Source organism: Onychomys torridus, chromosome 13 (genome assembly GCF_903995425.1).
Source record: "Onychomys torridus chromosome 13, mOncTor1.1, whole genome shotgun sequence".
Taxonomy (NCBI): domain Eukaryota; kingdom Metazoa; phylum Chordata; class Mammalia; order Rodentia; family Cricetidae; genus Onychomys; species Onychomys torridus.
The window spans coordinates 67,034,047-67,306,852 of NC_050455.1; the positions used below are offsets into that span (position 1 = coordinate 67,034,047).

At 41.8% G+C, this 272,806-nt stretch overlaps 1 protein-coding gene across 1 annotated transcript; it reads right to left on the reverse strand.

Annotated features, from left to right (window-relative positions):
* Positions 1 to 12,105: 12,105 nt before the first annotated feature.
* Positions 12,106 to 205,109, reverse strand: Setbp1 (SET binding protein 1). The gene is made up of 6 exons (XM_036204498.1): positions 205,018 to 205,109; positions 183,283 to 183,340; positions 182,841 to 182,894; positions 120,948 to 124,404; positions 47,224 to 47,394; positions 12,106 to 16,863 (listed from the first exon to the last, which is right to left on the reverse strand). Exons 1-6 carry the CDS (start codon positions 205,107 to 205,109, stop codon positions 16,253 to 16,255), a joined length of 4,443 nt encoding a protein of 1,480 aa, XP_036060391.1. The 3' UTR covers positions 12,106 to 16,252.
* Positions 205,110 to 272,806: the final 67,697 nt, after the last annotated feature.

Consider the following 272,806-nt stretch of genomic DNA (forward strand, 5'->3'; position numbering starts at 1 on the left):
GCCCATGCCCTGGATTGAGCTGCTGTTTGCTTCCTGTTTTCCTTTGAAGGGAAGTGTTCCCTCCTCCAGGACCTCTGCCACTTCTTCTCACACCTCCATGGGTTGACGCCCCCCAGAAGAGTGAGCTAGAAGAAACCCTTCCTCCCCTATGATGTTCCGTAGGTGTGCTGATCAACATGATACAGGGGTAAGCAACACCTCAGGGGGAAAAACAGCCTACCTTAGCACTTCTCAGCTCCTGCTCATCTGTCCTTTGCTTCCCACATGTTATTCTAACATCCCTTACACATAAAAGAAGGAGGTCGACTTTTAATGTTACGCCTTGCTGTGGGTCTTTTACAGTCCTTCTGTTTTGTGAATTTTTAAGAATATCACCCGTGTTCCCCATCATTGCATACATTTTCCTTGAGGAAAGGCACTGGCTCTATGGCTAGAGCATTTGCACTGCCTCGCAAAGCCATGGTTTTTCAGCAGGCCTCTAGGAATGGACTGCTGCATTGAATTAACATAGGTGAAATAGTGTTTGTGAAAAATCCTTGTTTTCTAAGTAGGAAAGGTAACCCATAATCCAGCTATAAGACTTGTATCATAAACTATAAGCCAGTCTCTCTGAACTTTTGAACACGACCTTATAGTTTTTTAAAATATATCATAGATGTTAGTAATTTTGTCCCCATTTTTTTCTTTAACATTATCCCCTCCTATTTTTTCCTCTATTCCCCATTGATATTCTGATACTTTGCCCCATCAGCCAGTCTGACTGCCTCTCTATACCATAATTATCCCATGTGCATAATAATCATAATGTACTCACTTATGTCATTTTTCCTTTCATTTATGACATCTGCTGGGGGATAGTGCTTCTTGGCAAAGGTTGTCAAATTTGATGAGACAGAACACTCAAAAGTAAATTTACTTACAGGTAAGCAGCAAGAACAATCAGAAGCCTAGAATCCTAGGTAAGCCAGTTTCTCAAAGTTTCTTATGTACACAGGCCCTATACTGTACCTCAGGCAAGAGACACTCCTCTGTCCTGGAGGTTCACTATGCACATGGCTTGCATTACTGGTCCTAATTGTTTCATAATATCCAATTCTAAGGAGGGCTTAGGACACAGCTTGGGTGGGTTTAGATACTTCTTCCATTTTTTAGGATGTGTTATTCTCAGTCTATTCTACAACCATTCTGAGAACCGAAGGCAGCATGAGAGAGGGTTAGGTCAACTAAGGCCACCTGGAGATGTCTTCCTGTTTTCTGAGCAATCTATGTTGAGATACATTCTTGTCCTCTCTTTAAACAATGCAAACACTAGTGGCCTGGCCCAACCTTCATTCACTTTTGTGTGTCATATTACAGAAACAACCTTGGCTTGTGAGCAGGGATAGACTATAGGCTCCATAAAATTCATATACCATGTATCACAAAATCTTGAGAATATTGCCATGGAATGTTGTTCTGTATGCTGTGAATGTGTGTTGCTCTGATTGGTTGGTAAATAAAATGCTGATTGGCCAGTAGCCAGGCAAGAAGTATAGGAGGCATAAGCAGACAAGGAGAATTCTGGGAAGAGGAAGGCTGAGTCAGGAGTCACCAGACGGACACAGAAGAAGCAAGACAACATGGCAGAACTGAGGAAAGGTACCAATCCACATGACTAAACATAGATAAGAATTATGGGTTAAATTATGCATAAGAGCTAATCAGTAACAAGCCTGAGCTAATAACCAAACAATTATAATTAATATAAGCCTCTGTGTGCTTACTTGGGGGAGATTTGTCCTGACTGCTGGGCAGCCAGAACACAGGAAAACTTCTGACTACAGAATATTATCTATAGTCAATTCACTGTCATTTAAAATGGTACTAAGGATAATAGAGAGAATAGAAGAAAATACTCAAATAGAGCTGGGCAAGGAAACAGTGGCAGGAAGTCTTAGGAAAATTTTTGACATTACAGAGAAATAGCAGAAGATAGGATGTCTTAATTTTGAGAAGCCATCCTTATTCTTAACCTTTCTAAAAGTTAAGAACCTTTTAAAAATTACAATGAAGATATGCTTCCAAATCTTATAATAGCTGTTAAAAGAAAAGAAAAAGAGAAAGACTTGTAAAAAAATAAACATATGAAACAAACCAGGCCTGTGAGATTGTGCACACTCACACACACACATAAAATAAACAAATCATGTAAAAAGTTTAAATAATACCCCAAATTCTAACTTATTACTTCAAAATGAGTCAAGAGATACTAAGAAAATACTAAAAATGTGAGTTAATAATATAAATTGGAAGCAGTGAAACAGCTGGACTGACATAACCCAGAAAAATTAAAAATGAATAAAAATCCAATGTCAAAAATGAAGACAAAACCAAAGGAAACTTAGGAATGGCAGCAAATGCCTGTATTTCCAGCCCCTGGAAGCCTGACAAAGGGGGCTACAGTTCAATGTCAATGCCAGACAACACAGTGAGTTTGAGACCAAGCTGGGCCATGGAGCAAGACTATGTCTCAAGAAAATAAATAAATAAATAAATAAATATATAAGAAGGAAAGAAAGAAGGGAGGGAGGGAGGAAAAAAGAAAGAAAGAAAGGAAGGAAGGAAGGAAGGAAAGAAAGAAGTGAATGAATGAAGGAAGGAAGGAGAGAGAGAAAAAGAAAAAGAAAGGAGGACAGGAAGGAAGAAAGAAGGGAGGGAAGAAGGACAGATTGAAGAAGAAAGAAAGAACAAAAATACCATTCAAACAAATCAATCAAACACTGTCAATAACAGAGAATATAAGAATGAACAAACACAATTAAATTGCTAAAGGAAACAGAGTAAGGGGCGGCAGTTTACTTTATAATTTAAAAGAAATGAAATGATAAAGACAACTCCCAAGTGTGTAACTGAAATTGAGGCTGTAAGAGGAAGTTCTTTGAAGATGATAGGATTTCTCAAAAAAGAAAATCAATGAAAGAAAACAGGGGAAAAAAAGAATAAAATATTTGATAGGGGGAAAATATTTCTTTAAAATTATTTAAGTTACACATTAAGGAAAACATTTAACAAACTAAATACATGCTAATAAAAGTAATGTATTTTAAGAGAGAAAGAAAAAATATCTGTGTATCTAAAAAGGAAAATGACACAAGCAAAAGAAAATTAAATTATAATTAAATTTTCTAAAACATATTTCCTGCCAGATGAGAACGGAGGAACTGTCTTAAAATATTCAGGGAACGCGCTTGTGAGCCAAGGACTTCATATGCATCCAGCGACTTCAAGTATGGTGGGTGTAAACTCCCATTAACATGAAGGAACTTGGGAAGCCTTATTGCCATGAGCACTTTCTTAGGACATCTAGTTGGACGATATACAGAAAGAGGAGATGAGCACCAGCTAGCCTGTTACTTTTACACTGGATGTTATATGTGTGTTAAAGGGGAACAAGTTCATATGTGCTCCATGTTCCAAAGTGAAAGTACAGAGTAATTATAAACATGGAAGTAGGAAGACTACAAATGGTGTGTTTTCAATAATCATGTTTATACTGTTCTATTTATATCACTGAGCTCTTGTGTGTTAGCTAGGGTTCTCTAACAGAACAAAACTGATGGGATGAATATATAGAAAGAATTTATTAGACTGGCTTACAGGATATGTTCCAGTAGTCCAACAATGGCTGTCATGGTTCTAAGCCTGAAGAATTCAGTAGCTGTCCAGTCCACAAGGCTTAATGTCTCTGAGGTCTCAGCCTGGTGACAAAATTCTGTAGGATTCCTGAGTTGCTGGTTTCCAGTCCACATTGGAATCCTGAAGAAACTGGATTTAATACCAGTACAGGAACAGGTTAGACAAATTTGCCAATGAGAATAACTGCAAGCCGGCCAAAACCTAAGTTTCCTCTTTCCATATCCTTTTATGAGGGCTGCCTTCAGAAGGTGTGGCCCAAATTTAGGGCATATCTTCCTCCTTCAAATAATCAGATTAAGAAAAATCCCTCACAGCAATGCCCAGCAATATGTGTTTCAGTTGATTCCAGATGTAGTCAAGTTGCCAACCAAGATTAGTCATCACAATTCTATCCCTTGTCAACTTGACACACAATCATACCTCCTTGTGTCATGCATAATTTCCAAGTGAAAGCAATAACCGAGTCATAATTCTGCCTAAGGAGATATAACTATACCACCTAGAACCTCAAATGCATAATATGTTTTAGAATCTGTGACTAAGCCTCTTGAGGAATGCTTCATCTTTGAAATATGGCAAGAAAGATTTACAACACTTAACTACCAGTGTTATCTCAACTGATGTTATATCATAAAAATAGAGAAAAGAAAATGCAAATACCAGCCCAATATATATGTACATGCTCTAACGAAATAGGACAGAGACACTAGTCTCACTTGCAGTTCTTATTTCTGCAACTGATCACATGGCCTTAGCTGGTAATTATAACTACCTTCTTCTGCTACCCATCATGTATTTTCTCCACCCGTTTTAAGTACCTCAGCAAGTCTTGGTTCTTTTCCTGGAGGAGTGACCCATACCTTCATCCTGGAAGGGTCTGGACTCTTTGCTGCCCTGCCTGGATGTGGTTAATGTAGTTTCCCATTGACTTTAATCACAGGACATGGTAATGCCAAGAGACTCCCTAAAGGATCTCCTGCACTCCTGACATAATCTTCTTTACCTTCATTGTGGAGAAGCAATCCATTTTCCCTCTGGTAGTCTGGGTTTACCACCCTTTCTTATATTGTTTGTTATTACTTCTTAGCCTGTTGGCTTAAGTACATCAAACAACTCAAAATGGCCTAGGGATTGGTCTAAAGTAGACTTTCCACAGAATGGATCTTCCTATCCACTGGTTGTGTTGGGTTACATTTAACACCTGTATACTGGTGTTAAAAGGGCAGGGTCACGTTCTTTTATGCTCCAAATGTAGAAATACAGAATAGTTATAAGCATGGCAGAAGAAGGAAAGAAAATACTGATTTCAATGACTATGTTGATACCATTCTGTTTGTATCTCTGAACTCTTGTATATACAATTTGGGGTAGGTAAACTGGAAAGATAATTTAATTTCTCTAAAAATTCTTTAGTAGATAGAAATACAACTTTTACAGATTTCAAGCAAAAATTAAGAAATAGAAACAATTTTGAATTAGTGTTATCAATATGAACACATATTCATATATAAAATATTCATATTGATATTTGCTTTAAAATTTAGTTCAGATTATATGTATATGTATCTATGACTATCATCTATCTACCTATCTATCTATCTATCTATCTAATCTATCTGTTTAGTTTGCTTTCTGTTGTTGTAATAAACACCATGACCAACCAAACACAATTTGGTTGAAGAAAAGGCTTATTTGGCTTAAATGTCCACATTATAGCCCATCATTGATAAATTACTAATTAATTAATTAATAACAATTAGGGCAGGAAAAATATAGATAGCATTAATATTCTATTGGAACCATGTCAAGAGTACAGTTGAGTAGTGTTGAGTATATGAGGCCATGAAAGAATGCTGCTTGCTGGCTCACTTTCAGGGACATGATCAGCTAGCTTTCTTACACAGCCCAGACCCGGGCACTGCTACATCAATTAGAAATTAAGAAAAGATGCCTCAAAATTACCCACAAGCCCATCTAATGTAGACAGTTCTTCAAATGAGCTTACTTCTTCCAGGCAACACTTGGTTGTATCAGGGTGGCAATAATTGGTACATGGTCTACTACCTGTCTACTTACTTATTGCATTCTGAAGAGACTAAGACTAGTTATCTATTAGAATGACTAAAAGGAAAAGTGGTGATAATAACAAATAGTTGTGAGACTGGAGCAGTCATACATTGTTGGTGGGAATGTAAAATGGTTTTACTATACTGGGAAACAGTTTGATAGCTCCCCTCAAAACTGAAAATAATTTACAACCCACCAGTAACAGTTTGGGGCAATTTTCTCAGAAATAAAAAATTATTTTGACATAGAAACGTGTATATAACTGTTTATAGAAACTTTGTTTGTAATAGCTTAAAACTGGACAGTACCCACATTTTCTTCTTTGGAGAAGGATTGATCAAACCCTGGCATATCCATGCAAGGATACTACTCAGCAATAGATCAATGATGAAAGAAAAACATTTAATAGACAAATACTGTGTGGCTCTACTATGTTAAATGCTGGGAGTGGTCAAACTCACAGAGAGAGAAAGTGTAATTATGGTTGCTAGGTTCATAATGGATGGCTTAGTTTTGCAAAATGAAAAAGGGAGGATTTGTTGCACAACACTGTGAGTGTCTACAACACTACTGCACAAAACTCTTGAAATGGTTCAGATAGAAAATGAATACTATCTGTATTTTGCTATATAGTGGTTGTCTTCTGGGGGCTTCACCTTTGTGTTCAACTTGTTGTTATGGACTCTTGTATGGAATAGATAAGCTGAAAACCAATAGTTAAAATTTGTTAAGTGGCATTATTAGAAAACCAGAGAAATTCATTCTGAAGTTACAAGAATAGTATTATACTAAAAGTTAATTTCTTTGTGTGTTAGGGTTATGTACAATTTTAACAGTACAGGAAGCTGGGGGAAGATGTTACATAAACGTCTGTACTGGTTTTGTAATTTTTTATAAGTATGAAATGATTTCAAAATCAAACGAGTCAAAATAGAAAAAAAAATATCTCATGCATATGAATTCCAAATAATTTATGTAGATACTTGAAGAGGTGGAGCATAATTTCACACTTCTTAAATGTGGGCTCTGAGTACAGACTTCCTTGCAAAGAGCACACTATAGGAAAGGAGAAATAAAGAAGAAATTTATTGTTGAGAAACTAGACAGATGCTAACTTAGGAAGGCAAGCAAGGTCAGCATCAGGAGGCATCATGCCAATAGTACATACCTTCATAGGACCAACCCTCATCGGTTGACCTCTACTGTTCTCTGTAAAATGTAGGATATATCTACTTATAGGAACAAGGAAACAAAATAATAACACCAACAAAGGACACATCTCAGATAAAGGCTGTTCTACAAAATACCTGGCTAGGACTCTTCAAAACTATGAAGGATAATAATAAGAAGCCAAGTGTGAAAAACTATCATAGCTCACAGAAGCTAAGGAATGTGGAAATTAACTCTACTATCCCATCTTGAGCAGGCCCCTAGAAAAGAAAAGGGAGATTAGCTAAAAACTAAGGACATCAAAATGAAGCGTGGACCTCAATGAAAATGTAATGATATCATTTTATTAATTATAACAGAGGTAACAATTAACTTCTTCATACTGTATTGTACCATTGTGTTCTCACACTACTGTAAGATGCTAATAGTAAAGGAAACTGGGTTCAGTATTCATAGAAACTCTTCAATTTTCATAGTTTTTTGTAAATCTAAAGTGGTTCTAAAAATAGACTTTTAAAATAAAGGAGTATGTATTGCATGAGTCCATTTATGTAGTGTTCCTGAAGTGCAAAGTTTTGGAGATGGAGCATACCTAAGTGGTTGCTAGGGGTGTGGACAGTGAGGAGAGGTGGGTGGTGAGCAGAGTGACATATTTGTGGGAATGTTACAACTGAATATGTTGACTGTGGCAGTAGTTACATAAAGCCAAACACAGGACAGAATTCCACAATTCCTTATATAAAATCACTCGCTCGCTCACTCACTCACTCACTCACTCACTCACTCACTCACTTACTCACTCACTCACACAACATACACCTGTCAGTCACACTCACAAATAGAGGGTCATGTGACTCAGCTCTGTGGACTTTAGCCTGTCAGATTTCTGCTGTAGACACTGTGCTGTGATTCTGTGGGGCATTGATATGAGAGAGGAGACTTGAGACAGGCCTGCATAGAAGAAGATCCTTGAATATTCCTTTGTAACCTCCTGGGACTCTATAATTATTTCATAACAAAAGTTCCAAACTCTTTGGAAAACCGAAGATCTTCTGAGACCTTACATTTCAAATAGCTGAGTGAATTTTATTAACAGGAATATGCTACAGCCCCTCACCATTGTCTGCTCTGGTTCTACTTTTTAATGTTCATCTTTCCTGGCAAAGGGCTATTATCAGTTGTTTAATTTGAGAATAGATTTAGGGGTGTTCTAGAATTTAGATTATTGCTGAGTAAAGTGTGTGTGTGTGTGTGTGTGTGTGTGTGTGTGTGTGTATTGGTAAACTCAAACTGGCCTCTGCAGGAGCAGACAGCTTGCCAAGTCTGAGAGGGTGGAGGAGGCAGAAGAACTTGGTCTAGAAGTTGACCAACCACAGTTTTCAAGGACCTACATTAGATCTCTGTCTCTGTGCTATGTCATTTCATCTCTCTCTCTCTCTCTCTCTCTCTCTCTCTCTCTCTCTCTCTCTCCTTCCTCCCCCTCCTCCTTCTCCTCCTCTTCTTTCTTTCTCTCTTTTTTTTTTGTTTCTGTTACTGATGTGAGAATGAGAAAAGAGAAGTCCACTTGAAGCAGATATCCCACCAAGGCATACAGCTTGGTGAGGGGAATCCAGGCTGGGTATTATCTTCATTTTCTTTTCAGCTAGGTTCTCTTGTATTGGGAGCCATCTATAACTTTACATGGCAACCACTGAGTGATAATTATACACCATTGTACAGGGAATTAATGAGGCCAGTTAGAGAGTGAGTGGTACAAGAAGAGATGATTGTGGGTTGTGGGCAAAAGACTTCTCAGAGGAGCTGAAGTTTGAATAAAGCCATAAAGATAATTAGAATTTGGAGAGGAAGATAATGGAGTGAGAGTAATCATTATCTATGTAGGTTATCTTGAATAGATTTCAATGATCCAGGTGTGGTGGCATTTACCTGTAATCTTAACACTATGGAGGCTGAGACAGGGGGATTTCAACCAAATTAAAACCCAAACAAGAAGCCCAAATGAGGCTGTTATTCTTATTCATCCTTATGGATTTTGTACCTGGTAATGTGTTATCAAGAGAAGAAAGGGAGACAGAGAAAGAGGGAAGGAGTGTGGGCTTGAACATATGACTTGATCATACTTTCCCATAACATCTTCCTATCTATGGCTGTATTGGAACAGGATCTGTTGCTGAGGTAACAACTCAGAATGTCATTGGCTTCGTGAAATAGTGAGCATGGAGTTGGGAATTAAAGGTAGGGCCTGTTGAGAAGGTACAAAGACAACAAGACACTCAGACTTAAGGATTCTGTAGCCCTCATCAGGTTCTAGTTCCCATTTGAGAAAGCAGGTGGGTGATAGCTTCGGGCCATTTTACTCCCTGGGACAGAATTCTTTAGTGACCAAGCCCAGGTCCCAGAACTCTTACTCTCATGCGATGTCTACTGAAAAGAAGCTAGTTACATTTTAAAATATCAAGCTTAATAAGAGAATGTGTGTGGTTTCTGTTTGAAGATTTTAACATTTCTCATTCGGTGGATCCCAGCTTTACCATATGTGAATGTGAATAACACTTTGGAACTAGTTTTTTTTTCCTCTAATTTCATCTTAGAAATTAAAAGCTTTCATGACAAGAAAGTATATTGCCACAGTTTTATACGAACTAAAAATCTGACAAAAAAGAACTAAAAATCTGGATATTGACATTTCCCATAAAAATCAATGTTGGCAGTAACGGTAAAGATGCACGGTACTGTGTGGGATCCCTTCCGTTGGGAACCCATCCCACCCGCTGGCTATCTCATGTGAACTCAGAAGAGCTTGCTGGGCCAGGGGCCATCCTTCAACTCTGCAAATCATACTGTCCTGCTCCCTGTCTCATGGTAGGTCGGTAGGTTTTAAAGTGGTAACTGATTCCTACAGCTGTCTCTTAGCACCCTAATACAGGCAGATAGGGTGGCTCATACTCATCCTTTCAGGGTTTGTATCTGACTTCCAGGGCAGAGGAGAAAAAAAATAAAAACTCTGCTCTTCATTTGGACGTGATGGCGTCCACCTGTAATGGCAGCACTGCCATGGCTGAGGCAGGAGGGTTGCTGGGAGTTGAGAGCCAGCTCAAGCTACACAATGAGACTCAGCCTCAAAACAGACAAACAAACAAACAAAAATATCAGAAACATCACCACCAACAAAACACCCCAAACCTTGCTCTTTTTTGGCCTTTGAGTTAAAAATGCCCAGAAACCAGGGAAATAGAGGAGTGAGGCCTTCAAGGAGCCCAGCTTTGTCCTCAAGGTTGGAAAAATGATTCCTTGGGTTTGGAACTCAGATTCTGCTTGGCAGGTGATACACCTAAGAAAATTGAAAAAAAAATATGACTTACAGAAAAGTTGTAAATGTGTATTGATTCCACTTATCTGTCTATAGACTGAGATTTACACCAACCACAGGTACAGACAGGCACCTCTCCTGAGAACCACTGTGAGCACACTGTTGCCTGAATGATAACCCTGCAGTTGAGGGAAGGGGGACCTTTACTCCTGAATGAGGAGCTGCTGGGAAGGCATGAGGGAGACTCCCAGACATCATTACTGATTTTGGAAATATCAACCCACAAGCCGGAATTAGAAAGGTTGTAGTTCTAATATTTCTTGGTTTAATACCAGTCAGTCTGCAGAGAAGAGAAGAGCAAACTGGTGGGAGTATTCCCAGTCCCCAGTCCTCCAGGTTCAGTGCTCCCTCACCCTGAGGGTCAGCTTCGGGGCATTTCCACTCATCCCACTGGACCACTAAGACTTTCTGTGGGTGCTCTAATACCACATGCCTTGATCAAAGTCATAGTGAGTCACACAGACTGGGAGATTATGGGGACCTGCTCATAGCCTTTCTTGTCTGTCTTGTTGGATTTGGGACATGCAGGCTTAGAAGATGAGAGAAAGATGACAAAAGAACCCCATTATGCCTGTATGTTTATAAACGACACAATTTACAGCCTGCAATCTAAAACAGGTTTCCAAATACAAAATAAAAATTGGGAACAGGAAAGGTGGGAAGAGAAAACATCTGTGTTTGCCTTTTTTGCTTGAGACTTTATCATCCTTATACCCTTTGTCATATTGCTTAGGAGCGCTAGTTTACTGGTCAAATGTAAGCCATGGACATCCTTTCAGGACAAAGGCACCCAGTGTAGGCACCAGTAACTGACATTTATTACAAAGTCCTTCTTTCCTATCATTGCAGTAATACTTGGAGTCCAGAGAGGGACTCTTTCCTCAGGAATATGAAATCCTGGAAAGTTTGGGGTGAGAGCCTCATTCTCAACCGTATGTTCTTCTAAGTCTGCAGGCTACACTAGGTCTCCAACACACTGAGACTGGCTGTCATAAGAAACTGGCAGTGCTTTGAATCGACCTTCGCAGGATAGCCAGGTAGGAAGGTGTTTTCTGAATGCAAACTCTGCAAATCACACTCAAGTTTTGTCTACAGTATATTTCCGAGGGACAGAAGTTGGGTTGAAATTTTGTCAATGATTGTGTATCCACTTGGTGTGAGAAGAGACCCTCAAATGCTATTAAACTGCTTATTGATGTGAACCAGATGCAAAATAAGACAAAAGAATTCACAACTCATGTTAGACAGAATTGAATGTCTTTAATTTCACACAATGAATAACATATGAATAGGACCAACTTTTTTTTTTTTTTTAATAGTTAAGTGCTCTGTACTGTGCTAACCTGATCTGGTAGCGAAGACACCGAGCGAGCTTTCTTTTAGAAAAAAAAAATGTTTAAAACCCAACATCTAAGACCATGGGAGAGCATGCCAGTAAAGCATGCCAGATGTTGCTACGCCTCAAATGACAGCAAGTCCATGTTCATTGAAATGTACAAAAATGCTTTATGAATAAAAACTGTTACAAAAAGAACATTTCAAACAATGTACAATTTCTCTTGCCTCTATATTCAATAAAATACAAATACATTTTTTGTTCTAAAATATGTTTACATACAATCAAAGTAGGACATGCAAATTACACTTTAAAAAAGGCTTTTAAAAACCACTTATGAATACAAACTAAAAATTAGCCAGAAGGACTTGTAAGACAATCTTGTGCCCATTTTTTGAAATATATATGTACATATTTAACACATCATGTGCATTTATTATTATTTAAGAAATAGATTTTTTTTTTATAAAAAAAAAAAAAGGAAGAAAAAGAAAGATACCAATCCAGGGCAGAACTACCCTTCCAAGTTGACCAGTTGGCAGCTCTCCGATTTCTCCCTCTTTAGTGTTTATTCTACCTGGGCAAGTGGGAGACAGATATCCAGGAAGTTTCTTCCTTGGTTGATATGTGCTTCTGTGACTGTTCCCCAAGTGACTGAGTCCAACAGGGAAGACAGGCTCCTCAGTGGGGTGAACTCTCTTAGAAACACGAGGCAGAGGGAGCCTTGCTTTGTGGAAAGAAACGTGAAGAAACACCAAGAAGATGCTACGGTATGTTACAGTTTGAGTTTCTAGGCACTGTGATGACATTATCTGTAAGTGCTGGCATTTGGACCATTGTGGTATGATAGGGTAGTGTTGAGAAAAATAACTATATTTATGTACTTTTACATAATGAGTAGGACTGAAAATCCTGCGACATAACACTTAAATGGCTTTTGAGGCATTTTGGCTCCTGCCACCCCCTCACTATGCGACAGTTGGCATTTAAAGGCTTTGGAAATATCTGTGTAGACTTTAGACAGTTCCCAGGTCAACCTTCCTAGTGATAGGGAAAAATACACTCCACAAGCTCATTATCTGATTATTGTTGAGTAACAAGCCAGGAGTAAGATTTTCTACTTAAGTCCTAATACCAAATCCTTTATGATCTGCTTATAATATATCACCTTATACCATAATTCTGTCACCACTTGCTTATCATATTTATAGATACAGCAAGGTGCAGAACACAAATTCTGACTGCCATTGAACATGGCCTCCCACTGCAGACAGCAGCCAAGTTAAAACACTAACCTACTGTCAGCCCTTAGTCACCTTCACTAGGCTGCCAGTGACTGCTGAGTCCTGGTCCTGCCAAGTCACAGAGCAACCCTCCATGCTTCCCCTTTTCCTGATCTTTCTTCCTTGGCTGGTAGCCACAGCTGGGCTATTGGAGAAAGTTAAGCTTCTGTTCCTCTCATTTGAGGCGAGGGGTCGAAAAGCAAATGGCTTTCTAGTCCCTTGGAAAGGTGGATCAAAGACCGATCAGTGCCCCCAAGGAGCTTTTGCATCTAGGTTTCACCTTCTCATCTCTAATTGGTCTCCTTAGAATGTAAGTGGTTTCCTACCTACTTGCTGAAGGAGTATTCTAAAAAGAAAAGAAGAAAAAAAGAAATTAAAAGCAAGGGATCATTACAAGATACTTTATGGATCTGTAAATGGAGTGTTGAGACCCCAAATGACACCTCTCAAAGTAGAAATGCATCCCCAGAAGGCAGTGTTGTGTAGTTAAGAACCTCCATAATTTAAATCAAGAGCTGGGTTCTCTTCTTGGCTCTAAAACCAACTAGATGTGGAAATTCAATTGGCTTCATGGAGGGGCCTGGGCAGCAAAGGAGAGGGTAAGGGGGGAGTTAGGGAATACAGAAATAGTAGCAATGAGATGAGTTAGGTTCATGGCAAACGAGAGAAAAAAGTATGTGACAATGAGGGAGATACCGGGTATGGGGAGCCACTGTGTAGAGGAATGGGCCCACTGCCACCCTCCAGCTGCTGTTTACCATGGCTCTCTTTGGTCCTCTAGTTTTCCAAACAGTTTTCAGGGTATGCAAGCAGCGATTTACATTTCACTCACATTTAACTCCAGGATCAATTCATGTTTTAAGTTGCAGGTCCACTGAATGTCTCCTGGAATCTTTTTATTGGCTTGGAATTTCTAACCCAAACTTCTTTTGCGCTAAATTACCAATGGCAGGTTAATGCCAATTAAATGCTGGGTGTTCTCTGAGCTGTCTCTCCTCTGTAAGAAGGTTTAGATTGCTCAGGGACTTGTTTGGGGGACTACATCACAGCAAGAATGAATGAAGGAAGAAAGAAAAAAAAAATGGTTTTCCAAGTCCAACAGGAAGAGAACCTTCTTTATGGCTTAATTGGAATGGGAATGGCTGGTCTTTCGTAGGAATGGTTGGGGAAGGGGACTGATCTATACCTTCCCCCGTGACTTTGGAGCTGCTCAGACATGGCTCCGGGAGTGACAGGTTGAAAATGGCTGTTTAGATTTTGTTGTTCAGATGACATGAAATGCCATAGGTCGACCCAGGTCACAAGCTGAGTATTTAGGATAAAAGCGGAAAATAAGCGGAGTCCTTTAAACTTACATATTGCTAGGATTAAATTAAGAGACTGACTGAGCAGGCTGCAGATGACATGAAGAACGTTTTGACAGTTCAGAATAGGATGGCTCTGTAATTCCAAGCAATGGTTGGTGTCATGACACAGCAGTGATATTTACAAGCATATTAATTTGGGATTTCCAAATTTCCTTCAGTATTACCCACTTGTTCACTTATGGCCCCCCTCCCCAAATCCATCTCTCTGAGGAGGAGAAACTGTGTTCTGAAGTGCTAATGCAGTTTCTCAGCTGGTCCCAACTTACTGTAAAGAAACTTAATTTGAAGGCAAACTAGATATCCTAATTCTCCTTAGAAAACAAAATACTCTGTGTTTCTTTTTGTATAAGCTCTGATGCCAGGTATTTGATGTCTTGAAGAAGAAGTTAGGGTGAGGAGTAAGGGAGGAAATTGAAAAGTACTTATTTGAAATTTCCACATCTGACTTTTAAAACCATCTAGGGCAGTGGGGTAAGTCTGCACCCATTCTGAGTCTTCACATGTTTTCCTCGGGCTTTGGAAATGGATGATAGACGGGATATCTGTCCACACTAAACCAGTGGCTGGAGCACAACATGGATGAGAAATGTACAATTGAAACTGACCATTTAAAAGACGATTTGTCACACACAGTTTGCATCCATGCAGACTGATAGATCTATAATTACATTATGTACAGCAATGTTTTAGTGTATTAAGGCAACCACAGTTTGGATACTTTGTCCAAGGTGGCTTGATACAATTGGAGTGGTGACACCCTTTCAATACATTAATTTTTATTTTCTTAGATAAGAACACTTACTCCCCTTCACTTTTAAGAAATAATTATTAAGATAATGGACCTCTTTCCTTCCTTCCTTCTTTTTCTCTTTCTTTCTCTTTCTGTCTTTCTTTTTCAACAATCTATGACATCTCTGCACGAAAATAATCAGGTACCAAGGCATTGCTCGACGGTTTTCTTTCTGGTGGGCATGGGATTTTGATATTTGGTGATGTATCCGTTATTCCACTTGCTGTGGGGTATTAAAACCATTTTATCCTGCCTATTCTCCACTGATATGTTTTAAGTATAAAAATAACCTGGCTGGTGCTTGGGTCAACATCTCCCTTGGCTGCTCCGAGTCACTTATTAAAAAAACTTCTATCAATACTGAGTATGTTTCACAATGATTGGGATTCAAAGTTGGTTCCTTGAAGCAGAATGCCAGGAGTGCACTTTACGACACGGGTAAAGTTCACATTGTTTAGATGTGTACCACAAAATAGAAGGCAGCTAGTTAACGGGAGTACATGAAAACACATCGCAAAGGAAAAGCAGGAACAGACAATACAAAATCAGTGTATGAGACAGGAACACGCGCAGATCTAAGGTCGTCTATCAGTCCATTTCCACCTTCTGATCATAAGATTCCATCTGAGCAACTGGGTTGTTAACGGAAAGATTCATCTCTCGGGTCACTTGAAGAAGATGTTGGTGCCCCAAAGCCTAGCTGAGTTTGCAAACCAAAAGAAATAAAAACCAATTACGTGGAAGTGGCTTACAAGCCAGCTGGTAAATTTGCAGCTTTGCTCCCCCTTGGAATGTTTGCTAATGGAGGGTGTTTCCCATTTGATTTTTCTGACCAGCAAATGAATTCGGAATCAAGGGCGCACCTGGGATGAGGTGGGGGCCTGGGGTCAGGTGGCCATCAGAGAGCACCAGCTTTGCGCTCCTCCTCCCTTGGAGTGGCTCTGGGTTGGGAACTGTTGTGCAGCACAGACAGCTGCTTTTTTGTGTGTGTGTGTGTGTGTGTTGGGGGGGGGGGGGAGTGTCCTCTCTCTCTGCTACCCCAAGAGCTCTCATGGCTCCACCCTGCCCTCTGCCCATTCTGCCTGCCCACTGAAGAGAGGGACGGGGTGTCCCTGTGGTGGGGCATTGGCCCCGCCCTGGCTGCTGAGCTCCCCTGCATCAGTCCCTGCCAGGATCCTGAAGCCCAGGCCAGCCCTAGGGAAGGACATCGCTCTCACTGGCTCGCGACTTCCTTGGCCTCTTGGCCTTTACCTCCTCTTCCTGGGGAAGGGGCTGTGGCGGGGGCTGCGGGGGCTGCACTGGGGGCTGCGGTCTGTGTTTCCTCTTCCCGCCCCGCGCGGTCTTGGGCAGCGGTGGGGGTGGTGGGGGTGGAGGTGGGGGCGGCGGCAGAGGTGGGGGTGGCGGCGGGGGCAGCGGAGGTGCCTCCCTCGCCATGTGGATAACAGCCTCGATGGTGGCCATCACAGCGTCCTGGCCCGCGGCCGGCTCCAGGGCAAGCGGGCTCAGGCTAGGCTTCTGGCCTCTCTTGCTGGGTAGGTCGATGCACTTTTCCAGCACTGGCATTTGGTCTCTGGAGTCCTCATCGAACTGGGTGGGCTGCTTCCGAGGCCGGCCTCGTCTCTTCTTGACAAAGTTGTTACCAGTCTTTGATTGTCTCTGCAGCCGCTTGGCCTTCAGGATCTTGTTCACGTGGTCCAGATTCTTCTTGGTGGACAGAAGCTTGGTGTAGTGGCACATCTTCCGCACCTCGCACTGGATGGCTTCGATCTCCCGCCTCTTGAATCGCTTCTTCAGGGAGGAACTGGCTGCAGGGGACAAGAAGGGAGAGGTTGAGCTCCGGATGCAATGCCCTCCATATATTGTTTCACTATTTAAACAGAAAATAATAAAAACATTGGCTGAATATATCACGTGTATGAAGCATTATTGACATTGTGATTATTATTTCAGTCCTCACAGTTACATAAAATACTGTGGTTGGTATTTTATTTCACTTTGTGTTTTTTTTTGAGACAAGGTCACCTTATGTAGGGCTGGCTGTTCTTGAACTTTGGATCCTTTTGCCTCAGCCATGCTGAGTGCTGTGAAATGAGACTTTTATTGCCACACCTGACTCTCTCCTCCCTCCTCCGTTTTAAAGAGAGGGAAACTGAGGCTCCTATCTCTGTGGGTTCTTAGAAAGCACAATGTAAGCCTCATTACATTTCTGTTTTTTTTCTTTATTTTAGCCTTTTGACATCAGACCCAATTCAATCAAGCATTAATTGATACTTTGTCTGACCTTGAACCATGACACACAGCCCACCCACACCATTCAAATGGATCACATAAAGGCACCCTGCGTCTTATGAGCGGTCTTGACAGGATCTAGAAGCCATAGGTGAAGGATTTGTCCTAACTTCTTCCTAGTGAGGGGGTTGTGCCTGCACACTACAGTCGGGATGGTGTGGTCTCTTAACACTTTCCTGCCAGTATTCTGGAGCTGTCAAGTTGCCTGATGATGCCCAATTAAGCAAGCTCTTCCTAGCCTTCACCCTCTGGGGACCTCAAGGGCAATATCCGCCAGGTGTTTCTCAATGGTTTGCACTCCCCGGCTGAATAGTTGTTTGCAAAGGGCCCTTTTCATGTGCTGCTGGCCAGATGCGCCTCTATTTTATGAGCCTGACTTCTCAGGAAGTCCTGTACTGTGGCACTAAATGGCCTTCAGAACTGCTTCGTTTTGAAGTTCAGGCACCATAAAGTGTGAATGGTTTCAGGACATGGGCAGCCTGTCACCCCTGGATCATTCTCCTGTTGTGGTCTGTGAGCAGGCACGTATGTATGGAATACCTGTGTACTGGCAAACAGGCATCTATACCAATGTGTGCTTGTATACAAATACAGGCACACTGCTCATCCTCAGTGCCGGCCACTAGTCAGTTGCAGACCTAAGTCTCTCCTCACTGAATTCTTTGCTGCTGTGGTTTGCCCTAAATGCCCAATCCCAAAGATGCTCGCTTAAAAGACCACACTCTAAAGGGGATGTATTTCATATTACTACATTGTTTCCTTGTGTGCTCCCATTACTATTTTTTCAACTATTGGTTGAAAGAATAAACATCTTAAGGGAGAGAGGAAAAAATATGCTGAACACTTGGCCACCACTCTTAACTATTCTTGGGCACTCCCACTTCATTCTTTCCATGTCGCCCCACTTCTCCCTCATGCTGTGGCCCATCACAGATTTCCAGGAGGGTTTTATTTGAAGCTATTTATGCGACTAGCTTCATGGAGTGGGAAGCGCTGAGTTCCATAGACCAGGTCAAACTGCCACTGCTTTTGGCCAAAGGTCAGTCAGACTGACTGAGCAATGAATAACTACTGAGCGATCTTTAAAATAAGTTATAAAGATCAAAATAGAACAAAGCCAGAGTGAGCTTCTGACTAGAAAAATACAACTTTTGTAGTTAGTCTTGTAAAAAGAAAAGGTGGCTCAATTATCAGTTCTCGTGTGGCTTTATGTCACTCATGGGACCTCGCATGGTGCCTCCTGAATGGACAGGATTGAAAGTTGCTTCCACAATGGCAAATCAGACTACTTCTTGCTGCCTTCTAGTCACATCCTTTGAAGGTGTTACAGTTTGGATTTTGAAGGCAACAGTTGCAAAGACAGTGACATTAGGAGTTTGTAATCAGGTCTTGGTAGAGAGAAGCAATGGGCTTTGTTCATAGGGATATCTAGTAAACCAGAATAGTTAGAAAAATGCCATAAAACTCTGGGCATCATTTAACATAGAACCCATGTGCAGCTTACTCTCTCCTTAGTTTATTCCATTTATTGAGGTACTTCCTGATCTATAATCCACAATAGAAAGGTACTAGTTTTGTAGACCTATAATACAGCAAGGTATAAATAAGTATAAAGTAATTTTATTAGTTGTATTATCTGAGTAAAACTTGACAGAAATGCTTTCATGAGCTAGAGGTTCACATGGGCACAAATATAATCATTAGATGGTATCTATTACCTTTCACAATGAAATGCCAAAAAACAAATAAATAGATAAATAAACAAATCTCCAAACTAAACTCAAATCAATCCAAACCCAATGGTCGCATACATTGTTTTACATGTCACGTAATTTTTAATCCAACCCTTGTGGTGATATTGTGTCCCCAATATATTGTGCACCCTAATAAACTTATCTGGGGGTCAGAGAACAGAATAGCCACAATATTAAACATAGAGGTTAGGCAATGTTGGCACATATGCCTTTAATCCTAGCATTCCAGAGGCAGAGATCCATCTGGATCTCTGTGAGTTCAAAGCCGCATTGGAAACAGCCAGGCATGGTGACACATGCCTTTAATCCCAGGAAATGATGGCAGGAAGCAGAAAGGTGTATAAGGCATAAGGACTAGGAACTAGAGCCTGTTAAGCTTTTAGGCTTTTAGCAGCAGTTCAGCTGAGATCCATTTGGATGCGGACACAGAGGATTTCAGTCTGAGGAAATGAGATCAGCTGAGTAATTGGCGAGGTGAGGTTAGCTGTGGCTGGTTCTGTCTCTCTGATCTTTCAGTGTTCACCCCAATACCTGACTCCGGGTTTGTTTTTATTAATAAGACCTTCTAACAATTCATGCTACAAACCCCTGTATTGAAAATGGCTAAGGAAAAATTATGACAGTATAAATCCACCAAATGGTAAGAGTAAAAACAGCATAAGCAACTTTTGTACCCACCATTTGCATTTAATTAATGTTCACAGATTATTTTATTTTCTTTAATTAATTACTAGTTCTTGAGGTCAGGTCTTGCTATGTCTATCAGACTGGCCTTCAACTCATAATCCTCCTGCCGCTTCTGGTGTGCTGGGACTACAGTTATGTGCACCTTGCCTGGTACTTTCTTGTTTTTAAAGAAGGGACACAAGGATCCAGTGGTCTTTGCTCCACTCTATTCCATTACCTTCCCTTTACATGATAGTATGGTATTTGTATTGCATGAATGAGGATAGATAGTCAGTAAGAATTAAGTCTGAAACCATGCCTAGTGTTGGGAATGGCATGAGGAACCTGGAATACTTGCAGATTGCTAGCAGGGGGATAAGTTGGTCCACCATTTCTCACAGTGAAGTTACTGCTAGAGTTGAAAACACCCAGGCTCAGTGCCCTAGTGACTGCATGTCAGAACTGCCTCCTTCACTTACTTGTAATAAGAGGCAAAAAGACTTAGAAGATGTTCCCTCAAAGCTCAGTGAATGCTATGGGAGAATAAAGACAACATAAACACTAAGTGAAAGCTAATGAATCAATGAGGATACATTAAAATAGAGGCATAGACACACACACACACACACACACACACATATATACATACATACATATATATATGAACACGATGCATATAAGTTAAGCAGTATGACTAAATTCAAAAAGTTGAATGAAAAATCAAGTTGAAAAGATTTTTAAGGAAAGAAACCATTTGTATAAAAGTAAAGGTACATATCTTTGATTTTTTTTATTGCATTTTCAGGATCCAATAAGAAGCTGACAGTGGCTACTATGAGGAAGACCAACCTTGATTGGAAGACTTGGTGAAGGAAGAGTTTTAAGTATTTATTTTCCCCCAGAGTTACTTCATAAAAGGTTACAAAGCTTCCAGAGTGTCGAGTATTAAAAATGTCCTAGCTGGGCGGTGGTGGCACACACCTTTAATCCCAGCACTCGGGAGGCAGAGCCAGGCAGATCTCTGTGAGTTTGAGGCCAGCCTGGGCTACCAAGTGAGTTCCAGGAAAGGCGCAAAGCTACACAGGGAAACCCTGTCTCAAAAATCAAAAAACAAAACAAAAAAAAGTCCGTTATCTGAACCAGGTGTGCTGGTGCACACCTGTAGGGGTGGGGTAGATGATCAGGAAGTCAAGGGCATCCTTGGATACAGACTGAGTTCCACACTAGCTGGAATACATATATCCTGTCTCAAAAAAACAGGAACAAGGGAGGTGGCGGAAGACGGAGAAAAGGAGGCAGAGAACAACAAAAAAGGAAAATAGTTTACCCTCCTCCACACCAGCAACTTCCTAGTGATATATGGCAACTAGCACTCAAACATAGCAACTATGAGGGAGAAACTGAATGTTCAGTCCAATATTAATAGTTAGTATGTGCCCAATGGTTACCTCTTGGGCAACATGGCTGCCAACGGAACAACACTGAAATACCCAAGACAAAAGGTATCTGGGGATTCAGTCAATCAAGTAAAGATTGTTGTGAATTTAAGTTAAACAACATGGTGTCTCCAAAAAAATGCATTTAGATGAGTGGAAAACTAACTATAAAGACATGGAAGAGAAAAAATAATCTTATTTGAATATCAATTTAATGAATCTCCTAAAAGAGACCCTGAAATATATTTCAAATTAAACCCTGCCTGGGCATTTTTTGGTATATTTGTTGTAATCATTGTGTTATGATCAGTTTTTTCAGTGCTTTGTCTTTTAGAAATGAATTAAAATATTTGTGAGTGAAAAAAATATGAAACTATTACAAACTGTCTTCAAAATAGGAAGAGAGAAGCAGTGAGAAGTACTGCTGAAACATGATTGATCAAACGCTAATACTGTGGGAGCTGAGTAATGGTACAGTAGGTTTAATAATTTGGTATATGCTTGATGTTTTTTCAAAATGCAGGCTTAAAATTATGAATGGTAAGTGGCAAAAGTGTATCTCTTGGCACCTTGGGACAGGGAAGAGCCACAGTTTTCATCCCCCTACAGGTTCTATTCACATAGCTTTGGAAGAGAGATCCCCCATTTCTCTGACAAGTCACACTGATTAATCCCCCTGGCTTAATGGTATGGGACAAGGAGTTCTCAGGTTTATGCCGTGACAATCACATAACCATGTCACGAGCCAATCTCTATTTGATTTTGGGCGTTATAACAATATTCCTTTCTTCTGTACACTGTAATATTTGGAGTTCCTACATGTGCAGAGGACCTGAATCTTATTCTGTGCTTGTGTTTATTATCCAGATTTCAGTTAAGAGTCAGTGTTCCTGCAGATGAAGAATGGAATGAAGCTGAACTGATGTGACATTGCTCAGGGGTGCTAGAAATGAAGGTGAACTACTCACGACAAGGCTTTCAGTGTTTCTGAGTCCCTTCAGGTGTTACCCTGGGCCTAGGAACTAAATGGTCTTGAAGTATTTTCCTGGATTTAAAGATTGCCATAATTCTTTCCTACATTTATTATCATTTGCCTTCCCAAAATGTAGGGTGGCTTTCTAAATTCTATTTCTCCTTTAATAAATTTGAAATCTCAGATTGGGAGAAGAGTACTTTGGACTTGGCAAGGTTTGGTATTCACAAATCTTTCTCCTTATTGCTTATGATCCCACCACTGTCTCTCTAAATGTTTACAGATTTTTCTCTCTTCAAATTGTTTCATTATTGAACAGTAATTCCTGGATCTTGCTGCAAAGATTGATTCCATATTTGCCCTCTTTCCTGTCCTTGTCCTGTAGCTTGCCTGCTATTTGTGAGGTTTAAAGAATAATTATGAGTGTCCCAGGCAAAATACAAATGTACTTCTTTATAACTCCACAAGAGTTATAAAGTTAGAAAATCATTTTCTAGGTCCCCAGAATTGCCTTGCAAATGTTAAGCTGGTGTTGGTCCAGAATTAGAATACCTCTTCATTGTTTTTTAGAGGAGCAGATTATCAGCATTTGTTGATCTCCTCACATCTTTTATGATGCAGAAGAATGGGTCAGCAGTCATTCTTGTCCCCAGACTTACTGATGTAGTGTCAGTACCATGAGCCACTCCAGGCTTAGTTATATATGAGACTCTTTAAGAAATTGATTCTGATGTTGGTAGACTGTATTTTGTCCAGATGTATGACATAGTCTTGTTATATAAGATAGATTTGGGTGGGTTGGTTGGAAGGCAGATTTATTTCTAGACTTCTTAATAGAATTTTTCTTAGTATCTGACCGGCTCTAAAGGGAAGACTTTCAGGATAGCGATGGTTGGAACACTACCTACCTTAACTGGCAAATAGGTTTGAATTGATTTCTAGGTTGATTTATGTTAGAAGGTTCTTTGCAAAGACCACATCTTTCCTTCGTACTTTCTGAGGTTCCAGCATGGGCACATTCATGATGATCTGGTAGCTGCTGTGTGGCCAGCACATGTGAGCTCAAGACAAGTCAGTTGCCCAATGTTACACAATGTAAATTGTGCATTTTGTGCTTTGTACTTGAAATTGAATCAATAATAATATTTTATTTGTCTTAATGATGTTTTGTATTATGTAATGGTAAGTATGTGACAGCCTGCCTTGGCATGTATAATTTCTTCTTCTATTTGTGAATTTAAATAAACCCTCTACAGTCCTGGCCTTAAAGGCTCCTTTGAAAAGGACAAGTTATTTCTTCTGGTTGAGCTCCTACAGGGCAAGGAACAATTATACAGCTGCTGGATACCAAAAGTGCTAGAGAACACTGCTCTTTGAGTTTGGAACAATGATTTTGAATTAAGAGTTATGGCTGTTATGGAGGTGACCACAGATCTCTGATTGGACTTAGGGCCTACTCCACAGGTGGGAACTCATGCTTGGTACTTACTGTAAACTCAGAGAAACAAAACAAAACAACAACAACAACAACAACAACAACAACAACAAAAAACCATTGTTAGGGACTGAAGAGGTAGGTCACAAGCCCTAGGGGAAGAATTTCCTAGCGTTGTTTAGTTAAGTTAAAGTGGTGTTAAATTACCTTTTAAATACAGATATTTATACCCATAAACAAATGCTACCCCCAGCTTTAACCAGGAAAGGTTTTTTGCAGTGAACAGCAGGAAATACAGATTCTTGGCTGCTCAAGGTGTTCAGAATAAGGTATGGTTGAGTTCTCAGCCCCAAACAGACATTTACACCACTAAAGGCTCAAGGAAGAGAGAGCAGAAGAACTGGAAAATCAGGAAAAACACTGCAAAGGTGCAGTTTTCTGGGTGTGACACACCTTTACCATCATGTTCTTATAGCTGCAAGGATTCTCTCTTCTTTGGGCCTGTGCAGGACTGCACCTGCCAACTACCAGTGATGGTTGAGGAAGATGCTGATGGAGAGCTACCCCTCTTTCTTGAACTATTAGCTACTGATAGATTCTGGGAAAGGAGGATCATTGTCTTCAGTTGTGTACCCACTGGTGAGCCCACCAAGCTCTAAAGTCTGGTTCCAAATCTATGCTCCTGCAGAGGGTCTTGGTTAAACTCAGTGGATCACTAAAAAACTAAATTTGAAACCAAATATACATGATTGTGGGAAAGGGATTTATAGTGGGGAGGAGGTGTTGACAGGGGTTAGAGCAAGCCAAAAGATGGTGGGTGTGAGAGTAATTAGAATGAATTATATTCATGTATGAATTTGTCAAAGAACATATTTAATTAATTTTTAAAAATCAGAGATAGGGAGGTTGTCATGATGAGGCACAGTTTCCACTCTGTTTTCTTAAATTTATCTTGTACTTTGGTGTTTCTTTGAAGCCACGGCCAGCTTGGGAGTTTACTGTCAAAGACTATCCTTTCTCAACTGCAACAGCTTAGAGGGCTTTGCTTTGTTCTCATTTTGCACACATAGTAGATAGTTTGCCTGACAGAGAGGTGAAGCAATGGTGTATGTGGTCATATGTTTGTCTTTCTCTGAAGTCGGAGAAGACACCAAAGAGCAGGCTGCAATGCGCATCTGCCGTGTCTTCTCATAGGCAATTTATGGCCTTGCCTTGAGCTCTCCTGCCCTTGACATCTTGCCTATTGTCCAACTCTTGTCTCCTTCTCCAGCCTTCTAGAGGATAGCACATTTCCCTAAGAGGAAGCAAATTTATTTGGCTGCAGGAGTATCACATTAACAATTTATGTTTACATTATTGATATTTTATCCAAAAATTAAGAATTAAATGAAGCAAATGCATTATATGTGGGACCAGAATGGTGTCCTCATTTGGCATCTGCCATAATTTGATATAAGCTTTCAAGAAAAGAAAGTGAGCCCACAGGCATTCTGGGGTCAATGGAGCATCTTACCACTTCACTGTTTTTATTATGCTGTCAATCAGGCTTGTGTTTTGATGCTATAGCAGGTCAGCCCACAAGGGCAATTTTAGTAGAAGAAGACTCTCAAACAAAACAGTTAAATCAAAATATTTCTTAATGAGATATTTTATGTATCACAATAAGTTGTCTTGTATCTCACTGCAGACTGTATAAAATGATTGCCTTCTACAAAGATGACTTGGGAAACTTCCTTAATAAAATGAGAGTTTGACTCATACTCATGGTTTTGTACATTCATGGCTTGTGACCTAAAACTCAAGTAGAATACTTAATCTCCCTAGAGGATAAAGCCCCCATAGGCCCCAAAGTAATGCTTTAATAAACAAAACAATTCACATTATGGAAAGAACATTTTTGCTAATTGATTGGAAATTTATTAATAATTTAGTAATCTTGTTGCTGAAAATGATATGGTATAACCTATAAAAACATTCCTTAAATCTGAAAATTTAAAGCTCTTATAAGCAGAGCTGATGAATGAGGATGTTGAGAGATTTGAACTCATTATAAAGTGCAATGCTTTCTGGTCTGCAAGATGACCTAACCTTTAATAAAGAAGATGGCTATCCATGTTCTTAAACAAACCTTGTTTAATCGATGTTGAGATTTAAGAAATGTTACGATTTAAATACAGACAGGGATAATTTGGGCTTGTATCTATCCTCATAACATACCAATAAGAAACATTGAAAACAAACAATTCTGATCTTCAAATTTTATCCTAAGTGTGAAAACAAGGAAAATTTTAAAAATGCATGCAAACTCAGTCTGTGTTCCTTAAACCACTGTAAAAATTGTAAAGTTAGTAGAAAAATTTAATAGCAATAGAATATTTTTGTTTCATTGGTATAATACATTAAGTGAAATTTGGAATCATTTTGAGAAAATCATTTATATATAAATGATCTCATTCTCTTAAAGTTTATGTTTTGAAAAGTAAATATATTCTAAATATGCATTTAATGACATGATTATTTACAATGATATCACTGATATCTCTACAGGATCAAAAATAATTAGAGTTTACTACTCTAAATATTTTTTTATGCTTAAAAAAATCAACAGAATGTATTCACTCATTTAGCACTTAACCCCAGATCTTATCTTTCTCTGAGCTCATGTCTAGGAAAACTTGTTCAGGATGAACAGAAATGAGTGGTCTTCATAACTAAGAGTAGAGTTCCAGCTCCATGGTTGATGCTGGTTAATGTTTCCTGACACATATACATTCCTAGAAGTCAAGGCTAGACAACAGTTATCCATACATTCTCTAGTTTATCACTAATTGAACTTCAGGAAATTTCATAGCCATCAGGGGAATTCTGTAGACACAGAGCTCCAACAATGAGATTTGAACATGACATCCTTCATTTGCTCTAGGATTCAGAATCCTTGACTTCATTGACCATGGTGATATAGTGCCAATTCCCTATGAGTTCACAGGTTGGAATAATCACACATGGCTTTGAAACTCTGAACCTACCAAGAACATTGCTAGGGGTGTTTTAAAGATGGCAGCAGGATTCTAATTGGTCTGAGAAAGTTGTTTGAAGGGCAAGATCCCAAAGATCAGAGTGAACATCAAAAGCCTACAGCTCCCATGCATGTCCACCACAACTCCCAGATTGCCTACCAGGCACTGACAAGAGAGGTTTTCTGGGGTCTGGAGTTATTGCCTAGGATTTTGTTAAATAGTCAACTGGGAAAAACAGCAGTTGTAAACTGAGGAAAATCAGAGTCACTTAACCCCATGCTATTTCAGAAAATGCTGACTTTTGTTTCTTGTGGTATGGAGCCCTGACTAGACCTCAGCCTTTTAAACTACCAGCTGGGACCCTAATTTGTGGGCTTATATCTGAACATGGGGGCTTTGAAGGAGAGTAGGGAGTGGTATATAGGAGCTTGGAAAGAGGAAAAAGAAGGTCAAAATGTCATTATATTACAATCTAAAAAGTAAAATCTCAGCAGCAGAAAAATTTTGAACATTCAACAACAAAAATAATTAAAAATCAAATGAATAATGAGTCATTCCGCACACTTGGTGGTCCCTGGAGCTTTGGTTCTGAACTCCTCACATGTGCACTTTGTATTGCACAGGACATCACATCATACAAATCAAGGAATGCCCTCTGAAACACCTGGACTCGGAGTCGAGACTGCTATGTGTTATGGTTTGCATTTGTTTATACTATACATAAAAGTTTTTCTGCATTCACACATGCATCATGTTTTAGTTTTAGAAAACAAAGACTTTTGGTAATTCCTTACCATCATTTCTGGAGAGCTTGAATCAAATTTGTGTATCTTTGTATTCATTATATTATATGTATAAAATTGTGTTTCATTAGAAGGCTAGATTTCAAAATTTGTTTTTAAATTACTGATTTGTGTGTCAAAAAACCCACAAAAACAAAAACAACAACAACCAAAAACAAAATTCAATGAATTTTGGCTTGAGATTAAGACAGAAGTCCCAGCCATTCTAAAAACCCTAAACAGACTTCTACCATTTCATACTAGGTATTTATGTAAATCAGTGTTTTCAGCATTGATGGTCATAAAATGAAAACACCCATCAACAGTGGGAAAAGTTGAAGTTGATCTGCTTCTGAGAGCATCAAATATTCAAAAGGGAGCGAATGCTATGTAAAAACAGACAAGCACACTACCTTATTAGTACATGAGCTTGCATTTGTCTTTAATAAATGGTAAATTATGACATGAAAGAATTGTTTGAACATAAATTTCTGAATTCTGACTTGCAAATATTTAATTTGCATACCTACAAACTTAGGTAAAAACTTCTTAGGCACAAAAGGAGTCAAAAGTCTATAAAATACCATGGGTGAGGTCCTGTGCTCCATTCCTGAATCAAAAACAAAGACAAAGAAGCCCCAAGGAGAGAAGTGGGGAGATGGATGGGAATAGAGTCAATGCCTCAAGGCTTGAGATACATCACTTAAGTCTCATAGCTTGCCAGTTAAGCAAGGAATTGGGTTGGGCACACTCTCCCAAAAGACTCTATTTCTTTTTTTCCCTCTCGAATCTTGCATAGTGTTATCTTTAACCATAAATACGATGTTTTTTATAATGTGACATTTTACATGTATGTTCTCACCTGACTTTGAGGTTTTTTTTTTCCTTCTGAATTTTGAAAGAAAAGAAAAACACACAAGGGAGACAAAATATGCAGCACCATGACTTTAGGGATATTTCTACATCTTACATGGACCTGCTGAGGTGAAGTAAATCCTTGCTGACCGTGTTCATGACCAAAGTTCATGAATTATAAGAAACTACAGGTCTTGCTTTATTTTCTGGTTTAAAAAAATAACCTTATTTATGCAATATTCAGGCTTCCTGTTGGCTTACTTACAGTAGCTGTTGAGCTGGAAGTTAGGAGGGCCTAGGTTCTAGTCTTGACTTGTCACCCCACAGTTCTCTGACTACAGATAAAACTCTGAATCTCTTGGAGAAATCTTTACTTCCGAATCTGTAAAAGGGCTCACATTTCCAGATTGTCTCTGTTCTAGATGTGACATCCCTAAATCCTTCATCTGTGTTTTCTACAAGATGAATTCTAGACTACATTCTGTTTTGATGACTCGACCCTAGAGATTTTCAGATCTACTAAAATTTCTCTCAAGTTACTGCCAAAATTAAACCAATATATGAAGTGTTAGTATCAAAAACTTGAGCTGATTAATTTCTATAATCAAAAAGTACAACACTTACATTATTGAAGACCACACTTAAGAAATTGCGTATTTTCAATAGCACCCATACTATTGGCTCATATGAAATGAAGGCTCCCTTAAATGCTTTAACACACATTACCGCCAAACATGAGCACTGCTGTGGAGAAATGTTGCCAAGCATACCTGCAAACCTTTCATTTAAATTTGCAAAGTTCAATTTTATTGGTCTTGAGTTCTGTGTTTTGAACCACATTAATCTTCATTTCCACCCCCGCCAAATTTTGAGGTATTTTTTTCAAAGGGTTGAATAATGTCAGAGTTAATGACTGCCCTTTTAACTCTTGTGAGCTTGACTCAAGTAACTCAAATGCATGATGTTTTTACTAAAATATCAATTTATACACCAGGATATCTTTGCATTCTTCGTAACAACAATCAGTGATTATATCCATTGCTTTAGATTTTCCCATATTGTTGCATCTGTCTGCCTAGCAGATGATGGATGGAGCCCAGAAACAACAACTACGCATGGCCTACAGGTGTGTGTCCAATTCTATTATTTCTGTAAGTGTCAGAGAAGATATTGCCTCTGGTGCTAGATAGGAAGAAAATTTTTGCACTTTTCCTTTATCCAAAGGCGACTTTCCTGCTCCAGTGAGGGAAAAAAAAAAGACACAATGCCAAATAATACTCATTTTGGTTGCTGTGCTTGCAAATCTCCCTGGAATTCACTTATAATCGAATATTAAAGCATTTTCAAACTTTTATTATTTTTAAATCAATATCCTACATCTTAGTACATCTTGCCCAGCCTTTATGAATTCAGGCAGCAAGGCCTCTTTCTGAAAGCTGTCCTGGTCTTCCATTCAAATGTTACCTGTCCTGCTCCCTTCACACTGTGGGCTTCTCTCTAACAGCAGCACACAATCTGCCTTGTATTTGCATTGTAGAATTCAGCAATATTTATCCTCCCTCTTATACTGGGTCTTCCTACCGAACTAAGACCATGGCTTAGCTTTTCTCCTTCATTCTCAGAACAAATATTGAAGGAGCCCCATGTAGAGCCAGGCCCCGAGCCAGGTGCTCAGTTCTGTGCCTTTCTCACAAGGACTACCATGGAACTCAGCTAACTTCCTTGAATTGAAATCAGTCCAAGCGGACTTATCCTCATCTAGAACTCACCATCTACTTTGTAGAATCTGTCCACGGGAAATAAAAGGATGTTAGGAGGGAGATGAGAACCAGTGTGTTCGAAAGGGGGCCTCACATACCTCAGTGGTTTGTCACCTGCCTCAGAGGGTCATTCAGTTTAGAATCTCAGGCCTGGGACTACAAGTACATAGACAGACGTCCAGTCTACTCCATGGGAGAAATGGGTTTACATTAAAAAAAAAAAAGTTTGGAATGCATGACAAGTCACCAAGAAGCCAACTTGAATTTAATAAGATTGATAGAAACTGAGTCTTCATATTGATTATCTAACACCAAGAAGTTACTCACATATAGAGCACCTTCCCCAAGATATAGATCTAAAAACATATACACGGGATTGGGGAGTGAAGGGGAGGGAGAGGTAGGAGAAGCAAGCGAGGGAGGAAGAGAGGCAGGGAACTGGATTTTTTTTAAAGACTGATTTTTAAAGAACAGTTTCAGGTTACCAGAAAAGAGAAGGTTATATCAAAATTTCCCACACATCTCATCACCATCACACATACCTAGCTTCCACCACAGACGGTCTTTTTATCAATGCCAAACCTTTGGGTCCAAATTATAATGTCTCATTGAGAGGAGGGGGTCATACGTTGTCCTGACGAGTTAACATACATTCACATCCTAAAAATTATAGCAGAACTCTGCTTGGGAAAGAGTGACAGACCCTCACCCACACCCTCTCATAAGCTCAGACAGACAGCGCAGTAAATACTTTTTCACTAATTTCAGATTCCTGTCTTGACAATTTGAGAGGAAAAAGCTCATTCATCTCTTCATTTAGAGACTCCACATTATTGGCTACTAAACCATAAGGTCTGGATTCTAGGAAAAGTTAGTGTAAACAAACTCAAGTTACAATGCACAGAGTAAGAGTGAGTCATATACAAAACACAGACATATGCTCTCGTATAAATAAGGGCCTGGACCATCAGCATCCAAAGGCTGCTTCCTATTAATTACACAACGAAATGAACTTTCCATATGTAAAACTCAAATCACTTAGCTCTGGCAACTTGCATGAGAAAAATACCAGGACTGTGGAATTCTACTAACAAAAGTAGATTTCAAAGAGTCTTCTGTGAATGTCTTCTGGCTCGACAGAGCAGCATCTCCTGGAAGAATGTTTTTGAGCAACGGAACTGTTGCCAAACTCCCAGCAACATCACTTGGGGTGTGGATCTGGCTCCTTTGCTGGAATGGCAGACAATAGTGACCCTTTCTTTCGTTTTGGGTTCTGTCTTCTCCCTGGGGCAAATCCTGGAATCAGGCCATGTATTGTACGCATACTTTGCTGAGACCATTACACAGTTTCATTTCCCCCCCATTAGTAACTTTTCTATCTTTGAAACTGTCCATTACAAGCACACATTCACACACACTCATTTTTTTTTCCTGTCTTATAAAGACCATCTGGTGTCTCTTGGTGTAGAAGTATGTAAGGGAATAGAATTCTCGGGCAGGAGGATGCTTCATCAGGAAGGGTAAAAAATCAAAACCAAAAACAACCTCCATGAGAAGTGGAAGTAGCTGGGTTCATTCCTGGGGCCCTTTCAAAAGCAGACTTAATAAAATATATTAACAGGATTCATTCCAAAAGTTGTTAAAAGAACAGATAAAAATTAAGCCTCTAGATGGGAGGGTGAGGGTAAAAAGGATGATTTCTCTTTGTTAGTGGAGCTATAGGTGGCTGTCACCGATGTTCAATGACAGTGTCTGTCAGATACACACTGTGTCATAGACTACACAAGGTAAGTTGGATGCATTCTCCATGCCTTGGAATGAAACAAGGCAGGAATGGGAAGGAACTTACATTTTGGAAAAACCTATGCAGAGGACATTTCTAACTTCTAACATGACAGTGACCACTGGAGGATCTCAGCATCCCTTCTGCATAGAGATGGAAACTGAGACCTCTCAGGGTCAGCCACTTTCCCAAGAAGGGCTCATATCTATCAAGTCATGGGCTAATAATTCAAACAGCTTCTCCTTCCTTCCTAAAACTCATTGTGTAGCAGGCTAGCCTTGAATTTACAGTGATTCCCCTGCCTCTGCCTCCTGAGTGAATATTAGTACATATACCACCATACCCAACTAGCACCTTTCTATTTCAAAGCCAATTGTATAATATTATTCCTTAGGGCAGAAGAGAAGACAAGGACTAAGAAAAGTCTAAATTTCCCTGTTAACTTCTACTGTTCATGGCACTGTGGCATTACTCCCAATTTACCATGTCAAAGTTCTCTGTAAACCACAGATTCCATAATTAAATAACCAAAAATATTACTGCAATTTACACATCATTTCTGTTGGATTAAGTGATCCTGCACACTGCTTTCGTTCACTTTACACATTTTCATATTTCCCTGTAGAGAACAAGTCAATAGATATATATTTGTAAGATTGAAATATATGTTGCTAAAAAAAAAAAAATCCAAAATCCAGAACACTCTGGTTCCAAGCATTTTAGGTGATAAACTCAATATATATGTATGTATGTGTGTATGCATGCCTATATGTACACATAGATTTTAAATTAATTTTTTGAAATAATATTTGTTGTTTGAAAATTTCACAAGTGTATATATGATTTTGGATTACCTTCATTACTAGCTTCTCTTAACACCTTCTAACTACTGTCAAGCTCTTACCTCTACCTCCTGGGTGCATATCACCACCCCCAGCTAGACTGCTCTAGCTCTCCTTCTCCCTATGCTCTATTTCCCTCTGTTCATGCATTTATTGTCTTGTTTTATGATTTGAACCAGGGCCTTCTGAGTGACCATGGGTTTGTAACTTTCCAGTGGAGCCTAGTGAAGTTACTAGTGAGTATATATCTGAAGAGAATACTGTCCCCCGAATCTATTAGTAGTTAATAATTCCGTTCCATGAGTCCTTCTTCTATCCATATATGGCTATTGACAAACTCAGCCTTGTGAAGACCCTGTGTACATAACCCCTGATGCTATGAGTCCATGACTGCAATGTCTATGTGATATCTAGATGATAGCATTTTGAAGCCCTTCTTTCTAGCCCCCAGATCCTACCTTCTTTCTCTAATTTCTCCAGTGACATTCCCTAGTCTTAGAGGGGATGGTATAAACATCCTTTTTATGATCGAGCACACAATCATCCCTTATTCTCTGCACCTTGAACAGCTAAGAGTCTGCATTCATTGTTCATTGTAAAGAGAAGTGTTTCTGCTTAAGGCAGAGAGTGGCATTTGTCTGTGGATATAAATACTGATGTTGAGAAGGCATTTTCATGATGTGTCAGTTTAGCTAAAGAACAGTCATAGTCAACTGCAGAAAACTGCTAAGGATTGTAAAGGAAGGTGGTGGTTAGAGATGGAGGACATAGTCAATTCAAGAAAATAGCCTCCATCTAGTGGCTCACATGTATCATCTTCCAGCCATTTGCTGCCAGGTAAGAACTTAAGTACAAAGGTGCCAGAGAATCTGAGTTTCAAAAACCTAGCAATTCCTAATTAACTTAGAAGATTACAGGCCAGCCAAAACTACAATGACTTCCCCAACAGCTGCCCTTTTCTTTCATTTCCTGCCCTTCAGAATGATCTTATTCTGTAATTTGAATTGATCCCTATTCCGGTCCCAAATTTTTTCATCTTCATGCACTGATATTTCTACACAACCAGACAGAAGCCAAAACTGACACTCAAACAGGTAAAAACTAAGCTATTCCCAAATGTGTGTGGGTATACACACAGGAGGACGCATGCATTCCAGCATGTGTGCATATCTCTGTAGGCACTGCACACCTTGTTTTTTGAGGCAGAGTATGCCACTGGCTTCACACTATCTTATTGGGTTAGATGAGCTGGCCCGTGAACCCCAGGTCTCTCAGGTCTCTACCTCCCTAGCTCTGGCATTAGGGGTAAGTGCCACTCTGCCTGCCTTTTTATTTAAAACTTGGGCATTGGTTATGTGACTCAGCTCTTTCCACTTACTCAGCTGGCACTCTCGAAAGAGGGCATTGCCCTTGTAGATTTGTTTCTCTAGCTCTTCCTTGGCACAGAGAAGGCAGAGATTACTTTATTTCCATTTTACTGATGAGGTAACTGAGAGACCTGAGGTGCCAGTCAGACTCGTAGAGGACTATGGGATTGTAATGAGGACTCCAGAGTAATCTCATCCTTGAATTACAAATGCAGATACTACCCCACCTCATTATGGTGGAAGACTCCAGCTCCCCAAGCAGGTAATATTTCTAACCTCTCCATACTTCATTTTTACACTTCTATCATGAAGAGGTGGGCAAAGGTCCTGTTGTTCTATTCTGACCAAGTCTTATCTGGTCTTTCTCAGGGTAAGCACCAGGAGAAAGAGGTCCTTGGGAGAGACATACTGGGACCACAGCAGCAGGAGAATGGGGAGTACATGAATAAGTATGCATTCACTGTCCCATAGCCCTTACTCCAGCCACTCTCCCTCTCCCTCCTTTTCTCTCTACACCCCCATCTCTCTCTGCTTTCTTCAGCTGACTACAGCTTGTCTGGATCAGGCAAGATCATTCTTAATGACCATTATTACACATTTCTTCCACATTGCCTGGGGCCATCTCTGCAGCAAGGAGAAGGGAAGACTTTGCTCCTCTTTCAACAGCTGGGTGCACTATACCAACTTTATAGGAACTGAGGTTTCTTCTTCTTCTTCTTTTTTTTTTTTTTTTTAAACTCTCCATTAATTACAGGAAACACAAAGTGCTATGCCCCTTCTCATTAACATAGTTGCTTTCAGTTGCCACTAAATTATCTTACCACCATTAAACCAACAATCTAATTAGACTTCTGGAAATAGAAAAAGCCAGTGAGCAAGACAGACACTGCACTTTCATCTCCACACTGGTCATAAAATATTTGTGCCCTTTCCTCCTGCTCTGTAGATAGTCTGCCCCTGGAAGGGTCTTGATTCCTTCTCTCCTATTTAGAAAGAAGAGCTTGAATATTTGATATGAGAATCTTAATAGAAATCACTTCACGTATGGGAGCTTTTCCTTTCCATATTCTCTGAGTGTGGAGTCCTCATTACAATAATCGCACCTGACTCCCCCTGTGTCTGATGCCTCGCAGCCAAACCTCCCACTGGGCTTCAATGGAGGCGTGAATGATACTATCATTGGGAATAAGATAAAATGTATTATTATCATTACTCTATTTTTAAGAGGGTCTGACTGTGGCATGAGGTGGTTGGAGCGTTATCTGCATGATGCATTCAGAGATAAATTGAGTTAAACTTCTTACAGATACAGCACTTTCAAACCTGTCATTAAACCTTCCATCGTCTTTTTTTCAAATATCTCAGTTTTAGAGAGAAAATAATTAGCTATAGCAAGTCCTGATACATTTATTAAGTATCTAGTATGCACCAGCATTGCACAAAGTTCTTCATACCATACTGTATTAGTGAATTGTGCAATAGCAGAGCTCTGGGTCCTTAATTCTCTTCCTTTTGTTCCCAGTAGTGCAAGGGTCTGGGAGGCTGAAAGGCCATCCAGTACACATCAAATGCAGTGAATCTAAACATGGAATGGTCAGTGCCCACGAAAACCCATATTGCTGCCACAGTGTGCAATAAAGAACAGCACAGGTCAAGGTGACTTTGAGTTGTTTACAGAGTGGTTAATGATGAAAATTCAATGTAACTTCTGAGTGATAGAACACATTTATGCATCACATTCCTCCTCTGAGTCTCTGGAAAAGCAAGTTGTTTTTTTAAAATTGTATATAAATCTCTCTCTCTCTCTCTCTCTCTCTCTCTCTCTCTCTCTCTTTCTCTCTCTCTCTCTCTCTCTGTGTGTGTGTGTGTGTGTGTGTGTGTGTGTGTGTGCGTGCGCATGCGTGCATGTAAGTGTGTGGCTTGTGAGTCCATGTGGGCAGGACACTAGGTGTCTTTCTCTATGACTTATTGCCTTGAGACATGGCCTCACCAAACCGGAAGCTTGCGATTTCAGTTAGGTTGCCAGCCAGTGAGCTCCTGGATTTCACCTATTTCTGGGGTTACAGAAATGTTCAGCCATGCTGTCTTTTCACATGGGTGGTAGGGATTCGAACTCAGGTCCTCATGCTTGCAGAGCAAGTGTTCTTATCCACTGAGCCATTTTCCTCAGGTACTAAGACTCTTTATTTAAAAATAACTTTCCCTGAGGTCACCAGGAAGGTTAATCAGAAACTGGACTAGGATTATTGAACAAGAAAACTAGATGATCCAATGTGTCTCCCAGGTTACCTTCTACTGATATTACTGGAATGGTTCTGTTTTCAATACTTATGGAAGGTAGAAAGGCAAGCCATTCCTTTGTAGCATTAGTTGGCATGATGCTAGAGTGTGTATTTACACTTCTTCATTTTCTCATTGTCTCAGAAAGCAGCTGTTTACTACATCTTAACTAATATCTAATGATCATCTATCTTGTTGCCAACTCAACCCATAGGACTGAAGTTTTTAGAGGTTAAATAAGGTCTGACAACTGAAGATTGGATTCAGCCCAATGTAGGGTGCAGGTGTGGGCACACTGTACCGGATGTAGAGATAAATGGACAGTGGGCTTAGAGGGAGCCAAGGAAACAGAAAGCTGTGGTGTTCAATGATCCTGAGTGGGTAGGAATGTACATAAAAGGGGTATCAGAGAAGAAACATCACAAATTAGCATTCAGATGACATGAAGCGTGGGTATACAGGAAGAAAACATTAAACCTGGCAGTGGTGGTACACGCCTTTAATTCCAGTACTTGGGAGATAGAGGCAGGTGGATCTCTGTGAGTTCAAGGCCAGCCTGGTCTACAAAGTGAGTTCTAGGACAGCTACGGATACACAGAGAAAACCTGTCTCAATAAAACACACACACATACACACACACACACACACACGAAGAAGAAGAAGAAGAAGAAGAAGAAGAAGAAGAAGAAGAAGAAGAAGAAGAAGAAGAAGAAGAAGAAGAAAGAAAAGGGAAAAAAATCATTAAGTGTAGAAAATAGATAGTACCAATAAGAATAATAGCCATAGCACTTTTTGGCAGCACACAGTGGCTGAACTTGTCCTGATTCTCTAAGATTTCCACAGGTGTTACCTCAGTTTTCTTTACCATGATCCTCTACACTAGGTGGTACTCCCCCACCCCATTTTACAGGTAGGAACACCTGGACATTACCCAGTTTTTAAGTGCAGACAATATGAAGTCAGAATATACATGTTCAACTGAAGCATTTTGTAACCATATAATAAAACTCAGTCAGAACTTAGAGCAAATGGGAGGGTGTGTGTCATTTCACTCTTCCAGCTCGAGAACTATTAATTACCTTGGAAAATGTGTCTCTGTTGGACTGGCTATTTCTTTCTGACTCAAGTTCTGGAAGTCCATATTTTAATGAGTATATGCTTGTTTATCAGGACATAAACTGACCAATCTTATTCAACAGTCACCAATCCCAATGCCTTTGCACTCTCTTGATCAGCATGTTCTTCCATCCCTTAAAGAGCTGGTAGGTCACCTAGTTTGCTTCTTGTTGCTGTGGTAAACACTATGGCCAAAAATGACTTTGGGAGGAAATAGTTTATTTCATCTTACAGCTTCCAGTCTACCATGAAGGCAAAATAGGGAAGGAATTCAAAGCAGGAGCCTGGAGACAGGAGAAAAGCAGAGGCCAAACAGGAACACTGCTTACAGGCTTGCTCTCCATAGCTTGCGAGGCCTAATTTCTTACAGCACTCAGGACCACTTACTAGGGAGTGACAATGTCCACAGTGGGCTGGGCCTTTCTCTCACATCAATCATTGTTATGAAAGCTCCACACAGACTTTCCTACAGGCCAGTCTGATGGAGGCAACTCCTTAACTTAAACTCCCTCTTACTAGATATGTCTCAGTTTGTGTCAATTTAAAAACAAAACCAAAAACTAACCAAGATAATAGGGATCCTTTGAAAATCAGGGTCTGAAAGTGACAAGTTCCAAGGAGATGGAAATGGGGATGGTGGTCTGATACTGGAGAACTGAATTCTTCCCAGAAAAGTTATAGCTTTGGCCACATATGGCTCAATGATATCCAGATTAAAGCAAAACAAACCAAACCAAACAAAAAAACAAACCACAACACGGACTGATTTTCTCAAGGTGGAGCAGAAATAATTGTTGAAAAATTTTAGAAAGCCCTTGGCTTTGATGCAGCCCTTAAGGGGTCATAGCATCTTCCAGTCATTCTAGAACATGAAGTGGCCTAGAAGCCAGTGGATGGCAGCTTTCTGTAAACATGCCATATCCATGGGGCTTTCCAGACAAACAGAATCATTTTAGGGATGCTTTAACACAGGCCCATGGATAGCACATTTTAGACAACTTGATCACTGTTTTTTATGTTAGACTTTATTTTCTCTGGATGGTAGTTTTCCGTTACATATATTAAGTGATTTGTTTCAGCTTATTAGGTATTACTTTTACAACCTGAAGACTTCCTCAACATTTGGACGTTTGGACTTAGGTTTCTCAGATGTTCCAAACTCTATTAATTTGCATATTTATTGGTTCCATTAGTTCTTTGGAAAGACAAGGCCTTTGGTTAAATCATCTATGAAGGATGCTGTGGTTAAGGGCTTCATATTATGATTGTACATAAAACAAAAAACATGTGAAATAAATGATTGCACATTTTCAAATCCCTACTACTTTTTACACCAGTGCATTGTTGTTTGCAAAGACCCTCTAAGGGACACAGGTGTTAAAGGGAACATTCAGTTGTTGAAGACTTGGGAGCTAGAAGCAATTTCCACAGTCATCATGCTCTGGCTGCCAGCATACTACATTCCATTCTCATACCATTAGAATCAAGAACTCCTACTATCATTCATAAGGGTTCTTCTTCTTTTTTTTCTTTAGGTTAAGGCCATTTTAAGATTTCTTGGTTACAAGTGGAGTCAGCTTTGACTGGGCCTTAGAGTTGAGTTTATGACTAAACTGTTTACCCGATGTGAGTCCCCCAGTGATAAGCAGGGCACCTAAAAGGTGAATAGTCTTGTGAGATTTAAGTGTCTTCGCTTATTCATTGTCTGCTCTATTGTTGAACATGGCAGATGATATAGCTTGGGAGACTAATTGATTAGCTTTGATACCAAACAGAGAGATCCTCAGAACTGCTTGTTTCAGGCTTAGCACTCACAGGTACACCATGAGTACGAGAATGGCGGGTGACATCCTCTTTGGACCTAAGTTGAGTCAGCCTCTCTCTCTCTCCCTCTTTTTAATATGTATGTGTATCCCTTTCCATACACATGTCTGAGGCATGTTTCTCTGTGTATATGTGTCTCCGGGTGCCTCTCTCTCTCTCTCTCTCTGTCTCTCTCTCTCTCTCTCTCTCTCTCTCTCTCTGTCTCTCTCTCTCTCTCTCTCTGTGTGTGTGTGTGTGTGTGTGTGTGTGTGTGTGTGTATCTCTCCCCATTGTCTTTCTGTGTGTAGAAAGAGAGATGGAACCAGAAACAGCAGTATGTATCCTATTTCCATCATTCTAGCCTTGACTTTGTGACACACAACCAGAACAATCTTACTCTTTTGATTTTTCTTATTGTGATTTGGGATGTACTATTAATATGGTCTCACCCTAAATATGACAGGAGAAAAATAAAAACCCATGCTTCTGGGGTGAAATCACGACTTCTCTGTCCACTGCATGACCTCCCCGAGAAGTTGTATCAATATGCAGAGACAAGAAAAATTAGCCTGACTTACTCAGGTATAGATTATCTAATATGCTTATTAAATCATTATTGGGCAAGTGTAATAGAAAGTTGTTTCAAATTCTGCATCACTTTGAACAAACCTTATTGAAGCTTTCACTGCATTAGCCCTAATGACTTCCAATAATGATGCCGCTTTCCCTTGGGTTAGACTTCTTTGGCCGCAGCAGATCAATAGCTATTGAGCAGTGTGATCACGCAGGCTGGCCTGTTAGAACACTGGCGGCTCCCCCAGCTTTCCACCCTCGAAGAGCTCATGATGGCTGCTCTCTCAGGCATCCGCTCCTCTGCCCATCCTATCAGTCAATAACTTTGCCATCAGCATGTGTCTCACACTCCATGAAACTAAAAATTTGCCTTAAACAAAACTACTGGGGAGTTCCCTTTGATGTGTGCTCATCCAACTGCTCACACACTTTAGCTAGAGAATGCACAATATCAAACTTTGATTTATAATCTCCTCTCCCATATTGTAATGCTTGTATATAAAATATGGTGGGAAATATTCTTCTATAACAGCTAAAGATCACATGTTGGAAAAAGTCCTTGTTTGACTCCAGGCTAATTATTTGGAAAATATTTACCAACAGTGTCTAATGTGCTATCAAATGTTTTTCACTTTATTGTTAAGTGGTTTTAGGATCCAGTGTATCTTTCTTAGATGTCTATTCACTATGTTCAGCACCAGATAAGCACACAGCTCCTGCCTCTCAACCAGTTATTTCATTCAGACCTAATGAGCATCTTCTATATGTGCTCAAGTATAGTAGGTAGACAAGACAAACATCCAATATTTCAAAGTGAAAGAATCAATTAATTATTTGAATTCCTCCAGCACCTTCTTATCTTTAAGTGTGTTATTAAGCTAATTTTGCATTCATGTTTATACCCACAGATTCATTCTGGTTTCAACCTTGATCAGAAAAGCCTTTTCTTTTTCTTCTTCTTTTGTTTAAACAGGGATTTGGAGGGAGACATGTTAAGTGGTCCTAGGAGTAGCTGGAGGGAGGTAGTGGGGAGTGGATATGATCAAAATACAATGAACACATGCATGAAATATTCAAAGAATAAATAGAAATGTTGTTTAAATTTTGCCTTGTAGGCCATTTAGTTTAACTCTTAATTTTATTTTAACTAAAAGTTGTCTGGCTCCCTAACCATCCTGTAAACATGATAACCCACTAGAGAACCATGTATAAAAGTTGATTTCTTCAAAAACCACCAAGCAATTCAAAGTTTGCTTTGTTTGCAGGGAGAGATGAAAAGAGGGTAAATGAGAACCAAGTGAACTGTTTCATGAGAAGCACGCTTGGCCAGTGCAGAAGCATGCAATTAGGTAAGATCACAATTACCTGCCGACGGTGTGCTCGGTTTGAATTAGAGCTAGCTCTCCCAACACATGAGGAGTTTCACTTAACTGCTCTCCCAACAAGTGGAGGCTCACAGCTCAGAAAGAAATCTGCAGCTGATCAGGAGAGAGGTGGGGGTCCGCTAAAAATCAGGCAGTTGATGAGAAAATTGGACTCAAAGCCAACTCTGTGACCTCAGGCAGATCTCTGAATCTCAGGACACATCCATTTCTCCACATATGGAGTGAAGCAGGATATTGGCTATGAGCCCACCTGTGTGTTCCCAACTCCCCCAGGTTTGGAGGAAGCCATTTGTCTATGAAGAACAGGAAGGATCTCATGAAGGTCTGCCTTCTAGCACCTGGGGGAGATCTCTGGCTTGCTTCTCTGCAAAAGATCTGCCTTGTAGCCTGAGACCGGAAATCAACCAAATCTATGCAATTCTCATGAGGGTCTCATTTTCATACTGCCAAAATGAAATAGCCTGTTCCTGCCTCCTGACACAGGAGAGTTTTGGCTTAGCTCTGATTACTGAGGGCGTTAATACCCACCTGCTTTTCTGGCTGCTTGGCATATTTGTAAATTACCTGCTGGATGCAAACAGAAGAGGTAAGCCCATATAAGCATGGGATCCCAACAACACTGACTTTCACACTGAATGCAAGAGTGCAAGGTGGAGGAGGGGATTTGTGGACCACCTGTCTTTGGCCTCTGGGAAATATCTGTGCTTGGCAAGCAAAGGTAAAAAATAGAGAAATTTCTTCAATCCATAAAGAGAGGTCTCAGTGCATAAACAGTAAGTTTGAATTGCATTTTCAAGGTGAATAGTGCAGACCACATCCCAAATCCTTCGCTCTAGTTCAAATTATTCCCTCCCAGATTCCCAGTTGTGGTACTACACACAGCTCTCTTTGCATGGATGCCCCTCCACAGAGGTGATACTAGTCCATTAAGGCTCTTCCATTTTTCTCTGACTGTGGTCGTTTGAGAGAAAATGGTCCCCAAAGGGAGTGGCACTATTAGGAGGTATGGCTTGGTTAGAGTAAGTGTGGCCTTGTTGGAGAAAGTGTATCAATATGGAGGTGGGCTCTGAAGGCTCATATATGTTCAAGCTATGGCCAATGAGACAGAACACTTCCTTTGCCTGTGAATCAAGATGTATGAACTCTCAACTCCTTCTCTAGCACCATGTCTTCCTGCATGCTGCCTTGCTTCTCACCATGACAATAATGGACTAAACCTCTGAACTGTAAGCCAACCCCAAATAAATGTTTTCCTTTATAAGAGTTGCTGTGGTCATGCTGTGTTTTCATAGCAATAGAAACCCTGAATTAAGACAGAAGTTGGTACCAGCGACTGGGTATGGCTGTGATAGGCCAGACCTGTTTTTGTTTGGAGTAAGGTGGACTTTGGCACTTTGGGTTAGGAAAGCAGTGGAATGCTTTAAGTGTTGCTTAATGGCCCATTCTAGTAGGAGCGTGGAAGACAGTGGTGCTGAGTGTGATCTGCTGAACCTTGGGAGGCTGGTTCAAGATGTTTCCAAGGAAAAGAATTTTAGTATGTTGCCTAGAGATCACTCTTGTGATATTTTGGTAATGAATGTGGCTGCTTTTTGCCCTTGTCAGAAAAGTCTGCCTGAGGCTAAAGTGAAGAGTTTTGGTTTAATTCCACTGGCAGAAGAAATCTCAAAACAGCCTAGTGTAGACTCTGTCATGTGGTTATTAGTGTTAACTCTGATGAACATTTACAATGAAAAGGAGCAACCCGAGCAAATAAAAATTCAAACTGCACAGATTTTAAAAAGGGAGGCCAGGAAGTGGAATAGAGCTAAATCCTGTGTTCAAGGAGATAAACAGATTGGGAAATGGAATAAAGGGAGTGGTGACCTCAGGGTAAGATCCCACCCAGCTAAATTTCTATCTTGTGAAAAGCAATTAAGGAAAAGTTTACAGCCAGGTGTGGTGGCACATGCCTTTAATCCCAGCACAAGGAAGGCAGACGCTGGCAGAGCTTTGAGTTCTAGGCCAGCCTGGTCTACAGAGAAAGTTCCAGGATAGCTAAGCCTAGGCAGTGATGGTTACAATAAAAAACAAAAGCTGGTGAAGATGTCATTGAACAAGGGGGCTGCATTCCAGCTCCAGCAAGCATCAGAACTTGGCAACTTTGACTATGTAGTTCTGGCATTAGAGTCAGGTTTAGAATAAAGGGGTTATGGAATCTTCCTTTTTGGCTAAGGCATGTGTCATTGGTGTCCCTCAGTGGAGGCCTAGAGAGGCCATTTTGTGAAGCTGAGAAGTTGTAGCCTGGATTTCCTTGGAGAACCCAAGATGTTAGAGATGCCAGAGTTTCGAGATACCTGGCAGAATTCCTGGTTACTCCCCCAGCTATATGACCATGCATGTGCTGCAAGATGCTTAGTCATCCCAGGGCCTGACTTCCTATGTAATCTGTGTATGTGTGATAAACTATGTGCATGTGTGGCATACCTATGTAAGCCCACATGTGCATGTTCAGGGGAGGAACCTGTAAATGAGGGTTCTACTTATTCTTCCTCTCTCTTCCTGCATGGCCATTCCATAGGCCTATGCACATCTTTCCTATTCCCTTCCCTTAGTAAACTATTATATTGGGTTTTGTTGTACCTCATGGCTTTTCTCACATGGTAAACAGCACTGCTTAATGAATAATACTGTACCACTTAATAAATAACTATACGTGTTGAGGAGAGCTGCTAACAGGGAGTGGAAGCAGCCAAAGAGAAAGAAGTGTGTTGCAGTCAACAAAGCTGAAAGGAGCTGGAGATCTGAAGAGCGCTTTGGCATCAGATATGGAGATGCTGAGTAGAGTTTGCCTAGCTGGTTTTTAGTCTTGTTTTCATCCAGTATCTCCTCACTATGCTCCCTTCCTTATGTTTTTAGAGCAGTAATGTATATCCTGGATCATTATATGTTGGAAGTATGTGATCTGTTTTTTGATTTTGATTTTTATAGGGAATTACAGTGAAGAGCTGTGTGAATCTCAGAAGAGACATTGAACTTCAGACTTTTAAATAAGTTTGAGACTGTTATAGACTAGGGGGACTTTCAAACTTGGACTGAATGCAGTTTTGCATTATGATATGCCTACTAGCTTATGGGGGCCAGGAAGTGGAATGTGGTGATATGAAAGAAAATGTCCCCCAAAGGGAGTGGCACTGTTAGGAGGTATGGCCCTATTGGAGTAGTGATAAAGCACTGGCCAGACATGCATGATGTCTAGCTTCCATTCCCAGCATTGTGAAAAGGATAAGAAGGGGCAGGGGTACAAGGTTCCAGGTTAAGCATCCCTAATCTGCAAACCTTAAATCAAAGAACTTCAGAATTCTAAACTTAGGGGCACTGATATGAAACTGCAAATGGACCATTCTATCCCTGACTCCATGGATGGGTCTCAGCCAAAACACAGCTGCATGAAAATAGTGTATGAACTACAGAGATCCTTGATCCTGCATATTTAGTGCTACTCTAGTTACAATAGGTAAGAAATAGACACATTCTAAATGTCCTTCAACTGATGAATGGATAATGAATGGAGTACATATATACAATAGAATTAAATTCAGCTATAAAAAATGAAATCCTATAATGACTACCCACCACCCAGAAGCCATATAATTATCAAACAAAATCTCAGTGCCAGGAGAGGTTCAAATGTTCATCAAGAAGGGTCTGTGTGACCCCCAAACAATTAGGACTATTGTCATTGCTCTTGGTTGCCTGCCAGAATTGGACAGTAAGACTCTCTTGCTTAAGACATCACAGACTTTGGTCACAGGACTTGGAGAAGTCAAGCTGGTACTGCTCTGGAAGCCTCCTCCCTGATAGCTAGCTCTTCTAGTATTGGAAGGTGCTATAATAGCTACCAGGGGAGAAAAGTTTTCAACAGTCCTACCCAGCTGCAAACCTTCAAACTGCTATACTGATCAGCTGGGCAAGATATACCCAGCAGTGGATTCTTTCACCAATATATTGGGATTTATCAAGATCTGTCTTACTGGACTTAAGACTCCACTCAATAGAAGGAACTCAAGAATTGTATTGTGAACCCAGTCAAGAACCCATGGCTGAAGAGGTCATTGACCATAGATGAGAACTCACTACTACCATTTTGTTACACTGATTCAGTCTTCTAAATATTTATGCTTACAGCCTTATAAGTGAAGCTCTCAGTCCTCATCAAAGAAACTTCCCCCTGAAGCAGATGGAGGCTACTATCATGATTCACAACTATTTAAAGTATGGAGAACAGGGCTGGAGAGATGGCTCAGCTGTTAAAGGCTAGGCTCACAACCAAAAAAATATAAAGTATGGAGAACAAGCAACTGGAGTGCCCATCCCCAAATGGCACATGGATAACATCACCCACAGCCAAGGCTCAGGGCATGTCATGGAAAGGGGGGCAGAAAGACTGTAACAGCCAGAGGACTGGAAGGATAGCTGCAACACAGTGTCTTCTGGACACAACAGAGATGTTACATTCAAGATCTCTACACAATATGGTTGCCTATATAAGACCACACTCATCAACATCCCAGCATAGAGAGAGGAAGGAATCACAAGGTCCCTTTTCTAGGTGGAGAGCTACGGGGAGATGTGAATGAGAGCCAGTTTTCTTCAGGAACAGGCCCTTGATAGACTGCCCATGCCAAAGTGGGTCAACCCTACATTCACATATATACATACATACATACATATACACACACACATATGTATATACAAATATATGCATATATATGCACACATGTTTATGTATGTATATATGTCTATAATGTATATATATGCAACAGTAATTAGACTTAATAGAACACACACATGCACATACACACATAATCACAAATTATTAAAAAGAGAACATGTATTTGAGAGAAAAATATGGGGGAGGCATGGGAAGAGGAGTAGATACTGTGAAAATACAGGGTACTAATGTGTGAACTTCTTAAAATAAAATAATCAAAAATAGTCCATGAAGTACATATGAAATGTCAATGAATTTCATTCGTCCTCAGACTTAAGATATCTCAGTAGATATATGCATCTTGTTTTTCCTGGTGTGTGGTGGCAGGGAGGGCCTTGGACATGTGCCACATGTAACCCTTAAATATTTATTTTCAAAGAGATCCTTCAAGGTTTTCTTTGATTCTTCTAGTTGCTTTTTCCTTAACATTCTTAATGTATTAAAATTGCTTCGAGGGAAGAACACCAGGCACCTTATCCTTAGCTTCAGGGTAACCGCAGATCTGCACCGTGACAGAAGTGAGGTTTTCTTCCTAGCACTCACTGGGTGATGATGACAACCAGTGGCACCACCACAAGTTGTTTTGGTTCTGGCACCTGTTTTTGGTGGTGTGGGACTGAGTCACCTCACAGTCAGCCATGACCTGGTTTCCCCGTTGTGTTGACAGACAGTTGATTGGCACATGGCCATTTAGATGGGTGAGAAGGACCATGCCCTGCTGATGTACAGTGTTACTGAACAAAGACAGCTTGTTGAGAAGGAGTTTGTTATCTACTGTCTGAATTTGCTTCTTTAGAAGTTCTAAATAAAACTGTTGAATACCTTAACATGTGTATGCAAATGGCCCGCACACTGCATTCTCAATCACTTCTGGGCACAACATTTCTGATTAGAGATACTCAACCTGCAATTACTTTAAATTAATTAACCAATTAATTTTTTGACAGTATGAATGGGACCTGTGCATATCAGACAAGTACTTTACCACTGAGTCACACTCTCAGTCCCTGGTCCTTGCTATTACAAGTTTATTTACTTGTTTGTTTGTTTATTTAAACTCAGTAAATAATGGAGGATGACCTTGAACTTCTGATCCTCTTGTCTTCACTTCCTGAGTGCTGGAATTATAGACATTCATTGTAGTGTTCAGTGTTGATTTTTTATTTACTTATTAGATTTATTGTACCTTCAGTGTGGATTTGACAGTTTCACACTTGTATACACTGTATTGGGATGTCATTGACCCCCATGATAGAGGACTTTTTCAGTGTCTGTCTTCAGTATGTGAAAAACACTCACCTGCATCTGACGTTGCTGCAGATGCAGCAAGGAGAGATAATACCGGGGCTGAAGGAATTGCAACACTGTCCACTGCAGTTGGCTTCTTCCTGGCCATTATGGTGGACACTGAGCCCTCGCTCTTGCTGTGTGCTGCCGTCTGGTCCACTCTTAAGTGGGGACTTGGCATCCCTGAAAAACAATAAGCCCAGAACCTGTAGTTGATTTAAAGGATCAGAGGGACAACCATCATAAAACCTGAGCATGATCTTAGTAAATAGTCCAATTGCTTGTCCTCTTTCAGATGCAAAAAGAAAGGAAACAGAATACTTAAAAGAGAAAAATAACCATGGCTAGTTGGAGGGTGAGGTCAGGACTAAGGGCTTTCAAGAATGGATGCCTAGATTAGATATGAGGCCCACACATATGTAATGAAACAGTATAACGTATCAGGTATCCATTAGCCTTCTGGGGATCAAGAAGCACATCTTCACAGAGATTACACCAGCTGGAGTATGAAGGGTAATTCACTTGATTCCTACACTACTGAGCCTCCCATCTCACTTGGCTGGGAAGAAGTGACTATTTGAGAAGAAAACACTGTGCAGCCAATTCCTTTGGGCTTGTGCATTATTCATTCTAGGTGCTGTGGAGAGTCTACAGTTATAAGATCAGCATTGAAAGAGACATTAAATAGAGATCATGCAGAACTGTGAGGCTGAGGGAAAGCCATTCTTGGTGCTGAGAAGAGAACAAGCAAAATAATAGGTAGCAAGGAATGGATTCCAGATAGATGATTATCTTAGGTGTTCACAAATAGCTGAATGGATAAAGAAAATGGGGTATGCTGTGAATATCATTCATACATTAAAATGAATGAAATTTTGTCACTTCCAACAAAATGCCTAGACTAGAAATATGATATTCTCCCATTTGTGGAAGTTAAAAAAATGACTTGAATGGAGAATAGTGATGTGTAGAGGCTGAGGAATATCATGACAGATTGGATTTAACAGCTGATTTGGAGGACTCTGAGTGTCAGGACTTGACGTATCATAGGTCATGTGATTAGGATTTTGCAGCTCCTGATAGACTCTTATGGGCTATTCTGGACCCCTGTTTCTTAATCTGGATCCTGTTTCCCAGCTCTGGCATTTCCAGGCTACCATGAAGAACAAGTTACTTATTAATGTCACTTAACATTTAAGTTCATAGTTTTAAACTTGAGTTTTTATGGTTAACTTAAAAAGTGGGACAATGACAGAACTTTGTAAGGTGTGGTGAGCATCCAGTGAGTGGAAATGTTAAGCACTTAGAATGAGATCCAGGACACACTCCATGCTCTGCAACTTTCTACGATTAGTGCTAATGTATAACTGTCTATCCATATTATTATAGATACGGAGATAAATATAGCCCACAACTTCCTCAGAAGCAATTTGAACCAATAAGTAGAGGTTCAGTTCTCTTTTCTGATATGGTGAAGGATTTATGGACACCTATCTATATCCCCAGCTGTAAACCATGTCTCAGCCTAGAGGGTTGAATGTGCCTGATCCATGTCAAATGGCCATCTATTCAGGCTTCCTCCATCTGTAGGCTGTGGCCATCAATAACAAATTGGGTTTTGTCAGTCATTCTTGACACGATTTTTTCTCATCGTAACCGACCCCAGTGATGCAGTCCCTTCCTTGGGCAATGCTATCTTAATCACCATAGTGAGCTCCCCTTTAATCACTTTGGCTTCATGGCAATTCAGTGAGGTATGACCATGGCTATTACTATTTTCTCAATTTTACAGATGAGAAGAACACCCTTTTGGGGGAGCTTAAGGGAAAATTGAATCAAGTCCTTCTACTCTTACGTAGAGCTGGATAACTCCAGTTGCAAAATGCTAAAGCCAGGATCAAAATGCTAAAGCCATTGGACCATACTAACACTGAGCACAGTTCAAGTCCATTACATTATGTTTCGTGCAGAGGACACAAGCCATATTCCACAACTGGACAGCACACCTGAAGGCACCCAGAGAGTGGGTCATGCTAATGTCGTGTCTTATCCCCTGCTACCCTCCTACTTTCCACTCTTGTCTCATCAGCTCTTGCTTAAGATGCCAGGACTAATACAATTTCTGCACTTTTCTGATCTTGCATTTCAGAGTATTTTGAAGACAGAAAGAGACAAATGTCAAGTTCCATGGTAACAATATCACAAGGCACATCCATAAAGATACACAAAAGTGTGCAGTGCACCCTATGAACATCAAAGTAAGTAGGTGTGCTTAAGATAGACAAAGCATAACACCTAGGGTAGTTACAGTCCCCTGTGCAAACATCTATCCAAATAGCGAGCAAAAATTACTCTAAGGAAGGCAGGTCAGGGATTGGTGGAGTACAGGAAGTGGGGATCAGAAGAGTTCCCCTTTTCTTCCTAGCATTGACTTTACTGTTCTATGTATATCATATTCTATATTATACATATGTGATACAGGTGTATGTTATGGGAGAGCAAAGGTCTCACGCTGAAGTCCCGGCTGTGCAGGAACTCACTATGTAGCCTAAGCTGGCCTTCCACTCAGGTGGTCATCCTCCTGCCTTAGCCTCCCAAGAGCTAGGGTTATAGGTATGAGCCACTATTTCTAGCAACTACTAATATTCTTGAAACTACAAACATGTATCAACTTTCTTTTTCCATTGAGAAAAGAGAGTTTGAGGAGAAAAAAAAATCTAGAAATGTCTTAGAGCACAATACTGAGGTAGAATGTCCAATGTGCCTTGTGGCTGCTAACAGGTCTGATCACAGGGACAAGCAGACAGGGAACAAAACAAAATAGAGCCTCCATTTTTGTTTGCTATAGGACCTCAACAGTATTCCTTCCAAACACACTTTGGAACTCTAAGCTATCAGCATTCATTACCTTGAACAACTGCTGCTTTGGAAAAAAAAAATCACTGATAAGCCATCTTTGTACCTGCGGATGCAGGGTAAAGAGATACCTTTCTATTTAAATTATGATGTGTTTGGGGAATGGAGGCAATAAACAGGACTAGTAGATGAATATTTAACCCTCACTTGGGAACGAACTGATACCCAGTCATTTCAGTTGTACCCATTTTCATGCAAATGTTTACACTCTAAATTAGTCTCAGTCCACATCATCTCATTAGAGTTGGTCTGATCATGCCCCTGCTGGGTATACTTTGCCACTCAAGTGTTTATGATACAGACTATGCTAAATGCAATAAAATGACACTGAAAACACTCTGTCATTCAGATGATCACTGTTTAGCTTCTGCAAAAACCCTAGACAATTTAGGAGTTGTCAACTTTTGAAACCATATTTAAGGAAAGGAAAAGGAAACTAGCCCTGATGTTTTCCTTGGTCATTTTTGGAGTTTGAAGGGATGATGGACATGCAGAAAAAGCATACATGGACAAGACGATCAGATAAACTTTAAACAAAGGCTATCACTCCTTCTGAGAGCAGAGGTCTGGAGAGCATGGAATAGGAGAAGAGAGCTGCCCCTTGGGAAATTGTGCAGGTGGCCGAAGTAAGAGTTCGTTTCCTTTTAATCTAGTGACAGCAGATGGTCCATGGTGGGACATTTGGAGAGCTTCTTCCCAGACCGGGCCTGGCTTCTCTCTCTGTTCATAGAACAGGGCTTTTTGAGGCAGGAAGTTGATTATTAAAACAAAACAAAAAACCAATTAGAGTCTCGCACAGATTGGGCCACTGAAAACTACCTTGTTTTCATGGGAGCATGCCTAAAGGTGGGTGGTTCACCTCTGGTAAGGGTTACCTTTTCAATTCAGTAGGCAGTCTGTACAGAGGACATCCTTGGTAGATGAGTTCTGATTGCTCCTGCATTTTAACACTTCAACATCAGAGTACACTGATGTTTACATTTCTAGAGGCCAGTGTGTTTTCAGAGGCAGAAAGAATGGCAGTAATAACTTCCTTAATCTAACATCTGCTCATAATTAAAAGACAGAACTGGGAGAAAATTTAAGGTACTTATATGAAAATATTTCACAAAACCCTGTTGACCTCTATTGATAAGTTTTTAGAAACTCTTTGTGGCTATGCTGGAGTCTGCCAAGGGACAGTCACTAGTTTTCAAGGGTAATTTCCCAGACCACTCATTCCCTCAAACCTCCACCTGTACGCCATGTTTGCATTAGGGACTTGATTTATGGATTCTTCTCCTGAGATGCAGAAACTGACTTCCTGTTGCCTTGGTTACTTGAAGCTCAGTTCAAGGTTAAACTACTCCCAATCAAAATCACTGGCAGGCACTGAATCCAGTGGCCAGGTTATTGACTGCCCCAGGATGTGGAAAGGTCAGGGACCAAAGCACAGTTTACTGCCTTACGGGTGAGTCAATAGCTTCAATATTTTGATTCTCTTCCTTCTGAAGTAGAGGTTGCTGCTCAATTACCTTTTCCCCAGGTTATTCAAGGTCACAATGGTCAGGGTGGAAAGCAGGGTCTATGGTGACTGACTTTCTCAGGATCCCTTTAATGAGCTTTGTGACCTTGGCAAGTAAAACTCCACCTCCTCTTAAGTAATTTGTATGTTGCTCTCAGGTTCATAAAGCTAGTTATCACTCATTTCTCATTTCTTTATGGGGAAAATAAATGCCTTTCATGGATGTCTACTGTACACTCCCCTATCTAGTAGATGAGAAAGCAGAGGTTCGAGACAGGTCATATGATTGTTCTAAAACCACACAAATGGCAGAGGTGACAGAATCTAGAGATATCAACTCACTGTTTGGTCCGCTACATGGCTTCCTTAAGGAGATGTCAACTTATCATGATGGATCCCACCCATTTCATTTTGGTACATACACTGTAGAGAGCATTGTATCTGTCAGGTGGAACTTGACTCCTGTAGGCTTGCTGAATAGCTCAATTAATTTGCAAATTCTAAAATTTGCAGATGCATGCTTGCAGCTGATGTCTATGCTGGCATAGTGGGACAGGAGTAATGTCACTAGGACGGCTGTCCCTTTCTATCACCTCCTAGACCTGTACCTAGTCTGCAGATTGCAGAGTTTGGTATGAATGGGGAATTAAAATCCATTGAGCAGTTTAGTAGCTTTTAATTTTTGTAAAGACTTTTGACATGAAATATGCTGTTTGTGGATGGTAAGAGGTACATGGGGAGCCCTCCAATCCACCAGGGAGGAAACAGAGGCAGAGAGAACCAGATGACTAACCCATGCTTGTAGACCATGCATGTGAATGAAGTGATGCTAAAATCCATGTTTAAGTTCAAAGCTTTTAATTTCTCAATGCTCCATCTTTTGGGTTTTAAACTTTAACACTCATTCACTTTTTATTTTACCAGTTGCCAATTAAAATTCTACTGTTTCTCTCCTATGTAGTGTGGAAATGGACTTTACTCATGGACAACAGTGGGAATTTACAGAAGAAACTGAATGCAGTTCTAGAATGCCTTAAGCTCTATGACATCATATTTGTGTGTGTGTGTGCCAAACTCAGTAAGTTTTATCTTATTTATCTAAAAATATTCTTTATGCTTGGTATTGTATAAGTGCATGTTTGTGTGGGTGTATGTGTGCACATGTTTGTGTGTGTCTATGTGTGTGCATGTACATGCCACAGCACAAATGAAGACATCAGAGAGCAACTTTAACGAGTTGATTCTTACTTTCCACTTTTACATGGGTTGTGGTGAGATGTGCGATATGCATGGCAACAGTCTTTACCTGCTGAGCCATTTCTCTGACCCCAAAGTTTTATTTATTTATTTATTGCATCATGTTGATCATTAACTCATAAGTACTTAGCAAATATCTGTCTTGCTGGCAATATGGCACTGATCAAAATGAAGTTTCCATTTCTTAAAGGAGTTATGCTCTCATGATTTCTGTAGGGCAAAGGGTAGCCATCGGTTTTTATGAGGGCAAGGAATAAAGGGCTTGTGAATATTAGCCATCATGAGGCAGAATTTCTGCTATTCATATAACATCATTAGAAAAGGGGCATCACATTCAGGTGGATATAGCTTCATGGACCTTAGGTTTTGTAAAGAGAGAACTTTGGAAATTAGAAGGCATGGCTCCTGGGTAGATATGCCTTGTGGCCTCAGGTCTTAAAGAGAGGAATATAAGCTGATTTTTAAGTAAGGTGTCCATAGACACCAAACAACCCATTCAACAGGTATGGTCTTGTCATCACTAATTTTGTGCCAGATAAGTTTTACTTCATTTTAGGCAAGGTCACTCTTAAGTATAATACTATTCAGCAGGCCTAGAATCAATTATATAAAGCCAGCAAATACTTCAGAGGTAACTACCAGAACTTGTCAGTTTGATATCTGTCTTACAGAGGTAGTTTAGCCAAGGAGAATGAGATAAAACAAGCAAACAAACAAAACTGATAAGCCTGACAAGATAGGTGGCCAGGTGAGTCTACCGTAAATCAGAAAGCAAAGAAAATCTACGTGGTCTCTGAGAGGCTGTACCTCCACTCTCTTTACTGATACGTAGCTCCTGAGGAGGATTCCTGGGCCAGACATCATTAGTTCTGTGACTTTAACTCTGCTTGAATGGGATCACCTTTTTATAACAGACATACATTCAAAGGTCTTGAAATGTGGATAGAATCCAGTAACTGGAAGTGGAGAGAGAGCCAGGTAGAGTAAGAAAATAATAAGAACAGAAACCAAATCATAGTTCTTTCTGTAACTGAGAGAAGTTTTCACACAAGTTATATATAAACTAAACACAGGGTGATGTATCGGGAAAGGCAGCAGAGAGAACTCCAATGCCGATCTGTAGTCAGGTGGACTTAGCATTTCGTCCCTAGTCTGCTGTTTCATTGTGCATACTTCTGACATAGGACCCAGGTCCTGACCTGTAATTATTTCTTTATTTCTCCGCCAATCTTTCCAGGTGTCTCCAAAATACTAACAGTGGAAAATCATGCCTTTCTTTTGGCTCCTCACAACTTAGTTTAATAGATATGAGCTACTTAAAATGGTTCGTTGAATGGAAAAATAAATACAATCCACACACCTATTCTTCAAGGCCCAAACCTTTTGAAAGTCGCTTTCACTAATTAAACCACAAAATTTTAATATCTAAAATCATTGTTTGACATAATGTAGAAGTGAAAATATATTTTCTAGAGTAATACCTCACAGCATTTCCAGCTGCGTGACTTTGGAGGGAGGAGTCATGTTAGCTCTGTGCCTTGGTTTCTTTAATCACTTAAATGAGGTCATTGTGAGAAATAAGCAGGTTTTATACAGGTAGAGAGGAAGACAGGGGATGACTTTCTCTCTACCAGTATAAAACCATTTTTATTTCTTCCCTGAATAACCATCCGCATCCGAATTCCTAGAACCTGTATATACTTTCTGTAACAATGCAAGAAAGAACTAAAGGATGGAGACAGCTAGCATGATGCTTCCAATCAGCTAAACCCAAATTGGGAAAATGTATGTATTTATCCAAATGGCCACAACGTAATCACAAGAGCAATAAGGTAAGGAACATGAAATATATGTGATGACGTGGGTGCGGGGAGGGAAGATTGGGGTAGAAGCTTTGCCACTGGCTTTTAAGACACAAGAAAGAAGGCACAGGCCAAGGAATGCAGATGCCTTTACAAAAAAGGCAGAAAAATCGAAGAAATCACTCCACTATGGCTTCCAGGATAAAACCTTCTCTTGAGTTTGGCTCAGGGAGACCCACTTTGGCCTTCTGATTTCCAATAATGTCCTACGAAACATTTGCCTTATTTAAACCACTAAGTTTGTAGAAATTTGTTGCAATAATGAGGGAAAACTAATATTAGTGAAAAAACATCCTTATTACAATGCCTCACCTTCCTAAATATTCATTATGTCCACTATTTCTCTTTCTCAGCAACACACGTTCTTTAAAACTTACTCCTCATGTTTAAGTTATGTTTATGCTCTGCAGTTTCGATTCCTTAGGATGCATTGACTTCAGCCTTTTAAAAATGTATTTCCAGCATAAAACTGATACAAATAAATTGTTCAGTGATTATGATAAATCACATCAGAGGTAAGTAAGTTGATAAGATGAGAAATAAGAGGCCGGAATTACGAGCCACTGGCTCTTCCCCACACTTGCTGGATGAAGTTGGAGACTGTTAGGGATGCTTCTGCTTCTTCCCCTTTGGCCAGAATCTATTCTAGTCCATTGTTCTGATTGTAAGCTTTCACATGTCAGAGAAGCATCAGAAGAGTATGATTTTTTTCTTACCTCTCTTGCTTTAGACGTTCATAAATGGACTGAAAGGGTAACCATTTGCATCTGTTGTAATTGTAGACAGGCTTACATGGAAGTGTATTTTACTTTATGAATACATTACAATGATTCAGAATTAGTCTCTCTTGGTGTTGTAGTGGAAAAGTTTTGCAAGCAGAAAGGGGATTTTTGTAAATGCTCAGTGATACCATCCCAAAGACCCTTAAGATACTACCAAAACTGCAAAGAAACATTCCAAGTTACGAGGCTTTGGAATCATACTACAGCTCAGACATCAGATCATTTAAAAGAATAACATGTAACATAGCAAACAAATTCTGCACCCTGAGTAAGATTCACAGATACTTTTGGGTTCTGACAAAAATCCTTATCTAAAATCTCCTCTCTCTCTCTCTCTCTCTCTCTCTCTCTCTCTCTCTCTCTCTCTCTCCCCACACACACACACACACACACACATCATACATACCACAAAAGGACAAAGGGCAGATAAAACCAATGTAATGCTGATGTAATTTCATCCATGTTTTAAAAACGCAGACAATAGGGTTGCCTGTTCTATCGAAAATATAGTAAGGGGATTTACAAAAGGTAATAACAAGGGAGGAACAAATCCACACATGTAATTAAAATCAATTTAATAGTACAATGCTTCTAGTATATTCTTTATATCCTTGGAGAGCAGGTCAGTTATAATTTTACTACTGAACTGTGTATAAAGCTTTGCAATAAGCTTTTGAAGAATACATGGGGACCTCAGTCAAGTAAGGCAAAGTAGCTTCTTTTGGATGGAAATCAGTTGGGCCCTACCCTGCTGAGAGAAAGCAATTTGTTTTACCCAGTGTTGCACACTAGCAAACCAAACACATTTGTCCTCTGATTGCAGCAAAATACCCTCTCATCATCTCAGTCCAGCATGCTGCCTATGTGCTTCAAGGGTGAAGATTCGAACTTTACAGAACAAGTTTTCTTGGCCCCCTGGTGCATTCTTGTGAGTCTATATTCACAGGGAAGCTTAGAAACAGACCAAACAAACAACAATAGTTGTGATATACACTAGAGGGCCATTGTTTTTGGAAGATTCTTCCCTGGAGTCTCCAGAATGGGCAGGGCTTTGAATCAGCATCAGTTAGTGTAAGCATCTTTTGTAGTGTCTTTCCTTCTACTTCCAGAGCACACAGTTGCACAGCACATCTGGGTGGCAATACAGATCTCCATGTGCTGCTAACTGGGTCACCTTATTTGCATTTTGATTACTGCTTCTTTAGAAGGCACACTGAGCAAAAGCTTGATATCAGGAGCTTAGTGATGTGTGTTTATCAATATAGATATGAATAGATAAATGCACATTTACTGGTTTGTGAGAGATGGGTTTCAGATGCAGTCATCCTCTTGGCCACATCTAGATGTCTAATCGTCGATGGAGGTTTTGATTATAAACGTGATGATTGAATCTAATTATTCTCAGTGCAACACTGCCCATTGTCTCTTGTCTCTTGCTGGAGAAATCAATGTAACACATATTCCCTCTGTTAAGTGGTCACCTCTTTATGGACAGCAAAGAAGAATTCACTGTTTTACGACCTTTAAAGAATTTCTTAAAATCATCCACCTTATTCCACTATTTGAATTCATCTCACTGGATACAAACACACTGTGATTGTGTGCAGGTGTGTACATATATACAAAGACTAGGAAGGAAGGCTCTCTTCCTTGCAATAGAAGAAAGGAAGAAAACCACAGAATCACAGCACCTCCAAAGCATCATTAGATAGATCTCCTAATCTTTATCTCTAGTAGCTCAGTTCGACGAGCTAATACCATGATGATGGCTTTGAAATCTCTTAGGAACTGGATGAGGGGAAACGATAGCGATGAACTCCCAGCTAATAAACACAGAGTGCTTATTTCGGCAGAATGATCAATTTCTGGATGTCCCGAGGCTTGTCTGATACAGTTGATTTACTCATCCTTGCCTACCTCACTAATAAAGCCAAAGTCCACCATCAGATTACAGAGGTGCCAGGAATTTCTTAAAGGGGCAAGAGAAAAATCAAGGAAATGCTCACCCCCTTCCCATACTCACCCCTTCTGCTTGTCCTTGGAAACCCAGCTGCTTTTCTAGGTTGATACTCTTGTACTCAATAGACTTTGGGCTAGTCCAGTAATAAAGGCAATTAATTTGTTATCTTGTTAGTAGGAATTTAATGCAATGATCTAAAAGAATTCTTACATATTGTGATAAACTTTAGTGCCTCTGGGTGGCTCCTCTTGCATCGGGTTCATTTCACATCTCATCCATTATGTAAATGAGATTTGGAAATAGTTGAGTCTCGCTAATGTAGCTCAACCCCAATGGATTGGAGGTAGTCGGTCCTCTGGAAACTAATGAGGTTAAATGCATCTCAACATTGCTTTGTACTTGGTTGATTCTGTTTAAGAAATGAGTGCAACACATTTTCTCAACCGTCTTCTAAGGTAATTCTACCGCTGCTTAGACCCCAAAGTGGTCTAAAGTAAGTTTGATTAGAGGGATGCCTGCACTGATTCAAATTACTCTGTGGTGCACAGCGCTAACTGATAACACATCTTCATATTGTAGCCCGAGTGATAGTATGGTTTAAGATAAAAGGGAAGTATTTCAATAGTTGACATATTTAGGGAGGTCTTTAAGTCATGCAGAAAATAGTAGGGGAATTTCCAGATGTAGACAGTGTGGATGAAGAATCTTGAGACCATAGGGGAAACTGTTATGACAGAGGCTTGGCACTAGCGAAGAGATTATTACATTTTACAAAGAGTGACAGGAGTCAGTTCCATTACCTGCAGCCCTGTCATGACAGAGGAAAGGTAACAAGAACTTCTGTAATCTGGGTTCCATTTGGAAGACCAAGGAGCTCCAAAGACAATCTGACATTCAAGAAGGGAACCGACATATTCCCAGAAGCAGTCTCCAATATTCAAGGTCATAGGGGTTGGAGACGAGAGCATGGGATGTTAGCTCACAATAAAAAGCACTTGTGACAATTTATAAGCTTTACCTCAGAGAAAGGAGGAAGAGAAGGCAAAGATATGAAAAGAGGAACGTTTCATGCAGGAAGCAGAATCCAAATGTGTGAGCCCATAATTGGGAATAAACCACTTCAAGGGAAAAGAGATTTAAGCTGGGGATAAGATTGTGACCCTACAGCTGGAGGGACCTTGGTTAAAAATCCACTCGCTATCACTTAACTAGGTGGTTGACCTCGTTTAAATGATTTAACCTTTTAAAGCTTCACTTTCCTTACTTTGTAAGAAAAAAAGTTTAATAAACTATCTCCCTTGGAAGGTTGTGATAGGGATTAAACTGATAATGCCTGTGAAATGCTTACTCGGTGGCTGTGGCAGAGAACATGCTCAGAATAGGCCAGCTAGGGGTAGGTCTAGGGAACCTGGGATGTTGCAAAGGAGTCACCCAGCATGTGTGAGTCCCTGGGTTCAGTCTTCAGCACAAGGGGCAGAAACTAAAGGCAATTAGGTTGGAAGTTGCTACCAAAGGAGTTGTGGAAATGCTCACAACCTGGAGGAAGAGTTGTTGGCCAAGCGACTGCCCCATCTCAGCCATCCTATTTGAAAGCAGAGGCCCCAGGAAGCAAAGTTGTATTAACTCCCAAATATTTAACTTGATGCTACATTTTCAGTAAATTGCTAGCTGATGGAAACCAGTTTTGTTCGTGTGTTAGTCAGCAAGAAGAGTTTTCTTGCCTACTGTGAACACAGCAATTTCAGGTCCTCTGGGGGGTCCTCAACACGTAAGAACAGTCCACTCTTAGGGAAGCTGACTGCCTACTTGAAGAAATAAGATTCAGAAATGAGAAATTTAAATAAAAATAACAATCTACCCTGAGTGGAAAAGACCACCCACATTACCTTCCCTTGCCCCTGGGACCAAGCTAGAGACTTACTGCTGCGATTTTAGCAAGTATATTCTAATGTACTAGTTAAATAATGGAATTATTTATTGTTTAGGTTCAATAAAAAACACATATAATGTAAGTTCCAGGACATCCAGGCTACACAGAGAAACCCTGTCTAGGAAAAAAGAAAGAATAAGAATTTATACTGATATAGATACCATAGTAAAGGCTACAGTGTGAACAATGAGATAATTTTTGGAGGAGGGGCATTTTAACATGGTTAAGGCTGAGCTTTGTTCTATTACTAAGGTTCAAAGCACAGCTGTCTAAGCTAGTGAGTGAGACTTCTCAGTGATTCCCATTACTCCATGATGCAAAGAGCACTTTACCTTTACCTCAGACCTAAATATGAAGGTCTGAAGACAAATACCTGTGGCTCGCATGCAGGTTTTCTGAGTGGGTGGGAAGGTGGCTTGTCCCAAGTTTGCGATGGTACAAAGGGCTGGGGTAATGAGTAGTTAGGAAGCACTGCTCTATAGATACACCTGGGCATGGATTGTAATGGCTTGTCTTTTATTGCACAAGTTGGGTTCAAGAGACAAAAGCTGTCCCCTGTGGGTCTGAGGACATGGTCATCACATAAAAAACCTTTGTAAATCTAGGTCAGAAATGAAATCTCTGATGACGAGGCTAACCTGTTTGTCCTGACTTATATACTCCTATTTGCTTTCTCCCTTCTCTGTTCTCTCTACACTTTTTGCTTTAGAAGTTCCTTTCTAAGCTTAACGGGGGAAACATTGAGGTGTAAGTTAAGGTTCTCGGTCAGAAGACACTTAATTCCATACTGAAGTCATGGTTTTGAAAAAAAAAAAAAGTCTTTTGTGTGTATTAAGCTAGCTCACTACTTGCAGAACATTGCAGATAAGGGTTGAGAAAGCCAGAACACATCCTCAAGATAAAGCGCTGTCTATCTGTGTGTTCTACTTGTGTGGATTCTTATCAGTCTGCAGTGGAATGTCCGATGTTGCTTCCTGACTTCACAGGCTAGGTATTCACAGTTTTTGAAGGACTTTATGCAAACACCAAATCTCAGATTAAGAAATGTTGGAACACAGGACGGAGAAGAAGACATTTTGGAAAGTGGTGACAGGTGAATATAACAGTGACTGGGAGTAGATATTTCATTGGTGAGTGAACACTATGTAGACACCAAGCAAATAATTTAATGAAGCAAATAGAGATAGGAAAGGAAAGACATCTGATTTCTATGGAGGACCAATATCAATTTTTTATTTTTGAACAGAGTCTCATTATATATTCCTGTCTGACCTGGAACCCATTGTGTGGACCAAGCTGGTCTCAAACTCATAGAGATCCTTCTACCTCTGCCTCTCCAGTATTGAGATTAAAGGTGTGCCCCACCACACTTGGTTATTGTCAATTCTTCAAGAGGTAGGTGTAATATAGCTGTAAATGATGGCATCTTGTAAGTTGTTGAAAATAGTCAAGATAGTTAATAATACAAATCCCAAACTGTATTAATTTATTAATTCAATTCTCATGGTTTGTTTAGTGCAAGTTATCGATTGATACCACTGCACTGAGACATTATGACCATTCATATATTCACTCATTTGTCCATTTCTTTACTCACACATCTACTGAACAACTATAGTTAAAAAAGACTTTGGAGGACCTTGAGACCATATCAAACAATGTGGGGGTGAGGAAGCATTAGTATAAAACTGGTAAAGGGCAAGGCAGTGATGGCCATCACTGTATTAGTGACAGGTCATATCAACTCAATTTCCTCCATCCACTGGAGAAACAGGGATAATGGACACTGAGATGAGTACAACACAGAAAAACTCAAATTTATAGATGGATCTATGACATTGGATGGCCCACTTAGCACCTGTGTTATATGAACATTTTGCACACGTCCAAGGGATGCATTAGATCATGCTGGTAGGAATGACTTTGGATGTTGTTCATTGTATAGTTTATGGTCACAAAGGAAAACTAGAAAGTAGTCCAGTCTTGCCTGAGCTTGCTCCATTTATTTATTTATTTATTTATTTATTTATTTCATTTATTCATTCATTCATTCATTCATTCATTCATTTAAAATTATAAACATGTAGGTGCTACCTAGTGATAAAATGTCATGCCTCGGGGATGCCTTTGGTGGTGCCTTACAGGGGAAGCCATTTTCTAACAAAATCTTTGTGGTTATCTCAGGGCCAACTAACTGCCCATGGTTTCCTCATAGAATTTAGAAAGGATTACATGTATCACCTTTAATGTAATATCCAACAACACTAATATACACCAACCATATTTTATGTATGAGGAAAATGAGGCTGTTTGGGTTCTTACAACAACTTAGTGTTTCTAGGAATTTGAATGAAGTCTTTGTGCTGTAACTTCTTTGAGGCAGACTTTCTTTCCCAAGATATTTGAAATCTATATTGGCATGTTAGTGTCTGAACACCTGAGAGTAACCGGGAAAGCAGAGGTAGTTCCTATGTAGGTCCTTTAGGCAAAGTTGAAGGGAAATAATCCTTGTCTTTAAGTGGCTTGTTTCTTCATTTTCTCTAGGGGAAAAAAATGTCCTAATTTGGACTAAGAAGTTGAAGAATTTGATTTCCCCCCCCTAAACTTAAGGAATGTATAAATAGGTCACAAGAATGGAAATCATAAATGTTACCCAGTTATAAACCCCATGACCTACAATAGTGACCCACCAGTGAGATAGACTTGTGCATTAGTGGCATAAACATGATAGTAACCAAGCACTTTTTCATTTGGATTTATGCTCCACTTCATGAGAAAGAATCTACTTGACACTGCTACAGTGGCCAGGAGCCTGCTATTAGGTAGGTTATAGGCCCTAGGGAGAAAACCAAAACCAATCCAAACCAAAACAAAAACTACCACTATTCTTCTGCTAAAGAAATGTAGCAATAAAATGACTATGAATGACATACTGCTACAGCCACTGGTCAGTGCCTCACTCAGCCCTCATCAGAGAAGCTTCTTTTTGTGGTACATAATATGAACACAGAGATCCATAACTGGACAAATTTACAGAAAGCGAGAGACTTTGGAGAATTCAGTCCTAAATGGAATGTCTTTATCAATTCCCTCCTCTCATAACTCAAGGATCTATGTAGAAGAGGAGGTGGAAAGATCCTAAGAGCCAGACAGAAGTGGTAGATGACTCCAAAAGAACAGCGTCGTCCAGATAGAACAGGACCAATGTACATATGAACTCATAGGGACTGTGACAACATGCAAAATCCTGCATAGCTTTAAATCAGACAAAATCCAGAAGTAGACTCAAAGCCCCACCTCTAACCAAGAAGGTATTTTCAACTGATAGCTGCTGGGGAAGGGGAAAATCAGTTTTCTCCAGCTGAGTATCAATGGGTACATCAAGCACACTCCATGGAAAGCCCCATGCCCAGAGGTGGTTAGCTAACACAAAACAGACTCCATGATGTTTCGTATACTTGCTGTTTTGCTTGGCGATCTTTTGTCATTTGTTTTTTTGCTGTTGTTTTTGAGAGAGAAAGAACATGAGGACACATGGGTAAGAAGGCAGGGAGGGTATGGGAAGAGTTGGGGAAAGGGGAAGAGTATAATTAAATATATTGTATGAAAAATTATTAAAAATGAATCTAAAAAATGTGCAAATAAGCCACAACTATGGAAACTCTCATGAACTCAGAACTAATAAAAGGCAGCCAGGACTGACATGAGCCCAGGAGTTAGACTCCTCAAGCTGAAATCAAGAGCCATAAAGCAAATGAAGTGGTCAGGAAATGTCAATAAAGCAAATGTAATATTTAAAAGAAAATTTTCAAAAATGTCCTCACAAAAATTCCAAGTCTGTGAGCTAATGGATATGCTACTCAGCTCGATTTAACTATCCTGCTATATATACATATTTCAGAACAACATATTATACAGGATAAATAGAAACAATTTAATTTCTATTTGTCAAGGAAAATAAAACGTCCGACTGTATTTCTCAAACCTGGAAATTATTACATTTCCTGAGTAATAAAACTGACAGTAAAACATGATTTTTCCAGCCTTGGTTATGTAACAAGAGGAATGTGTTTTTCTAAATAATCAAAGTTATCTGAGGGCAGCTTTTCCACAAGCCAGAAATTTATTTGAAGAACACCCAGAGTTGAGAGCTCCTGGGTTCCTGGTTTGGGCAGGTAGAGGCTTTTTCTCTTTAAGGTCTCATCAAAGGCTCTTGCATTTGGAAAGAAGACTGGGAGAGGCTGTCTGTGGTCTGCTGGGTTCCTAATAGCATCCTCATCCACAATCCTACTTTTTTTTCTCACCTGTGGACTGGAGCCTCCCTCTGTCATCCTTGGCTACTCCTTGCACACTCCCATCAGACAATCTTCCTCACTCAGCGCTTCTACCCCCTTGACCTCAAATGGAGCACCACCCTTTAATTAGTTTGACTATATGACAGTTTAAACTCTCAGGACCAGTCAGATGCATCAAGTAGTGTCCTGATTTTCACAAACAAATTCAGCATTAGATTCTTTCTCTGTTCAAAAGTAAGACTAAACAGAGATATCTCAAGCATTTTGATGCAAGGCTTAAATGAAAGGGAAGGGGACCATTAAGTAGTTAATATGCCACTTGTCTCCTAGGAGACATATTGTTATTAACATTATTATACATCACAGAAATTTTGACTTCCCAATAATATAATTATTAATATAAGAAGAGAGTCGGTAGCCACATTGTATGTGTGTTTCTGAGAGGGTCTCACCAGCGATCACATAGTAAACAAACTCATGTTTCCTTGAACTACAGCAATGTTTTGAAAGGGCATTGGAAGAGCAATTCACCAGAACACAAACCACAACATGAACATTACAGTTTAAAGTTGAAGCAAGATGGTCCATTTTCCCAGACTATATAAGAAGTATTTTGCAATTGAAGAATATTATACATGGGAAGGCGTGGTGTTTTACAATTTCAGGAATCAGAGAAGGGAAAAAAAAAAGCAATTTATTTTTTAATTTCAGGAAAACAAAAAAAAAAAAATGAGGAGAGTTTAGCTGTGAAAGTTTTAATTCTGAAATACCACCAGGGTAAAACATGGTGGAGGAGAACCACTGGAATTCTACAGCCCAGATGTCAGGATAATAGAATATCAGGGCTGCAAGGACCACTGAGGACATCCCACTAACCCTCAGGAGGACGAGGTTCTCAGAAGCCAACTACACTGTTAGAGCATTGGTCCTATACTCAACACAGGGGCCCCGGATTCTCAAGGATATGTTTCTGAAGTCAGAAGGAGTAGGGACACCTGGGGGACACAGTCTGTGGATTCTGTGGTTCCTCTCTGTGCAGGACACGTTTTCTGGAAGGTCTGGGAAAAGCGTCTGAGTTTGCTGTTGGTCTTGTTTATTCCCTTCTCCCATGAAACAGTGCAAGACCCTCTTCCCTCCTATGTCTCTGTACCTCTCTAACGCCCACAACACAGACTACTTGGTTGTGGTGAAAATCAATTCAGGATCCTTTTATGTCTACATTAAATCCCCATAGCAAGCTGTTTTCATATGGAAGTCCCCACAGGCTGGGCCTGCTCTACTGACCATTAGCAAGATAACAAAGGAAGAAGGGAAGAAGCTGATGATGGAGGCTTTTGGGGGGTCAGCCCAGCAATTCAAAGGGGGTGGGGTGGCTGTTTAAAGATGTCATTTCCATACAGCCATGAAAGAAGACAAGGAATCTTCCTCCTCTCATTGAACAATGCAGACCCCAGCTAATTTTAACTAGACTCTGCGCTAAAAAAACCTGCAGTTGACTGTGAGTCACTGGCCCCCAGGGAATAGGAGTTGGGTGTGCGGCATGAGAGCTGTGTGTGTGTGTGTGTGTGTGTGTGTGTGTGTGTGTGTGTGTGTGTGTATGTGTGTGTATCTCCATGCATATGTGTGTGCAAACCACTGTGTATAATCTCCCAGTGCCCAGAGCCCTGGAGATCCTCGAACAGTTCAGTAGCACAGGCCAGATTCATTAAAAACCCTGGCTACAGGCCAGCAGTTAAAATTGAAGCAGCATATTTATTGCATTTTGTTCAAATAAATCTGAAAACGTGTGAATCATATTCCTTGGAGAGATTGGGAGAAGAAGTAAACAACATCAGGCTAATACTTACAAGCCGTGGTGGAGAGAGAACGGAGACGTAGAAGGGTCTGCCTCCATGGGCACTGTGAGCTGCTAGCCCTTTGTGGGTGGGACCAGAGGGGCCCTGCTCTCCCAACACCTCCCCTCTCATGCCTGGCCATGGCTTCACTGGAGGGTAGGGACCTTGCTCTTGGTTTCTCGATTGTTCTTCAGTTTCTCCCATCCTGCTCCGTGGGAGCAATTTCTCCCTGACACTGTGACTGTCATCCTGCTTTGCCACAGCGGCTGCAGAAAGGAGATTCAATTACAGGTTTCCCTAAAATAGTATGTAAGAGAGAATCCCCCCACCCACCTCACCGCCATTCCCACCAGTCCAGTTCCTATGAAACTCAGCAGGAGCTCAAGCTAATTGTTGATGCAGAGTAAATGGGCTGATCCTCAGTGCCACACCTGGACCACAGCAGCCTCTTCTGCTGCTTGACGTCCTACAGTAAGCCTCAGAGAGCTTGCCCGCTTGAGGGAGTCAGTTAAGTGCAAAACACAAATACTTCTTCTCCCATGGTAATTAGAAGGGATCTCATGTGTTCTATAAAAGCTCCACACTCAAGAAAGTCATGTCTTCGTACCATGGATCAACTCTTCTAATTCTCCCTGAATTATGGGCATGGGTATGTGATATTTAGACTCTCCTCTTCTCTCTTCAACCCATTTGTTTCCATAGCATCATTTGGCCGTCATCCGCTTTGCGTATTGCCTTTCCTCATACATGTGGTTGTTGTTGTGGAATGTTGAGAAAGGCAGATTAGCAGGTGTGAAGTGTGAACTAATACACATCCTTTGTTATATTAAAAACAGCATTTGTACATTTTCCAAGACTCCACGGCCTTTCAGCAATCCTAACAGGCATGATGCACAGTTGACTGTTCAAGCCATGTTCTCAGTCACCCAAGAAAAGCCAGTGCATCTCTGTCACAGTTAAAGCTAGGCCTTTTCCATATGTGGTATTAGGTTCATAGGAAAAGGTTCCAAGATGAGATCAACAAAGATAAATTCAACCCAATCAGCAGCAGCTAATCCATGAATCTAGAAGCACAGAGAGATATGACTTGGAGCAGCCCTTTTTCCTAAGAATTCTAGGAGTGAAGTAGAAAGATTGCTCATCTGTAGCTACACATTTAGTCCTTATGTCTGCTCCCACCTCAGTGCGGAGGCAAACCCAGCTCCTTCTTTTCTGCCCTGGCCACATTTAAAGCCACTTGTACACGGTGCCATCTGGAACCTAAAGAGCATATGGAGACTTAAGTTACCTGCCTGCAACCTCCTCTTCTAGTCCTGGAATTCCAGATGCTATTTAGATACTTGGTGGCCAGACAGAGAGGCCAGACCAAACCAAATCATTTCCATGTCTCGGTGATCCATTTCCCATTGACTATGACCCATTTGCTGAGGCCTTATATTCATTCCCCCTTTAAAAAGGAATAAACTGAGATCCCGAGATAGAGAGAGTAAATAATTCATATTTTCTCATCTCAACTAGAGTCTGAATTTGGAAGCATGCAAGCAGAAGCGAGAGTCTAGCCTAAAGAACTAGACACTGAATTCCCTGTGTTTGTCCCCAGAGGAAGTGCCGACGGGGAATTAACTAAGTAGCTACTAGCTCAGATGCTAACAGGAAGCTAAATTAAGTTTTCCAGTAAAACAAGGGCATATTTATTAACGTGTTTTAATCTATAGGACATTATCACTGTTTGCCTCCTGTTGAAATGTGCTGTTCCCATGTAACAGAAGGACGGTAGAACTTGATGTCTTTGCATGAGAAGGACACATGTGCCTAACTCATTGACATGTCCTGTCATTTGTTCCTTTCTTGTTGACGGCAGGTGAGGCCAGGGGAAGAATCAGAGGCCAATGACTGAAACTGGAGCTAACTGGGGCCTGTGGGATTGAAGTTGACTCCGCTAAGCCCTTAAATTCCCACCTCCTTGCTCAGGACCCTATGAAGTTTAGTGGCTTCTGAAAGAGCCCGGGGCTGCCTGGACAGTATCTCACCCTACATTCTGGCTCCAGCTCTGCAGCAGTCATTGGGTCTCTCTACCCTCCCGCCTTGGGGAATTTCAGTCCCTGAACTCAATGTTCATTTTGTGGTACTGGCTTGGAATTGAGAAAGAAATGTTTTCTTCCAAACATCATTTGCTTGTCCAATGAAGAAGGGAAGAGATTATTGAATTAAGGCAGACCCTGTGAAGAAAGCCAGTTGTTTAAACACATCTGTGTATTCCCAAGCGTCTCGGACACCACAGGCCTTTTTCCTGAAAGCAAATTAAATAACAGAGTAGGGGAAACCTAGTAGGGAAGTCTTGCCTGTCAACCACATGATTAGGGCTTCAGACTACCACCAAGCTTGGGGATGATGGTGACTGATACAAGGTAAGACCAGGATGTAGTGGATAGCCATCCCAGCATTGGCCTGGAAGTTTCAACCCCCATTGAGGCTTCGGTAATGGTCACGCCCACAAGGCAGGGCGAAGGAGGAAGCGGAAGACCAAGGATCGGGAAGAGGTCTCTCTCTTGGTTCCTGGACGCTGGACGCTGGAGGTAGACCGAGCAGAGTTCTCCAGAGAACACCGCCGGACTGCGCCACCCCTTTCCCAGACCCTGCAACCTACCCCTTCATTTGTAAGTTACCCCACAAAATAAACCTCCTTTTTAACTACATGGAGTGGCCTTAATAATTTCACCAATATCTGGCGCCCAATGTGGGGCAAATTGGTCCCAGGCAGTCTGTGTCTAGGAACTGTAAGTATGCCCAGAGTCTCACGTGGCTGAGATAATCAAATTTCTCTTGGTCATTTATGTCATGTATTATCAGTTGTAAAGCAGTTAGGAAGGGCTCAAAGCCAAAAAGGTCAGTTCTTGGTCTCCCCAAATCATCTGGACCACAGAGAATGCCAGAGAGTAGGGTGCTGTGGCTGCCTTCAGCCCATCAACAAACTCTCCACTGTAGATATTTGCAGAGCACTGCTTCACCTAGGAGACACCCATCTAGACAGATGAGAGTTTGGTAGAACTCACCATGCCTCTAAGTGCCAATCCTACCACTGCCACTCAGGAGTGCAGGGTGATGCTTAATATTATTATTATTATTATTATTATTATTATTATTATTATTATTATGTATTTGTTTGATGCCTTATTAATTTTGGAGAGCCACAGGATTTTCTATCTTCAGAGGAATAGGTTATTCCTAGGAATGGCAGAGGACTCCCCTAGAACACATCTTTCACATGCAAACTAACCAATTGAGTCCTTTCCTGCCAACCAGCTCCTTCTTGGAGCTCTGATCTGTCTGAACTCTTATTTTTCTGCTTCAGGATTACTGAGAACCAGGTACCAGGTCAGTAACAGCAATCTCTGTACCCTGCAGCTCACAGAAATGAAATAGGTAGCCAATGTGAGCTCCACCTAGATTGCCTCATCTATTCCTTCCTATGAAAAACAGAGCAAAGCTTCCACTCACACGTTCCCCTCACCTCTCTGCCTGCTCACTGACTGGTGCTTTTCCAAGTGGCCCTGCAAGACACACCATTGCCATCCCTCTGTTTATAGGGATCTATGGCCATAAATGTCTTCCTTCATTAAAATCATTTCCATGTCTGTGTGTCATTCCACATGTGATTAGAACAAGTCCTGGGACATTTTATCACACCAAGACTCAAGTCTATTCACCTCTTTCTCCAGGTGGCAAGGATGGGGAGATCATTTCTCCTACCATTTCTGGAGTCTTTACTATAAGCTAGCTAACTAAGGTCTTACTTTTATTTTTCATGACACAATCTTTTAGCTTATTTAAAAATTTTTCAAGGGCTTCTGATAAGCAACAATAGTGAAGTAGTACAAAGTGTTGCCTCATCTGAGCATTTTCCTCGGATTATTTGGTTTCATTCATACACTCCCTACTTGCCACATTCCAAGGGTAACATATTGCCCCAAATCACACAACTGGACAGGCATGGCAGCTAAACACAGTTGGTTAGGCTGCTCAGGCAGTACACAGAGACAAACGCACACTAATGGGTAGGGGCAGCCACTCCTGGGTAGCAGGTGTTGGAAGAACAATGAGATTATTATATATAGTTCCATGAAAGTGTTGGACTAAGGTTGGTTTGTACCCTGGCAGTCCTTGGCTGACTGTTTGCTGCCTGGCCTCTGGAAGCTAGAAACATTGTACCTATTTGCAAATTAATCCTGGAGGTGAGTGCATTATTCAGCTGCATTTTGTATTTTGTATTTTTTTTTTTTCTGTTTGTTTGGTCCTAGCGAGACTGTTTGGATGCAGACAATATTTCTGCATCTCCCCCTCTCTGAGCAGCATTTTAATGCAATGGCTGCAATAAGCCAGTACATGCACTCTCTAACTGTCTGAGATCCTGGCTGCTGTGAGAGCTTCTGCACTGAACAGGGCACACCTCTGGATGCTCTTGCTGGTTTAGTATGTGCAATCATTGACTAGATTTTTTACAAGAGCTCACTCAAGTTCTGCACCAGAGTGAATGCTAAGGTCATACTGTCTATTCTTTGAATACAGTCTTTTCTACCTTGAAAGTCACAGGCCTAGTTCAATGAAATCCGTTCAATTAGAGTTGTGTTTTATCTGTTAATATTTCATTTGCCCTAAACAGACCGTACCTCTAGAACTGTTGCGCAATTCTTCCGCATACTCACAACATCAATATCAGTAAATTGTTTGGTTTCACTAGATCACGTGACTTAATGCAGGCTGCTGAACAGAATATGCAAGCTGCTCAGCCGAGGTTATAAAGGCACCACTTGTCTTTTGAAATCAGAGCTTTGATGTCCTTTCAAGCCCTGCTCTATGTTAACTGCGATCTGAAGACATTACTTAAAGCCTCTAAGCTTGATCTTCTCACCTGTCACTATTGGCAATACTCTGTCCTGGAGGGTTACCATAGGGAATGAAGAAGTCATGAACATTACTTATAAATGTATGGTATTATCAGGATGTCTGATTAACACACGATAAACGTTCAGTGTTTGCTGCTATTGTTTTAGTTGTGAGTTAAAAGGAAGAAGAGGAAGTGTAGACAGTTTTGTTGTTGTTTTGTTTGGGGAAGGGCTTACCACCAATGAGAAACTTTTGGCTTGCCTTTTTAAACACATGTAATTCTGCCTAAACCAAAAGACATCATGATACATATTGGCAGGTTAAAACCGCAGAGGGGGTGCCGGGGGGGGGGGGAGACAAAGACAGACTGAGAGACAGAGAGACAGAGACGCAGCCGTTGTGTTTGTGTGTGAACATGTGTAATTTTGGCATTATCGGCTTTTACAGATTTTCTGGGCTTAGCTATTCCTCTATCCTGCATTTAGAAGGATGAAAAGCTAATGGGCCACCAGAGTGTGGCTTTACCAAATGACCTCGGCAGAAGCATCAGAGGAGTTTAAGCTACAGTGCTTTAGGGCCCCTGATGATGAGCTTCCCTCCTGTACCACTGTAAATCTCCAGGTGAGAGTGGTTCTCCCAAAGCAACATTCTTGGGGTCCTCTGGAAGCAGAGAGTGATCTGTCTGGCCTGCATAGAAAGGGGGCACGGTGGAGGCGGAGATGCTGTGATAACTCGGGATTTTCCTTTTCTAGTTTCTCTCCAGTGCTCAGTAACAGACCCTCTCAGCAGGGGACTGTAGTTAGCAGGCATTGATCTGTGTACCAAAGGCAAGACCACAACCGATCAGAAGGAAAGACATGCGATTAAACAGTTCACTGGCTACTGGAAACAAAAATCTGGGCATGGCAGCAGGCATGAGTAGTCTCCACAGACAATGAAAAGCTAAGGTACCAAGACTCAGAAGACCTGACTTGAGAGGGTGGCGTCTAGCTCCCCCAAGAGATCTAAATAAGATGCTGGATAGAAATGCTTCTGTGAAACACACAAATACACACGTGAATTATTAAGTGACTAGAGGCAATCCCTTCTTAGAATTGCAAATGTATTAGCCAAAGACCTAAGCAAATCTATGAATGATACTTGGATTGAATGACGACAAGGAAAACAAAAATGTCGCTCAGACAAAACAAAAGCACGTTATGATCTTCCATAGCCTCTAAAAGCCAGCTACTGACCCCCTGCTGAGGTCATATAATGCCCCATAAAAACCAGTGCAATCATTATCTTTCCGCCATGGGTGGGGGAAGCACAAGTCTACTTCCTGCTGCAGGCCACATGCGCTGAATGGTAAGCCATTTCTCCATGGCAGAGCTGCTAACCTGGCATACACCTGCGTTGCCAAGGGGAACCTGGCAGCCGGCACCTGCGGCTGCAGCTGCAAACTGAGCTTCCCTGTTGGCAAACACCAAAAAGCATTTTGTGAGGTTGGCTACAGGGCCCGGTGCTGAGAGTGATCCTCTTTCTGGTGCCCCATAGGCATGGTTGGCGGCTGGGAGGGAACATGCTTCTTCCCGTGTCATCCTATCTGTGAACATGACTTCGGGGGAGCCTCATTAAAGGGCATGCTGCTACTGCAGCGCAAGGCTGCAACCATCTCCCTGCTCTCTTGTCTCCTTATCTGTGGAAGACAGGTCTGGAGTGAGGCACCCCAAGGGGCCCACTACTGTTCTGCAAGCCCTCTTTCATGGTTCAGCTGTCAGGCCTGCTGTAAACACTTCTTAGGTCCATCCCCAACCTGGACAGCAGCGTCCAGAGGTAGTCAGGGGATGGCTGGCTTCCACACACCTGACTGGGGCAGGGCTCAATTCCAATTTCTGACCAGGAGATCAGGTCTGCTCTCATTAATAGGGTGTCAAAATCCTCCAGTTAGCCAGAAGAAAGAGAGAACTAGAGAGTTAGAGAATGAACTTTTGTTGCCCCTTCCTATCTTAAGGTGTGTATTCCCACCGGGAGGGGCAAACAGGCTTGGCTAGTGCCCACATTGCCTAAGGTCAGAGCTGGTGAACATGGGGAGGCAGAAATAGAAACTGGGTGTCATACTCCAAAGGCTTCATTCCTTTGACTATCTGCATGTTGTTTCCTTGGGGAGATAGGAATGAGGTGGGGGCTTTGGCTTCACTACCCTATTTAGAGCAGACATTGGGATGTTTTTACTGGAAGCACATCTGGATTTAATTCTGACGCTTCAATTGGGAAAGATGTAAATTAGGATAACATCTCCACGAGAGCTCAGAAAAACATACTGGTCTCTGATGAAGACTATACATCGTTTTTAGTATGAGAGTCAGCATCAGCTCTGTGAGCCATCACTGAGACTTCTAACCTGCATATTTAACACTTAAGCGACAAAAAAGGGTCTCTTGGAATAAGGTAGAGTTTGGTTTATGATAATCAAACTACAGAAATTGTTGTAAGAAGTAAGTCATGATGTCCAGAGATTGACCTTGATCTTTCTCAGGCTTCTCCCCTTGTTTGCACAAAAGGTGGGATGTAGATTTCTTGGCAATCTGTGGGCAACTGCAGGGACTTATTGAAATAACGTGGACTCTAGCTTGGTAACACAGGGGCTTGTAAGGGACCCTTCTCATGACTCAGAAGGCTCTGGAAACCTCTGGATCATTCCTGGGAGAAACATTGCCACACAGGGCTTTGGAGACATAAGACCAAATGATCCCCTTCTGTGTAGTTCACCTCGGATGCTTTTTTACCCTCACGCAGCCACAAAGCTCATGTGGATCATGTGGAGTCAAGACACAGTTTGTTCCTAATAAAGAGAGAAACTGCTGGTGATCCAGTCCGGGGAAAATTCCCCATTTTTGAGTGTTGCCAAGTAGTAATACCTCCAGGGTCAATGTACAGAGAAAAATGTGGAAACAAACAAACAAAGGAACAAAAAAGTCACAGCTGAGCAGTGTTTGAAAACCCTTCATGGGGAAGACCAGGAGGTCGTATCTCAGTACAATTATTTGTGATTTGTGTAGCGATCTGATGAAGGGTGGTTGTCAGGTGTGTATAACCCTAAAAAGGATCCCCCCCCCCCCCGAGAAGAATCAAGAACAAAAAAGGAAAGAAGAAAAGTGAGGATTTCAGTGTGACTAGAGATGTTTCCTTCTGTTCACATAACCTCCCCCAAGCATGTTAAGAGGAAGACAGAGGGAGACAAGTTGAAAAAAAGGCCAAATTCTTGTCTAACAAAGTATATCACTACAAATAAAGAGAGAAACAAATATGCTCTATCAATCTACTGATGGGATCAGCCACAACTAGAAATTGATTCAGAAGAGAAATCATGGGTGGGGCTAAAGTTGGCTCCGAAATGAGCTAACTGGAGTTAGAAAGCTTATTTTTCCTTCCATAGCACAAGTGAGCCACCAAACATCTCCAGATCTGCAGTTCATAATGAAGAACTTTTTAACTGGAGGAAATGTGTCAGAGCTTGACAACTTCTTGAGGGGTAATGTCAGGAAAGCACACTTCCGTACCCCTACCAGAGATCAGGCATGGACCTGGACATCTCTGATCAATCAAGAAACGTCACCCGTACAGTTTAACTAGTGCAATATAAGGAAATGATCATCCTTAAAAACTAAGGTTTACTTGTTATTATGACTTGAATTGGGTCTCACTCAGCACACACATACACACAAAAAGGTGATGTAGATTTTTAGCTCATGGTGTCTTCCCATGTGGAGAGAGAGTCAGTATAAAGGTAATCAGTGCCATACTTTAGATATATATATAACCCAAAATTCCATGAAAAGCTGGGTCCCCAGAATGGCACTAATGGGGCCTGGCAGAACTTTTAATAGGTGGGGTTTTGTGGAAATTGCTGAGATTACTGGGGATATATACTTGAGAGAGACTGTGGGAAACTGGTCTCTACTTCTTCCTATTTGCTGCATGAATCCCATGGAGAGCAGGTTTATGTGCCATGACCATGTGCTTCTACCATGATTTGTTGCCCTCTTCAGAGACCCAAACTCATGAGCCACTGGGTCCTGAAACAGAGCATCTGGAGCCCTGAGCACAAACCAACATCTTTTTCTTAAAATTTAAATATCTCCGGCATCTCATTTTAGTTATGAAAAGTTCACTAACTCAAGTTAAAAATGAAGTCATTAGCATATGCCCTGAGTCTAACATGACTGGTATCCTAATGAAGTAGAGAAATTTGAAGACTAGACATGCATACGGAAAGATCATGTGAAATAAGGGTAGACTAAAGACTGAGGCACCTATCAGCTAAGTGATGCCAGAGACTGCTTTAAACCATTAGACACAGGAGAGAATTATGGGAAAGAGTGTCCTTTGACTAAAAAAGGACAGAACCGTGTTTCCACCCTGATCTTAGACCTTCTGTCTAGAGACCTGGGAGCTAATACATGTTTGTGTCCTGAGGTCGCCAGCTCAGGGTATATTTTTAAGATAGCCTTAACCAACTAATATATTTGCAGAGATTGAATAAATCTGCAATAAACAACAAGATCCAGTTAATAGAAACAGACTAGGTGTTAGATAGGGACACTGAGCCAAAAGAGAAATAGGATGGTGAATACAGTCATTAAGGCCTGAAAAGCAGAGGAGGGATTGAGTTAGGCCTTCAACAACTTTTAAAGCTCACCTCCTGACTTGCTCAGTTGGCAAGAGATTTTGTATTCTGTTCATATCACTGCATAAGGTCCTAAAGCCAGATTCAGTGTGAACACTCTGGAAGCGTTTCTGGATGGACTATACATTCTTTGCCACTTTTAAGCACCTAGTGACTTTGTGAGACTTGTACACACATCATCCTAAACCAGGGTCACTGTTTTGTTTTGTTTCTGTTCAGTGTTTCCATCGGAACAATTATATTGCATCTCATTTTATTTTTCATAACCTGAGGAATGATTTTGGAAGCATCTTTTTAAAAATGAGAGGGGAATATCAAGGAACAAATGATCTGGTCTGGGAAATGGGAAAAAAAGAGGGGAGGGCTCTAGTTACAGAGAGAAGAAGGAGATAAATACAGAAGAAGGAGGGAAGAGGGTAAAATGATAATTAAGGATGTCTGAAAAAGTCACAAGGAATCACACAATTAACTATACCTAAAACCCCTATAATACACATACCTCTGTGTACAAATATACATATATCATTTGAATGAATTCTTCCCATCTGGGCTGATGATGATCCCTCCAAGAGCAAAAGATCATGCAACAACAACAAAACCCTCCACACTAGGCATGAGAAACCCTCTCATGAACTGTAAAACCCTCTTTGGAGTTGTTTGTCAGTGGTGTTCAATAGACTCCCAACATTATAGACTATTTCTCTTGTCTTTGGTTCCCCCTAGAAGTGGAAGGTGAGTCCCTATTGCTGAAGTTGTCATGCACTTCAGACACAAGGACCCAGAGCACCCTGAACTAGAATTTACCTGAATGCTTCTTCCCTGAGGACTAGCTTTCATATTGCCAGGTGACATGAAAGCTTCCAAAAGAGGGAAGCAACCAGCAGCCCTTCCTATCCAGCTCTGATGTCTATGAACCACAACAATGATCAGCATGGTATGATAACCCTATGAATGCAGTAGTGGCACCCATGTCTTGGCGGTAACCAATAAATCTTTACTTGGATATAACTCAACAGGAAGGAAATCATGCCTCATACTGAAAACTTAGGCAACCACCCAGGGCCAGTGATGTCATGGATCTTGGAGAAGAATCTTCAGCCACACTAACTGTAGTCTAAATATTTGTCCTTATACTGACAGATAAGTGTAGTCTCCATCCCTCATCAAGGAAACTTCTCTTTGCAATTGATGGAAAGACTCATTAAAGAAAACCACAACCAGTCTAAATGCCAAGTTGTGGATACCAGTCCCAAAATATATCCTGCATCGAAGGCTCAGTGGACATTGTAGAAGAGGAGACAGGAAGATGGATGGAGCCAGAGGGTCAGAATTTGCTGTGAGACTGTGTCCCCTACTAAAGTCAGAAGTTACACCTATAAAGCCTCTGCAGATGACTGCCCAAGCATGAGCTGAACAATGACAAAATTGTGTGTGAAAGTCCATGAGGCTTCAAGTCCACACAAAGAACTACAGGCAACTAAGGCATGCTGAGAGTGGGAGAAATAGCCTTCCCCAGGGAAGAGCACACCAACTGGTTATCCCACACCATATGGTCAGCCCAGGAAACACACATACAAGTAACATTATACAGACTGAGCAAGTTATTATGAATACATACTATATGTACATATATGTATATAACAACAATTACTGAAAAAAGAGGCCATGAATTTTAAAGAGAGTGCAGAAGGGTATTTGGAAGAGCTTGGGGGTGGGGGGAGGGAAGAAGGAAATGATATAATTATAATTTCAAAACTAAAAGAAATGATCAAAATTATTTTTATATGTACATGTGCTTTGACAACATTTATGTCTATGCACTATTTGTGTGCCTGGTGCCTGAGGAGGCCAGAAGAAAATGTCAGATCCTCCGGAAATTGAGTTACAAATGGTTGTGAGCTCTCAAGTGAGTGCTAGGAACCAAAATTGGGTCTTCTGGAAGAGTATCCAGTGCTCTTACCACTGAGCAATCTCTCCAGCCACTTGAAAATCATCTAAATGTGGAAAGTTGTAGAGATTAACTACTAAGATTATTTAATGAATTCCTAGCTATCAAGACTTGACTAATTAGTAAACTGGTGTTGTATGTTATCACGATAACATTTTCTTTGGTAATGATGATGGCTCTTGGCTGTCATGTCAGAATACTGGTTTTCTTCTTTCCATGAGAAATGATGACAAAACCCTCACAGCACTTTGCAGATCACTGAGACTCTGCCATTAATTTTTATAATAATAATCACCACCCATGAAATCCCTTTGTCGCTCATCAGCTACATTGCTAGTATGTTCCCTGGTTGTGATGATGGTGAAGCTTATCAGGTTCACCCCCAATGCCAATTAACGGTGTCTTAAGAATGACATGTTGAATACATTGAAGATAGAATGCCATCCTCTAATGTCAGCAGAAAAGCCCGGGGATTGGACTTTACAGTTCAAAAGACTCCAGAGCCTGATAGCTCAGAGGAATAAGCTTTCACCCTTCACTGGAGTGTATGATATTACTACCTGGGCATGGGAGGAAATCTATTAAAAGCTCTCAGGCTTGCTCACGACAAATATAATGGGAAGGGCAACATTCTTTGTTTTACAACAAGACAACTTATTGCATCATAGGAAGTGAAGACAAAGCATGGGAGACAGAGACGCTGGAGGTACTCTGAACACTTGGATAGGATGCACCATGCCTAGGGTAAAGTGATGCCAATTCTCTCACCAAAAATTGGTGAACAAAGGATTAATTTGGGACACCAAAGCCAATATCTATTTGGAGCTCTTCTTGTTTTCAAGATATGAATGGAAGGGAGTCACGGAAATGGACCTCTATACTAAATCTTGCTCGAAGAAGACAGGAATGTTTACCAAAGCCATTTTTACCTGTATGTTACAAGTTCCTCTCACCTTTCCATAGGTGAGGCTTTTCCTGGTGCAGAGGTCTCTTCTTAATCTCTCAGCATTTAGATGCCTTTTTTTCTAATGAAGAAGGGTTATGTGTGCTGTCCTGTGCCTAGTTTGTCTCTAATGTTGAGATACTGCTAGCAACTTCTATTCTGCTGTGATACCCTGTCTCTAGACATTGTTGGATATCTTGGGATGGGACACAAAAATCACAGAGAGAATCAGTGTTCTTGAAAGATATATCTAGTTACAGGATTATGCACAACCAACGCATATAGTACAAGAGTAAGCAAGCCGCACACACTGAGCTATAAAATAGAGCCACCACATTAGACTCCTACCTCTAAAGACTGTTTAGGACCCTATGCAAAGACTCGAGGAAAAGTATCTTTCACAAGCTCTTTTTGTCTTTCCCTTACACCAGTATCTTTGAAGAATCTGACATGCAGAGGCAAGTGAGGCCCTTTCCTGGATTCATGTGGGGATGATTTGAATATGGTGACATATATGTCTTCTTGCTTTTTCACATGTCTGCAGTAAGTAGCACTTCTTGTGAAAATATACTTGGAGTACACATTGCTATGCAGTTAGTTCATGAAGTATGTTGTGGCCTTTGAATACTACAAAGGCCCACTGAGTGTCTGAATCACAGGCAGAAAGGATGCATTATGAAAGGTAAGTTACTCAAGCCTCAGATGCTGCTATTGTTTAAATATCCCTTCTAGGTTTTGGAGCATTGGAACCAGACAGTGATCTACTCAACTAGGTCAGTCTCAGCATCCTGGCATGATCATGGAGTAGGAATCATAAATTACATCAGCACACTAACATTGTGAACACCTGAAGGTGATGTTTTGAAAGAAAGTACGTATACCTTTCACAATTGATACTCTAAATTTTCAAAAATATAAAGATTTCCCTGTAAATCTGGAGTACCCAGAAGAAATTATACAAAAGTCTCAGGAAGTAGATCAAGAAAGAATTTTAGTGACAGCAGCTGGATGGAAGGACGGTGATCTACTGAGATGAGCATCTATTCATTTGGTTAAGTGTGCATCATGGCTTTTCTTAAAGGGGATAATCTAACTATTCAGTGTCATAGCTGACACATACTAAGGAACTTTCCCCTCTATTCTTATCATAACAACTCAAGTCCATAAACGGGCAAGAAGCATTATTATGGTTCCCATCTAAGTTTTCACTAGATAGCCTTAAAATTGGCCTTGAAGAGGTATAATAAACCAACAATCTTCAAGATAAGGCAAAGAAAATCAACAATATCTTGCCAGGTAAGGATATTGTTGAGGTTTGAGTATTTTAAAAAAATGATTCACAAGAAGCCAGCATGAAATTGGCTGTAGCCATACACCCAAGGCAACCAAACTCAGAGCTTAAGAGATAGCACATATATGCCTTTGGAAACACATGTAGAGCTAAACTTAATTATAAAAAAAAATGGATATGGAGGATGAGAGGCAGGTCAGAGATGATGAAGGAAAGACCCATTTCAATCATTTCTGATTATCATTAATACCACCAAATTAAATTGTTTCCAAATGAATAGAAAGGTCCTTGGAGAGGCAAACACCACATTCCAGAGATCAGGCACATGCTTTCAAAACAGGACCATGTGCTTCAGGAGGAATGCTGTGTGCTCAGTCTTGTTTATACCATGGCAAAGGATTCAAGAATGTTATCTGGAGAAAGAGAGAGAGAGAGAGAGAGAGAGAGAGAGAGACAGAGAGACAGAGAGAGAGAGAGACTGTTGATTCCTATGCCTTTCTGTCGGTAATCCCAGACCTGACAAATGGAATTCTGCTGTGAATTTTTGGAATACTTAGTTTGGGCCTGTGTTTCATCAGTGTAGCTTCATGGAAGAGAGAAAATGATGGAGGAACAAGGAGCCAGGAGGCTGGATCATGGAGAAAGGTATTTGCTTTTTTTTTTTTTTTTTTAAAAACCTCCCTTTCTTCAGGAAGAGAGCAATATATAGAACTGCAACTCTCCTGGGAGAGCTTTTCAGATGTGAGTGCTCTGAGGTGATTTTAGGCAGGTTACCTATATTATTAAACTCTTGATAAGGGAGATTTAGTTAATGCACACAATCTGAAGATGAAGGAAGGGGGTCCTGCCAACACTGCCCTTCATTCAGCACCTTGACTTCCTCATGAATTTCTCTAAGACTTCTTGTTGAGTGTAGGTAGCACAGTGCAAAGGGCACCGACTTAGGAGTCTAAGGTGCATTTGGCTTTACCCCAGTGGACCATCCTCTGGTGTGCCTGCTAAGCCTCAGCTTTGCTAACTGCAAAGAGAGGACAGAACGATCTTCATTGCAGGGATTTTGCAAGGCTCAAATTAGAACACATCTGCAATGTCCAGAACACAGGATGCCAGAGATAGGAGGCTTAGGTTTTTTTTTTCTGATACAATGTCCTTGGAAAATGACAGTATCAGCAGTTATAGAGTGAGAAATGTCATCAAAGGACATCTGCCTTGGCCCTCCCTCAAAATAAAAAAGTCTCTTCTACAAATATAACACACTCTAAACTCTGTTGAAACGCAAGTGGAGATAACCAGCTTCCTGCCTCCTCTGGTAGCCCACCCTATGTGGACAGCTCTCCTTGCTAGGATGTTCTTTCTGGGAGCCTTTAGTGGACTACCTCTACTTCCTATTTTTATAGAATACTGACATTTTACCATCAACAACAAAACAACAAGACTTTTCATGCATTTATTTCATAGCAAGTACTACCAGGATGCATTTTGCGGTAGGGAGTTGAATAATCATAACACACAGCACTTTGCCTTCCAGGCTGGAGAGACAACAACTTGGGGTGGGCACACAATTCAACAAATAGTTCTGTTTCACCAGGGACCCTGGGTGGGAGAATGACGGGGCTGAAATTGTAACCTGCACTAACCCAGACCACACGGTGGTGCTTGCGCAGATCAAGGGATGAGTGCAGAGGTGGGTACAGAGGTTTCCAGCAAATGGACTTTGGGTGGATGAATTGGCAGCTGCTTGCACACCAAGGAAACACCCTTTCCGCAACATAGCCAGTCAGGCTAGCGGTTGCCCCTTTCACTGTGCCGGGTTACTACTGCATTTACATCAATCTAAATATAAATTGTGGTTTCTTTCCAGATGTGTGTGTGTGTGTGTGTGTGTGTGTGTGTGTGTGTGTGTGATATGTGTTGCGTGCATTTCTTTAGCCACATACAATTTTGACAACATTTTCGAAACTGTTCAAAGGCTTAGTGATATTCCTTTACAACTTCTGTGTTGTTTTTTGTTTGTTTTCTTTCTCAAGGAGAAAATTAAAGTATGAAAACGTGTGGAATTCTGACAGGGTTTCTTTTTCAAGCCTAAAAGTGTGGTTTTCTTTAATCTTTATTTTTATTTTCATTTTTGTGGGACAGGGTCTCACTGTATAGCCCTGGCTGGTAGGGAAGTGGCTAAATGACTATACAGAACAAGTCAGCCCTGAACTAACAGATGATCTGTCTACCTCTGCCTCACCAGTGAGAGCTGGGATTAAAGATAATCCACCACACCCAACAAAGTATTTCTTCTTAATCAAGATTTAGATGCATTTTGAACTGATTTGGTGGGAGGGGGTACTTTTTAGGACACATCAGCTCTTCCTAACTGAGGTCTCTACTTTCTATCCCACTGTAACCTGTTTTCTGACAAGACTGCATACAGAAGGCTTTAGGAAAATAAGTGGATTACCAGGGTCCAGGAGCCTCACTATGAACCCTACTTTCTTGGGACTCCTTCTCACTCCTGGCTTTTGTTTTATCCTTGTGACTTATGCCTCTGCGTGGTTACTTGATGGTCACAAAATTATAGTTTGTCTGTCCAGCTCCAAAGGTCTATATGGGTCCTCAATTACCAAGACAAATCTCCCATTCCGTTCTTTGCTAGGAAGGGTGTGTTGACCCAGAAGTCCACTCTAAGTATCGCCATGCCAAATCCAGTCTCTTGCCCTCTTGTGTAAGTGTGTTTTGTGACCATTGCTGGTCTCCATCCTAGCTAGGAATACAAAGTGCAGTGCTACTATGGAAGGCAGCCATGCAAACAGATCAGTTACAAAATTTAACATTGCATGTGGAGGCAGGACTGTTGACAACTCTAAACTCTGGCTAGCAGGAGAAAGACTAACAAGCTTTTTGTGTTAACTCATTCTCCTCTTGGTTAAGCTCTTTAATTTCACAATGATTAGCCATGAGTTCTTTTAGACTGTAAACTACCAGTGGCAGAGCATAACTATTATCTTATTAGTTTTGTCATCAATTATACAGCACTATATGATGCAGAATTATGTTCTAAAAATATTGTGGGAGGTTGTGAATACACAGACAAATAGAATCAACCAGTATGAAATGGATTAAACCCGGTCAGTCCATTCAAAATGGATCATAAGCTATGAAGGGTTAGCTCTGAGATTGCTGTAATCCATTGTGCTTCTGCAGAAAGAGCTCCAAGTTCATGATGCATTAACATAGGTAAAATAATGCCAGTTAAATAGATACATATTGCATATGTCCTGGGGTTCTTTTCAGCTTTCATTTGGTAGATAATGCTAAGATTTCAGGCTTCTCACTTTCCCTATCTCTCATACTGCATAATTTAATATTAAGGTCTGTGTAAGAATAATTTTTAAAGAATTTACACTTCAGTTTGCCATTCTTACATTGGCTTTGAATACCTTTTAACATGCTTAATTTGCAATGAATTAGGATCTAATTCTCTCTCACTCTCTCTCTCTCTCTCTCTCTCTCTCTCTCTCTCTCTGTCTGTGTGTGTGTGTGTGTGTGTGTGTGTGTGTGTGTGTGTTCTCTCATGCACCTTTCCCATGTTGTCGTGATTTAGTCATGTACATTTTTGTGTTTTCATCCTTGGTCAGTTCCTATGAGTCTGAAAAAGCACATCACAGGAAAATTCTTGATTATTGAGATCTGCCTATTATCCGTAAGATTATTATCAGCGAACTTAGACCGTGTGCACACAGGTTTCACAGTAATAAACAGCTAAATAAAAAAATAGCAACAAGAAAAATTGGCAATGACTTTTGTAAGCTTGAATATTTGGAGTGGCTTTGCTGAGGAATGGGGCCTTCATTGCAGCTAGAAGAATGCTTAGGATTAGTAACTGCTTACTGGAAGGGAATCAGAGGATCCTACCTCCAAATACATAAGGCTAACTGTTTCAGTTCAGAATGTTAGCAGCCTTGATTGAGCTGGCTGTCTGGAAAGCCTTTGGCATGTCTTTCTTTCTCATCAAGCCATCTAACATAACAAGTCAGAATGGGAGAATAACACGTGCTTTCTATTAAGAGTTATTTTCGAATTACTTCTCTCTCTCTCTCTTCTTTTTTCCGAATTACTTCTCTTAAGCCATCAACAAATAATATTGTTTATAGCGTTCCAGTACTACAGGTGAGTGTGCTGTAAGCCAATACTCCTGTGGGTTTATTTCTTTGTTTCCAATTTACCCTAGCAACATCATGGAAGCTTAACTTTAGACTGTGAACCAGCCTAGAGAAGAGGCCAAAAGGCTTGCTGGTGGGTGAGCACATTCTCCAGCACTTTCCCATAGAGGCCCTGAGAGCTTTCTACCGATTCAGCTGTATACGGAAAGGAACGGCAGTCATTTAGAACAGCGCTAGAAGCTGTGAATACAGTCAATATGTCTACTGAGTGCTGCATATGTTTGACTAGAAACAGACACATGGATTTATGTGTATACAATTGCATTCTGTGCAGGGCAAGTGAGTTCTCCAGGGTCTTTGATGTTCACTCAACCCTGAAGAGAAAATCTCTATAAGCAGCCAAAGGTAGAGAAAAGGTTGCCCAGAGTAGTCATGAATGGGACAAGTTCCTTAAGAGGGAGAATTAATAAACTGGGCTACCAGAGTCCTCATGTTTTCCACGCACTTCCAGCTGGAAGTGCCATAGTCCAGGGGTGGGTTAGCCTTTGGTTTTCCATCCTCTCTGCCCAATCAACAGTGTTGTCTGACCACATGACTCATGGGACACTGGTCTGGCTTTTGACAAGCCCCAAAGAACTTAAGGATTGCAATCTCCATTCCCCTTAACTAGTGTAGGGGCTGCTAAACGGCCTCTTACTGCCTTTTTGCATGTGGTGCTAATTAACATGATCCAAGTTACAATATGTGCTAAAGATTCCAGTTTTGTTACTTATTTAATGAGCTTTGTGGGATTTGAACATGAGGCTCAAAGTAGCAGGGGAAACCTCATAATTAGTTTCAATTACAAGAAGTTCCTGTGCATTAAGACTATGTGATGAACTGCAGAGGGAAAGAACCACCAACCAGATACAAATCACTAATTTTGTTTCATTTATTATTATACTTATTTTCTTCCTAATTAGTACTGATTGGCTTATGATCCTAATTAATGCAAAGGAATTTGGAATGGTATACAATGGTATGGCTCAGAAGATGCCAGCATGTACAACTGCTAAATTATTGCTAATTGTTATTTACATGGGGCCTGGAAGACTAAGTAATGCAATAGCTAATTAGCATTAAAGATATGGTATCCATTTCCAATTTACACCAATGAGATAGAGATCAAATCCTCGTTAGCGTAAAAAATTCAACCTTTAGCTCCTGAGAACTGCTTTATTGTATAGTGACCTTGACCTAAAGAAAACAGTTTGCTATTGTCTTCAACTATATCTTGCCAGGGCTTGGCTAGAACTTTGCATAAAAGTTACACAGGAACTCTCAGCATCATGCTGGCAGTGGGCTCTGGTACTTAAGGATTAGAGTTGAGAGCCAACTGGCAAATAGGCCATGCATAAGGCATGGGTTTATTCCAATGCTGGCAGGTGTGTGCTTTCTGGAGAGTGAGGCCCTGAGATGGCAGGTTTCGGAAAATGACTAAGCCTATCCTGAAGTCTTGGTGCACATGAGTGATCTTTCTAGAAAACTAGCAATACCAATTCTAAAGAGCCAGGATCAGTCACCAGTGCAGGTGCAGATGCTGTTAGATTATGGGATGTGAAATTGAAATCCCAAAGAGATGGCCATGGAACAAGGGGATTCAAGCTTCAACTCTCAAAAGGTCCTGATCTGCCCCGAGTGTACCACTTTCCAATGGTAAGTATTGCTGTGGCAAAATATGCAAGAAAACATTCAAAGGGTAAGAGGGATTGACCTTGATCATGGTTGCAGAGTTCCAGCCCATGGTAGAACATGGCAGAGCACAGCAATTCATTTCAGGGTAGGTACGTTCTCCTTTCCCTTCTTTATTCCACCTCTAGCCTAGGGGATTGTGCCTCTCACATTCAAGGCATCCTCCTGGACATACTCAGAAGGGCACGAATACTCTAGACAGTTCTCAGTCTAATTAAGGGGACAATTACCTATCACATTGTCCTTCATTCAACTCAGTGTAACCTGACCCCCAGAGAACGGTAAAAGTTTACAGGGGCTATGCAGGGATGCATCTCCCACTGAGACACAATGCCTGTGTTCCTTCTCACTGCTGTTGTACTGCAGTATCTGCTGCTTTGTTCTTGCTCCCCTGTCTTCAACCATTCATCTCCCCTTTTCTTCTTGCTTTTGCCTCTGTCTTAGTCCCATCCCCATGTGGAGAGGGCAGGTAGGGGATTGGAGTATTAGCCAGAAGACCAGGCTCAGTTGATGTTACAAGATTCTTTGCACCGGTCAGGGCACAGGCTCTCTAAAGAGGAAATGGTGCATCTGTCACCTTGTCCCTTCCCCAGAGCAGATCAAATGGGCAAACATGTGAAAGCCCTGTGGAAATGACACAGTCAGAAATAAACAGAAAGGGGCCTTAGAGTCAGTTCAGACACGCCATCATCAATGAACAGAGCTTTGTGATGGATGGATCTCCCTCCCTCCCTCCCTCCCTCCCTCCCTCCCTCCCTCCCTCCCTCCCTCCAGTCTTTCGTTGTGTGCATGTATGTGAGTGTGCACACCATGGTACATGCTTGTGGAGCTCAGAATACAACTTGCAGGAGTTGGTTCTTTTCTACTCTGTAGGTTCTGGGACTGGAACTTAGGTTGCCAGGGTTGGCTCAGCACCAAGTGGCTTTACCCATTGATCCATCTTGCTGAGCCTCTAGAGGGACCATTTAAAGGCAGTTCTCCCTCAAAGAAACCAAGGACAGAAGACAGCGTCCCCTGAGGCTCCTGAGCTCTGCAAGGTGAGTTCCTCTTCTGCAGTTCTGAGCATTGTCCACTGAGGACCCATTTGCCCACACACGGCCAAGGTCAGCCAGCTGGAATTCCTGTAACTCTCTAACATTCTTTTAAGAAGACTTTCCATGCTTAACTTTGTCCAAGATAAACATTGCTTCTGGCCAGTAGGTTTTATTTAAACATGCCATTCTTTGTAGCCCAATAAGCATTTGATATATTTAGAAAGAGTGAGCAAAAAGGACTCAACAAAGTGGCCCCTGGGTGTTTGATAGGACACAAGTCCCACAAGGAGCCTGGTGTAACCATGTTCAGTGTTCATTATGGGCATATTGACCTTTGACCTCTCCAATACATAAAAGGCATTTCCTAACAAATCTGTTCAGATCATTCGGCAAAGTTACACATAGCAAGCATGCATAAACTCACAAGTAGAGTGAATAAATGGTTTCCAAATTTCTGGAAAACTGATTTGACACACAGAGGAAATTCATGACATATTTTTTTTTAAACAAAAAAATTAGCCACATACAGAAAGCTTAGTTCTATGTTTTAAAATTATAAGACATATACCAATAAAGCAATACATATTGGTATGTGAATATTCCACACAGGCATATAAACTTAAATCAGCCTATATTATATGTATAATTGTATTTATTGCATATGTATCTGTCTGTACATTTAAAGAATGTATTCTTCATATATTTGTATTTATAAAATATATAAACTTACATTTACAAAATGTAAATAGCCAGATCAACTATCCACTATCATTAGCTTAAGACAAAGACTATTTTCAAGTCCTCTAGCACTCCCATGTGTGTTAATCTGACCTTTTACCTGGTGCCCTGGATCACACTGACAAAGTTCCCCATTTTTATAGTGGAGATGTATTTTCACACCAGAGCTTAAAGGGTAGCTGTAGTAGAAAATTTTCAGGTCTGTCACTTTTGTTTATGTTGCATTTGTTTAACTCTGTGAAGCTGTGATACTGTGCCTGTCTAAAACACCTGATGCTCTAATATAGAACTGGCCAATAACAAGGCAGGAGAAAGGATAGGCGGGGCTGGCAGGCAGAGAGAATACATAGAGGGAGAAATCTGGAAAGGGGAGCTAGAAGGAGCCAGAGAAGGGAAGGACATCAGGGACCAGCCACCCAGCTACACAACCAGCAAGCCACGGAGTAAGAGTAAGATTTACAGAAGTAAGAGAACGGGAAAAGCCCAGAGGCCAAAGGTAGGTGGGATAATTTAAGGTAAGGAAAGCTGGCTAGAAATTAAGCCAAGCTAAGGCTGGGCATCATTCATAATTAAGAACAAGCCTCCATGTGTGATTTATTTGGGAGCTGGGTGGTGAACTCCACAAAAGTAGTAAAATCCCCTAACAACAGATCGCCTTGTGTGTCAATAGCACTACAAAAACTCTGGTGTTTTATATGTCATATAAGTGAGGTGCCACTTCAATACAGGGCTATAAGCTGAGACATAACTTGCTAGGTTATGTGTCATGGTCATTAGACTGTATATAACACCAAGATGTCTAGAGAATGTCTAGAAGAGATCATCTTTCTGGTACTGTCATCACCTATATTGTCCAATGCTGGATCAAAACAGCATTATATGATGCATAAATGTATATATGCATTTCTAAACTATATGTTTTCCATACTTTCAATTTTATGGAAATAAAGTTATGTTATTTGCTTGTTTAACACACTGCTTCTAAAATTCATTCAGGCTGACATGTGTAGATGTTGTTTATTCATTGTTTGAGCTAATTGTCCTTTTTTATGAATAACCTATCATTTATCCATCCATTTTCCTGTAAATAGACCCTCATTTTTGCATAGTTATTATTAATATATTATATTAAATATTTCCTGTGAACACTCCAGTATTTATCTTTGACATATATGTTCTTTTACTTGGAGATAGGATGCTAAGAATGGAACTTCTGGATAAGATATAGATACTTCAGTTACATCTTTAATTTTGCTAGTATAATGCCAAAAAGTTTTCTAAAATGGCAAGCAGATAATGTCACTAGCAGGGTATAAAGAATTCTCATTGCTCTCCAACTTCCTCAGCCTGTAATATATTTTAGTTGTTGGAGATCTGGTGACTCTGTCTTTATTTGCATCCACCTGATGATGAATGAGTCTGGACATTTTCCTCGGTGCTTCTCATGTGTAATTGTCTTCATAACTTTTGTTAGATTGCTTTCAAACCGTCATATCGCTTATCTTTTCCTTGTTAAATTAGAGGACAATTTAATTCTGACTTCTCTTTGTTAGTTATATATGACACATACGATAAGTTACTATTACCTTGTTCAAGTCTTTTGATAAATATTTTCCATTGAGATGGTCAGATTGATTAATTCTGGGCAGCTTGCATTTTTGTCTTGTTTTCTTAGTCTCTGGCCTTATTATAGTTGTACCATCTATAAAAGTGAACATTCACCTAGGCATATTTAATTCTATAATTCATCCAAAAGAGATTCCAATAGCTTATCAAACCCTTTCATCTTTTCTTCTTCCTTAAGAGAAAGCTAGTTATTCATTTATCTTTCATAGTGGTGCCTTTTATAAATTTTAGAATTATGTTATGAAGTCATAAAGACTGTACCTTTAGAAGCTGTGCCTAGAATCTTTAAATCAGTTTGGAGAAAACAGAAACCTTTATTTACCTGATATTTTTCTATTCACCAATACATATTTTACTTTTTAATGTACTTCAGTAAGTGTCATTTTAAAAATGAAATCTTATTTATGTTTAGTCAGGTGTATTTCCAGCTAGTAGATTTTTTTTTTTGTTATTATCAACATACATTTCTGTGTTCTGGCAATAAATAGAGATGTATATCAAAGGGCTTTCCTTCCTTATTTCATAACTGTCATTCTTGTTTTACTTTTCTTACCTTTGATAGCATGTGCATTTTTCCTGGATTCCAGTAAATCATATCACAAGCAAATAGTGCTGTTATTTCTATTTTGCAAAGCTATAATTTATAGCTCTCCTTGCCTTATCTGGCTAGCTGAAGTCCATCCTGTACCACTGAGTAACTGTGAAGATCTGGGCTTCTTTTCTTTGTTGCTGATATTAAATGGGAGGCTTCTAATGCTTTGCTGCTAGGTATGGTGACCACTGTGGAAGTCTGTCTTCATACTCCCTATCAGCATGAGATATCTTTCTAGTGTTAGTTTATTGAGATCGTTTATCACAAATTAATGTTGTCTGTTATCAAATGGCTTCATCAATCCATAGATTTACTTGACTTTTCCCTTTGTTCTGTTAATATAGGGAATCATATTAATATTAAAGAGTATAAGTTATAATATATTTTATATTACATAAATATTATATTCCTCGATTAAATAAGACCTGGTCAGGATGTATTATCTTTTTAATATACTTCTTTGTTAGGTTTTCTATGATTTTGTTTGGAAATTTTATATTTATGTTTATTGACAAAACTGGCCTGTTTTTAAGGCAAAAGTCATTAGTGGTTATTTTGGCTGATACTGATACAATTACATGATATTGATACATATGAACTTTTTATTCCTGTTTGGTATAGATATTTCTATATTCTATGCTCATAAACTTGAAGACCTAGAAAGACTTTAAAAAACTTTTTTATATTTGTTATTGATTTATTTTGATTATCTATAGTTTAGGTTGCATAATTTTTATGTCTTGTATTTGTTCATTTTGATTCTTTTTTTCTAATTGCATTTTCCTCTTTGACATGTCATACACTTAATTCTGTTCAACAGCCACTCCAGACACCATACAGCCCAAATGTGATGCAGCAACACTGAAAGTATCTGAAGCATTTCTATAAACATGAATAGTATCATATATTTTAATCTGATTACTCTTTACATTATTCATTCCTTAGATCTTTTTCTTAGCATTACAGGCTGAACATTATTTTTGTAATTTATAAAAATACACCAATGGTATTTATATAGGAATTTATCAACTCTCAATGTTCACTATAGCCATGTACACATTTTAGAAATATCTCTAGGAAAAACATATTGGTAGGAAACAGTATCAATTTTGTTAGACTTTAAATATTTTTATTCTTAGATTTGAAAAGCATTAGCACTGAATCTTTTCCAGAATGTCTAGGTATATATTTTTTTTCTCTTCATTTGAAGGTAGTTTTCCAACTGTCTACCAGATTGATTGTAACTTCTGAGCAGTGGGTCAAAAGGCTAACGATCTTTTTCCAGTTTCTTTGTTACTTGTTTATTTATCTTTTCCTTATCATTGCCGCTTGATTACGCTGAACCTATATTAAAAATTAAAACATATTCTGCTAGAAATTTCCTGGCCTTTTTGGTTCTGGGTCTCTATAATCAATGAGTGATATTATGAATTTTTAAGGCTGATACATTCAAATATTGTCCTTGTAATGTTTTCTGGAGCTCTATAAGTATGTATTTTTAAAATATTGCTATTTATCCTATAATTCCTCCCTCCCCATTTATATTACCTGTAATTCCTTTGGACTTATAGTCCATCTAATCTTTCTTTGTGTTTCTAAGAATCCCTATCTCCACATATATACATTTAACAAATCTCACACTCTTTATTTGGCTTCCAAATGTTTTCTTTCTGAGAGCTTTTAAATGTTATTTTGCCAAGTATCTCTTAAAGTAGGAACTTTTCATGGGATTTTTAGTTCCCAGTGCCAGGACAAAGAGAGTAATTTCCATGTCATTACTTCTTAGACTTATTCTGGCAATCAAACCCAGTATGCTATGAGACCCTATACAATATATAGTGTACCTCTTTTATTGAAAAGTCACTTTAACGTGCTTATATCAAATACATGAAGTGATGTGAATTTTAAGCCAATCTTAATTTTAAATCCTAGGCCCAAAGTTCAGAATGTGATATCCTTATTTCCTCTTTTCCTAACATTTTTTTTTTCTACAAGAGTCCACAGATTTCAGCAGACTCAAAAAAGAAATATGTAAGTTCCAAACAGAAAGGGTTAAGAATTGCTTATCTTAGAGGAATATCACCAATGAAAAACCCTCCCATTTATAGGAAGTTTCTGGAGACTATGCCTGGGAAAATGCAAAGTAAACTATCCCATGAGAAGCAGCACATACAGCTATCTCTGCCCACATATGCCTGTCTAAGTACGTTGAGCTGCACTTTTACATCTCAAGAAGCACAAACATGCCTACACTCTCACTCATACAAGCACACATTACTCTGCTAAGACGCAATTGTAGATGGGGCTAGGAATGGAGGTTATCAATAATAGGTTTGTTTTAATTTCATATAACTTAAAGATAATAAACTACTTCATCTTCACTGAGAAAATTCAAAACATCTCTCCCTGAGAACACTCTGACAGCAGTCTATCTAAAGGGGTAATTCTAAACTAACATCACCCATCTTGACCTCTCTGCCAGACTCGGCTCCAAGTGATCTGTCTGTGTTCATAAATCACATCTTCCAAAGACAAAGACATTTCAGATATTCAGAAGAATGAGGCAGGCTTTGAAAGACTTTCCAGAGCTTTGAAACATTTGAGCAGAAGCATCTGCACCAGACACTATTGCTGGGCAGTCACTGATGCCCATCGGGGGCTTGGGTGTTTCATTCTACCGTATTTTCATCTTAAGTCTGTGTGACTACTGAATATTTCACAAAGTAACTGTTCTGGACAAGGATCATTACAACAATAAGATTAATTACTTTTCTCATTGTTGTGTCAAAAATACCAGGCAAAGGAACTGAGGGACAGAACGGGTGATTTGGGCTCACAGTTCAAAGTGATGATTGTAGGAAAATGAAGCATTTGGTCCAATTGCAATGAACATTGGGAAGGGGAGGAGGCTGGACACTAGTGCTCCACAAGCTTTCTTCCTTTGCTTCAGTCTGGGAGCCCAGCCCTTGTAAGAGTGCTGACCATATATGAAGTGAGTATTCCTACTTAGATCAACCCAACCAAATCACAGACACACTCAGGTTTTTCTCCTATGTGACCCTAGGTCTTGTTGAGCCAACAGTAAATATTAACCTTCACAAGTCAACACCTTGTCAAGCTGATACTCAGACACATTGCTTCAAAGTCACAATCTTCTACTCTTCCTTATTGTCACCTGATCATCTCATATCACAATTTTAGAAGTTTCATTCGGTCCAACTTCAAAAGTCTTTGTGGCCTTTATAAGTCCCGACAATGTTCAAAAGTACAGAGTCTTCTAAGACCCAGACAATTTCTTAACCAAGATCCCTATAACATGAATAAATTAAAATTAAAACCAGAGTTCCAGCATATGTACTCTCCACACACAATGACAGAGTGAACATCTCCATTCCAAAAGAAAGGAACAATGACGTCACAAGGAAGGAACAGACCAAGGTACTACTGAAACACAGCAGAGAAAAGACCAAACTCTACAGCTCTAGGTCCAGCATATGGGGCTCATGATGGAATAATATGGGCTCTAAAGAGCTTGGGTAGCTCTAGCCCTCGAGCTTTGATGACGTCATCACCTCTAGTCTCTCTCTCTCTCTCTCTCTCTCTCTCTCTCTCTCTCTCTCTCTCTTGAGATTATTCCACATTAAGTGCTCTTCTCTCTTCACTGGACTTCCCATGATACTGGCATCCTCAGAATCCTGGGGTTTTTGCTGCAACTTAGGCTTTATCTTCTCAGCTTCAAAGAATGGCCCTTTCATGTCTGTTTGCAGGGAATCTGACCTTGTCACACATTGCCTGGCCTTAGGACCTTGGCCTAAGTTTCCAGGGTCTCCCCACTTTTACATCTGTTATGCCTATAAAACAAGTACTGTGTGAGTGATCTGCCCCATTCTGTTGCCAGCTTGAACTGCATTCCAGAATCCTCATGCCATAGTTGAACTGGTTTCTGTGTATCTTCCAGGCTGACCCTGGGGAAACATTTCCCTGGGTGGTTATTTTCAAGTAGGGAATCCCTCCAAAGGCATTCTCAGTTTAGGGTCACTCCTCTCAAGTGAGTTTAGATTGTTCATAAGATGTAGCATTTGATGGGTGCTGTCTTGTTATAAGGACCCATTTCCTAGTGGCCTAGTGTAGATTGGCGAGGGGTTGCTTTAATGGTGCTAAACCTCTTCCACAATTACAGCTGCTGTCTCCGCATCTATTTTATATGCAACTTGAAACGTCCTCCTTGCCAGGCCAAATGGAATGTTTTAAAAATCTTTTTGTTCCTCTTGTTCTCTCTGTCTTTCCCTCTGTCTGTCTCTGTCTCTCTGTAAACCTGGACAGGAGCACTAACTATGGCATGGCTTGGATGCTGTCTTGTCCTAAAATGTCCTTGGCTAAACAATTCAGTCCATTATGTGTGTGTGTGTGTGTGTGTGTGTGTGTGTGTGTGTGTGTGTGTGTGTGTGTGTGTGTGTGTGTGTGTGTGGGTGGGTGTGTATTTAACTAAAAATTATGTAATTTTCTCCCCTCTCTCCAATTCCTCTTATGCACCTCCCAACTTTGTTCCCCATCAAATTCATGGCTCTTCTTCTTTAATTGTTATTGTCATACATACATTTAACTGTTATATATGTCATACATGTTATGGCCAACTGGTTCAGTCTGTTTATTACCACACCACTTGTTTGTATATGATTTCAGAGCTGATCACTTGGTATTCGACATCCAATTAGGAGGCTTGTCCCTGAGGAAGACTACTTCTCCTGTTCTCAACATGCCTTAGTTGCCCACAGTTTATTGTCTGTGGGGAGAGCCCCCATGAAATCTCTCCTTCCACGCTGGATGTCTGTTGGTGTGCTTCTTCAGGTCTTGCTTAGGCAGGCATATCGTTGTGGTATTGTGAGTGAAGCATCCCTGTTATTTCCAGGAGACACAGTCTCACAGCAGATTTCCTATTCCTCTGTCTCTTACAGTCTTTCTGACCCCTCCTCCAATTGTTCCCAGGCTTTTCCAGCTCTGAGGATCTTAATGCTGCACTCTTCCTACAAAGCAGCCCCAAAGGCCTCTGGACCACACAGTTTTGTCCTAGCAACAACCCCACCAATTGGTTCTAACTTTGAGAACTAGTCATTTTGATTCTGTGGAAAAAATACCCAACAAAAATAACTTAAGGAAGCGAAGGTTCATTATGGGTTGAACTCTGAGGGTCAGTGCCTCGTGGTTGAGAAGGTACTGCTGTAGGGAGCCACGGTTGAGGAGCAGAGAGACGACACTAGCATTCTGCCTGCTTAGACCATTGCCTTCAGCTGGGGACTCCGGCCCATGAAACGGCACTGCCTTTACTTAAGGCATTATTTTTACCTCAGTTCATCCACAGTTTGTCCAGAGGTTAGCCTCATAGGTGATTCTCTAGACACTGACAACTCAGCAATGAGTACTAATGATCACACGAATGTATGGACATGTCTCAGGGTCAAGGTCACACAGTGACACTGAAGATATACCACAAACCAGGACAAGGAAGCCTTGTTATGTCTGTCAGAAGCAGAATCATCTTACAGCTGGTCAATAATGATTCTGTGGGAGAAAGTGCATTTCTTTCTTTATTGCTTTATGATAAAAAGTCCCTAAGTCGGTCCCTCTTTTCTTCTGTGAACAAAACTACACTGTACTATTGTATGGTTTAATTCTGCACTCAAAATACCGTTTTTACACAGCAAGTCTCAATGTAGTCTTTACCTGTAGGACCACCTCAGCCTTCTTTGCCAACCAAGGGTCAGAGGTGGGGATCAGGGTATGTACGACAGTGTAGCTGGTTAAATGTTGAACACTGTCGTTCACTTTGGGATCAGATCTTCACCTGGATCCCAGTTGCTATGACTGGGTAACTGACCTGGACAGTTTTCCAAAGTTCTGCCCTGTATGACATAGGACAGGAGAGCTGCCCTAGAGAATGTTAACGATGCTGAAGTGAGTGTATTCTAGAGTGGCTTCAAACACTCACTCTTCCTTCCTCTACAACCCATAAAAACCTGTATGGAGGGCTTTACATGTAAGATTGTTTCATTATTATTATTATTATTATTATTATTATTATTATTATTATTTTGTTTTTGTTTTTTTGAGACAGGGTTTCTCTGTGTAGTTTTAGTGCCTGTCCTGGGTCTCACCCTGTAGACCAGGCTGGCCTCGAACTCACAAAGATCTGCCTGGCTCTGCCTCCCTAGTGCTGGGATTAAAGGTGTGTGCCACCACCGCCCAGCAGTTGTTTCATTATTATTTGAATAAATAATGTCAATTATTGCAAAAACAAGTGGAACTCTAAAAGTGACCAGTTGAGTGCTCAAAGGACTAAAAGCTGATCAGAAATAATCTTGCAGAATCTAAATAATGGATTACAGAAGGATACCAACAAATTGATGGACTGGCATCTAAGCATCATAAGAACCTCACAGTTATCTTCTAAAAACCAAACTATAACAACTTCAGAGGAGTATGTAACTGCAGTCTTGTGTGAGATCCCTACAAAATGAAGCTGAATGTGTGCCCTTGATTAACTTCAAAGCTCAACATAGCTAAACATGGGTAAGTGTATACAGCCAAGCATGTCATTATTATTGTCATATAATCACACACTGTTGTGTGAGCCACTTAAGGGGATCAGCACTGCTCTAGAGAAATAAATCTGCACAAAGTAAGAACTCAAGCAAGTTATGGTGTATGAGAAATGGAAACAGTAGCACCTGCTGCTAATGAGAGAGGCACAGGATGCTCTCTGTACACTGAGCATGTACCTGCAATCCACTGCTGGATGCATCAGCAATTATAATGATAATAATTACTAATAACAAACATCTGCTACCTGCACATCTCCCCTCTGAGAGAAAACTGACTCTGATGGATGAACTCACTTAATCCATACCATACCTGTAACATACAGTAGGTTCCCCTTACCTGTGGTTTTACCTCTGTCATTTTAGTTACTTGGGGCCAACCATGGTCCAAAAGAAAAGAACATTAAATGGAGGAGTTCCAGAAGAAAACATTCATAAGTCATGCTGGACACCATTCTGAGTAGTGGGAAGAAATCCTGGACTGTACAGCTCTATCTTACCTGGGCTATACATCTTCCCTTGGTCTGTGGTACTCATACAGTATATTCTACCCATCAGTTAGTCACTAAGTAGCTGCCTCGGTTACTAGATGGTTGTAACCGTAACATAGTCTGTAAGTTTGAGAAACCCTTATAGTATGTTACAGTGCTTATGTCATCCATGGTAATTTATTCTATCATGAAGACACTCTATTACTTCTCACAATCACAAAGATCGGTGAGTACAGACAATAGTGTTCTGAGTGAAAAAGCGCATCTACATTACTTTTCTCACAGTATTATATTATTGTTGTACTTGTTTTCCAGTTATTATAGTCATTGTACCTAATTTACAGTCTACACTTTACCATAAGGGCGTGTGTATAGAGAACAAAACACAGCATGTTGAATTTTGGAATAATCATGATTTCAGAAGTCTTGTGGGGTTCTTGTTGAGGATTTCCCATTGGTAAGGGAGGGTCCCTTAATAACAACAGGAGTGTACTTCATCATTATCACTGCAGTGGGTCATGGGTGACTTCTTTTATTATTCTATATCTTTTAAGATATCGAGGATAGGAAAAAATCATCTAACAAATAAAACAATGGGAATTTGGAGAGAATGAGTTACTTGTACAGAGAAGGCAGAAAGGAATGCAATCTGCTTGATCTCAAAGTTTCATGCCATCACAGATCAATGGTGAAATGTGACAAGTGACATTTTACTTAACCAGTAGGAGGCTAGTAACTGTGGACAGCCCAGACTAAGCCACTCAAGCTATCAGGGGCCATTTGCCAATTCTGTTGTTCCTTCGAGCTCATTGACCTTGGAAAGCAACCTCACCTCTCTTAGCCTTAGTGTTCTGGTCTGTACAGTAGAGCTAGTCAATGAAAACAATTGAATTCTGATAATGAAAAACTCAGAAAAGCACCTACCATTTTGTCAAACTTCAAATTAATTATCATTATTAAATTTAATGTAACATAAAATCTACCTAAAGAAGACTATGTATACCTTTTCCCTTCAACCATATTTTGATACGCACAGAAGCCACTTGCTTAGACCAGGGCATCCAAACCCATGATGGTGTAACTGAAGTGCTGTTTCCTTGTTTGTTGTCCCTTTCCTTCCCAGTGACCCTGTTCAATAGGTTGACTTGGTTCTCTCTCAACAAGGTGGGACACTGGAAACTGAGAGTCCCTGGGCAATATTACTCAGAGTTCTATAGTGACTTCACAGGGGGCTTGCATATTGTAACAATGATTGCACTTGCATTTTGTTCTCATAATCTTAGGGAATTCCCTTCAGTATTCTAGATTTTGTTGCTACCATATATAAGACCATATATAGAAATGTAGGTTATGTTCAAATCTAGAACAATAGACTGGGTTCAGTAGAAGGAACTAGTTCTTAAACTCCTCACTAAAACATTCAACACCCTTGGGCCCACAAGCATCGATTCCAAAGGTTTTAAAGCAGGGGTCAAAATGTTTTCAGAAGCAGATTTGATGAGCCAGCTGAGAATATTAGGATCCACTGTGAGCAGGAATAAAATATGAGCAGGTATAATATGTTCTGCTGTATTAAGACATGGAAATCATGTCTGGTCTCTGTAATGTATTATATGGATTAATATTTAGTTTATTGCACCCCAAATTCTCTGCCTGGCTGTCATGGAAACAATGAAAATCCTATGCTGTTCTGTGGTTCAAAATGCTTTTCCACAGCTCCTGGCAAACTCAGGAGAGGGAAAAAAGTTAAATCAGAGTGAGAGGGAAAAAAGACTATGGGCAGAGAATATCCTAAATGATATAATAATCACATAATCATCCAAATTAGCTAGGGAAAGATGGAGCTGGGGCCCGAGCCCCCTGAGGCAACTTCTCCAGAAAGCCAAGGTACAGGAATGCTCTAGTTTGAGGCTCCTGCTTCCCTGGCCCAGCTCCCTGCCATATGCTCACTTCCTAGGTCTTTTGCTTGTATGCATTTTAATGACGGTAACATTTTCCTCTCTCCATTTGTATATTTTACACCTGTATAGGAAAATGGTATTGAAAGTGTCATTTACTACAACGCTATGAAACCTCAAACAGCTTCCGACTCCACTAGCAACTCCAATTCAAACAATCAAGCAACTGAGGCACGTTTACTACCTTCAACTTTACCCCACCTTCCCCAAACTGGTGCTTTATAGGGAGCATTTTTATGCCTCCTACAATAAGCCTGCTCTGCATATAAATGCACATTTCCAATGTATGTGGCACTTCGAACAGCGTGGATAGAATATCTTGGAAAGATGTGGAGTAAAGCAACTGTGCACATAGCACCCTGCTGTTTTCATTGCTAATTAGAAACAAAATGCAAGTTCAACCTTATTGCAGGCTAATCAGCTATTAAAACGAAGTACTTTCAAAACATCAAAACCAGTTGCCTTCTTTGGATGTGAAAAGAAAAGAAATGGAACCAAAAAGGGAACATGTGTGGTACATCCAGTTGCTTCTTCTTTTCTGGGCCAAATTTGACTGATGGGATGGTTCTGGTATAAGATGTGATATAGGAAAGGTAGCTAGTAGTCTCAAGGAACTGATGTGTGGTCATCCTATTAACCCCTGGGTAGTCCTTTCTTGGAAGTCCTACTATTGTCAGGAAGATGAATTCTAAACAACTCTATATTGTGCAGTTGGAAGATTTTATTGACAGAGGTGTCAAGACTCACAGAACTCAAAGTTGTTTCCCTTGTCATGAAATAAATAAGTAGGTTTGCTCCAGCTTCCTGATCTATTCAATTTGCTTAGATACAAGGTGACTATAAGTATTGATTCTCTGTAAGGCGGGATATAGATTCTTAAAGGGAGGTACATGCCCTGGGGTTTAGAGTCCTTTCTTGTATCTGCTGCCTTTTACCCCATGTCTTTGAGTTCTATATGTTTGGGTTCAACCAAATTCATATCTGGAAAAAAAAGCAAAGAAAAGCTGGAGCTGTGGACAGAGGTTCATAATCCCACCTATTCAGCAGACTGAGGCAAGAAGATTACAAGTTCAAGGTTCAAGGCCTGCTTAAGTTGCAGAGTAAGTTCAAAGCCAGCCCAAGTAGCTCAAACCATGTCTTAACACCAAACAAGGTTAATCATTATTTTTTAGGCTGGAGCTATAGCTCAGTAGAAGAACACAGGTTCAATCATAGTATATTCCACCTCTGACCTACCAGGAGAAACACTCACACTGCATGTGTACACGCATTTTTTTTTCATTACTCTTCAAACACATTGGAACAATTAGTTATATAAAAGTCATGTTATACTGGGTATTATAACATATATATAATCTAGAGATGACTTAAAACATAGGAGAGAGTATGCATAACTTATCTGTAGACTGTTTACTGAGAGTAGTCCAGGAATAATTTCCCCATGATGCTGAGGGTTGACTGCACATGTACAAGCATCACCCTACTTTCCATAATACAGCATGGCTTATAATCAACTTTATGGAGTAAACTTTACTAAGTTACTTTTGGAATGTAGAAGACAGAGCTATTCAGACATTTTACTGACTACCACATTACTGTATTAATGACTGTGTCTTAAACAGAGCAAAATGGCCATAGCAGCGGTTACCAGTCCACTAGTCTGATTACAGCTAAGCAGCTCTTTTGATGTTATGCAGGAACAAAAGGCCAGACACATAGGAAAGGGTTAGGGGTAAAGTTAAAGACAGAATGCTTCCAGGAACACAAGTTTGAACAACAAAACACTGACCACACTGGAGCTGACCTCGCACTTTACAGTGGAAAAGGTGTAGGTTAGCTTCATGGGTTGGAGTCTGAAGTAGCCAGGTGGCCTTGGGAGCTCTTTCCTGGAGCTGTGGTGGAATGCACCTGCTGGGACAGCAGCCTTGTCTGAGGCTCACCTTCCAGAGCAGTGCAGCAGAAGCCAGAAGACACATTTTCCAAAGGCCTCAGAGTCACTCTGGCCAATACTTGTGGAATGGATGCACTGTGTAAATTGGCAGCTAGTTGAGGGATAAAAAGGACCCACTGTGGTTTGAATCCTGTTTTGGCCTCTTCTTACTTGACTCACGATCAAATTGCTCACTTCCTCAGACCCAATATCCTGCCTTAAAGTTGGTATAATTGTGTCTACAATAATCTTTAAAAAATCTTGGATATGTAAGGAAAAATATTAAATGGTATTATATTCTGCAGCATTATAACATGTCAATTGACAGTGTGAACTCACTCATGGTATCATGAACAAGCACATTTACCCAGCACCAGAGGAGCAAGAATAGAGCATGGCAAATGGGTACATTCTTATCCTATCTCTAAAGAGTCATAGAACTTGGCAATGACCACATTCAGAATGGCGGATTTCTATTGAGACAATCAGAAATAGTCCATCTTTGAATTTTACACCCTCATCTATTTATTTATTAAATGGAGCTAACCAATATTTAGCTCTGCTCATTGTGGTGGTGGTGGGGGTTGATGCATCATGATCGTTTAAAGATGGAGAGGTGCCATGAGAAGTCTGGGTGCTGGGTCATGCTCTGTTATTGGGATGCTCACTCATTGGACCACTCTTTATTTAGGCATCATGATTACTACCATCAACAGCTGTAATATAAAGTGTTGGGGCTTCCTTTGCACAAGTGGACATAGTAATCCTAAGCCTGTCTTCAACCTTTCTCTCCTTGCCCATTGTTCCATGGGAATAGAAAAGAATGAGTCTGGCAGGAAATACAGTGGGATTCTTGCTGGAAATTTGGGCCCCTGAGGGTGAAGTCTGCATTGACACTTAGAATACAATCCTGTCTCTGTTTTGTATTGTCAACAGCAACTGTCAGTTTCCTCTGCAAGCAGGGGAATAATGGAGCAACAATGTTTTCTTCTTGCTTTTTTCAAATTAATACTGGCTCATGAGCTGAGTATAGTCTTGGCCATGGTGGGAGGATGGATCTCTTTCAGGAGCATAGAAGGCTTTAGAGGCAATGTGGTTACTCTCAGACTGAACTCCACAAAGAGCAGAGGACCCTTGAGGGGAAGGGTGTATTGTGAACATTTTGGTGAACAATGCTCTTCTGGAAGCTGGGGGAAATTCTACCAGTTCACTGGTATTCTTTTATTTCCATAGCAAGTAACAGTCAGTCACTGTTGGGCAGAGAGATGGCAATAAACATAGACTGGAGGGCATCGTGAGGGGCTCCTAGAGCTGATCCTGTGCTCATCTGGGACATGTATGCCTGTATTTTCAGGCAGGTTGGCCTCTGTCAACTGAATGGCCTTAGGCTCCATTCCAGGTTATAAGATCACTCTGGGAAATAAGGTTTTAACTTCTACTGGGGAAACATAAAAAGCAAGAGGATCTACTAATAAATTAGAAGACAATTAAGGTTAAAAAGTCAATGTTTAGGAAACATGGAGGTTCGAAATTCAATCAACATATCAGGGTAATTCACGGGCTAGTGCCTAGAAGGCAGTGTTTTAGTCACAATCCAATCTATCCATCAAGAAGCATTTCCCCACCCTGGCCATCAGTTCCCCGGATGTTTTGGGACATTGCCGACTGCAGCCCGTTTTTCTGGCTCATTCTGGGTTTTGATTGTACACTGGCTAGGGTTTACAACCACAGTCAGACTCAGCTTATCCACTCCCCTCTCTTTACTCTTTCATTTTTGTTGGAACATTTAAAAAAATTTTATCTGGGGCTATATGGATTGCTCAAATATACTTCCTTAATTTCTTTCTCTATAACTACTTAAAATATGCTACATCATGCCCCTGAACACCTATGGATTCTACCTGGGATCAGAAAGAGCAATTAACTGTGAATCTTCCCTTCCCATGTCTTTGAAGGGACTAGTACAGAACTCTATCATCGAGTGATTACAGGAAGCCTTTCCATGGCCTGGGGTTGGACTAATGGTGAAGACCTTGTTTCAGGGCTTGAAATTAGAGAGGCCTCAGGGACAGCAAGAGCCACTTGAGGAGGACCACTCACTACAGCTTTGAAATCCTCAGTGGTTCTCTGCCCAGCAGCTCTGTTCATCTCCGTACTAAGTCTCACATACACTTGATTTCTCCCCTTTTAACAGGTATGGAAACTGAGGTCACCATACATTAAGTTGCATGAGAGTCGCAGAGCTAATAGGCTGCAGAGTTGTGACTTAACGTTGCAATACCGTGTCTGATTCTGAAGGTATCTCTATTGTTGATTTATTTCTGGGGACCATGGGCCTCAGATCAACAACAGCGAACTGAATACATAAACACTTGGTAAATACTCCTATCTGTATATTACACTGTTCTGCGTTCTACTTTAGTCTTTGTAGCATATCTAGGATTACACTGTAGAGTTTAGTCACATAATATAGATGGAGGAGCCAGTGCATTGAGAAGCAAATGTCTTGCCCATCTTCTCTAGCTAGGGAGTGACTGAGCTGGGTTCAGATTTACCAAGTCTGTATTCCTGACGTCTGCTAGCCACACATATAACCAATTACTTCCCTACTTGCCCTGATCAAACTCAGCTCTAGACCTCTCCTTTGATCATCATCATAGGGCCTTGAACCTTGGATGGCTCACTCTCTTGGGCTTCTGAATATATCTGTGCCTAGAAGTGGTGCCCTTGTCTCACAAAGGCCCCGATAAGTTCCACACAGCCTGTGTTCTTGAGTTAACACTGGATCATAACCATCTTTTCAGAATTGGCTTTTTATTTTGTGATTTAATTATTTACTCACTCAGGTTCATTTGCTTTGGAGCTTTTTGAATGTCAGAGATTCAGTAACTCAAACGTGAGCCAAGCTTTGGCCTTTACAACAGGCCTCGGTTAATACTGCCTGCAAACAAGGGGCCTCCAAAATCACTGTGGCTCCTCTACTGGTCCTCTGCACCTGCTTCGTGCTCCAGTACCCTTCCCAGATGCTGTGGGGAAGACATCTCTACTCCCTAGAGACCTCTGGTGTCTGTGTACTTGTGAGTATCTGAATATATAAGCATCCATTCTCCAGAGCCTAGCGCTCTCTCTCTCTCTCTCTCTCTCTCTCTCTCTCTCTCTCTCTCTCTCTCTCTCTCTCTCTCCTTTCCTTTCCTTTTCCTTCCTTCCTTCCTTCCTTCCTTCCTTCCTTCCTTCCTTCCATCTGTCTCTCTCTCTCTACCTCCTTCCTTTCCTTTCCTTTCCTTTCCTTTCCTTTCCTTTCCTTTCCTTTCCTTTCCTTTCCTTTCCTTTCCCTTTTTGAGAAGTGTTTCTGGCTGTCCTGAACTTGCTTTGTAGACCAGGTTGGCCTCAGAGATCCACCTGCCTCAAGAGCTGAATTAAAGGCATGCACCACCAATGCCTGGTAGGAAGTAATAGTTTTGCAGGTCAATAACTTGGGAGAAGTACTGTCCTCTGTAGCAGGAAACACACCATTCCTTTCTGTTAAATTCTATGGGATGGCATGTGGTAGGTATATGGGTATTTAATAAAGGCATTTGGTATGCAAATTGCTTTAAAGAACACAGTTCAAACTATTTAGGATGTTAGACATAAATTAGTTTCAGGGTTTTTAGACTCACACTTCAGAAACTTGATGAATCATTTCAATAGTTTAAAAATGATTGGGCTAATGACACAATATGAAAATATTATCATAAGTGAATTTATCTTAGTATAAGACAATTAGTTGGCAAGGTTTAGACTTAAGTCCAAAGTCCAAAATGGTAAATGGTATGTAGCTAACATATGACCTCAGGATGAGATGTGCTTAGAAAAACCTCTGGTAGATGCTGTTCACTGGGCCACAGTCCCCAGGTCTTATTGATGCATTTTGAGTGCAAATTGACTCCTAAGGTCAAAGAAGTGAAAACATTGGAATGAAAGTTTCTCTCCTTGTATCTGAAGACTTCCAATCATTTCCCCCTTATAATCTTGTGGTATTGATAGTAGAGACACACAGAGAGGTAAATAAACAGATACTGGTCAAGTCAGATTTCAAAAAGTGACTTTGTGAGGTGTACAGGCTCCCACAGGTCAACACCAGAGTAATCCAAAGAGTCACTCACAGGCTTGTTTAGTAAGCAAAGTATAGTATATTCTGACTTTGGCCTCTTCATCATTGTCTGCTTCTTCATACAGTATATTCTGCATGTGCATGGTAAGTGGGGTTTGTAAACTGGCTGTGTTCTGTGTGACTGGTCTGCTCTTGACTCATCTGCTCATCTTGTTCTCAACATAGTAGAAGTGACTGGACATTCTTACTCTAAAAGTCAGGTGCCATCCTGTTCCTTCTCTCTGTTGTCTGTCTGTCTGGATCATTTGGTTTTTGTTTTCCCAGTATTTCGTGCATACATTAGCTAGTTTTCCCTCCCTGTGATGTGCCTATGTCTCCCATATCTAAAACAGTGTCTCACTGGTCCTTAATGGAAATCCTCAAAATGCTTTATGGATGAGAACAGCATACTCAGCATACTATGCAAAGATGAGTGAGCAATCCCAGGAGCCTTCCTTGCTCTCACTGCCAGTCACACTGCAGTGCTGGAACACTCTTTCCCTACCCACAGCTCCTTACTTCTTTTTCCTGCTCAGCACTTAGCTAGCTCTTAAACTGAGAATCTCTTACCTGGCCACTATCATTGTCTCCTAGACAGTCCTCCTATCCCCTATCCCTTTGCTCTGAGCAGTTATTTGTCCTTCAGGTAGAGCTATTTTGCTAAATCATTGCCATTTAAAAATTCCTATGGGTCAGTGTCAGTACACAGCCAAAGGGGGCAGTACAGACAGGTAAAGGTCAGTTGTTCTAATAATTTGGTTTAATAAGTTTATATTCAGAATCAATGGCATCTCGATGTTTTATTCTGTCTCCATTTGCACCTCTCCCCTTAGGCCCTAAAAGGCAACAGCTTAGGTCACCTAGATCCCTGTGTACTTTCTTAGTACATGCTTAACAATAGGTCTGAATGCTAACATTTTCTTGCCTGTTAACCAGGACTCAGACACTGTGCTACAACTTTGCAAGCAAACATACTTGAGGAGGTGACAGTTATTATCGTTCCCACCTTTTAGCACAAGAAAATGGTAAGGGATTGAATTGTTATGTTCATCTTCTCAAGCTCTTCTGACTTGATCTTTTTGGTCAGTTTCTCTTTATCCAGCCCCTTTCAGTGATAGCACAGTAGCTGCCATCAGAAGGGACTCATCACGTTTTAGATTTGAGTCTCTCCAGAGTTACATCCATCCATCTGTCCGTCCATTCATCTGTCCATCCATCCATCATCCATCCATCCATCCATCCCCCCCACATACATACATACATACATACATACATACATACACACACACACACACACACACACACACACACACACACACACACACATATCTATGTATGTCCAATTTAAAAAACATGCAAAATAGCCTGATAGTGAGAAGTAGGATTTCTTGACTCAAGAACAGAATCAGACTCAGGGCCATCAACTTGTCTATTTGACTGAAGTAGGCATGATTTGGGATATTTCCAGGTGCAGCTATGCCTGAGGTCATACAGATGTGCCTGCTGCAGTACCTCCTGAAGGGGAGCAAGAGGCCAGCCATAAACAGAAGAGGCACCCTAAGCTATGGTGGAGGTTGATCCTCAGAGAAATTCATTTTTCCAAATAACCACCATGTTGTAAAGGGTTGGGTCAAACAGAGTTGCTAAGTCTCAGCTTCACAGAGTAGGTACTTGGTAGAGGAGAGAGAGATGGGCATTCACACAGAATGTCAAACCCAGGCTCTGGTCAGTTAGTTAGGTATGCCTGCTTTTCTTGGGACCACCTCTCTAACAAGCTGCCAGCTGAAGTGATGCCAAAGGGGCCAAGCTACAGTCCATACTCTATTGGAATAAAAGCAATTCTAAATGCTGAGATTTATAACTTTATGGGAAAGGTTTGGGAGGGAGAAACGGTTTAAAAGAGCAGTTTGTGTGGAGTTAGGATTCTGCCAACAGTTTGCGGGTTGGACAGGATACTGCGTTCCTAAAAATTAAATGTAACTGAGGGTTTTTCTTCTTCTCCTTTAATACAAGGAAATATAAATCCCCTCCCCTTGTGTCAGAGTCTCAAATCTTCAGATATTTTGCACAATTTTTTCCCATTCAAGAGTATTTAACTGAGAGGAAATTTGGAAAATTGTACCCCGCCCCCCAAAACCAAAAGAATTTAGAGATACCGAGTTCAGCTTTCTAATTTAATTTCTGAACTTTCTATTTTTTAATGAGAGAAAGAATTTTCGTGGATCTGAGGAGAAAGCACATGTTTTTGTGATTATGAGAATTCTGGTGGTTGGTATTTTGTGAAAATGCCACAGAGCAGTGCCATGAGTTACAGTGCATCTTGAGTGAACCCCCCCACCCTCACTCCCACCAAAAAGAAATGTCAGCAAGAAATGGAAGCAAAGGAGTTATTTTTCTCTTTGCATGGAACATACCAAAAATTCTGCACTGTGAAAAGAAGCCAAGAGTAAGAAGCATTTTGATTTTATACATGTTCTGTGTGTATCTTCCTAGCACTTACTCCATAGGACTGGATCACAAATAGGTTTGTTAGGTTGTGACTACCGGCATTCCTTGAAAGAATGTGCCATTAAAACCCAACAATTCATGTGGAGGATTAATGGAGAAAGCACTGTTCTATTCAGGAGAAAGGGCCCTTACACTATGCAGACGTATAACAAAAGTGTAGGATGTTCTGGAACCACCGAAACAACCAGGGTACCACATGATGCTTGGAACCAGCCACAGACACAGCTGCTACCAAACCATTCTGCTTAACTGGTCTCTTCTTGTCAGTAACATCCTATAACCTCCTACCCACATATATACCAAAAGTGACTCCTTTCCCAGAGCCCCTAATAGGAAACAAAGCCTTGGCCACATCTTGACTTCAGCTCCTGGAGGGGTTTAGCACAGGCGGCAGCAAAGCTCACTAGACTCATGCTCTATACAACCTTCAATAGCTTTAGACTACTTGAAGTTGCTAAGTTTCAGGGACTTTGTTAGAGCAGTATTGGAAAATGAACACAAGACCCACTCCTTTATTTATGGCTACACATTTATAACTGGGGTTAGCAGGTAAACTGGTCCTCAAAATAGGCACCAGTGGATAGTTTGAAATACCCCTCCTATGACAGACCAAATGCCAAGAGACTAGAATTTCCCCTGTTCCCAGACAATCTATGTCCTGTATATAACACAAACACAGGGAACTAGGTTTTCCTTGGGTAGAACGTGTATTTTCATTGCTCAGTCTCCATGATGGCACTGTCTTGTTGCCTTATCTTCATCATCGAATACAACTGTGGTGTGGTCTAGCCTCTCCATGCATGTATGTGTGTTCAGAGTCTATTCAGCCTCACCCAGGTCCGGAGGGAAGTTTGCTGTTTAAAGAAGATGCCATTGAAGAGTAATCTGTTGCGTTGTACTTTCTCTGATTGAGAAAAGTGGAAAGGAAAGGGAATGAACACTATTAACAACAAGGTGGCAAGGCGGGTACGTGTGGAGGTGGTGGTGCTGGGGACTAGGTGTACCTTTATTTGGCCCTCAAAATAGATATTAATACCCTCATTTTAGACCAGGAAAAGATACAGTGTAGAGACTACTGGGTCAAAGGTCATGATACTGGTAGTAGTGGTAGGGGTAGTGGTAGGGGTTAGTATCCACATCAACATCTTGAACTCTTGGGCTTCTGGTGCTAGATTAGTTTGTTTCAGAAGTTGAAACATTTGTATTTAAGAGATTGCTTCTCCAAGTGGATGCCAAGACCACATGGGGCTTTGAAAAGATGAACTCAGCTGCTCAGTGACGTCTCTTCTCAGCATCAACTCAAGGGGCATATGCTACAGAGGTCTCTGTCCTATCCTGATATCCCTGGACTCAGATTTGAGGTAGGTGAGCCAATATATCTCATGAAGGGGGGGGTATAGGGGAGCTAAGGACACTAGTCTGCAGGTTTGGAAAGCAGGTAGAAAGGAGGCCAGTGCAGTGACTGGAGACTCAGAAGAAGAGCTAACAGGACACAGGAGTTTTAACAGAACTCCCAGCAAGGAAATAAGTTGCAAATGATTAGGAAACAAAGCAAGACCTCTGGGGGAAGACCTCAAGGGTCTTTCAAGACCCAGAATTTTGACTTGACACAGCAGGAATCGATGTTTCCACACCTGGCATCAATTATTCATTTAGCTGCAGCTGGCTTCAGAGATAGTCTCTGAAAACGACTATAGTTGCCTTGTATATTTAAATAATTTATATATTATAGTTAGAGTTGTCTGCCAGAAACCAATACAATAGGCCTTGGCTCTGTTATTCCAAAGAACAAAATGCATTTTAAAAAAGCCATTACAGACATATTATTTAGGATCAGTAAGTCACCGCCATGGCCTCAGGGAAGGTCAGCCCACATGAATGATGTGGTTGGGTGTTCTTGGTGGCTTCTGTAGTATAGGTGGAGCTGGCACACCATTCTGGGGACAGCTCATATGAGAGAATCCAGTGCCCAGAGTCCTTTGACAGAACCGACTCTCAGAAAGGGGACTCTCCTCTCTAAGGCAGAATTTTGGGAAGCTTCTCTAATGTAAGTCATATGACCCAGACTTTGAAAACTAACTGAGAAGAAGCTGAAGAGGAAGCTGACCTGCTGCTTCACTAAGTCTTTTCTCACACAGGCACTAACCGCTGACATTGATGAACTTTCTAGAAGGAGTTTTCTTTGCCTTAAGTCTGGCACACTGGCCTGACATGCAACACACGAAGATGTAAACTAACTGGGCGAGGAACGGAAGACACGCTAGGACTGCCTTCTGCAAAGGGAGCTCAGGCTTTCTCATGTCAGTATAAACATAGCCACAGGTGTCTCAGGAGGGAACATAAGTGAGTACTATTTGGTCTTTTGTGCTGTAGCCTAAAATTAACAGCTAGTGCTTTCCCTCTTAGTGTATCTGATACAAGTGGCAACAACACTGACCAATGGGACTAGTTCTGGCTGACTTGCTTTAGGTGGTGTGTGTGTGTGTGTATGTGTGTGTGTATGTGTGTGTGTGTGTGTGTGTGTGTGTGTGTGTGTGTGTGTATCTGCATGCACACACATAGCTAACGGAAGTAGAGATGGCATTTGTAAATGAAGCTGGCTGGCTGGAGTATCAGCATTGCTCCATTCTGTTATGGAAAAAGAAAAGCCTCATACTTAGCGACTCTTAGGATAGTATTTTGACAACTGTTTCCAGTACTGACTAATTTATCCCCTTCTGGGTTCCTGTCTTGGCACTGAAAGCTACACAGGACAATTTGGAAATCTGATGGCTGGATGTCCAGTTGCTGCTGAATTGATTTTCACAATGTATTCCCTGTGTGGGTAGTGACGGCATGTGGAAGGAACGGTTATCACAGCCCAATATGGAAAGGCATTTTGGAGAAAACTTGATCAGACAACCCAAGTAGAGACAGAAAGAAAGGAGGAAGAGGAAAGGGTGGAGGAGCAAGTGATTGGTTTATCCTGATTTCTCCTGGGGATCTGGAAGGAAAGCAGATGGGACAGGGAAGTGCCAGGCTGGGAACCAGTTTGCTCATACTGTCACATTGCTTGGTTTGGGGCAGTGAGATGATAAGGGGTTTTACTCTCTTTTCTCCAGGCTCTTCAAATTTTTATTTACTAATAGTACTTTTAAATATAATATAATAAACAATTTTCCAGTTTACCAGTTTTGAGATGGAGCCCTAGCCCTGTGAGTTCCTTAGTTATTTGCTATGTTTCCTTTGTAACCTACAGGGGCCACAGTTTTGTAAGCACACACTAGTAGATGCCCTCAATTCAAATGCTTCTGGGCATGGAATTCACATTTCTTGTTGCTGTTTGGGACCTTGAGGAAAAGAATAGTACTGAGCACTAACAGGGTCTAAGGTTACATGACAGACTAATACAGACCTGTAGGATTATGATATGTCTCTCAAAGGTGTCCTTTATGTAATTATTGCTCTCAAACTATCTAAGAATATGTCTTATACAATGATTGATGTTTTGTGTATGATTAAAATAAATGGGAATTAAAAATATAAAACCTAATAAAGAACTATATCCTATAAGAGAAATGCTTTTGCTACTGGTCTTACTTTTAAAATGAAATACAATAAAGCAATACACATCCATTGTAATATATTGTGGGCATTTAAGAGGGGACAGATTTTTTTCTCCTCTAGCAATTTCCCTTACTTTGATACATAGACCCAGCCCCATTGCACCCTCATGACTTGCTCCTTTGTTTTTATTTTTCACCCCCAGCCTTGGCAAGAAACACTTCTTTGTTGGCATAGTAGTGTGTATTCCGCCATTTGCACAAAACCTTTCCTTAAAACAACACACATTTAAATACTAGTTTCTGTGTCTTGTAATTTAGTGAATCAGAACCCTCTCATTCTGTTCTGTGTTCACTTTGTGATTTTCAGGTCATCCACACTCCAAACCCAGTCTCTATCCTGGGGTGGATAAAAACAATACACACAGCAATGGTCTTATGCACTGGGCTTGGCTTACCCTGGCTCCAAAGAACTGCCTTCACATCAGAAATAATTTTTAGCAAAAACTAAGTGTCTTTTGGCTTATTTCAGCTTCCACAGTTTGTGGATTTTGCCACAGTTTGTGACAAGATTTATTTTGGGACAGCTCAGAAGCTGAGTCACATGATTGACCTTGACAAAGATTTAAGAACTCTAATGGGGAAAAGTAAAGGATGCTGGGCAGTTTCAGGAAACCTGGGATGCTTTTCTGTACAAACATGGCCAGGAGACATTGGCTCTGATCCTTTCATCGGTCCAGTGGGAAAGCAACAACTGTCTGTATGTCTCAATGAATTCTCAAGACCAAATGAATGTGATATGTTTTAAAAAGTGTAACGGCCTTTTCAGACATGTGACAGGGGAAGACTTTCCTCTCAGTGTGTCCCCAGGTTCTCCATCTACAGGGACAGCCCCAATCCCACCTTTGATACCCGTTCTCCACGGAGGAGCGAAACTGCAGCTGAGGCTCCCACTGTACCTTTCCCCTGCTTGCCCACCCTGACTCATGTTTCCTTCTTCTTGATCTAACTTACTCTGGATCCTTAGGCAATAGTACAAACACCAATATTAACTTGCTCTCACAACACGTACATTGTGTTTTCTAGTCCTTAGACATGGGAACTCCCATTGTTCTAGCCATTCTGTTTGTGTGTCTGCATCAACTTCCGTGTCTTCGTAGCATATAATGTCCTTGAGGACAGGCAAGTTTCCTGGTACTCTATCACTTCAGCAGCACCAAGTTCAACACCCTGTAGACTCATGATTCTTTAATTTTAATGCATCCTCCCTTCATCCATGATACAGTTGCATATTCTATTCATGGAAACCATGCCATTTACAAATCCATCCTCACTCAACTGCAAAGTTCAGTCTAGGTGGGTACCATCCTGCATCATAGTCTGTTTCCTCAACTGTACTGTTCATCCAACTGCTGCTGGTGTGAGATTTTTTTTCCACTGTGTACTACTATCCTAGATTCAGGGTGTTATCCTTCACTGAACACATTGTTATTTTGGATTCTGGATCCCTATAGATTTCCTTATTGATCACTGAGTCAGTATGGCTTTCACTTGGCCTATATTTACTCTAGTTGCTGTGTGTATGTATGTATATACATAATATATACACATATGTTTGTGTATGTGTGTGTACATGGGCACTCTGCAACCTTGCTTTTTATTTTCTTCAGTTTTCCCCTAATTGTTCTTGTGTTGAATGAGTTTACAATCATTTTTATTTTTCATTATTTTTGTTTTGTTGAAACAAAGACCTGTAGCTCAGGCTAGTGTCAAATTCACAATAGGGCCAAAGATGACCTTATGGTCACCCTGATCTTCTTGTTTCTACTCCCAAGTATTGGGATTCCAGTTACATGCAACCAAATAGTTTTGAAATGATTTTAACAGTGTGAATATACAGTAGTAAAAAGCTTTGGAGGATCAGGAGAAGGTTTTGAGCATATTAAATGTTCAGGGACAGGTACATTTATCAGAATTCATGGAAACTTAGGTTGTTCCTCTATGTATCATAGTGTCACAACTGGTTTCCATGGCATCACAAATAAAAGGTTTCAGAAGTTTTCAAATAGTCATTATCATGGTCAAAACCCACCAATGATACTCTAGGTGGGGGCACAGGAGCTGGTGGATAATCTGTTTCCTCTTTTTTCTGTTCTAGAACCTTTTGGTTCTACAGCCTACATGAAGAGTGAATGACAGTAAAGAGGACTCTGACAGAATGTTGGGTTTCCAAAGTTACTGATGAACCAGTGAAAACGGTGCTGTCACTACTCACTCATTAATTTTAGCATCTGGATTTGGTACACAGTCCACCAAGCCACAAACATATAAGCACCGAATTAAGAATTATAAACATTTCTTTGTCTTCTAGGCCATCAATATGCTCACACAAGCCTTTACCGTATCCTTTGTGAACTCTTCCACTTCCAGCTCTATACGCCATTTCTTAGATCCAATCTTTGATCCCCCAGCTTCCCTCTAGCATTTCTGTATTCTTCCAGCTTCTCTGATTTTTCTCTTATCCCATCTCTCCCTTTAAGGTAGACCACAGTGTACTCTCTTCCATCTGCTTTTTCTCTCTCTAAAATTCTCATCTTGGGTTACTATCTAGCTCTTTAGTATACCAACAGTCTCTGACTTAATGGATGGTTCATTGCCTCACCAGAATCTTCACTTTCTATAATTTGGTTCATGTGCTCTGAGTCTCTCAATTGCCTGAGACCAAAATATTAAAATGATCCTTGACTTTAGCTAGAAAGACAAGATGAGGGGCTGGCAAGTTGGCCCAGAGGTTAAGGAGGGCCCTTGTTGCTCTTGCAGAGGAACTAGGTTCTATTTTCAGAAGTCACATAATAGTTCACAACCATCTGTAACTCCAGTCCCAGGGAACATGATGTCTTCTTTTGGCCTCCATGGATACCAGGCATGCAGGTAGAATGCATGGCAAAGCACTCATGAAATAGTAAAAGATAAATATTTTTTAAAAAGATAAAAATGAACCATAACTTTCATACAATTAAAAATTAGTTCCCCACTTGCTAAACTAAATATGAGCCTCTAAATGTGAGGAAACACCCCTTGACAGATGATCACAGTCTCTTGTTATGTGATCACAGTAGTTTGTTATGTTATTTCCCATGATTCCAGAAGTACAGTTTTAAACTGAAGTGAAACAGAACTAAACATCATGGTCCAATAGGCCTTTGGCTAAATCTTTGTATGTATGGGTCCTATTCACTGTCACACTCCTGCCCATTCCCCTTACACACTCTCCATCTCCCCGCCCCAAATGCCTCTTTCCTCTAAGCCTATTGCATAGCAATTTCCTCCTAAATCTTCCATCTTGGAGGGCAGCTCCTTAAGGCACAGGATATTCTGAAGGGAAGCATTCCACCCATCAGGGAAGCTCTTTAAACTTGGGAAGGGAATAATTCAGAAACTTCAGAAAGTTTCTGAAACTGACCAGATTCTTTAGGCCTCTCCTTCTGCAAGCTTATATAAACAGTAAGGACTGCTGAGAAAGGGTGTCCAACCAGTAGCGCTCCCTAGAAGGGACAGAGGCCAGATGAGCTGTCTTGGAGAACAGGCTCATACCAACTAAGCTGCCTAGAAAAGCCAGTCATCAACTTGTTGAGCCACAGTGTGCTCCAGGTTTCTCTGTTTCATGAGCCACTACCCAGTCTGGGGTAGGCTTCATTGAGGTGCTGTCTTTGAGTCATTCCTGCTCCGGCAAATAATCATTAACTTTACACCAACAAATCTCATCAATCAGATCACCAAGGCGGATGTTGGTGATAGTCTCACTTTGGTCTGTCCTTAGACTCCTACTGAGAGTGAGTAGACGTGTTTGTTCACGTCGCCAGGAATACTGCCACACTACAAAACCCATCTCAAATGGTAATAGCTATAAATAAATATGCCCTCCCCTTACCTCTCCTTCCTGTAGTAAGAGCATAGGCTCACCTCAGGTGGACAGCCCTCTTTTGGTACTTTGGTCTGCTCATATCTTTTGCATAGAACTTTTGATTGATTTGCTTTCCAACGTGGGGAGTTATAGTTGCTTTCTTTTCCAGAAGTCTAGAGGTGTCTCTTACTTACAACCTCCCCAGTAGCAAAAATTTTGAGTTAATAATTTTTAAATTCTTATTCTTCTTAGAATTATACCAAAATTTATAGCGCATTCTTTTTTTCCCTTTTTGTTTTTTTAAGACTGAGATTTCTGCATAGCTATCATTGTCCTGCAAATCATTCTGTAACCAGGCTGGCCTCAAACTCAGATCTGCCTGCCTTTGCCTCCCAAGTGCTGGGATCAAAGCCGTGTGCCACCAACACCCAATGCGTTCTTGACACTAAATAAGTTTTTCTTGTCTTTGTCATTTCCCTCCAACTTTGTTGATTTGCATTAAATGCTAAGTGTCTCAATGCTAGGCCACAATCCCAACAAGTATTCAGTATCACTTGTTCATGTATGCCACACAAACATCATTTCCTAGAGTCTTCTTGCAGATGCTCCTCTTATCTCTCCCCAGTGACAGGCTTGTCTTTGGAAGGTACACTGTACTGGTTTCTCCAGCCAGCAAAGGCTCCAAGTGGCTTCAGGGCCATGTCTGTGGATATTTTAACTTCTTTGTATCCACATGTGCATCTGAATAATTCCCTAATCAGCACAGATCTATGCATAAAACTTCTAACGGGACAGGAGGAGTGTGCAACTGTGGGAAGATAGAAGCCCAGGGACATCATGCTCTAAAGGCACCACTGCCTGGTTTCTGTGCTGCAAAAGAGATGGTGTGCATCTAAGTTTTATTTTTACATTGTTGCCAGTATGTTATATTACAATATTGAGTTTGATTAATTCTCAGCTTTCAAAAGGAAACTTAGGTGAAACCTTGGGAGGATAAACAAAAGAAGTGTATGTGATGATTGAGACAGGAAAAGGAAACAGAATGACTCTCATCAGGACTGCCTCTCCTCTCAAGCATGGGTCCACTGAGATGACCTGGGGACCAAACAATTAGATACACATCATTGGATAAGACACTTGACCTTTTTATGTCTGTAAACGTAACAGCAAAACTGTTTTATCTACAGTAAGATTTTAAAATTCAGAGTCTAAACATTCTCAGCTTGTTGCCAAATAATTGGTCACATTAGTGTGGTTATAGCTTCAGCCTGCATCTGGAGCAAGCTCAATTGTTAGTGGGAGTCAGGTGGGAGGAGGTTTACCTTTCTAAAGAGGTGAGGCCAAATGCCTGATGAAGAGAGACTCATGGATTCATTCCTGAACTGTAGGAACCTGTTATAAAACTTCCTTGAAGAGATGCTGTTCTAATATTTTAGCATTTTTTTTCTTCCAAGTTGTCTGTTGCTGGTTTTGCGTTCATATTCAAATTCCACTATAATAGATTTTTAGAATCCTAGGCTGAAGTTTAGTCAGAACCTTTATTATTACAGACCTACATGAGAAGCTCAGAGAACAAATAGCAGGTGCCTCTGTGAGCTGGTAGCATAAGCGATGATACTTGGATGGGTACTGGTAATCCCATCCAAGCTACAGGCAGCTATTACCTAATTAATCTTTCGTCTCTTCCTGAAGGAGGACTTGCAGTTTAGCTTGGATTAAGGTAACACAAATTTCACTTCACCCATTCTCCATTTATTACTGTCCTTTCTTCTGGGCTGAGCGCTTCTTCCCATGATTCACCTTCTTCCTTTTCTCCCTCTTCCTCAGTCCTCACATGCTTCTTTTGTAAGGCTTTCCTGATGTCTCATCCACGTGGCTCGCTCCTTGTTCTGGATAACTGCTTGGAGGGGGTTTTTGTGTTGCTCTGGCATGGGGATCCCTGTCTTGGTGATGAGTGACAGCAGATTCTGCCTCCCCAAATGCCCTGCAGTGCTGATAAGAAGAGCTGGCAAAGGGCAAGACAGAAGCCACCAGGAGAAGTGGGGAGGGCCAGGCTCTAGGGAATCTGGATGGTTACCTGCATGGTATGATTCTGATATCTGGGAGGTGACCTCAGAATTAGTTCTCAACCTCCATTCATCATGAGGCAGGCATTTGACATTTGGGAATGAGGGCTGGCTTCCTTGTCTAATGATGGCATTGAACTAAAAGGTACCATATGTAAATATACTCATGTTACTGCTTTCCCATTGTTTGAGAGGAGCCTAGACAGCAGGTTCAGTTGTGATATCTTGTAGATGGCAGAATTTCAGAATCAAAATATGCAAAGATTTATTCCAAGTAATCTAAAGAGGAAGACCATTACTCACACTAGAGACTTCTACCACCTATGGGAATTCGGCTTTGAAGGCACATGGCATCATTTTGACTATGTGTTGTCAACTCTGGACAGGCTTGCTCTTCTAGAAGGCTATGCACACAAGGGGGATAGTGATGCCTGGCAACAAAGAGACTCAAATAATGCTGATAAGTCTGAATGGGGGACTATCTCTTTCCATATTTTTATGCATTTGGGCACAAATCAAGCATTTTAAAGAATGGTGATTTAGCAGATGGTATACATCTAGAAAACAGGCCCAAAGAGTTACCGCCTTCTGGAAGTGAAGATGCAGAGGGGGTGAAAGAAGGAAAATCGAGGAGGACTTGGGCAACTCTAAGCTGAGCGGGCTGTAAGGGAGCTGGTGAGACAATGCAATCCTTGGCTGAGCCAGAGCATGGGGAATGAAGGATTCACCAAGCAGGAAGGATGAAATGGAGTGTGCAACTGCTGCCTTTGCTAAATGGGGTCTCTAATTCCTTTCTCCATAATGGTAACGACCTACATTTACATGGTGCCTTTCAACAGCTCTGATCTCAGGGAGGGCGTAAAACCCTCTCTCCACTAAGCTCCTAAATCTGGTCTTCAGTAGGCTATAGAACAACAACTGTATAGTGGCTGTATCTATTTTAGAGAAGAACAGCTGGTGTGAAATGGGATGTTCAGAGGTGGAGGAAATGAATCCAGCATAGAATGACAAAGTGTGCTGGGAAAGTAGCTATGGGAAGTTCAGGTATTTTCCTACACGAGTGTTAGTGTTGTCCACATGAATACAATTTCTGGAAGCTCTCAATGGCTCAGTACCCTCCCCTTCATCTTACCTGCTTCATATCTTTTCATGGGACTTTGTGCATTTTAGAAAACTGCACATTAAGGACGATGCCTTCTAGAGAGTTGTGACAAACTCTGATCCTAGGTTCTAAGTATAGCCAAGGACATTTTTGCCTGACGCTTTGGGCTGCAGAAATAGACGAGGTATTTAAGACACAGGCATGGGTAGGTCAAGGGTTGCAAGGGAGAGGATAGTCAACAAGATGAGCAGAGGCATCAAGTATAATTCACTTAGACAGACATAGAAGCCATTAGTGATTAGGATTCTTTAATGAGTTGGAGTGGGGGGGTTACCCAGATAATTAACCAGAGACTGACACAAAGGGGTGGCAAAAATCCTCAGAAAATCACACCTATTCTTGAGAATTACTTCCAACTTGTGTTTAGAAGGGGAGTCATGAGGGGCCCTGCACAAGTTGGGGACTAAGTCAAAGAGTGCATTTTTCCTTCATTGCTGTCCTTGGCAAATGTCACATGATCATTAGACAGTAACACCTTGGCGAAGGGAAAGGCACTGGAGAACAGATGAGATTCTGAAGGCAATAGCGGCACATGGGGATGCTCAGCTTGGAAGCAAGACCTGTGTTCTGGACTTGCCCCCAGTCAGTGCATGAGCTGTGGTTGCACCTCAGTACAGCACACAAAGGTCAGGCTTGCTTAGCATCACAGCTGACAGCTATGTGAGTGTGGACAAGTCACTGGCTCTCTTGGAGCCCTGTGTTTGCACTTGTCAATGAAAAATAATAATACAGGTTGAGCATACCTTATCTGAAAATCCAGAATCTGGAATACTCCAAAAACTAAATAATTTTAAACACCAGCATGACATGATTAGAAAAATCCCATACCATAAATTTTATTTTCCACAAAAAACATTTTTAAAAGATCATACAAAATTACTGTCAGGCTACATGTATATGCTACATATGAAATATAAATGAATTTTGTGTTTAGATCCTGGCCTTATCCCCAAGATGTCTCATTATATAATGCAAATATTTGAAAATAAAAAAATCTGAAATTTAAAATATTCTAGTCTCAAGCACTTTGGATAAACAATACTCGGTGTGTATCTCTAGGCTAGGTCTGCAGAAAGCATACTATGAAGCAATGTGTAAAAAACAATTTCAGAGTCTCAAATACACTACACATGAGAATTCTGGCCCTCTTCTTTGAGAGATAGATGGGCAGGTAATACCCGAAAGAAGTGAAATGCCATGCTGCAGGCCAAACAGGTAGCTCATTTCAGAAGTTTGCCTAGTACCCAGTTCTTTTGTCTCAGCATGGCTCACTTCGAATGCTGGCATGATGGCTGTTCTGTGCCCTTTCCTATGGCTGACTGAATATCAAATGAGATTACAGGAGAGAGGTAGGGAGGGTTTTGAATAAAGTAATAGTTACCACGTGAATGCACTGCTGGAGTGAAGGCACCCTCAGAAGCATTCAAAGTGTCTGGAGATGAGCCACCACTGGGAAACTGAGAATTCATTGAACACCCAGCTAAAATGTCTGACTACAGGAAAGTCCCAATGTAATATGCCACAGCCACTGATTTACACTCCAGGAATTTTCCCTCCCTTAAGCCTGTGTACCTTAGATTCTTATAACTTCTTAGGAAAACAAACCACTGTTACTTTTTTTTTTTTTAGCTAAATGATTCTCAGAAATTACCATCTCTCCCTATTCACTCCCCCTGCCCCAAATAACAACTCTGTCCATTGCTAGTTCAGCTTTTGTAGATCAGTGCTATGCTGCTGGAAGATACCAACATTTTTCATGTCCATGTTTGATACAATACCCCATGCCAGGTGGCCTTCATCTAGGCTCTTCAAGAAACCAGGTAGTCATTGAATGAGAAATAGCAAAAGCAGAGCTGCTGCTCTGGGCAGGCAGGGTATGTGGGCCATTGGTACCTTCATCACTGTCACCAAATCCATGAGACATAACTTCTCTTTTGGTTAAGAAGACAATCTACCACCGTGGTAACTCACAAACCTAGAAATAATTTTTTTTTTTTTTTTTTTGAGACAGGGTTTCTCTGTGTAGCTTTGTGCTTTTCCTGGATATCACTTGGTAGACCAGGCTGGCCTCGAACTCACAAAGATCTGCCTGGCTCTGCTTCCCACGTGCTGGGATTAAAGGTGTGCGCCACCACCACCCAGCATTACATTTCTTTTGAATAGAACATTTTCACAGTCACTAAGTGTGGATTCCCCAGGAAGACAGAGGGCAATTGGGAACCACACAACCTAAACAGAGATTAAAATATTATATTCACATCTTCAGTGTCCAATGAGCCCTTTAAAACCAGGGTTTGGCCAGAGTGTTTTACACCATTTGCGGACAAGAGAATATTGTCCCCAGGATATTCTTTTAACCCATTTCAATTCCTATTAGCAGCATATCTAATATTTTCCAAGTGATTATGTGTCTCTAAGAGTCTTAGCATTTATGTACTATATGGACAGGGATACAGAAATATGTTTGTCAAATTGTAAAACTCCATAGCAGGAAAGGATTTGTGTGGACAGGAGAGTAGCGAAGAAATTCTGCCAGTAACTGACAAGGAGTGAGATTTTTCTGGTAGCAATGAACATATTCGTTTAAGTAAGTAAAAGTCCCAATTTAGTGGGTGTGCTAAAAATCCCAGGGATATGGTTCTGTCTGTAGAGGAGGAACAAAATACCTTTCTCCAAGCCTCTTCCCTTTAGTGCATGGAAGCAAGATTGTGAATGCAGTCAAGGCTTCACTTTGGGGTCCTGACTCCTGACTGTGACAGCTTGTCCAATGCTCATGGTTAAGAATCAATGACATGGTTTAAGACTGTGGCTTCGTGATTGGTTAGACTTCAGGATTCTCTAATCATTAGCTTCCAATCACTTTGTGGTAAATTTATCACCTAAGATATGTGACTTCTACTGACAGCATGCCACACAACTCAGTGTCATTCCTATAGCCTTGGCATTCCTAAGATTTTGTTGGTAGTTGACTGACTGTTAGAGCCTCAACTACTAAATTGTATCATGTAATCAGGACCTAATGAGGTAAAAACAGAACCTTTAGTAAAAAGTACAATTTTAAGCCAGGCAGTCATGCTGCATGCCTTTAATCCTGCATTTGGGAGGCAGAAACAGGTATATCTCTGAGTTCTAGGCCAGCCTGGACTACAGAGTGAGTTCCAGGACAGCCAGGGCTACACAGAGAAACCCTGTCTTGAAAAATTGAACCAAACCAAAACAAGAACAAAAGTACAATTGTATGTCTGTCACTTGGAGACCTACTGAGGCTATCTCTGTTTCGAGGCATTGGCTTTAGTGGATCAGAAAGACAGCCGAAACGATGTAAACAATATATGAAATATAAAGCAAACTCAAGCCCACAGGCGACCTATTTGCATTTAGCTCCCCCTTTTTTGTAAAACAGTGAACATTATGTGCTCAATGTGGTTGGCATTCATACTGCAAAGGCCAGGACTTAAACGACAGGGAAGCCCAAATCCAGAGAAAAATGTGGTCTTACCTGGAGACATGGAGGACTCATAAGAACTTCTCTCCTTGCGGTTCATCTTGAAGGCTTGGATGTCCTTTTCCCTGTATGTCCCAAAGCCTTCAAAGCTCCGTCTCTTACCCCCACTGACGTCACTGTCCCACTTGTCACCAGAAGGATTCATTTCACTGAACACATCCAGACTCTCAGATCTTGTGCTGCCGCCGCCGCTGTCCCCACCAGAGTACCTTTTTGCACACGAGTCCACAGGCTCGCTGCTCAAGTCCCCTTTGTCCTTAGCCTGTGTCCAGTGCTGGGCATCAGAAAGTGACAGTGTCGACAGGGTGTCCACCTCAAAGTTGTTCTTTGAAACCTTGTGGCCGGTGTCACCATGCTGGTGCTTCTGTCTCTCCTTACGCTTGGTCTTCTCGCTCGTCAACGGGAGCTCTTTGTCTGCACTGCTCAGCCGCTCACTCAGGAGGTGGCTGGAGAAGCCTGTTGCTTTGCCTGCAAAGAGACCACTCAGATTGTCGTGGGTCCCTAGGATTCGGTCTTCCTTGTGCTTATGCTTGTGTTTGTGTTTCCTCTTGTGGAGCCTACTGCTGGACAGAGTGGCCCCGCCCACCTTGGGAGGGTTCAGGGATGGCTGTATGTCACCGAGGCCCATGCCCACAGTTCCCTGCAAGTGTACTCCATGCTTGGCTTTATGTTTAGTGGCCCCAGACATCTTGACATGGGAACTTGTGTGGAACTGAGGTGGTGGCACTGTGGGCCTCATGAATGGGGATGCTGCTCCAAGTGTGTGCGATAGGTACAGAGGAGCGGGATACTGACCGTAGTAACCAAGGTTCATCATAGGCATTGATGTGTAAGGCATTCCATAGGGTGCATAGTAACTTCCACTGGGAATAGGGTAGCTGAACCCCTGTAAAAAAGGCACCTTTGTCATGGTGTCATTGGTTTTCGCAGGCCTACCACGCTTCTTCTTTGACTTCAAATCTGAAGTCCTACGAAGATAGAGCAATGGGTCATACTGGATATATGGCACCGGGTAATAGTGATCAAAGTTGATCCTAAAGATGCTGGGGTATGGGTTCTCATGGTAAAATGTGTAGCCCCGGTGGGAGATCCTGAACACTTGAAATTTGGTGATGAGCTCTTCCAGCTCAGCCAGAAACTGGAGATCGTCTCGGTTCTGCAGGCTCTTCCTTTTCCTCTTGTGCTTTGGCCTCTTGAGGCTTTCATGGGCCAGAAACGTGTCCACAATGAGATGCTTCTGCCGGTGGCCGTGCCTGTTCTTTGTGCTGGTGTCAGAGGGGATGGCCTCCGGGTTGTCCAGGGCACAGAAGTCAAAAGAGTACCTCCGTCGGGATTCGGAACTCTTCTCTGCTTGGTCAGAAGTGCTGTTGTTGTCTGTCCCAATGCCACTGTCGCTCGGGATGGTCTCCTCACTGTGGGACTCGCTCACAGGGGACAAAGTTATCTCCTTCAGTGAGCTAATCTCACAAAGGTGTGAAGGAGAGTTGGCCATCAGCCTTGGTGGAGACAGCTTCCAGGTCCCGCTGTGGATTCCCTTCTGGGTTTTGGTTGGAAGAGCACTGATGGGCTGGAGGTTTGGCATAGTTTTCAATTCTGAAAAATTGGTTTCAGTGCTGGCGGGGCTCAGGTTGCCATTGGACCCACCTAACTGTGTTGAAAGGGGGTGCATAGCTGCTGGTGAAGAAGCCACAAGTGACTGAAAGTTGGAAGGCACGGCTGGAACATCCGGCTGGCTAGAAACAGGCCTGGGGTGCTTGATGGCTGTTTTGGGTTCTTCGGATGGGGGTGGCAACTCTGTTCTTGGCTTCCTGCCCCTCTTCTTGCCAATGTAGATGGTTCCTCTCTTGCTGACATTAATCTGCTTGCCTAGTTTGCTTTCAATGGATGATGCTGCCCCAGGACTGGTCTCCGGGGGAGCTTTGGCCTTTAGGGCCACGCTGCTGGAACAGGACAAAATCTGGTTTAAAATATTTTTTCTCTTGAGGGTCTTCATCTTATTGATCGTTTTGATGGTCTTCTTATCCAACACACCAAGCTTTCCAACCTTTTTGTGAAACTTCATCTCACTCATAGGTTTGTCCTCTCCTGGCACCAACTGGGCCAGCTTAGCCAGATTGCGCCGCCTCTTTCGTTTCTTGGTGCCAGGAAACTCTCTGCTGATGGGACTAACTGGGCTAGTGGAGGTACCTTCATGAATTGTCTCCACTGTGAGCAGAGGCTGCTTCTTTGGTCGTCCCCGCTTCTTCTTGACCGGTGTGATCACAGTAAGACTGTCCGTGTTGGTGTACAGAGGGCTGGATGGGGTAATCGGGTAAGCAGACGGCGGCTCCACCACCAGTTGCTCAGCTGTAGCTAAGACTGCCTCTCGAAGCATAGCTGGAGGTTTTGCTTTGCTACACCTCCTTTTTGCAGCAAATTTGGGGTGCTGGATGTCAGGCAGCTTTCCTGACGGAGAGTGCTCTGTGCGTGTTGGTGATGTCATGATCACAGGTGTTTTCCTCTGCTTAGACACACCTCCAGAGACCGTTTTCTCAGCATTCCCACATGTTTCAAGGCCAACTGAGGGGGGCTCATTCTCAATCACCTTCCCCAGCTTTGGGACTCGAGGCTCTTTCTTGTTTCCCTCTGAGTTGGAAAGTATCCTGTTCACTACTTCACTACTCATAGCAATTCCGGAAGCTAGTGCTTTCTCTGGGATGATTTTTTCCACCACAGCTTTAATGGACTGCCTCTTTTTCCTCTTATGATTGGTGGGATCCAGAGAAGGTGTCTTTATGGGGATAGTAATCCGGACATGACTGGAATCATTTTCAGGATTACTGACAGAACTGATACTCTGCCTGCTTGGTGATGCCTCTTGAGCATTATCTGCAGAGTAACCCTCTCTTTTCCCTTCTGTGTTTTCAAATGCTTTCTGGGCACTTTTGACCCAATCCAAATCTGAGTTTGGTATGTTTTGACCGATCACATCTTTTTTACTGGTCTTCTTCTTGCTACCTACAGGGGTTGGTTCCGGGAGCTCCTTGGTACCTCCTCCATCTTGGTCTCCCAAAGGCTGGAGTCCGTTGCCCTCAGCTGAGTTGCTTGTAGGCGCTGGGGAGCTGTGGTTGCTGGGGGAGGGTACCACATTTCCCAAGAGAAGATCTTTGCTGCTGCTGGACAACTGACTCCAGGGACTCCCTGTATTGCCTTTCTTGCTCTGGGCCTTTGCAAAGGAAGCCACGGGTTCAAGAGCTGGGATCTTGCTGGTGCTTGCAATGTCTCTGCCAGACTCTGGACTGATGAAGCAATTCTGAGTGGTGGGCCCACTGTCAGAGTTGGTGGACCAGTCCATGTGGTTCTGGCTGCTGTTTTTTTGCTGGTGCTTTGGTTTTAAGGTGTCACTGGTGAAGCCCTGTGAGAGGCCTGAGTCATAATGAAGTGTTGAGTGTTTCTGGGGCCTCTCGTAAGCCTGCAAGTGGGTAGAGTGAAGAGGAAGAGAAAACAAACATGAGCGTGTTGGAACTCCTTAAAGTTTATTGTCTAAAAGCTTAATTATTTTAGATTTCAAATAAGTGGTTATGCTAACATTTTCCCAAACTTCAGAATGAGAGAGAGAGAAAGAGAGAGAGAGAGAGAGAGAGAGAGAGAGAGAGAGAGAGAGAGCGCTTTTATCAATTATAGTTCTAAAGATACAGGATTTGGATGTTAACAAGGATGCTTTATTTGCTGTCTTTCCCCTCTAAAGAACTTGATTTAAAGCAGTCCAAGAACTCTACAGAGAGAAGACAGAATAGGACCAAGCTTCTGAGCTTGACTCTTATGTAGAGGAAGCTGGCCCTTAAGGAGTGGAGAACCCTGCCCAAGGCAGCAGAGTCAGCAATAGCATGACCCCCCGTCCCCCACGTGTGCTCCTTTGCCTAATTCAGGCTGCCCCTTACTTGTCCCAGTCTCTCCTTAGAAGCATAGTATCCCCGCTTCTGATTCCCTGCTTCCTTTAGTGTGGACTGCACACCACAGAGCTCAGTCTCTTTGTATGCAAGCCCCACTGAGTTCAGCAAGTGAAAATCAGCACATGTGCAGGACATGTATAAGACAAACAAGAAGAGAAACATGCAGGAACTATCCCCATCTTTGTCGACGGCCATGCCCCTGGGTTTGAGGGCTAGCATGTGGCAGGATCTGTGAGCCATGTTGAACAGTTCCAACTCTTTGAGGAAAGTCTCCAGAGGAAGCTTGAGTTTTATGAACAAATGTACCAGGAACAAACTGTGATCAGTCAAAATCACCTTTCCTGTACTCTGGCATCTGTGTTTCCCCTACAGAAACAGTGAAAGTCTTCAATACTTTTCCCAGGACTGACTCCCAAGAATGGCAAATCACTGTTGGAGTTTACAAAGTCACAGAAGGAATGGAAGGGCTAAGTGACATTGGAAATACTGACACCACTTTATTTAGAAGTGCTCTCACTATTCCAGAGAGTTTAAAGCCATGGTAGTCATGCAAGGACATAATCCTGCAAATTCATTCAAAGCTTAATTTGTGCACATAGTGGTAAACTTACAGGATAGGTTAGCTTCTGATTTGTTTCAGAAGAGAAAATATTAGTAATTTGAAGAAAACTTCTTATAACATTCACTCTAGGAAAAATATGGTGATTGGTGTAGAAAATTTGGCCATTTCATCCTGTAATATTAACAGTCCGATATATATACATCAGCCTCCTTTATTATCTATTATTTATCAGTTGATCATCTCTGATCTTACCTATGTACCTTCTATTGCTTTAATTCTGTTTGTCATTGATACTATAGAACTGAATGTTCTAGTCAAAACCATCCTGATGGTTCCCTGAAGAGTCAAGACATGGGTGGCCGAAGTTTTATAAGTAAAAGTCCATGTCTTAATTCAACAGCCTTTGCTTCACACTAACTCCCGGAATCTCTGGCAGAAGAGTCTATCACCACGATTTGGTGAAATCTTTTTTATGTTGGTAGGACCACACTACCTAGTTTTCTGAGTGTGATAGTCTCTCCAAGTCAAGCCAATATACATCCAGAAAAAAAAATTGTCATCTTATAGTTTGTAATATCACCATCAATATATTCAGAATTAACTCTGCCACTTGCTGTAGACATTAGCTATATCCCAGTTTCTATACAAATGCATGAATTTAAAATGGAGGATAAAATATTAAATGTCGCTTACTTATCTTTTATGAATCAGGGGTTTGCTACTTCACCATTTCTGTTGTGGCCTGTCACTACACCACAGGCTGAAGGGGGGCTCAAGAAGGCTATGTTTTCTACTCCTTTAGGGTGCTATGGCATTTCTGGGAGTAAAGCAAAATAAGATAGGAATATTACTGCTTTCAGCCTGTGTACAACAGGATTTATGGGGACCTGCCTACTCCAAAGCCCTAGCTCTACCATGGCTCCAGCTCTGGACATTAGAGTCCACCCATGGATGGGGTTTCGGGATGAAGTGATGGCTGGAAACTTGGTCCCAGACACTCTCCACTTGTTCTCAGCTCCAACATCTGATCCCAAACCTCCAGCAGAGTCCATAATTATCGTTTTCTTCATGCTATATGCTTTTAGCTCTAGAAATGTCTCTCAACCTTACAGAAATATGATTTTTAAGCTTTCAAGAAACATGCATTTCACCTTTGTTGCACTACCTGTAGCTAATTTTTGCATGTTTGATTTGTATGATAATTGAATTACATGCCCACTTCCTTTTCTAGCTTATTACATATCAACAAGGTGCCTATCACAATGCATCCGCACACAGCAGGCCCTCAATAAACATTTACTGAATGATAGAATGTGCATTTTATTATGGATATTTCATTTTGTCAATGATGAGATTAATGTGCTATGCATTGCAACATATTGCTTGCAACCATAGTTACCTCCTCAAACATGGTTACACCCAATTCCCCATACTCTCTCTTTTGCCTGTTCCATTGACTTCTATAAAAACATCTATCACAGTCTTACAATGCCATGTGGTATTTAATCCATATACACTATCTCTTTTTCTAAGACTGTAAATATCTTTAGGTGAAAGCAAGCAAACAAACAGACAAACAAATTTCCCATCCTTTTATGTATTGAATAATGCTCAGAGGATACTACAAATTACACAAATTTGTTTATGGATGTGTTGCAAATTAATAAATAAAGCAAAGAGGTACTGGAAGGATGGCTCAATAGTTAAGCATGCTTGCTGGATCTGGTGGCTTACAAGCTGCCTCTAACTCTAGCTCCTTCTGACCTTCGTGAGCACTGGTGGCATACACACAGCAATTCACACTTAAATAAAAACAAGGACAAAAAAATACCAGTTAGCTGAGGTTCCTATTACAATGGCAAAATATATAGCCACACACGAGACAATACCCCATTCATCTTTCATTTGATAATGGCTCACAATGAAACTGGAGTGCTGAAATACATGAGGTGTTGACCAAACAAGAATAAAAATACCCCTTCCCCTTAAAGTCTGGCCTCAATTGCTGGTAAGGTAAGCCCTCCTCGATTAATGAAATTCATGCTGTTACTTCTTTCCTATGCGTTGTTGATTGTTTCCAGTCAGCTCTACTGCGGACGAGGGTCTGCAGGAAAAAGGAAGGTGGCTTCAGGGTGGCAGGGATGTTTGGGCCTGTCTCCCTGTAGCCAGGAACCAGCTGAAGCTCACGGGCTAGTGTTCTCCTAGACTGCAGCCTGGCCCACTGTTGTCACCATGTCAGAGACAGTTGACCTTTCCAGGTGGGTTCAATAATCAAAGGCTAGGATGGACAAAGGGGAAGGATGGTAAAGGATCAGGAATAGTGGGAAAGGCAAGGGTTCTTTAAACACTTCATTCCCTGGGGCTGCAGACACGGAGCAGAGAGGCAGGGTGGACCAAGAAAGAGTACTTTCTAAAAGGCCTGAGAAGGCCTCCGACAGTTCTTCTGATGGTTATGTGGAGTGCATTCATGAAGTCCCAGTTCCTCATCTGTCTGCCATGACATGCCGTGGACACACTAGCTGCACTACGTCTGTCCCCGAGAACGGAGCCTTTACTCTACCCATACAGAACTGGACGACATGTACTGCAAAAGGAAAAAGGAAAGTACCTCTTCCCTCCCCCAGATCTTTTATATAAAACACACGCCTTTAAACTCTGCACAAGTCAAGATTCTTTTGAAAAAGCAGTTTATGGTTTTTTCTTTTAAATAAAAATACTTAAAGATTCTTAAACAATGGAAAATTAGTATCTGAGCCTTATGTCATGATTACCTAAAGCTAAGCTTTTCCCTTTCTTTTTTTCCCCAAGGAACAAATATATTGAATCAAATGAGAGAAAAAAATAACTCTTCAAAAAAAATTAAAGAAGCATTCCTAGAGATAAACTACTCTTTGGGGTTGCCTTGGTCCTTGCTTCTTACTGATGACACCTATAATAAGAATTTACTGTCTGTGAGATATGTTGATTTACAAGCACAGGGAAATATGAAGCCACTGGGGATCTTTATCTCTGAACTTGGCACTTGCTGCTTCTCCAGATGTGGGGCTGGGTCACTGTATCAGAAGCACTTTAGGTAGTAGTTATGAATCCAGATTCCTTGGCCCATTGCAGACTCACTAATTCACTGTCTCTTCAGTTGGGAGGAAGGAATGTGGATTTTACCAGGATCCCCAGGTAATGTTGATGCACAGATTTAAACCCCACTGATCTCATGTTTTAACATGGGCTCATCTGTGGTTACCATGACATTCGCAGCACTTTTTAGTGGTAAATATGCAGAGCAAACCACCATAGGCCTGTTAGGATATGCAATTTGGCAACATTGAACATTCCTGTTTTGCTCCACGAACTCTGCAATTTACATGGTAAGAAACCCTAACACTGTTTCCGATGTAGGGAGAAGGAGGGGGAGGGAGAGGGGCAGAACAGCCACTATTAGAGGAGGAAGAAAGTATTACCATCCCAGAAGGGAGAGCATGCAGGTGTTTGAGACCTCCCACCCTGGGATTTTTATCCAGGCTAATCATTAGAGCTCTGGGGAGCCCTGGCTTTCTATTTCTGGGGCTAGAAGCAAGTGCCTAAACTTGAGCAAGAGCTGAGTGAGGAGACAAAGAATGGAACCACAAACTGCCAGCTTAGATGAAGAGGGTCCAACTTTAGCTACAATCACAAAGGAAACCTTCTTTAAAACCACATACCTAAGATCTACCCAGAGCTACTAGGCCCATATTCTAGTGGTGGGCCCCAATCACCAGCACTTCCTTCAAAGCTTTCAGGTGACCCCAGTGAGCAGAGAGTTCAGAAGCCTGGATTATATCAAAGCCAGGGCCTGACTTAGGCACCAGAGAGACTTTAATATTTCCAGGAGAATCCTATGCCAATGGTTTTCAAATGTGTTTCACAAAATCCTAGAATTTTCCCCAAACATTTTTGAACTGAAGCCAGTGACTCTGGCAAGATACACACGCAGCAGCCACTCCTCCAGCCCCCAAGAAAAGCCTTTGAGCTTCATGAATACAAAAGCTATCAAGCTGGCTGGCTCCATAGAGCTTGCTACAAAACACCTTCCTGCACTTGCTAATGGTAGATGTAGTTGAATGTCACTGAGTACCCTGCTTGAGTCACAGGTTCAGGATTCTCTGATTCCATGGAACACAGGATATTTAAAGAACTACTCTTTTGATATATGGATTTTTTTTAATTTTGTGGAGAATTTCCTATATGCCTACTATATTTATATCATTTCTACTCCCCCTCTCCCCCTACCAACTCCTCCTGTGCCCCTCCCCACTCCTTTCCAAATTCATGACCTCTTTTTTTAATTATCATTGCAAACATTACGTGCATGCCTTTGTGTGTGTGTGACTTCAGAGCAATTTGTCCTGCTGACTGAGCTCAACAATCAAAGTCCAGAAGGACACTATCATAAAAGATCAGAAATAATGGGAATTGGAGATGATATGATGATATTTTAAACCTCTGGGGCCACAGAGGAGGGTGAACAGCGACAGACAGACAGACAGACACACACACACACACACACACACACACACACACACACACACACATGTGCACCTGTTGAGTTCATATATACATGTGTGTAAAGATGACTAATCAGGATTGGATAAGCATTCAGGGGCTTGTCCCTGGAGGACTGATTCTTCCTCTCTCAGCAGCCATTAATTGCCTGTCTTCACCTAGTGGTTGTATCTTGTGCGATTTCCCTGATCTGCTTTGGCATGTCAACTGGTGGTGTCATTTTGCAGGTCTCCTTAAAGGCATTGTTTCTATTCAGTGCTCCCTTAAGTATATAAATTGGACCTGTCATCCTCTTGTGTCCTGTGGGTTACCCTGGGAAGTCAACACAGTATGATTCCCATAAGAACCATCCTTTGCTGTTTGGGTGCAGTGAATGATATACTAATGCATTCCTTTCCCTGGAGGTGGTAAGAGCTCACACACAGGCACAGGCTCTGATCATGGGCTGCTTTGAGTACATTACCTTTCTGTAGAATTGAAAGTTATCACTGTCTTGATTTCAGCCACGATGAAATAACAGGTACTGTCTACAATATTTCCACAAAGACAAATATAAAACTGAACAAAATACACAAAACAACTCATCCCCTGCAGGCAATACCAGACAACACAGGCTATGATTGCAGGGAGGGGCAACACAAGGCCTCAAGGTGTGCCCAGGTTTCTGAGCAGGAGAAATTTTTCAGGTTGGGAGAGGAAGGTGGAGTCCAGGGCTGGCATTCAATAGGCAGAGAAAACAAAGCTTAGACTTTAAGGGAAGAGAAGTTGGGGGGCTTAGGCACCCGGGAGGGAACTTTGTAGAGAGGAATTCTAGAAACCTTACTAGGTTTCATCTTAGGTCTCTAGACAAACTTTAAAGCACACTTGAAGAAAGAACTCAAAATGCAATGATGAGTTGAAGTTGACTGTGAAGTCCTGAGGTGACACAATATGGGGCAATGCTGAATTTCTTACCAGCTGGTAGGAAGCTTTAAGGAAATGCTCATATTTTCCATTTATATCTTCAAAATGGTATGCTCTTTACAATTGCACTAACTCTAATTTCTCCTTAAGAAAGTCTAAGAAGGATGTAAACAGGATCCTGATTTGTCTACAAGAACAAAAGTCAAAGCTCTTTAAAACATGTAGACTCTACATAATATAGGATGCATACAATATCTTTGACACAATAATAACTTTATTAAATGGGGCATGGATGGTGACTCAGTGGGTAAGAATACTTGCAATCACAATCATGGGGACCAGATTCCAATCTCCAGCACCCACATAAAACAATGGGTATGACCATGCTCACCATTAACTCCAGAACTGTATGAGCAGAGACAAAAAGATTGCTGGCATACTGGCTGCCAGACTAGCTCTAGGCTCACTGATAGACATTCTCTCAAGAGGATATGGCAGAGGATGCTAGAACTTGATACCACCTCTATCCTCCAACCTGGACCTGCACATATACACACACATACTATTAAATAAGCAAGGAGGTGGGCAAACATGTCCCACAATTAGGAAAAGAAAACTAGATTAAAATAACCATTCTGAAAATGTTCAACTATTTAAAGGAATGGAGGAATGGTCACTGATAACCAGATGGGAAACCTCAGCATAGTAATCACAAGAATACTAGAAAAGGCAAGTGTCAACTCTGTATCTGAATAAAGATAGTATGAAAGTGGCCAGGAGGTGGTGGCGCACGCCTTTAATCCCAGCACTCGAGAGGCTGAACCAGGCGGATCTCTGAGTTCAAGGCCAGCCTGGTCTACCAAGTGAGTTCCAGAAAAGGCACAAAGTTACACAGAGAAACCCTGTCTCAAAAAACAAAACAAAAGAAAGAAAGAAAGAAAGGAAGGAAGGAAGGAAGGAAGGAAGGAAGGAAGGAAGGAAGGAAGGAAGGAAGAAAGAGGAAGAAAGAAAGAAAGAAAACATCAAGTAGGAGCCTAGAAAGAAAGAAAGAAAGAAAGAAAGAAAGAAAGAAAGAAAGAAAGAAAGAAAGAAAACATCAAGTAGGAGCCTACCAGCTTCCAGAGCCCTACAGATGTCTAGTGAGCATGAAAAGAACACAGAAAAAAATCATCTAAATTGAAAGCTGGGGAGAAGAACAATAGCAGTGCTTTAACCCAGCATTTCAGCAATACACGAGACAACATAAAGAGATCTAATACTCTAATACACTTAGAATATCAGATAGAGAACAGAGAAGGAACAGCACATGCAAATTCACGTTGGTAAGAAGGTCAACAAATCAGAGGCAAACTAAACATAAACAGAAACTATATCCAGGCATATTGTAAAGAAATTAGTGAAAAGCAAAGATGTGCAGAAAAATGTAAAAGCAGCCATATAAATAAAATAGGCAATTTGTAGCAAACTAAAAAAAAAAAAAAAAAAAAAAAAAAAGGATGTCTAACTAATCATCAACGCAAAATGAAATGATTGTATATAAGATCTAACTGGCATAACAACCAGTTCTGTTTTGCTCAGTAACTGCAAAATACTTTTATTGAAATATCTGGGGCAATGAAATTAGGAGGGATGACCAGTGAATTCATACTTATGTTCTCAACATTACTTGCAGTCAGGGAAATGACAAAGCCACAAGCAGATGCCCCCTTGCTTCCTGGGATGGCTAAGATAAAAAGGACTAACAGCAAATATAGGCAAAGATGTGAAATACTTGAGACTTTCATCCACTGCTTGAGGGAATAGGATTAACGAGTGAAAAAAATTGGAAAATGTTCTGGCAATTTCTGTCAAGGCTAAATATGCCTCATGACCTAGCAATTCCACTCCAATTATTTACCTGAGAGACCAAAGCAAGTATCTATAAATAGATTTTTATAAAACACCATAGTGTGTTATTCAGAATTCTTAGTGCCCAGAATAGCTCAAAGGCCCATTAACATGAGTACAAAGTAAACACCCTAATAAAAGGACCCAAGCAAAGATATATTTGACGAATAAGATGAATTTCTCCACCTCTATCAATCTCTCTCTCCCTCTCTATCTCTCTATGTCTCAGTCTCTCTCTCTCTCCCTCTCTGTCTTTCTCTCTCTGTCTCTCTCTGTCTCTGTCTCTCTTTGTCTCTCTGTCTCTCTGTCTCTCTGTCTGTCTCTCTCTCTCTCTCTCTCTCTCTCACACACACACACACACACACACACACACACACACACACACACACACACAGAGTCTCTTAGCAGGAAAGCAGAAGCTTTTCTTTCCAGAGGTCACCATTTGCCTAGTCCTCATTCTTCCCAACACACAGGGGGGCAGCTGAATGAGTTCACCCCTAAACAATAGAGCCTGACTCTAGGAGACAGGTGCTTGTGGCTTCCGCAGGCTGTCTTGCTCCTGTACATCTGCTCTGACTCAGGCTAATAGGTGGCCAGGTAAAGGCTACCTCCACCGCAGCCACCACCAGTTCACCTTTCTGAAGGTAAGCATGCAAGCTCGACAGGAACCTGGCTCACAAATCAAAGTTAGCGCTGCCCCGCCTCCTCGGTAAATCATGTGTGATCCATCTGGGTAATGACGCCTCCAGTGTAATTCCCTATTAAGAGGCTTTATCTGGAGAGATAAGCAGCTGGTTCCCCTGTCACTAATTGCTGTCTGCTGCGACTTTCAAACATCTGCACCATTGTGTTCTTCATTTTCATATTCTAATCACTCTGAAACTTGAAAAAGGTACATCATTGATTGTTTCTATGGGTTAATTAGTACACAGTCTCATTGTAGAGACAATTTAGAGGCAGCCAGAACCTCAATCAGGAAGTTTGTTTTAAAAATTAATAACATCAGTGTGACACTGGAGGGGCAGTTGCATCCCGAGACCTGTCAGGACGTCTTCCGGAGGGACAGGAGCCGCTCTTCGTTGGCCCCTGCAGAGGACAGATGACACCAAGGGCATGAAGCAGGGCAGTCGAGATGGCACCAGAAAGATGGAGGGTTGTGCTTCCCTGGTACAGCACTGCCCACTCTCCCACTCCCCGTCACAGCCAGTCCGAGTGGTCCTTTCCCCTGTCCGCACAAACTGGGGCTTTGCTGACAACAGTTGGAAACACATAGGACCCCAGTGACCACTTATATTTAAGGTCTGTTCACTGTTTGCTCCTCTGTTCTACCTCAATTATGGGAGGGACCAGAGAGGAGCAAAGAGCAGAGGAGAGGGAGGACCACAGACCAGTGCTTCTCCACACCCATTGTTTGGAATTCTGGGATTCACATCAGGATCCTCTTAAAACTTGGATTCAGATGCTGCTAGCCTAGGGTGGGGCGAAGACTCTGCATTTCTACCAAGGACCACTAGTCTTTCCTTAAGCAATTGATTAGTGTCAACACTTCTGAGAGTCATGGGATAACAGAGACACTTAAGCATGCAGTGGGGCAAGGTGTGTGTGTGTGTGTGTGTGTGTGTGTGTGTGTGTGTGTGTGTGTGTAAGATGTAGTATGAACTGAATGAGCCTCTCGATCTCTCACCCAGAAATTTGCAGTGGTGTCTTTTGTCATGGGGGAGCCATAGGAGAGGAAGTTATGGAGCATCCTAGTACCTCACTCATAGCAGGCATTATAATACATCTTCCACCGTTAACCTACTGTTCAGAACTCAAGATTTTCCTCCACAGCCTCACTGGAAACTACCTGACAATACAAGAGAAGGGAGGGAGCTCACACCTGCATGAAGAATGCTGTTTTATCTACTTGCTAGTGCTTTCTTTTCTTTTGAAAAGAGACCTATTTATTTCATTGTATGTGTGTGAGTGTTTTGCCTGTGTGTATGTGTATGCACAAGATGTGCTTGCCTGGTGCTCATAGAGGTCAGAAGAGAGTGTCTGGTCCTCTGGAACTGGAGTTATGTAGATGGTTTTGAAGCACCCTGTGCGTGTTAGGAGGCAAATGTAGGTGCTATGCAAGAGCAGCAGGTGCTCTTAATCATGGAGCCAGCTCTCTAACTCCAAGTAGTGCTTTCTTCTCTTGTGAGCCGAGGGCTCTCTGCCCGTGGTAAATCAAGACAATAAGTATTCCAAAACTCAGTGTGGCCGGGGGTGAGCATGATATCCTAGCAAACAGAGAAAAGAAATACACTGTAGAAGCATCTCCTGCTCTGGTGTTTTTGTTTTTGTTTTTGTTTTAGCATTTTTTAGGCTACATGAATCTGGATATATTTTATTCTATTGTTAGAGAAATACAATTGGGCTTTTAATTATACAGCCTAAATAAAGAGTCTTAGCAGAGGAGGGGATAGGGGAAGGGATAATTTATACTGAAGCTATTTGAAAAAGTCATATGGAAGCCTCATAGTTTATAAGCTTTCTAATTATATTCATAGTAAATATTTCAATTTGAGTTATTCCATGCAGAGGATAGTGATTCTCCAGAAGCCATAAACTGGCAAATAAAAAGCCCAGTGCCAGGTGTGGTATATCCCTGGAGTCGCTGGTCAGAGGTGTCCCAGAGACACATCCACACCAAATAACAGGACACTGCCACTACTCTTGGTTATGCACCGGAACTTGATAGTAGTACCGTGTTGCTGAAAACACTACACATTATTGATCACAGTACATAGAGAAATCCAATAGGTGCCTACTAAGAAGCTTCCTTCCAGATGGTTAGCTTGCACAATACAAGAAGGTGCTATCTAGGGAGCCCAGGGGTAAAAAACCCAAGAACAGTTTTATCCATCTTTAAATAATGTGAGCAACAATAATGACCAGCGTGGCAAGATATGCCCATCAGTCTAACGGTGGACAAATGTTGAGGGTAACTGACTACTTTCTGCTTGGATTTATGTCTTTCTTCTTAGGAAGACACACAGTACTGTAAATCTGACAAAGAGCCCATTGATGGAATGCTCACAGGCCCTGGGGTAAACTCACTATGATTATTCTGCTAAACAGACATAGTATCAAATTGCCTTCTAAGTTCCTATCTCTATACTCAGAGATTGTGTAGGTCTTAGACCTCCACAAAGAGGTTTCTCTATGAAGTGGATGGTAGTTAATGCTGAAAGTCACCACTGGTCAAATTGCAAAGAATAAGCGTGTAGTACTCAGAGTAAATGGCACTTCTATATCAAACACACACACACACACACACACACACACACACACACACACACACACACACACACGCCCATTAGTGAAGGAATTATAAGAATCAGCGGCAGAGGATCACCATAGAGAAACAGTGTCTTCTGGACACGTGGCAAGGTCACTGCATCTGTGGTTGCCTATGCAAGACCCATACAAGATCAAGCCTGTTCAATGGTGGCACAAAGCTGTGGGAGTAAACAGCCAATGTCCAATTTGTCTTAGGCCCACTCCACTAGATGGAATGCATCTCCAATACTGTTTGGGTGATCAAAAACCAGAGACCTACAGTAAACCCAAATACTAAAGAAAGAAAGAGAAAGAAAGGAAGAAAGAAAGAAAAAAGAATAAAATGACTCCCAATGATACTATGCTTTACTCATAGATCAGTGCCTCATTCAGCCACCATCAGAGAAGCTTCCTCCTGTCAGAGAAAACTACATACAGAGACCCACAACTGGACGATATGCAGAGAGTGAGAGAACTTGGAACACTTGGTACTAAATGGGGTGTCTCCATCAAATCCTTCTCCTCAGGGCTTAGGGAATCCTGCAGAAGAGGAGGTGGAAAGTGTCAGAGCCAGAGGAGATGAGTGACTTGCCCACCTATGGGCAGTGGGCATCATGAACTGGAGACTGGAAGTTTGGATGTGGACTGAAAGAAATCAGGCCCTGGCATGGCAGATACAACCCTGTTCATGTTAAAATCCTTCAGTAAGTGGATGAGAATGAAGCTGTACGAGGGATGCAACATGGAAAACAGTGAAATCTTACAAATCACTCTGATGTATTCTTGAGACCTGGGCCAATCTACAGCACCAACTCACCCCAATTGGTCTGCCATTTTCCTAGTCAGCGCCTCCTCATACACTAGGACAAGGTATATACACAGCACTAGAGTAGCTGACCCATGGGTATGTGCACTCAGCTGAAGGGTTTCTGCCTGCTGGGCTTTTCCATTAGCTCCCACTATTGTGAATAGATCAGGATAAGACTGATCTAAAACTCCTGCCCAGAGAGAAGGTTTCACTGTTTTTATTTTCAGAATGTGCCTCTGCCCTTTTTTGTTGTTGTTAAATCAGCCATTGAAAACTATAGAGCCTACACTTATCACTTGGTCTATTCTCCATGCAGGCTCCTTCCCAATCACCTGCCTCTTCAATAGTAGCTCAGGTAACAGGCCCCCTGTGGGTGTCCCATGTTCCTGGGGGTTGACTTTCAGAAATTCCTGGCACCCATCAGGGACAGAGCACTAGGGAGCCAGGAGAGCCTTTGAGAGAGCACTGGGTCACACAACAAGGATACTTCAAGCCAGATCTAGAAACATATGTCCCAGTACTTCCTGAGGAGGAGGCATTAATAATTGAGAAAACTCAAAATATTTGAGGTCTTTTTCCTCCCAGCCTTTGTTGATTTTACACAAAGCATACTTCTGAAGTCAAAGCCTACCACACTAGCTGCAGTTCAGTCTTCTCCCAACTCTGCATTCCGAGCACTTCTCAGTGTTACCCAGTCCCCACCCAACTCCTCCCAGACAGCTCCCCATTTCCAAGGTAAAGTTCTTAATTGGGCTTGTTCCTTACTTGGCTAATCTCTTTTTAACCTGTCATTCTGGTCTTCCCTAAGGTGATGTGTGTGTGACCTTGGGTAGGTTTTACTTAACCTCTCTTTCCATCACACTGAAATGGTCACCCCAGATATGCCTGTTTCCCCAGGCTGCTCTGAAGACCGAATGGATGTGCAAACATTTTGGCAACCATAAACTACTATATAAACGCAGGTTACTGCTGTTTGTTATTGCTTTGGTGAGAACTCCTCTAAAGATGTGAGGAAGCTGAAAACAACGAATATAGCTCCTATAAAACCAGCATGGGACACAGAGATTAGTTAGAGGATGTTCCAGCATCTTCTTTAGATTCTATCATTTCTATAGACTTCCTTAGACTTCTGGAACCTTACCACTCCACTTTTCTGGTTTCAACTGATGGGGGAACAGGAACAGAAAGGTAGAGAAGGGAAAATGAAAACAACATCCCTCCCCCACTCTGGTAATAAACTTCCTGCTCCAAAAGCAGGTTTTATTTAGTGTGCTATAAAAACAGGCATTTCTCCCATCATAAAACTGGCCTGCCTACTCAGCCTCATTTTTTTTTTTTTTTTCAGAGATGAGGTGGCTGCTGGAGCCTGAATGCTGCCACATTCTGTGCAGGCTGCAGCCTGCCTTTTCTTCCCCAGTCTCCATTTCCTGCCCTTGCAACCCTGTATTTATATTGAGAAATGAAAGTGATTCCCAAGTATTTTATTACATGTGAACCTAGTCAGTTGAGGGAGTAGGGTTTTGGTGCTGGAACTAAAAATTGTCTCTCTGTTTTATGGATAATGCCTCCTGGGTACTCAACAGCTTGCACTCTGTAGTTAAAAAGATGAAGGCTTAGTGGGATTGTAGCCACTGTCCCAGGCATTAAACAGACATTCTGGAAAGTTAGGCTAGTCTGGTGGAATTTTTAAAAGCCAAGACACTTCATACAAGCTGATGAGAGAAGAGGAGTGAGCTTGTCCCACCATGTGGGATTTCCCACGTTGGGCATGCCCCCCTGAACCACTGTCCAGGTCTTCAGCCCATGTCCTCTGAGAGCTAACTGTGCTCTTCTTAATCCCATGGGAACATATCTGATGCCACACAAGAGGTAATTTACTAAGTAGATGTCTACATAAATCTGTTCTCTACATGGTTGGGTGACTGATGTATTTTGGGAGTTGATTTCTCCCTAAATAATCAGAGTTGGCACTGAGACATCCCTAGGGGCTGTAGTGTATTTCCAAGTTTCTTCTGAATGAAGCTATGTCCTGTTCAGCTGGAATTATGCTCTTGGGATACAAAGGCAGCTTAAAACGCAGTGGCTACTATACAAAAGCACCAGGGAAAGTGCTGGAATCCTCATTTACAGTATACGCACAGTCCCTCTGGGTCTCAGTTTCCCCATAAACAAAACAGCTAGAACAATAAAGGATGCCAAGATTCATCTCAGCTCTATCATGGTAAACTCTAGAATATAAGAATTCTTATCTTAGGATGAATGAGAGGGGAGGTGCTTTGGAATTAAAAGCCCTAAATACAGATGAGGTTATTTTCTCTCTAGCCACTTTTTTTTTAAACTGGGCCTCTCTGAGCTTGTTCTATACAAAAGCCCTAGGCCATAGGTGGCATTTGACTCAAGGATCCCATAGCCCATTTATCAGTGAAAAGGACAGTGATAGGAGCCTGGGGAACCAGATGCACAGAGGTGCCTAGCCCTCATCCTGGCATCATCAGCTGCCAGTTGCCCTCCCGTACAACCTGAAAGAAAGCTATAGTCCCAAGGGTCTCACATATGTAACTGGGCAATCCAGATGTTTTCCTGTTGTGTCTGTCTGAAACCAAATAAAGAACAGGCTTCAGGGATTTCCTGAAAAGCATAAAATTGGCAAAAGAAGTAAAAACCAGAGTGAGTGGAGAGTAGATTTCTCTGGTAGCCACAAAACTTCTACAAATATATCCCATTTCTTTAACCCTCAAACCACCATCACCCCATTCTAATTTCTTTATGAGTATGGGTCTCCTTGTATCTTTTAAATTATATGGCCTCTTCCTGGTAGCACTAGGGTGTCCTGAAGAGCACACTAGATATTTTATCTGTGATAACAATTTTCCAAGTTGTGGCTATTCAAGGCGAAAGATGCAATCATGTCCATAGATCAAAATGTATTAAGACAGCCATTCTGTATTGAACACTGAGCATGCCATGGTCAACAGTATGTCAAACAGCCGATGTTACTCAGTTCTACCACTGCATGATCCTAACTTCTTAGCTGGCTTGTGTGCAAACATACTCTGGACACTGGAAAGAATTACTTTAAAGAATAAGACAAGATCAAGACATATTTATCCCAAGTGAATGGCCATGTGCTTTTGAGTTAATACAGACACACACACACACACACACACACACACACACACACACACACACACACACACACACATATTATCACTACCAGCAACACCACCAACAACCAACAGTATTAGGAACTCTGCCTGTGAAGCAGAGCACAATACAAATCACAGGGGGATCTTGACACACTAAACTCTTGGACATTAGTTTCATAGATAGAAATAACACCTTGTGTCCTGCAAGTGCTCATCCATGTTACTCAAGAGGAAAGTGGTCAATGCTACACAAAAGGCTTGATTCCTAGAGTGTCATAGTCTGATCATTAGTTTTGTTGTTGTTGTTGTTTTGTTTTTTTAATCTCTGTTTGGCCATAACTCATGATTGGCCAACATCTCAAGGGACTCTAAGAATCTGTAATATCCCGACACCACCACTCCTTGCTATGAATTGATCACCATGGCAGCTGGCCAATGAGAATTAGGCAAGTGACTCTTTTGAAGGCTAGGCTAATTCATGGTTTGAAGGTGAATTTTTGGAACTTCTGAGCTAACTGTCTCTAGGACAGGTCCCAGATGCTCTTCTCATCTCTTGGCAGATACAGCAGCCACTCTAAGTGTCTGCTGTAATACGTCTGCTTCCCTAACATTTTGTAACCGGCAGCATGACAGCATCTTATGTTAGAACATGTGCCATGTAATTAGATTTTCTTGCCATGTATGCTGTGTCCCTTCAGTTTGAAAGAAGAGAGAGAGAGAGACACTTCACCCTGAGCTGAGAGCTTCCCAGTGTCTGCTTACTAGGGTTCATTTCAGCTAGGCAAGGAAAACACTGTCATTAAAATGGAGGCTTTGTCCTTTCAACAGCTGCTCCAGAGAACTGGAAAAAAGAGATTTTTAACTGGGCCACACAAAGCTCAGATTCTAACCCTACTGCCTTGGAGGAGGTGGGGGAGGTGATAATTACAGGAGCTCTTTATAAAGATAATTTGCAAGAGCAACACTTTACATTCCAACAATGGCTAGAGCTCACTGGGTGACATTTGACAGAACAGAAAACATCTTCCATCTGAAGACCTCAGTGAGGACCGCAGACACAGCTGGAGGACTTTCTATTAGAAGAAGCCCCGGTTTTGTAGTTCTGCAGGTGGAATTTTAAGATTCTCTCCTTCTAACTTTATAATCACTGCATTTAGAGTTCAGGGGCAAGTCATTTACCAAAGTCTCCACTTGTTCGTGTGTAAAATTAGACTAGGAATGCCTTCAATGGGAGCATAGTGGGGAAAAGAATGAGGAACTGAGAGAGCCACCTTACATATCACATGCCTACACTCCTTATTCTGTTAATGTATGAGCACATGGAGGAAGAAACCACATGGAGGCTCTTGTATTTGTTTTTACACAGAAATATAATGAATGCAATGTTTGGGTCCATCTAATCCATGTAAGTCTTTCGTGGCCACTCTTTTATTCATGAATAGCATTTAAATTTCTCAGTCCAGCCATCAGTCCTTATAATCTGATGTCTGTAAATATATGCATCATGGTGACTTCTCAGTATTACAAAGGACCTTCAATGGCCATGATACAAGTTGTCCAGTTCATGGTGCCCTGGGGTTTTGTTGTTATTGTTGTTGTTACTCTTGCTTCCTTATCTCCAGGTCATTTCTGTCAGCTCTGATGCCACCTTTTTCATAACGTCTCATGCAGTCATTTATCACTCTACTCCCTGGGTCCCTATAGGGTTTGGTGTAGCCAGATTTGCAGTGGAGGTCTTGATATTATCAGGTGATGAGACATACATTTCTGTTTATTACAAATTACCCAGTCTAAATACACTGAATACACTAAAAATATTCATGTAAATAGTAAACAAATCAAGATCCCTTATAGTAGGAAACTTATATTATAGAATAGTAGACAAGAAAAAAAAAAGCAAAGATCTGGAAGTATGTTTCCATATTAATTATTCCTGTGTGTATGTCAATACATATTCATGACTATCTGTACATATCAAATACATGGTATTTACATGTAGTATAAGTATATGCATGCTGATCAGCATTAATAAAATGATACTAATTATAAAGAAAACAAACAAATCATATCTAGGGAAAGGTTTAAAGATGACAAGATTTGATTTAGAGAGGCCGGTCAAAGATATTCACTCTGATACTACAATATTTAAGCACATATCCAAAGCAAATCAACTCTCACTTCTCTAAGTAACAGGTAGCTGAAGATTCAGAATGCTATAGTTAAACCCTGAATTCCCTTGGTATGTCTTATTTTTGTTCAATCTAATTTCACTAGGTATCGTGTTTTAAACCACAGGGACTACATGCTGGGTTCACCCTTGAGAATGGGGTGGACACAGTTCTGCCTCAGTGGAACTATGGGCTAGTGCAGGAACCAGCATCTTTAAATAAATAGCAGACATGGAAAGGGTTACCAGAACAAGCATGCTGCACAACAATAAAGCTACACTCCTGCTTTATTGCCAGAAGAATCCAGTGTGTGGCTGACATATGCCACGGCTAAGGGGAAGAGCCTTTCACAAATGGACATGCAGTAAACTGCTCTTAGAAGTAAGGGTTGCACTCAGCGTTTACTGGGGCCACTTAGGAGGTCCAGCCCAGTGGCAGTGTAGGAAAGACAGCCACTCCAGCTTAGAGTTGATAACTAGAACATAAATTCTAATGCTTTCAGGCTAAGTTACAGTAATCAAATGTCTTTATATGCATCTTTCTTTCCCTTTTTGTTTTGGGTTTTTGTTTTGTTTTGTTTTTCCATTCTTCTTATTAAGCAGAGCTGAGCAAAATGTCTGGAATCAAAATTATTCACAGCTTAAAATCTTGGAGCTTCTGCCTCTCGCCTGAATCTTTGCCTCAGCATTGTGAAGCAAGAAGCAGCACCCCTGTTTCACATCTAGAATGATAACTATCAAAGCAATCACTTTCACTTTTGGGCAGCCCCATGGTGTGCTTGTGGGCAAGTGGGACGGATCCTATGTTCCCTATTTCCTAGTCAAATGGACTTCCAGTGGGACCCTATCATGCAGAGATTCATGTTAACTGGGCCATTGATGGACAGCTTTTCATAGAGTAGGGCTAGCCAGTGGAAGCAGAGTTCCAGGTCACTCCAGCTGAGCCTGGGCCATTTTTCATCAGGCTGAGGCTCTGACACCATCCCAGTGACCCCAACTTTGAAGTACATGTCCCTGGGAACTATAACTAGAAAAATAAAGCTGGCCCCAAATGTAAACTCTGATTATGGGGATTACTATGTTGCAGTAGATTGTGTGTGTATTCATTTAATCAAATTCTCTGACAACTGTTTATTGAGAAGAAGTATAGAGGGCTTGGCAGTACCGAGAAGGATTCTGACTTTTACAAATCTTCTTTACTACGTCTTCCAAAGTACAAACAGAGGACAGATTGTGTGGGCAGTCCATGGTGAACAAGACTGTGTAAGGGCATGTGCGCACACACACAGGAGCTTAGGTAAGACACATGTCTGCTGCACCCGGAGCTGGTGTGTTCCAGGATGTCTTTTCTTTGGTACTTGCTTCTCCACATCAGGCCTCAGGGAGTTCTCAGAGCAGAATCCTTCACTTGAAATATAATTATCTGGACTCTCCTGTGCACTGACTTTGAGTTCAGAGCTAAAGAAGCCAGAGCCCCGCAGCAGCTCACAGCCTTAGTTGTGACAGGCCTATTCAGGTGGTGGTAGGCTTGAGGCAAGCTGAAGAGGAAACCATCCTTGTTGCTGGGGATGATGGAAAGTGAGGAGATGATTGACCCTCTCTCTCCCCTACACCCACACCTGCAGGTAAGGAGACTGAAGATGATCTATTTATGAACTAGACCAGAGAACCATAAAGTCAGGCATTTAGATATCATTTGGCCTGAGCTATGGTCTTTGGTTTCAGTGAAGTCTCAGTTGGAGTATGAGCAAAGGAAATTCAAGATGAGCAATTAGAGAATTGGAGAGCTGTAGGTACTCTCAAATACCCTGCACCAAACCACCTCACCTCCTGTAGCAACTACACAGAAAACTCCACCATGCAAAAGCCACAAAGGAATTCTAATTACTTTTTTCATTTTAGGAATAAGGAAGCTGAGGCCCAGGGAGAAGAGGATGACAGCATGACTGTCTTCCAAACTCTGGTCTAGTCTCCCCTTCTCTGAGTATATTGAATAACCAATGATTGTTCAGGGGCATACTACAGGCATCCTCTGAAAAATGGGGACATCTCCAAACCAGCAAATGTTTTCTTTTTCTATATGTCTGTCTGTTTCTTTGTCTAACTGAGTTCCTGAGAGTCAATCAATATGACAAGGTGAAGACAAGGAATTGCTAGCATCCATGAGTGAATGAGATCCATGAAACAGAAAGCCAGTTTAGTTAGCAAGTGTGTGTCACCAGGCCTGGAGTGGGTTCCACATTCTGGAACATATTTCAAAATCACTTCCTCTCAAGCCTTCTAAGGCCCCATATAAAACTGATAGGGAAGGAAACTATCAGTCCCATTTACTTGAAAAAAAAAATGACTTGTCTCAGGGTTCAGAAATGAATAACAAAGTTAGGCATTACACATAGATGTCATGATGTAGTTAAAGTCTCATTCAGCCTTATTATTGAGTACTCAGAAATACACTGCCTCAGGTGGTCTCTCAAGACTTTATTCTGTATTTTCCAGTAGAACAAGGTAAAGCCATAAGTAGTATGAGGTTCTGTGCAGTGCAAGATTCCACAGTGACTTGGACAGCAGTGTTATTTACACCATGATTAGGATACGGGAGTGCCTGAAAAGAACCTAATCAATATTTGTAGGCCGAAAGAAGGGACATTTATAGCATCAAGCAGTGGTGAAGTTCAAGGAACTTTCCCTCACTGATCCATTATTTTGAGAAATAGGAACTCAGCTAGCCTGGAAAGTGGAAACCAGAAATTAAAAACAAACAGAAAAGTCAGTTTTTCTGGACTACAAAGTCTATCAGTCTGCAGGATGATTTGGAAAGGAAAAGAGTGGTAAAGGGACTCTGTCTTGGGACCCTCCAGTGCTAGATTGGATCATAACTGGTATTTCCCTGCAAGGCGATAAGGAATGGGCATGATACTAGCTACTTCAATTATCCTCATCATGACAGAAGGAGATCTGGGGAAGGATGTGCTTGGCCCATGACATGTAAGAAGGGGCAGCATTTGGCTGTGTTCCCTCCTTCCCAAGGTCCTCTTTTTCTGAATCTAAACTAATTATGCTCAGGTGAAGCCCAGTTTTGGTGCACACCCTAAGCTTTCTCTGAATTCTTTATAGTTCATTCATTTCTCATCACATATATCTAACACCTGGTTTCCATCAACAACCAAAGATATTCATTTGCACCCTCACCTATTTGCTATTATTTTAATGTGTGTCTATCTGTTTGCCCTCCTAAGTAAAGACAGAAGGCCCTGAAGGTCTGTCATCATGTCCTCCTTTCCTTCTGGGAAACTATCATGTTTGTAGTTATCAATTGACCAGCTAGTTGGCTGAATGAGCCATACCTACCACATGATACTAATGTCCTTTTTGACCAGAAGAAAGAATTATATATATATATATCTTCTCTAGCCCACCAAGTAAAACCCAATATATTCTTAATTAATCAGTTAATTTCTGTGTCAGGAGATCTGCTTAGAGAATTGTCATTCCAGAGTATAATGGAGTGAGGAGACTAGAGTTGGCAGTTTCACAAGTCATTTTCCAAGGTCATTTGAAAACTCAGAGATCCTCCATTGCCAAACTGGAAATGCAGTGACCAAGGCTGTTTTCATCAGTTTCCACAATTATATTCAAATCAATGCTCACATACTGTTTCTTTTCTTTTCTTTTCTTTTTTTTTTTTTTTTTGCTAAGTTATATTAGGATCTACACTAATCAATAAGGACCAATGACATCCATCCCTATCTCCACCTATCATTTTCCACCATCACTTAGTTACATAGAATCTTAGATTAAATATCTCTCCTACTTTAGTCTGAAAGTTAACAGCCTCTAAAAAGGTAGCAGAATGTCAAGCCTGTCCTGGATCTTGCTTTGTATACCAGGCTGGCCTTGAATTCACATAAATCCTCCTGGCTCTGCCTCCCCAGTGCTGGGATTAAAGGCGTGTGCCACCACCACCCAGTGAAAATAATAGTTTTCATCCAACTCAGAAAGTCAAATAGAAATTAAGCTAAAAACCCAAATTGAACCCTTGATACTGAGCTTGCCAAGCCAAATGTGATGGATCATTTCCCCATTTCCCACTTATAGTCATTTTGCCTAAAAGTAGGAGAGTTCACAGATGAAGGAACCGGCTTCATTCATCAAGCTCTGCCCTAAGTCATGTGTTCATATCTGATGCAAACAGCCATGGTAATGTTTTGAATCATTACTATTCTCTTCCCAGGTAACTCACTACCCTCAGACATTGAGATGATATCTATGCAAGCCTGTGCAAGCAGCAAAGGAGAATATACTTCAAGAATATGAAAAAAACAGGCATGTCTTATTACTGAATTTTGGGAAATAACAGTGATTTCAGTATTTCTGATGGCTCCAGACACTGAGTCTAGGATCTATAACTTATCTCAGGACATAAATAAAGGTTATCTCTAAGTGGCACCCATACTGGATCCTGCTCGCTCGCTCGCTCACTCTATCTATCTATCTATCTATCTATCTATCTATCTATCTATCTATCTATCTATCTACCTATCCATCTATCTATCTATCCATCCATCCATCCATCCATCTATCTATCCATCCATCCATCCATCCATCCATCTCTCTATCTATCATCATCTACTTTAAGATAATCAAAATGGCATGCATAGTCTATGTTACAAAAGATGAACAAGAAACAAGCCAGGCAAGCCATGCCTTACTAGCAACTAAAATGGAATAGGTCCCACTATGGTGTGGTGTCAACATGACCTTTACAACCAGTTAGAGTCAGTGTGAGTCACAGGAAGATATATAAGAACTCACACTTAAAGGAAGACAGACACACAAGACAGAGACCCAGTCTTCTCATTCTTTCATAGACAGTGAAGGCTGTAATGGATCAAGTGAAGGCAGCTTCTGTGGCACTGGGTCTCCTTTTCCAGAACATCCTCCTCTTTCCAAGCCCTGCTTTTAGCCGAATGCTCTTACAGTCCTAGTCCTCATTGAAACTGACCTTGTACCCCTTACATCCTCTTTGCTTAACATCCTTATGCATCTACAGGTCAAAAGGGTGTTAACACTTGAATCTAGTTATGAGGTAGCCTTGCAGGAAGTAGCTTTGATCTTAGGCAAGTAGGGAACGACGGCATATCAAAGAAGACTCAGGCCCTATGATATGATGACGCTGTGTCGCCAGTCATGGTCTCATACTGGGACTTAGTCAAGAGCAAACTCAGCTTCAGTCTTTCTTGAGACTTGTTCTGTGGATTTTATGTTTTGGGCGGCTGCCCTTGACCTTTCTTGACACAGAGGCCCAGCGCTTGGTATTTGTGGAGGAATATTCCCGATGTCCCACTATAATCAAGCAAGCCATGTCTTAGGGCCGGATTAAAGTGGGCTCAGAGCATTGCATGCACTCTGTTATAATCCCCCTTTGAATCCCTTAGTCCCCTGGCTTCACAACTCTCAGTCATTCTGGGCTAAATGCCAATATTGAAGGAAGGGACTTCGTGTCTTGTGGTTGCTGACAGTTAAATGAAAGGCCAGGACTCTAGAGCATGGGGCAACCATCTGTCTCCTTATATTCTTAGTTGTGCTTGAAGGAAAAAGGGTAGAGGCCAGGAAGGAAGGATCAACAGGAAGAGGGTAGAAAGGAAAATGATAAAACCTGCTCCTGAGCCTGTCAAGAAGTGGGTAAAATGCTCTGCAAGTGGAAAACACCATCAAGGAAAATGTACACAGGTGTGCTCAGCGAGCATTAGAAGATACAAGGATCTTCTCAAAGGAAGGCAATCATCAGCAATCATTTCACACCATATATAGTCCTCTTCAGATTCAACTCGATTACATTTCAGAATTTCTTGGATAACGCTGCTACAAGTTCCAGGCAAAACTCAAAGCTTCCATAAGTCATCATAGAGCTCTTGATATGTGGTAAAGTTATTATTCCTCAAATTTGGTTAAGATTTATGACTAAGGTTTACTAAGCAAGCAAGCTGAGCTGTACTTGAAAGAGTATATTAATGTCACTTCATGCAAAAGGAGACTCCAACTTGCTTCTCACTCTGTTGGAAGAACTTAATTTCCAAAATGCTTAGAAACCCTTTTCTCTTCTCTTCTCTTCTCTTCTCTTCTCTTCTCTTCTCTTCTCTTCTCTTCTCTTCTCTTCTCTTCTCTTCTCTTCTCTTCTCTGTATGTATGTTTACACATGTGGAAGACAGAGATCAACCTCAACTTGGCCGCTATTCCTTAGGCAACATCTTTGTTTTCTGGACAGGGTCTCTCATTGTCCTAGGCTAGGCCACTAGGCTATGCTGGCTGGCCAATGAGTGAGTCCCAGGGATCTGCAAGTATTTTCTTGCTTCCCCAGCATTGGGTTAGAAGCTTGTGTCACCACACCTGGCTTTTTTCTTTTTTTCTTTTTCTTTTTAAAGTAGATGATGGAGATCAAACTCAGGTCCTTGTAATTTATGACAAGCATTTTATTTACTGAGCAACTCCTCCACCTGCCAAGCATTTTCTTTAAATCGGACACATTTGTGATGTGGTCTATGGCTTATACTTAGAATCATCCAATCATGAGATTTTGGAGGATGCTTTGTTAAGCAACTGGGATTGAGCTATTGTTCTTAAAAGCTAGCTACACACTGAGAGATAAAAAATAATCTTTGATTCCCCAAACACAATGTCAGAATATCATATCAACCAATAATACATGAAAAACTACAAAGTGTGGGGTGGTGGTGGTAACATAATGTAGCATAGACTCTTTGAGATAGATCCTAGATAGGTGCCCTTTAATTCTGTCACCTGTAAAATGGGATTAATAGGGATGTAGTTAGAGTTCAGTAATATGCAGGTAAAGCACAGGGCACAGGGCAAGATGATGGATATGGCAATATCTATGACTATAAATAGTAGATGAGATGGAATTGTTACAGGGTTGTTCTTGGGTATGGTTCACTCTTGAACTCAGTAGCAGAAAAGATATTGCACTCTACCAGAAGTTCAGAAGGACAGCTTGACAGCAAAACTCACTGACTTGGACCTTGACTAAAACTGTGTATTTGGAGTCCTCTAGTGAGTGTATATACCATTTATATAATGGTATAGAAAGACAGCCAGACAGATATTTCTAGACTGGATTCAGATCCAGACAAATCATAGGTTTTCTAGATACTGGTGCAGCTATGAACTCTCATCCAAGGGCTACTTTCATTGTGCTCCATAGATTTTAGAATTGTATCTTCATTTTCATTCAATTCTGGAAATTTTAAAACTTTCCTTTTTAATTTCATCCTAGACTCAAATATCACTTAGTATTGTGCTGTGGGATGTCTTTCTGTACGCTGTAAATATGTGTTACTCCCATTGGTTAATAAATAAAGCTGCATTAGCCTATGACAGAGCAAGAAAATCCAAGAGAGACAGAGAGGTGTCAAGGAGATGCTCTGAGCTGCTGCCAGGAGAAGGAAGATGTGAGAGTACAGTAATACCACAGAGCCACGTGGCAAAACATAGATTAGTAGGAATGGGTTGAGTTAAATCCTAAGAGCTAGCTAGCAAGAAGCCTGAGCCATAGTCCATACAGCCTGTAATTAATATAAGCCTCTGTGTGTTTACTTAGAACTGAGCAAACGCAGGACCCAGTGGGACAGAAACTTCCAGCTATAGCATTGTGTTACTTAGTTTCCATGGGTTTGTGGGGTTTGTAGTTTTCATTGCTGTTGATCTCCAATTTTATTCCATTGTGATATCAGAGTGACACTGGCTTCATAAGAGGATTTAGAACTGGCTTTTCATTTTCTGTTTTGTGGAATGATTTTAGGAGTGTTGCTGTTAGCTCTTCTTGAAAGGTCTGGTTAGAATTTGGCATCAAATTCATCTGATCTGGGTTTGTTGGGATTGTTAAAAATTGTTAAAAAATAACTGCTTTCCTATCATTGGATATCATGAATCTATTTGCCATTACTAGATGATAACAATATAGGAAGTAATTTCAGTTTTCCAATCATTGAGTTACGCTTTGTGTCAAAATATAGGGATAAGTTTCCATGGGCTGGTGGGAAGAATGTGTATCTTTTCAGTGTTTGAATAGGATATTCTTTAGGTATGTTACATTCATTTGATTTATGATGTCACTTGATTCTAGGTTTTCTCTGTTTAGTTTATTTCTGGACGCCCTGTCTAGTGGCGAGAATAGGGTACTAAAGTCATGTACCATCACTATATTGGGGTCAACATCTCTTATAATATTGAGAGCCTCTGTGTTTTATGTTTAGGTCTGTAATAGTCTATTGGTAGATTTGTCTCTCAATGAAGATGAAGTTTCCTCCTTTATCTCTTCTGTTTGTGTTTGAAATCTGTCTCATCAGATATTAGAAAAGCTACACCTGTTTGTTTTTAGTTCCATTTGCTATGAGTAGTGTTTTTCACTCCTTTCTCCCTAACATGATAGCTATTTTTGATGGAATGGTGCAGTTTTTAGAGGTAGAATAAAGATGGATCCCTTTTTCTAATCCAATGTGATAGCCTGCATCTCTGTATTGGGGTGTTACAAATATTGATATTCAGAGTTATTACTGAAAGTTATGTATGAATTCCACTCATTTTGTTGATACTGTAGTTTTTCTCAGATCCCTTTTGATTACATGTCCTGGCATTGTTCATTTGCACTCTGTGACCTACTGGGGACGTTTGTCCTTCTATTCAGATTGAAGTATCTCTTCAAACATCCCCTTATGTAGAGCTGTGTTTATGGTTCTGTATTTATTTCTTTGTAGACATAAATTCCTCTAAAATTTTTATTTATCCTTAATATCACTAGATAGTTCTGCTGGGTATGAGAGTGAGGGGTGCAGCTATACTCTTGCAGGATTTGGAGTACATCTTTCCAGTCTCTTCTGGCTTTAAAGGTTTCTGGCAAATCACGAGGTGATATTTTAATAAGATAGCCTATTAAGAGACTTAACATTTCTGTCTATAGCTTTCAATACTCTTTGTCTTTAAGAGTCTGCATTTTCAATGTTTTAACTAAAGGATGTCATGGAGAATTTCTTTCCTGGTCTTAAATATTTGATAGTTTGTAGGTCTAGTGTGCTTCGGTAGGTATCTCTCTAATTTGGGGACATTTTCTGATATGATTTTGCTGAATATTTTTCTCTGACCCAACTATGGAATTCTTCTCTTTCTATGCCCATAATTTGGAGACCGTAACTTTTCATCATGTCCCCAACTCATCTATGTATTGTTCATTTAATTTTTTAACTTTTCATTGACCTTTACTGAGTGAAACAAGTCTTTTAAATGGTTTTCCATTCCTGACTCTGTATTTTCAATATAATATATGTCACTGATGGGACTTTCCGTTGAGATTCTTAATTGGTTTATTGAGTTTCACATTTCCAATATCATTTGGTTTGAGTTTTCTTAAAAAGAAAATTCAAACTACTTTCATGTCTTAGAATGATATACTTATTTCATTCACTTCTCCATCTCTATCTTCTTTGAGTTGCTTGACCATAGTTGGGATTGTTCTTTCCAATTCTTTGTCATCTTCCATATCACTTAGGGGCTATTGCTATGGGATCTGTATTTTTGAGAGGTGACATTATTTTTATTTATTTATGTATTCATTTGTTTATTTTCTCTGTGTATTACTGTTGTTTATGCACTGGGATTTAAGCATCTGGAGTTTGTTAGTTGAGTATTCCTCCCTCCCTCCCTCCCTCCCTCCCTCCCTCTTTTCCTTCCTTCCTCTCTCCATTTCTTCCTTCCCTTCTTTTTTTCTCAGAAGACATGCTTACAATGTTCAGGACTGGGCTAATTCATAGCAGGGATGAGATCTTAACTTTCTCTATCTGGAATTTGAAGATACAATTTCTATACCTATCTCCATTTTTTTCTGCTAGTATGCTGCCTTGAACAAGGCTATGAAGCTTGCTATTGACTGTCAATTTGACAGGTTCGAGAATCCCCTAGGAGACACACCCATGGGCATACTTGGGAGAAAGTTTGTAGGTTAGTTTAATTGACATGGGAGGCTCCACCCCAAATGCAGGCAGCCACATTCCATGAGCTGATCACCCTGCAAAAACAGGAGCATGTGGGCCAAGCACAGATATTTTCTCTCTCTGTTTCTCAACAGCTGATGCACGGTGACCAGCTGCCTCATGAACTCTTGTGGCTGTGACTTCCCTGTCATGATGGATAGTAACCTTAAAGCATAAGCCAGGAGAAGGCCTTCCTTCCTGATCATGCTATTTTGTCACAGTAACAAGGAAACTTACTAATACATGGCCCAGTGGACCTGATAGTTTAACACAAAGAAAAGCCATGAAGACAAAACAATGGAAAATAGAGAGTTCTGCAGTAAGTACCTGCTTCAGACTATCAGGTGAACAGTGCAGATTCCAAGTGCCAGAGGTTCTAAGAGAGAGGTTGATAAATGCATTCTCTTTAACTATTACATTGCTCATTTTATTTTGAACCTTCTCTGTGATAGACACTGCCTGGAGCAGATGTGCACAAACTCATCATGGAGAAGAAACCCTGTCCTAGGTCTCATAATGGCTAAAGTTCGTCATGAGATGAGACCCTGTACTCAGTGTTATAATGGCTATGAGAATTATATTCATAAAGATCAAAGAGCTTGATTGTTTCATCTAATTTTTGATGGAATGGGCAACTCCTTAGATTAGTTTGTTTGTTTTTTCTGTCTCATCTTTTCAGTCATCCCCTCAAAGTCCCCTTAGATTCTCTGTAGCTTGGTTACAAACTCTATTACAGCGTGTCTGGGTATGGTTCAAATGGAAGGTGTTCTTCCTCATTGGCTTTTAAGTGAAGGCAATCCATGTTTTCAGTATTGCTGGTAGTAATCTATCTCTACCTGTTCTTGACATTACAGGGCCACCAAGAGCCATCTTGGTGTGCCATAAACCCATTTTTTACACAAGACATAACAGATGTACACTGGTAATTTCAGTGTGAGAATGGCTTTGTGTGTGTGTGTGTGTGTGTGTGTGTGTGTGTGTGTGTGTGTAGTAACTGAGACTAAATTGAGTCTTGGTATTATGATATATGTGTTTAATAATGATAAATGGTAACCATAGATAATAGCTGTGCTCCCTGGAAATGATTTCTCTAAATGACTAGTCAATTTGATAATTTAGAAAATTTTAGAAATATTTGAAAAGGGGGAGAGATATTTTAAACATGTATGCAGTATCCTTTTCAAATTTTCTGTGCTTTAAATATTTTAACAATAAAACGGTTGTTAGAAAATGCATAAAGTACTGTGTGTGACTTGGGGCGACTGGGAAGCCTGATTGAAAGTGCTCCCTTATACCTGCTCTGCCTCATTATAAAGTTAATATCTGAAAATTCATCATCAAGAATCCTAATGCAATTCCATTAAAATTTTATTCACATTACCATGTTTGCACACCAAACAGTTTTAGCAAATCCAGACTGCATTATGTACAGAAACTACACAGTGCAATATGGTCAGAGTTGATGTGGGAAAGAATATAAAAATACACTATAACAGAGAACAAGAATGGGAGGGAGGAATGGGAAGAGATGAGAGGAAAGAAGAGCTCTAGAGTGGTAAGTTCCAATAGATCTTGCCAAAAAGAATTAGACATTAACACTATTTAATATGGCAGTGCTAGATATATCTAACCACCTAGCACTGGATATGTGGACAGTATATTAAAGTATGTAATTTCTAATTTTATTTAACTTTAATTGATTCAATCTTAAAGAAAGATGTGTTAAAATATAGAGCTGTTGGGAAATGAAAAAAAAAGAAGGTAGCTGCTGACTCTTAATGATACACATTCCTAGAAATGATTGACCAAGTCATGATGACTACAGCGCCAGTGTTCCCAGTATCACACCTTTCTTTATAGCGTGCAATATAACAATGTGCAAAGTCTATAACACTGGCCTGTTATAGCAGGATGGGTAGGATGAAAGGAAAGCGATACAATATTATCAATCAGCAGGATGTTTGGAGACCTACTGGATGGCCTAAATGGTACAAGCAGGGCACTGTGTCATCTAACACACTCTGTTCCTAACCTCTCATCCTTACCTTAAGTCTCAGCCAAGAGGAAGAAGATACCTCCCAATGGGAATAACGTGAAGTACTGCCCATCAGTGAGCAGAAGTAACTCACATGGAGGAAAAGATAATCTTACATAAATAATCAGCAAGTCCGAATTCCTTAGGTGAGTCTGTTTCCTGTCAAAAACTGAATCTCAAAAATATATCTTTTGGCTTTTTTTTTCTCTCTCAATACATCAACGCCATTGTAACCACTTGAAGAAATTGTCTGGAAGACCTGTTGCACCCCACACTAGGCGGAAAAGCATGCAATAGACAGTGTTGCACATGGACTATAAAGCTGGACATTAATCCTCATGTTGGACAGGACAAGCTAGGAAAGGGGAATCTATCAAAATGAGGGGCAGCTGATTCACCCCCAAAAGAAACAGAACAGATCTCAAATAACATGGCTAGTTCCAGGTCTGCCAAGCTAAACAGTTCCTGTTTTGTTTTGTATATTAAAGACACCTGTACAGTTTTTCTTGGGGAAGTAAAGGGATTCACAAGTTATGTTTTGCAAGGTAGGGCCAGAAAAGGACTTCCATTTGTTTGTAGTATTACTGGCAGTGTCTTGAAGGCTCCAGGCTCAGGACTAGAAGACGTGGACTCAAGGAAAGCTGAACCTTCCTAGTAGCAGCACAGTGCCCTTGGGAGTCACGTTAGCCCTCTCCCACCCACCTCACTGCTGGTGCAGAAAGAGTCTGAATCCTTTATTCAAGGACTCCCCAACTTTTGTGTCCTTGTGATCACCCAGATTATGAGGCTTAAAATAGAGTTCCAGTCCCAGGACCCAGAACTAGTCTGGATTGAAACTGGAGAAGTTTCTTGATGCCAGGACTGGAAGGCATGGCTCATGAAGTAGGCTCCTCCCACTGCACTGGCAGTCAGGAAGCAGAGAGAGAGAGAGAGAGAGAGAGAGAGAGAGAGAGAGAGAGAGAGAGAGAGAGAGAGAGAGACAGAGAGAGAGAGAGACAGAGAGAGAGAAAGAGAGAGACAGAGACAGAGAGAGAGAGAGACAGAGAGAGAGAGAGAGAGAGAGAGAGAGAGAGAGAGAGAGAGAGAGAATGCTGGTGTCCAACCTCGCTTTCTCTGTTTTATTCTGTCTAATACTCAGCCTGTGGAATGGTGTCACCTATTTAAGGTAGGTCTTCCCACTTCAACTCACCTAACCTAAGAGCTTCCTTATAAGTATGCCTACATCTGTTTTGTGGTTCCCAAAGCAATCAGGCTAACAATCAGTATTAACCATCACAGCTTCTTAAACATAACTGCTTTAGGCTCTCAGATGTAGTAAGTATGAGACAAGACCTGAAAGCCCATAGTTTGACGGGACCCTCTGCTGATGTTTGCAATACTTTGAACCCACTTAATCTATCTGCCTCAGTTTTCCTTGCTTTGACTTTCCTTCTCCTCTAATCCAGGTGATGTCAAAACTATGGCCACCTATTTTTCAAAACCATTGGATTGCAACATGGTTACATGCATTCATTAATGAATTGTCTGTGAATATTTCAAACTACAATGGCCAAGTTGGGTCATTGCAACAGACGGTGTTGAGTATCTGGCTCCTTTATGTAAAAAGCTGGCCAGAGCCAGCTCCAGTATCTGCTCCAAACCCCAAAAGTTCCTATCTTCTGTATTGTTACCCATCTTTATACACTGTTGTATTTTACTTTCCAAACCATATAAGTAATTCTGGCTCACTTCTATTTCAAGGGGATTACTAATTTGCTTGTAGGTATGTAGATTCCAAGTCATAATTGGCTACATAATTTGGGAAAACCAATACATAATGAATTATAAAACCCTTCTTTAAAATTTATTAAAGATTCTCACTGCTAACCAAGAGGGGATATTTTAAATGTGAACCTATAGGTATAGAGGTAAAATACCCCTAAAGCTCACCCTGGACTGAGCAGTTGTCCAAGAACTGCTCTCCTTGGCTCTGAGGCATGCAGTTTTCTCCTCTATGATTGACCAGTACTGTCATTCTCCAAGACAAATTTGGACTGCCACAGTTAACTAATGCACTATGCCTAGGGAAGCAGAGTCTCTTTTTTTCTGAGAAATCTCCCCTACTCCATGTCTTATATCCTATCTCATGCCCCATCTCCCCAGTCATGTCCACTTATGATCTCTCTGGGAGGGGATTACATCTTTGTAGTCCCCCACAAAACTTTGGTATTTGCAAGAATCTCAATAAACAAGATTATCATTTATTTATCAACTTTCTCTGTTTGTCCTAGAGAGGATTTGTAACAACTCTATAATAAATTACTGCTGGATTAATGGATATCAATAAAGGCAAAGGAGTAGAAAGACAACATATAGATTATTGTTATGATTATACAAATATTAAAAAGTACAGCAAAGACTATATCTTGCATTATACCACGTTTCACTGTCATTTAGAGGTTCCCAGAGGGTGCCAGACTTACACCCAGGGTACTTTAAAATGAGATATGTGGATGTCTTCTAAACTGACAACATTTCCTTTTGGACAGTCGGCAGTATAAGGGGTAAGTGATAGCAGTTGAAAAACAGATGCAAAGCCGAAATAGGGATCATTTTACAGAATGCAGCATCTCCTGTTACTTGATCACTATATTCTCTGAGCATTTAATCCTCTCAAATATTTTGCAATCACTTCCTTTAATTACAGAGAAAACACACTGGAGTGACATGGGTGTACAGGAGCATCCCCTTCTGTTTCCTTCTTTCTGTTTAATCAAGAATTTCAATCACCTTTCAGCTTCCTAATCCTATAATCCTAAAAGGAATTTACTCTGCTCCAAACTCTACTTGGCAAGGAGCTGTACCAGTAGAACCTGGAGGCCTCTGACAAGGACTGTGAGAGGAGAGGAAACCCTGGAGGCAGTCTTCCTGGCTTGCTCCCTGAGACTTGGGACACCAGGGCCCCTTGAGAGAAAGAACTCTGAGCCAATATTTGGAAGATATAAACCAAGGAGCAGCAGGTTTAAGGGGGTAAGGGTGGGATTCTTAAAATTCTGGGTGGAGCCAGGAAGCCACATTAAACTGAAAATTCAAAGCAGTAGATACACCCGTCTCCTTTTTTCCTAAGTGAGGTTCAAGCCTATCAAATCTTGAGAGCCAAGCGGCAATTCACACACACACTTAATGTACAGTCACTGTGCTGAGGCGCCGCTTCAGCAGACTCATTAGTAGTTGATGTCAGAACCCCGTTTAGAGATTTTAATTCAAAAATACACAGGATGCGTCAGTGAGGTGTGTGGAAAGATGCAGGATTCCACTGTCACGGAACCCGGAAAGAACAGGGAAGAGCAGTATCTCTGTAGTTCCAGCCATGCTGAACTCTAGGATAAGTAAGACATCCTGAGTGATCCTGGATGCCAATCATTTTTAAAGCCCAGCAATAGCATCTATGATGATCACAGCCACCAGCACTGTGGGATGTACCACTCTTCCAATATTTTGACCTATTCTCTCCTTAAACAACTGTCAAATAGTGGACAGCTTCACCCTCTCATATCTAACCCACACCTGCACATCATGCCCAGGGTACACCAATATCATTTTTTTTTTCTGGCTCAAGGTCTATATTTCTGCTTCAGTGAATATGGTCACCATAACCAAGACACAAAGCCCAAATCTCAGGGTACAATATGTGCCTTTAACAGCTGAAGGTATCTTCATTCCCCTGCGAAGATGGCCTTATTACTATTTTTTTTTTTTTATTCTTGTTCCCATGTCCCCAGCCACATAGCCGCCTGTCCTCCCCTCTTCGCCTCAGCTCTGAGAGCAGGAGCAACATTTCCAGGTTTTCTTTGCTCTCATGGATGCACCTGCACCGTTTCTCACACAACTCAATTAATGCTGCAAACTGGTAAAAGATGATGGCCCCTGCTTGATGCAGGCATCTCATCAGTGAAATGAGCCCATGTGTTCCCGACCACACGCTGAGAGGAATAGGGATTGGTAATGCACCTTCTCATCAGCCCCGGGTGCTAAATAGGGCAGATTCTTTTTCTCAGAGTCTCCATATGTTTCATTCATATGGATCAATAGAAGCAACATATTGTCTTCACAGAGCTTTAGATCCTTACCCGGATCCTCCCACCCCCAAACACAGGATGCCCTGAAGCTTCAGCTAACAGCAAAACAGGGAAGCGGCCCACAGAGTTTCTCTATGAGACTAGGGCATACCCCAACAATTGGTGTTTTAAATAGCCCTCAAAGACCTCCTCATGGAACTGAAAAGCAGAATAATAAATGCAGCAACCATGGTACTCGAATGCAACCTTGATTTCCAAAGTGCTCCCTTGTAACAAGGCAGAAAATCTGAAGTTAGGAGTGCACAGCTGCCCAGCCCGTGTCAATGCACAGTCCCCACAGGAGTGAGTCAACAAACTTGGGGTGGCAGCTGGGTAAACATTTCTGAGAAAGCCTCACAGTTGTGATAGAGACTCGTGTGTGTGGATGGTCCAGTTGGATGTGGTGGTAGCTGTTGAAATGTCTGTAAGCAGATCACTTAGTAGGGACGATACAGGCAAACTGGAGGGAGTGAAGGGAAAGACAACTAAGGATGCAGGAAAAGCAGAATTATGGGACAGGAGGCAGGATGAGGATGCTGAGCCTACAGACACCAAAGCTGGCCAGAGTGAGGAATCAGGAATTATAGCCCTTTTCAAATCTGTCAAGGGTGGACACAGGGAAGGTTGGTTAGTGACAGGCAAACCAATGAAAGCAGCTAGCACCCAGATTTCAGCTAACCAGGAAATGCTTCCCAAAGATCAAGACTCAAGAGACAGAGATGCTACTGGGACTCTTAGCAAGAGACTGTGGGTGAGAGACTTCTGTGAGATCCAAACTTATAATTATGACCCAAGCTCACTAAACAGGCTGTACACAGAGAAAGGACTTATGCCACTGTCTCATGCTACCTGCCTCAGCCCATCTGCCAGGAGCTGTCTGCTAATAGGTAATAACCAGCAGCTTGAGATGGTCAAATGTGACAGAAATGTAAATATGTAACTCTGAAGAGAGTGTATGTTCCTTGCCAACCAGTTATCCATAGAGAAAGGATCTAATTATTGAATTTAAATGTGTGTAAGAATAGATAGTGAAGTCTGCAAAGAGAGGGGGGAATATATTGTTATTGTGTTATCATGATAATCTGGCAAAGCCCCTTTACAAACTCTTTGGATTTGTTTCATGATAATAATAGCTTATAATGTACATCAGTGTGTTATTTTTCTCATTGGGTACAATAGATAAAGCTGAATATTTTAGCTTCCCTGTACAGAAGTGACTTAGTTCTGCTAAACACAGGGTTATTAAGTTCATAAAGCCATCTTACAATTCTTAGCTACTTGTCCACTTGGAGGACAAACAGAGACATCTAAGGAGACTTTATCTTCACATGATTGCTGCCTTCCCACAGGGAGTCAGTACGGGGTTATGGATTGAGCACTGGTCTATGAGTCCATCTACCTGTCCCAAGCACTTGGTATGGCCCCTTGGCCAGCATTTCATGCCTCTACCAATGCTTCTGCCAGAACCTTCTGGTTATGGTTGTGTGGTGCAACTATAATTACCCAATAGGGAAGACTGAACATCATGTAATTCCCAGGAAGAGTAGACCCAAACTCATGGTACTCTCTATTGGTCCTAAGTTTTCTTAACTCTCAGCAAGTTGGAAAGACTTTGATGTCCAGCATTTGATGTGGAACATAGGCTTTTGGTTACTTTTTTTTTTTTTTTTTTTTTTTTTTTTTTTTTTTTTTAACAAGGAGTTGCAATTAAATGGACTTCTGTTTGCTGTGACAGAAATTCATTTAGGTTCTGTCTGTGGCTCTTTGCTGATGACTGGCCCTGTTTAGACTGTACTAACCTCACTCACCCTTACACAGAATTTAAGAAAATAAAGTGGGCAAGTGCATTTCTTTTTGCAAATATTTAAAATGACTAGCAGTGACGATGCTTCTTAATCTGCAGTCTTTTTATGACTGTCTGCTCATAATTAACCAATCTTGTTATTTCTTTTTCTCCTGTATACAGTGATGGCTTTTCCTGCTCACCAAGGAGATCTTTAAGCACAGAAACTAGTTGTCATGATACTTTAGAAAGTACAATGTCACTGCCTCGGATAAGAACATCACTACATGTAAGGGCAAGGAAAAAAAGATCCACAAATATCACCTGGAGCACAAGTCTAGACACGTTGTTTCCAGGGAGGCAAGCTACAAGTCTCCACTGGGAACTAAATGTAAAATAAGTTTATATTTACAATAGCTTCCTACATGTCTGGCTAAATTGAAGGCATTTTGCCAAGCTTAAAAATAGGGTGAAAAAAGAGCTCTTTCAGAGGGGCAGACACTGGCTTGAGGTGGTGTGTTGAGAAGCTAGGAGAAAGCTGAATGTAAATTAGGTGAAAAGTAAACACGGTTTTTGTTGCTTTTATTTTAGTCTCAAATATGCCTTTGCTTTCTGAAATTATTTGCCTAGACTTTCTTCTTAGTTGCAAGTTGATTTGCTATACATTCAGTAGCATCTCACTCTGAGGAATGGCCTACTCTCCTTGCTCAACTTTAGAACAAGGAAATGGGCAAACCTTGGCATATGTTATCTATGACACTTCCTAAATGCTTTTGATCGTGTGAAAAGGCACAAAAGGAATTTTCATTTGAATCTACTCACGCTCTATCCATATGCTGGTCCATTTGTATTGCATGTGTTTTTAAAAGAGTTTACCAAACAAAATTTGCACTTTGTGGTACTTGGACGTTCTTGCCTGTCTCTACATCTCATATTTCTTCTTCCTTCCTTCCTTCCTTCCTTCCTTCCTTCCTTCCTTCCTTCCTTCCATCCTTCCTTCCTTTGTGTGTTAAAGTCACAATTTGCTAACAAGACCTGAAATATCAATTTGGAAAATACAAAAACAAAAAGGTGAAAACCTGGCTGCTACTCCAGGAAGCCCACATTAGGACATTAGTGGTTAAAGAACACTGATTCATCAGTCAGAAGGCTAGGGGTTGTTTTCAATTGACAACTAACATCATAGCAATTCGAAAGCCAGGTGAAAACTGTTGGCCATAAAGCATGTGCTGGACTCTTGCCTCCCCTAAGGACAACTCCTGTAAACTTGAAATTGTGAAGTCTATCAATCTTTCCATGCTCCAGTTTCTATATTTTCCAAATGAAGCACTACTCTTGAACCGTAACCCACAAGTTATTGTGAACATTTGGAGAGGTAATACAAGCAAAGAGTCTCATACCCAAAATGTTTGAAGAGACCAGAATTGTTTTAGATTTTGGATTTTATCATATTTTGAAAGAGAGAGATGAACATCTTAGGGGCGAGTCTCGGTTCTAAACCTCAAATCTATTTATGTACATTTTATACACACAGAGGTATGATTTTATATACTAAATTCAATGGTTTTGAGTTTTCCATTAATAATATCCTCAAATTTTAGAGACATATGAATTTTGGATTTTTGGGTCAATGGTACTCAACCTTTATAGAAAATTTGCTCAACACAGTGCTAAGTAAGACTTTAAGCATTAGTATAAGTCACACACACACACACACACACACACACACACACACACATACACACACACACCTTCTATTTAAAATTGGGATGATAGCATCTGCTTTAATGATTCAAACCCTTCCTTTAGATTCTTTGTTTAATTTAATGTCAAGTAAGAAGTGAATGGGGAGAAACGGTTGGAAGCAGTTCCGGGAAAAGGCCAGCGGTGCCTTGTGATCTCAAGTTCACTTGGAGTAAGCAGTAGTTGCTAAAGAAGACACCATAGTCCTAGATGGCAGACTCCCAAGGTGAAAATCCCCAGGGAGACTGTTAACGAATATGTGTCATTTGCTAAGCACATTAGTATGCTATGTCAGCTCTTGAGGACCTTGTTGAGGTTGTCAGTAAGGAGACACCAGAAGAGTCTGTTGGAGAAGCAGACCACAACAGACCAGAGATAAAGAGTGCATGAACAAAAGCTTGGCTGAGAAAACAAGACACTTCTAGCTTAGAGATAAGATTTAAGAGAGCTTAATAATTATTAACCATTTCCAAATGGTTGAATTATTATGTTCCTGACAAAGAGTAATTATTGTACATGTATTACAGTAGATCCAAATATCAATGAGATGGATTTGAACATATATAGAGAATAATTTCCAAACAATAAAAGCTGTCCAACAACTAAATCTGTTGCCTGGCCTAGTGGAAACGGGCACTGGGAACACTCAGTCACAGATGATATGACCTAATAGGTAGGTTAAACTGAATTTCTGAATTGTTCACAGGATCTGATCATGTACAATATTTACCAGAACAAAAATTATACACAATTACATAGGTACATTTGGGATTTAAATGTTGTAAAGCCATGAACATACATAAGATATTATTCATTCTTTAGGAGGTGGGAAAGCTAGTGATCAATCTCAGAGCATCAGCCATGCCAAGCAAGAGCTCCATCATTGAGTCACACCCTTTAGCTCCCCAGGAAACATTGTTCCAGTGTTGTTTGTCTCTGTCCATACCATTTGAAGGATCTATTAAACTCTTGGAGAAGGTATTTTGCTGCTTGTCCTTAGTCCCCATGCAACACTTGTTGTATTTTTAAAATGGCTGGAAGGAGTCACACCATACAACAGGACCCACATGGGAGGTTTATTGAGGGGAGGGCAGAGAAGGGGCAGAGAAGGGGGTAGAGACCAGTCCCAGAGGACCAGAGCAAAGGGAGAGAAAGAGAAAGGAGTTGGCCAAGGCCTGCCTTTTGTAAGGGAAAGTAGTGAATGTGCACAAGGGGTGTTCTTAATGGCTGCCGCTGAGGATGTATCCTGTCAGGACCCTAAGGGCAGGCCAGTACAGATGCCTGAATGCTAACATTCAAATGTGGTATTTTAAAAATGGCAGGAAAGAGTCACACCATACAACAACACTAGTTCCAGAGTTCATCAAATGCAAAAGCTGGAAAATCACAAGAGCATCCACTGATGAAGTGGATTGTCCTTCATGCAATGGAATTTCTCCCCTGCAGACAGCCAGTGGGGGTTAGTTTAGTTTCATTTTCAGCCCTTTAAAAACAAATAGCGAGTAGTTAACGCACACACTATGTAAACTCTTTTCCCCATTTTATGACTAAATCCTGTCAAAATGTTTGACTGTGAAAGGATTACTCAGGATTCACTTTCTGAGACAGATGAGCTTGATTCCTCCTATTTCTTTCTCATGCTAGGGCGGGCACTCCCCATTGCCTCAGCATTGAGTCTGAGTTTCTCATCTTGTAGGTGGATTTGATTAATACATCTGTCGATCATGTGCAAATTCCTTTGAGAAAATGGAAAGTAATGTTCCACTATTTAAAAATAATGTCTTTTACCATTCTTATTCTCAAGATATTTATGACAAATTTTCTGTAAGCGTCATACGGCAAAAAGCAGAGAAGAAAAAGCCATCCCCCTCCTTCCCCCGTCCTCAGGCTAGGTAAAGGGCTTTATACACACCAAACAAGTACTAAGGTACACTCCCAGCCAAAATACCCCCTTAATAAAGAAAGCAAATGTGTTTGGCATAAACTGAAAGCTGAAATAAACCCTTTCTTACTCAAGTTGCTTTTATTGTAGTAAGAGTGAGAACATGTGGAAAAGATCCTATGGCACAGACCAGTGCAGCAGCATGTAGACTCGAAAATCCCTGTATCCACTACAAATACGGTCTTTTCTTGTTTTTTCACATGAAGACATAGCACTACTGGAAGAACACTATCTTATAATAAAAAGAGAAATTTCCAGACAATTGGGTACTTTAGAAGCATTTCTGTAGGTCAGTTGATTTTCAGTGCTGTACAATGCGCCATGCAGATGACAAGGAATTTCTAATGTTTACCATGAACTTTGTCCTAGATAGTTAAACTTATGGTGACCTTTGACTTATGTGTACAGTCTTAGGTTCTGAGTGTCACAATCAACCTACTTTCAGTGGCTTAGAATCCTTTAAGAGGTCTGGGGCAGAAGCGTGGCATGGTGGCACATGCATTTAATCTCAGCACTCAGGAGGCAGAAGTAGGCAGATCTCTGAGTTCAAGGCCAGCCTGGCCTACAGAAAAAGTTCTAGGGCAGCCAGGGATACACAGATAAACCTTGTCTTAAAAACACAACAAAACAAAAATTTCTGGGTCAGAACATACTGAATATGGTTCTCAGCATCTCTGATTTTAAATGACAAATTGGTACAGTTGCTGTATTAGAGGCCCTGTTACCACCCTGGAATTCTGTTCTGTGGTCTCCAGAGAAAAGGGTGGCTGATGTTTCTAGAACAGTGTTTCTTGTGACTCCTAAGATAATTCAGCACATGGTTGTAGATGAAATAAACTCCACAGGTAACTGAAGGCACCTGAATTTACAAATCCAAGTCCTTTGATTGTTGTTTAAAGGACAGACTTTGGGACAGGTGAGAAATTAGTTCCAATGATGGCTGTCAAACTGTTGAAAAAATAATGCACATCTTAGGTCAAAGGATGGAGCCTCTTCTTTAAAGGCTTTGCTCGTTTTGGAGAAAGTAGTAGAGAATTTTCAAAAACCAACATGGAACTATTGCTGTCCCTGAAAATTAGTGCAAGAATCTGAGAAGTCTTAGAAGTGTGAGCCAAACTAAATAACTGACTCGTGTTTTGAAAGGCTGAAGGGGAAAAGGTGAGGGGGTGTGACTTGACTCTAACACGGCGAAAAACAAAAGTTTCCCAGAAAGGATACTTCACTTTCAAGTCAATAAAGACCCATAGGCAATTGACATCAATTTCATGTTAGTCTCCAGAAATAAAGTGGAGAGCAGTTTCCACTTGCTGAAGAGTGGCCAGCCATGCTGTTCTTCAGCACCACACCTTATGAGTGTCCGAGAAAGAATGGGTGGGTGCCATTTTGGACAAATCCAAGCCTTCTTAACTAGACTCTGGGAGACAAACTTCAAGCTGAAGCAATAAACTGGCTGGAATTGGTTCTCAACTTTTTGTAGACCTCTTTGTCCCCTTTTCTTGTCCTTCCAATTTACTACCAATGATTTTCCACGCTCTTAAACCCTGGGTGGGCTGTCAGTGGTATCAATGTCATTAGTCTTCAATGGCTATTGAGAGCTGCTGCTCATATAAACTCACTCTGAGGATAAACATAATAGAGAGAGGCATGAAGCCTCACTGGACAAGGTAAGTCTGTGGGAAATGAGCAGGTTCGTTGTCATAGCTTTAATAAAAGCACAAAGCTCTTTTATCTGCTGTATAACTTTTTACTTTGTACCAAATTGGAAGCCCATTCCTTCTGGTGCCAGTTCAATTCATAAGGCTTGAAGTAAGAAAGGTCTTTGGCTAAAGGACATGGTAAACAATATGAGATTGAAGTGCTACTTTGTGGGATCCTGTCAAAGGGTTCCTCCGAGAGCTGACCTGAGCAAAACTTCTGAGCCTGCTGTACAAGTGGCCTAGAGTAGCTGCTAAGAAAACACTTTCAGAGAGGCAGAGCTAATTGGCTTATGAGAAAAAAAGAAAAGAAAAAAAGCACGATTGGAGTTTTATTAGTTCTATTTCTAACCAATTGAAGTGTGTGGCTTCGGGCTCAACTTCTATGTGACTCACTAAGGAGCTCTGTGTAGAATTTCATCACCTTCCTCAACAGAGAGCAGAATAGCACTCTTAAAGGTGCCTCCTTGAAGTTGGAAGTTTCTCCAGTCCCATCAGGCCCTGAGGTGTGAAGCTGCTTATAAAATAATCACTCAGAGACTTATATTAATTACAAACTGTATGGCCTATGGCTCAGGCTTCTTGCTAGCTAGGTATTATAATTTAACTCAACCCAATTCTATTAATCTATGTATCACCATGTGTTCTATGGCATTATATGCTGCTCTTTGGACAGTGGGTTGGCGTCTCCCCCTCACTCTCCTTTCTTCTCTCACTGTCTTTCTTGGATTGTCCCACCTGGCTCCATCCTGCCCTGCCATAGGCCAACGCAGCTTTATTTATTAGTCAATGGGAGCATCACATACTCACAGCATACAGAAAGACATCCCACAGCACCTCCTCTGCAGGCTGCCTCTAGAAGGGACTGACTGCTACTTTACCATGTGAGGTCCTTATTGGAGCTAAGAAAGTGACTTTATTTCTTTGGTGTTCCAGCTCTTTCCTAGCTTGTTTGTGCTGCCTTGCATCCCAGTCTCTTCTCTTCTTCAGAACCTCAGTTCCTGCCACTTGTAACTGGAGACTCTGCTGCTGCCTCTTATGAGATCTTTGACTACTTCTCTTTGGCTTCTGGCTTCCTGCTGCTCTTTACCAACTTAGATATTTGCTAAGTATCTGGAACACCTATAGCCACCTGTTTAATGTACTGTGTGCCTGTGCCTTCCCCTGTGGCTAGTGGTCTGTGACTAAGAACCACTCTGAATGCTCACCCTAGAAAAGCTGGTCTGAGCTCCTCCTCCCAGCTCTGGTATACTTCTCCTGGAGATTTCCACTGACCTGGCTTCAGCCTCTGCACACCCCAGACTGGTTTTCTGCTATTCTGATTTTAGAGGAGGAAAGAAGCAAGACCTCTCTGTTCACGATTAGAACTGGTTTCTCGGCCCTAAGGTCAGAAAGACTCAAGAGGGTAATTCCCAGGTAGACTTAGAGTAGCCAGAGCTGGCTACTGACCCCTGGTGGGCTGGATGAAAGTCCCAACCAGGAGACTGGGACTTCCCCTGCTGCCAACAGTAGCCCAGTAGATAAAAGAGAGGTAATTCCTGTGTGAAAGAAGGACTCGGGGCTTCAGATAAGTGGCCTTCCCCTCTGCTTCGTCATCAAACACTTTCTGAGGGCCCATACAGAAGCAAGCAGGAGGTAGAAAAAGAAGTTAAAAGGCACAGCAAACAAAGAACCTCTCCGTTAACAAGCACCAAATTCTCCCAGGTATGTTACATTGTTTTCTAATGGTTCCAATAATAGTCAAAAGGAGTTGACATCTCTACTCATGTTGATTTCCACTGGACACAATCTAGAATCACCTGTGATCTAGCCTGGGATTTCCTAGGCTGAGTTCATTGAGGTATAAAGACTCACCCTAAAACTGGACACCCCATTCCATGGACGGGGGGGGGGGTGTTCTAGGCTGAATTAAAGAACAAACAGACAAACCAACCAACAAACGAACAGACCCAACAGAGAGCTGAACATGAACACTCACTCATTTCTCTGCGCTTCTGGTTACCAGTTCTCTAAGGCTCCTCCTCTCTCACACTATCAGCACTGTGGTGGACTCTGCCCTCACACTGAACCAAAACAGACATCTCTTCCCTGAAGCTGCTTTTGTCACGTATTCATCAAGCAAGGAGAAAAGTAACTAACATGGCATGTGTCAAATGGGGAGACAGAAGCAATATCCTACAGCTACAAAGGAGAGGAAGAAATCTTTCAGGCCCTGTTTTGTCCAACCTGGGCAAATGCCAAGCTGGAGAGGTTGGACATTTGCATGTGTTGAGAGAGTATTCTGTTCCACAAAAACTGAGGCTCAGACTGGTCATCCAACATGAAGGTATCATAAAGCAAAGAAATAAGGAAGCTGGGTGGATGCCCCTCCTCAGTCAACCTATTTTGATTATGCCCCTTGCTAAAAGCCTTCCCTTTTTGATGGTGCTTGGAAGTGCCCAGTGACCAGCTGCCCACAAGGCAGGTGCCAGTGAGTTCAGTTTGCCCCTGGGGAAAACTTTCTATGTAAACTGGAAATCTGTTTCTCTCACCAGGTCCTGCTGGTCCCAGTTTTCCTTTGTAGAGGAATTGATTTAGCAGCAACTTTAAATTTATTGTATGCATTGGAAGAAAAGTATAGAGGGGGCTGGGACATTATATTAAATGCCCTATTGTCTGAGGAGTCAGAGAATCAAGAGCAGAAGGAGAAAGAGTCTGAGAGGCTGAGGGTGACCTTCTGTGACCTTATCACTTAGGATTTTGAGAAAAGTTCCCTGTTCTGCCTTGTCTCTGCTTTCTGTATCATAGAGTTCATTATCCTTGCCTACTTCACATCTCTGTTCCTCTCCACGCATACGAACACATTACAAATTACAACATAAATATAACATGTTTTTATTGCCTTGTATCTTCTACACATGTTCAGCGCCTGACTATGATGCTCCACAAATGCAGGTAATGAAAGCCCTTTCCAAAGTCACCCTGGTAGGATTTTTGTGGAGATTCTGATCCTGGTGCAGAGGAATGCATGTACTAGCACACAGCATGACAATCTACTCCAGATTGAGGTCTCTGTGGTAAGGTCATCACTAAGAGTGTCGACCAGGGCAAGTTTCCCAGGACAGCCCACTCAGAACATTCATTGATCTTAAAGATAATGAAAGGAGGCTGGGGCAGTATGGCTGCCATGGGACCAATCTTCAGAGGGCAGCCACACACTCCATGGGGTGTGCACTTGATGGATTGATAGAAACTTGGTGGAGGATATGTAACTGAGTCACAGTCATCCTCTGAGGGCACTGCTGGAAAACATCAGCCTCTGCACAGGCCAGGAGATCACTAGCTGTTCCTCCATTCATGCTGATGAGAAGGCTCTAGGGAACAGCTCGCTCTCTGCCATTGGCAGGGGAGTCACTGATGCTGGGTATGTGTGTCCTGACTTGATGACCTTGTCTCCTTTTTATACTTCATTGTGGCTTTATAGAACCTCTTTTGTCCACAAGAGTATGGATGGGACCAGGTCTGTCTCTTGTTTGGAAACTGTGAACATTATCTGAACAGCTGCCAACTGCATAAAGGTTGTATTAAACTCAATGCATAGGCTGAAACACTTTGTGCAGGCATGCCTGTAGCTCAAATTCTAATTGATTTTAATAATAAAAACCTGGAGTCAGATATAGGAGTAAACGCTGAAAGATCAGAGGGACAAAGAAGCAAGTCACTTCTTACCTCGCCAACTCCTCAACCTGAAAGGGGGTGATCTCCTGTCTTCTCCTGCCTTGTAGTCCTCTCTCTGCCCAGCCATATCACTTCCTGTCTCCACCTCCCTAGTACTGGGATCAAAGGCATGAGATCTCAAGTGCTGGGATTAAAGGCATGAGCCTTTATCACCTGGCTCTGTTTATCTTTAGACTGGATCAATCTCCTATAACCCAGGGTGTCCTTAAACTCCTGATCTTCCTGCTTTTTCCTCCCAAGTGCTAGGGTTAAAGATGTGTGCCATCACGGCTTGGCATCTATGGTTAACTAGTGACTAGCTCTGCCCTCTGATCTCCAGGCAAGCTTTATTTGTTAGAGCACAAACAAAATATCACCACACATGCCCATCCTTTTGACAGGGCAACATGCCATCTCTTAAGTTTATACTTGAGAACCACACAATGGAGTTAAAAAGAAATGTAACAAAATAAAATAAAGTAAAATAAAATCATGTTTTAAGTAGGTTCTTATATTGGGGTTGGGGCCACATTCTGTTGTACCTTGGGCCTCATGCTGCCCTTGGACCATGTGTCAGGCTTACCTGATGTGGGAAACTATACATGTAGACAGCTGTATACACACGCACTTTTGGCTTGAATGAACTTCAAGTTGTTTGAAGCACACTGCATGAACCTTGCCATGCTAGCCTGGTCTGGCCTAGCTTGTTCAGCTTTCAAATGTAAATGGATCCCCATCCTGAGCTTGCAACCAGGGAGTGCTCAGCAGCAGCTAAGAGTAAAAGGACCTTGAAATCCATGAGGCTGGTTGAAAGGTTGTATCTCTTTGATCCCTTTCTTCCTTAGGCCAAGCAAAGTGGCCTTTCTCCTAAGCATGAAGAGGGAAAAAGCAGGCAAAAACAAGCAGCAAGACACCTTGTCACTAGGTAGCAGGAACCATAATGGTACCCATTGTCCAGGTTCTGGCTTCAGATGACAGCTGAGCACAAGAGGAATCTCATCAGCCTTTAGCTTGTCCTCTGCATCCCCAATGGCTCCAGACACAGCTTCCATTCCAGCTGTCAGTCAGCCCAAAGCACTCCATTAATGCCCATGATGAGTGCCTTCCTCAATGAGGAGTATAAATGGTGAATTCCAGCCTACTCCCCAAAGAAGCTAGAGCAACCAGCCATTATTCTAAGGAGCCAAATTTAAATAGAAAATGAATGCTCCTACAGTCTCCAAATTTTATTTCCTCTGTTAAAATGCAGAGGGGGTAGAGAAGGGGTGGGTCGCCTCTCCTGTTATTTCTTCCAATATTTGAAATTATTTGTATGCCTGACAATCCAACAAGCGATTCTTAAAGGGAGCCAATGAACACCCTGAACCACCATTTGTTGATACTTAAAACTTAATGAACTCTTGGCCAGTTCTCCACTCCAGGGCTGTATGTTTGCTATTGCTTGTTAATGGTTAATGTTAATCTGTCTAATGCACCAACATGCCAAGAAGTCTCATTGTTAACCAGAAATGTGTATTTATTAAAGGGCTGGTTAATCTATCGAGAGCATTGCTGAACACAGCTACAGTTACCAAGTACTGGCAAACCCACTGTGCAGTTACATCGAAGTTCCAGGCATCACATACAGAGAGGAAACACTGGGTCCAGCATGCTTCAGCACCCATCTCAAAAATAATCTCTCCCAGCTGTGTGTAAATCTGGACAGAGAAAAGGACATTCAGAGCTCAAAACCTTTGGGTGCAAAAGACTCTCTACAAATGTACATTCAAAGTAAACAAAACCCATCAGGCCCAAGCAAGAGCTGAGCGCCTGATTGCACTAAACACATCACGCTAGAATCTGCAACGGGCAAGGTAATTGGCGTTATTACAGCTGATGGGGAATTTCTGATGCTGCCCAAGCTCTCTTTTGAAATAATACTCAGCCATTTAATTTGTCCAGCTCTCCTTTAGCTGATTGCTCTTTTCTGCTAGAGTTATCAAGAATGAAGCCCGCTGCCTCTCGAAATATCAGCAGACTGAGACTCACAAGGGTTTCTTGTTGCGACATCCTCCCCTTTCTTCTTACCTGCCCCTGCCTCAGGCTGCTGTTCACAGATGTCATGATAGCAATAATGTAATAAGTTCAAAGTGGTGGAATCCAACTGATTTAATGGAAAGCTGTGTACTTTGGGTCCCCAGTTCAGAGATAATTGAAGCGATGCTATGAAACCACAGCGAACGGAAAGAAAGCAAAGGAAAGCTCCCAATAATTATTAGCTAAAAATATGACCAGCAACAGTGGACATCTTCAGTGTAACCCTCAAGACAGATGGCATTACAGAAATACCAGAATTTGTCCACATACATTTTTTTTTAATGTGTGTGTGTGGGGGGGGGAGGAGATCTGTTTTAAACTGTGCTATACAAACAGCCCCTCTTTGTAGCACAGAGTCTACGAATAACTTTGGAACATCTTATTGTTTTGCTGGAAGCACACAGATTTTTGTTCACTGTCCCCATTTTCGAATTTCTGTTCCTCCCCAGATTAGGGGCGGGTGAGCCAAACTCAGACAGCTGTGTTTTCTCACAAAGCTGATCAGGCTGGCAGACACAGACCTCTCTTTGTAGTCTGGGAGGTATTTGCCCTGTTGGTACATCATGGATGGACTGAGTTGGTGGAAACAAGAGTTCTGTGGTCAGCACGGTCTTTTTTGTGGGTATCATTGCAGTCACATGGCCCATTAAATCCAAGCACTCTTGAAACACTTCTGTCTTATTTTGATACATAAGAAATTGACTAGGGATGGCAAAAGTCATTGCACAAACTCCTACAAGCCCCATGGGCCCTAACATGCTCTTCTCACCAACACCCATCCCAATGTTCTTTAGTGCACTTCCTCGCTGGTATTACTGGGCAATGAATCATGCTATCAATCATTCTTTTGGGCAGGGGTCAAAACGAATTCATGGAAATAAGTTTAAAAATGTCATTAAAATCAGCCCATATTCTGGTAGTTGGGAGGCTCCTGATTCAATTGTTTAAGATAAATTTTGATATTTCTTAGAATATTTCTCTTCTGTGAATAAAAGCCTGTAATGTTAACTTTGAAAGTGTCTTGGGGAGAAGGAGAAGAGTATAGTGAAAGCCCTTGTGGGGGTCCTGAGCCAATTAGCCCACCCATCTTTGTGGAAACCAGTCAGTCTCTATGTGGGGTCACAGTGTCTGCCATTGCTCACTTCAGATGGCAAGTACCATGAGGAGACAGGTGAAAAGGGTGGAGGGGTCACCACTATTCTTTGCTTGTTTTGAAACTATGGTTGTTACTTTTCCTTTGGGTCACCCTATACTCTGGTCATATGCCCTTGGGAAACTGCACTTTGTACTCTAACTCTGACATCAGGTACCTGTGACTAATTTTAATTATGTAAAGTGATATGGTAGTAAGGATTGCAATGAACTTATGGAGTACTTACTAGATGCTTAACATGGTTGAATCTTACCGTAAGTAGCATAGGACAGGTTTCCTAGCGCTGAAGAAGTCTCTGGTCTCATAAAAGTAAGAGAGAATTATTTATGAAAGCCACACCGCTAGGCTCAAATATACCAGTTAAGACCCATAATTGGCCTTCTTAACTACTAATTTATAAAGCAATGGGAAATGTTCTCTTTGCTCTTCACACTGGAACTGCGAGGTGGGAGAACACTCTGCTTTGTTAGTTTATAAGCACCGGTTTTTACTACTGATGTGTTTACCCATGTCAGCATTGCTTACATCTCATAGAACATGCACCACTGGCTTGAGCAGAGATGGAAGCAAGGGTCCTGCTTGAGGTACCTAACCTTGAGAAAACTGAGTGATGTGAAGGGAAATCATGTTCACAACTGGAAATTAAACAAGAGGGAATAGGGAGCCCATTATCAGGAAATATCAGTGCTGTGGTGGAGAGTTTGTAGAATGAACAGAGCCTCTGCCCACCAGCAAGAAGACAGCAAAAGGAAGTCTTAAGGCTAGAGAAGCAAGCTTCTCCACATCAACTCATCTCCCAGGGGTCTAACTCCTCTCAAATGGGCCTTTGTTTGGTAGAAGAGAGGGGGAAGGACAAGAAGATAGAAGTGGAAGCTAGGTAGTAGACATAGAATAAACTTTTGAAACGAGTTCCTTCATTGGCTGGAGAGGTAACCCTTCCTCATGAACAATCCTGCTGAAGAAATTCTGGCACTAGCTCTCAGAGCACTAATGGGGAATCTGCATTTGCTCCATGGTACTCGCTCTCAACCCTTGAACCATGGAGGATACCCAGGTAGACATTCACACAGGGAAATGCTCTAGTAAGCACCGATGTTGGAGATGCACAGGCTTCAAGTCAGCAGCACTAGGAGAGAATGTTAGGAAGTTCCCATGTAGGCTCATTTTAGCATAAGGAAGGAAGAGAAAGACAAGACCATAGAAACTAACAACACAAGGTCAGGGGAAGGAGTCACAGGATAATTAAACCTTGGGTGTCTCAAGGGATTAAAGGAGTTATCTCATAGTTCCTTCTTGTTGCTAAGGGTTTCTGTTTCTGTTATTGTTTGAGAGAAGAGAAAACTCCAGTTAAAAGAGCAGAAGGTAACATTCACAGTCAGTCCCAATTGTTAATCCCGCACTCTGTTTTCTGTCTGTTCTAAACAGCTGGATTTACATCAGCAGTTGGAAGCCTGCATTATATTTGGATATCCTAGCAGATATTGCCTGCATTGATTCGATTGATAGAGTGGAAAAACATCTCTGTGTATGAAAAATCCCTCCCTCCTTTCATCCTCTACCTGTTGTTTATCCATTTTCCTGGGGGTGAACTGTTCAACATTTGGTTTGTTTTAAGTTGGGTCCACCTGCACATGCCTCTCAGATGGTCAAAACATCTTGGAAGTCAGAAACAAAATACCCACTGAAGTCTAAAGAGATTTAGTATCCCAAGAGAACTTATTAAGCCTTCAGAATACCCCCCTTGAAATGCCAGGCTCTCTGGAAAACACCTGGAGAAGTTTTCTCTCCAGAACCAAATGCCAATGCTGTTTAAAAAAAAAAACACTAAAAAGTTGTCTATCGGGATAAAAAGTATATGCCCATAGCCTAAAACTCATGGTTTCACATATGATAAATAGTTATGTTCATCAGGAATTTAAAACAACATATATATTTGCATGTGGACAAATATTTTTTGTTAAATGGTCTGTTATAATCACAGGTAAGCATATTTGTTAAGAAAATATTTAAGTGGTGGCTGCCTTTGAAATCACAGGGAATGATGTCCCTGTTTTGTCTAGCTGCTCTAAGGTCGTCAAGAGAGATACCTCTCCAGGTGGTGTTGTTTCCTCTGAGGGGTAACAGTATTCCTAAAACAAACATGCAACTATAGGCTCACAGATTAAAAGAATAAAAAGACACCATCCAAATGTTCTTCTCCCCTTGAACTTAGGAAATAATGACAGTACAAATCTGAACAGAGTCACCCAATGATTTGTAGGGAAGTACTTGGTTTCCCCGCTAACCATTATTTTTCTATGAATATTGTAAAATGTTAGAAAAATATATTACTAATAAAACCCTCCAATTCTTAGATACCACAGAAATATTGGGTTGCTGTAAATGTTTCTAAACCCTTAAATGACAAATAGCGGACATTGGACAGGTTGCTTTAGTGTGCACCTCATGCCCTGGAAGACCTCCTGAGTCTCCTGAGAGCATAACATAAGAGCTGAGATGATCTACAACCATCCAGATGAAAGGCCTTGAGAATAAAGCCAAATGTTTCCAAAGCAACCACTGTAGGCAGGAGGAGTCACAGATGCACCTTGCTGCAGCAGGCAAGGTATAAAGTAGTCTACCACACTCATGCATTTCCTCTTTGGGGTAGTGTAATACAGACGAACTATTTGAATACTGTTATATCCAGACAAAAACAGAGACAGGAAGACTATAGACTCAAACACTATTACTGGCTAGTCTACAATCTTGGGCAAATTTCAGTTGTTGGGTGAAAACAGCAGGAGATGAATGTGGGGATGGGTGGCATAGAATCCATGCTCAGCCAAACTCCCTCCACCTGGGAGGTGGTGGACTAAGGCATCAGCTAACAAGGTTGCTATGAGAGGTAGACTTAAGAGGGCAAATTAAGTCCATGCCATGTTCCTGGCACAAGAGTGTATTTAGATAGGACTCTTCACACCCCTCTCTTGAAGTCTTCATCGAAATCTTCAGCCAAAAAACAGAGAGCCTCTGAAAATACTTATGTCTAGACCCATCTAGAACAATGTAAGCCCAACTATTACAGCTCAGCCTGGACTTTAGTGTTCTCCGTAAGATGCCCTCATAAAAATTTCTACCTGTGCTGAGAGATCTCTCAGTTTTAATGTGTGTGGTGGGAGCAGGGAAAGCAGGCAGCAGCATTAACGGAACTTTCTTATGTACTATCTGGCTTTGTGATGATTCCCATCCCACAGTGAGAACAAGCCAACATGTCTCTCCATGGCTGTATGCATTGCCTTTCTCTACCTCACCTCAGTGCCCTTCACTGTAGAGAGGCAGCCAACAAATAAATGGCTGTCCGTCTGGGAGTTTGGGAAAGAAAGGAAATTAGAAAAGCAGAAATTCTTTTCCAAAATGGAATAATTCACCATGCTTTGTAGTGGTCTTTCTATGACTTTGAGGTATAAGAAAACCTTTTTCTTAGAATTGGACTAAAAAAAAAAAAAAAAATTGGTCTGATTGATAGAAATGAAGATGGAGCTGCACATGTATATCTTATCCATTGTCAGCCTAGATTTGAACTATCTTAGCCATGAAAATCATGCCTATCTTAACATTACCATCATCTTGACATAGCCTTGGGTCAACCAAGAAAGAAGTCTCAATTAAGGGATTTTCCAGGCCAGACTGGACTGTGGACATGTCTGTGGGGGGATGGTTAATAATATAGGAGGGGACAGCCTACTATGGGATGCTCCACTCCCTGGGCAGGTGATCATGAGGTGTGCAACAAATCTATGTAAGCATGGACTTGTGAGCCAGCCAGAAACCTACCTCCATCAGGGTTTCTATGGCACATACTTGGCTATCAAGTGAATTCCTTGGGAAAAGGTAAGGGTGTGTGGAATAGCAAGCGAGCCTATGTGCAAGTTCCTGTTTGAATTTCCACCCTGATTTCCCTCAATGATGGAGCATAGCCTGTAATCTGAAATAAACTGTTTTGTTCCCTACATTGCTTTTAGTCAAAGTATTTTGTCAGAACAACAGAAATAAAATTAAAACATCTAAATTAAGGTGGGTAGCATACATGGTTACCAGGGTTCAAATACCACCTTTGACATAAGCCTCATGATCGTCACACCTGTGTCTTCACCTGTGTGCTTATGAATGGGGATAAAATAATTACCGATCCCACATATTACTGTAATAATTAAATGAGATGATACATTCAATGTTCGCAGAATTCCTAGCAACCTATAGTACATTTGGCTTCAGTAAGTAATCGGCATACAAATAGACAAGCAAAGGCAGTGTGAACACATACTAACACATTTTGCTTGAGGTCAGTGGGAGCTGGATTCTCTGGAACTCCCAGAGCTACATCTTAATGTTTATATCAGTTGATACTGAATTTATGGACAGCTGGCATCCATCCATGGTCAAGTCAGCTAGTGGTGATTTGGTTCTGACTGTAACAAATCAACTATGAAATAGTGTGGCTATGCTCAGAAACATCTACAAATGGACTAGATATTAGAAAATACTAAGGAGTTAGCATTAGTTTTGACAGGTATGACAATGGCTTATAATTGTTTTTAAAGCCCACATTATTTTGAGACATTGAAACAAGTCTTTATTTTATAAGTAAAATGAAATGATTGAGGTTTGATCGAAAATACTCCCTATAGTTAAAGCCAAAGTAAATGAGCCTAGAGAAGAAATAAGACTGGAGAACAAGCATTGATTACTGAAGTTAATCCAGTGGTGTGTGGAGGTGAGTTTATCGCAGCTCTGAAGAGTTACTGATAGTGACTTTGTCAATGGATGTTAAGCTATTAATAGTTTAAAATGGAAGAAAAGGGTATACAAACTACAGAAGTCATCAATGATACCAATAAAGGCCTTCATTGTAGCATATCTGTGTGTGTGTGTGTGTGTGTGTGTGTGTGTGCATGTGAGTGTGTGTGAAGATCTGAGACATATAAGAAAACATTTTAGGGTGAATAACATATTAATTTCTGTTACCTAATTGCCATCTAAATCAGCAAGCATCCATGTATTATCTTTGTGTGATGCCCCTTTGGCATACAAAAGCACCCCTCCCCTAGCTGCAACAGTTCTAGATTTTTAGAATGCTCTGCCAAAAATATCATCTTTATAATATTTTTATGGATATATGGATATATATTCATAATGTAACATACATATATACTATGATATAGTATAGATATTACATTTGAAAACTTCAAAATAGTTAATTTTTAAAGTCCAACCATTTCTTCAGATTTCTAAGACCTGAAAATGGGCTCTAATTCAAGTCCCAAGTTTTTTGTTTTGTTTTGGTTTGGTTTTGGTTTTTGTTTTTTTAAAAACCATGGTCCCTTTCAAAGCAGGCAGAAAAGTCAAACTATTTCCACATCTCCAGAATACAGTCCAAGCATTTCTGCTCTGGCTTAAGCTTCACGTAGGTTCCACCTGACCTGGAATAAGGTTACCACCTCATGATTCTTCTCCCCTCTCCTAGCCTACGTGAGTGACACCCCTACTTAGGAAACTTTCAACTTCACTCTATAATGGTACTCTCTCTTCTTCAATCTGCATTTTTAATTAGTTTAATCTCTACTTCTCCAAGGGAAGAAATAACCAGACCCATTGTTTGCACAGGCTTGCTATTGGTGGCTTTGGCTTTCTTGTGGATTGTCTCACTCAACCCTGACAAAAATCATATACACAGTAAGACCTTTTTCTTTTTATAAGAAAAAATAAGCATCAAAGTCATTCGATGTCTTTTCCAGTGTCATAAAGATATTTTTGGCAGAACATTCGAAAATCTAGGGAGGGAAGGGATGCTTTGTATGCCAAAGAGAGCCCCACACAAAGACCTTACAGGGTTGCTTATTGAATGCAGGTGGTAATTAGGTAACAACAATTCCTATATTATCCATGTGAAATGTTTTCCTGTATGTCTAAGATCTGTCCCTGAGTGCCCTTGACCATAACAGCAGTTAACATTTTAGAAGTGCATTTTAAATGATATTTCATGTGTTGCTCATATACTCTTCTCATCCCTAAAGTACTGCTCCATTCTCCCTAAAGGGAGGAACTCCCCTTATGACAATGGAGCGTTTACAGAAGGCAAGGACCAAGACTTGCAGTCTTTGCTCTGTGAGCAGTGCTTGTTTCTAAAGTCATGTTCCCCCAACACTATGGTTGGACTTGAAAAGCTGGAGTCTCATTTGGTCCCCTCACTACAATCATCTCTCTACTACAGTGCCACCTGGGCCTTCCCAAGCATGTGCACAAGATTGTGTGGGCTTTGTCCACAAAGCCTAAGCAACTGCAAGCAAACTAGAAACAAAGCAAAGAACTGTATGCTGTTTGTGTCCTAGATGAGAGGACTTTGTCTTAGCATCTGCTTTAGATTGCTCCCTGGAGATCTCAGCCTCTGAGGGATGGAATTCCTCTTGAGGATGGGCTGGTAGACAGAGAAAGGGACTTGCAACAAGTGTAAGAATAACCAGCTGCTGGATGACTTTCCAGAGGCATGGAAAGCGTACAAAGAAAGCAGAAAGTAACAGCACAAATGTAACCTGTAACAATGGAAATTCCAACAGCTTCACAACACTGTGCAGATGAAAGAGGAAAAGACAGCCCCAGAGGCCATCATGTATGTTTCTGTGGTAGAAAACCAAGAGGCTCGTTTGTTTCTCTGACCATTCCAAATTTTTACTTTATAGCTTTTGTATTAAAGGGAAAAGAAAGGAAGAAGAGACCAGAGCTTATATTTATTGGGCTTTCACTGGAGAATGAGATGCCAAATCTTATTTCTCTCAGGGATGGAAAACACTGGTCTCAAATAGAGAAATCTGTGTCCTCATTTCTGGTTACTTGAGACAAGAGATGGCAGTCTTCAAGTGTGCCAGCTGCTTCAAAAGTCAGGAATGGGAAAAGTTGGTGTGGTTCGGGTGTGGATTCCAGAGGCTTTTTCATCTATGCTTTGAAAACTCCTTGAGATGGCATGCCTGCCAGCCCTAGACCTCACTCTAACACATAATTCTACCTGTGACGTTGAGGCCAAATTCACTTCTTTGATAAAGACTACCCATCCTCAATGTATAGTAACTAAGATACCCAGGCACTACCTGAAAAGTCAGTCCAAGATGGAACAAGGTATATTTGGAAATCTAAGCAAAGGGGAGAAATTGGTTCCTTATCCTTCTCTGCTTTACCCAAATGCAGAGAGAAGAAGAGATACAGACAGAATGGTCCAGTCCACTAGGGTGGCCACTCTCCACTTTCAAGTCATTAAAGTTAGTGAGGGGATCGGGACTATATTTTAGGAGGATGTAACAGGAACAGGCATAAAGGAAAGGACTAACCCAGCCCACATTCAAGGCAAAGTGTGGATTACAGAGAAGCTAATCAGTTCTCCCAGCAAGGGGTCCTCCTGGGTTTCATCCAACATTCAGCAAAAGTTCGTGGAAGTGAAAACATCCATGGATTATTGCATGGAGCTTGCTTTCAGCTTCTATTTGGGAAAATTCCCAAAGGCTGGTGTTGACTTGAAACACACCCCTGCCCTTTGGATTCAAGACTAACACTGGAAAGTTAACTTTGATCTTAGCCTAGCAGGCTGCCCACAGGAATCACAGAACTTCCTGGCCTCAAGAATGGCATCCTGTGTAGTCAAAAAAATATGCTTGCAGTCTTAGGGGATGACATAAAAATGGAATGATGTGGGGGAGAACAAGCAGGAGAGTGAGCCATCTGCACCGGAGACTGTGTGGATGGGTAGGGTTGCTTGGAAAGTGCCTTCCTAGGATCCTGCCGTCCAAGGCAGTAGACCAGCCTCAAATGAGCCTACCTCTGCCTTCATTTTCTTGATCAGTTTAAATCTAGTATCTGAGAATATCACTAAATAATCATGGGAGGCACTGGATCATGTCAGAAACATGCCATGCCCCAAGCACACTTACATGTAATCACTGCCATACTCATGATTACTTACTCACACATACACTGACACAACACACACCCGTGGTCTCTCACACACAGACCTTCCAGAATCTCATTGTGTACTATCTTTCTTTGGGGGAAACAAAACAGCCCCTCCAGGAAAGGCTTTCTACCCATTACAAAGGAATAATAGGGAAGTATGGAATGCTGGGAGCAAGAGAAACTGTTGTCCCAAGGGAAGAGCACCTAAATGGGTTACCCGCTCAGTCTTGCTGAAATCACAGGTAATACTATACAGACTGAGCAGGCTGTATTTATATATTTAGGATATATATGTATACACACATATACATATAATCATGGAAAGAATATGATCATGTTGCCAAGATGTGTTTATGTATGTATGTATATAAAAATTAAAGAAACAGGGGTCATGAATTAGAGAGTGAAGTGAGGGACAGGTATATGGGAATGATTGGAGAGAGGGAAGGAAAGGGGATATGATGTAATTATATTTTAATTAAAATAAAATAATACAACATTTAAAAGTTGAATTTAAAGTGAAATGAAACCTTTAGCTGAGATGTCACTGCTTGGGAGAGATATTGGAGGTGAGTGGGAAATGTCTCAGTGGTGATTGTCTTTTGCTTTTCTTTCACATTCTCTCAGATTCACTGGAAGTTTGTTTGCAAATGTGAATAGTGTTCAGTTCCTTGTTGATTTTTCAATGCCTGGCAAGAAAACACTATGGGTCATCTACAGTAGACTGAGACAGAAACACCCCAAATGGTATTTAGGTCTTTCTTTCTTTCTTTCTTTCTTTCTTTCTTTCTTTCTTTCTTTCTTTCTTTCTTTCTTTCTTCCTTCCTTCCTTCCTTCCTTCCTTCCTTCCTTCCTTCCTTTCTCTCTCTCTCTCTCTCTCTCTCTCTCTCTCTCTCTCTCTCTCTCTTTCCTTTCCTTTCCTTTCCTTTTCTTTTCTTTTCTTTTCTTTTTTTCTAAGTTTCATGAGGCAAGGCTTCTCTATTACGCAGCCCTGGCTGTCCTAGACCTCACTTTGTAGACCAATGGGCCTCCAGCTCACATACACCCACCTGCCCTTGCCTCCCAAGTGTTGTGGTCAAAGGCCTACACCGGCAGCACTGGCCTTCAGATCTGCTCTGGACTTTCACTAGTGGCCCCTCAACTTGTCAATTCTCCTCCTTCAGTTCTCCCTGCCTACTCTCTGTCCCTGTGTCTATTCTGTGTGACATGGGACTATTTTATATCAGAATCTGGGTTCTCAGATGCCTTGGCAATAAAAGGGTGTCTGGAAGTTATAATCCACAAAAGAGTACTGTAACCCACAAAACAAGTATCGTGAGGGCACCACATGCAACTGGTTTAAAGAACACATGGAACTCTGTTAGAGGATTGATTGTTCCACGCCCACAAGTTCAGTGTGATGTCCTCTGCCACCAGCAATCATGTCCTGGGCCACAAAGGCCAGTGCTATGGGATGAGAAAACCAAGAGTGAGTTGGGACAATAGAAAGTTTCATATGAAAGGGACCAGGGACTGAACACCACAGACATCATTCTTGAATGTGTCTGTCTTTATTTTGATCTTGGGCCTCTGCCATAATCTGGGGGAGAAGGTGAGGTATCTATGTGTCATCTGTATATATGTGTACATCTACATAGCAACTCCTCTTCCAGAGACAGAAAGAATGGTTTTACATTTTCACCCTTGGTAAGTAGGTTACCCAGAAAACCTCTTTTCTTGAGAAAGGGTCTCTATGTAGTTCTGACTGGCCTGAAGCTTGCTATGTAGACCAGGCTGGCCTTGAACTCACAGAGATCCTCCTGCCTCTGCCTCCCAAATGATGGGATTAAAGGGTTGTGCTACCACACCTGGTTTCCAGAGAGATTTTGCCTGGTCCAATAGTGATCTTCAAACAGCGCTCTAGCCAGAGATAATATGACCTGTTCCCCAGCTGCCATCAGCAAAACTCATCTGTCTGCCTTTGCAGGAACCTGGATTACCATGGCCATAGGACCATGACTTGAAGGTATTTGCATACAAATATTATAGAAATGTACCATTTGGAGAAAGAGAAAAGGAGAGAGAGGAGGAAGAACTCCAGCCTAATTCCACTGTTTCCTTTGATTGAAGCCTGTGTTAATTCAATATTCTAAGCATCTTGATCTAAATGCGTTTTGTTTTGCTTTTCTCTGTGGCACACTAAGAAAGTCAGAGTAGAAAGCAATCATTTTGTCAAAGGTGATATAAGAGAAGAGCTCCAGAGTTGGAACAAGGACAGGTCACTCCCTCTTCAGTACCTGAAGTCAGAGCAGCAGGAGGTCCCCAGGAAGCTTTGGCCCTTGCATCTATTCTAGTTACTCACAACCTAACTGCAGATCACATTGCTCCCAAACCACATCAAACCAGGACAGAGACTCACCTGTGTCTGAAATCCTTTGAGGTCACTGGCTGCAAGGTCACTGGCTGTGAGGAGCTGAAAAGAACAAAGAAGTTTTTCTTAGTCATGCTTCTCAAAGTTTACACACAGCATCCCGAAGATAACCAACCGGTAACTACCATAGCCCAGATTGGTGCGTCAGACCCACAGTCACAAAATGTGTAGAACCCAGACATTCGGAGCTTCCATGGTGTGTCCACAGACTCTCTGACTTCCTCCACATCCTCTTGTTGCCTTCTTGTGTGCTACCGCTTGTAGAAAGGGGCTTAAGTCAGGGAGCAAAGGCTATAGTTGAGGGTCACGGGCTCACTGAAATTGTGAGCTATAACATATGTCCACAGATACATCCACTTCTTTAAGGAGAAATTCTCCAGCTTTCTCCCTATTTTCAAAGTATCCCATGATGAACCCAATCAGGAGTTACTATTTCATGTGCAGCCAAAGGCTCTTCTAACATGGCTTTTTCTTCTCGTTCATTCTCTCTTAAACACAAGTCAGCGAAACTGACTCAACTCTTCTCACCAGTGTGGTTCGGTTTGCCTTTATTATATGTTGCTTGTGATTTTATATTCATCTAAGTATTCATAGCTTATGCTCCAAACAATTATACACAGAATTAGAGAATAAAATTAAATTCCGAGTGTGCCATGCACACACACACACACACACACACACACACACACACACACACACCTTTGTTTAATTGATATTGTAGGGTTAAGGCACAGTTTTCAGTACTTTTTCATCTTTTCTGGAGGTGGAAACTCCTCAATGATAACATCACATTAATTAATGGAAGAGACCCACTCTGGCCATTGATAAGTGCTGGAAAAGGGTGGGATAACAAGGAAAAAGGAAAGTGCTCCTTTTAAGTTAAGGAGTATGATGGCAATGTAGGCCTGGAGAGTATTTGGGGAAAATTCTAAGAGTTCATGTTTGCTCTCATAATATTCTGTTTGGTTCAAGGAATAGAAGGAACCCTGTTAGGCTCTGGAGTCTTCCATGGGACAAGGCTGAAGAGGGTTCTCTAGAATCCCTAATCACTCTACAACATGTGAATCACAGTGGGATTTGGGCTAGAACAGCACGTTCTGCTCAGCCTTGGGGTTGCCCAGCCCATGGGATGGACTTCCCATCCTGGGAAGAAGCCTCTAGTTGTAATGAAACAATCAGGCAGCTCCCTATTTGGCCACAAGCCCAGGCACAATGGAAGACTCAGAGAGTCTTCCTTGCCTTCAGAGAGAGCCTTGTCCAGAAAACGCTCACACAAACGAACATCAGCAGAAATGGCAGAGTCCATGCCTCAGACTTTGGAGAAAAGGGAAGAAAGCCGGGGTGGGGTTGGTGAAACAGATCGAATTTGAGCTGATCCTCCAAATGAAGAGGGGAGGAGGAGAAGGGGCTTCAAGTAGGAGCAGTTTGAAGAATGAAGACAGGGTCAGGGACTTGCTAATCCCAATATCCCTCCATTTGCATCCATCAGTGCAAGATTATAGTACACTGAGAATCACTCCAGTCCCAGCACGCTGATTGACGCTTTATATATACTTTATATATTATACTTTGCTTCAATTTGTCCCTCTTTCTAATCCCCACAAATCCTGACATGGAAAGTACCTACATCCCATCCATGAGAAAAGTGATTAAAGTTAAACAATATTTTCTAGGTGTTACTTGGAATTACATGTATTTTGGGTTTAAACTATATTTTACTATATTTTCCCAATGATCAAGCTTTGTCTCCTATAGTGTGTGTGTGTGTGTGCGTGCATGTGAATTTCAACAGACTGGAGACCTTGTGTAGAGTTGAGGTGGGCACAGGAAAAAGGCCAAGTATCAGAATATTAACCAAAAGAGCCCCATGCAGTAATATACTACTTATGTCCTGATCAACGACCCTTAACAAGCCCTTCGCTAAGACACTCTCATTTCTTGGTGATGAGCATCTACACTTCAAGACTTATCAATACAGCATAAGCCTTTAACTGAGTCAGGCAAAGGCAGAGGTGACAGAGAGACTTCATGCAAACATGAAGCCACTGATATGCACTAGCCCATAAGTCGCCACGCAAGCATCAGCACTGAAGAGTCATCTCCAGGCCCTTCAGCTTCAGCCAAGAAATATCCACCTACCTACCCATCAGGCTCAGCACGAGAGCAGAGCCAGGGGACTGAAACACCCACCTCTTAGCTCTGAAATGCTGACAGTAGGGCTAAATTACAAGTGTATTCACAACATCTTCAAATGTGTATCATTTCTTCACATTCATGGCAGAGGACTGAGAACTGAGCAAATCCATTTGTATCGAAATCCAGCAGGCTTGATTATGGTTTGTTACGTCTCCTCTGGTTCTCAACAAAGTTATAATGTACCCCCTGCCAGAAGTCTTAATTCTCTCTTCTCTTCTCTCAGAACAGAATCAGATGTGTGCAGTTTAGTTCTTAACTCCTTCAATTTCTATTATGTGTGGCTGCATATATTATTTTAAACCAACAACAACGTGCCCAACAAGACATGAGTGGAGCAATATTTTATGTAAATTCTGCACTTTGCAATGTGTTAGAGGGGACTGAACACATAGTTAGTCACTAAATTACCTATTGAACATATGACCCCAAAGAAGAGCGGGAGAGACTGTCAACCTTGAGGTGAGGACAAGAGTCATTCAGTTGCTGGGTGTGGAGAAGTGTGAGGGGCAGCCGAGGATATTCTCCAAGCTGACAAAAGGACAGAGCACTCAGCATTTGGTACATTTCCTGCATGAAGAGCATATCAATGCTACAATGAATTGATGCGCTCCTGTGACAGGAACAAGCTCTTTTATATGTTCTCGGCTATAGGACAGAATACTGGCGTATACCTCAGTATTGAAGTCACAGGTTAAATGTAAGGATGTGTAATATGCAAGGAAAGGGGCCAAAGAGCAAATGGATTCACCCCAGGGAGAGGTTTCTTGTTTTTCTGCCTCTGCAACAGTGAATGTTCAATGGTCCAATGCAGTTCAGACATGCTTTCTACCTCTCCTGAGTAGGAAGATGCAGGGATGTGATGTCAGGAATGGTGTGGAGTTTAAGTAGAGTTTAAATGTCTCAATTCCTTTTCCTTGGAGATGCCAAGTATTTCACTCACAGTGTAGTGTGCATGGCAAATGCTATCTGGCCTGGAAACAACGAAAAGGAAGTATGATAGTCTCTCCTAACACTGAGCCCGGAAAGAACAGTAAATGGAAGCTTGTACGTGTCTTCACACCATAATTGTCTTCCAGGCTCTCAAGTTCTAACTATGTTATAACCAAACACAGGAAATTTTAGGCAGAGCATAGACTCATGTTATGAGTGCTCCCCAAAGTAGACACCCATTCTGCATTTTTAACAGAGACAGGGCTGATCATCAGACACGTAAAGTGTGTTGCTCTGGTGTCAAGTAGAATTACAGGGCAGAAAAAGTCCTCTTGTGTTTCAGGGTCACGAGCCATCTAAACCTGGATTCCCAGAAGAGTTTTAATCTCAATGTTGGGAAATGAAGCAAGCAGTTGGTAGATACTGGGAGGAACGGGGGTATTGCTCCCACAGGGTGCTCAGAAGCCACCTCTTCTGGAATAAAGGAATGCAATAAAGAAGTAGGTGTTTCTGTGTTCCCTTCCTTCCTAATCTAGAGTGGTTCCACCCCTCTCAATTGTTGAATGCAGTTTCATTAGGCAACATAGTTTTCCATTCAAACAAAAAGGGAGTCTTATTTTTAGGGGAAAGGAAGAGCTGACAGTGACATTATTAAGTTGACAGCTCTGAGTGTGTCCCCTAACCCTCAGCCCCTGTGCACGAACATCTACTCATGTCTGTCTGCTATCCAATAGAAGCACACTGCCCACACAGGACTGGCTGCTGGCGTCTAAGGATGAGACAGAAACTCCCAGTGATTCCATTGAAACTGAATGAAAGGTAAGATGCACACAGAGTTAGGGGCTGGAGAGATGGCTCATGGCTAAAGTGTTTGCTGTGCAAACCTGACAGCCTGAGTTGAGCCCTCAAAACTCACTGTGGAATGAAAGAACCAACATCTGAGAGAAGTGTATGTGCACACACACACACACACACACACACATACACACACACATGCATGCACATACAGGCACACACATATGGATGCACACACACATGCGCATGCACATACAGGCACCTACATATGGACACACACACGGACACACACATGCTTGCACACACACAGGCACACACACCCACATGTACAGGCACACACACACACACACACACACACACACACACAGGCACACACACACAGACACACTAATAGCAATAATGATAATAAATATTATTAATAGTATTTTAAAACAAACAAATGAAAAAGAAAATACAGACCCCACTCCCCCTTCCCACTGTGGCCCTGTATCCACTTGGAGCCGCTGGGGAACAGTTCAATGCCCATGACAGCCTCACTGTGTGGGGAGTATCCATGATAGACAGAGAATGAGAAGAGGAAAATGGAATCCACCCCAGCTCTGGGGACTTCAATCAGGGTAAAGTTAATGAAAAGGATCCTGTCTTTTCCCAGGATGGTTAAATGTCTGCACCACTCTCAGCTAGAGGGCTGAGCAGGTGCAGGGAGGAGGGCAGACAGAATTTCATTTAAAAGGCAAAAGAAAGAAAATGTTCTCATCTCCCTGGTGGAGCAGGGAGCTTTCCTGGGGCCCTGCTCAGACCAATCTCATTCCTGACACAGGCTGCTGCTCTCTCAAACAGTTCACGTTCAAACACTAGACGATGACCCTGCCGTCCATTTTTAAAGAGCTGCCAATTCTCTTGGCATAAATTCAGGGTGCGTTTTTGTCTCTCCAGACTCAAAAGGGGAGTTGGAGAAAGATGAAGGGAGTGAGCCCCAGCTTCTAATAGAGGAAAGAAGAAAAAAAAACTAATCTAGCTTCCCAAGCAGAGAGACCTGTGCTTTGCTTCTTCCATTCCTCATGGACAGAACTGTCCCTTTGGTTTCTTCTCTAAGTCTTCACAGCATGGCTATCAACAAGGCCACGTGGCCATCTTGGGTCTAAGACTGTCCCATAGTTTCTAAAGTTCCCCACTGGAGGGGAGGTGCAGCGTTCCTCCTCTCTTCCTCTTCTCCTGCTCATTCTTCCTCTCTGCTGAACCTTTAGTGAAAGCATGTACCACCACACCAGGGTAGACTGCGGTGCCTATGTTCCTACATATTCCTTAGCTCCTACCAGACAGCTGTCTGGGAAAGAACTTACTAATACAGAAAAGGGGAACGATACAGGTCACTCTGAACATCTGGCCAGAAGGGTTTCAGTCTACATATGACATTGGAAAAATGAAACCCCTGTGGGTTGCCCTGAGGCCTTATAACTCATTCATTCTTCCCAGAAAATTCAACCATTGGAGGACAGGGCCGGAGATGCTGATGTGCAGCATGAATATATTGATGGAGAGATGCAGAGGTAAGCAGGCAGAGGAGCACAGTAAAGGTAGCTTTGGGAGATCAATGGATCCTTGTCCAAATGTGTCCTCAAAGACCTTGTCCTGTCCTTAAATGAGACTTTAGCCTCCCCTTCTTCAATCATTCATCTTTCTTCCTTTCCATGCTGTGGGACATGGCCTTTTTCTCTCTCTCTAGTTTATTGTCATTGCTCCTTACTTTAGCTATAGGAGGGAAGCTGAACCATGTTTTACTAATTATTTCCCCCACAGAAAAGACTAGAACAGCTTATCTTCAGGCAATGGCCCAGGAAGCAAAGACAGCTATCCAATTATGAATGTGTCTGAGGTGACTAGAGATGGACTGGAACCACTCTCTCCCTTGAGGAAGAAAAATGAAGTTCAGAAAGATTAAACGACATGACCGAGGAAAATATATGTGTGTGCATGTTATATATCATATATGTAGATCCATATTGATATTTCCACTCCGAGTTAAGTTTTCAATGTGCAGAAGACTGTGCATGCCTCTCTGCCTGGGAATGCAGAATCTAGGAACAAGAAGAACTGGCGGTTTGCTAGGACTCAAGACAGAGCAGGGAAGAAGTTACAGAAGCAACAGACTGTGGAGCGATCGACCATGAAGGAGTTCACAGCCCACCACATGGCAGGCATAAAGGCAAACCCTGGCATGGGGGGGGGCGCTGCTTGAGCAACTGCTCGCCACTCTTGATAGGTGTGATGAACGAAGTGAGGTTATGCAGAAATCACAAGGCATAAGGAAGAAAACTGTGTCTCATGTCTCACTATGAGATCAGTTTTGGGGTGATTTAACGCCCTTGTGTCCCATTCTCCTACTAACTGAATGAAGCCTTTGTTCCCACTGGCTCCACTCTTAGAGCGTCCTAGTACCCCAAATTGTCATCCTAGTAGGAATTTAAGAGAAGAGGAGATACTATTTCTTCTGCTTCTCCCCCTTTAAATAACTCACCCCTAGAAACACACCCTTCAAAAAAGCTTGTCTACACCTCTGAATGTCAGAGGAATGGTCAGTGAAATTGTTTCACACTATGGCCTCATTTCGGGCTTACAAATAGTATTGTGTACAGATGACCAGTTAAATTGCTACATGAGTTTGAAATCCCACTGAGGCAGATGTCAAATTCACATCCAAGCTAAGTGTAACCAACCTTCCAAATTAGCAGGCATTAGTGCTAGCTACCAAGGCATTTGGTATACACAGTTGCAGAGTCCAATGAAGGCCTCCTACCAACCTAAAAAAGCAAGTCACACACTTGTGGTTGTCATCCTAGGTGTGTTGTGCCCATTTGCTAAATCCCCTCAGCTTCATGGAATTCCAATGGTTAAACCAAAACCACTGACACTAACAGTGTTACCTCCAGGCTCTTTATTCAAAGATCGATGAGGATTTCTAGTAACAACCACTGTACATAACTGCAAGCAGGTCTGGTCTGCATTGTTCATGTTTCTCTCTTATTATGTTTTAAATGATGTGGTTCTAAGTTCTGTGGCAACGTATTCCTACTCTCCCTAGAGGTACAGCCAACAGAGTTTTCACAACATTTGCCTTAAGATTTCATGGTCAACCTTGGAAATACGGACTCCTTCCTGCCTTAGAGTGGTGCATCTGTGCATCTGGATGTTGTGGCTAATCCAGAATCCACTGAGATGACAAGTCTTGCTTCTGTTATTTGGACCTGATGAAGCTTCTCTCTTCATCTGAAGTTTAGCAAGGCACACACTTGAACAAGTACAGCTCATGTTCTGAGAAGTAACTGAAGTCACACCACATCTAAGCAGCATATTCCTAGTTCTGCACACACTCATGATGCACATTTTAAATTTACTGGTGTAATTCTTTTCAAATCATTGTTCCTCAGATTGAGAAAACTGGATTTCATGGGGGCAATGTGGGTTGCACTGTGTAGGAAGTTTACTAGGAAAATCTGGTATTAACAGGTGACAGGGATTCTAATTATCATAATTTATTAAGCATTTTGGTAAAAACGTGTTTAAGAGGGTTTGATTATCTCTGCAGTTCATTATCCATAGACAGCAGAATGTCATGGTCTGGCTTAGCTATTCCTTTTCAGTACATCATAATACCCTCTCAGACCTTGCGACTGCTTTGGAAACGTGTATTGTGGAAGGTCTTAATCAGGCTCTGCATGATGCCTCTCATACTTTGTAATATATCACGTAGAATAAAACCTACAGAGCAATGCCTTAAGAAGTTCTAGATCATAGAAGGTTCTTAGGGAAGAGCAGTGTATGAGAATAAGGGCATTCCAACCTATGATTCTACTTCATAGATAATAACATAATTTTATTAGTATTTTGCAAGTTTGATATGAAGTTTCATAAAAATAAGAATTAGAAAATTTATGTCTTAAGGGGAAAAAGGCCTTATACAGAATTTATCTGGGAAGGATTTAACCAGACCTCCCCATATAAGATGCTAATGTAGCCACCTCTGTCAAGAAGTAGATTGTATGTGTATCCAGACCTCATTTTAGAGCATCCTTTAATGGCTGCTGTGAGCCTAACAGGGCAAACACTCCCTTTTCCTTCCCTCATTCTTTTGCAGATAGGGATGTCCTCTTTGTTCATTCAACATGTTTAAGAAAGTTCCAGACAGGGAAACAGCTGAAGATGTGCTGTATCTCCAGAGGGTGATCTGGGCCATAAGTCTTTCATCTCAACAAAATTAAGAAATCACATGAGGAGCATCTGTGGGCAGTTTGTAATGTGAGTAAAACACCAATAAAGGAGCATCCTGTCATCACACACATGCAGACCAAAACCAAGTCCTTGGAGAGGATGGCCCTTGCCTCCTTCTTATCTTTGAATAGAATTTCTGCTTAGAACTGACCAGATGATCTGCTTGTGGGGCTCCCAAGCAGACATCAAGTCTTCCTAGTTCATTTTTTTCCTTGGTGAATCCCTACATTCACTTTGTGGTAAAAAAATGTCTAAGGTAACAGATGGTTTTTTGAAAGGATCCAAGGTCTGGAAGGAAATGTTTTGCTCCATACAGCAGTTTGGCAGAGAATCTGGATTCCCAGGGCCAAATCTGGAGCAATCAATCACAGTTACAGGTGCATATGTAAAGCAGATAAAGCCAAGGTGAGATCAGTAATAGCCAAACTTTGTCGTTACAGTAGTTTAACTTTTATAAGCCTCAGATAAAACGGGGAAAAAAATCTCTTCCAGAAACCTACCATGAACTCAGAGCAACTGTAACAGCCCAGTCTATAACCATCCATGCCCCACTCAGGAATCTTGTCCTGGGATGTCCCCCCCTCCTTAGCCTGGGAGGCAGCCCTGGCCCCCACCTTCCATGGCACAGTCAAAGCAGCCTAACATTGGAGGCATCAGATACAATGGTTCTGCCTCTTAAATTTCAACATTTTTTCCCTGAACTTGAGTTGATTTCACCCAAAAGGACTATGTTCCTGTGTATAGTGGATGCAAGAATCACGGAAGCCTGGTGCACATTGCTATGAATTCGGCTCATGATCACATGCATCTTCTCTTCCGGGACAAACTGAAACCCCCTCTTCTTTCGTGCGACTCTCCTTGTCTATCCCCACCTTTTCCTCCCGCCTTCCTCTCCTCCCTCCCTCTTTCCTTCCCTCTCTCATTCTCCTTGCCTTTGTCCATAGCACTCCATCTTATCCCCCTTTGAACAAAGGAGGTGGTGCCAAGTCACAGACATCATGAGAGGCCAGGAACCCCTACAAATTTCCAGAGGCTAATAACATTAAATCCTCTGGAAAACCTCATAAACAGTATTATAATTATACTGTTTTACAAAGCAGAAAACAGAAACCTAGCAACACTAAATCACTTATGCAAAGAACACAGTTGTAAGTGACAGATCTACAGAGTACACTCTGTTCCCTTTAAAGCTGAAGATTACGTTAATTTGAAACTATTCTTTGTGTGTGGCACAGTCAGTGATCTCAATGCTGTCATGGATCACCACATCCCACCTAGAGAAGTCTTAATCTAGAGACACTTACCAAGATGAACAGGAGATAGGTGTTTTCAAAAAAAGAACGAAGGAAAAAAGGGAGGGAGAGAGAGAGAGAGAGAGAGAGAGAGAGAGAGAGAGAGAGAGAGGAAGGAAGGAAGGAAGGAAGGAAGGAAGGAAGGAAGGAAAGAAAGAAAGAAAGAAAGAAAGAAAGAAAGAAAGAAAGAAAGAAAGAATAATTAAATGGGGAGATGAGATGTTTTAGTGGGTAAAGCATGAGAATCTATATTTGGATTCCTTGTATTCATGTAAAAAGCAAATCATGAAAACACAATCCTGTAATCCCAGCACTGGGAGGCAGAGGCAGGAAAATCCCAGGGGCTAACTGTCCATTCAGACCAGTCAATCAGTGAGCTCCAGGTTCAGGGACATTTATTACATCATTGAAATACAAAAACAAAAACACCCACCATGGAGAACAATAAAGAAAGACATCTAATGTCAATTTCTGTTTCCCATAAGTACACATACATCCCCTCAATTGCACCCCACAAAAATACATAAAAGAAATTAATAATTAACGGGAAGGAGATATCTCATATTTTAAAAAGCTGATAGCATTATAGTCACTTTTAATGATGCAGGGAAAATGGAAAATCTACTATCCTCAAACATCAGTTACTATAGGTGTGAAGCATGCTAAATCATGTATATTCCAAGATCTCTATGTTGCATAAGGAGCAAGTACAATTTTATGCCTAAAAGAATGAAGGGCCTAGACAAAAGAAGGTAAGAACTTCAGAGAAAACACAACCACCTTCATCAAAGAAAAAGAATGAAACTGGGATGTCCTCTGATTTGGAGGGAACAATGTTCATATGACAAATATCTGCCTGCCTGCCTGCCTGTTTACTTACCTATCTATCTATCATCTATCTGTCTATCTAGTGTGTGTGTGTGTGTATGTGTGTGTGTGTGTGTGAGAGAGAGAGAGGGGGGGGGGTAAGTTCAGGAGTGTGTGTGCATAAAGTATTTGCAAAGGTCATATAATAACTAAATTTTGAGAGTCTGCCACTCTTCTACTATAGATTATGAGAACTGACCTCAGATATCAGGCTTGTGTGTGGCAAGCACTTTTTACCAACAAGATATCTTGCCAAACCCTAAAACTTTAGAGACAGCCTTAATCTAATGCTTCGGTCTAGGGTTTCTCATTCTTGAGAATTGCATACATTAGTGCAATGTCTTTTGGTCATATCAACCCCAGTCTCCTTCTTCAATTGCTGTTAGATTCTGTACCAGAACCTTTCTAACTTCAGAGCCTTTTTTCATGAGCTCTTGGGTCTAATCAGTGCTGTCCGTATGAGAATGGGCCCATATATTCACTGGAGTGTGGGCAACCTACCATGCACATCTGTGGGAAAAAAACTGACTCTCCCTACACCAGTACTCTTCCACTGCCAAAGCTGCTTAGCTAGAGGTTAGGCTTTATGAGACCCTCCCCATCTATGTTGAAATTTTACTGGTTTGATCTTATATATCTTGTCCTGGCAACCACAGCCACCATGAGATCATGAGTACAAAAGCCTTGTTATTTCCAAGAGACACTGTTTCCCACCACTCCTTCCTAATCCCTGGCTCTTATAATATTTCTATTCACTCTTCTACAACGGTTCCCAAGCCATGTGGGGAGGGAGGGAGACATAGGTATTCAATATAAGGCTGTACACGCCATAGTGACTGATTCCCTGAACTCTGGCCCATTGTGGGTCTCAGTATTGACCATCATCCACAAGAAAAACAAAATTTGTCTGATGTGGGTTGAGAGTTGAACCACTCTAAAGATGTACAGATAAGTACTTGGAAGGCAGTTTGATACCATGTCTCTTTAGCAAGTAATAATGGTAGGTCCTTCCCTCAGGTGTTCTAATTCCATATCCATGGGTTCTTGGTCAGGTACTTTAAATCTCCATAGGATTTTCATCAGAAAGATTATTAAATATTTTTTTATATAAGCCATTAAGGCAACTTGTCTTCTTGGATTATTGGGTGTGTGTGTGTGTGTGTGTGTGTGTGTGTGTGTGTGTGTGTGTGTGTGTGTGTGTGTGTGTGTGTGTGTGTGTGTGTGTGTGTGTGTGTGTGCGCTGTATGCAGATGTGTGGACATCCCTGCCTAGGCATGCATGTGAAGGCCAGAAGCACAAGGCATACCCTTCTATTACTTTTCACCCTGTTCTTCTGAGGCAGTCTCACTGTTAGTTAGCTTACTTTACTTTAACTAACTGATCTTCTCTGCTAATCTGTTATTGTCAGCGCAAGGGGTTGAACCTACAGACTTGCACAGACTAAAACATTTCTATTGACTGAAATGTAAAATCTCTTTGAATTGCTATTCAAAAACCATTTGTTCAGCCAATCTAAAAGCCCTTCCACAAGAGGCCCTGCTCTTGAACTAGGGACAGGGATTCTAAGTCCTGGGATCAGATTGAAAATTCAAGTACTTAGATGCCTGACCTTACTGCATCTCTGAAAGGCATTCCCAATATTTGAGCAAACAAAATATCCTTGGAAAATAGGATTAGATTTTGAGCAGGCTAATTTTGATGCAGGCCAGCACTTTGCAATACTCAGGCACCCTGGTATTTTGCTAAAAAATGATGTCTCTTTTGTATTTCATGGCAACTTCTGGAAATGGCTGGTTCACTAGCAATTCTTCTTGGCTGGGGTATGTAGCATATGTATCCATTTGTGCCTCACCCAATACTGTCTCAATGAACCAAAGTTTGCTAAAAGTGCACTGTGATCTTGCTTCGAAGAACTCTGTGATCACCTCACAATGGTATTGAAAATCAGGACTCTGTTCTCACTCCAATGCTTCAGGCAAATTGAACTGCATCTCTATAAACTTCTAACTCAATTAAGATACTCTGCTTTTTTTATTACTGAAATTACATGTGTGCTTGACTTCTAGTCCATCCTACTTCTGAGCAAGTGTACTCAGAATTTCTGACTGACTTCACGGGGAGTTACCTGTCAACTCATTCCCCACTATCTTGGTGAACCCATTCTTCCCATTTATCAGGATGGGAAGAAGCTGCTAACTCAGTTTAAGACCCTTTAGTTATGAGATGCCTGAGTCCCTTATGTAGAACATAGTGAACATATGTATAACACAAGGGATTACCACAGAGTGACAGTGTGTGTTTTTTCAGTCACTGGACAATTCATTTGGGACTTACATCCTTTACTAACCATTAGTATGCTCTATCTTTACCGAGGAAACTCTATAAGGTATCCCTTATCACACTCCATTCCCACTTAGGGAACTCTGAAAGCATCTTTAGTACACTCTGTCCCCACTATAAGTAACTCTCCAAGGCATCCTTTAATAAGCTCCAGCCATATAATAAAGAACTCTGCAAGGTCTACATGCTCTGATGGCCTCTGAAATTGAGAATGATGATGGACATTGCTGACACTCAACCAGAACATTTTCAGGCTTTATGCTCACTCTCCATTACTAAAGGTGGGGTTACCTAGAGCCCAATTGGTACTTGAATGCAAGATATTCTGACATGATAGTGACATGCTAAGGCTCTAGGCACAGCACAGGAGTCAGCAAACCCTGTATCACTTACTGGTGTCTCTGAGAAGGAGCTCTGTATTTCCTTTTTGTATTTCTTGCTACTTAAAGCCTGGTTTGGGGCAGTATTCACCTCCAATCAGTTTTACCATACTTACTGTGAAACTGCTCCTGGGGTCAGCAAGTGTTGTGCTGAGCTTTAAATAGGCAAGGAACCCACGGCCTTTGATAAAAACAAAAACTCTAGTTCCAGAACAAGAGAGTGGAAGGTGCCCATAGCTGAAGGGCAGATTCATTGTTACATGGGGGTGAAGTTAAATGAAGCAAGGCTTGGTTTAGGATAGAAGAGGGATTAGAGCAGGGAAGGCATACCTGACTATATGTACCCACTCTCCTTTTGTATATCTAAAGGAAAGCATGTGACTGTCAATAATGTCCATTCTCTTGGGTTCTCCCGACACCTTCCCTCAATCTCCTGGGATATTGAGTAACCCGATTCTAAGACACAGATGCTTACATGGAAATAAGGCTCTCTTTTAATTAAGTTTTGCCCCTTTAATGTATTGGAGGCAAAACAGCAAGTGTGCTTGATAATCAAGTCACAAAGAATATCGTCCTATTTCAAGGCATTATAGTATTTTTGTTATAACAAGAATGGTAGAATATGAGATTGATAAAAAATAGCTCTACTTTAGAGACCTATAAAGATTCATACAATGGCCTTTTTTAACAACTCAGCAACAAGGAAAAACATGAAGGACTAGAAACTAGCCCACTTATTTGACAGAGGGAATGATGTGGCAAAATAATAATAATAAATTATTATTATTATTATTATTATTATTATTATTATTATTATTATTCAGTTGGTTACTTGCCCAGGGACAAGGTCAGTCTTGGTTTCTGTTCATATCAAACCCCTCCCACATTGCAGGAATCCCCTTCTCCAACCTCTCTGACAGATAGGGACCCAGCTTGAGGACTTCCTGTAAGTGTTGTTACTGGCATAGTGATCATCTTTAAAATTTCTACTTTTATTCAGTAGAAATGTCCGCTCCCACCACCTAGTTCCAAGAAACAGAAACTAGTGGCCTTTTTCAGGCTTATAATTTTCCTATGAAGTAGGGAATGCAAGCCCCATTTTGCAGCCACTCTAGGCTTCTGGGTCAGGTTCAGACATCCCCCTCCCAAGAAGAGTCCACTCCTACATGCTCCCCTTGTTCTGACATCCTGCCCCTAGTCTTGCATCATTGCCTGCCTGGTCCTCCTTACATTGCCCAACCACTGATACATTTGAGAAGGTGCCAGCTCTATATATCCCAGGCAGAATTTTCTAAGTTTCTTCGGTTCATCCTTCATAGCATCATTAGTTTATAAAAACTTCCTTCAAATGGAACTCCCCAAACTGAGCACACAGTACCCACGGGAAAAATAAGTATTGCTAAGAGTCACATGTCAGGAAATCTTTAAGAATGGGTTCTTGACACTGAGTGGGTGGGTGAGGGCACTATAGACCAGAGACAATTTATCAATTTCCAACCCGAAGCCACCCATTGAAGGGAAGGGACACAATGTACCCAGTTAGCTCTTGCCACTGGCCCTGAGCTGGCTTCAGTACACTAACTACTGCCATGCCAATTATTGGACCTTCTGAAGACCAACTCAACTCTTGCCACTTACACGAGATAGCATGCAGAGTGTGCTGTCCCACCCTGAAATATGAAGTGGTTATTGTCAGGCTTTGAACCCTTTCCTCCCTCCTTTCTGCTTTCAAAGTCCATGATCTTCTAAACTCTGACATGAGAGGGTGTTGTCTTGGCCACAGCTTAGCTACGATTAGCATAAAGTTGACAACTCACCTCTGGGTTCAGGGGGAAAGGTAGGCAGGAGACAGCTAGATTCTGTGGAAGCTTTTATTAGAAACAGGGAATTCCCCAGCGTTCTTTAAACTCTTTTAACTAAACACAAACTACCCCAAGGTCAAATTTATTAGTAGATCCAACAGGCCACAGAACTCCAAGCTTTGGTGCTGAATCCCTCTTATCTCTTCTCCCTCCGTTAAGTCTTGTGATTTAGCCAAGACAGCTGCTTATATCCCAACCAAACCCTGAGTGGTTCATTGTGTATACAAAAATAGACACATGAGGCAGTCACTGCTTTAATAGGCCCACATTAGAAACTAGATGTATTCAGGATATTCTCCAGTGAGGAGAAGGGGAGCTGGTAGATGGTAAAGTACATGGCTTAAGTTGGTCCAAGAGTACCAAACGGTACACAGGATTCTTTTTTTTAACCTGTCTGATATTCAGCTTCTCCATTTCTTCAAGAGGATTCAAAATCCTATCTCACAGGATTGGGAGATATATAAAATGGCAGTGGATAATAAATGTGTTCTGTACCTGTTACACAAGTGATCTCATTGGGGGCATTTACCTTTGTTGTCTCTTTTAAACCAAATGACCACAGAATAGCATGGTCATGGGAAGGAAGGAATCACCAACCCCTCTTTGAAACTGTCTGCTCTTAAGCTGTTTTTGAGACTCTTCTCTGCCAATCAGCTGTTATATAACCATGGCTCTATGCCTTGCCTCATGGGAACATGGAAGGGGCAAGCTGAATTTCATACAGCAGGGGTTTAGAGGAAGGCTAGGTGACCTGTAAAGATCATCATTTTGTTGAGCCAGAGGCATGCATGGAATAAAGTGGAGGGTACCAAACTACTTTGGTCAGGGTCTATGCAGTCTGCTTTGGTATCTTCTGTGTGTCTGCAGTACCCTTCATTTGGCAGAGTCCAAAGAAGAAGATGGATGAGGTTCCTGAGAGACCAATGGTTATAGCCTCCTGGCCTGTGCCTCTACATCAAATTATTGAGTGGGATTGAATCAAAGCACTTCTGTGCAGTTGCTGTCCTGTTTAATTCAATCCTAATCTACAGTGATTAGCATGGATGTCTCTGTCCTGAGGCTGTTGTGTATTACTTTCACTATGTAAAGGTGTGTTACTTTTGTTTATGCTGCATTTGTTTACCTATGCAAAGATGTGCTGGTGTTTTACCTTGCCTGCATAAGGTTCCTGATTGGTGTAGTAAAAGAGCTGAATGTCTAATCCAATGGGTAGGCAGAGAAAGGACAGGTGGGCTGGAAGGCAGAAAGAATAAATGGGAGAAGAACTCTGGGCTTGAGGAGGAGGGGAGAAGAAGAGAGGAGAGAATGGGGGAGACTCCTGGGGACAGAAGTCAGGGAGCCACCAGGCAGTTTCCTAGAGAATCAGGAAAGAAAGGTAGACAGAAATAAGAACGGTAATAAGACCTGAGGCAGAAGGTAGAAAAGAAGAAACAGGTTAATTTAAGTGGAAAGAGCTAAGCTACGGCGAGCCCTCAAAACTAGTTAAGTCTCTGTTTCATGACTTGGGGGCTGGTTGGTGGCCCCAAAGGAAAAGCCTGGCACAGCTATTCTTTCTCTTGTCAAATGCTATTGGAAGGTAACCTAAAACTCCAAATATATAGACAATACATTATTGCCTGATGTCAAGTAGGTTAAAGTCAGAATGAACTTGGTAAACTTTCTTACAAGTAAGAGAGCTCTCTCCAAATCTCACATGTGCCTCACAATAACCTTTGTGAGTCAGAACAGTGAGGCAATGTTGAAGATCAGGGATCTGGGCTGAGGGCTTGTTTGCTGGAGACTACATAGAACGTGAGAGGAGCTGGGAAATCCTCTGCTCTGCCAATGGGTGTGGCGCGGACTTCACCAGGACCATCACATTTTTCAGTTCAGCCATGCAACAGGAAGGCCTTACCCAAGGCCTCACCTCCACATAGCACAGACAAAAAAACAATCACATCGCATTATCATCGACCTCACCTCTTCACACTTTAGTATCCCCGCCTGGTCCCAACTCAAGACTGCCAGAAGAAACATGACATTTAAACATTGGATTCTCTCCTTTAAAAATTAGTGAATTGAAAATTAAAGCTTAGTCTCCTGCTGTGGAGCAGGATGTTTGCTAAGTGGCAGGCCAAGGGTTAAAACTCAAGTCTTTCACTCCTGGTACAGCATTCTTTTTATTGAATTCTCGGACATGGGAGTCTATCAAAGGCTGTAGGGCAGGGGGGTACAATGTGTCTGCCTTTCCAACATTGTTCTTATATGCACAAATCCACTGAAACAGTCAGAGGTGTTTTTCAGACATAGCATGCTGTAACCTGTAGTAGGAATCTTAAAGGTACTTGTTATTAAAACTCAAACCTGAGGCCAGTTATTGGGGTCAATGCTGGAAGATCAGAGAAGCAGAACAAGCCACAGCTATCTCACCTTGCTAGTTCCTCAGGTGATCCTGTTTCCTCAGGCTGGAAGCTTCGGAGTCCTCCTCCACATGAATCTCAGCTGAACTGTGTTGCTCCAAAGCCTGAACGCTTAACCCACCAGAGATGCTTAACTAACTACATGCTATTTCTTAGTTCCTGGTCCTCACGCCTTATATACCTTTCTCTTTCTGACCCCACTCCCTGGGATTAAAGGCTGGGTTTCTGGGATTATAGGCATGGGTCACCATGCTGAGCTGTTTCTAAAGTGGCCTTGAACACACAGAGATCCACCTGGCTCTGCCTCCCAAGTGCTGGGATTAAAGGTGTGTGTTACCACTGCCCAACTTCTGTTATGGCTTGCTCTGACCCATTTTCTAGCCACCATTTTTGGCTTTGTTCTAGTGGCTGTCTGTTCTCTGACCCCAGATATGTTTATTTCGGGGAACACACAATATTCCAGGGAACACAATACCCACCACAGTAACCATGTGGCTTTCTGTGGCTACAGTATCAGAGACTTAGAATAAATATGGGAGGTTGGGGGAAACAGGTGGAGATTTTCTTCCTTGGTTTTGAGAATCCACAATTTCAGTTGAATTTGTAAAAGACAGTAAGTGCACAAAAGCTGGGAAGACCATTAGCTATTCTGTTAGCAACCCTTAAGGCAACAGCATTTCCATATGACTACAGGCAGCTGCCCAATGCACAAAACAACCTTTGACCCTATCCTTGGAGAAATGTTATTCTCTCTATGTCTTTTTCTGTCCATAGGGAAGTGGAAACCACATCAAGATAATCAGAAGGTTTCCTAATGAGCATGCTCAGATAAGTGGGGATTATGTATCGTCAGCAAAGGAGTCTGTAACTCCTCTCCTGTGTTTCATTATGTTGGCATTTCTAAGTCATCTCTTCAGGAGAAAATGAGACAATTTAACCCCCGCCCCATACTTGCACCTACAATCGCATTTCTACTTCATTGGAGAGGTTGTGGAAAATCTGAATAAATGAGATCAGAGACATCCTACATTTGTGACTTCTAGCCTATAATGTCTGTACACATGTCTCTTGTAGACACAAAATCAAAGAAGAATCAGCTGTCTTCTGTATTAGCAAAGACAGCTTCCCTCCATGCTTTCTTTCTCTTTCTCTGCCTATATGAAAGCCTCTGCAGACAAGACACTCCTTTGTGCTAATCTGATTACATCATCCTTGCCTCTAATCTACCTAGTTGTTTCCCACCATTTTACATAGTCCTTACTATGGACTGCAAGGCCACCATGAAGTGGCTGAACCCTGAACCCTACTCTCTGCACTGATCCCATCTACCCTTGGAAAGCCTCCCGCTTAATAGCTTCCTTGATGCAGTTTTAATACAGTACTTTGTCATCTTATTTACCTAAGTTATTGAATCACTCATTACTTTACACAGGCAAACAGATATCTCTCTCTCTCTCTCTCTCTCTCTCTCTCTCTCTCACACTCACACACACACACACACACACACACACACACACACACACAGAGAGAGAGAGAGAGAGAGAGAGAGAGAGAGAGAGAGAGAGAGAGAGAGAGAGAATATGAACTTGGTTATGTAGCAAGCAAGCTAGGGATGTTCTGGGTGGAGTTCAAAAGGGCAGATGAATACAGTCAAAAAAAATTGTATGAAATTCTCAAATAATGAAATTTACTACTTTAAAGTAAATATATTCTCTAAATTATATCTTGAAAATACGCTACAGGAATATTACACTTTGAGGAAGTGAATAGAATTTGACCCCTATTTTTTGAAACTTCAATGTGTGACTGAGAAGAAAGAGTAGTCCGTATTAAGAATAACCACACTGCACCCCGAATGACCTCTTGAACTCTCTGAGAGGTGGTAATTGCAGCTTATTAAGGGTTCATCTCTGGGCAGCAGGTGCAAATGCAGTTTCTGTAAACCTTGATATTGAAGGGCCCTGGTTTGAGTCAGAAGTTCAGGGAGGGAGGCTCATGTCCATTGACATCCCCAGGCTTCCTCTCTGCTCGGCTCCAGGAACAGAAGCATTGCAAGAAGCAAAGATCATCCTCTTCTTTACCCCAGGAAGACACGCTGATGCCAGCAACAGGTCTTGTACTCTGAAGCTCTTGAATGAATTTCTCCCTGTCTGCCCTCACAAGCCGGTTTCCCTCGAGTGTGGAATCCATGGTAATTAATTAGAAGCGGGCTCACAGGAGAATTTCAAGATGAGAAAACAGCACTTGTGTGGGCTGCTGGTGCCTGGAGTAAGCACGGAAGAGAGCAGTGAGCCAACTGCACATGCAAGGTCTCCCCCGAGCAGTGAGCAGAGACCACTATGGTTTTAACAGTTTTGAGTATGTAGAAAGAGTTCATCTCAATGGGAGCTGAGGGCTTTGGGGACACCAAGAAGCTGCCTTCCTCCGGAGTCGGTGTCTCGTGTAAACCATTAGGGAAGTTAGTAACCGAGACACCAGAGACCAATGACTTAGAACCCTGAGTGGGAAGTCATCTCTCTGCTGCCACGCCAGTGAATGAGATGAAGTGCAAAGCGTCCCACTTTCTGATCAGTTCATGTGTGTGAAGGACTGTAATCGGGCTGTCTTTAAGGATCTTGGAGTAATAACGAGGCTGTCAAAAACTGTCTGTGGTGGCCTTTGGAAGGAACATGGTCTGGAGAGGCTCCTTAATTATGGGTGCAGAGTAACTTCACGAGAAGAGCACCACCCAGCCCTATCATGACACTCAGCTAAATCTCTCCTGTTCTGGCCTTTAAAGCAAGTTGGAGGGCTAAGGGAATAGCTTAGTGCAGTAACTGTTTGCTGTGCAAGCCTGAGGACCTGAGTCCAAGTGCTCAAAACCCACACAACTCTGCGCAGTAGCACAGGACACGCCATGCTGGTCCTCCTACTGCAAGGTGGTTGGCAGACACCCGAGCAACCCTGTGAGATCACAGGCAAGCTATCCCTAAGTACACAGAAGTGAGCAACAAAAAGCCGGTTTCAAGGTGGAGGTAAAGACAGACACCCAAGGGTGTCACTTTACCACCCTACACAGGCTTCAGCATGAGTGCATCTGTCCTCACACACAGGAACATGCGTGGGTACCACCCGGGAAAACGCTCACAAACATATGTCATGCACCTGCACACTAAGGCATACACACAAGAAAAATGGGATATTTGTTTCTTCTCTGACCGCTCCAACAGAACTCTCTGGCCACAGCAGGAAACAGAAAGTGTCTCTAATCCACAACGTAACAGTGCAGTAGAGGCTATGTGGGTTTTCTTTGTGTGGGGAGGATGTTATGTGTGAGTGCATGCACCTGCATATGTGTGCGAAAGAGATTGACAGGGAGACAAGATGGAGGTCAGAAAGGAGAGGAAGGGGGCGGGGATTTGCTTGATTGACAGACTATCAAGAGAGAGGAGCATTAAGAGGTTTCATAACTGATATTCCTGACAGCCCTTTGACAAGCTATAAATCAAATAGCACATGGCCGCTGATATCCAACACACCCTTCCTTTACACTACAGCAAAGGGTTTTAATTAACCATCAATTTATCCGAGGAAGAATAGGAGTCCCCTTGTGCCAAATAAGTGTATTACAAAGCAACAAGTGGAGAGTGCCACCCCCATTCAACCCCGCTAACACATGAAAATAAAAAATGGACAAGAGTAAAAACTGAGCCTTTGGGGAAAGGATAAATAAAAATCTGTGTCAGAAATGAATATGGTTCATGAACTTGGGAGTTCCGCAGGAGCAAGACGGGGTCGCCTTTTGTGAGAGATAGCATCAAGTCTGTCTGCCATGGAGACACTCTGATGAAGATGCTCGGGTGTACCTGTTCTCACATGGCTTTCTGTAAACAATGGATCCCCTTCCCAGACCCCCAAGTGCCTACTGATTCCACTTGCCTGGCCTTGAAGAACATCAGCGCCAGCTGAAAAGGTGCATGATCCAGAGAAAGCCTCCTGAGAGAGGCACATGGTCTCTAGCGGTATAGCACAGAGGTCTGTGAATTGATGGAGAGGGTAGCACAAGTTCTCAAACAAGACCTTAAAAAATGGGTACAGGGGAGCACTGTCCGGTCCCCTGTTCTGTCACTAACATCTCTCTTGTCTGTTTTATCCCTTCTGAGACATAGCTTACTGTTTGTACATGACAGCTACATAAGTCCACTGTATCAGCCGTGGGGGTGCAAGGACCATTCCATCCTACTGTGACTAAAAGCCAAACATCTACCATTGTGTGGGGGTGCATGTACGAGAGAAACTTCATTTTAAAACACTGGCAGGTTATGGAGAAAAAAGTCGGCCCGTGTAGCCAAACCAAGAGACACACATGACCACCACCAGGCTCACAATATGAGGGTCTTCCCAATATGTTGCTTTCCATCTCTCACACTAGACTGCCTAGTGCCTGTCCCTCTCATCTATCTCCTGGTCAAGTTGCTCACACGCACATATCACTTCTCCATCACTAATTCCCCCATGAGAAGGCTGTTGGCTCAGCCATCTGGCCACAGCTAGCTTCCTGCTGACCAGCTGACTGACCCTGGCTTTCTGGTTTGGAGAATGAAGTAGCAGGAGCTTTAGGAATCCTCCAGGGTCTCCACCAGCCCATGCCTCCCAGCTGGTCAAGCCAGCATTTCTTCTTATTGGTTTTAACTTAGCAGCTAATAAGCATCTCTGAGAAAGATTGGGAACTGCACTAACAAATGAGGCCATCTACCAAAGCCCACTCAGAACTGGAGAAAAGTCTGTCATACTGTGTCTTTGAAGTTTCTGTCCACACTCTTCCCAAATCTATCACCCATGGATCTAACACTCACAGTATATTTGCTAATGGATATATTGAAGACGAATTGACTTCCACAATCTGCAGCCTGTGTTCAGGCCTTCCAATGAAAAGCAGCTGGTTCATGGTGCTGCCAATATCAGGTATGCTGGGGGTCCCTGGGAGATACAGGTGGCAAAATCCCCCAGGTTGGTCTCTCTGATTCCACAACAGGGCAGTCACCTGCTCTACAGTGCAGGAAAGCTATCCCCAGAGAGCTGTGTTGTGAGGAATGAAGCTACAGGGCTTTCCTGTCCAATAAAAATCGACAATCTACTGTAATTTGGTTGTGATTTAACAATGCTTTTAAAGGAGGAAGCAAATGGCCCATAAAGTATGTGACCCCTTCACTCCTGTGTGAGTCCCTGGCCCTCCCTCTGAGCTGGTACCCTTCAAATATCCAGCCATCCCAGGGAAGGGCTAGAGAGGAGCAAGTGTCAGAGCCTGCTTCTCTCAACAGGAGCAGCAACCTGAACAATTTCTTCTCACTCCCCCAGGCCTTTCACCCCCTGGCCTCTCTTTTTCCCCCCTTCTTTCCTTTTGCAATTTTCCAGGGCTTTCCTCTCTCTTGAACAATGAAAGTTGAATCATAATGCAAATCTGTCTTTCCTTAAAACCCCCAGCCAGGGAGGCAGAGTGTCACCCATATTTATGAGCTCTAAATGGCTTTTATCAAAGTGAGGTCACACTAAATCACACTCAAGCTGTCATAAATACAAATGACTCGACATAGGCGGCAACAAGCCTTCGGGGGAAATTATGGGATGTGCCGTTGCAGTTATGGTATATCACATAGGGAGCTCATATATTTCCACTGGCAAGGTAATCTGATCCTTCAGGGGACTCAAATAAGTAAGAAGAGGAAGCCAAGTCCAGGCGAATCACAGAGAGATGGTCACATGCTTATCTAATGAGAGACCCTTCTCAGGATGCTGAAGAACCAGCATGTTCTTAGGAAAGGAGTAATTGATGAGAGTCTGAATATTTTATCAGGATTTCCTTACTTAGAATCAATCAATTAATGATGAGACTTGTTGACAGGCACTGCACTAGCAGACAGGAAAATTTGTAGCTTTAGCATGACATGTAGTTACATGGCAATGGCCAAGTGTCTTCTTTCAGATGTGTCTACAGGTCCTTCGGTACAGGCCCTCTTAAAAGGAGCAGAATCACACTTCTACAGTATAAGCTAGCTTCTGCTCCCTCATGGTGGACAGACAGCGGCAGAAGGAAGGTGTGTGACTTCTCAACACTAGGTCATGAAGGCGTCATGGCTTCCTCTGTGAATCATGCATTCTAGCAAAACCCAGTGGTCATGTTTTAGGACTCTAGCAACTCATTGAGAGAACCACATGCAAAGAACCGAAGCCTCTTACAAAGGCCAGTGTGTGAATGACTGCCTCCATCCTCAAAAATGGTCCACGGACCCCAACAAGCCACATAAGGCTGTAGTTGACAAAACTGTGAGCCTAAGAGCCAGAACCTGCCGTCTAGGCTGTCCTAGATGCCTGTCCTAAATATCTTGGAGGCTGTGACTTAAAATTTTTAAGTGCTAAGTTTGGGGGTAATTTTAATGCAGGAACAGATAGTTAAAACGGAGAAATTACATGAACTCCCTAGATGTCCATTTCTTCCTTTCTTTGTTTCTCAAGGGTGGGCTACTCATAGGTTCCCAACACTGGTTCCATGCTCATGTCATATCACTTAGTCCTCGGGACTTTTTCAGACCAATCAGAAGTAAGCCCCCGAGCATGGGGAGATCCCAGCACCAACATTTTTAGAAACTGTTCTAGGTAACCCCAAATGCCCTAAGGGTACCACCAAAATTGATTTCCATGGAACTTGATGCATTTTGTGCTCTAAAATACTTCTGTTTGTTTCTCTGAGACAGCATCATGCTGTGTACATTGACCAGTATGGCTTGAAATAACCAGGTAGCCCAGGTTTTATTAAACTTTTCAACTCTTCTGCCTCCTCTTTCTGAGTGCTGGGCCTGCAGGACCTGCCACTCTGGCCTGAATACTTCTTACAAATTTACCAATCCCTTTCCAGGTTTGTGAAAATAGGAACATGGGATTTGAGCTATTTCTTTGTTCCCTTGCCCCTCTCCATTCCAAATGCCTGGATACTATTTATCCAGAAGAACCAAAGATACACATAATCTGGCTGAAGACAAAATGAAAAAAAAAATACATTTTAAGATGTAAAATGTCATTATAATAAGGATGAATCTTGGGATCTAGAACCAATGAGAACTGGCACTGATCAATTCCCATAACCCAGTGTGAGAAGAGTGGGTTAAATATTTACCTTTGCAAAAGAGGTATCCTGCTTAACATAGGGCCCTTTTAGAAGTAGCACCATGTTGCTTTGGATGTCCTCCAGGTAACCACGGTCCTATGTGTCTCAGTGGGATTTGAATCAAAATACATTTTGCTCATTGGCTATGGGAAGTTGGGTAAGTCAGTTCATGTTTCTAACTCAGGGTCCACAGTTGCAAAACTGAGACGTTTCTGCTTGCCATGTTCACCATGTCCGAAGGAGTAATAAGGCAATGGGATCTTTTAGTGAATAGTGGGTGCAAATAGGGTGGCTACATTCCCGAATCATGGACACCCAAGGAGAGAGTTCCCACTACTCACATAGGGATTGCTATGGGAAGGCTAATCACCGAGTCCATAAGTAAAAATAAAAGCAATCTAGTTCTGCAAGGCAACTTGCCACGAAACATTTTCCTACTCTGATCCTTTCAAAAGCCATATGACACTCTGTTCCTGAGGAGGTTGAAACACATCACTTTGCGTTGTTTCTAAATATACAGCAAACGTCAATAGTGAGTCATGTCTCATTCATTCATCTCTTTGTTCATCACGTGTTTCATGTGTGCTTGCCATTCACGGGTATAAAAGCTGGATCGGAAGGAAATGCTTAGCAAGTATTAAAAAACACAAACTCTTACATGTATATTTGTTTGTTTGTTTGTTTGTTTGTTTGCTATGTCCCACGCGCGTGTGTGTGTGTGTGTGTGTGTGTGTGTGTGTGTGTGTGCGCGCGCGCACGTGCACGCATACTTGGTACTTGCCACACACAGTGAGGTCAGAGGAACAACTTGTTGAGTATATTGCAGTCTGTACTTTTCCTTCTACTATGTAGGTTCAGAGGATTGAACTCAAGTCATCAGAGTTGGCAAAGCACCTTTACCTGGTATTCTATTGTACAGATATCTATAGTATTTTAAGTTCAAATCTTCAATTGCCTACATGAACCTCTTTGAGCCTTCACCCTTGTTATAACCTTAGGCAGTGTGGATATCACATAATATTGTATCTTGGCTTCAGTCTTGATGTCCCCTTCAGTGCTGGCAACTTATTCTTATATGATATAGCACTAGGCTCCCAAGAGAATAGGTCCATAAGAATAGGGTCCTGCTATAGGGCTTTTTGTATCCTCCAACAATAGTTGAGATACTAGCAAATGCTCAAAATGTCCATGTAGGTTGATGGACAGTCCTATAGCATCAGCATCAGGACTTTCCCACCTCCCAAAGCCACTTCCATATCTGCATATTAGTCTGCTCCATTTCCTGGGGGTAATGGGAGTAGACAGAGGGATTCGATGGAAGGGATTAGGTTGACAATCTCAACAGAATAACTGTTCCCTACTCAACCTGGATCCTTACTCCAGGACATGTGTTTCTATGAGTTACTCACATACATGAGCCGCTGGACACTCATGCTCTCCGGCCATTTTTAGTCTACCTTCTGTCTTGTCTGTAATACTTGGTTCCTTGGGAAACATCCAGGAAAAAGCAGGGGGTTTGTTTTTTACTTTCTTCTTTCTTTCTCTTTTTCTTTCTCTCTCTTTTTCTTTCTTTCTTTCTTTCTTTCTTTCTTTCTTTCTTTCTTTCTTTCTTTCTTTCTTTTTAAGGTATTAAGAGAACCATTCATTGCTGAGAAGTCATATCAGGGTCTCATCCCTCAAATCGACAGTGGAGCATGCATCAGCCCGAGAGAGAGCTTGGTTATTAGTTTTAAAGAGCTTATTTCATTCTTTTCAAAATGGGATCAGTTCATCCACATCTCATCTGTCTCTCTGTGGCTCCTACATGCCACAGCAGGTGGCAGCTCCAGGCATTCTGTTACTAAAGTGTCATGTGTGCTGTGTGGAAAGGGAGGTCTGGTAGGCTTGGGTGCACATCTTTTCTACAGGAGCTAACAATGAGACTTGGAGCATAGGTAATTATTGAGGTTGAATTACTCACTTGCATTCAGGAAGGGCTGGAGAGAGAGAGTTCCCATCCAGCCCACCAAACATTTGACCGGCTGGAAGAGGGAACAGCCATAACTTCAGAGCCTTTCTAAGTAACAATAAGCAAGGCCCTAGAGTACCTCACCTCACTGAAGGATGCTACCTCCAGGACTGCTTAGGTTCAGCCAGATCACTTATAGGTACATGCAGCCAGGGTCCCAAGTCTAGCAATATCTGGGTAAGATGCTGGTTTACAGTTCCCAGGCTGCTTTGCATTTGTTACAAATAAAAACAAAGGCTGAGCTGAAATAGTGGCTAAATCAAGGAGAATGCAGAACTTTCTACTGTTGTGGCAAATATTGAAGGCTACCGTTTGTATCTGTGGGACAACACTGTCCAGATTCGGGAGTAAGTGTGGCAATGAAGCTACATGACAGGATGGGTGTGTAAGCAGCCACAGCCTTGTACACTGAATGAGGCAGAGGAGCACATGGAGCAGATAATTCACCATGAAGCAGTGCGCACCTTGCTGTTGACTAAGACTTTCTAAATATCCTTTATGAATAAGTGAGGAAGGAAAGGGCCAGAGAACATATGGGATACTCGTGGTGGGTAGAACCTGAACTACTTCTTGAAACTGTACCATTTTGGTAACAAAAAGAAGAAATTGGGTCTAGTATGTATGATCCAGCAAGAGAAAAAAAAAAAGCACCAAAAGGAAATGAACTTGAGAATTCTGGAGGCACGATGCACATATGCTCAACAAGAGAATGGTGTGCCTGGAGAAAGAAATGGGCCTCACAGGTTTCAGTGCATACCCACGATTCTGGGACAGGTAATCTGAAATGACAGATAATCAAAACGTCACTTAGCATGTGTCTGTGTCTTGGAATCAATGCTGATGGGTCAGAGGACATCAGCTTCGAACATTCTCTAAGAAATAACACAACGTCACTGAAACCCTGTGTCAGGAAGAGCTGGACAGCTGTCACAACTGATCTCAGGAACATATCAGTCCTTCTCAAGCCCTGCCTCAAGAAAGGAATGGCATCACCAGCAGGCTGAGGTTAAAATCCCTGCACTAACCCTTGGAAGGCCAGGCTTATCTCAACCGAACAACAAGACTGTTAATGGAGGCTGATGTACAAAATGCACATTCTTTCATTTCTGTACATGGACAACATATAACTATAATTATACATATATATATATGGCTTAGATAAAAATAGACTTATATTGGGTAATTTCATCATGATGTTTATAATTTATTACAAAATTGTTGTGTTCTGGTGCAAGGGGAAAGCTCTGCTTCCCCCCAAAAGCCTCCATAGCAAGTCCTCACAGAAATAGTCACACAATTGTCAAGATTCTTCAGCATATGCTCTATACAAAAAGAGAGATGGAGGAGGGATCTGAATATGTAGGGAAGCTTGTGTTCTCAGCATTCCTTGAACTCCAGCACAGCACGACCTCATGGTGTGCTGGAGGGCAGAGGGCCATGGAGCGTTCCCGCCACAGTTCAAAGGATAGGACAGCATTTTATGGACAGCAGTAGAGCTGAAAGAGATACGTGCTAGATGTAAGTGAGCTGGGAAGGTATGGCATTCTTTTAAAAGATGGAGAACAGGGGGGTGTAAAAGCAAAATATTACTAAAGTATCTTTATGAAGTATTTGTAAGCAATTTAAGTGTGTGAATGTGTGTGTGTGTGCATGTGTGTAAAAGCCCTGATTTGTTTTATGAGATGGAAAATGTGTGAAGTGTGTAAGAATCCTTTACAATGGAAAGAGAACATTTATGAAGATTAGAGCAGACGAAGGTCATAGTTTAGTGAGAATATAGGTAGGTCTAGCACACACAAGGCCCACAGTTCCATACTGACTTGCTCAATACACTCAACACAAAAGAGGAAGGAGGAGGAGGGGATGAGGAGGAGGAAGAGGAAAAAGACAGAGAGGGAGATGGAGAGTGTGGTGGTGTGGATGAGAATGCCACCTTCTCCCATGGCCTGATATATCTGAATGCTTCGTTCCCAGTTGATTGACAATTTTAGAAGCATTAGGCGGCATAGTCTTATTGGAGGTAGTATGTAACTCTAGGGGTGTGCTTTGGGGTTTCAAATGCTCATGCCAAGCCCAGTCTGTCTCTCTGTCCTCTGCCTAGAGATCAGATATAAGCTCTTAACCATGCCTGCATGCCTGTGTGCCTGCCACCATCCCCTCTCCCATGATGGTCATGGACTTGCCCTCTGAAACGGTAAGTAAGCCTCCAATGATGTGACTTGTTTTATGAGTTGTCTTGATCATGGTGTCTCTCCACAGCCAAGTAACTAAGATGGGGGAAGGAAAGAGAAGTTGTTATGGTTTGGATATGAGGTGATGCTCAAAAGGCTCATATATTGAAACATTCATACAGAACTGGTTGGGCTATTTGGAAAGTTTGGGGCAGCAGGAGGTAGGACCAGACAGAGGAAATACAAACGCCAGGTGAGAAATCTTGAGCTAATCTTATCTCTAGCACCCCCGTCACATCCTCTCTGCCTCTCTTCTTCCTTGCCACCACCGTGCAAGCTGCTGCCAGTACCTTCCTTGCTGTGATGAACTGCACTAAAATACATTTTCCCTTTCATGGCCGTCATTTGGGTCATAAGACTAAAAAGTCCCTAACACTTGAAGAGAATGATGCATTAGGATTCACTTTGAAAAGACCAAGCTATTGCTGTTCCAGTGGGAATCACTACTCTCCTTCATCCATCTCCCTCGTTTTTTGTTTTTGTTTTTGTTTTTCAGTACATGTCTTATGAAATGCCTCTGCCTGCCAGAGCACAGAGAAAGGGCTTTGCTCCATTCCAGGCACACTCAAGGATAAGGATTTCTTCCCAGTTCAACAGGACTGAAATCTTCACTCTTACACATCCACACATCGTGAGCTTGCCATTGGACTTTGCTTTAAAAACACTAAAGTGGACACATTTCACTAATTCAAACTAAGTTACCAAGAACAGATTGCCAAGCATACATTGACCTGGCCTGGAAGTCACAGTCTTGTTCAATCGAGCGTGGTGTTTGGAATATGGTCAATAAACCTCTTCGTCTTTGAGGGTCTCAGCAGCTTCACATGGGAAAGGCCCATGGGACAGCAGGACAAAGTGGGTCCCTAAGCCCTAAAGTGAGATTCTGTGACATACTAGATATGGGGTTAGCAGATAAAATAGAGGACACACACACACACACACACACACACTACTTGGGAGAATATGTATTCATGGGCAAAAAAAAAAAAAAGCATTGAGAGGAATCCTATATCCCTTTTCTTAGTAGATCTTAGTTTAAGTCTGGGTCAGAATGGCTTTTCCAAAATTGAGGCGGAGGACTCTAGGGCAGACGTTGGGCAGCAAACAGGGCAAAAAACAAAAGAACTAAGGACGAAAGGGACAAAACCTGAAGATCGGTGCCCTGCCAAACACTTGAGAGCTGCCTTGACAGGGGCTTGAGTGAAAGGCACATCAGACAAGGAGCCCTGCAAGATGCAGAAGCCACCAGGATCCCTCCAAAGGATGTGGGCCCTGGGGAAGGCAGTCCAAATCAGCACTTCTCAGGCTTAGGCCTGACCCACTGCTGCTCCTCCCTAGTCAATGACCTTGTATTGCAACCTTTATTGCCTTACCTTCCTCTCCAAATGCTCCCTTTCAGACTTTGTTTGCAATATAAGGATTCAGAAGCTCCTAGAAGGTACTTACGATCTAACACAAGCCCTCCTCTCCAGCCTGCTCTCTTGCCCTGCCCCTACTTCCTGAGCCAGCCAAACCTGCATTGCCTCCCTCATACGTCCACACAGCTCCTTTACCAGGAACCCAAGAAGGTGACTATAACTCCTCTGGAGACCTGACCTGGGATTCCTCCTCCCTCAAGTCCTTTCACACCCCTCCCTTTTGATCTGTACTCTCTTTACATAGACTTCTGTTGAGTGAGGTACGTTGTTGACTTGGGACATTTTGAGAGACACCAATTAACCTCTTTCTATTTCTGTGTCTCTCCTATAACTTTGGGGCACTGTCAAGCATCTCTAACACTACATTTTTCTATCCACTTATATATAACTTTGTTGGTCTGGTAGAGACTGTGTTTTCCTTTGAATCTCAAGGAGACAGGTACCATTGTATAGCTTATGCAATCAGTTTAATTTGCATCTTCTTTGCTACTATCTAGCGTTCCCCACCGTGCCATGTCTTGACTTACGTATTATATTTAGTCCCATCAGGCCATATTGTGGAGAAAAAACACATCACTTAGAGACAAAAAGAGAACAGGTACCTGTAAGGATTGGAATTGCAGAATGGTCACCGGAAAGAACCACAGGCAACTGAGAAAATCTGGAAGTAGGAGAAGTGATTTCCCCAGGGAAGACACGCCAATATGTTGTCCAGTGACAAACAGCCCTGAAAGCATGCATATAGGTAACAGTATATGAACTCACCATGTTACATTTTGGAATGTGTGTGTGTGTGTATGTGTGTGTGTGTGTGTGTGTGTGTGTGTGTGTGTGTGTGTGTATAAATGTGTATGTGTATGCAATAACAACTGATGAAGAAAAGAGGTTATGGATTTGACAGAAAATGGTGAGGAGTACAGAGGAGGGTTTGGAGGGAGGAAAGGGAAGACAGAAAGGTTGTAATTAAATTGCAATCTCAAAAATAAGCCCAGGAGTAGATAACATTGCCCATCATCTCATATGGTTGGTCACTGCCCAGTGCACTCCGCTCCTGTGGCGTATCTTAGAAAAGTCTCTTCTTCTGATACCGACTTCCGCCACCTGTGGATCCCAACAACATCTGGTAGCCCTTATAAGGAAGTGAGAACACTCCATTTTACCCAACTTGAGACTCTCAGTGGCACCATACGGGCTTCTGGTGTGGCTAAGAAGCCTTCCTGCTTGGGCAGACCTTTGGAGATCTTGACTCGGGTCCTCTGGAGGACTCTGAGGAGATTTCTTAATGGGGCAACTTTTTTGTGCAAGCCAAAGCTCTTGTTACTCTTGTGCACAACTCAAAACACTCACGGATGAGACCCCGTCTCTTCTGTAGACTGTTCAGTAGAAGAGTTCTGGTCCCCTGGAACCAATGATCCTTAGCAATTCTTGATGGTAACTGAAGGCCTGGGGGAGAATGACCCACCTACCCAGCCCAAGACAGAACAAGGACTCTATTTCTATCACTCAAGCTTCAGGAGGTTCTTTCAAGGAGTGGGACATTCTTTTTAAAGCTCCAGTTTTGAGTCCCTATGGCATCACATTACCAGGTCCTTTCAAAAAGGTGTGTTATGCCTTCTTAAAATTTTCACCTTGAGCCACTGTGACTGGTTTGGACCCTTGGCCTCTGGAGGAACACCCCTTTAGTAATTAGGATCATGAATGCCTTGTCTCAACATGGGACAGACTTCCTGTGTTCCTTCAGTTTCACCTCTAGGGTGTGTCCTAGAACAGAGCTAAATCTGAACTTCACACCCTAGAAAGGAAATCTGTTGTTTCTTCAACATCAAACCTCTCCCAACAGTACAGGACTGCCCAATTCGAGCTCTGCCTGTTCTGCTGGAATTGCCAGCTTACTCTTTAACCTAAAGCCTCCATAACACCATTTGACCTTCTTGCCTTCACCTGGTACCTCTCACTGCTTCAGTGAAGGCCCATCTAACATGTAGAACTTCTGATATGTTTCTAGCTGAGTCTTCTGACTAGATGCAATTATATTATACATTCTTTCAGTTTCTTGCTGGAGAGTGCACTATTATTTGTGTGAAATTGTGTGTCAATTTGTCTGGTGGTTCATCTGTTAGCCTATGTCTATCATATATGTTTTTGCCCTGTATGTGCTTAATATGTGAGACTCTCATCTAACTATCTAGGTTATTTCTTATTTGTGCTGCTTTTTCAAAGAAAACTAGTTTTTCAAAATTGATGTCTCAAGCCCATTAAAGTTAAATACAGACATGGGAATTGATTATCCCACTCTCTGAGGATAAATACAAATGAGAAACATTTAAAACTGCTAGCACAATGAGGTTTACTGACAGCAACTACAAACCCAGAGTTTGATCAATAAATAGGTGATGTTAACTCATTTAAATCTGGTATAAATTTAAATTCACATTTCTTTAAAATTGTGAATTTATTTTTGTATATAACTACATCTTGTACCTTAGTGTAATATAAATTTTTTATCATCTTCGTTTATCAATATATGTGCTTCAATATGCTACATTTAGATACATGTAATATGGCATGTTTACATAACACCTGTCCCTAGACACAAATAGGCTTTTAATTCAAAATAGTCTTTAAATAAGTAAGCATAAATGTATACTTAAACCAAATGCATTTTAATTAATAAAACTTAAATAAGGCTAACAAATTAGTAATTTTAAACTATTTGGAAAGAAAGAAAATAAACATTTCTTCAGAACTATTAACAAATTATGCCCATGATATCAATTATTAGATATTTAATACAATAACCATGCTTTCAGATTTCAAAAAAAACTTAATAGGTCTTCATTAAAATGTCAAGTTATTTTATTTGGTAAAATAATTTTTTAATAAATTTTTAAAAAATTATAAAAATACTATGAAAAGAAACCACCCAGTAAAAAAAACAGAGAGAGATGTTGGCTATTGAGATGGCTCAGTAGCTCCAGGTGTCATTTTCAAGCCCAACAACTCCACATAAAGGTAGAAAGGGGAGCAGACTCCATGGAGTCGTGCCCTGTCACATATGTGCCCTCCACACATCATGCACAGACATGAGTATAATAAAGAAAAAAATAATTTACAGTCTTTAGATTATAGGATTAAGGAGAAAAGGAAATGCTTTTAGACGGAAGGGAAGTTTTTCACAGTAAGGTATAGTTTTGTCTGAAAGGTAGAGGATTGTTGGATTGTTGCAATATGGAAATATACAGATAAAGACAAAACTAAACTTAAAAGGTGTGGTTAAATGTCTATAAGGTGCACAAGTCAAAGGTGCTAGATCTTTTATGATCCATATCATGGCTAAAGTTATTAAAATATCTAAATGCAACACTCCATACATTTATATGAAACTAAAAGCCAGTCTCCTGTTGTAAATGTTGGTCTGATCCTGGAAACACTTGTAAGAATCTGCTTAAAGTAAAAACATTTTATGTTTTACCAGGAGATTACATTTGTGCTTTCAGCTAAGTTTTCCAGACTTTAATTACTTAGGTAACAGAGTCAAGGTTAAAATCTCTCTGTCAAGCTTTATCTAATCATTATATATCAATTAACTTTTAAGCCACTTTTCATTCTTCAAGATACTGTCACTGATTTTCTGTTCAACACCATAGAAGGGGCAAATTCAGTTGTGATTGCGGGCTGGAATGGAAAGGCCTCCCCTTCAGGCCAACCAAGTCCCCATTAATAAAACAACACCTCTAAATTTAAGTAAGCCACCTCTTGATTAGAAATGCCATAGGAAGCCTAGAAGTTGGAGCCTGCCCAGTCTACATTCTGGAAAGAGGTGAGTCATTGCAGATTGACACTTCCTTGATGATTCCAAGGAACTTCACCACATCCTCATAGGTGACATGGATGGTAGAGAAAAATCAAAGGGCCCCATATGGTCCCTAAAGTAACTCCGAAAGAGCCTCAACTGACTTAAAATTAAAAAGGAAGTGGTTGATTAACTTTGACTTCTTGTATCACCTTAAATTCCCAGCAAGAGAGTATAACCACAGAGTAAAAAAGATTAGTAACACTACAAAATAAATTTGCAACCCCCTCCAGGATTTTCAACTTGACCCGTCGATCCAGGAGATCTGGTGTTCCCGAAGGTCTACAATGGCAGTCACCCATCTTCATCTCAGTTAGAATGGCCCTGTTAGGCCTTAGCAGTACTCCACTGGGTACCTAACTCTGGGAAATTTACAAACTGGGCACCCTTATCCAAGTCAAAACTCTGTTTTCTAGAAAACACTCAAGAAAAGATATGAAGAGAGCCCTGTTAGAGAAGTCAATCAATTAAGAACTTAGACTTACTCTTCCAAAGGAATTCCAAGTGCCATGACTGGATAAGTAAATCTATGAACTCAAGATACAGAGCTCCTGATGTGGACAAGACTAACAAAGACACGTTCTTTCTAGACTACCACAAACACTCTTTTCAGAGTATCTGTCCAGCTGTGGAAATAATGTCTGGCTTTGAGTGAATAAAATCCAACTCTGTTTAGCGTCTCTTCTCCTGTTGCTGGAGAAAAGTCTGCATTGCAGCTGGGTTTGTGCTGTTCATCCTTGAGTTCATCCTACCCTAGTAGTCTGTTCTTTCTCCCAGTATTCAACACGTATCCATTCACTCTTGGGAGTCTTAAGCCACTGAGGGTCCTCAAGACATCACCTGGCAACTGATACACACTAATTAGTCACAGGTAAGTTTGTCTTTTATCTCAATTCTTTCTGCCTCGAGGGAGCTTAAATAATAAAAATAAGAAACCTGCCCATGTGTGGCACAACAGGCTTTGGCTTCCTGCTACAATCCCTGATGGGTAAAACATTTGCTTCCTGCCAGGACTGATGCTTCTCACAGCTGATTTTTCTCATCACTATTTAGATAGATATGGCCACAGTTGGCCTCTTTTATCCATCTCATCTTATAGGGTTCCTTATTACTCCACGTTTTAAGTTTCTTACTCTAAAGGGTTTACTTCCTCTATAATTAAACAGAGTCAACTTCAAATAGTTAAAAATCATTCAGTGGGCACTTGGACCTGCACAACAAAACCTCCAAAACATCAATGGAGCCCACAGCCCCCAAGAGAGCAGTAGGACATGAGTTGCTAAGCGGTGGGATCCTCAAACCCTGCTCACCTGGGCTGAAAAGTCTGCTGTGAGCATCTCAATTCCCTGTGTGGATGGCCTCACCCTTGCTCCTCAACACACTGTTGGAAACATACCACATTTCAAACTTCCCTGCCTTGTCTCCCACCCAACCAAGCAGCAGGAACAGGTACTGTGACAAACGCCCTTCCCCCAAAAACATAGGGCCAAGAGCACACATACCATTATCATTATATTCCTCTCTGGGCCTAAGCTAAGGAAGAGAATCAATTTCATTTTTACTACCTCCTGGCTTTCCCCTTGCTGTAGGTCCAGGAAAGGTGGCTCTTAGAAAACTCCATTTTTACTGCCCAAAGACAATCTCCAGAACTCAAAGACCAAAAACAAACTCAGCTAGCCCATGAACTTTCAATAATACAGCAGCAGTTATGTTCACTTACAGCAGACACACTTCAGAACTGCTGGGACCCAGATTTACTGACTGTTACTTAAAGTGAAGTTCAAACCACAGAAAAACATCACTTTTCTATCAGCAAACCTGAGCAACTACAAATAAAATCTCTAAAATATCAATTTCACCAACAATTTTCAGAAAAAAAGGAACAAAAAGAAAAAATGGTTGAGTGGCAGAATTTTAATAGCTGTGTGCTTATAGTTTCCTGGCTTCATTCCTTCCTGGGGCTACTTGGTGCTGTCTATGTCATTCACTTGGTCCCTCCATTTCTAAGTTACTTGCCAAGCCTGTTTCTGCCAGTCCTCAACAGTTCCCTCTCCAGATGATGCTGTAACAAGGCTTTCAACCACTGTCCCACTTTCTTAGTTTCCAGGACCAGGCCAAATATAGCTTCTTTCAAACCAACCCTAAGTGTGGTTGTTTATTCTTGACACCCCATGAAGCCTCTGCCACTGTCATGAACAATGGGGCAGGTCTAGCATGTCACCCAAGTTCACATCAAAGATGCCACTAAAGAAGAAATGTCCAGCCAAGTTCACAGGGTTGGGTTTGTTGTTCTGTCAGTGGGGGAAGGGGGCCATGATTAAAAAACCAGAAAGGGACCAACCAAGACTCTCTCAGGGAATTACCATACAGCAAACTTACTCCAGAAAGCATGAGAAAATAACAATTCCATTCTAGCCAAACCATGTGCAAATGCTAATCAAAATTAGCCACGACTAGTCCACCCTCTAAACCCACCTCTTCTTAGAATTAACATCAGGCAATCAGGATGGACCTCATTTGGATGGTGGGCATTAGATGGCCACGTGGTAATGTGGTATTGGTCACCCTAACCAACAAACAGCTCCCCAATAACTCATTCATTGTCTCATGTGGGTGGTTCTTCTGTTTCTACCCAGTCCAGTGTGCCCTTGTGGTTTACCAAATAAATCTGTGTTTCTGTACTCTGAAACAGATGGTGGATTTTACTTTTACTGCCTACTAATCCCCACAAGCAGCTCATTGTCACAGTGGTTCTCAAACCGTGGGTCACGACCCCCTAATGTTAGTAGCTTAGATATCCTGCATATTAGATATTTACACTTCAATTTGGAACAGTGGCAAAACTACAGTTATAAAGTAGCAACAAAATAGTTTTATAGTTGGGGGTCATCACAACATGAGGAACTGTATTGAAGGGTCGAAGCAGTGAGAAGGTTAAGAACTACTGATCTGCACATGAGTGTCTCTCCACTTACTGTGGAGTCATACAAAACGGTTCATTAGTTGAAAATATTGGGAAGGAAAACTGCATTTGATACATTTAACTGGGGAAACCCCACAACTTAGCAGAGGAGCACACTGCGGGAGAGCGGTCGTGTCCCCTTGTGAGGTGACTAGAAGCTGTGGCTTTCTGCCACTCCCAGTATCATTAAATACATATTGCTATGCTATGCTGTGTTCTGGTGGGGAGAAATTCAAAATGCTAGCAGTGGTTTCTATGGAATTTCTACAGATGTTAAAATATAACAATGTAAGAAATCGGAACTAGAGCTACTGTAAGTCAGAGGCTATCCACACAGTGGAGTCATACTTACTTCTTTACACTCTAGTATAAAATCAGAAGACTGTACACTCTGAATTAGTTCTGTGTTGTGTTTGTTTTTAAAAGGTATAACACTGTAGCCCAGGGTGGCCTCAGTCCCCCGGAGAGCTATAGGTACAAGCCACTATCCTGGCTCATGTGTGTGTGTGTGTGTGTGTGTGTGTGTGTGTGTGTGTTATGTGTGAGGTGTGGTGTGTGTGTGTGTGTATGTGTGTGTTATGTGTGTGGTGTGGTGTGTGTGTGTGTGTTATGTGTGAGGTGTGGTGTGTGTGTGTGTGTGTGTGTTATGTGTGAGGTGTGGTGTGTGTGTGTGATGTGTGTGTGTGTGTGTGTGTTATGTGTGAGGTGTGGTGTGTGTGTGTGATGTGTGAGGTGTGGTGTGGTGTGTGTGTGTGTGTGTGTGTTTATGTGTGAGGTGTGGTGTGTGTGTGTTATGTGTGAGGTGTGGTGTGGTGTGTGTGTGTGTGTGTTATGTGTGAGGTGTGGTGTGGTGTGTGTGTGTGTGTGTGTGTGTGTGTGTGTGTGTGTTATGTGTGAGGTGTGGTGTGTGTGTGTTATGTGTGAGGTGTGGTGTGTGTGTGTGTGTGTGTGTGTTATGTGTGAGGTGTGGTGTGTGTGTGTGTGTGTGTGTGTGTGTGTGTGTGTGTGTGATGTGTGTGTACAGATATATCCATCTTCACTTATACTCATGTGAAGGCCAGAGGAGGAAGGCGAGTGTCCTGTTCTGTCACTTCCCACTTCACTGCAGTGAGACAGGGTCTCTCACTGAACTTCTCACTGGTGGCAATCCCATCTGTGACTCTCAGCAGTGCTGGCTGTGCCCGAGCTCATAAGGCCAAACACAGCTTTCACCTGGGTGTTGGAGGTTCAAACTCGGGTGCTCGGGCCCACTGAGCCACCCCCCAGCCCTCTGCCCATAGTCTTATGCTTCAGTTTTCTATTCTGATGGAAATCGAGATCCTTCCCTTCCCATAGTCTTTTTGTGGAAATGTGTTTGCTTTCATTTAAAGTGTTTTTCATACAATGCACTTTGATCTCATGTCTTCCTCCTCAACTCTTCTACCACCCTCCCTTTCCCTCTCTCTAAAAAACAACAAAATACAAAAATCAAAACAAACAAGAAGCAGGAAGAAAAAAAAAAGGAGTACATTTACCTACATGAAATTTTCTGGTTGATGGTTAAGTAAAATAATTTGTTTTCTCTTATGCCTTGCCTTACAGACTTCACTTTCCATACTCTTCATATTCCAAATGAGTTATTTGTTTAACAAAAGACCATGCATTCTCCTAGAGGCAGAATCAGTGGCACAGTGATCACTTGAAAGGTCATTTTCCTCGGTGTCCAAACTAACCAGACTATCACAGAATATAAGCATGGAGGGTGAGCTATGAGCAAGGGGTCCTGCAATATTCCCAGGTAAAAGGCTGGGCTTGGCCTTGTGAGCAAATGTAACCGCAGCACTGTTGAGAGACAGAGGCAGGATTATGGCCAGCCTGGCTCCAGGTTCAGGGAGAAACCCTGCCACACTGCAATAAGGCAGAGAGTGAAGGAGTGGAGCAGTTCCATACCCTATTGGCCTTCACACATACCTGAATGACCATGGGTACATCTGTAACATATACACATGCTTGCACACACAGATATATAGATGACAGACAGATAGATTGCTTGACAGAAGATAGATAAGTAGATAGATAGATAGACAAACAGATACACACAGAGACAGACAGATAGATATGAGCTAGGACAGTGGTTTATGCCAGTACCTGCAGGCCTTTAGAAACTGAGGCAGTAAGATCACCATTAATGAATTCTCATCCAGTCTGGGCAACAGGAGTCCTGGAGTAATATGTGACTATTTTTGACCCAGAAAAGCACATTTGTAGACTGTTATGTGTGGAAACCACTAATCTCTACCCTTAAATCCTGATAACTCACTTGTTCCTTAAGCTCTAAATATTCAGCAGCATTTTGGTGCACTTCTGGCTCAGCTTCCAGGCACAAGAGACATGGGAAGACCAAAGACTGTAGACATGGACTCTGTTGCCCTCCAGACTCTCAACCTCACTACCAGGACTATCTCCCCAAGGGCTGTCATTCTTCCTGCCCTCTGACCACAGTGAGGTACCACATTCTTGCTTCTCAGAACACTGGGGAAACACACTCTGTGGGGCCACAGAAGGCTGTTCTTCTTAGGAAAGATGTTTCCCATCCAAATTTAACCGCTGCTAATACCAAACACGCCCGAAATAAAGATTGCCAAACTTGGGTGAGTGTGAGAAACACGTGAAAGACTAAGCTCTGCCCCTAGAATGAATCTGAGGGTCCAGCTGAGGGCTGGGGGGGGGTTGCATTTCTCCACCTCCCACATAGGGTCATGGTACTGGCTTCCACTAAGCCCAGTCAGTGGACTCTCAGGCATATTACCCAGTGCCTTGGACCCCCATCAGCAGAGAACTTTCAATTCCAAAGCCCACACCTAGAACCATAGACTTGGAGTGAAATTGTGCTCCCATGGTAGCCTGGCCTACTCCAGATGTCTACCCAATGGATGAAAACACAAATCTAAAATGCTTCAGGGGCCAAGGCACAATGATATTTGAGACTCTGCTTGCCGCATAGCATGAATTTTGTTTAACCCTCTAAATGGAGCAAGGGAGGGGTGGGCAGGCAGCTGTTTCTCATTCAAGGGCCAGTGAGGCCCAGAGAAGGAGATGCTAAATACAGTGCTATTGGCCAGGTTCCAATAACCAGAACCCAAAGGGCTCATCAACTTGGAGAGGCAGAAGCAGAGAAGGGAGGCTTGGGGCCAGGGGACTCAAAGGACACTGAATCTGAGGGAATAGGCTAGATATAAGAGCTAGGCATCTAGCTCCTATAACAGGTAATTTGCATGTTTGGATTCTAAGAATACAACCTTATAAAAGAAAAGTCCAGAGAAGGCTGTTTGCATGTGTTTGTCCCTCTGACATGGTATTTCTCAGAGAGTGATCAGAAAATCAGAGCAATTGGGATTGCCATAATACTCTCAGAAGCTCATGAACAGCACAGACCTGGTTTGGAAATCATGTTACACAATATTGCCAAACGTTTGGTAGACTCACCAATATTTGACCAGTCCAACAGGGTCTTGGGTTTCTCCTATGAATTAGAAGCCTAGGCATTGTCTAATTCTTTGTTGCTTATCTCTAAGTGGTGTCTAGTCTCACCTGGCTAGTGTGGCAATTAAGGGCCCTCTGGGCCTCAATAGGGAAGTGCTCACTCACATCAGGTGAACCAATGATCTCTCCTACCATAGGAATCACTTTGCTTTTCCTCTTCTGCACTATCTAAATCAATCTACTGAATAATCAGCAAATGCCTTGTAAATACTAACAATTTGGTTATTAACTACTCAATGGTTTCTAAGAGATGGAGTGGAAAAAATTTTTTTGCCAATTCCAATAATCCTTTTACTTTCAGTCTTAGTCTTATGTTTGACCATCATGAATAATCTAGAACTGGGCAATATAACTGAACATCATCTGGTATCTCAAAGAGAGGAATAGGCAGAGAAAGAGGGATGAGATCTGATTTCTGCACACAATAGAAACTGCAGGTGATTCAAGCATTAGGGATAAATCCCTCAGGGTAAAGGACTTTGAACGAGATACTCTGAAACTTATTCACACAAAATTACCCTTGGTCACAGGTGGTTGTTCACATAGGCATGGGTAGGAAAGCTCTTGGACTCCTTTGGAAGAAGGTTATGATTGAAATGATCCTGAAACTAGACTGAGCTCAAACCACCTCAGCTTGGGTGAAGGCCAAGGTGAGAGCGGTTTATCAACAGAGTGCACACATAGGCCTCTACCGAGTCACAAAGTACACAACCAGGTTGGTGATTTTTCTTTCTCCTTTTTAAATGAGAGTTGTGTACAAAAAAATAAATAAATAAATAAAATGACAGCAGTGCACCTGGCCTTACCAAATGAGTGGTCTGGAAAGTCACTGAGCAGAAAACCGAATTAAGTTTCTGCAAAGGATCTGTATTCCCCAGCCTCCCGAGGCTTTGCTCAGGTCCACTCCCTCTGTAAGGAAGTCGTGAAATGCTTCAAGTTAGAGAAAACACTGCACACCCTTGTACAAATCCAGACTTTTGGAATCAGTTCAAGTCCCCGATGTATAGGGTCCTGCCCTCCTGCCTCTCCCCTCCACAGTCCACAGGAAACTTCAGTCTTCTGACAGTTAGGTTTTAGAGTGTATGTGTGGTTCCCCCTGTCCACTGTTTATAGAAATTGAAAATAAAAATGTATTTTGGCCAATAACCAGTAACTCTGCTTTCTATATGCTGGCCCACCCAGCTTCCATCTGATCAAAACCCCCCAGTTTCCACTGTTCAAGATCAGCAGACATATGACGGAGCTCAAGTGTGGTTGGAGCAGCTGCAGACATCTCCCTGAGCCACCTCCTAGTCTGCCATTCTCCTACTAGAGATGCTTCTATGGTTCTTAAATAAAAAGCCTGGCTCTATAATGGAAAAGACGCTTGGAGATCATGACAGTGAGTCCACCGATTCCATGGCTGTGTAAAATACTATGTTAAGTACCAACTGTCTATAAGGGATTAAGTTTAAATGGCAGCAGCAAGTCCCCAAGTCTGTGTGCTCTGCTGTAACTCCAGCTCCTCCTGACTACAATGTAGTTTTTGAAAATATTATTCAAGTTATACCACTTGCTGTCTTCTCTCATCATATATCCATAATGCAGATTCTAGTCTTGATTTTAAAAAAATCCTAGAAATTCTAGCATGAAAATGTTGACATTTGCCCCCACATATTGGGTGTTTATTGTTTTTACTGGATAATTTCTACTGACATGCAGAGGAATGGTGTCTTCTGTAAACATTTGAAACACATTGCACAGTATCGTAGCATGTTTTCTAATGTAATACAACAAATGTGTCTACAGCAAGATCTTATACTAGCTAACATCTAGTTACTTAGCAAGTTCCTGTTTCCCCTGGGGGGGGTGGTTGGGGCAGGGGAGGAGTTTACAGAATGGTGAAGAAGTGAGATGGGTAGAAGGATCTGAGACATGCAGTACAAAGTAGTCAATAATTTGGCCTTGGCTACAGTTATATTTTTAGGTGGAACTGTGCCAGGTTGAAGGGTGTAAAGGCAAAGGCTCAACAAATAGAGCCCTTATCCCTCTGTCACAGAATAATCTGGCTGGATCTCCTTAGTTCTGTTTCTCTCAAAAGTAGTACTTACTCACTACTACATGGCTCCCTACCATGACCAAGTTATTTTCACACATTGTTCTGGGTACTCTCTAAGCATAAACACACTTGATGTCTAATGATGACTTGAGATTTAAAATGTCATTTTGCCAGTGGGGCATGGTGATGCACACCTATCATTGAGAAAGCAGAAGGTTAAGACAGTAAGATGCTGGGTTTAAGGACAGGTTGGGTTATAGAATAGGGGCCTATCACAAACAAACAAAAAGGCTCAATGCCCGAACACTGGCTTAAGATGTAGTGTAAAGCCATGATTTTGATCTACTTCAGCCTAAAACAAGCAAAATGATGCATGGTGCCAAAACAGAAATCTCACAAGATGTCGTTCATGGTTCAATATCATTGGAAGTGGGGTGTAATTGGTCTGGGCTTTCACTTTACTTATCTTTTAAGATCTTAAACCATCAACAGTTAATTGACTTAATATGTTTAAATAAACTCATTCTAGACCCATTTCATCATAGAATTCAGTCAGATCAATAGACATAAATGACTAGAGGAGAAATCATTAGCAGGACCAATATGATTTGGAAAATCAGTAACATGTGATGTCCAGAGTTCATAATCTTGAACAGTCAGAAAGTACACTGGGAACCCAAGGTTAGAGTAATATCTCATCCTTGGCTTTGATAATACAAACACAGGACTTGCTCAAGAGACATCTGGGGAATCTTTATCTTTCCTCCCCAAGTTATTAAGGCCCTAAGTTCATCATTAAATGAACATTGGCCCTAGAGGAGTGTGAAAAAGAGTTCTATTGTCTCTAACCCTGTTATCTAGTATCTGATACTGGATACTAGAATCTCACACAGTTAAATCAGGCTACTAAAAAGCAGGAAACTCATTTTCTTATCATTCAAAAAAATAATCAAAGTTCAAGATCCAGGCTACATAGAGTATCCCCTATTCAAAATTTTCAATTGTAAAATGCTCTAAAAATAGAAACATTTTAGGCTCCAATACAATGTCATGAGTGGAGAAATTTCTACACTTGAGATCATGGGACTAGTTGCATCCAAACCAGAAGCTCACTAAAATCACTGTGTACAAGTACCTTCAGGTAACGTGTAGAAGGCATGTACGAATATAAATGAATGCTGTGTTTAGACTTAGGTTTCATCTCTGATATATCTTTAGGTTCATGTAAGCACTCAAAAATCAGAAACACAACTGAAATCCAAAATATGCCAGGCATTTCAGAAAGGAATGCTCAACCTGTAATAGGGTCCAGTTGCTGGTGAAGGCTGTATTCTGTTTTCTGTGCTCACTCAAGTGGCCAAAAGAGAGCAGTTAAGCCCTGTGGCAGCTCATCAAACTCCTCATTCTTTGCTTCAAGTACAATCACAAGGAACTTTAAGGTTTTGCTATATGAATGGAAGGTGGGTGCTGTCTAGTTCAGTTGGAAGGAAACAAGATAGAAACACACACACAAGGCACTGGGGGTGTCTTCTCTTCTCTCATTTCCCCCTGCCCTCCCTTCAATCAACCCTTTAAAGTCAAACCTATCACATTCCATGGAAGACGATAAACCAGCCACCACTCCAACAATCACCTTTAAATGACACAGAACAAATTAGAATGGATCAAAAATATCTCTATTTCCCCAGCTGCACCTGAAATCATCACATCCAAGGTCACGCCTGGCTCTTTGGCATCTGCATTTCCATCTAGTACCTTCAAGGGTAACTGAGTCATTGCCAGATTTGACAAGTCAGGACATGGGGCAGCACATAGGTCCTGATCCCTATCATCCTCGCGGCCATGTGACAGAGCCAAAGGTAGCCTGCCCGCTCATTTCAGCTCAGGAGTTCCCTAATTCGAGACTCCTCTGGTCTGTTGGAATAATCAGTAACACATTAGGTACTGTAGCTTTTCTTTATTGTTTTCTTTCTTTTTTTTTTTTTATCAGAGACTGAAAAAGGAGGGATATTTTAATCACATTCTGAGCAATGGCAATTTTAGGTGCACAGTTTTGGGAGAAGACACTTTGAAAAGTGAATACTTAGTATTACTTGGATGTAATAAAGCCAAATGCATGTCCTGAGGTTCACCACTTCTCCCCCATGCTTTAGACGGCTGTGCATCCATCATATTCGTGTCAGAGCATTGTTTGCAGGGTCTGAGCATGTCTTCACCTGAACTGGAACTGTCTCGGATTTTACTTTGTTCGCCTTTTCTCCCTTTTGCACCTACAAGACTACAAAGGAAGTGTGCGCACCACTGGCAGAGCGGGTACCTCTGGCAGGGTGAGGAAGCACACACGGCACACAGGAGGCATACAGTGTTTGCCTCAAGGGGGCGCCACATTTAGCAATTACATTTTAACTTTCATTATTGGCTCCCTCTTGGGCTTCATGAAGTGTTCACATATTCCCTATCATGTGAACTTATAGTGAAAGAAAAATTTATCAGGCTTAGGTGAAAATTTGGATCATTTAATCTTTGATTAGACATGATGAGGTCAAATATATCTGTATCTTCTAAAAGCCTGCCTATGACAAAGATGAAAGATATTTTTAGTGAACTACCATTCTATATTCATGTGTGTGTTACAACAACAACAACAAAAAAAAATGAATATGAGCTGTCAAGGGTGCTCCATAGGTACTATCCATTCATCAACTGGTCTATCACCGTCTGATTTAATCAGTTCACACGGTAAGCCTATACTGGCATAATCCAATAAGGAGATTTGTTCAGAATACAGCTAGCAGCCACCACCACAAGGTTTGGTTTGGTTTCTCTCATTTCAAGAAGTATATTAAGAGGCTTATTAACTAGGAGCTACCCTGGAAAGCACTCAGAACTCCCAACGTCTTTCTTTGGAACAATGACTTTTAATCATTAGGTAGAACTTGACACCAGAACCACTGACTTCAGGCTCAAGTGATCTCCACCCACATCTGGAACTATTGCTCTTCAGTGAGCCTCTGTGGGTTCTGAGTGAAGACAGCAGCATGCACAGTCTACAATGGAAATAAGAAGAACACTCCAGAAATCCCGACGGGTCGCTGTGGTCCCTCTGTGGGCTGAAGGCATCGATCAGGGAGCCTGGGTATCCCTGGATTATGTGCTAAACAAACCACCATTTGAACCACAGAAGGGCCAAGAGGGCTGGGCCACAGGGGCCTCTTTTGTTTGGTCTCTGGAATCATTCCTTGGTTCTTTTTCCCTCCTCCCCACTCCCAGATCCTTCCCTTTTCCCGATTCATTCTTTAAGAATGTGTCCTGCTGCTTCTATAACTCAGCATGTGTCTGGGCAGAGGTCCAAAAAGCTCCCTCAACAAGGGGCAACAATAAGAACAGGGTAAAACTCCTCCACTGTGATTCTGTCCTCCTCACTCTTCCTGGAGCTCATGTCTCGCCCAGCTTTTAACAGCCTGTGATTGATAACATCCTCCTCTTTCTCACCCTGGGACTCCACATGCCTTTCTATTGAACAACAAGTCTTCTGTGAAGCAACCTGGGAGCACAGCCACTGGGCCCTGGGACCCCCTTTGGGGTCTTTTGAGAGAGGAAAAAAGAATGGCCAGAAAGAGGCCTGTGATGGGGGCAGGTCCAACAGGTCCAAAGCAACCAGAGAGCCAAATGCAATCAGCCTTTGTGGCAAACTAGGCACCTAAGGTAGCAGACACTCTGAAGAGGGGCAGTGGGGGGGACAGAATGGGTGGGTCAAGGGCTTGATGTGTCTCTGCATACCTTCTTACTACCTCTTTTCCTGCCTTAATGAGAGAAACAACCACTCAAGATTCCAAAGAAGCAAGATTCCAATGAAAAGGCATCATCATGCCAGTTCTTTACCTGGAATGCACATTAGCTTCCCCTACCTCGCTTTTGAGACATTTGTAGTTACAAAAAGAGTCAACAACATTCAACTAAGATACACTGAGCACCTTCCAAGTTTTAGACTGTTGGGTCAGACAGAATTTCAAAGAATCCTCAGAATATCAAAGCAGTTATTATTTATTACCAGAAAATAAAACTGAAATGCTGAGACCTTGTCTACCTTATAAAGGATCCCATAGCCAGTGTGTAGCCATGTTAGGAACTGGACTTTTGTTTTGACAGCAAGACCATGCAGAATGCTTGGCTGATCTTTTACAAATGACATAATGAATGAAGAGCTCCTACTAAAAGCAAGAACATTGTTTCTATTAGGATTATTTATGCCATCGACTAAATCTCTATGAAGAATCTGCATCATCCAGGAATTACCACCCAAGTATCTTGGGGTAAATGGGTCAGATGAGGACTGTCACAATGTAGATGAACCATTTACATTGTTACCTCCTTCTATTCTGTAACATTTCCCTAAATCTCCAAATTCCCTTTAGGTGCTTAAATTTTTTAAAGGTTTTGTTTGAAAACTGTGCTTTTGATTACATGATTTTGTGTTTTCTGAAACTTGCAAATTCTACCTCCTATGTAAAGACAATTCTTTTCTAAGGAAACTCACTAAGCAATATTTTTGGAGTACTAACTCTGTGCAGGGGCTGAATCAGCTATGACAGCACTATAATTAGCAATAGATATTAAGGAATTGCGCATGGTGCTATATAGTATTTGGAAAACGGAGGCAGGAGGGATGCTAAGAGTGTTAGTGCCAGCCTGAGCTACACAGTGAACACCAGGCTATGTAGGCTTAATAGCAAGACACTATCTCAATAAATGCATAAATCCTCCAAGACGGTATATTTGAGCAGGAAGTACATGTGCACAGAAATCACAAACCACAGCCATTCAAGAAATTCACTCAAGATCCTATGTGTGATGCTGTGTGCAACAAATGAGGAAAATAACAGAGAGATTTTCCAGTGCTCTAGAGGCTGTGAGAGGGGTCAAGGGGAAGAGGTTTGAGGAAGGCCTGGAAAGATGGGTCAACTTCGCACAAGAGTCCAGAGGCAGAAGAGAGCTACAGCCTTGAGGTCATGCTCTGCCCTTCTTACCTCGTCATGGTTACCCATCAAGTTACTGTTCAGGTTGGTCTTAAGATTGGGGCAGGGTTACAGAGATGGAATCCAGGTGGGATTTGTGGTAAGGATGACTATGCATCTGTCAGGTCACTGGGGAACAGGTCAGTATCCTAGGATTATTGCAATGACTGCCATTAAGCCAAGGTACCTGCACAACTAGGATCCATCAGCTACTGCTCTCACCTAGCTTCAATTAATCCCATACTGGGGTGGATTTAACCGCATTGTTTAACTCAAGAACTCACAGCTAGGCAGAGCCCTGTGAGCGAGAGGAGGAGTGGAATCACTTCTCATTATTCGGACACTAAGGGCACTGATCTCAAAACCTGCTCAGCTCTCTTCTGTCTTCTCCCTTCTGTTAGAATTTGGCACATTAGCAAATAACAACTATTTCCACTTCACTTTTTCACAAAATTCCTAGTCTGAAAATAAGGAGTCTCAGTTTGCAGCAAGGTCTGAAATCCTTTGATTTAAGCACAGCTCCTAAGTTGCATGCCCATGACCGGTTCTAGACCGTCTTGGACACACAGGGAACCTGACCTCCAACTAATGTGCCTAAATAGATGCAAGTCTTTATTATGGAGCAAATGTTTCCAGTATCAAGTGATAAAATAAATGCCATGTGTGCCCTACTAAATAACAGGTGTGTTCCTCATTTACCTAACCTCTCAAAATATAAATGCTTATTTCAGCATGGAAAGAACTGCAAGCAGGTTGTGTTCATTTTCTTAGTTATTTTGCCTCAGTTGGATAGACATGTGTATCTTTTTCATTAGTATCAGCTGTAAAAAAAAAATACCTAGGGATATTTGTTTATTTTTTAACCTGTTAAATGCTTATGGCTTCCAAATAACCAATGCCCACTGTAAGATTGAGAGTCTGCTTTAAGTTTTGTGTAGGCAGAAAGCTACACTAATAAATAATTCATGAGAAACTAGGCAAAGATAAATGTTCTTCTATTTCTACATACAAACTTTTTGACTACAAATACATGTATACCCATGCACAGAAGGTGGCTGTAGACACATAAATCAGAGGTCTGGGTTTCTAACAGTGGGTTGGCCATTGCCATATGTGACCTGGAAGGGCTCTACCTTCTCCATGTAGCTGTGACAGGTAGCAAACGAGTTCAGTTCTTTATGATGAGTCAAGATACTTATGAAATCTTTAATGGGGGGAGATGAACAGTGAGAGAGGCTAGAGGGTAAAGGTGATGGAGTGGGCTGTAAAGTGTTTGCCCTGGCTTCCCAAGCTAATCACCAAAGGCAGACCATATATATTCTAAAGGGAATTTTGGAGTGAATAGTTAATGGACTTAGATACTGTTTACTCTGCAGCATTTTGGATGGAAGTTCTTTGCCAGTCTGTAGTTAAATGTCAATATGGTGGGGTGAATAAGAAACATCCTCCCCAAAGGCGTGCATTTGAACACTTGGTCCCCAGATGCTGGAGCCATTTGGGAAAAATCTGAAACCTGTAGGAAGTAGGACCTAGTTGGAAGAAGTGGGTCACAGGGAGGAAGGTCAAAGAGCTGGAGGATTATAACCTTGCCCATGTCTGGCCCCAATATCTCTGCTTCCTGATTTCTGACTGATTATTAAAAATGTACTCCTGTGGCTAAACCCACAAACTGCTCCAGTCTTCAGGCTTTCCCTGCCAGGATGTACTGAATCCTCAACCTGTGAACGCTTAAGAAATCCTTCATCATATCAGTTGTCTCTGGTCAGGTATTTTACCACAGTGATCAGAAATGTAAGTGATATCGTAATCTTCAGGCAAGTTTTAATCCATGACTATTTGTACCCAGGGCATTCCTAGATGTCACAGATGAGTGGAGAGAGGATGATGGATGACCCTGAGGAAAATGAAATTTCCCGAGTTCTCCCAGGACTTCCGGATGGTGAATGGGTTGGACAAATCGCACAGAGGTGAAAGAACTCTCACCCAACTACCAACAAGTTTGCTTGGTCAAACCAAAGAGCTACAAGAGAGGTAACAAGATTTCTCCATGTATCCATTTTGTAATTCATGTTTCAGACTAGATCATTTCACTCCACCGAGCAGAAGTCACTGTTGTTCTGCTCAGTGTGGTCACTCAATCAACAAATAATAAGTACCTATAGGAAAAATCAAAGATATAAAAGGAGAGCTAAGTGCATACTTAAATAGTCGAGGGGCTTCTGTGTGGTGTTGGCTCCATAGAACCGTAGTCTCTTTTGCCTTTCAGGTCCCTCAAGAGCCACAGCAGAATGAGCTATGCTATTACAGATGTGACTTCTACTCTCCAAGGCGACACATCTCCAGATATTCCGTGGAGTGAATGGTGACTTTACAGAGTGGCTGATCAAGAGTCCTGAGAACACTCTTGAATCTTCAGGTTAAATCTCCTGAGCTTTCCTTTCCACATTAGAGTCTTTTCTGCCATCATCAAGACAAGTATTAAGGACCCAGTGCACCCTGACACCCACACAGGCACTCTTGTAACACTCATCCATGAGCCAAAAACAAAGAACCAAACAAACCACAAAAAGCCATTAGAGAGGAGATATCCAGCCTCAAAGAAGGTAGTGAGGGAGAAAACCAGCCACAGAAGCAGGAAAAATGAAATGAATATGCCCTCCGCTGAGAGGGACTTTCAAGCAGCATGGAGACCAGCACCAGCAAGGCCCGGTCTTCATTCCTAAAGAAAGGAAGGCTGTTTGAGCTTGGGAAGTATCTGAACCCGATGACTGTAGAGAAGCCCTGTAGGCAGAGATGGTGTGCCACACAGATGTGTGGGAGCACAGAAAGGTAAAGGGTGAGGAAATGATGGAGCTACTGAAGCTGAAATCACAGATACAGAGGAAGGAGATGGTGAGGGGTGAAGCTAATACTGATAGAGTCCAGAACCTGCCGTCCTGACTTTAAAATGTATCCTATGGGACACAGCACATGTTTTTAAACAGTGCCTATCTAAAAATTAAAAGAGCTGAACTCAATGCCACGATCTCATCTATTAAAAAAAAGTGCAGCACATAGATACTATGCCCACTGTCGGTGAAACAGTCAGGTCTGGACTCTGGTCTCACAAACATAGCCTGCTTCCCTCCAGGGTAGCTTCCAGAAGTCAATAGAGCTTTGTGGGAAGTGAGTATCTCTCTAGACATTCTGTGGGAAACAGAATCATTACTGCCAATAAGCTGCTATAATCTGTACTTGAATGCAAAGAAATGATACATTGGTGACTCCCAAATCAGCAAGGCTACATTCTCCTCAAGGCACTGACCACAGTGTCATGGTGATTGCTTGTCCAGCAACCTTTCCCACTCAAGTTTGAATGTCTCGAAAGCAACGCTATGTTTTCAGTCATTTAGGAAAGCAAAAGTGAACTGACCAATCTCTAGGAGGAGGCACTGTGCTTGACATGGAGCCTTCTATTCTCACTGGAGGAGACCATTTTGGAGATGATGTGGTTCCATCTCTGCATTTGCAAGACATAGCTGCAGATGTGTGGATGATTGAGTGAGTAGAGTTGGTGGTGTCATATTTATTCAACTACCTATGACAATGGCCTCTGGGCATACTGTATACAAAGGGAGAAAGAAGCATAATTTTAAACCCTGTTCCAACCACATACCTACCACCATTCAGAAACACCAGATTTAGGACTGAAGAATGTCCAGCATTAGGCTAGATAGCAGAAGACCAACACGTGCCAGATCTCTAATGGTTTCCGATCCAGAAAAGCACCTAGATGGATTTCTAAAAGGATTCAGAACCCGGGAGAGGCTTCATTCCAGTGCCTCCCCTTTCAAACTTCACAATTGGCAACTGCCTTCTGTCACTGGAGAAGACACGGGGCTCTGAAACCAAGAAGCCACCATGTTGTAGGGTCCACAGCAGACATCAGCACACTGGAGTCCCAGCCACGACATGACTGCCTGCCTGACAAGTGACACCCAGCCTAGCAGCTCCCAGTCCAGCTCCTGCTGCCCTGGTGAGGGAGGTCCTCCTGCTGACCAGCCCTAAGAGCAGCCAGCAAGGGCTGCCACTCCACCAAGACCAGCCTCTGAAAGCCACTGGGGCAGGCAGGCTTGCTCCTCAAGCTGCCTGCTCTTCCCACGAGGAGCAGGGAATGAATTGCACTGGAGGTCCCATTTTTTATTTTAATTTTTTAAAGTTAAAGTACAATTTCATCATTTTTCCACTTCAGCTTCTCCCATGCATTCCTACTTGGTTTTCCTCCATGTACTTCCCATTGTTGTTGTAGAATTCTATGTATGTGTGTGTATAACTACATACACACACACACACACATACACACACACACACACACACACACACACACACACACACACACACACACATGTATATATATACCTAAGTATATAAATACAAATCCATAGATAACTTGTATTTTCAGGGCTGACTACTTGACATTAGACAACCATTTTGGGACCTCTTTCCCGAGGAAGGTTCTGTTTTTTTTTTTTAAGATTTACCCTTGAGTATTACTACTTCTCTTCGCCCTGCCACTTGCTGTTGCTCAGAGATCATTACTTGTAAGCTGTGTGCCAACAGACCTCCAACTATAAGAAAACACTCGCAAAGTCTTTGCCCCTGTGTGTTGCAGCAAGAGTTTATTGTGAGCTGTCTCCTGACCTGAGGTAAGCATCATCACCCGAGACAAAACAGATTTATAAAGTCACCCCGTGTGTGACTCTGAGTGGATGAAAAACATCTTCATTGCGGTGCTTTGGGGAAACACTGGGTCCCAGGTCAGAGGTTCTAAATGTTCTTCTCCCTCCCGCTGCCCTCCCGAGAGCCCGGTAGGCTGTTTCCCTCTGGAGCTAGTCTCCTCTGCTGTACTGTAGCACTAGTGTAAGCTTCCACTACCCAGGGAAGGGACTGAAAAGTGAATGAGAGCTAAGAGTGCCATCATGGTTTGCATCTGGACCTACTTCCACGAATGTGTTTGTAATGAAGGAAATGCACAATCAGACTTGAAGCGAAAATGGTCAGTGACAGCAAGAGGCAGAGTGAAAAGGAGAAAAGTATAGCCACACACTTGGCTGCCAGAGTGGCAGGTCAGTGTTCAGGAGCTCTGCTGTGATAGGAACGGAATGTGTGTATACATCTGCTGCTCACCTTCCACAGCTGTCCTGACTGGACCTGGAACACCATTCTCCTAGACATCTGAATCTGAAGATATCAGCTCCCTAGATGAATAGTGCAGCACTGATATACAGCCTACCCACATTCTCCCTTATGTCTGAACTCATCTTCAGACTAATTATAATACAATACAAGTGCTATGTAAATAGTTGTGAAATCGTCCTGTTAAGGGAATGACACATTTTTTTTTTTTTTTAAAGTCTGAACATGTTCAGAAGTGTTTCCTCACATATTCTCAAACTGAAATTGTTTGCCTCCACAGATGTGAATTCCATGGACACAAAGTGCTGGCTGTACACACACACACACACACACACACACACGCGCGCGCGCGCGCGCGCGCACACTTGAAATATAATGCAGTACTTAAAATTACTAAGAAAATAAAAGGAACTCTCTGTGACTGTGGCTGATATCAGATCTCTGTCACATTTCCATAGAACTAGGTGGCGGAAAGGTACTCCACCACAGAATATAGTCCTGGTGGGCTGGGGAGATGAGGATGAGGATGATGTGAACATGTTACTTTTCATAAAAAGAAATCTGAAATTATTCTCACCAGCTTTTTCATGGTGATAAATACCAGAGATAATATTTCATTCCCCAAACTCTCATAAGCTACCTTTAATTTGAGATGAGGTCAGAAGGTGTGACTTCAGTTCCTTAAAAGAAGTAGTATCACTGGGAGATGGGAGTGAGTCATGAGATATTAAACAACATTCACAGAGCACTTTTCAGACTGTTTTCCACCTTCAGACATTATCCCGATGACCACAGTAAGTAGGTTTTAACTTAAGGGGTCCTCCAATCAGAGTGGCCCTCCTACTCAGCCTGGAGCCAGTCAGCACTGATTCTGGTCAAAGTCACTGCTCAGCAGGACCTCACCTTCTCCTAGCTGAACAAGGTGCTTGATTTCCACAGACTCTGCAGACTTTGCTTTCTGGTTCTGTGCTCTTACAACCCTCTAAATCTCCACATGTGAAACACTTTATACTGAAACATCTCTAAAATACAAATCCATTTGCTTCTTCAGAGGCAACAGAGTCTAAAAGAGTCTGTGTTAGAAGACTGAATGTGTTAATATGAAACTCAGTACTGAAAATATGCAGCAAAATTAGTAACAGTTTATTCTTCCTAGTTCTTCTGAAAACACACTCAAAGCCTATATACTTCAACAAACCCTCAGAGCCCACACGTGTGAGCGAGGTCTTGATTTTTTAGCTCATGTAATCTGACTGTCCATTGCACCCAAGGGCAAGGCTCCTGATTCGTTCATGCTTAGGATGTGGTCATAGTACACCTTTCTATGATTGCCTCCCCCTCCACAAAGACCGTCAGACACTTTAGAATTTTGAGTAAGTTCAAAACTCAACTGCAGCCCTCTTTGCTCCAATCCCTGCATTCACATAGCTTAGTGAATAGAGACCAGACCGTCTGATCCTGAGATTCCAGTAGTCAGCCCACAACTGGCACTACTTTGGCTTCCAGGACCTAGAATAGTTTGGGATGCAGAAGCAAGCTCTGTCTCCCAGTGTTCTTTGGTGAGCAAGCAGCCTGCAATCCAAGGAAATTGTTTTGCTCTTCTAATCCCTGCAGGTGGTTTGGGATGTGAGCCTCTTGGTGGAGTCCCAGAGGAGCAGAGGGACTATTGCTGGAGGGCAGATGCAGCTTTCCACCAGGGAGAGAACACACAGGACCGATGTGGAGACACTGTCCCCTCTATGCTGCTTGGATTTTACCCATGGGAGCATTATCATCTGGCACCGACTAAAACAAGCTGCCAAGAACTACCTATGTCCTCTAATCAGGGTCTGGATACATTTCTAATGCATTTTTGCCTGTTCAGAATAAGCCCTAGTGAAAGGACCCATGGGGAATAAAGTCACAAAAAGGGTTAAAGGTTTACAAACCCAAATACTTCTTTGTTAAACCTGAATTCAGCAGATTAAAAATGCAGGGAGGCGATGATGAGCTGGCGAGCTGGGAAGAGGGGGTCCCTACTCCCTAAACTTCTTTCCGAAGCACTATTACAACAGAGTTTGCTTCAGGGGCAGCTGAGGACTCCTTCACAGGGAAGCCACACCCCAGCCTTTTCGTATGCTCTAGTGTATGGGGAAGAGGCTTCCATCTGCAGGTGAGTGGACATGGGTTGGAAATAGTTCTTCTACTAAAAGCAAACAGGGACCCAAGATAGCCAACACCTACCACTTGCCTTTTGCAGAGTCTGGCCAGCTGAAGCTTTCCCTCGCACCTCCTCCCCTCAGTCAGCTGCCAGCCTGTGTCTTTCCTGAGAAGTGCTTCACATCTGCCCCCTTAGCCTGGCCCCTGCTCCCCCTGAGCGTCTGCCTCCCAGCCTTGCACCTGCTTCACAGGCCCTCCCCCTACTATCCCCTGCAGGCTCTGCCCTCACCCCTCCCAACCATTAGTGGATTCCCAGGCAGATGAGGACCCTGCACCTCAGAATGAAAAAGGCCAGTGGATGCTGCCTTCCCCCTGCCCACCTGCTCTGCTCTCTGGGAGTCCTCTAGCCCCTCCCTCCCAAGCCTCCTGCCTTCATCTGTTGTCCTTGGGTCCAGGGTCTCCCTACTGTTGCTTTAATTTGTTTATTGATTGGGAGAATCAAATCACTTTTGTTCAACAGAAGAAAGAGCTCAGTATTAGGGAGGCAGTACTCACTTGACATGAGGAAACAGTGCTTGGAAATCCCCTTCAACCCTGCACTTCACAGATGAAAAGGTCTTTCTGTCACTGGGCATCTATCTGGGCGCCCAGAGACTGTCATTTTTCCTGGATCTAAGTTTCTTTATCTACCTGACAACAGAACCAATGTGTCACAACCGAACCTGGGGTCGTGCTGAGTGACAACAGGAAGAAGGAGGAGGATCTAGCAGTCCAGGCTGCATCCCCATCCTTCATACCTCTCATCAGACACACTCCAGGGCATGCCTCAGACCACAAGACAAGAGAGACTCACAAACTCAAAGACCCTATGTGCAAGGGGAGCACATGTCCATTAAACATGGGTCTTAGCAGCACTAGAAAACAATAACCAAGAAACAGGGCTGGCAAGATTCCTCAGTAGCCAAAAGGAGCTTGTCACCAAAAGGTCTGTCCCTGGGACCCACATGGTATAAGATAAGAACTGATTTCAACATGTGTCCAATGGCATGCCCCTCACACAAACACAGTAAACAAGCAAACAAACAACATCTTACACATGTCATGAAAGTAAAAGAAAGACAGGGTGTGTGGGGTGGGGGAGCAGCAATGGGCAGGAGTGGAGAGATGGGAGGGGTCACAGATTAATAAAACAAAACAGATATAGACATGAAGGTGTGAAATATGGTAAATAAGAAAATGTTATCACGAAATACATTATTTTATACACCGAAAAAGTGAAAAAAGACAAGACAAATAGACATCAATATCCAGCAGCCTCAGATTTCTAGCAAGTTCATATCCCCAGGTCCCCAAAAATGACGAGAGCGAGTAGAGGTAGTGGGGGGCATTGAAAGCATGCACCTCGTTTGGTAATCCTGAGGTCTGGTACCACCTTCCCTTGTTTTGCCCTTGGAACTAGATACAGACTCCTCTGACAGCAAGCCCCATTCATGTCTGGTACACATGTAAGTCAGAACCCTGCCGGACAGTCCTTTATCGAGTTTGGAGGTCCTGCAGGCTGGTACACATGTTAATGGTAAATAGTGTGTGGTCTGATTTAATCCACTCACCAGAAGAGAAAGCGGCCTGGAAGGTGGGAACACTGTCTTCTATTATCCTTTGTGTTCAACATGCCCTAGGCTCCAAGATTACCTACTAGTGAACACCAACTACTAGTAAACACTGGGCTACTAGTAAACACCAGCTGTGTGATGTTTGAATCTAGGGAAAGCAGGATCCCAGTCTACACTTACTTTTGAACACAGTTTGTGTCAAGGCCAAGAGCTTCCCATTACCGTACCTCAGTACAAAAGTCCATAATAGGAGCTAGTCTCTACTGTCCTGAAAGTATGTTTGGTACCAGAGGCAGAGGAAAGAGCCAAAATATGAGATTTGTGCTAAAACAGGTTTGGAGGGCCCTGAAATCCATCTTTTCCATTTTCAAAGTTGCTTCTCCATACCTGCATCCAAATGATTTCAGCCTTCAGGAACAACTCCTCACCAAGCCCAATTATCAAATCCAAGTGAGTTTTAAAAGCCTGCACAGATTCTGACCTTCTGGAATACCATGAACACCTGCCCCCGTACTCTGCACAACACAGGAGGTCACAACTTACAGTTCAGCAAGCCTGCATCTGTCTCCCCTGAAGCCTTAGGCTATCTGCTCAAATTTGAAAGAACTTACCATATGGATCGTCTAACCTAAAATTCAATTAAACAGAGAGTTTTTTCAGGACCGACTTACCAATGCAAGCTCCTATGTTAGCCACCTAAAATATGCCAGCAGTTAGTGTAACAGTCAGTACTCTCACGTTGCCAATTCTGGACACTTAATTAGCCCCGTAACCTCTGCTCAATTCATTGTTACAACTGATTCTAAGGAATCATTCATACTCAACCTGCCCTTCAATCTAGCCACATGTTTCATCCACTTTCTCCTGTATGACTAAACTCCTCCAGGACATTTGCTACAACCTCCAATTTAAACACAATTATCTTGCATCTCCTACAGGTTTTCCATAAAGGGTGTTTTATGCTTTTAGAGATTTTTGCCAAAACCAAATGACCTAGATATATCTTCTAGGCGATTCTTCCCTTGCTCTCGAGCCTACAATATGTCACCTTGTCATCCCTCATGCTGTATTCCCCTTAGCTACCCTTTGTTCCTGTCTTCCTCACCACTCTTCTGGCTACCTTCTCTAGCTCTGACATTATAGTGAGCATTCCTGGAGAGCCAGGGTCTCTCTCCTCGTTCATTTCCATCTTGTAAGACTTGCTAAGAGGGCAAGGGAGACAGGTCAGTCAATAAAATGCTTCTTGTGGAAACATGAGGCCCGTTTCATTCCATTGCAACCATGCTTATAACACACACACACACACATGCGTGTACACACACACACACACACCAAAAAAAAACCCAAGCCCACATACATACACAAACACACACATACACATACGACTTGCTAAGAATTAGTAATTGATCAATGGTTTGCGGAGGGTTTTTCATAAGCAATGAGGACCAAAAAACCTAAGCCTAACATGGCAGACTACACCTTCCTCATCATTAGAAGGTCCTAAAGCAGAAAACTCATTCTGATTCCCAAGTCCAGGAATAAGTGTTGGCTTGTGAGTGTGTTAGCCACAGAGGAGACAGACCCTATGACTTAAGTCTTGTGCAACAAACACTCAGCACAGTAGAAATACTACAAATGGGGCCTAAATTCCTCCCAGAATATAAGCTGGACAAATCCCTTTGCTTCTTCCTTCCTGGAAGAAACAGCTCTGTGAGTTTCACTGGATAATGAGAGGGGAAGCATGGAAATATAGAGCCATAATGGATCTGGGGACTGATTCCAACTTCTCATTTACAGATGGGAACACTGAGGTCCAAGATCTCACAGAAGGCATCGTGTTCCTGTCTAGCACACATTCAACTTTGTCACACTCTGGGAGTTTGCAGGAAATCCAAGTTTTATCAACCTGCTGAGGCCTGTGGCTGAGTGCAAGGCTCTTGGCTTCTTTCTTTCAATCTCTGCCCAGCACCATCATCCTTCCATCATGAAGAACTTCTTCTATGAGAGGGAATAGAAAGCCCTATCCTTCCCTGGTAACAGCCAGAAACGTCTATACTCTGTGGCTTCATTTCCGACCATCTTCCAAAGGAGGTAGTTTTAAGTTAAACAACTGAAAGGGACTAGCTGAAGAAATCCCGTTCAACAAGAGAGCTTCTTGATTCTAGACCACCAGCAACATTGTGCTCAGAATGTAAAGGAATTGCACCAACTTTCTTTATAAAACAAGAGATAGTTGACTAGCTCTCCATCCTTCATGAAGCTTATGTTCTCTCTCCTACAGATAACTAATGTTCAAAATGTATGTGTCAGTGATAAGAGCCAGAAGTCCTTCAAGAACTACAAAACTGTTACTGTCATGGAATGGTTGGTTGATTTTGGCCCTACCCCGGGTTCATGGAGTCTTGACATCTTGAAAAATGAAAGAAGAGATAGCCAAACCCGCTGAAGTAAGGTGTTCTTTGTACTCTCAACCTCCCTGAACCACACAGCTACTGACCAAATACTGGCTCTTGAATTCACATTTTCTGCCTCAAGTGTTGGAGGCACCTCAGCTCACATCAAGAATCTTCATTCCCAAAGGACTTGCATACATGATCTGATAGGCAACAAGGGATGGCTATCAAAGTTGCAATAAAACAGGCCACTGTCCTGAGATCAACAGAAGAGTAGAAATGATGCTTAGCCAGGGTACCAAAGTCCCTCTTGGTCCTGCACAAGTAGATGGCATGGGATGTCGAGATAGTGCGCACAGTACCTCTGACACAACAAGAGAAGGACCAAGAAGTCATTAGCTATTTAAGAAAAAAGTTTGTCCTACAACAGCATATGAGGGCAGTTTTTTGGTCACTTAAGGGTACTTTATAGCACCCAAAACCCTTCCTTTAGAACTAAGGGCACTAAAAATCACCAAGAATTGTAGACAAAATGACGTTGTTCAAAGGATTCCCATGAAGAACTAAAACTAGTCATTAAAATAATTTAAGGAATTGGGGAGTGAGAGCATTATCTCCATGTTCAGGGTCTAATTGGGAAGGCATGTGCCTATGAACATGTACACACAACATTTACATGCATGTCTGTGTGTATCTATGTGTCTTGGGCAAAGGAAGCAAGGCTCAGAGGCTCAAAGACATGCCACTGGAGGACTACTCATATGAGTCCACACACAACACTGCCAACATCTCCACAGGGCCTCAGTATGCTGATGGCTTGGTTGCTGTAGCCATTAGGCTACTGCAAAGAAGATCATTTCTAGAGGGAATAAGACCAAGCTATTCGTCTCTGGTGAGCCAGACAGTTGTCAAGGCAATTACATCACTTCCAAGGCCACCACTTAGACTAACCACTCCAAAAATGCTGATCTTTTGGGGATAACCACACTGACAGAACTCATCTTAGGGCTTTTTGTGCATCCCAGTGTGGGGTATGATTTTTGCCCTGTTATTTCTCATTAAGATAAATAGGAGAGGGGGAAAGGCCATTAAAAAAAGGCCCCAGTGTAACTGGGCTACTGCTGTCTATTCCTTTCTTTACTCACATCTGCTGGTATCCTCAGCATTTGTGCTCAATGCCGAAACACAAAAGAACACATTCTACTTGGTAGGTGTACTCTATGTCCAGGTGGGTCCCAGTCCTGGTTAAGTGACTGATGGCATCACAGTCAGAGAACAAATAATGATCAATGAGCAGAGGATGAACCGTCCTTCCTCCAGGCTGCACAGTTCACTAACTCATGATGGTTCTCATCTGGGGGTCCTGCCACAGATGAACACTAACGTGGCATGGACATAAAGGTGTGTGTTTCTTGTAATGCTACTTTCATCTCTTCAGGGATATGTACATAAAGCAACTTATCCAAAACATTGAAATTTAAGGATTGGTCAATTATGTTACATCACGCTAACCACAAAACCCTAACAGAGTAAAGAGAATTGTTCCTAGGAAAAAAAAATCTGCATTCAAGTCCTGACTTGGGTACTGATTTCTTTGGCACTTCCTTCCAGAAGTGAGAGCTTCCTAATCTGGGAAATGCAAAGGATGGACCACTACTGGTCATGGATCTTCCAGAAGCACTTCCTTTAAGGTATATGTTTGTATTTGAATACAACTCTGCATGACATTCAAAGGAATTCCTTACCTAAAGCCTACTCCTGGATGGGATGGTATGAAGTGTCCCTTCTACCTTTAAATTTTCCTTTCACCCCCATTTCTGAGGAACAAAAATCTGCGCTTGTCTATTTTCCCACTCCATCTTCCCTTTTCATCTCCACAACACAGTGGTCTTTGCACAGTTACATCAAGCTCTGAAGCTCTAAACTCCCCGAAACTGCTCCCTAAACCTCAATTTGGACATGACTTGCTACATAACAATGATGCATCAGCTGAGATGTGTTCACTCCCTAAATCAAACACTTGGAGCTAAAGTTAGGGTGTTTGTTGACTATTCTCCAAAGGACCCAGGGTGGTGCTATCTGAAAGTGGGGATGTCTTCACAGGCTCCCTTTTCCAAAGGGACTATAGAAGCCCAGTCACATTTTATTCTGCCTCCTGGCCAGGCAATATGCAGCTCACTTTGCACTCCTAACTCCCAGCACTCCCAGCAAAGATCCAAACTAACAGTTCTACTCAGTTTGGAGCTGGAAACTCCAAAGTTCTGAGACAATAAATAAATAAATAAATAAATAAATAAACAAACCCTTCCTTTTGATAGGGTGATTATCTCACATGTTTTGTTACAGCAACAGAGAGCACTCAGCTATAGCAATAATTATCTGCAAGTTTTAAAGAATGGACATCATCTACATATCTTAAGGAAGATTCCACGGTCTCAATATTACTTGATTCTTATAATGAATGGACATCAAGAAATCATAAAAATGGGCATGCCACTTTTAGCTGATGCTGTAAACTTACCAGGGGATGCCCTTTTCTGCATAAAGGGATTTTAATATTTTTATCATTTACTCCCTTAAAAGAAAACATAATTTAGAGCTCATAAGGCACGTATATATTACCTGGCTCAACATTCCCATTTTATGCGATTGTGTGTGCGGGAAGATGAGAGCTCCCCAGACAATATGAAGACTCGGATCCAGCTCTGCTGACTCACAGATCATGATTGTTTACTCCAGGCTGCTGGCTGCCAATTTCAGAGGCCTCGTAAATGAAAATAGAGCAGTTTGAGCAGGTGTCCATAAGAAAGGGAAAGTGGAGATATTTTATGAAAGGAAGAAAGGGTACCCAGGATGAGAGCTCCCCAATGACTTCCTTTCCAACAAATGTGGTAATAAAATCTATTAACTCCATGGTGACCTGCACAATTAGGGATGAAAGTTTTCTTTACAGGGAAGCTATGGAAGCAATTTGCCTTTTGCGGGGCAGGTGAGAGAGAGTCTGACAGACGTGCCAGTTCAATACTGGTCATTCCAACAAGGTAGAGGGGCTTTTCTCTCTACTAGATTTTCTCAGGAAAAAAAAATAGGGTTATTTTGATTCTTTCCATTTCTAACCTTCCTGACCTCCAATGGCCTCAAGCCCTCTGACTCTAAAGCTTCTCACATCCATTTCAGATTGATCTCCCATGAATCATGCCTCAAATATGCATTTCTGTTTTCTCTTCAGGACCCCTTCTCAGCTATCTCCTCCACACCTAGCCAGAGGTCTTTTTGAGAGGGCCATGTTTCATGAATGGTGACACTTGTTTAAGTGGAACTTTCTTCCCAAAGACTTTTCTCCCAGCAAAGTGCTGAAGAGCATGAGCAACTCTGTAACCTAATTTTTAATGTGCTGGACCCCATATTCTCCCAGTTCTAAGGGGGCTTTCAGAATGCTAGATTAATTTCCCTTTTAAACTACAAGACCAGAAATCAAATAGACATATCCCCCACCCTGAGACATATATATTCAGGCCAAGAGAATTAAAGTCAATGTTTACTGATGAAATTAACTTTTTGAAATTTCAGGGGTTTTTTAAAGAGCTAACTTGGAATGAGAATGGAAATCAAGTGTGTTTCCAAGCTCATCTAACCACTGTTTGGAATATCATGGCTCTCAGATTCATCTTTTTATCTGTTTTTCTTTTCTTTTGTTTTCACTTGTTCCTCTGAAAATATGGTCCCCCTGCCCTCTTATATTCTTGTCCAAGTGGAACTTCCACACAGCAAATAGAAAAGGAAGGCTTTCTCAGTGGGGCAAGTTGAAGCATTCCCTCAAGGAAGGGACATGCAGAATTCCGCTTGCCACAGCTCAGATCCCGAGTATGTGACCTACCACTATTAAGTACCTCATCTCTATCTCATATAGGATGTGAATTCTCATGATGTTAGGACAGGAGGCAAACTTGTACAACTTTGGGGTGCTAAGCAGCTGGCTAATGGTAGTTTTCCCAGCATGGTTAGTTTCGAAAAACTTCTTTCTCAACTTTAGATTCAGAAGAACGCTGGTTAAATGTAATTACAAAAGGAAACACACTCAGAGACAGGTGCTCTCAGATCTGAACCACACTACTCCCCCCGGTGGCCCACCAAGGCTTGCCAGAAAGCTGGAGTCCTGAGGAGTTTCTCTTTTCTGGTCAGCAGTCTCCCTCTGTTCTCCTTCAAATGGATCGCTCACCCAGATCCCAACAACACAGAGTTCTAACAGTCCACTCCAGGTCTCATTCTGAACTTTCCAGAGCTCCCCACCTGACTCTGACCTTTCCTGACACTAAACAGGCCAGAGAGTAAAGACTTGACAATGTGTGACAGACTTCTGGACAGACACATGGATGCTTTCAGGTTGGTGGAGAGATGAACAGAGAAACAATGCAGTGGAGAAGTATAAACGCAGGTGTGTTAGTCAGGCTCAACAGGAAATAGATGCCATGCTCAGATCAGGATAAGCAAGGCAAATCCTTTCCTGTAGATGTAAGATGTAAGGGGAACACACAGAGGTGCTCAGAGAAGCCATTGTCAACTCTCAACTTTAAAAACCGAGAAAGAGCTGTTACTAGAAGTAGATAACCTCCTTGTTATTGGTGGGGTTTTGATGCCCACATTCAATCCAGTCTCCATTTGGTCTCTAGCAACATCTTTCTGAGTGGTAGACCTAAGATGGCTCCATCTTATTTCTAAGTGTTGATGGCTTCTGCAAACACCGAGGGTGAAATGCATTCTTGGCTTGCTTTTCCAAACCCTTTAACATTACCACAAGGCCTACATGCTCAGCCTGTCACTTCCAAAGCTGCCATCATCTATGCTACCATGTCCTTGTGAATTTCCTCTCCCTCTTTAACTGGGATGCTATCTTCACCTAACAAAATCCCACTTGTCTATCCAAATTCATATTCAAACATATTTTTCCCCATTGGTCATGGCCAATGTCCCATCAATTCAGCCTGGAGGCCATGGATCTTCTGGATTTCTTATGGGTCTTACAAGGTGAATATTGGAAAAGGTCTTTATTTAAGCTGGAACAGAACAGTAGACAACTACAGATGCATTCTGTGTCTTAATCTTGGACTCTTTCCACAATACAGTGTGGTCACATCCCAAAGGACCCATTTCTTCTTTTGTAATCCAAAGGTCAAGATAATCTTCATGGAAGATTCAGATAGAATATTTGTGACTGCCAGATCAATCATATTCATAGTAAAAGCATGGAAAACATCATTGTGAGGACTCAATGAGAAGAAGAGGGGATGATAACATAATACTTATTTGGAGACCCCTTCAAAGGTGCTATTCTTGGCCTCATGCTTTCCTGTACTATGGTTTCTCCGCGGCCCCAGGGAGAACTGGTTTTCAGCAACACCACTGTGCAGGACACCCCAAATGAGCAATTCTGAACTATTAGAAATGAGGGACCCTACTAGTTCCCTAGGAACAAGAATAATTGAAAAATTAAGTAAAGAGGCAGAAAGGGCCTTCAGCAAATAAATCCAAAATGATAAGATGTTAACTGCCCAAGAGATTCCATTATTAGCATTTGGGAGCTTTTTTGGCTGTCAAAGTCAAGCTGAAACTGCCAAGTATTCTTGGCCTGAAATATCTCAAAGCAAAGAGGGGGGAAATGTGCCAATTATGAATGGAAATGTCTCTACCATGGGGAATGGGGAATGGAAGATAGGAGAGAAAAAGTTTCCATGTTTCTGAATTGAACAAAGCAATTTCAAATTACTTCTTAGGCTAATCACTAACATCTCAACAGAAACACCTACCCCCCAACCCACACACACACAGACTTTTAAAAAATAAAATTGGTGGTCACTAATTTTAAATCTACAATGTACAAATATAATCCAGAGAGTAACTTTATACAGCTCTATAATGTGATTTTAATATGTTCTATTTTGAGCCTCAGTCACTCTATGCTGCATCATACTGCCAAATTGTGTTATGCCAAAAGGTTTTCCCTTCAAAGTAAAATAAAAGAGGTTCCTATTCTCACCTAAGGAAGCCTGTCTTGTGATGAAGGAATGCGGACTCTCAACCTCCCTGCAGTCTACACTCAATCCAATCCCTGCTGTACAGGGTCCACTGCCAGTGACAGTGGAACCCTGAAGTGAAGCTAGAAGTCTCTGCTGAAACAGGAGAAGCTGAAAAGACCATGGTAGTGACAAATTACTGAATCCTCTAAATGCCTAAGCATAGCATGTAGACATCACAACCAGAAAACCAAGCACCCCACCATTGTCATTAAACAACCCTGCGTGAGACTGTCTTCGGAACAGAGTTTAGAGAGGGGTAGTAGTAGTCAAGGGTGACGATCAAAACAAACTTGTCTCGTAACTCATAACTATGCAGAGTTCTTTGAGTTAGGCAGAGAAAGGAATACACACATAAAGGAAGAGAGAGGGAGAGACATCAACTCTTTCTCCCTAAGAGGGGGCAAGAGGGGTTGTTCCATAGGAGATTGGGGCATCATGCATTGATGAGGAATCCAGAATATGAGCGTTCCTGCCACAATGGGACATGCAGTCAGAATCAGAATCAGAAGACAGAGTAAAGGTTCAGCAGAGCATGGCAATGCATAATCACCCGTGAGGATGCTAGAAGGCTGTAAAGTCAAAGAAAGGAGACGTCCAGAGTGAAAACATTTTTCAAGAAATCTAACATGACTTCATGAAAAGAGATTGACGAGTTTATAGTTTGTGAAAATGTGAAGAAAGAGGTGACATACAACTTCCCATGTGAACAACATACATGTTTGTATGAATTCACAGCCATCTCCGTGGAGGCCAGGCAGCTATTGAATGCACAAAAGAGGTAAGCCTTTGGATCTGTAGCTGAATAGCAGCGAGGAGCTTTGAGCAAGACTGAAATACTTGTGCTACTTTACTACTGACTAAAACTTGAGGTCTTTCTTCTCTGAAGCCTTCCTATATTAGAAACTCTGGAGAGAGGAGATTCTCAGTGTTCCCCCTTCTCAATCTCCCCTTACACTGGTTAAGTGTGGCTATTGCAAGTAGCTGAATCTCAAGAGAAGATAGCCCAGAAGGTAAAATACACACAGCGCTTTATCCAGGAAAGGCCAGGATTCCAGAGCAAACTCCTATCAGTGAAATTCAAAAGAACTCTATTATCACTCATGTTTTGCTTTGTCTTCTCAGCAAAGTCAAGACTGGGGAGCTGGCAAGACATGGGAAGCTGAGGTCTCTACATAATTCCCAAGAAACAATGAGAAGGTAGGACATGTTGCACACTTTCAGGTCAGTCTTAAGGTTTCCCTTAGAAAGCAAAGAGTTGCATTAAGCCTTCCACGGTCCCTTCCAATATCCTACCTTTATGTTTGTGTGTTTAAGGCAAGCTGAATTATATTTTGGGATTTCTGGTAACCACAAAAATCTCTCCTGTACCACAGGATATTTTCAACATTCCTTGGGATCCATTAAAAGCAAGAGGAAACATTCAGACACAAAAGCAAATCATCACCAAGTGAGCAAGATAAAGGTTACCTTTAAACAGCTCTCCTACCATCTTTTACACAAAATATTCTCCCATAATGTTCCTTTTTAGGCTTTGTATAAAATCTATAGTTCAATTGTCAAGCATTCATTTTATATCTCTTAAGAAAAGAATGTGCCTTTTAACATGATGTATACCTGACATGAAGCCGAATAAACTACACCATGATGAGGAATTTATAGCATGGCCATTGGTGTTCGATGAGCCGAACCCATTTGCTTATTCTTCTTCTTATACTCATAACTTGAATGGCAATGAGTGACAAAACAATGGCTTCGAGACTTATGTGCACATGTCCACATCATGTATCCATTAAATTCTATAGCTGGTCCATTTTCTTCTTTTCCAGTGTTTCTCTGGTCACAATGAAGCCCATCCGAGCCATGTTTAAAGAGAGATGGATGGCTGCAGACAATCAATTTATTCCAGATTCAATTTCTTTGAAAACTTAGCAGCCAAAGGAAGAATAGGTTTGTAAAAAGGAGAAAACAATTATGCCAATAATATAATGTCATTTGCTATATGCCACTGTCATCTTTCCACAAAGCATGAGAAGACGTCACTCCCAGGTCATGGGGGGACATTGTAGACAGACTCAAGGAAGTGTCTTACAAAGAATGGAAATAGATGAGCTATCGAGGAAAGGAAGAGGAATGCATTAGAAAAAAGGATAATGAGAAAAGAGGCAAAGAGGAAACACTCCTTCCAAGTACAAGCTAATGTGATATGATTTCATAATGTTAGTTCAAAGTTGTTGGAACATTTGTTTTCACTATTGAGAAAAGTGAGACCTAAAGCAAAGTAGAGGGAATAACACAGAAAGAAAGTGGGAAGAAAAAACAGTAGGAGGTAATCAAGAATAGGAAAGGAAAGGAGGGGAGGAGAAGGTAGGAAAAGAGAGGAGAGGAAGGGAGAGGAGGAGAGGGTGGGAAGGGGAAGGGAGAAGATGGAAAGGAAAAGAAAGAAGAGGAGAAGAAAGGAAAGGGGAAGGGAGGGGAGGGGAGGGGAGGGGAGGGTGGACATACCTCTCAAGTAGCAGCCACAGAGATGATGCCATCTAAGAAGTCCACACCCCCAGAGCACATTCCGTCCTAGCAATGGGACAAAGCTCTGCGCACAGAGCAGAACTGGCTATATTTAGCTCCACTGCTGTAACTCAAGTCAAGAGTGTTCATGGGGGCAGCTGCTGTAGTCTCAGAAACATTTTACTACCTACTCTGGAGTAGCTTGGTCAGAGCCCAGACCTCTGCGCTACAGAGCTCCACTGTGTTTATACACAGCTATACAATGGGCAGCATTTTGAACATAACTGATAGGGCTGTTAACATAGTTTAATGCTCTGCTGTTTAACAGGACAGCTTCTTTCAGAAAACCCAAGTCATCACTCTTGGTTTCTAACAATGTCCCTCCCCCAACCCCTGAAAGCAAATAGTGGCCTTTACCTTATATGGTATGTTCTCTCCTGAGAACATTTCTGATTTTCTGGTCGTCACTTCAACTTCACAGGGCCCTATGCTTTAAAAAAACAAAACAAAACAAAACTTTCTAGGGTCTACTCAAATATCCCCAGGCTCAACTGACCTATAGAAACTACCCCCAAGTTTTTGTTTTTTGTTTTGTTTTGTTTGTAACACCAGGCAAATGGGCTGACTACCTCTGTGTGGGAGTTGGGTGACGGCTTGTTCATCAGAGGACTGGCAAGTGCCCAGTCTTTATACTCTAGTGCTAGAAATGAATAGCTCTCCATACTAAGGAAAGTGCTAAGTCTGACAACTGCTCAGAAGTGGAACTTGAACTGAAAAATCCCTTAGGTAAGTGTGAATCACTATTGTCATATGCCGCCACCCTGTTAAAGTCTGGGGGACAATGACACACATTCCCTTCTTGTTCAAGGAGACTGAGTTAGGATGTGTGCTTGGCAAGGATCATGCAAGGTAGAATCGGGAGACTAAAGAGACTCCACACAAGTGTTTAGAGAGGAAGAGGCATGGTGTAAGAAGCTTGGGGAGATTTCAGAGACACTTCTTTTGAAAGAATAAGTAGAGCAGTTAGAAGAGAGAAAACAAGCCAGAATGGGCCTTGTTTTTCCATTGAGTGGCATTTAAACAATGACAAAGATTCTAACCCTGAGCCTCAGCTGACAGATTTTTCATAAGTAATCCCCAGAACAAAGGTCACTTACACGGAGTACTTTCCAAGAAGAAAAGTCCTTATCTACACACCAGAAGCTAAATGCCCCTCTTCTGTGGAAGAACACTAAGAAAAGTAGCCAGGAGTGTGCCTGTGTCCTTAAGAGCATGGCCCCTGTCTCTGCACAGACCACCTCTAAGAGAGGAGTGGTGACCTGGCAGGAAATGACAGAACCATTAGCCACTCTGCACCTTGGAAAGGAGAGCCCCAGGAGGAAGATGGATGTCAATCATTCCTGCCTGGCAGAAAAGAGCCACTGAGGAGGTGAGTGCCAGGTGCAGCAAAGGGTATTAGTATACCGGAGCTCACCAATGGGCTGTCCAATCCCTTTAACCCAATCTGGCTGAAGGGCCAAGAGAAGAACATTCTCATTAGGATATGTAATGGATCATTTCCAGTGACCAGATGGTTCCCCATAAATACATTAATGACTTTATAGGCATGTCTGCCTGGAAAAGTAACAGTTTAACAACCACAGTACAGAAAACTTAACGTTTGGGTTCTCCATAAACTAAATAAGAGACCAGGGTCTTATGAAATATTATGTATGAAATTACTGTTTCCTATACCTGCTTGTTTTCATATAGTGAACTTAATAAGCATACTTGGTTTAAATGAAGAAAAAGTAGAATGCACCCATACTTTAAAGGTTGTCTAAACATGGAGGGTCGCAATGCTGAGAAAGACACACACATATGAATAAGTACAAACATGCCCCCACTAGCAACAAGGTGAAGGTTGTTCACCTTGAACAGCAGAGCTTTGGTGCGCGACGGCCCCAGTTTCAAGTGGAGACATCTCCAAAGCAGTCATGTATAAACATGCCAAGCAGTTCCTTCCTGCTAGCTCCACACAGTTCTCGGACCTGTCTGGCTGTACCTTCCTGTCCTCAACCATCACTCAAATACCTGAACAGACCCAGTTTGGTTGTTTGTTTGTTTGTTTCAATGCTTATCCCCTATCCACAGATCTTTCAGATGGACTCCCTTGCAAGCAATCTAATTTTGCCACCCCCTAACTGCTTCCTAACAGCTCCCAGTGATTTTAAGCGAAGAAGATGAGTCTCTTTTGCCTGGTCAGTGAAACCACAACAAAAATCCAACTCTTCTAGCCTCATTGGACCCCCCCCAACACACTGACCTGACTGGGTATCTTTATCTACTCCATGCCGCTCCTCAGTTCCCCAAAGCTGCTTTACCCACATGTAGCTTCTGGGTCACTGAGATGCCTCACCTCATCCTGGGCTGCTCCTCACTTCTCCTGTCACAGGCTAACTTGTGCTCCCCCTTTGAACACATGGATCAGGAGACCCTCTGCCCTCACAGCCCTTGCTGGGTTTGGAACTGTGTGAGCAAAGTTTAACTTAATCCATGCCATCGGGGTGTATATGAAGACCAAGCCTGAGAATGAGCATGGAAATCCTAGATCCATTGCAAGGATGCTGACACATGCAACTGTTTTTCCATTAGTGCTCCGAACGGACTCAAAGCCCTAAAACAAAATGGAAATGCTACAACAGAAGCATCTCTTTCACCAAACATCCAAAAGCAATTCTTTCCAAAGCATGCCCTTTGTTATGTTGGCCTAAGACATTAGCAGCCACAATTTGGTGAGTTACTAGCTTTGGGATCTCCCAGCATCAAATACAAACCCAGTTAGTTCCCAGAGAAACCACTGACAACAACCAGTTGGGTTTCCACAACCTCTCTCCATCTAGCACACCTGGTTCTTAGGTACCAACATCTTCAGAATTTGCTTAGTATTAACTGTGGAGGGGAATGATTCATCAGCTGTGGGCTTCTGTCCACATTTTCAAAGGCACTGACCTGAAAGGGACATGAAATGAAATACTGGGGTAATTCTCCCACTGGACTGGCCATCTTAAGCTCACTTCTTCAACCCCTCCCCTTTCCTAAGCCAGGACAGATGCCTTCTCTGCACATTCTCTTCCCTTCCCCTCTGGCCTCTGGAAGCAGTACCAGCAAGAGCTCACAGGAAGGAGGTGAGCAAGGTCAGAGCAGAGTCTCCCCCGACTGGAAGCAGGACTCCTAGCAGGTGTTACTGCCGCCCACTTGGCTTGGGTGCCCCCTTGTAAGTACCCATCCCCACCAAACATGCATTTTCTGGAACTGATCTCCCTGGTAACCACAAGCCTGCTGTGATCAAGGCTCTGCTAAGCTATGCTACTCATCTGGAGTGACAGCAGCAATCCAGCACTGTCTGTAGAGCCAGTTCAAACCCCAAGGGAGAGACATACACTTCAAGAAGCGGAAACTGGAGCAGGAGCGGACAGACAGAGGGAAGTTTTAGGAGTAAGGGATATATGTGCATCGGAGCCTGAACACTTGTGATAGCAGAGTTCTTCAGGATCTATCTCTGGGCTTTAGAAGGGCTGTGGGAGAAAAGCGAGAAGATGGAGCAGAAACAGACTTCCACACACTTTCCCAGCAACTACTGACCCTCCAAAAAAAACCTCAGGCTTTCATTTCCTGTTTGCCTTTTAAACGATTATATGTGGTATGCTTTGCCACGTCGAAGGGCTCTACAAATACAAGATATTAATAATCAGGATATCAATAAAAACTTCAAGTTTGTATTTTACTTTTCTAATATATTAAAGCTTCTTAGAACTCAGACTTTGTCTATGGTATCGAACACAATGAAAAGTAGAGTTGAAGCCCCATAAATAACGAGCAACTCTTTTGTTGACCAACTAAAGAAGAAAGGGTGGAGGAAAATCCACCATAGATCTAGCACTGCCTCTGAGCAGCAGTAGGTACACAAGAAGCAGATGGGTTCACTTCTAGGTAGCCTGGGGTTGACCTTGAGCAAATCACACCTATCTCTGGAGAATATCTGCTCAGGTCACGAGCCCTAGAAGAAAAGATAAGCTAGGGCTATTTTGGTCTCCTAGACACTTAGGACAAGAGATGGGCTGGATGTAAGTGGTGGTCTCTATCCACTCCAAAGACAAACTGCTAAATTCAGCCTTACTGTGGGGCCTCATGCTTGCAGTGTTCCTACAAATACACAGCACCAAAGATCAGAGATTTCCCTACAGTCCAAAGAAAGTCCTGATGCCTGAGAAATTAAATATTTCCTCCTAAAGGGGCAGTGGTATTTTAGATTCAGCCATTTTTCTTAGGATACATGTTTGATTCCTGGCATTCTTCCTCAGTAAAGAATTCAAGAAAGAGACAGAAATAGCAACCTCCAGTTTAGCGGAAGGCAATGTGTTGTATCAGAAGAAAAATACAGAAAGAAGGAAAGTAGCCTCATTTCAGGCCATTTCCATACACAACTTCAACCGCTGACTCAGAGAAATGCCATCCCTCTCTGGGACTCACTGTTCTTTTGTAAAGTGAATGGCCTCTTCTTCATGGTGAACAGGGACTGTGACATACCTAAGAGCTGCCTCAAGATAACTGAAAAGTGGATTGATTCTAAGTGAAATCCAAAACCTATAATAACATAATGGAAGTCATGCCATATGTGACTATACATGCCTATGAGAAAACAAGCACAAACTGAAGCATAGGAGTTCTAACTTACACACTAAAAGCTATTATTTGAAAGTTTAAACATATGTGAGAAAAATTCATAGTAAATATGCTGACATCTGGCACTGACGCCAATATGTCAACACTCATAAGCAAGAAAACAGCTATAAAATTATATTTAGGTCACAAATTAGACCACTGCTGAGCATTCTGGTTAAACATTAACACACACCAGGCTCTGCCTGGAACCTGTTCCTTAAGGTGCAGTTCCCCAGCTAATGAATCCATCATTGGTAGATTACCTTCAGGCAACAATAGTGAAGAAGGAAGAAGGAAGAAGGAAGGTAGAAGGAAGTTCAGAGGAGAGGAGGAAGAGAAAAGAAACAAAAAACAAAAGGAAGATGGGAGAAAGGAAGAATTACTGTTTTGCTCCTGTAGGGCAGCCCAAAATTTATAAAAGGTGTGTGTGTGTGTGTGTGTGTGTGTGTGTGTGTGTGTGTGTGTGTGTGTAACGTCACTTGAGAAACAGTGAGAGTGGGAACTGTTTAGACAGGGAAGCATTACATTCAAAACAGGGTATCATAATAGAGCTCTGCCATCTCAGAGATTGCCACGCATTATGGGCACCTACAGAACAATATTGTCTGTCACCTCCATCCTGCATTTGTTTAGCTGTGACCCAAGAGTTCTGTACAGACCTCTGGTTTTCAGTTCTTGCTGCCATCAAATCACATGAAGGGCTTTAAACAAATATCCATCCTAGTGCACATCCCATATGAGAATCTCTTTTTGTGGAGAACCGGCATTGGCATTTTAATGGCTCTCCTGGTCAGTCTCATACGCATGCTGCACAAGCTAACAAGCACCAGTCTAGATTACTTCAGATATTCTAGACTAACTCTCCCCACTTCTTTGTGCCTCTGGGAAGGATAACCAGAGGGAAACTGATACATCAAATACAGATGTTCAACTAGCACGCAATCAAAAGGTAAATCGTCAAAGCCCACCAAGCATGAACAATCTGAGCTTCATTGCAGAAGACCTACATGGGTCATGTGGATTGTTGTTGCTTTGCAAGGGACCCCCAAGTCAAACAAGTGCCCACTATGAAGCTGCAATCCCAGCTCTTAACTACATCCAGGAATAGTTTGCTTGGACTCTCAGCAGCTTAATGACATTGTTTTCCATCCACAACTTATTTTATTAGAAAGTAGACTTGGGGGAAAGAACTATTATATTTATTACTAACAATAACCAAGATGAACTTGCACCCTGAGGATAAAAAAGAAAACTAAAATAGTAAGTAAACCCAAAAGTGCTCAATGACAAGCATAGTCTAGGGCAGTGGTTCTCAACCTGTGGTTCACGACCCCCAGGGGGGGGCGGTTGAATAACCCTTTCACATGGGGGTCACCTAAGACCATAGGAAAGCACAGGTGTTTACATTATGATTCATGACAATAGCAAAATTGTAGATATGAAGTAGCAACACAAATAATTTCATGGTTGGGGGTCACAAGGAACTGTATTAAAGGGTCAAAGCATTAGAAAGGTTGAGAACCACTGCTCTGGGGCTACTTGGTATAGGAGAAGACAGCTCCACCTGTCTTTAATGACACAGAAACTATCTTTGTGTTAATCCATCATGATTAGAGACAGAAAGTTTATGTTTTATAAATTCTATTTAATCAATCAAGGCCATATGCATATTTTTAATCCCATTTGATGGTTTTCTAAGGAAAAATTTTCAATCCTTCAAAATACCTAGGGTTAGCAGAAAGCATTCCTAGTTTCTTGTTAGGTTTTGAAAAGATATCTGCAGCCTTCCCACCAGAAATTAACCTTTAGGTTTCATCAACAATTTCTGCTCATGGATACATCAAATATGCAACTTCACAAACCCAGGAATCTTTAGTGGGCTGAATATGACCCTAGTCTGTAAAACAATCTGCCCTGAAACTTGTAGTCAGTAGGCTGGACCTAGAACAGTTCAACAACCCCATCCATGCTACTTCTAGTATCTACAGTAAAGGAAAAGAACTCAAGCCATGAAGAAGAAATGGGGGTTTTAAAAACAGCAAAGAACACACCTGTGACGGTAAGTAGCATTATGGGACCCAAGAGGAAAATGAGACTATACCAGTAAGGACCACACATGGCCTGTTGTGATCATCTTTAATTGTACTTTAGTAACTCACAGCATTCCAAGAAGAGAGAGCTTTGAAAGCAGCAATGGCACTGTTTGGCCATGTGTGCACTAAATTTCAATACAATGCCATGGTAAGCAGGAAAGTCATTCACAAAGCACCTTCTGGGGAGACCCCAAAGGCTTTGACTCCACATCTACTGCACATAGTTACGTAAGAAGAAACACTCAGTCGAAACCCTGCTCTACACAAAACTGTATTTCCTTTGTAATTAGAGGATAGGGTTCCTACTGAATTCCTCAAATCTAGGACATGATCCTCTGTATTTGGGCCTTGCCTGGAACACTAAGTAGAACATTTGTGTCCATAAATGTCTCCTTGTTTTGTTACCCAAGAAAGAGGTGTGACACATGAGTTAGATCCTAAGATCCATCTTGACCCCAGTAGTCAGTTATGGAATCAGAATGCCAAGTCAAATCTCTCCTCCATATCATTTTCTTATGAAGGTAGGTGGCTTGTGAACAAAGGGACAAGCATGTCATGGTCATTTATTTTAGTGACTTTAGGAAATGATGCAATAGGCAAGAATGACATCAAAAGGACAAGGATCTTTCACACTTGCTTTCCATCCTTAACTCCCCAGTCCCCTTCTATGAAGAGATGTTCATCACAGTACAAAACCTCTAGACCTCCTTGTATCAGCTCTTTTGATATGTCCCTATCCATCTAATGTTACCTGTCAAGTACTGCGCAGGTTCAAATCTCCCTAGACCTCTCCACAATTTTACTCAAGCCCAGATACTTTGAATTAAACATTAAGAGTGCCACTTCTGCCGCTGGTTACTGACTATGGCATGTAAGCTCTTCCCTCCCCCCAGGGACAACTAGGTAAAACTGTCTCTAATTACATCTAAAATTCAGGCCTAGAATTCACTCCAGATCCTGGTTAAAAGCATGTTTGGAAAACTACAGTGCAACCATTTTACATGGTGGATTTTACCAAAGGCTGAACAATGGGTATAGACCCAAACATTTTTATGAAGGGGAAAACTTCATGTGCCAGAAGAGAGGTGTCTTTGGCTCTCTTATGCCTTTTGTTAGTGCTGCTCCATGTTAGTGATCCCATTATTAACCTGACAAACCAATTCCCCAAAACATGTCAGCCACAGTAGTTCTGTAAAGTAGCAATATGGTCAACATCACAAACCAGTCATGCTAACCTCTTGTTTTGGGCCTCATAAAGAATAGGTGGGTTTGGGGGATTTTGTTTTGGTTTTTCAAGACAGGGTTTTCTCTGTGTAGGTCTGGCTGTCTTGGAACTCACTCTATAAACCAGGCTGGCCTTGAACTCAAAGAAATCTGCCTGTCTCTGCCCCCTTGGCTGCCGGTATTAAAGGTATGTACCACCACCACTGAGAGCTAGGAATAGTTTTTCTTTATGCCTATGACGTACAAGAAGCTGAACCAATGGGGTGGGGGGATGGGCAGGAGCTATAAGACCAGGCTGTTAATCCTAAATGGTCTCCTAATTGGGTAATTTTAAAATCTGTACACAGCAGTTCTTGGAAAAACCTCTTTAGCCATCAGTGTGGCTTTTGCTTGATCCAATACCCTCTCTATAGGGCTACAGATTCTGAAGCTGAGGATGCATTCCTCAAAACCTACCAAGTCTACTGTTTTGCACGCACTGAAAGTAGCTGAGCATCTTGACATCCTCCAAGGTTAGTCCTCACTACCACATATTTCTTTCTCTATTCTTTCTTTTTTGTTTTGTTTTTTTTGAGACAGGATTTCTCTGTGTAACAGCCCTTCGTGTCCTTGAACTCTCAGAGTTCATTTCTAAGTAGTATGTTTGAACTTGCATCCAAAAAATTATATTTGTCTTAGTTAAAGTTTCTATTGCTGTGATGAAAACACCACAACGGAAGAGCAAGTTGGGGAGGAAAGGGTCTCTTTAGCTTTCACTCCCAAATTGTGCTTCACCACTGAAGGAAGTCAATACAGAAACTCAAAGAGGGCAGGAACCTGGAGGCAGGAGCTGATGCAGAGGCCATGGAGAGGTGCTGCTTACTGGCTTGCTTCCCATGGCTTGCTCAGCCTGCTTTCTTATAGAATCCAGGACCACCAGGCCAAGGATGATGCCACCCACCAAGGGCTGGTCCCTCCCCCATTAATCACTAATTGAAAAAAATGTCTTACAGCTGGATCTCATGGAGGCATTTCCACAACTGAAGCTCCTTCCTCTCTGATGACTCCAACTTGTGTCAAGTTGACACACAAAACTAGCCAGTACAAGATTTTAAATATTTTCCTTTATTTTCATCTTCAGAATTTTTTATTTCAGTTTATTTTTAGCTAATGTGCAGGAACACTAAGATTGTATAGGTTGTGGGCAACATTGTCTGATGTTTTGATACCAATGCATAAAAATGTTGATTGTTTACATCATAGTAAATATCTCTATTTCCTAAAACTTTTTTTACAATAAAAACACTGAAGATGATCCTTTGTTTGTCAAAACACACAGTACCTAAGTATTACATACTTAAATAGTCTGTAATAACATAGCAGGACTGCTTATTTGTATGTCGATAACCCAGTAACCATTGTTTAACTTTTCCCCTCCCTTTCTTCTGCTGGGAGTGGGTACCATTTTCCTCTAAGCTGCTATGAGTTCAATAATTTTAGAGTTCACATCATATAAGTGAGAGCATGTAGTATCTGTCTTTCTGTTCTTGGCTTGTTTCAATTAATATAGTGGTCTAAAGTTCCATCTACATTGGAGATAATAAAATTGTTTTGTTGTTGTTTGCTAACTGGTGTTACCCTGTGTATTACCTACCACATTTGTATTATTCACTTAGAATACAAAATTCCAATGGGTTCTAAGTCCACACACTGAAAATTATGGCCTTTCAAAATTTAATATGGCCCAGTTCTGGTCAACCACAACTATAAATTACAATCACTTGGAAAAGAACACTGATGATGGTCCCAATATGCATGTAGCAGAACTTTCCCATCAAAACCAGTTCATGCAGCCTCAATGTCTATAGTGTTTTGTAAATAATATGTATTTATTTCCATTTTATATATGTGATTTATTTTGTCTATATATGTTCTATGTATGTCCCGGTGGCCTCAGAGGCCAGAAGAGAGCATTGGATCCCTGGAACAGGAGTTGTAGATGGATGTGAGGGAGCATGTGGGTGTTGGCAATTAAACCCATATTCTCTGCAAAAGCAGCCAGGGCTGTTCACGGATGAGTTATCTCTCCAACTCCAGTATCAGCAATGCTCAATGACATTTACATCATTAGTCTTGTCCAGTCACCTCACTTTATAAGCAATAAAAGGGACATTGAGAGGATCAGAGGACACCTGGCTATTAAGATACTGCACTGAAGGGATGCGAAAACAATATATACTTCTGAGGGCCAGCCTTGAACTCTGTAACCAACAAGTTGTAACCAACTGTCATGACTCCCCAGTAAGTAGGTGTGACCTGGAAATCATATCTATGCCTGAATTTAACTCCTTGATCTTGTATCATGAGTTCCTAAGTGAGACTGCCATGTCATGTCCAGAAGACAGCTCACAACACTGCTCCCCACGCTCCAGCTCAAATATTCTTTCCACCGCCCCTTCCATGAAGTTCTCCATGCCTTTCGTTGGGTGTTTGGGGTGGTATGGACATAAGTGTCTCATTTAGGGCTGGGCACTCAGTCTCTTATCTTCTTTCCTTTGAACAGTTCTGTATCTCTCCATTGACTGTTGCCCACTGCAGAAAGAAACTTCCCTGACCAAGGCTGACCTGATATAGCCCAGGTCTACAGGTATAAATATCTAGAAGGCCATTTGATAGCATGACTGTTTAGCAGAATATAAATCATTTCACCCTAGAGTCTACGACTCCCTAGTCATGGGCTTTTGACGGATTACAGCTCAGGGTCTGAAGTTCTGAAATTCCCTCCTGGAAAGCCTGCCTGAAAACAAATCAGAGAGTGACTGGTTACCCCCTTACAATCACGCCACTCTTAGATGATGGGTGTAGTGTGTCTGGCAAGGTGGTGTTTTAGCATGCAGAGGCCAGTGTAGTTGATACCATTGATGTCCTTTCTCCTCAAGCAGCCTGCATAGCCCCCTCCAGCACTGTGAAAGGTAACCAGGAAGGGCGCTCCCAGGTTGATCTCAGACTGATGTCTTTCTGTCCCACAGTGTGTGCAGCCTTCAGCAATAGTGGCAATAGCCTTGTTGCTTTGGAGACCGTGGGCTCCTCCTTCACCTGTAATCCTAGGGAAGAATTCCTTGCCTAACACTGTGAATTTTATTTAATAACCCATGCCTTCTGAGAAAAGCATTGTCCAATCATGCAGGGTAATTCCCTCTGAACTTTTTTATTAGGTTGTATTTTGAAATTACCTTACTCATTAATGGTTACATAGGCTTTTTCAAAGATCCATAGTTTAGTTTAACCAACTCACTACATCCCTCTCACTCCCATAGCCCTCCTCCCATCCTCATTTAATCACCCAGTCTTTGAGCTTCCTGTTTTGTGAATAAAATTTCATAAGTGTTATACTCTGCTTCCAATTATTTCTTAAATTGGATTGTGAGATATGCTTCCATATGACTTCTCATACACCCTTCCTTGGGTAACCCCTCCCCACCACACCCAACACCTCAGTTCTTCCCATACTCCCACATCATACCTCCAGTTATCAGAGTTTGGTTCCTACATAATAATGGAGGGACGTTCTGTTCTGTTCTGGCCACCCCAACTACCCAGGAGAATCCAGCAAGATCACGTGTTACCGGGAGGCTCCAACATTCTCAAAGCTCCCTCTGCGTAGTTTCTAAATATAACAGGCAGTCGGGCATCCTGGATAACTCTTGGCTGCTTTGGCTTCCCTGGGATGAGCTTTCTTTCTCCTATATTCTGCTGCACACGAGAACACAGCCCTAAGGGGCGAAATTCTTCTTCCAAGTCAGAGCTAGCTAGCACTGTGTGTGGTACTCTGGCAGTTCTCCTTTGTAAGCTGGGTGGGGGGAGGTGGGATGCAAACTTTTAACATGAGCCAACATCAAACGGGGTCTCCAGAGGGCACTCACAGGATGCACGAAGTGGCTAAGAAGCAAGGGGAGGGGTGATCAGTTAAAGACAATTGGCACATCTCAGTGGGCAGGGGAGGAATGTGGATAAGAGGTTTGGCTCCTTCAGGTAGCAGGGGGCAACATGCAAAGTGCAAGTGTCAGCAGGCACTGACAGCTGCCTGGCACAGTCCCTAGGGGGTGGGCTCTGGTACAGTTCTGACTTCATTCTCAGCCAGACAGCAGACGGCTCTCGCCTTGCCCTCTGCCTCTTGCTTTCTTTCCAGTAGGAGCGAATTTCGTGTAAACAAAAAAAAAACAAACAAACAAAAAATTGTCTAGGACATCTGCAGGTATCTGCATTTTCTCATGCACTTAATACAAAGTGCTGATTCCTTATTTTACTGTGGCCCCCACCTGTGCATTCTCCATCCTGAGAAATATCTGAGCTTCAGAGTGAGTGGAATGTCGGGATCACATGATATTACACTTTCCTTCTGAAAGAAAAACATTTCAATGTTGTCACTTATTCACCACCCACTATACATCGGGTACTTTATACAAACTAAACCAGCTCCTGCTCAACCCTAAAAGCTATGCAATTCGCAGGTTGTAGGAGACAGGGTAGAGAGAGGCAGAGAAAGCTGAAATGGCGTGTCTAAAATTGTATAGCTAAGTGTATGAGAAGTGGAGCTGTGGGAAAGCAGCTTAGTGGGTTAGAGTATTTGCTGTGCAAGGACCTGAGTTCAAATTCCCAGCACCCACCCAAAACCATCCCAACGCGGCTGCAGGTGCCTGTAATCCTGCTCCGGAGAGCAGACAGAAGAAGTTCATTCCTGGGAGCTTACTGGCCATCCAGCCTTGCTGCAAGTTCAGGATTCCAATTCAGTGAGAGACCCTGTCTTAAGGCAACAAGGCAGAGAACAAGTGAAGAAGACATTTCCATGTACCACCTTGGCCTCTGCATGCTCGAGTCCACGCACCAAACCCCACCCCCAACAACAATAACAAAATCAAAGTGTTAGGACAACCCATTTCTAATTTCTGGTCCAAGCCAGTGCCCTCCAGAGCAGGGAGAGGAGAGAGCGACGGTGGGCCATCCGTTTCCTACTTAGCACTACCTTCAGCATTAGGACAACTGACCAGCCAGCTCCACTGATGTCCTTCCCTGCTTTTCAAGACTCCAGCCAAAACATCTGTAAGAATCCTAAGCATTCCAGGAAGAGTCTGATGGACTCCTCAGTCTTGAAGGAAAAGTTGGGCTTTCCGTTTCACTGAGAAAGGAAGAGACTTAGCTGAGGCTCAAACTGAGGAGGACATGACATGAGAAACCAAAGGGCAATCTCTTCTGTAGGAATTCCTCCAAACTTCAGAGAAAGCATGTGGCTCGAAGATGGCTAAAGGTACTCTCAATATGTGCTGTCCTTCATCGCTGCAAGATGTCATTCTCCTGGGAGTCTGCAACAACAAAACACTGACTTGCCTTCTATTTACCTGGTAAGCGTATGTTTTCTGTTAGAATCCATGCAATGTGAGGAGACATCTACAGGAAGCCATTCTCTCATGCAATGTTTTATATCTAGAGCAGTTTCTTCAATGCTGCACATCTGAGGTTGGAACTGGATCACCCTAGATCAAGAAGTTCAGCTGTGCTCTTCAGGACATACAATACTATCCCTGGCCTCTCTATACACTAGATGCCATTAGCATCCCCTACTCAACTATGTCACTCAAACATGTCTCCAGATATTACTAGATATCTCGTGGACTAGAAGAAGGGGAAAGAGTGTTCTTTATTTAAACCACTGCTCTAGAATATCTTACCCTACCCTACCACCGATCCCAAATATGAAGAAGTGCATTCAAAAATTGTGTGTGTGTGTGTGTGTGTGTGTGTGTGTGTGTGTGTGTAATTTTCTCTGAAGCATCTGAAGATAATCTACATTTTTTCCATTAAAATCTATGGACCAAAGTGAAACTCCTGAGAGAGAATAGCTATGCTTCTGGGCTTCCAGGATTAAAAAAAAAAAAAATCTCTACATTGGTTTAACATTTGTCTTCTGTCTCATGTGGAAAGCCCTGACCTCTCCTTCCAGTTCCTCTCCAGGACATTTTCCTCAACATCTTCTAAGTGCTTTGTTGCTAAGCTAATGTCCCTTTTAACCTGTTTGAGGTCCCTGGAGGCTGATTTCTCATAAGTGCTGCTGTCTTTGAACCCCAGGAGCCTCAACAGAAAGTGTCAGGCACACAGTACAATTTCAGTAAGTCATTCTGAACAAACATATTTTAGTAAGCATTTTCATTTAGATATTACCCCCACTCCCTACCCCATGCCCCCTTCCCCGTCCCCAGGACCTGAATGGTGGAGGAAAAACAATAGTTGTCATGATGGCACACACAGGGTCTGGGTGGGGGTCAGGGGCTACCACACAAAACACACAAGGTAGATTGCAAACCTCTCCAAGGTAAGAAGTCCAGTTGGGTGATTCCAGATTCCCTGGGACAGAAGTCCTCAAGTTGAGCTGAATAACTTAAAAATCCCAAGGCTTAAGAAAAGGAGAATGAATCTTTGCCATGGATGAACCTGCTAATTAGTTACCCAATACCAAGCGGTCAGCCCTAAAACCATACACATAGAAGCAACACTAAACTGATGCAGCAGATTGTATTTTTATGTTTCCTAGATATGGAATAATAACTATTATAGAATTAAGAGACTGAATTTGAGAGGGGATGGGTGTGGGAAGCGTTGAAGGGAAGAGAGGAAGGGATTAACTGATGTAATTATATTTCAATTAAAAAAAAAACCCAAGACCTGGAGAAGCAACCCCAAACAAAATAAAGAGATGCACTAAAAGTTAATGCAGCCAATTCGAAGAACTCTTGGCCACCAGGTCTGCAAGCAATCCCAGCATTCACTTGAAGAATGGTAGAGGCCCAGGCTTCCTGGGACCCCAGATGGCCAGGTTATCCAAAGGTTCTTGGTGTATGCAGCATATGTGTGACTTCCCTGGTCATCACTGTCAGTTCTGCTTGGCTCTGACTAATCAAAAGGAGAAAAGGAGTGAGTGGTTATTTTAATAAAAACACCTTCCGTTCAGTAAACAAAGTCTCTGGTAAGCTTGAGGAACAGGTTGGCCACAATGTTTGCTTTGCTTTATTTGAGATGGGATCTCACTCTACAGCACAGACTGGCCTGGAACTCACTATGTAGCTGATCTTGAACTCATGTAGATCCTCTTTAAATGCTACAATTAAAGGCATGAATATGGCATTTGAGAGCTAGTTCCTTTCTAAATCCTGGGCAGGAGCAGTGAGGAGATCTTGCTGAGGAGCAAACTCATGTTTTAAAGACTTGTTTCTTTTCATTGTTGCCATAGTGTTTCTTAAAACTGAACCCAAAATATGCAAAATCTGCTTTTCTGAAGTAAAAACAACCACATGCAGAACTAACAGTGGGACCTGTGGCTCCTTTTCCGGATAACAACATCTCCAGTGCTTCTGCAACAGCGGAGAAGCCGAAAAGCCTGGGTGGGTGGAGAGCCACTGGAAAGAACAAGCGGGTAAATTACATCATCCCTGAGCTTGCTGCTGAACTGAATTGGGATCACACAGCTTGCCACACAATGACTTCTGCCTGCCTCTCCCGGGACCAGCAAAGCAGCCCTGGACAGGCCTTATCAGGAGGAATTGGTGTGGAAAAGTACTTTCTGAAATAGAACTAACATAAACCAGGCAGGCTGCGGTGGGTTTTTGGTAAATTTCAGGAATGTGGGAGGAGTTAGTTTACTATGCAGCTGGGTGAGTTCAGATTGCTTGCTGAAGGCCTGATGTCTACCTACTTCCTTCACTGTTAGCAGAGAAGAGGAGAAAAACAGCAGAAAATGAAACCTGCTGTTTGTTTGTTGTTTGTTTATTTGTCTGTTTGAAGCCAAGAAGATCAAACAGGATGAGGAGGTGACAGATTGCTGCTCAAGCAGAAACATGAATGTTGATGGTTTTACTGTGGAGCAGGCACAGCTTGAGAAGAAACTCCTCTGAGAGACTCTCAGCTCAGCTCTCCAATTTCTCCAACAAGCTGTGTGAAGTCAGAAGTTGAGAGGGACCCTGTTCTTCACAGGGACATGGAATTTCCATAAATCCATTTTAAGCATCTTTGCAGCCAGAATTTCACATACATCAAGCAGAAAGGTAGACCAGCACACATTTCACCCTTCAGGGTCCAGAAGGAAAAAATGAGAACTGAGGAACCTAAATGAGTAAAGGTCCCAAAGCTATTTGGGTAAAGCTGAGTCAAATCCCATGATCCTCTTCTCCCTTTATCCACTGTCACTAAACAGCATTTACCATGGAGTACATAGGATCCAAGGGAAATAAGGCTTTCTTAATCAGCAATGTGTTTTAAAACATGAGGGGAAATAAGCTGCTTTGAGTTGCAAGCCATTCTTACATTTAAACGATCACTTTTATGACTAATAATTTTGCTAATTAAGTAAGTGTTGAACACTTGCTTCTGCCAGATACAAGTCTGTTCCCTTCTCCTGTGTGTTTAGGACAGAACAACGATACAAGAGAATTGAAATGCAGCAAAGCCAAGCTTAAAGTTCCACAGAACACGGCATGTGCCGAGAGTAAGTTTCCGGATGCCTGTTCCCTCCTCTCTACTTAATGCCCTCAGCCATCTGAAATTAACACCAGGCCAATTGCCACAGGGCCCTACTCAAGAGAAAAAAATAGAGATGTGTGGACTTGGTGGAGGAGCATCTAGTGAAGGATCAACAGAGAGCAAGCCACCTGACATAACTTGATCATGAATAGGAAGATACAGCCTGGACAAGTCCCCATTGACATGGGAAGGGGGCAGCCTCTGTGCAGGTCTGCTAAGGACCTAGCTCTTTCTCCCCCACATCAGCACTCTGTCCCAGAAGCAAGCCAGAAACAACTCATATCCCGCCATCCTAAGGGTGGCCATCTTTCAAAACCTTGAGGGTTTTTCCACCCAACATCATCTGAGAAAAAACCCCCTTGGAGCACATTTTTCTTTGTTCTCCACAGCACAGTTCTATTGTTAGCTTAGAATAAAACATTACGTGTGTGTGTGTGTGTGTGTGTGTGTGTGTGTGTGTGTGTCTGTCTCTCTGTCTGTCTGTCTGTCTAAGTACTTGTGGAGTCAGAGGACTATTTCCCAGGGTCAATCTCTCTTTCCACGATGTAGATCCCAGGAATAGAATTCAGGTCATCAAGTTGGCAGGAAGTCCTCTTATTTACTGTGTCACCCTGCCAGCCTAGGACAAAACCCAAAACAAACTAATATTTATAGTTTTTTGGTTTGTCTTTCTTTTCTAGTTTTTTGTTTGTTGTTTGTTTGTTTGTTGTTTTAAACTTTAAAAGTCTTGTATGCCTTAATCTAACTTCATACTTGCCACCATGAAGCCGAGGCTGGCCTTGAACTCCTCATACTTCTGCCTCTTAAGGCTGGCATTACAAGTGTGCACCACCATGCCTTTAAATGTCTCTCCTTTCTTTAAAGTGTCTTTACCCTTACTTTCTTTACATACTCAGCTTCGAAGTTGATGGCTTACTTAATGTAATATCAAGGAGTTCCTGTTTTTAAAAACACACAGTTTCTACCTTTTTGAAAAGTAGTTTACTTGACCCATACTACTGTCCCAATGCCCTAATACTTTGCTGCTATGGTCCACTTAGCCTTCTGTTTTTGTCTCTGTTCAACTTTGACTAGGCAACACCCTTCAGAGCAAAAAACAATGCCTGTTTGTAGAGACTCAGAGGTACTTGAGGCTGACAGGTGCTATATAGATGAAATATCCTTCCAATTACGGCTCTTGTACTCTATTGAATTAAGCTATATAACCATAACTAAGAAAGCCGGTCTGCCTACGCAGCAGCACCCTTCCTTGTCCTGGTGAGATTCATGCTCATCCACTCAGAAACACAATCATTCCCAAAAGGGGAGGGGGAGGAAATCTAAATCACCTTCCAAAGTATTACTGTCCTTTGGACATGGCTCTACACCATCAAGAACTAAACTGACAGGGCCTCAGAGTCTGTAAACTGAATCCCAGGTAACAGCTGAAAATGCCTTCTATTTGTAGTACCTGAAGAAACATTTGTCCTCTCCGCTAGTAGACAGCAAGTTTGACAGAAGGATCAGAAACTAAGAACTATTGACAGTATGGCAGGGGCATCTCAGCATGAAACCGGATGGAGACTATCACATCTTCCCCCACAAACTCAATTGCTTAAATAAATCAAGGGAAAGTCAATACAGCCACCCCTCCACAGGTCCTGTGTTTGTTTCTTGGGAGAGGGAGTAAAGAAGCAAGTCCCACATCTCCAGGGAATGTCCAACTGATATAAAAAATATTTTCTTTCCACCAGGAGTAGCTGTTATTTGCTCTCAGACTTAATGTTGTCTCAGAGGGATCAAGAAACACATTCTCTCCTCTCTGTGGTCCCACAGAGATCTATGCCACACTTGTTTCCTCTGTCTTTAGCATAAGTATATTTGACCCAAAGTAGGTTCTGCCTCTTGGCTTTGAATAGGGACTTCTGCTTATGAATCTGTCACAACACACAATGATTCTGCCATGAGAAGATGCAATTCTAAGGAAAAACTACTAAGAGCCCTCATATTATACCCATGCATGTCTCTGCATGCAAGAGTTTTAGGCATCAGTACAGGCTGAAGGAAATAGTCACCTTAGAAGTCTTGCAAGCTTGTGTTCTTGGTGTGGTTCAGAAAGTATCTACACAGAAAACATCCAGGATGGCAGTTCTGAACATTCAAAGAACTATCAAATTTCCAAGTATTGGGGAAACACTCTTACACCAGGAAGCAAAGTTAATAAAAGGTGGGACAATCGGGCACATCACAGCCAGGATCATCAGTGCCCAGCCTGCAGTGCCAACATTAGAAAAAAATCAGAAGTGGGGTACAAGAAGGCCCCTTGCTAGGTGGTGGTGGCACATACCTTTAATCCCAGCACTTGGGAGGCAGAGCCAGGTGGACCTCTGTGAGTTTGAGGCCAGCCTGGGCTACAGAGTAAGTTCCAGGAAAGGCGCAAAGCTACACAGAGAAACCCTGTCTTAAAAAAAAAAAAAAAAAAAAAAGAAGGTCCCTTGAGAAAGAAGGTACTGGTAGAAATGGGAATACAGGGGAAACAGGAAGCTCTTGGGCGACTGAGTAGGAATAAACAAAGCCAAAAATGGTTTGCTTTGCACAAATATAGGCAATACTTTAGAGAAGAGGGAAGCAGACATTACCCCAGTCATTTCAGCTAGGAGCAAGTCACACTGACAAAATCCAAGGAGGCAAAACTGGGGTGTCATTAAAAAGGAAAGCCAGCGAGGAAGTGCACTATATGACACCATCCTTAGCTGCACTCTAAAATGCTACATCCTGATGAGGATGTTAAAACTCAGGGACAGAGGAGAAGACTCAACCCAATAGGACAGTGAGTAATGTTTGTTCTCCAGGTGCAAGGTGGAGGCTATGTAGGGACAAAAGAAAGTCCAAGCTCGGGAAGCCATCATCCCTCAGAAATATTCATCCCAGCTGGGCTTGTTGGCTGGTGTCTCTAATCCCACCACTTAGAAGGATGCAGGAGGAAGAATGCCATGAATTCAAGACCCTGGATGCATCACGTTCTAGGTCAGTTTGGCCTACAGAGTGAGACTCTCAAACAAGACAGAAGAAGGAGAAGAGGGGGGGGGGGAGGGGGAGGAGGAGGAGGAGGAGGTAGTGGTAGTGGTGGATCAGGAGGAAGAGCCAACAACTAAAGAAAACAAAGCGCCAGGCAGAGTGGCACAGGCCTATAATCTAGAAATCAGGAGGCAGAGGCAGGAGGATCACTGCAAGTTCAAAGCCACTGTGATCTATATAGAGCTTTTAAAATGAAAACAAAATAGTCAGAGCTACATAATGAGACTCCATCTCAAAAACAGGGTTAACATTTATCTAGACCAGTGGTTCTGAACCTTCCTAATGCTGTGACCCTTTAATACAGTTCCTCATGTTGTGACGACCCCCAACCATAAAATTACTTCGTTGCTACTTCATAACTGTAATTTTGCTACTGTTATGATGCATAATGTAAATATCTAATATGCATGATATCTGATATGCGAGCCCCAGAGGGGTTGTGACCCACAGGTTGAGAACCACTGATCTAGAGGAAAAGTTGTTAATGCTTCTAAGAAGAAACAGCACAGACAAACGGAAAGTTTTTAAACACCACAGTAAATAGACTTTACAATTCAGAGGTGATCTAGATGTACCCATGCTGGCTGGTGTCCCCCATGAAAACGTCTAAAAAACTGACATACTCATAATGAGTGATGGAAGCAAGGAGGTGTCATAGTACATTCCTGTAATGTGACTTCTGAGGTTGATTTTGGAGGGAGTCATCATGTCCCCTGGCAACCATGCATGCTCAATAACCTCACACATAAAACCTTTTGGCTTCTGTCAGCGAGAAAATATCTGCAGTTAGAAAAGGAATGTAACACACATGTCATTGTTTATATTCTCTTGTGAGTGTGTGTGCGTGGTGATGTGTTTATATGTGAAAACCCAAACATCATCAATAAAAAATATAGAAAGTGCTTCTAAAATAAGCTTCCTTTAAAAGCGAGTTAAGCAAATACAGGATGATTGATGGTGAATATACAAAGTACACAGATTATGAAGTTCTGTTATCACAGACTGAACAATGTAAACCTTGGGGATTTTTCACTTCCCTTCAGAAATGCATTTGGTTTCACATAAATGCTTCACAATCGTTCTAAATTTTATCGGTAGTCATCAGGAACTCCTAGGTATGAATATGAATAAATTTTGGCAGCATAATACCAAGTGGTAAGAATAATAAACTAGGAGTTGAGTGACTGAATTACAGTGGAGTTCAGTTCCTTACTGACTGTGTCATCTTGAGAGCATGTTATAAATTTCTCAAGATGTGTCTTTCAGTCAACACATAAGCTCCTACTATGTACAGAATCACCATCCTGGGGCTTTGGCACATATTATAGAGGCAGAAAAACAGCACCGTGGGAGTGTAAATCCAGCAGGCCCTGACAGACAAGGCTAATGAAAACAGTAATAATTGCAATACAAATAGTGGTAAATACCTTAAAGAAAAAAAAAAAAAGAAAGAAACAGGTCAGCAATAGAGGCTCAGAGACCTTCACTAAGAAAATATGAGAAGTCTCTTTGGAAGAAGTAACAGGAGCCAGGCACAAATAACAAGAGAGGGCTAGTTGTGTTAAGGATGCAACAGAGTTTAGACATTGATTACAGCCGACAAAAAAAGGCCCCTAGGCTTATGGAAGGAAGAGGCAAATGGTCTGAGAGGTCAGAAAGGCCATCTATTGGCCAGCCTCTCTAAAATGTTGTAAGACTGAACAGTAAGAAAAAAAAAACAGAAAGAAAAAAAAAAAGATAATAGATATACTCTATAGAGTAAAAGGAATTACTAAAATCCAGGGACAAAAGGGCTTAAAGTTGACAAGTCCATGACAGTGGCCATCTAGGAGCGGCCTATTAGTCATCGGTAGTTCCCATATCAGGCTGCCTGTCAACAAAGGTTCTCAGTTCTTTTCTGCAAATGACTCATTATCCTATCACAAGTTTGCAACTTGAATGAAACAAACCATTTGTTCAAAGTTCAATGTAAAGAATCAGCGACATTAGCAACCATGGAGACAAATTAAAGTCTCAACATGGAGGCCAGGCTCTAGACTCACAACACTGAGGTTTTGTAACCTAGGTTAAGTTAAATAAGGTCTCTAGACCTAATGTCTGGTCTCTAACAGTCCAAGCCAGTAAAAATGGTTTTTCTCCTTATGTCATCTGATTATTGGGAAGATTAAATATTACACACTAAATAAAGTCTGAAGAAACTATAAAGAAGAAGGCAGTGAGTGCCTCTACTACCCTTCCACACCACTTGACCATCATTCTGTGAGACAGGCCTTACGGGTAGCTTTCTACTGCACAAGTTAAACGAATCACATGGACGCAGCTCCACGAACATTTGAAGACTCCTTAATGTGTCTCACAAACCTAGTCCTCACCGTGCCATCCCTTCGTCAGGGTTTCCCACAGTGGGAGAAGCAACTCCATATTGCACAAGTAATGTGGCTCTCTAGAGAAAGACCCAGGAGAAAGACCCTGCAGAGAACAAGCTGTGGCACCTTGGGCAAGTCCCCAAACTTTCAGCTACGATTAGTATTCCATTCCCCATGTTTTCATAACACTGTCTGATCCCACAACATAGAAGAGGTTTCCTATGCAACAACTTTCACTGGGTTTACAGGGCTGCCTCAAGCCATGCTTTCATTTTAGCATTTTAATAACTCTGGAAGACTCAGAACAGGGTTAAGGCAAGTAAACTTACATAGAAGCAAAATGAGGAGATCTCTTGTGGAGATACACCTAGTCTAAACCCAGAAATCTAGGTATTCTGAGCGGAGGCCAGTGATCTTAGAAGTTTCTTAAGCCTCTCCCAGGAAGGCTTTGTTGAAGATGAAACAATGCTATGGACATGGTGACTGTCTCAGGTTCCCCGTGATTATGGTAAGGCCAGGGGAGCCTCTGCAGGCTGCCTCCATTGCTTC

Bases quoted from the DNA above. Each gene is read 5' to 3' on its own strand.
- Setbp1 (XM_036204498.1), bottom strand. From the start codon at position 205,109: ATGAACCAGCTGCTTTTCATTGGAAGGCCTGAACACAGGCTGCAGATT. The intron at 183,341-205,017 runs GTGAGTGTTAGA...CTTGTGTTTAAG, and splicing joins TATCCATTAGCAAATATACT to AGAGAATGAACGAGAAGAAA. The intron at 124,405-182,840 runs GTGAGTCTCTGT...ACCCACTTGCAG, and splicing joins TCAAAGGATTTCAGACACAG to GCTTACGAGAGGCCCCAGAA.